The following is a 288,358-nucleotide window of genomic DNA, read 5'->3' on the forward strand; positions in this document are numbered from 1 at the left end:
CCTATACTTCATTTAAGTGACACAGTCGACATGCTGACACTCTTTCGTGGATCTACACTTAAACGAGCTGATTCGCTCGAGCTCACGCAGAAGACATACTCAGTTTTTACATCCAAAATTTACTACCATACTTCGCACCCATTTGGCTTTCTTTCAAACCTATTCTATGAGAGATAGATAGATAGAAAGGTTATTGAAATGGGTCAGGGGAACCAATACTTTATAAGTAATATGAGTTTGATGCACGATTTTGTAACCAAATTCTCTGCATCTTTCGCAATTCTCGACTTTTTCATACAAAACAAAGTTGTGCTTGGGTACAAAAATACTCGAATGAACAAATGCGTATGCTTCCGTGCTGCCGGCAGTGTCTCGTCATACGACACGAAGCGGCCCAATGAAAAATGATCAGAGCAAAGGCCGAAATGAGAATGAGGAAGTGTGCTTTGACATTTTGTGGGTGACTTTACTCCGGGCAGGTGTGCCAAAAAGAGCAAAAAGCAAACCGACTTTGCGGCAAACACTTACACAGGCATTTTGAAATCAGATAACTGCCACAAAAAATTTGTAATTAATGTTTGTATTTACTACATTTAAAAGTTGACAAATTTAATTGGAAACAGTATCTTTGCGTAGAGATTTCGTAATCTTGAGCATATATTTGGACCCACTGACCGAAAATGTAAACCACAAAATTTAGGCTTTTAACCCTTTTCTTTTGCCTCACTGCCAGCTGACAAAAATGTATTGCAGTGGAAACCTAGGCGAATATAAACGGGACCTAGATTAAGAGGAAAGCTGCTCACACTGTCGCTTGCGGAGTCTCCCTCTTGTAGATTTACAAATATTTAACCTTAAACGAAAGCGCTTCTCATTATCAGTGACAAATTTATCAAATAGTAAAACAAAAACGAAAACGAAAACGACGCTGAGCGCCAGTAAATCGGCAACGGATAACTGATTGCCAAAGTGAGTGTAGCTATACTACACGCACATACACACATACAAACAGTGGCACAAGCGCACGAACCTATTCCAAGTTGTCATCTTAAGTAAGTTGAGATGAAAGTGAAGAAAAACAAGTCAAAGGATACATCACACATTTTGACTTTGATTTATTAACAAAAACTGTAGAATAATGAAGTTGTACAGCCAAGTAGTACATTTGTCATGGCGGCACTCTCGGGCTCTTGCCAACTATGCGCTCACTCCCTCATCCGCTGGCTCATTCAACAAATGCGTGCTATTTTATTTCTGTTTTTCCTTTTGCTGTTGTGCGAAGACATGTGTCCCTAAACGAAGTGTTAATGAAAAATCTACTTCTCGCATATGTGTAGATCTGTATATATTATATATGTGTGTATGTGTTTGCATATATATTTTCCACGTCGATAACTGCATCGAGCAAATGTGATTTAACAGTGATGTTTGTGTGCATCAACTTTCAAAATAATGAGCCGAAAGCCCTCTTTGAAATAGAGCCATTTCAACGGGTTGATTAAGCGGTTACCACAAACCATTCATTATCTCAAACTTTAGAAAACTTTTCATATTTGCTGCTTTATAACCGATTAATGGTGCTTAGTTATGAATGCCATATTTTATATTATATAACAACAAAAAATTTTGCTAACATACATGCATATGTGCGCATAATGATGAATAGGCGATGAATATAGAAAGCAAACATTTTAGTGGTCAAAACTTGTTTGATAGAAATTATAATTAACTAATATTTAATGAAACTTCGATTATTAACCAAAAAATACATTATAAAATTATTGATATTAATTGAGGAATTCGCTCCTCTATTCCACTTATCGAGGTTTGCACACTAACACTTCGAAGTGCCTGGTTTCTAACCTATACTCAAATACCTCAAATACCAAAAATCAGTGAAATTGATCAATTAATCAATCAAATTCATCGCTTGTTGGAGGCGTTTCAAAACCTGCCTATAGGATCGCCTCAAATCACCACAAATAAAAGCAGATGAAAATAAAAATATCTTGCTATACGTACTGGAATTCATTTAATTCTGAAATGAAAGTATTTACAAATTTTATGCTTAACATGCGAGAGCTTAGCCTGCTGTTTCTACCATTATATAATATTAATGTATGAATATGATTTTGCTGTTTGCTTTATTGTTTAACTGCTTTTAATGCTGTTTTGTGTTTTATAAGGAGAGTAGTGATTGATTGCAGTTTACAGAAGGACAATTTCATAGGCTTTCAGAGGCTCATGTCCGTTAAAATGTTTGGAATTGCAGATTCCCTTGTAACATATAAGTAGATGAGTGCGTGTAATAATACTTTTCAAATTAACTAATTTATGTTTAGCACAAAACGACAGTTTAGAAGCCACAAAATGTGCGGATAACTGCCATATTATAGATAATCCCAAGAAGCGACCAGCAGATGACGCTATTCACGAAAAATAAGAGTTCAACACAGAACTGAGACAGCAACCATTCTACCTGGATTATGGCGAACATATCTACAACAACTATTATAGTTTATCTAATTATGGTACAAATAGTAACGCTCCCAAGCATTAATTATAGGAGGGGAACACGGTTTTCACGGTTACAACGATGACTAATGCCAACAGCTAAATGGCTAAAGCGCCACCTATGCGCGGAGTTTTTTTAAACAAGCACAAGAAAACGTTCTCTGCACCGCTGCGGGTAATAGTACAAACAAAGAGATATATCCATTAGCTCCCATATTTCATTTCCGTGATTTTTCCAGCGGATGTTAGTTTCTTTCACCATTTTACATTGGAATTCAAACTCTTCGAAAATAACTTGCTACTATTTGGAGCTCTTTGTTAAACTTCCTGTAAACCTGTAAACATATCCATATCCCCTATAAAAATAAGTAAATAAAGTCTCATCGGCATTTTCAAATAAGAATTAATTTCTTTATTATTCTATTCATTGCATTATCATTTCATTGTAGTCGAGCAGAATATTGGGGTCTGCGCGCAAATTTTGCAAGTTCCATACATATTTCAATAGGGTTTGTATATATTTGCTTAATGATCCATTACTACTAATCTGTCTTATACATGGTATGTATGTATATATGTATTTATAATTATATTTATATTTTATCTACTCCTTTAACTTTATCACAAATAATTTAAGCATTTTTACAGAGGACTCTTATTCTTTTATTTCTTTTTACAGTTACTTAATCTCTATGTTTTCATATAAATTATTCATTTGTTTTTGTATATGTGTATGCTTTTATATGCTTTGTGTTATGAATTCACCTAATTGTAGTTCTTGTATTGTAGTATTCCTTTCAAGGTTCGGCTCTCACATACTTGTACATAAATTATGTCTAATAATTCTACCTGTCTAATTGTTCATTTTCTATACTAGATATGTATTGTATGTGTGAATAGTAATGAATACGTACATACATACATGTATATATATATTTTATTGATCATTGTCTCACATTAAAACTCTGCTTCTACACTTTTTTACAATAACAATACAATGTCATTTGCTATTCCAATATTTAAATTTTCTAATATTTTATTGAGTATGAGTAAAGGTACTCATACAATTACATGCAAGCACAATTACATATGATACATTTACATATTTATACATAATCTTAAACTCTTTCTAACACTTAAATGATTTGCTACTACTATTTACAGTACGTTTGAAAATGTACAGCTCAATCATTTTTGTTTTTGTTTTGTTTTTGATTTTTCAATGTGATTAAAGTACCATTAAAACGGTAACTTAGCTTTTCACCAAATACATAAATAAATAAGTTTACAGAAAAATTATATAAAATAATAAAACTAAGCTTCACCACCGGCACTTAAAGCACTAAAGCTGATAGGTAACATTATATTAAGGATATGAGCAGTAGATGGTATAGATATGTGTTAAGTAATCTGGGAAATTTTATGATCAATTTGGTTAGTTCAGTCAGTGCTGCAGTTTTAGAAGTGTAAAAAATCAAAAATCTTCAGTTCAAACACAACATTCGTAAATGTGTGAAACGTTATATTAGATACATTGGGGGGAAGAAGTAGCTCTGAAAACATGTGCACTTAAATTCAGTTAACAATTTGGTTTCGAGTTCATATCAGTAGTACTATTTGTGTTTCATCATATTAACATACGCTATCATGGTTGATGAATGGGTTATTGCAGTCTTAAATAGGCTGATGCCATCCATACTTTCGTTGTATTTGAAGTGACTTTCAAATGGCGTTGAGACGTCTTATTTGAAGTTTTAAAATATGGTTCAAATTGGTCGTATATTTTCTGATTATTTAAAGTTCTCTTAAAGGTAGACGTTATACACACTTTTCAAATTTTTGGCTTTGCTGTTATTATAGCCTCAACAGGGCATATTAAGTTTGCCACGAAGTTTGTAACATACAGAATGACGCCTCGCTGACCCTATAAAGCATAAACATATATAAATGATCATGACGAACAGAGTCGCTTTAGCCATCCGATCGTCTGTCTGTATAAGTATACGCGAACTATTCCCTCAGTTTTTGGGATATCGATCTGAAATTTTACACACGTCCTTTTCTCCCAAAGAAGCTGCTCATTTGTCGAAACCGCTTCGAACCACTATAGCATGTAACTATATGTAGCTGTCATACAAACTGACCGATCAAAATCAAGTTTTGTATGGAATGTTTTGTAATTGTGAAGAGTATTCTAGCTTCGGTGTCACTGATATTAACAATTTTTTTTGTTATTAAGAAAGTTCAGTACCTTCTGCTCATCTCACACTCATTTTTATAATTATTTGAATATTAAAAGGATTTTTGGTCCAGTCTGTTTTAAAATGAAGTAAACATATCAATTACATTGATTAATACGGTAGAGAAGAACTTTAGAATTTATCATATTAAATATGGAAAAACGCACACCTTCTAACTCGAAAAACCTCTATGGTGAGTGATTAACTCTATTTAAGGATTTGCTTAAACTGCTTCTGCTGGAAATTTTCGCCAAAGTAGCTTATATGGCAACATTTGTACGGCATTTAACACCTATGTAATAATTTAGTACATATGGAAGTACATATAACATTGTGATATATATGTATAATCATAAATCATTGCACATGAATATTAAAAAGTTTTCCATTCACTGTCATCATATTGTCATTTTCCGGCACTTACATATATATTCTGCTTATGACAACCCTCACACCTCAGACGCTCTGCTCTCGCTTAAGGAGAGTGGAAAACTTTTGCGCTGCACTCAACAACTTCCTATCGAGCTTTTATATTGTTATTGTACCATAGCTCTTGTAATTGCTATATTACTTTTGTGAAGTCCTTTATTGCGAACTTATTGCTTGGAAATGTTGAGGAAGAACAATGTAAATTTTCTGACGATCGCTTCACAGGAGTTATGTGTATTTTTACATTTAAAATAACAGTTATATTATGCCAATATTTAGTGGAATACATACTTATGTAGTGAAGGCAATCAACTGGCAGATAAGGCTCAGGCTACAACTCAACTGTTGAATATTTTATTTTTGGTGATGTCGATTTTATGCTTGCTCTTGTTATTTTCTGTGCTTTAACGGCACATCGTTTAATGTTAGCGCCGTAACTTTGTATAAACACAGTTTTAAGGGTGTGATCATATCTAGGAAATGTTGATACTTTTTTATTTGATTCTGTTGTTGTAAAGTTTGAGTGTTTATTAAATATGAAACAAATACTTCGACGAAGTGTTTCCATGTAAGAGCTTTTATGTGACCTCGCGCGATTATACTTATACTTTCTAGCTAAAAAATAAGTCACCTTCGATGATCATCGCAAACGGAGACACAGAAGTATAAATGACGCATTTAGAGGCGAATGTAGTGTGAGAGAATGAGAATGAAATACAAAACGCTTGAACATCCCTGCTGGGTGTATTGGCAATGTGCGCATTAGAAAGTTTTCGATTACAACAAAGATAAAAATGCAATTGTTTTATATCCGAAGTGCGCGCGTATTGCAAAAACAGAAAGAAACACATAAAATATCGAACGTGCCCAATATAACTTTCGGAATGATGGTAATGTGTTTTTAAAGTTCTTTTATTGTTGGTATAAAATTTTACTGGAGCCTGCATCCACCTAGTCCTGATGCACACATACTTACATACACACTACCTGTTTGCATACACGCGCAGCGGCAGATGGAGGAAGACAAACGATTTGACGCATTTTGCAGTGCAATTTCGTAAATCCTTAACTATAGCACACAAACATACATATACACATACATAAATATGCATATATACTTGTACATACTTATAAAACAACGCGCTGGTGTGTTAGTGCGATATTTCAGTGGACGTGTGCTTATGCAGTATGTATGTATGTGTGTGCAGTCGTGGCGGTATGATTGCTGCGGTTGCTTTGATAACAGTTGGCATTGCTGGGGCACAGCAGAGGCAAAATAATCAACATTGTGTGTGTGCAGATATAAATGGCGATTTTCTTGTGTTTCCGGGTCAATCGGGCACGGCTGAGTATTGGCGGAATTTGCACGCTGCATATTTGAGCGTTTTCAATTTTTCGAATCAAATTGTTCTGTTTATACACGCTGTGTAGATATGTGAGTCTTTATTGTCTGCGTGTGGACCAAAAGTGTAACTGCTAATATTATATTTATGTAAGACAGTCCCTGGCTTCTAGGTTAGATATGTCAGTTATATCGTAAAGGAGCTTATACTTATGTACATACATATGTATATGCTTGATATGTTTTACTGCTACGGCAAGAGTTTGGTGTAAGTACGACAATTCGATACATTTTCAATTACGTAACTGGAAGTATTACTCTTGTTGAATACAACTTTCAACTTTAATAAAAATATATGAAAAATTACATTAATTTTCAACTGAGTGAAATGCTTCGGTTCATACTTGTATGTTTATAACTGTAAAACTAGAATGTGCATATTTGCTAGATTTGCGCTGCATTAGTTAGCATTTCGCGGCGGTTGCTAAATTTCCATCTAAGTAATTAAATTGTTGGAGCTTACTTAAGTCGAGTACAGTGTGACAACAACACCAAGATCAGTATATACATTTATTTTTAAGGTTTGCTCACAAACACTTACATTACATTCACTAAATTGCCTATAATTACTTGTTTATATATATGTATATGTATGTACACAGCTCTTAGAAACTAAATTAAAAGTAATTACAATACAAGCAATTATCAATTTTCTATTTTTGTATTATTACATCTATTTACTTTTGCTAATTTATATGCCATTGGTTTACACACTTTTCACTCGATCCCTATCAAGTTTCGCTACCCCTGCTTGGACCCACACAATCCTTAGGCTGCCAAATATGCACTATTGGTTTGATTTGGGGTGAATTGATAATTTCTTTGCTTATTAAGTGTTATTGATTATTTTGTTTGCCTACTACAGAGAGCACGCTACGGAGACGTACGGGTTTCCAGACATTTCACGAAATAAACTACACGTTATTTATATTTATATCCTGTAGTAAATACCCTGGAACAAAGTTAAATTTGTGTGTTATTTATAGCGGAATATCAAAAATGGTAAAGTCGCCCGAAAACTGTCAATAATTTGTAATCAACCCAGATATGTACATATGTATGTAGTTTTCCACCCAAAGTTCATATTTGGGTTCTGAACGGCTCTTGATGCCTATTGATTATTATTACATTGTTTAAAACATGGCGTGCACACTCTTCACCTCCGTAAGTAATAAACGGTGTACCAGCTGGAAAGCACCTGGAGACATGTTTAGTAGGGTGGAGCGATAAAAAATTTTTTTTAACACCTAGAAGCGGCACTAATTTTTAAAGTAAAATTTTATTTCGTAAAAATTTTTTGATACGTGTTCTAGGAGCTGTGGAGAGTCCTCTTTGTGGCCAATTAAAAGTTATCAACTTAAAAAAATGTTTGTGGTCATTATTGGAGTTTAAAAAAAAGTATTAAATGACAACCGGCTTTCCTTAAGCGTTAAAATAAATTCTGAGTCAAAAACCGTCAAATTCGGTAACTTTTATATAAATGTGAAGAGCTTAAACTAAAAAAAAATTTTTTTGTCCAAAAAAAATGTTAACTCGAAATTTACTTTAAAATGCGGCCCGGTAGATATTAAAAACATTTTTTTTTCGCTCCACCCTAATGTTTAGCGCGTGTGTGCTTATATGTTGGTATATATATAATATGTGCATTTGGGTGTGTATGTAGCTTTTCAACTATTTGTATATTGCACCAGTCTTTTTTGCTTTGCGAAATCTTTGTTAGTGTCTTCCAAACATTCCATCTCATTTCTATATATAAACTTATATTTTAATTTTCTCAGAGCGTAACGTGTTCTTATGCATGTACGCTTGTCTTACAACTACATATATCATAATGTATTCTTTATAACTTAAACACAACTCTCAGGGCCCGGTAATGTGTCCGTTATAATATGATTTCGATTTGCGTTCGTTTTCTGTGTAATCGTTGCTGTTGGTGTAATGCTCGCTGGATGCGAGCCTTGTGATAGTAATGCACCGTTGCTGTTGCCGCCGGCGACGCCCAGTAAGGAGCCTATGCCGAGACCTTTGGGTAGCGTCATGTGCCCACTGCCAACTGCGCTGCCGCACGACATGCCAGGTGGCAACCCCGTTGCTGCTTTACTTAAATTATAATCGATTAAGCTGCTCGCTGCGAGATAATCAGCAATGGATAGTTGCTCATCAGTTGGCAGTGTTGATTGATGTTGCTGCTGCTGCTGTTGTTGTTGCATGTGAAGGAGGCTTGAGTGTGTGGCTGCGGAAGATGGGTGAGGCAGTGTGTGATGATTGACGTAGTGCCCGTTGCTGAGATTATTTTGTATTAAAGATTGCGGTGTGGCGCCACTAGAAGCTGCATTATTTATGTTGTTAGTGGCGGTGCTGGCGCTGCCCGCTGAATTGAGCGTGCTACTACTGCCGCCATAGTTAAGACCAAGCGGGTCGTATCGTGAGATATCGTGTCGATTTAGCGGCAATGCGTCATAGAGCAGTGGTTGCTGTGAACTTTGATAGTTTTTACGAAGATCATTACCCAATTTTAGGGTGCTCGATTGTGAGGGAGGGCTGTTGAGAAGATCGTTTGAATTTACGGGATCGTTGTAACCGATGGTGGAGGCGTCCTAAAGATGAAAAAATTAAATTAAATGAGTAGAGTTTTTTAACAATTCCATTCAACTTTTTTGTACGCTAAGATGAGAGAAAAAACAACAAGTATATTGTACGTAAAAGCACAAATCAATATTTTTCGGTTTTTTATCGTACTACGATACTGCGTGTTGTATAAATATAATTTTTTGTAGTAAATCCACATTATTTTAGCAACTAGTATTTCTGAAATGTATGTACTTACATAATCTGTCACTGCATTTGTACTAACTGTAGTTGTGAAGTTTGATTTATTACCAGGAACACCGCAATTACTACTCGCCGCACCGCTGCCGCCGAGGTATAGCCCACCAGGTCTGCTACCCAGCGGCGAAGATGTGTCGCTGCCGGTTGCACTCTTTTGAGCGTTTAAAATATCAGGTTGTTTTTCGATGCCCTGCTTGAGAGTATAAGCAACGACCAAACGCTGGTGACCCGCACCCGTCTCAAGTGGCGCCGTCACGGTCACATCCATACCTGGAATATGATGGATCCAAACAAAGCAAAACCCGTTTGAGAATCGTTAAAAGACAATCGAAGTGAATAAAACATTTTAAATATTCAAGCTGTATGGAACTTTCTTGAATTACTACATTACATTACTTTCTTTCAGATTTTTCGAACTAAATAATTTTACCTAAATGCTTATCTTTGTCGTCGCAGAGGTTACGTCCCCCCTGACAGCGTCTTTTGCGTACAGCGACCACTACAACGAAAAGCACAGCGACGCCGACGGTGAACAGAGTACCAGTGAGTAGAGCAGCAAGCGGTAGTATGGAAGCCATGCGCCCGTCTAAAATAAAGCAACAATATGTTAGTGAAAATAAGTGAAAATTTATCAAAAATATATTTAATTAGTATTAATTTTTACAGACTAAGCCAGTGAAGGTCTTTTTCATAAGGTGTCGTCAATATCATATCAAAAACAAAAAAAAAATAATTCTCATTCGCTTAAATTGAATTTGACTACTAACGGTGATTTGATGTCAATACTTTGATTAATGCTATTGTACATGTTTTCTTAAATTTTTGAAAAATACCACACGAATATAGTTATAGATCCATCATTGAGTAACTAAATGAATACTAAAGTTTACAGCTTTAGATTTACTTCAATATATGTATTATTTATTATTTTTAAATATTATTTACCTATTTAAATATAAGTAATAACGATTAGGCTGTGGCATCGATTCGCTTTACTTTTTCTTCTATCATCGTAATCTGAGTTCACAGTTAAAAACGCTTTATGGTATGTGTCAAAATTTAAGCCAATTAGGAGAGCAAACACAAAGTGTTTTACTACACTAACTTTTTTTCTATGCGTCGAATTATAAGCAAGTGTAAACATTTAGGCCAAATTGTATGCAAACAATCTACAAATAACACCAAAAAATGTTTGTATTAATGTGACAATCCCTGCAAATCCCGTTAAGTGCAAAAGTTGTGAGTTGTGCATAAACAAGAAGGACATTGAACTAGGCAAAGTAATAAGATAATAGGATAAACGAAAAAGTCGCCAGGCTAAATGGGTTTTCGAACGCAAAATAAGCAAATCAAGTTTTGATTGAAAATATTATTGGCAAACGACACCAGCGCCATTATTGCTGCGAATCGCCCTTCAGATATGAGAGGCAGAGAGAAAAAATGTACTTTTCGGTGTCAAGTACAATAACAAGCATGAGCACTTACTACATCAAAATATAATAATGTGTACATTAACTTTTAGCAAACTCGAAGGAAAAGCAATAAATTTCCCTTAAAATTATTCATTAAACTTATATACAATATAATATATAAATATGTAGCACACACTTTCATTTTCTAGAATTCATCTAATTGTTTCATTGTATGAAGTCTTTATTAGCTCTGAACTACAAATATATTGCTGTGTTCAGCAGTGTTATACAATTTATACTTTATTCGGTAATCTTAACAATAAATTAAAATGTTTGTTTGTATGTATGTGTATTGTGGCCATTGGCTCATGATTTGCGTTTTATACTATGTACATATATACACAAATAAATAGCGGCAAAAAATTTATGAATTTTAATAAGTGCTCGCCACTCATAAGTTCTCATATGCAAATGAGTTAGTAAGCATAGCTAAACACATGTAGATACATACGTATGTATGTACATATGTGTTGTATGCATTTCTGTTGAATACGAATACCAGATGCTTATACAAAGAAAATCTATCACTGCACTGCTGTGTAAATAAATTGTTTGAATTTCGGATGAAAAATGAACTATTTGCATGTAGTTGCAAATGAATTATGCAGAAAGCTCAGTTGTGCTAATAAATAATTAAATAGCACATGTAAAGGGAATAAGTGCTTTACGCACGGAATTAGATTTAATAATATTTGCGCTTAATTTTGCATTAAATATTTTAGTGTTAATTAAATTTCTCGTTTAAGTAAAGTACTGCAATAAAGCTGTTAATTATCTATTGTTATTATTTCAGGAACTAGTTGCAAGACTGAAACAAATTACATGGTATAAATTGCTAGAAATTTATTTATAGAGAATTTGTGAGTAATTCAATTCGAATTTTTCAAATTCTACGCTTCAAATCAGATTAATAAATATAATGAAATATTTGTATCAACCTAAAGTCTACGTTATTGGAGAATTGGGCATCAATATCGCTATAAAAAATTTAAGTGTCAATGAGTGTATTTTATGGCCACCGGACTGCTATAAAAATATGCTTAAACAAGGAGTGGACATCATCAGGTCTAGTGTCTTAAATGTAACATAGCGAATGTTTTGCAGAAACTCTTGTGAGAATTTGCTGAGCATGCACTTTTGTTTCAAACATACATATCACTCAAATAGCCTCACTTAAATACATACATACAATAAGTAAACTCTAAGATAAGCGTGTGTGGAATTTATTAGCTGCGGTTGTCTATCGAAATATGTTTATTGATTTGACTTAAACACTCGTAAAATAACGAAAATCTTGATCGAGCAAAAGTCTCCCCAATGAAAGTAGTTTCGATGACTAAATAAATAAATGCAAAATAAAGTACAATCACTTTTTTATAAATTTACAGGAGAAGACAAAACGATATAAAATAGCAATTACTTTTACGGAAGCAACATTTTAATTTTGGTTCAAATGAGGGCGTGGCAGGTTTTGAGATCCTAAATCAAAAGGCAAATTTTTCTAATCGTAAAATGAATTTCAAGATTTTACTAATATTTTATGTTGTTCGTTTATTAAAGGTAAAACATATCCAACTATGGAAAGTATTTCCAGTATGAGAACCTGGTTTAGAAATATATATTAGCCGTACTCAAGCAGCTGGAAACTGATAAAATACCTCTGAAATCGGCGAGAAAAGTTTTCTAGCCAGCGAAATGTGCTCACCTGCCTTTTCTGTTCTGCAGCAACGAACCATACCTGCCTTCTGCCAGAGTTAAGCACTTCAAAAAGAAACTACACCATCACAAGATCTAACGGTTTTTTAGGTCGTAACAGACAAACAAGCGAAAATACAATCAACCAAATACAATGCACCAGCTCGTTGGCCAATCCGAGCATACCAATACAATATCCACACACACATGTGTAAGTACGCCAGTTATCTGCAAAACAGCCAGTCAGCCAAGCACTAAAATACCAAATTTAATTTAAATAAAAAGTATAAGTTGTAATGAAATTTTCGCACTTGTGTAAATATTTGCGTCAATGTGTGCTCCCAGGTGTAAACACACAAGTGCACATTGGTGTGGCACATATGTATGCCAAGCAAACGCGAGTGGATGTGTGTGAGCGCTTTTCGGCTCTGAATATATTGCTTCGCTCTGGCAGGTAATTTTCCAAACACTAACGCGAATGTGCATGTGCCAAGACAGGTGTGTACGCACACACAGGCACACACGGCCATTTGCATGCATGTGTTAGAGCGAAAGTGCATTGGCGGCATCTTATAAGCTTAATTCGATTTAATGCTCCCGCTTGAGATATAAAACGTTACAAAATGATGAAAAAGTAGATTACTTCAATGTATTGGGAATATCGGTTTCATTCATACACATACACATGTCTGAGTGCTGGTGTATTTGCAGATGCTTTTACCTCTTTGGATACATTTATGTGCTCAAATATTTGCGTATAAATTTCGTACAATGTAAAGATTAAGGCAGAATAAATAAAATTGTGGCAGCATTGAAAGTAATGTGTTCTTTGTATTGTAAGTTTTTCCACATTACATCGATACAAATATTCTATAGGTAGATTAACGCTTACAATCATATGATTGTCAAGCAAAAACCTGCTTGCAAAGACAACTTAAAAGCCGAAACATATATTTGTACTCTATTTTATTTGTCAACTACATTTTTTAATATGTGGCAATGTCATGTGCTTCTTAGATGCATTGGCATGTAATAAATAGCTGAGTATGTTTGTATACACATATTCGAAGTTATACAGCAGAAACTTAAACTTTTCTAGTTTACTCTTTGCAGATTATCGATAAAATTTCCATTGTTCTTGTGTTCGAGCTCAAATTCCTCCGAAATAAGTTTCTTTCTTCAATTACTTAGGTTGAAGTATATATATATATACATATATATAATAACAAATATGAACAAACCCTCAAATATAAGGTGGCTGTGGTTCGTTCACAAAACTGAACTTTATATCATTTTACCACAAATATTTTCCTTCACACAGTAATGCACTGGCAAACAAAGCCGCGAACGACAACTGAAAACGTATAAATGTACCAATGTAAGAACGGTATTGAAATGGTTGGTGAAGTATGATTTTTGATGCTGTTGAAAATAAAAAAAAAAAACAAGAAAACGTTTACTCCGATTGCACCGAAGCTATAATACCCTTCGCAAATACAAAGGCTAATTTCGTGAAGATACCTCGTTAGATAAAAAATTTTCCCATGCAAGCACTTGATTCCGATTGTTCAGCCTGTATTGCAGCTATATGATATAGTGATCTGAACTGAACAATTTCTGCGGAGAATAAATTGTTACCCTAGACAATAACTCATGCCTAATTTCGTGAAGATAGGAAGAAAGGTTTTCCATGAAAGCACTTTACTCCGATTGTTCACTTTGTATGGCGGCTATATGCTATAGTGATCAGATCAATGCAATTTGAGCGGAGAATACACATGGCGATCATGGTTAAATAAACTCAGCTCATAATGCTGGTCATTTATGTATATATTTTATAAGGTCTCCGACATTTCCTTCTGAGTGTTACCAACTTCGTGGCAAACTTATATTTGTATACCCTGAACAGGGTATATGTTCAGGGTATACAAATTGCAATTGACGCAACTTTCAGTCAGATATTTTTCTGGCAGGACCTACTTTTAAAAGCATTTGCGTATCTCACATCGCTTCTGCCAACCTGAAGGATAATGTATCTCCAAGGATTGTGTGTCTGTTAAGTTAAACAGCGTATTCGGAAAATATTAAATTGCCATTAAAAGGAACAAAAATGCGTACGCATGTTAACGAAAAATATTTACACACACAAACAGTTTAGATTACATTCCCATATATATGTATGTATTTGCAATAGGCGATTGCATTGCAAATAATTTCCTTTCTGCTGTTGTGCCTTCGTTATACCCAGGCAATTCCCACAACAATGTGTACGAACAGGTGTGATAATCTGCTTTATGTTGCTGTTACGGTAGATAAGCGAAAAAATAAAATATTAATATGTGTACTGTGTCGTTTTCAATCCAATATCGTACGTTAAATCTCTAATTACAAAATGAAGATAGTTATCAGTGACAAAGCACAAAATGAATATTAAAACAGTCTCAAATGTAACTTCAAGTGAGATCGATTCATTTAAATGTATGGTTTGATTTTCGATAACGAACAGTTGATTTAAGCGAGAAGTCACTAAGTAAATTAATTGTTTGGGCTAAATGATATTTGCTGTAATTAAAATGCGCATTACTATTGGTTTTATGCAGAAAATAAGTGGGAAATTCAAACTTCTGTTGAACAGCTACCAAGATTAAGCGGAGTATGGCCACCGGCAATGAATGGATGGAATGAATAAGCTGTTTTAACACTATTTAGAAATTTCTTACACGTGCATTTTGGGATTTAAATTACTAATATTTAACCATGTAGCGGTATCGACACGCTCATATTTATATAAATAATTCATCTAAGCCACAACCTAGAGTTCTAGACACATGATTGCTAATTTTCATACAAGTTGCGTAGAACATTGAAAATAACTGTTATGCATTGATTTGCATTTTCGGTAATAAATATTAAATAGTCATGCTTTGTCATCAGTCTAATATGACCTATGATTCTTGGCTGACACATGCCTACATACTTGTACATCACACCTAATTAATGACACCTACGACATTATTATTTGCAAAGGACATATACATATACATATCGATACATACATACAAAATTGTTCATAATAAACATTTCACACACATTCAGTACTGCTGTCTTTCTATATTCGCTCATCAGGCTGCCTAATATTGATCAATTTACTGATGAACCCTGCAGAGAAATGCACCAATTACAATCTAGTTCGAGATTTATTAGTACGTTATGCACCCGTTATTCCAAAGTTAATCAGTCATCTTTATTCGATCCCGTTTTTACTTTATTAAAGATGTAGAAAATCGCTTTTGAGAACACAACTGTAGTAGAAGAGTTCTCAAATCAACGAATCTGAACTTCATAACGTTTAGTAATCATTTATGGGAAAGAAACTAACCTTAATGGCAGATGTCTTTTGAATTTAGTACAGAATTTCCTACAAGGTGTTTAGAAGGCCATTGGTCTGCATATATTTATGCCTCGGATTTATCTGTATTCCTATACCATAATCATGGCCCATAATAACGCAGATAATATTTCCCAAGTCGAAACATAAATAGGAAAGTAAATAAATTAATCGATTGGGATTTGTTATTTATAATGGAAGGGTAATGAAGTTTGGCTATTTCAAACGAAAGTTTCAGTCCAGCAATGAAACTCAAATAAATAAAAATCATGTATAGTTGAGGAAGCAAAGAAGGAAAGTTGGTAAGTAATATTGAAGAAAATAATAGAGAATTATGAATAAATGTATATACCTATCGCACAAACAGACATACAGTTTAATATAAGTATATAGCTTAAGAAATATTCGGTGTATTGCCTTCAATATCGATACATATAGTCTAGGTTTATGAGTATTGCTTATGGCTCGCTTGAACTTGTACTACACATATAACAATACGAGTTTGTGTGTGTTAATGATGAACGTGCGTACGTACGTTCGGTGCTAACGCTCTGATTTATGGGCATACGTAATGCGTTCAATAAACAAAGTAAAGCAAAATACGCACTTGGACATAAAACCATACATTCAAGGCTGCGTCGAACTGCCTTCAATACATATGTACTTACAACGTGCCAAGTTTGAGTTTTTTAATCGATACCAGCTGAAATGCATTTTGAAATAGCGCTAACCAGAAAACTAGTATTTTTTGAAAGTTTTGTTAATGGAAAATATAGCATTTCTAGTATATAAATAAAAATTTCTTCTCGATGAATAAATGACCATCTCCTCTATAATCTAGAGTCTATTCGCTTTGGAGTGCCTTTGACCAAGTACATACATACATACATATGTATTTGCATTAGTAAATGCCGGAGCAAATCCGATTTTCTGCGCAAGGAATAACTCATATATGCAATATTTACATTTCATAAAATTCAAATTAAGCAGACCCCACTACCGCGCTCCTCTACCTAACTATGCCGCCGAGTATGCCAATGGGACTCAATGACAATGCGCTCGAGCCAAAAAGGAGCATCCATGGTTATCACAAGCCTCTCGTTGAGCTGTGGAAAAGGACACAACACGGTCAATTTCGTTCTTTTATCTAGGCATTTTTATACAATTGTTTATTGTGCTTTGTTTTCGCTCATTGAATGCGAACCAATTGAATGTCAACGTAAAGGCAAGGCTGGCAGTTGGCTTGTTCGTCAAAAGCAAAATTGTTCAGCGGTCCGCAGCCCTGAACCAAGAAATCAACCTTTAAGGAGTAGCCATAAGGCCGAGCGGGTTGCGTTGCAGTATGGAAAAATAACAGTAATCAAAAGGCAGTAAATAAGCACAACGCCATACATATTTTCGTGGAACACTTGTGCTTTTCTGTTCTTTGTCTGTTTCGGTCTCCTCATGAAACTTCTTGTTTACATTTATCAATGCAAATGAGTAAAAGGAAAAGTATTAAATGAATAAATAATTTAAATACAAGATTATGGGGCATAATGCTGCTTGCAATGCAAAAACGACTGTGAGTGAAAATGTGAAGAACTCGCTTATTCAAAAAGCCCCGTCAATGGCAATTATTGTTGGTTGTTTTCGGGTCACCAGTAAGTGCTTTATGTTAGTTTCGGTGCGGGAGACCTACTTGTAGATACGAATATGCACATGAGCGAACCAACAAATACTGAATAACACTGCAAGATAAACTTTATTAATGAAATTAGTTGCTTTGATCCCTCAATCTCATTTTTGATGTAATAGAATAGTTTGTTTTGTAATGTAAGGACTTTATTTACTAATTTGTCAACCAGTGCGTGTTAGGCAGCGGGTTTTTACGGCGCGAAAAGTTTGGCGATTTTTAACATGGAAAAATATTGAACAACGAGTTTGCTGAAAATTTTGTGCAAACGTTCAGTGAAAGTCGTGAAGATATCGAAAACTTGCCGCAACCATGCTTGTATTGGTTTAGGGGCGTATTTTAAGGGCGATAATAAAGATTAGTATTTCAATGTTGGTTCTTTTGTCAGTCCAGGTCAAATATGATCAGATGGTATACCAATAATTGTATTCATTCTAAGTTACTATTTAGTGGTAAAACGTTAAGTTAATGCTAACAAATTAACTGCATTTTATAATTAAATAATACAAAATCTGTGAACGGTAGAGCTTGACCAAAAATTGGGCGGCACAAAGGGGATAAAAAATTCATTTAAAATTTTAGTTATTTATTATTTTACAAGTGAATTATTTTGTACATACATATACTTTCGTAATTACGTGGACGAGAAAATCTTATAATCGATCGGCATATAATCAACAATAATTTGTACGTACCTGTTCGCTTTTCTGCTTCATTTATGGGAATATTCTCCAAAACAATCGGTTCCGAACGACCTTTCTGATTGGCGCTATAAACCACTAAATGCAGTGCTGGATTTGGATCCGGGTAGTAGTCCATTGAGGCCAAATCTAATGAAACGAATAAAAATACATTGAATAAATACATATGTGCTTAAATAATTAAATTGAGTTTTACTTATTATGAACAAGAATCAAGAAACTGTTCAAAATAAAATTTTATTATTTCATAAATTTTCTAAGAAAAACTAGTACTTAAAATATTACAACTTATAGTAGAAAACTAAAAGACAGACTAAGAGTTTCTCTGTTAATGAACAGTCTTTGGAACCTAATCATCTGATCAGCTAATTACCTGCTGAAATGTTCACATACCCACTTCAGAAAGGAGAACTCCGAGTATTCATCTACGTCCCCAACTAACTAGCATGCCGAAAAAGTTGATATCAACTTGCCACCCAAGTCATTAGTAAGTACTTGCCGCAACAGCCACTTCAGAAGCCAACACGCACACACAAATAAACTTATATTTGTTTCTGCGCAACGGTAAAAGCAACTGTACGCAAATGTTGTCTGGCAACTTTGGTTGCTATTAGTAGTTGTTGATGTAAAGAGTAAATTAAATAAAGTTTTTTACAGCTCCGTAGCCACTGCTGCAAAAGACAACATCTAACGAGGCGCATCAACAGTAACAAGACACAAGACACAGAGTAGTGACTGTTGGAGTAGAAGCCACCGAAATCATCGAGTAGTCTCATGGAATAACAACTATAGCAGCCACACATCAACCACCTACAACGAATTTCAAAAGCGACTTTGATCTTTTCACTCTATTTACAAAACCATCAAATGGTTAGTGGGTGCAACAAGATATTTGCAGGGTAGTCGCTGGCTGTAGGCGAACGCAGAGTGCAGCTGGTGGGTGAGAAGTGAAGAGATGCGAAGGAAAATATGCGGAGGAGTGAAGTTGGTTGCGTTGCGCTGATATTGGCAGCTTACCGCGCTTGTCTAACTAATCGTGACTTTCCGCTTCGTTAGATTTTGCAAATAAACCTGAAGCAATGCCTGCGGGAAAACTGGCATGCATTGGCCTGGGTGAGTACATAAGGGAAGACGGACGTGTAAAATGATGTAAGAGAGCTTTCAGATAGTTTAGCTACCAACAACCAGCAGCGAAAGCCAATAAACGCCAATAGATTTCAGCCAAAAATTGCGCCGCACTCTTTATCGATACGTCTGTTTGCCAAGGTGGTGAGAGCATGAAAGAGAGTGTGCCTCAACCTGCCTGTTTTTGTGCACCAAGTAATAAAATTTATTACTCCGAAAAGAGAAAAAGTCAACAAGGAAAAGTAAATAAGCGCCGAATAGGCGAAAAGTTTGGCTCATTAACTCACAGCGGTGTAGAAAAATCAAAGGCACGGTAAACGATTTGGGAAACTTCGACGATTGCGTTTTTGTTGCGCACACACAATTAGGTTTAGAAAGCAAAATAAGCCTAATGCGTTGGAGAACACCTAATAATAATAAATTACAACACTCTCAACTCGTTCGTTTAAATTCGTTGGCTAGTCACTTTCCCCTTGACACTTTGCAACGCATTGACGCTGGTAACGGTAGAAAGAGTTCAAAGCTTTAACACTGATTAATCACTTCTTTAACAGAGTCATTAGCCGCACAATTATCAGTGATAAAATGTATACGAAAAACCACCTTTTCCATGCCAACCAATTAATATTAAGATGAAAATTAATTATTAGAGGTTAAATAAATAGCACAGCCTCGTCCCACCTCAAAGAAGAAAATCTATGGAGTTGATACATAGTTTGATTTATAATACCACAACGGTTACTCACCACTCAAGTCGATGCGAAATATCGGTATATCGGCATATGTGCTTGAGGTGTTTAGGCGCAGTTTCTTCGTTTTGGAATCGTACGCCTCCAGAAAGAATTGTTGCTGCAGGCCACCATCGTATCCTGGCATACATTCCAATTCCATTGTCGAATAAATAATGTTATCGTAGTTCTCGAGATTAATGGTACCACCGCCACCACCACCGTCACCATGCCCAATCCCATCCAGGCCAAGGCCAGGCCCATTGTCATTGCCGCCAACCAGGCTGTGAGTAGCAATGCCATTACTGAAACTATACTCCATGCGTGAGTATTCGAAGTGCGGAGCATCCGCTGCGTGAGCTGATAAATGTATCTCACTTTGCACAGCACTCGTCGTGGGAGGCGATAGCTCTTCATCGAGTTCAATGATGCCATTTAAATCTGCATCATCACTGTCATTGCCTTCATCCGCATCGGCACCTACCAATTCTGCCTCCATGTCGGCGTCAGCATCCACTTCGTCAACGGCCATGTCAATCTCGCCCATGTCATCGTCATAAGCATATTTGTTGGCAAAAATCTCTGATGCCCGGCCACTTTCATCCGAGCTGGCGGCGAGATCATTAATTGCGCGTTGCATGCCAATAACATCGATGTTGCGATTATCATTTGAAATGCTTTGTTGTTGTTCATCTACCTTTTGTTCATGTTGCTGCTGTTGCTGCTGGTGAAAGGCGGTGGCATGATTGCTTATTTGGGGCGCGCTGGGCGGCGCGTTGTGGCTGTTGGTTGTGGTGCTTTGCGAGTTCGCTTTGCCGTTATCACTGCTAGAAAAGTTGCTAATGTGATGACTGGCTTTGCTATGTTGCAAAAAGTGACGGTCGTTGGCGGCAGCCGCACTGCCAGCTCGCCCGCCAACGTCCGAAACGACAGATCCAACGTTTTTGGCTGTCAAAGATTTGCGTATGCGCACCTTATCGAATGAGTTTGCAGCGATCGCAGCGGATTCATTAGCTGTAGTGCCGTCGTTAGTGTGTTGTTGCCTATTTGGTGCTGAGTTAATGGAATTGTCGGCTGGCAAGTGAAAGCTGCTGCTGCTGTCTGTGTTTATAGTAGCAGCTGTACCAGAAGCTATTACTTCGGCTAAATCTCCACTTGTCTCGCCCATGTATGTTGGATGTTGCGTTAATTCGTTGGGCGCTGCAGTTGCGATTTCTCTTTTTGCTAGTCGCTGGGTTTGTGCGCTTGCCCTTGTTGTTTCCTTTTCCGCTTCCTTTGACGGTTCGGTTGCAGTGGCCGTTGCTGCTGCTGCTGCTGCTGTTGTTGTTGCTGTTAGCGTTAAATGATGGATTACTGCGCTCATCTCTTGTGAAATCTCACGTTTATGCGTGTTTTTTCGCCGCCAATTGTAGTATTTTGTTGCAGGCGTTTGCTTGCTGCTGTTGTTTGTCGGTGCATTGCTGCCGTTGATGACGACAGCTGCCGCGCCAGCAGCAACTCTTGGCAATGATAAATTTGATTTTTGCCATTTGCTCGCATTTATCTTCTTCTGCGTCTGCTTTGAAGTTCGCTTTCTCGACTGCTGCTGCCGCAGCTCCTTTGTCGCCAAGGCCAGCTTGTATGCCTTCTTCTTCTGCTTGTACTTAGAACCCTCGTTGTGTTTGTATTCTGCAAGTGCTGCCGTTGCTGTTGTTGCATGCTCGTCAACGGCACGTTTCGACCGATGTTTGTTGTCCGCTCGTGTCTTCGTGAGCAATCCATCAGTTTTGTTATTGATATACACCATTGTTGCCAGGTTGCCTGCGGCATTTGCAACACCAGCTGCTGCAGCTGCGCTTGTGTGTCGCGTTCCGGCGCTCTCATCAGCCGACGGGCTGCGCGTTGCACTTGATACCAACTTTTTGCCATAGCCAATTGCCTCGATATTTCCTGCCTCGGCTTTGGCGCCGCTGCCTGCCTTGTTGTGCTGTACGTGTTTCTGTTGTTGCTGCCGTTTGATTGCCGCCAGCGTTTGAGATGGTGTGAAAGATGTTCGTTTCTTCAGGTGTTGTAATTGCTGTTGTTGCTGGTGTTCGCTCGGTTGCAGCCGCCGTGCTTGTTGGTATTGCAATTTCTTTTGCTTTTGCTCGACAAATGAGGTTGCAGATTTTTTCCTCTTCTCCGACTGCTGTTGCTTATTAACAACATTGTTGATTTTATTATTGCCTTTGCTGCTGCTGCTGATTGCCTTGCTGTTGCCATTGCTATTGCCAATTCCATTGTGAATTTTATTACCATTGTTGCTGGCGCTGTTATTATTGTTGCCATTGTTATTATGTCGCTCACGTACATACTCCGTATGCGGAAAATTTGATTCCTGTCGTCCATATTGTGCTGGCATCATCTGATTGCTATGCATTGTTGTTTGGTTCGATGAATTTAGCGAGGCAGAGGTCACCACATATGGACGCAATGTACAGTTACGCAACGCTCCCGGCTTGGCTGCGCGCATACACAATTGCATAGACAAATCAATGAAAATAGATGGAAAACAGATTATACTTTTTGCGAAATAAATTTATTAAACATAACTCTATATTAATATTTGTATTGGAATGTACGTATATATACGTATGAAGTATGTGTGTTCGGCTTTCTACGCCAAAATCTGATTTGCAAAGTGTATATTATATATGTATACCTAAAAAAGAAGCTTAGGTGAGTGACTTGTCGGGCTTAAGCGGTAGCTCATATACTTTTTAAGACTTAGAACAACTGGTTAATTCGAGAAGGCAATCGTAGCTCTCCTAACCTTTAACCGATCGAAAAGGCGCAGGCGGAAAGAAGAGCCGGATTTGATTCATCAATATTTTAAATCTGGACAGAGAGCACTTGCATGGAAACTGATTGCAAATTTTGTATCTGAATATTAATGATGTTCCAAATAAATTAAATATTTTGAAAACAGCTTATTTGGTTCATGCAATGGTGATTGGGTGTTGAACAGATGTTCAAATAAAGCGTATATCGAAATAACTAAATAAAATATCATATATAATAATCATAAATATGCAAGGCGATGAGTAGTTGGTATATCTCGGCTTCGAATGCATCAATATACCGATTGTGGCACTTATAAATGTATGTATGTATGTTGACTTACCTGCTGGCACGACTTGGAATAGACAAGGCTCCGTCTGTTTGCCAATTGAATTTTGGCCCCAGCATGCCAGTGTTCCATAGTCCCGTTCACCCTTCGGTGTGTATATCAATTCGCTTACAGTTTCTACTATAGAATAGAGCAAACATTGCATGTGTAAATATGGCAAATATAAATATAAGTATGTACATACATATATGTAAATATTTATAATTGTGCAAGACTGAGCATCTACTCGTAATTTCTTATGTAATTCACATGGAGAAGGTATTTCTAGTTTTTAGTGAAATTTCGAAATCAATTTAATTCTTATCAGTCAGTTGACTGTCATGTACAGGCATGCTTATTTTAGATAAGAGATTGTATATGAGAAATCGTAACAAAAAATACGTACTAAGCGTTTTCGGAGAGTTGTGAATTTTCGTAGCTAAATGCTTACAAAATTCCTGGTATAAATACACAAATGGTTTTCATTCAAGAAAAATCTCCTTGTAAACAAAATTCATCATTTTAATTAAACACAAGGTATACTGGGAATTAATTAAATTTTCGATAGGAAGCATGTAGTATGCATGCATATCACGTAGTACGTAGATAAATTCACATGTATGCGTGTTGCGTAAATGTTTGCTCCTTTTGTGTGTTTTTTCAATTAAAACACCATGTTTTCCCTCATTAAAATTTTAAGAAATCTTTGCTACATTACCGTAAGTTTCGAAATGTGTATCATTTGTTTCGATTATTGTTCGGTGCACATCGCCGGTTGTTGTAGCCTCTTGTATCGTTGCATAATGACCCGATGGTACTTCAAAGTGCTCACCGCTTGTCGAAAAAGTCCACTCGAAATCAATTTCCGGTGGATCGGAGTTAACGCGGCATGGTATCGGGACCGCCTCCTCAAGTGAGGCGCCAATAACAATCATTGTGTTCGTGCTACAAACTGGAGCATCTAAAGGAAAATAACGTGAGAATGCTCGTATTAAAATAATTATATACACTCGTATCTGCGAAGACTTCAAAAGATGGAAGAAATGAGAAAAATATTATGATCAGGTAATTTACGTTTTAATAACACATAAAAAATACTGAAAAAAGATAGATTTGAAAATTTTGAGCTGGAAGAAATTTTCCGAAATTTTTTTTAAATGCATATTTTGAATGAACCTTCATTAACATATCTATTTAGTTTCTTTATGAAGTATGTTTGAATATTCCTTAACATAGACACTTGAGCAGAAGTACCAACAAATAAGATAATTCATCTATTATACAGTGTGCGACAAAAGTTTACCTACGACCTATATTTTTGATGACTTGCTAAATATACAAATAATAAGGAAAAAATAATGATGCGGTTATACTTTAATTACATTTTTATTGGGAAATAATACGAGACAAGTAAGGAAGCGCCAAGTTCGAGTGTAACCGAACATTTTATACTCTTGCAACTTGCAAGAATCATAGTGCTGGCAACAAGTTGTATTTTAAAATGTAGCGAAAGAATTAAACATTCATTATTCGACGAAATCGTGCATAAATTACAATCAAATGTGGTATCTTCTTGACTTATATTGAAGACCATAAACTTTGACTCACTTTTATATATCTGATAGTTCACGTCAGCTAAATTTATATTAAGAATACCTTCAAGTGATATTAACTTGATCGAAAAGGTTAAATTGAATGTATTGAGTTGATGTGAAAAATGTCAACCAGAGGATTGGAATTCATTATATTAGGGATATGAGGTTTAAACCATGGTTAAGACCAATTCCATTGTAACCCAGCGCTAAACCACACATTTTTTTAGAAAACTTGTAAACTTAATTTCAGTAAAATATCACACATTTTGAACTTAGTTATGGTATTTTATAGGTTTTCGATTAATGGCTTTTCGTGGGCGTGGCAGTGGTCCGATTACGCCCATCTGCAATACCAACCGTCTCACGGTACCAAGAAACATGTCTACCAAGTTTCATAAAGATATCTCAATTTTTACTCAAGTTAGAGCTTACATGGACGGACGGACAGACAGTCACCCGGATTTCAACTCGTCTCTTCTTCCTGATCATTTATATATATATAACCCTATATCTAACTCGATTAGTTTTAGGTGATACAAACAACCGTTAGGTGAACAAAACTATTATACTCTGTAGCAACAGGTTGCGAGAGTATAAAAAGTTTGGTTTCACTCTCAGTCGACCATCTGCTAAATTTTTTTCACGTGCACATACAGTGAGTCCCAGCTTATTTGATACAGCAGTCGATATAAATTTCGAATCCCAATATTTTTTAAACTGAAAGGAATATTGAAAAAATTTAAACGCTATATTTTAGAGTAAAGAATTTCATATATATAATGTCCTTCATTTATTTAAAAAATATTTTATTTTCAAATATATGTATATAAAATTAAAATTACTGCTAAATTTCAGGTCACAGCTTATTTGATACAGTTCAATTCTTTCTAAAATAACAAAAACAAATCACTTTCAATCTTAAATTCTTAATATTTTGTGTGAAAGCCTTTCGCCTTAACAAGAGCCTGGATCCTGGTTGGCATTGAATGGACCAACTTTTGTGTGGTTTCTAGGGTAATTTTCTGCCATTCCTCTAGTAGCGCCCTTTTCAATTCCTCTTTGTTCGAAATTTTGTGGCTTCGAATGTTTTTGTCTAATAAAGCCCACAAATTTTCAATAACATTCATATCAGGTGACTGTGCCGGGGGTGTCATCAAATGGGGACAGTTCCATATGAGCCAGGATTGAACGACTGCTGCTTTGTGTTTTGGGTCGTTATCTTGATAAAAGCGGAATTTTTCTTTTATACCAAGATTCTCGGCACTTTGCAGCAAATTACTTCTCAGGATATTAAGGTACATATTTTTGTCCATTGTTCCTTCAATAAACTCCAAATTTCCTACACCGGCTGAGGACATACAACCCCAAACCATCACACTTCCACCGCCATGTTTCACTGTAGCTCTTAGGTTCTCCTTATTTAGCTCTCTATTCTTTTTTCGCCAAACGTAAGACATGCCGTCGGACCCAAAAATATTGAATTTCGACTCGTCTGAAAATATAACCGTGTTCCAAAAATCATGGGTCTTACAAACATGTTCCTGAGCGAACTTTAGTCGACATATTTGGTTTTTTTTACTAATAAATGGTTTCTTACGAGCAACTCGACCATTAAAATCATGTTCGCGGAGTACGCGGCGGATAGTTTCAGCACTACATGATTTTCCTAATTCCTGATGAACATCCACAACCAATTTTGGAGCTGATAGTTTGGGGTTTACCTTGATTTTTCGAACAATATAGCGCTCTTCGGAAGCACTAAAAATTTTGTTTGGCGCACTTCTGCCTTTACTTTCCACTCGATTTTCATGTAAATATCGCTCAATGATGTGCTGTACAGTGGAGGCACTAAGGTTCACAATTTCACCAATTTGTCGAACCGATTTACCGTTTTTAAATTTGTTTATGACCAGTTCACGCTGCTCAATTGTTGTACGACGACCCATTTTTATATAAACGCACTTGCTGTCTCCATGGTTTATTATAACACACTAAAAAATATTTAAAACTAATCATAAACGACGCCAATATGCATGGCAAAATAAAATACAGTTATGCGGTGCGACAAGCTGGCGCCTCGTGATGGAAAAATATCTGTATCAAATAAGCTGTGACCTGAAATTTAGCAGTAATTTTAATTTTATGTACATATAGTTGAAAATAAAATATTTTTTAAATAAATGAAGTACATTATATATATGAAATTCTTTACTCTAAAATATAGCGTTTAAATTTTTTCAATATTCCTTTCAGTTTAAAAAATATTGGGATTCGAAATTTATATCGACTGCTGTATCAAATAAGCTGTGATCCACTGTACATACACACATACATGTAGTTATAGAGTTAAACAATGCGATGTTTATTAATGTACATACATCTTTTTAAGTACCCTATGGCGCTTGTAAATTTACATATTCAAATATGTTGTCACAATATCATTGATAACACTTCACCCGAGCAAATATTTGCGCGCATAATTATTTGATATTAATATATCAACGGTTTAAGCAAAAACTGGAGCGAAAAACACAAATATTTGTTGTTGGGAATATCGCACACTATTCATCAAAGTTGTTCCGGCGTTGTGAATAAATACATTTACAGTTGTAAATACATTTGTAGGTGTGATTGTAGAAGCGAGTGTGCGTGTTTTTGTTATATGAGTGAGCTTTCTCTGATGTGCACTCGTGCGCACGAAGGAAAGAATCAAGAAACAAATTTTCCGCACAAACACATATCGCTATAGCCCACAATAGCGGCACACATATTATATGTATGTATTAATACACATGAGATTTTAAATGTAAAATCATACATGCATGCTGGTGCGGCGTAGGGTTTCCAACAGCCACGCTTATCCGCAACACACACGCGGGCACATAAGCGCCGTTACTTGTACATTTACGCGTAGTTTCGTCTCAGAATTTCGCTCGTCTATTTATTTCATTCGTTTCATTCCAAGCGATTGAGTTTGAAATTTTATTGCAACCGCTTGTATGAAAACATAAATGTGTATGCACCAACACATAAGTATATATGTATATGTATCTATGTGTAAGTATTTTAAGTTTTCGTAAGTGCCGTTTCACACAGGGACTCAAAAGAGTCTCATACCAGTTTATTGTGGGCGAGGGGACGACGAGGAAAGACGAAGGGAACGTGCCACTCGTGTTCGGGTGGCACGCTTTGTGTTCTTGTTCGTAACAGCTCGCTGCTACCCTTTTCAGCATTCCTTTACACTTTCAAATTCTTTGAATGGTTGCAAGAGCGCTCGGTTTCAAATGAATTCGATCGCAAATTTGAGTTCTGTTATCTATTTTTGTATGTAATATGCAAATACGTATGCATAGAATAATAGAAATATTATGACAAATTGTAAATAAGGAGAAAATTAAGATATAGATTATGGAGTAAAGAAATTTTAAATTTTTAATATGGAGTAAAGAAATTATGAGTTTTTAATACTTAAAGATTAGGAAATTCCTATTATAAATTTGGCCTTGAAAATATTAGTATCGGATATTCAATACATTCTTGTGGATTAGGAAATTCCCGTCTTTAGTATTTCTTTGAAACTATTTAGCGGGTAGGTACTTGTATTATGCATATTGTTCTACCATATTCATGGTAATTCATTGCAAGCAAAATGTGTGACCATCATCTCAACATACAAATGAAATACGCAGCACGCAGTGTTGCGCAGTCGAACCGCACAAATATTTACGAAAATTTTGTACAAAGGAATGCAGAAAAACTAGACTCGAGTTGCTGGACTCGAGTTGCTGGACTCTTTTTGACCGTGTGAATGCCCAGAGCGACACCAAAACAAAATTTGAAAAAACTCAGACTCTTTTGAATCCCTGTCTGAAACGGCACTAAGTAATTCATTGCACTGAATATTTCACACGGAAACTTATAGAACGAATATTATTATTTTTTTTTTTGACATAGTTTGTACTAACAAGACGTGGACATGTTGTTTCAACTCTGAAAAACAAGCAACTTATGACCATCCCGTTGTACTAAAAAATCTGAAATGACTCCAAATGGGAAATATGAATTCACATATCCGTTTTAGGAACAGCTGTGTGCCACATGTACATAGAATCACTCACTCAAGGACATACGTCGTTTTGAAGAGAAATAAATGCGTTGTTGTTTTGGATATTTTTAGCGTTTTATTATTCATAGTCGTTAATATTGAACTTCTTTTTAATTTTTACCCGTTCTGTTCCTGATGGTGAAACAATTTGCATGATCAAATATATGCGAAATGTATCTATAAAAATGTATAAACATATGTATATACATACGAGTACATATATTTATATCTAACGAAGATATTTATCACTTTTATAACAAAATATTTTTAAATAATTGCTTTTTTGTTTGGAAAGTTTCGGACGAATTCTCAACTTTCTTCTTTCCTTTCAAGCATTTTCTCCAAATAGGAGTTTCAAACTGACACCGAAAATTTAAAATAAATCGAGAATAGTTACATTATATGAGAGAATCAATGGTTGCGTGTTGTTGAAGTATGCTTATTGTGCACATATTAGTTTGTATGCCATGTACCCACACTACTCGTATTGTTGAGGGCACTCAACATGTGTGTTTTTCATTAACAGGGCGTTCATAACTCATGTAAAACATTCTGCCGCCAATAATTGTGCACTGGGAGAAAAAATGCTTACATGGCTGGTTACACACAGTTGCGTGTGTTTACATTTTGCGTGGCAGGGCGATGAATTGAATTAGAATGTATCGTCACATGCGCATTGTTTGTTTTCAATTACGCTAATTATGCAACAGCGTTAGTAATGAGAGCGTTTATTACCAACGGCTGTGCGCAAGTGGAAGTGTGTACGGCGAGGTGGCTATTGAAAAGCACGGTCGTGCACTTATCTGCAACATCTGATGTGTTTATTACTTGTCTTTGACAAACACCCGTTCATGCAGTGCATTAATTAGACGGCAACGCACTTTAAGTAATTTGTCGCGCATTCGAGTTTACTATTTCACGAACTTACTCTCTACTTGAAAAAGTTGTAATGAATGTAAACAACTACGTTTAAAACCAGCAAAAGCGTTCAATTATTACCAAATTTTGCTTACTTCGCACGTTTGGCTACAGGTCGGACGAGGCGTATGAGCAACTTCATTACTGTAGGCAACAGCGGCTGGAAAGGGTGTGTATAATGGTAATAATAGCAGTCAGTTTGTTACCTATTTGGATTTTAAACGTGTTAATATTTCTGTTCCGCCTGGGCCTTGGCGTAGCTTATTTGCTGCTATTATAAGCAAAATGGAATATTAATATGACTGCCATCTTTCCCACGTGACACAAATGTTATTCTATTTACTATAACCATATTAATATGCAAATATTTTTCCGTATTTTAAGCGCTTCTACTAATTATGTTTTTAAATACAAGTATTAATTAATTCATTTGTCGCGAAAAATAGCAGTAAATTTAAATAGAGCTTTGCTGATATTTTCTGTTCATTACGTTCATTAGGTCAGTAGAAATTAACTTGCTATACGAAGGTAATCAATTTGGGACTATAAATTTTATGCAATTCATTTATTTGTATTTATTTTGTCAAATTCATTATTGTTTCAGCAATAAATGTTCGTATGTATGTATGTGTAATGCAAATTGGAGGAATATAATATTTTACTATGAACAAATATTATTGCCTCGGTACGTATGTATATATTTGGAACAAATTTCCAATAATTTGTTTAATAATGCGATAATTCACATAAAAATTAAAATTTATGCTAACACAGTTTGATAATCTGATGAACAAAACAATTGTATTATAATATTGATAATCATTTTAAAAGATTTATAAATTTATTTGTCATTTTTAAAAGCACGGTGAAGTGAATTAGGTTGCTAGATATTGTAATATGAATCATATATTATATTTATAATATATATTTTAAGTATGAACTTCAATATTTACGAAAGTATGGTAGCCTAGAAACTGCATTTCTTTGTGTTTTAAAAAGTGTGTCTAATGAGCACTATATACTCTAGGTATATGGACTCGCGGCAATGCTTAAAAATAATAATTATTTTATTAAAATGGCAATAACGAACCACAGGACGTAGTCAAAATGGCGGACAAAACTCTTTAAATTCTTACAAAACAATGCGGAATAACTATTTTAGAGGCGATGCAAGCATCTATAACAGTTCAAATGAATAATTCAAATATATATTCGATACATTCGTAAATCAGTTGTATATCCGCAAAAACTGTAAATGAGTTGCATTCAATATATTTTACAAATTTTCCTGTATTTTGTTTACTGAACTGCAAATTTCCGGCACATGTGTGCTGAATAATATTTCTGTAGACAGGCATGTGCTTAAATTAGTAGAGGCAAATGGAGACGCTGTAATTTTACACAACTCGTTGCCCTGACAGAGTTTCACATTTGGATTGTTGCCACAATCGCTTAACAAAGTAACAAACTTGTTGGCAAAGGGTAGGTGAGTTTTCAGAGATAACGGTCCAATCTTAGTGCAAGATCATTGATTGAAAAAAAAAACTTTCACAAAAATGAAATTATTCTCATTTAATATTGAACTAGTTTTAACTTATTGACTACTTTTCCGAAAATAGCTAACAATTATCTAAAAAATTAGAAAATGAAAATATCCAACGCTTGATGTTAGATGCTTTTTGGAGAATACCAGTTACTCCTGTGAAAGCACCACATTGGTTCTTCTAACACTTTATGTATAAGGCCGTTTCCAACATTGTCAATTCGAATCAACTTTGCCTACCACAGCACATAGATAGTTTTTAATTGAGTGTTAGTGAAAGCCATTGACCTCTGCTGCTCGCGTACGACCCCAGCCAGTACTACGGTCAAAGCGGCACATAACCGTATATTTATGAGCAGACAACAGACAATTGTTGCTGTAGAATAATTTATTGCCATTCATTCGACCGAACGCGGCGTCTAAATGCCTGTAATAGTCCATCGGAAATGCAATCGAATGTGTCACCACTCCGGACGCATTTGCTTTACGCGTGACAGCGTGCTTTGCATTTCTATGTGACACTTTGCAATCGGATGCAAATGCAGCTTTGGGGGTCACGCGTACTCTTTCACTAATATGATGTCGAACTCGCATTAGTGGCCCCCCAAGCGCATTAAATTATTCATAAAACGTAAAATGCGTTTGAGAGCAAATAGTTGATTTTACAATGATAATAATCGAAAAGCACTTACAACGTATACGCAAATTCACCAGCGAGCTCTGCGTTTCGCCGCGGTCGTTGGCCGCCGCACAAGCGTAGAAACCGGCGTGGATGCGTGCAACGCGCTGCAATACCAGCGAACGTGTGGAAATGATGATGCCCCACGATACGTTCTGCGTGACCGAGATGCCCTGAAAGCAAACAAAAAATAGTATAATGTTTAAAATTTTCAGAATTACTATATTTCGCAATTTCATTTTGTATTTCCTGCTTTGACGACAGCAGCGCGAGCGGTTGAACTTTGAAGAATATAATTTCTGAAAAGTCAAAACTGTACTGAGATATTCACTTACTTAAGTGTCGAGTTTTTAACCCTTTAACGTCTACTGGAATATTTTTATTCATACAACATAAATATCTGGATTTTGAATTACGGGTATATTGGGAGCAGAGCGGTCTTGAAAAATAGATTAGAAGAGAAATATTTTGCGCGTTTACCTAAAATTGTTGGCATTGTATAATAAGAGCGCGTTTTAAAATCGAATTTCAGCGGAAAAGTGTTACTCTTTATCGCTTGTGTTAAAAATATTCAGAATTTATACATATAAACAAAATTATGCCGTACTGTAAAGTGAACGAGTGTGGATATAACGGTATTTGTGCTTGCGTTATGTAATTTTCGTTTAGCTGCCTCTTCCCAACAGCTCCAAAATGGAGCATTTACACTTTGTAAATAAAGACCGAAACGAAAAAATGAAGCAATAAAATAAAAATAATAAAAACGAAGCAAAACAGCAATGCAAATATTTATGGACGGAGAAAAATACTCGTATACCCACAACACCAAAAATTTGGGACAATCATTTCATTCATTTTTTATTCGAAACTAAATTAAGTTGCGTACTTCATATTTACGATATAAACATTAATGGAGTTGTTAGTTGATGGTGGAAATCTTGCTTTTGTTCGCCAAAACTTCACAGCCTTCTCCGATCCACACCGGGTTCTACACCACTGAACCAAGTCGAGATAAATCTGTTCGATATATACTCGGTGCAACATTTGAGGCATAATGATCAGTACTTGTGGAGCCCGATTTTAAAAGTTGATTAAAGAAAATACGTCCAAGTCGCGCATAACCTTACCATAATTTACTGGGAATGCTAGAGCTGGAGCAGAGTAAAAGCTGCATTCCAGAAATTCGAGTTCTTATGTTACACACACACTGTCTATACACATTGTGGCAGTGGCAGCAATGTTTGGTTATTCTTATGTTTTATCACTCTTTGTTTTCTAGCAGTTGTTATTGCTTGCCATTTGGTCGGTATGGTTTGTGCAAATAACTACTTTTTCATACGAGCAACACCGCAAATAAAAGGGTAAATAAATGCATAAATACACGAACTCAAATGTATTCACATAAATATGCATGAAAATACACAGTTGCTCACATGTGTGTGTGTGTGTTTGTGGAGGTATTGTAAAATAAATAAACATGTAGGTGCAGGAAAATATTGAAACAACAAAGAAATGTGAGATGTGAAAACATACTCAAAAATAAAAACAAAAATTTATAAAGATGAGTAATCGTACATTCCCATACAAACGCTTTTAACACGCTTACTTGTATGGGTATGTGTGTGTGTGTGCATGCACTCAAATGGATACGCATATCCAGCGGCCACTAGATGTGCGCGGTGGTGTGCGCGCTGGCAAACGACTCCAGTGGCATACGTGCACATCCGCTACTATCTTGCCACAGTCAGCTGCTCACACAGGCGCACAAGCACGCACACACACACACATGCGGCGGTGTCTGCGCCGGTGTGGAGCGTATGGCCCGGTCTGTGTTGCCTTCTTTCATGAAAATGCACTGGAAATTTGTCATAAAATGAATAATAACTGCATTTATATGAGCTGTTTTACCCGCAAGCAAAATGTGAGTAGTTATTTTACGACAAAAACAAATAGGAAACAGCCACGCTCGAAATGTGAGCAGCTTACTCAGCTCGGTGGGTGTCGGTTAAATTGCATGCATCGCAGTATTTGCGCCTTTTTATTATAATGCTTTTTTCTATTTCTTTGCGGTTTCATTTTTGCGCGTGTGGGACTTGCAATGATTTGCCATTGTGTGTCACAATTCACAATCATACATATATGCATACATATGTAGGTGTATGCTTGTATATCCCTAGTTTTCTTCACCCTTTTGTATGCTTTTAATGCTCATACATACGTTTGTGCAAAAGCAATTTCGTTGCGGAAAATTTCGTGATTTTGAGTTATTTCGGCAATGTATATTTATAAAGTGTAAGTGCTTTAAAAGCTTTTTATCACTGAGTGGCTTACCATGCCCAAGGTGATTTATTGCTTATTGAGTTTCAAGAAACAGTTGTATAGATTAATAAAAGCTATGCTTTACCACAAAATCGTGTAAGTAGTGAGTAATAAAAACAACAAAACTCTGTGCATAACAGTGAAATGAAATAAACTAAGTTGGTTTATAAATTTTTAAAAGTTAATAATCTTACAAAATAATTGCACTAATATTTAAATCGCAATCTCAAATGTTAATCAGCTTAGTTGTGAAATTAAAAAAAAAATGTCCATGTGTTTCCATATTTCAATAGTTTATACAATACTTTTATATTATACCTTTAGAAATAACACACAAAAATTGTAAAACAATAACTCGAATAGTTTTTGAATTACAGCCATTTAGATAGTAACCGCTCAGCGCAATCGGCAATATTTATTCACCTTTAAATGCAAAAGCAACTTTTAGTAAAGAATATTTTGTTGGATTAAACTTTGGGCACAATGGAGCTTAGGTCGCGGTGCATAATTCATTTTCTTTTCTAGGTTGCATCCACGAAAAAATTAGGAATCACTATCAGTAGTGTATTTTTAAAATAAATGCATATGTATAAATATGCCATTACAATTTTAAAACAATTGATAGAGTAGCTCTTTTTTAATTCACGCATATTTTTAGTTTGTCAGTCGAACACAGCATTAAGGGTAATAACCATTAGTAACCAACTTTACCGACGTCTTTTAGCAACCGGGTACCAGGGTACCCACGATCTGAGAATTATTATTACTTTGTTTATTTTACAATATTAAAAAAAAAATTTCTAAAAAATTTTTCTATACAATTTTTTTCTTCAAGTATTAATAGTCAGTGACAATTCAAAGAAGAAAAAAAATAACAACGTGGAATATAAAAATAAAATAATGAACTCACAAATAGCTTTCTTTTAAGTTAAAAAACGACAATTTGAGAGCTTAAAACAAGAAAAAACGTTAACTTCGGTTGCACCGAAGCTAAAATACCCTTCACAAATACAAAGGCCCCTTACATGAACTTGATTCCACATTTGATACATTTGTATGGCAGCTATATGATATAGTGATCTGATCTGACCAATTTCTGCGGAGAATAATTGGTTGCCTTAAGCAAGAACTCGTGTCTAATTTCGTGAAGATACCTCGTCAAATAAAAAAATGTTCCATGCAAGCACTTTACTCCGATCGTTCAGTTAATATGGCAGCTATATGCTATAGTCGTCTGATCTATACAATTTCTTCGGCAATTAGATTACTGCCTTAAATAATAATCCATGCCAAATTTCGTGAAGATTTCTCGTCAAATGAAAGAGTTTCCCATGCAAGCACTAGATTTCGATTGTTCAGTTTGTATGGCAGCTACATGCTATAGTGGTCCGATATCGGTCGTTCCGACAAATGAGCAGCTTCTTTGTGAGAAAAAGACAGGTGCAAAATTTCTGATCGATAGCTTAAAAACTGAGGGACTAGTTTGTATATATACAGACAGACGGACATGGCTAAATCAACTCAGCGCATCATGCTGATCATTTATATATATATTTTATAGGGTCTCCGACGTTTCAGAGAATAATGAAATATTGAATTTTTTTTTAACTATTCACACAAATACACCGCGGTGGGTATCCGGTTACTAACATAAGGGTTAATCCTTCATCGTTCTGTAACCTATGGCAAAGTAGGAAAACGCCTTATATATAACGGGACTCAGATGTATGAGTTTCTGGATGACAGTAATAAAGTTTGAATTTTTCTGCGACAAAGCAGAAATAATATTTTAAAATCCTCTGTTTTGGTTTTGGAGCATGATCGCGTTTTTGTAAAGATCGCTTTAAAGGTAGCCCCTTATTCAGTTAAACGTTTGCTTTGGAAAGTCTCGGATCGCGAAATTTTGTAAACAAAGGTGTAGACTTTTCCTTTATGCGATGTTTGTTACCATTTAAAATGTAATTTCACGTAGCCTAGTCAACTCAACTCGTACTCTACGAACTAAAAGTATGTGACTAATAGTATAAACAATTCTACTACTTTGCCACGTTAAAATCTGCCAAAATTTAAGGTCAAGTAATAAGCATAATTTAAGTGGTAAAAGATTTGTAGTCAGCTTCCAATTATATACCTCGATGGAATAAAGCAAATATCATTGAATTAATTAGTATTTCACTCACATCATGTGACCATGTGATACGATGCTCCTTCGGATTAGCTTTTATGTGGCACTCGAAGTAAACATCATCTCCTTCTTTAATTTCGTCCGGTTTGAGTGTTGAGCCCAGCGACAATGTGACTTGTGGTGGATCTGTTGAGTGAACGTACGCAATAGCAGAATCATGGAGTTTTAGTGTCGTGTTGATTAATGGCATTCCCGCGTTGGCATGTTATTCCAAAAGCAGAATATAAATGTAAAAAAGGGAAGAAAAATTATAAAAATTTCTTTCAAGTATTGTGGTTTAATTGTATTAGTAATTATTGTAATCATATGGTTATAATCTAAGGAAAAACTCATTCGTAGACATGAATGTGTTTGTTGTTAAAGAAAATAGAGAACGACATATGTAGGGAATACTAAGGTAGCAACTCTATTAGACTTTTGCATTAACTTTGTTGTTGTTTTTGTTTTTTGTTTTTTTATTATTTATGCAACTATTCATTTTTATAATTAAAATCTTGCAGACCACATATGAGGCGCGTACATGTAGAAGAAATGTTTGAAAATTTTAATTAGCTAAATGACAAGAAGAATTATTTTCAACTTGCATGCTTGGCTCTGCGTTGCTAACTTAAAAATGTTGGCTTTGTTTTTGGCTATTTTTGGGAGTAAATGTTTTTCGCCTTTTTGCCAGTTTCGGTTGAGACAGTCGGGCAACTTTTTACTGTCACAAACTTTTGCTGCAGCACGAAGTTTTCTGCAGTTTCACAATAGCTCTTTTTGCTTTTAATTTGTTTTTGTTTTTTTTAGGAACGGATTATACTCGTATTTAAAAGTTAACATTTTAGTTGCAATACAAATAGTGTAAACTCTGCGGAGCGACATTTTTTAATTTAATTATGTCTATGATAGGTGTTGCTGCAACTAAATTATTGTATTCGTAAATAGGTAAATGCAGCTGAATTAAAGTTTATCTTATTTAAAGCGACTAACTGAGATGATGAGGCGTAATAGTCGAACTGTCTTAATACCGGTACTTTTAAATTGAGCACTTCAACAAGAATTCTGGCAAATGTTTTTTTGAAAACTTACTAAAATTTAACCATAATTATTTAAGTTGGCACATGGAAAAGCAAATTTTTGTAGGTCTACAAAAAAGTGGATACAGATTGAGTGTCGATTAGTTGGATGATTCTATTAAAAAGGTAATCATAGCTACCATATGGCAGTAATAGCGTTAGAATAAATCAGTAATTTGCTTAAATTAAACTAAAATGTGCAACTGAAATTTGTTATTCACTGAAGGTAATTTTGTTAGTCCCCATCTTTAAGAAAAGGCTTTCGTGGTTGAAGGTTTTAGAAATATGACTAAATATTTCGCTGCTACATTTTGAGTATTGGCTTGATCTGCATACCGTTAGAAGCCTTAGTAAGCATTTAATATTACTTACGATATTTTCATGAAACTGATTAACCGAAAAAAATATTTTGACAAAAAGTTTCAATAAAGTTGTCTATCTTTCCGTAGCTGTAAAATTGCGTTTTACGAGCTGCGGACTGCAAAGGTACTTTAGCAGCATTATACTACGCTTTCATTACATGAAAATATACCAAAAAAGTTTGCCCAAATTTAAAAACAATTTCCTTATTACCTTTTCGTCATTTGCGTATTATTCGAGACACACAAACATTCAAAAGTTTAGCTTTTTATTTACCCCTCTGCGGCAACTGGGGCCGACGCGCTGATCAATTTATTTGAGTAGAAAAAGTTGTAGAAAGATTGCAAATATAAAATTACTTGCGGTTATGCATGCGAAATTATTTGTAGCGATGAAATATGAGCACTCTCAGCGCTTGTATCTTCTCCACCTTATCGCAGGTTGTCAGATTGTTTTGGGCATTTGCGTTGTTTTGCGTAATTTTATTTGTAAACTTTTCAAATTTGGCACACAGTTTACTATGTGCGTACTCAAAAGTGCTTGCAGATGCAATAAATAAAAAACCGAAACCGGAAACTTTTTGGAAAATAATACAGCGGTGAATATTTATGTATATATTTACGTAGCACGTATATATAAACAAAGCTTGATTGCAATTGCGGGCTCGTAAACTTGCCAGCAACACTGGTAACGTAAAATATTCCAGAGCTACTTTTTGGATGGCCCACTTGAAGGTGTGAAGCTTCAGAGAAGAAAGCTTTAATTGTTCACTATTTCCAACGTAGTGGATGACAAGGAATTATGTTCACTAGTGGAGTTGTCTTAGAACTAACGCAAATGAAAGGTGAATGCAATGCTAGTAGGTAACAACTTAAGCCTCTCAATTGTGAGAAGCTCAATCTCAAATTGTGAAAGCAGAAAAGAAACGACTTCTTATACAAAGAACTGAAAAAAATAAAAATATGAAATCGTTATTAACAGACATTTATGGCAAGTATTGCACATTCATTGGGTGGGCGTGTTTGAATTTCATCTGTGCACTTATACTTATATTCAAACCAAATATTGTGTGCGTGTAGATGTGTTCACTCTGCACTTTCCTAACACATTAGTGTTTCGAACTCGGCGCGTTGCATCCCCACATGCGAGGCACCCTGACCGGTATGCACACACCCCACGGACCACAATTCGAATAAAAATCTGCATATTTTTGTTCTCCACTTGCTTATTATTTGTTGTCTGTTTGTCACACCGTACAATTCATTATTTATAACCGTTTTCGAAGAAATAAAACTTTCATAGCTTTCATCATGGCATGTGCTCGCTGTGCTGAAAGCCATTGGCAATTCCACAGCATGGGAGCGCAGGCGGCATGACAAACGGTCGTGTGGGCGCCCGCCCCACAATAACTTGCTCCTTACAACGAACGTGACTGCATAAGTATGTACAAATGTTACAGAGGGAGTGAAAGCGTTTGTGTAACTTCCCCACTTTCTTGCCGTCTCGCTCAACTGCCACGTTCTCGCGTGTTGTACCCACTTTTACTGCTACGGTCATAAATTTTCTATTTAAGTCTGCATTTCAATAAATTTATGATTATGTTTAGAAAAACATATACATTCATTAAATTACACACGTATGCGAGCGCACACACACATATATATATATATATATATGTGCATGAAAATACAAATGTATATGTGTGGGAAACAATAAAACAAGCGCTGACAACTTTATTGAATATCATATGAATATATTTATAAATATACACACTGCGACACAAAAGTGTCTACCAGTATATGTGGGTGTGAGGTGTACATGCATGTAGGTGTGTGGATTCGAGTTTCGAAATGTGCCGAGAGCGTTTTAGTTTTTTGCTACTTTTGACATTACAGCCGTTAGATCCTATCAAATTCGGCGGATTTTCAACCTTCGAAAGTCGGCGAGTTGGAATTTTGACATGTTTGCGGCTTAGATAATCGAAAAGTGAAATTTACTGCGGCGTTATTATGTCAGCAGCCAGCAAGTAAGGTGAATTGTTTGCACATTTTTACCGAGAGCATGGCGAAATTTCGCACAACAAATAATTTAGATTTATTGTGAAACTTTTCCCATTTGTATGCCAAAAAAAATCATATTTGTATGAAATCGATGTAAATGCAGCGAAAACTTTGCGCACGGGTAAACTGCACTTTCTTATAAAACAATATATTTCCAATAATGAACTCGTATCAAATAGAACATATTTCTGTAAAAATTATGGTATATGCGTCAAAGCCTCTTTATTTTGAACGGTGCTAAATAATGTCAATTTCGACTATCTAGACCATTAATTAATCTATTTAAGTATTTGTAATAAATATGTGAATATTTACTTTAGTTTACTTAAAAGTAAAGTTCTTAATTTCATTCAACTTACACATCACATTCAGCAAAATAGAATCTTCCATTGCAGAGATGGGCAACCGCGGATTGGAGCCTGCACACTTCAATAATGTGCCGTCGTCTTCGGGTTGTGGATGAAAGGACAGCATGGAGAAGACTCTGCCATTGCTTTGTGTCGTTGTTAGCTATGGGGAAATAAGAGAGCGACCGCTTAGTTATATATAATTAGTTTGTTGTTTGTCTTTGCTTTGAATCCATTGTGGATCTCTTCATATTGTGTGTGAAAAACACATGACAATGTGAATTAGTTAAGCGACAACTTTAACGAAATAAGTAATTAGGAATGCTGCCCAAAGGTACGTGTATTGACTATATAGCTCCGACTCTTGTCTTGTATGTAATGTTATGTAAATATCAAAAAATTTATTTATGAATATATATAATCAAATTGTGATAGCCAAAATACAACTGACATGATTATGCTTCAAACAGTCATTGACGCAAAACCGCGCACCGAGTCAGCTGATACGACCTATCTTATGAGAGCGCAATATAAATGAACACTCACCACCGCTTCTACCGTCCGTTTCTACAGACCGTATGGTAGGATATCCGCGAAAATTGGGTTTTTTTCCGTAGAAACGAGTGAGCTGAGAGTGAGAGAGCAATCTCTTGCAATGCACGGTAGCCAATCTCCATATTTTGTAGTAGTTAAAAAATAAACGTGTAAAATCGTGTATACAAATAGAACAATGGCAACATTGGTGAAATGAAAACAAGAGAGAACAACTGACTTCTGTGTTGCAACTACGGGCATAACTTTCAATAAATTTGGTACGGAAGGAAAGAATGTCGGTGACTGTTTGAAGCATTACCTACGAATTTAACATTTTATATACCTGGTGATGGTGATCGACAAGCATCAGGAAATGATGCTCACAATATATAATGCATTATTGTGGTAGCTTAATTAATGTATGTAAAAGAGATAGCAGTAGTGTAACTCTTAGAATAACAGTGTATGTAAATGTAGGATAACTTAACCCTTAATTGTACTAAATAATGCATGGATTAAATTAATTTAAAGATATGTTTAATATTACTTTTTTCTAAGTGCTTGCATTACCTTGACACAAGACAGGGTCAACTATAACTCAACTTTAATTGACTGTACAATTTTTTATGAGTTGAACCCTAATCCTCTAATATCTTTCAAAGAGTCTTATTTGTAAATAAATCTTACTCTTTTTTTTAATATACTTCCTTCATATCTTACCGTTCCTCGTTTGAAAGGCCGATTGTTCTGCGTCCAGCGTATTTCTGTGTCTGGCACTGAACCGGCGACGATACAAGTTAAATTATATTGAGTGCCGGACGAAAAAACTTTTTGCTTATTTGTGAGATTTACAGATGTTGGACTTACTGTAAAGATATTTTCTTATTTAGTCTCAAATATAATATATGATTGGATATAAAAATACATTATTTCTAATTAGCAAATAACATTCAAAATATCAGAAATACCAAATACCAAAATTTCATACGAATTTTGTAATTTTTGGATTCTCTGGGAGAAATTGTCACTCACATAGCATCTCGATGCGTATGCTGCGCTCGACTGGTGGAACCAGCTTCGTATTGGAAGCTTGACAACGATAGGTATTGTTGAGAGCGGATCGTGAAATATTCGGCACCTCCAAGCGATTTACAGTTACATGGCGACCCATCGACACTCCATTGCCTGACTCCAGTAGCCGTGTGCCATTGATCCAGTTGACCACTGGCTCTGGTCGACCTGGAATAATACAAGAATAAGAATGCTTCATAATTGATAAGAAAAGCAGTTGAATTACTTATTATATATTTTTATGATTACAAGTCTCACAATTCCTTTTTAGTACTTTAAAAACACTGGACTCTTAACCCAGATACTTAGGCAGTCGCAGTCTGCACGATGCAATGACTACCACGTTTAGATTCTAATTTTCTATCAAGTACTGAAACTACTGCAAACTTTCAGCATATTCGTAATAGTAAAACAGATTGTAACTAAGATGTTCGACATACATAACCGCATATAAGTTGCGCCTTCCTCTCTTTGCACCCATAAAGGCAGGCAAAGCTCCCATTCAAGTATACGGCTGCAAGCCGTTGGAGATTTCGTTTCCTTCGGGCCAACTCTCATCTTTGATACTTGTGAAAACTGCATTTCTGCAATATGTGTAGGTTGACGGCGTTTTTTCTTTGCTCCTTCTACAGCGGTTCCATAAGAAAAAGTAATATTTTTGCGGTGCTCAATGCACATAAAGCGAAGACGGGCTGTTGGGTCAGTGCAGGAAATGAAAACCACAGAATTATTATTATTTTAAGTAATGCGCAGAGTTCCTGATTCGCCAATACACACATTCCAACAATGCACAAGCAAGACTCGCAGTGAATGGGTCGCCCAAATGGCTCGCTCAACTGGCATGAATTGCAGTGCACTTCTGTTACCACGAAGGGCTGCAATAATAGCGTTATGTACCTACCTAAGTATGTATGTGTATTTGGTATGAAGAATAAAACATTTTAACTGTTGATGACTGCTCATTTTGCAACTATGTTGGCCTATAATGTTCTTGTGGTTGACATTGCATTGCACAAACACCGCAAGATCGTTAACACAAGCTTATTTGATTACTTTTGCTACCACGATTGTCGTTTTGCTGACCTGGTCTATATCTTCTGTATATGATATACCTGCCTTGCCAAATGCAAAGATTTCATCCTTAATCCTCCTCAGAGTTATGACATGTGCCCTGATAAAATTGGGCATATATAGGAATTATATAATGTCTAAAGTAAGGCTTCTCAATAGACTTTACATTTCGATGTGTCTGGCGCTTGAGTTCACAACTTACCTCAGACATAACATTTGGCTCACATTCGCGCAAGCCTATGGAAAAGTGGTATTTTGCACTAAGGATTAGGTGTGTAAAGGAACGTAGTGAAGAGCATGGAAAAAGGAAGATACCAGCATATAATAGTGAGGGCGTTCGGTACAGTTTTAATTTTATGAGGTTTAATTGTAATTAAGCAAATAATCTTTTCGGAGCTCATAAAATCGGAAGTAAAACCTTCGATCAAGATGTTACATGAAGTTAATTTTTTATGCAATGTTTGGGGAGACGTATCATCCAAGAAGTACTCTTTTCTTCCTTCAAAGCTTTGTGGTAGTTGCCCAGTATTTGAGCCCAATATTGAATGGAGTCGACAACTATAGAATGAAAAAGTGGATAGAAGAAGTTCATTTGGTAGGGCCGATGGGTAAATTATTATTTCCATGATCTTCGTAACGATGGTGAACAGCTATTCGTGAATACTAATACGAATGCAAACAAGAAAACAACGTACTGGAAACAATTTTAAAATTTTTTTTTGAACTTGGCACGATACGATACATCACCGATTTACACTGCTCGGGTGTTTAAGCCTGGAATTGAATGACTAAACATTGATTTAATGCAGTGGACATCTTGAAATCAATGTAATAAAAAAGGTCTGGGGATGGTTGGCTCCCAAAGATTTTAGTTAGTTGACTTGATCATCAATTTCTGTAAATTACATTGGAAAAATATACGAATCGCTACCCAATCGGAACTTTGAGATCATTCTGTACAAGGCGCGATCAAATCGATATTAGAATTACATAAACATAAAAAAAATATGTTCTCAGTTAAAAATGTTCTACAATAATAAAACAAGAAAAAACGTTAACTTCGGTTGCACCGAAGCTATAATACCCCTTCACAAATATAAAGATTCCTTACAAGAACTTAATTCCGATCTAATTTCGTGAAGATGCCTCGTCACATAAAAAAGCGCTTTACTGCGATCGTTCAGTTAATATGGCAGCTATGTGCTGTAGTCAACCGATCTGAACAGTTTCTTCTTAAACTACGTTGTCTTAAATAATAATCCAAGCCAAATTTCGCGAAGATACCTGGTCAAATGAAAGAGTTTTCCATACAAGCACTTGGTTCCGATTGTTCAGTTTGTATGGCAGCTATATGCTATAGTGATCCGATCTATGCAGTTTGAGCAGAGAATACACATGGCGGGCATGGCTAAATCAACTCAACTCACCATGCTGATCATTTATGTATATATTTTATAGAGTCTCCGATGTTTCCTTCTGGGTGCTACGAACTTCGTGGCAAACTTAATATACCCTGTTCAGGGTATAAAAATATGAAAATAGGTAAAATACTAATTTTTCTAGAAATTGGTAGAAACTATTAAAACCTGAAGTGTGCTAAACTGGTGAAGCGCAGAGTATTTTCAGTTTAAAAAAAAATATAACAGTATAATTATTTTCAACGAAAAAGAATCGCAAATGTATCATGATATAATTATCCACGTCCATATGAATAAATTTAATTTAGAAATTGTTAAGTTTGTTAACTCGTTTTTTATGCCAAACTTTGTAATATTGTACTGTTACCTGACATTGATGAAAAGTTTGAGAGATAGCATTTCTAATTTGGCACTAAGTTTTCTTAAACTTCTTTAATTTGCAACTGTGTAAATATCTATTTAACTACCGAACCATATTCAAGAGGTAATGGGCGACGCCGGCAAACGCCTTGATTAACTTTTAATGTTTTGTGGCACCCACGTTGGGTTGAAACGACTCTGCTCCAAAAGCCCAATGTTTATTTACATACTCTCGTTTACAAAAAGATTCCTCAACATACTCTTGGATACAAATGTTTGCATAAAAAGTGAGCAACGAGCTGTGTACGAGTAAATTGCTGAGTCTCACTCTGACTGACTTACCGACTGTTAAGCAAGCGAAGTGATTGTGTCAGAGACGAAAGGGGCTTGAGGGCTGGCACCACCACGCTTCACACCTTTCGTTGAGCATTGAAAATAGTAAATACTTCTTTTACATTTCACGTCAATTTTTCTTTTGCTCTAACCAGTGCTCCTGTTAACTCCCACTTTGCTTGTTGGTGAATTTTCCGAAAAGGATGTTATACCGAAATTGTAAGTCAAGCATAGGATCCGAACTTCCAAGACTGCATACTATTTTTTGGCATTTGGAAATATGCAAATATGCATGGGAAGCTCCGAAAATAACACAATAATACAAAAAAAAAAAAACGAGCACAAGGAAAATCGCAAACAAAAATAATACTATACAAAGAGGCTTCGAATGAATTCATTTAGAGGCAACAGTCGAAATTGTACATTCAGTCGAGTTGGTAGGCAAACAAACTTCGCACTTACAATGTAAATGAATACCAGAGCGGCATTTGCAAATAAAACAAGGAGCAACCAAACTCAGCAAATACACGCACACAGCTATGCAACAGAAATCAAATACAACAAAAAGAGGCATACATTAGTCAACTTTAAGTCGACGAGGAGAAAAAACATGCATAACAAAATCGCTTTACAACAACGACGAAGCGGAAAAGCAAACGGGAAACGAGCGACAATGCAACAAAAGAGCGAGCGAGTGCACAATCAAACGAGCAGTCATTGAAGAAAAGGGTTTAAGGCCAGTGAATGTGTAAGATACAAGTTGTATGAGCAACGTTAATACCGGAAACGAAATGCAAATTTTACCTAAGCGCACCCAAAAGGCAATCGAGACAACATAGTGGGTCGGAAGGTGTCAGGTGGCAGATACGGGTTTGTAGCTAGGCAACCGCAAAATTTAACGGTTTACAATTCGAAATTTGGTTAAAGTTGTTTTGAAGGAGTTGTTCTACAAGCTGTACCATATTCCCTTTTGAATATTTCTTCGAGGGTGCTTATGATGGCAATTGGAGCATTGGAGCATTGCCAAGGATGCACCATACTTTGGTTGTGGGCAGTAGAAAGACAACTGTAGGTGTTCAACTGGAAGTTGGCTTTTTTGTTGCATGGTTTGTTTTAGAAAAACTGGATATACAACTTGTAAATATTTAATGAGCTAGACAATACGCATTCAAAAAAGAGTTTAAATATGCATTTTTTATAATGCAGTTTTCGTCTTATTTCTTCTAGTAATAGCGATAAGTTATCCTAGATATCCTGAGAGACAGCGAATGTTTTTTTTTAATTCATGCCTTTCGAATAGCGGTGAGTCATTTTCGTTAGTGGTAAAAGGTGTCCATTCGAAACTATTTTTTTAGTTATTGGCTAATATCAAGCGCATGTCGCTAGGAAATCTTGGGCTTTTATTATGATGAGTTTAATTGTCCAGTCTTATTGGAGAAGCAAGTTGTACAAAATGCCGTTTATTTGAACTGAAGCTCTTTCGATAATATTACAATCCAGCCAGCGCTGGGGATATTGGTGATTCCGAAAATTGTTTAAACTTTGCCAAAATGTTCTGTTTCATAGCAACAGCTATTTAATATACTTACTTAGCCAATCAATGCACATCCTGGGAACCGTAAGCAACAAGATAAAAGTACAGCCTCCCTACAAAGTGAGCAACAAGAGAAGTAAAAGCTTCATATTTGGACAATTCATCCACAACAACAACGCAAAAGCATTTGTGGAGTGAGGCGATTTGGCTGTGTGCAGTTATTGAAAGTGGGTGGGAATCTAGTTGCTTTCCTAATTCAAGCAATAACACTGTTGATTTAATATTTAGCCAAATTAGCCAATAGATTTAGGGCTTGGCTGCTTAAATAAAGGAATGAAGTATATGTAATTGAGCAACTGAAAGTTTCTAGAAGCGGTTTAAGAAGGAAAGATATGGCATAAAACGAATGCAAAGGAAAAACTCTTTACTCAAACAGCTATGTCAACAGTCACTGCCAGTTTGCTACCTATCTGTGGGGCATAAATGAAATTGTCAGCCAGTCATTTTAATATGTTTGTAAGTTATATTGACCATTCACACTAATTTCATCACAAACTAATAAATTTTTATACTCTCGCAACATGTTGCTATAGGGTATAATACATAGTTTTGTTCACCTGAAACTAATAGAGATAGATATAGATATATAAATGATCAGGATGACGAGACGAGTTGGATTTCGGGTTACTGTCTGTCTGTAACTAGAGTAAAAATTGAGATATCTTTATGAAACTTGGTACACATGTTTCTTGGTACCATAAGACGGTTGGTATTGCACATGCACGGAATATAAAGTGCCATAACTGAGCACTAAATTAACAGAAAGTGGGCTTGGCACCGCCCCTAAATAGTTTAATCTACATATCTTTTAAACCGTAAAAGCTAAATTAACCAAGCTTTTCAAGCACAGTTCAATTGATGTATTAGCTTTTTTTGATTCCCGAAATTTGCCTATTTTATGCTGTAACACAAAGTATGCAGCTAAATGTTTCGGCATTTGCACAGGTTTATTTAACGATATTTTAGATAAAGTTATAACCTTACTCTCTAATGCAAAGTAAAACTTGGGGATAAATATTATACCCGAAGTAAAGCAAAGCGACAATCAAGTAGCTTAATACACCATACATATATGTATATTTCTTACAAAATGTATTTAATTCACTTTGTCAGCAAAGCAACCAGGCACAAATGACCATCGTGCGTTACCAGAGATCAAACTCATGCTGAATTCCTGTAAGCAACTGCTATCAATTGCCCATTCACTTTCAATTAAATGGTTCAACTCCAATGGAATTTCAATAGAAAGAGCTTTTATTGGTTAAGAGATGCTCCCATGCATACAAGTACAACCATATGCAGTGTGTGGGTGTGGGTGTGACCGGGTAGTCGAAATAGCTTGGAGTGCACGGAGAGCGTATCAAATCATGCAATTTAATCAATTTAGAAACGTATGGCAACAAAAGCAGAGGGCACTAATAAAAGCTGTATTGCACTTGTAGTGGTAATAAAAGTTCTTGCAATCAGTTGGTTACAATTTCGCTTACGTGTGGCATGCAACATGCGTTCCGTAGTTGCTCCATTTACAACAACAGCTGGCACACAGTCTGATCACCTTGAAGAAGCGCCGCTTTTTCCTTTTTGTTTATATTTTTTACCTACAGCTGACAACCGCTGTTGTTCCGCCGCCTTGCAGGAGGTTTAGCGCGTCCGCTTGCAGCAGCAGTTTTGTGTAAATCTAAATGCACAACGGCGCCTTCAATTCTCGGCAGCAACGCTGTGTTGCACGCCATGAAATGGAACCGAGCGAATGAAAGCTTAGCGGATTAAAATGTTTACGTGAATTTGCAGCAGCGCTTTGACATCACATGTAGGACAGCGGACAATCCACTGCCGTCACGCCGGCATGCCGCGCTATTACCATGCTTCGTACTGCTGACAGCGCGAGCATATTTCGTTATTTTCTCAATTCGGGTGGCTGGTGGCTTTATCTATTTCCAATTGAAATCACACCATTCAGAGGCAATAAAGCACGGTGGAAGAAAAACTGTGCAAGTAATGGGTCAGCACGTTCGGCATAGTAGTGAAATAGTGGTTAAGTAAGAAGAGTTAGGCAAGAAGCATTGTAGTGAAGGTGAAATATAAAGTAAATGCAATTGCAAAATAAAAAAAACGAAATCACTTGTGGTATTTCGATCGGATTTCGATTGCTTAATTGCAATTTAATTTACTGATTGCGAGCGAAATTGGCAATTATTTCTTAATATACGAGTATCTCGAGCACGGCAGCTGCCATTTCTGCAATTCCTTTCCACGTGTATGTGCCCACGTGATTGGCTCTCGCCTTTGAGTCAAAGTTGAAGTACCACTATTGGTAACCGTTACGAACTCCTACCAACTGCGCTAAACGAGTACGTCCACGTACACATACATACACACATTGTGTTGAAGTACAGCAGCCTGCCCAACCGTAGCATCAAACAGCAAAGTAATAGCCTCCCATCTATACTTCCGACATTGTTTCGTTTAGAGCGTGTGTGAGAGTACGAGTGCAAATGAACAAGTGAAAATAGCATCAGCTAATGAAAAGCATTACTCTGTTTTAATCTGCACAACTGTCATCCTCGACTGCTCCCTATAAGTCCTTAGTGTCACAGCCACAGCAGCGACTAAATGTCAAGCAATTGAACGTGCTCTGTAAATAAGTGAGCAGCTCGAACATGTGTATGTTTGGGTATGAGATTGCCACATAGAAGCTAATGGAGGCAAGTTTTGTGTGATTCTTACTCTATTTGTAACTTAGTTTTATAAAATTTTCTTTTACATTTAATTAAATAAAACTATGAGCCAAAGTTCGTGGATAACTTCGTTGTACTTGTATATAAAAAAAATTGAAAACTCTAAAATTGAAGAACTGAAATTCGAACGAATTCCACCAAACTGCAGTTAAATCAGTATTTCTAAATTAAAGTCAGCAAATAAACCAATTTTTCATACAAAATCTGCTTGAATATTTCGAGCATTCAATTCAGCATTCAATTTGTGCAAGCGCACTTAGTAGTTAGTGGCTGCATTTAAATAAATAAATTTTACACCAGTAAATAAATATATTATGATAGCGAACCGCAAACTCACACCGTCATTAACTATTGCACACACATGCACACATATGCACATTTACCTCGCTCTTTACCGCCAAACTACTACAGACATTGCCCCGGGCAGCGGCCCAACCACATGCACGGCTTAAAATACTTATTTGGCTAATAAGCCGTAACAACAAAGAAAGTATAAGTATATAACATAATTTACGACTTGTTGTTGGCGCAGCAGACAAACTCATACACACACAAATGAGTGTGTCGGTTGTTTGAGAGGAGCTGCAATCAAGCACCGCGTTGACTAGAACAAAACAATAAATATGTTGTGTGTGCTTTGTTGTATGTTTTAGTGTATGGTTGTTTTTGTTGTCCTTTTTTGAAAACTTTCTCTAATAATTGATATTTATTTGCACCCAAGGGAACGCCATATGTAACCAAACAGAACACAAAATAAGCCAAGGAAGGCACGCATAGCCGCTAGTGGGAAACGAAAGTGTCGAAAAGAGATTCAATCTATTTGAACTTTTTTTAATTAAATGAGCACACGAATGTTTCATATCATAAAATAAGTATTTTAGAACACTATTTTAATTTGTTTTGTAAACTAACTTAATTGAAGTGATGTGAACGTTTTAAAAGTTCCTTTTTACGTACCACAAAACTGAGGAAAAATTTTTCCACAAAGCTACTTAAAGTTCACGTATGAAAATTAATATATATTCTGTAATTAATTTATTAACTAACTTAATTTAACTTGATTTAATTTTAATCAATTTGGCACTTTATACAATGTCTGGCATAGATTAATCGCTCATTGGTAATTTAGGTACAGTTTATTCTCAAAGCGCTGTACTACATTGCGCTCTGCCGCTTTAACGCTAATACACCCCTCTCACATTTGCCGTGCCACATTCTCAATGCTTGTCATTGTTTCGCTACTAAATAGACCCATGGGCCTGCTCAGCCTAGTCGAACGAACTGACCCGCCAGAGGAGTGTTGTCTAATGTCTGTATGTGTTACCCTTCATAAGTATATGTATATATACATATATATATATCAGCAATACTTGAATGTGTGTTCTTACTTATACCTAAATGTCTGTAATCAGAAAATCGTGTGTTTTATTCTTTCCAGACTGTGTGTTATGGTCGTTGAGCTCTTGTTTTAGTGTAATCGTCTACACCCACAATGTGGTAAAATAATATTATACCCGGTAATCCTTCCGCTCTCGTTGCGGCCGATGCCGGTAGTTGGATACGTGCAGCAAGGCAATGAGGAATGTGTGTTGGTGTACTCGTATGTGGCATGTGGCCTGAGGCATATGTTTTTACGCACAACACTTGCTGCCAACTCGAGATATTTTCTCTTTACAATTCCTTGGCTTTCTCGGCCCGTTGGCTACTGGCTACCCGCTTTGGCACTTAGCTGAAGCCTTTGTTCTAGCTCGCTCACTTTTGCACAGTACAAGCTTAATATTACATTTTGCTTTTTGTCTGCACTTAAAACATCGATTTAATTAATTTGCTCATAAATTGTGCGGAGGCTATTGTTTTCGGCACATTAAACAAATGAGAAAAATACCGAAAGGGGCACGAAGTGTCGACAACCACATACAATATGTATGTGTGCGTGTTATTTTTCTTAGAAACCCCTGCTGTCCTTCTGCCCCACTGCTGAACTGCCGCTATGGCCTTTCATGGAAAAAGTTCCAAAAGTGGCGCAGACATCGTAGCCGGAACTAGACTGCTGCAAAAATTTCTCCTCCTAGCCGGATGTGAATTAGCGCTTACGTATAATTTATAAAGCTCTAAATACAATGTAATCAACATGCCGCAAATTACCATTAAGCCTTTTTACTCCACACAAAGGCTCAAATAAATAGATATGTGCGTGTGTAGATTTGTGTACATTTGCCCGCTCGCCTGGAGCTTTACTTTGATTGTGATTAAGTTGAAAAGTTCGCGCAGACTTTTTCCTCTGCCTCTTAGCAATGTTAAATGTGTTGAAATTCTTCGCTCACTAGCGAACATTTTTAATGTTTTACACTTTTTCTTTAATTTTTCTGCAAAAGTTTATTAAAAAAGTTCAATGCTGTCACCCGAAAATAATATTTTAAATCGCGCGCTTGTTAAAAGAAAAATATTATATTATACTTATTTCGTAGTTTAAACTGCAAGCAAAAAAGTGTCTCTCAACCATCTTGTAAGCGCGCTCTCTGCAACGTGTGTATAATGGCCGGGACATTGGCGAACATTTTAAAACCGATATATGTTGCCTTTTATTGTACATATGTATAATTTTATATTATATAAAAGATATATACACAGATTCCTCCGCTCATGGTTTTCTTTACATCGCTTTTATAATGATTTTCGTTGTTTTGTTGTTGTGCAGCTTGAATACTCTGCACTAGATTTACCAAGCTGAAAGTGCCCGCGGGTCATATGCATAAGATATTCGGATAAGTTATCGAAAATCTTTAAAATTAAAATTTAATAATTCCTAATAGTGCTAGCTTCTCGTTCACACGAAGAGAAGTTGAACTGCCGTCAAATGAATCACATTTAAGACTCCAACAGCCTACACACAATTATAATAAGCGATCTAGGATATCCTATATTTGCAGTTGGAATATGAAGGTTGTGATGCCAACTGATGTTTCCAGTGTTTAAGGTTTTTAAGTAAGACATAGCTTTATGGAAGTAAACCCCCATTTTGTAGACTTTTTCGTTTAACTATCGATAACAATATAATACCATCATATAAAATTTGCATTATTTCCTAAATTGGTACAATCTTTTATTATAGCGTGAAATTTGATTTCCATTTGTCAATTTACGGCGCGAAAAGTTTGTCTGGTGATTTTTAACATGGACAAAAAGTTGAGCAACGAGTTTGCTTGACATTATTTTGTATCCATGGAATCACGTCTGCGGAGTTGTTGAGCAGGTCGTGAAGTCATCGAAAACTTGCCTCATGCGAGTCGTGCATACGTCTCTTCGCTTAAAAATCGTTTATGTCTAAACTGTCTACCAATCTACCGAATGGCGCTTCAAAATTCAGCCGAGCCGAGCCGAGGGTATGGAAAAGCGTTGGGTCAGCAGCGGATTTCGAAGTCGTTAATAAAATGTTGTATAACAATAAAATACGTGGAAATGTAGTTTTTGTTTATCAGTCTGGGTCAAATTTGGCACATATAGCCATGATACTTCTGTCACCCTTCCCTTTTACATTAAGTGGACAGTTTTACTTACCGCCTCGCACTTCACATGTCAACACAATGTTGTCGCCCTCCAGCAATGGGCCCACAGCACCGGCGACATCACGTCCAGAGGCATCGTAAACCAGAATTTGATGTGGAGGAACTGCAGCGAAGGAAAAGCGAAAAGAAAGTAATGAAAACACGATGGGTACATATGTATAATTAAAGAGCGATTTTAATCACATCAGAAGGAGGTGTGGGGCAGTTATATGTTCATGTATATTATACTTTCAGAAATGTGTGGCACAGCATAAGTACACACATATACAATACATACACATAAGAAGAGGTGAATGTCAACGCAATTAATGCGTGGTGTCTGAAATTACATATTTACGTGTTTGGCTGACTTAGGCTCTGTATGTATACGTACCAATAACCGTTAAATTAATTCTATGATTGCGCGTGGGCGAGTTCTGAAAGTCGACGCGACATCTGTATACCTGTGGGACAGAAATGAATTGGGTTGACTTAATAATGTAAATGGACATTTGAGTCTCCAAATAAAATATAATATGTTTTTATTATAAATTAAATTAGAAAATTATAAAGAAAATTATTTTTTGCGCTTGTATGGTTTTCTCATATACAATTAAATTGTGAAACACTTTATCAAATGGCAGTAAGTCATGATTAACGAAAATATTAAAGGACCCTATAGCGATTTAATATAATATTTGTGTGCTGAATCATTGGTTTTTTATTTACTTACGCCTTCATCGTCCAACTGAATATTCTCGACCGTCAATTTTGCAGGTTGCTGATTTGTAATGAAGTAAGCCCGAGGTCCAAACGAGTTGGTGTCCGACCAGTACAACGCCTTTTCAAACGCTCTCCCCCGTACATCGAAACTAGAAAGTAATAATAACATATATGTACATAATGAATCGTATGTATACGTTAGAAAAATTTGATTTAAGTCAATAAAAGTAGAATCAATTTTGTTAATTTCATTTTCGCTTTTCATTATTCGCTTTTGGGTTTAAAACTTCTAAAGTAAAGATAAATTTGTGGTAGTATAGTACTTTATCCTCCGGCTGAAAATTTGTTTAATATGAATCGTACTAATATTCATGAGGCGTATTTTTATTTTATTTTTTGTTAATTTCAGCTGAAAGAAACTTTAACTGTACAAATATGCTCGTGAAGGACATTTAAACGAAAACATATTATACTTCAAAAATATTTTCCCAAACGCAATGTGCTTTTCCATAACATTAATGCTATCAATCATTTATCTTCGCCAGCAACGACGCCTATTTTTTCCGCCCATATTTTTGCTTTAACCACTGTTGCATGAATAATGAAAATATGCCTCTCGCATTTACCGACCGACCGACCGTTTATAAGTACTCACTTAATAATGTTGTTTGCAACAACTCTGAATTCATTGCCCAACCAATATGGTTACCTAAATTGTCGCCGTATGATGATGAACATTGTCCGCGGTAGCGATACATAAATTTTGTATCCTCCGAAATGCGCTGAGATTACGTTGTTTCGAACGTCGTTCTACTTCGATGTGTTATTTGAGAGTTTTTCAAGCAACGCAATGTCTTTACATTTTTGATTGATTCGAGTACAGCTTGTCATTTGGTGTTGTTCTGTGATTACAATGTGTTCAATAAAATAGCAGAGATGCAGGCATGTGTTGTTTCTTTTCCGAGCTAGAGGCATATCTAATATTTAGAGAGAAGAATAACAACCTCCTCCTCCTTAAATCGTTAAAATAAAAATTGTATTTCCCTTGCGCATTTAAACAGAGTTTAAGTAGCCTGCCTTGTCAAATTCTTAAATTGTACATAGCGGAAATATGGCCATTATTGTATAGATGTTTTAAAATAAAAGTTACACGCTTTTTATGAGGCCTGTCATAGGTCTAGCCCGGCCAAAATTAGGCATCACCATACGAGGTGTGTTAAAAAAATAACGAGAATTTTAAAACTAAAGGTAGTGAATTCTTGTCCAAAAACAATACTGTAACGATGAACCAGCCTCTATATTCGCCAGACATGTCTCCAAGAAATTTTTCCAATTTCCAATAATAAAGAGAACCGTGAACAGTCGTCATTTTACAAGCATAGGCGACATTAAAAGCGCATTACCAAAAATCGAGTTCGAGAAATGTTTCGACGATTAAAAGAAGGGCTGAAAAAAATTGGACTAAGTTTTTTTGAAGACAACAACATTAATGTAGACAAATGATAAATATTTTATTAAAAACACAAAAATTCACGTTATTTTTTGAACACACCTCGTATAAACCACTACGAATATTATCGTTCTTAGCGATTTCAAGATCTTTTACCATTGGACAATTTTTTTTGGGCCAAAAATAATTCTCAGTACTTGATATACTCTTCCAGGGCTAATTATGAAGCGTACAATAACATAAGTAACCTAATCGCGGCGCATAGCAACAAAAGATTAAACGGTAGCATGTATTACGCAGCAGAGCGTAGTGGGTACGAAAATGAAGGCACTGCACTGATGACCAGGTAGCTGCATGCAATGGAAATAATTTGTAAACGATATTACTCACTTAACATTTACCATAAGAATGTTTTTGTTGGTGCTAGGTAATAGCAGCCAGTATCCGGTAAGTAAGCGCCCCACAAAAAAGCAAAAACACGAGCAAAAAGTTGAAAGACAGAATTTATCGGAGAACAGCAAGCATTTGCAGAAAATATTTCCTTTGAAATTTTTCGAGTTTCTCGCCATTTTTAGCACCACCAACCGACAGAGAAGAATGAAAATAAAAGAATGTATGGAAGGGAAAAGTAAAAATGTGAAAGAATTATATGAAGGAATACGCAGCTGTGGGAAAAGTTAGCCTAGTAAATTTTAAGAATTTTCTCGGGTGTGAAATTCACCATAGACGCTGTAAAAATATTAATTTTTGCCAGCATCTGCGAAGAAGACCGTACAAATGAGCGTCGCTGCTTTTGGTTTGTGAGCACCAGGGCCGTCAGCAGGCCGTCGTAATCGTCGATCCACCGCCTCATCACCAGCTGTTCGCAGCTATTTCGTTATTGCATTACATAAGTATTTATTTGCTTGTTCGTGTATTCACTAGTAGCGTTGATAAGAAACATTAATGAGGGTATGATGGTAATAATCTCACTTCAATACACAACAGTTACAAATTTGTTGCAGTTATTCTTTTATTCGTGCTCATTCGGCATGTTGCTTGTTATTTCTATTAGTCTGGCAAATATCCCAACAAACACAATAGTTAGTCACCGACTAGAGAATGATAAGATAAATAAGCTTTTGCTTCAACCTCTAACGTAAGCGGGAGACTCGAGAAATAATAAAAAAGCGTCGCGTCGTCAAATAAAAAATGCATAATTTTTCAAAGGCGGATTGTATGATTTCTTTTATTTCTATGAGCAGTTTGTCATCTGAGATTTAGGATTAGTTTAAGAGGGACACTTTAAACAATTTTAGTAATCAATGCCATTTGAAAGGTTTTGGTCGCAGACAAGTAAGGTTATCAAAATTGGTAGTAAGATATATCCTCTCTAGCAACACCATTTTGTAAAGTTGGTTCTACTTTTAAATTATATAAAGGCAAGCTGTTTATTTATGATATCATACGTTTGAATTTATTAAAATGCGGTTTCTCTTATTTTTTTAGTATCGCCTCTTGTTTGTTTATTTCTATAATTTTCAGCATAGAATTTTCATAGCCTCTCACTCATAAAGTGGTCGCTGCGCTTGTCTAGTAGCTTCATTGTTATCCGCAGAGCGAGTGGTGAGTCAGTATGCGTTCCACAGCTTCACACTGCGGTGGGTCAATTGTTCGCCGCTTTCAATCGCAGACTGTTCCAGCTGCCGCCGCGGCCGCCTCAACGACTGCCTTATTAGCATTGTCAACACAATTGTCCTCTTCAATGTTTCGTCTTTGTGCTTATGCTCCTGCATTGCATATACTTGTACTCTCACCTTCGTCCATTCGCGCGACGGTCTGATTTCAATGCGCTCCTTCGCTGTCGCCGCGATCTTCGTTCTGTCGTTCTTTCGCGCTCCGCTATTGTTTGCGTCTTTAAGTGGTTTTTTATCATTTCACCGCTGACACAATTTATATCCTTTGCTCATATTTCTTCTGCTTATCACGCCGAGGATGTCGTTACTTGTGTGCATTAATATCCACACACACTCAGTGTGTATGTGTGTGCGCGGGCATTTCAGTCTGCGAAGAAGTTGCGTTTGCGTTTCGAAGTGATTGCCGGTGTCGCCATTTTCATACTTTTTGTGAATTTTTCGTTTCGTAATTTTTAGTCTTTTGCGAGCATTTCAGCCACCGCATCTGCTTTGTTATGTATGCTCTTTAAATACGTCAACGCTTTTAATGCTTTTCTCTTTCCCGCCGGGTTTCCTTTCGTTTTGTTTTGTTTGTTTTTATGTTTTTTTGAAAGAATCACATATTGTCTTTCCAGTCTTTGGGGATTTTCTCAGGAGTTACTATACTTTTAATGGCGTTTTCTGCACTGCTCTGTCCTTTGTGATCAAGGAAGTGGAAGTTAAGTTGCATTTAAGTGATAAATTTATACAATTATCCGGGTATTCTGCATCACTCTGTGACGATATGTACGCATACTGGTAAGCAGTCATTTGTAAGGCGCTGTACGTTTATGATGATTGCAAGATAAATGCGTCGCGACAACTTTAAATGGCTTCATAGCGACCGTCGGTAGATTTCGTAAATTGGCCGTTAAGGCAAACGAAATCTTCTATCTTTGCTGTGCCTTAGTATTGAATTTAATGTTAAATTTGGGAAGATATTGATAAGTATAGATGCATATTCTGTTAACATTTCCTTTTCTCCCAAGGAAATTCCACACTTATTTCGAAATATTATTTCTCAAAAACACATATGGAATTTTTTCAATCGAAATCCCGTTGACTAAACTCGATTTAAAATACCAAACTCTTTCAATAGCATTGATATATTCTCAAAAGCGTGTAAGCTCCTTGATAACCCAATTTAAAATATTAAAATAATCAATGAGTGCACGGCGGGGCGTATACGTAACCACCGCAAACATCAAAAGTTCAAACTTAATGCGCGAAATGGCCCATAAAAGCATAAGCAAATTACTTTACATTTAAAATAGTAAAGACATTTTGCTTTGTAAAGGCGAAACGGTCACGGCAAAACGAATAACGTTTGTGGGCAATTGAATATATTTAGAAAAGTTTTTAAAGTTTCAAATTTCCTTCGGGTATTCATGCGTATTGCACCCAGGCGTACAATAGAGTAGGCAAGAAACTTTAAAAGCCGAACACATGTATATATGCACGTACGTATGTGTGGATAAAAGCATTTGAGGTAAATAGAGAAGGACATATAGTGGAGAATAGCGAACGGCGAGCAGAACCGAGTGAAAATGATACTGGAACTGACACAACGTTTCTGTTTAGAATTCGCTTAAGAAAAACTGTACATATTTGCTAAGTTAATACAAACATGTAAGTTTACATATATAAAAACACTTTGCACGCCACTCCTTCCTTTTCTTGAACGAATGTCCCTGTGGAAACTTCACATAAAAGCGGAAAAAATCAAAAAAAAAAAACAAGTAACAACTACAACACAAGCAATACAAGTATGTGTTATTTTTTTATTTTTTATTTTCGCTTCCTTGGCGACTTTCTTTTGTGCGCCCTTTCTATGTACCGTTAAGTGTTTGCTTGTGTGTGTTCTCGCCTTGAAGCATATTCTTTGTTTATTCAGTTTTCAAACAATTAGTTGAGTTTTATTTATTTTGCGTTAATTGGAAGTGCTTTATCTTGCGCTTGAATGCATGAGTTGAATTTCGCATAACTTTCCAAAGCACAAACAACATTTGGAGTGTGGAAATTTAATGGCGAAAAAGGATTTGGCGGCAAAGTTTATGAGCGCTGAAAAATATAATAAAATAACCAAAAAATTAAAACGATATTTGGCCTCTGGAAAATATAAAGAACTTAACACTTTAAGACGAAATCTCAGCGAAAATGAGGAAAATTTAATTTTCAGCTTTAAGCGAATTTGTGCGTGATTTGATTTCGAACTTGTGAAAGCTATGTATCACAAACGCCTGAAGGAAAGTTATAAGCAAAAGCGTTTTTGTATTAAATAATATATGGCAACAACAATTGGCTGCTTATTTAATTGCTAGCTGTTTGATCGAGAATAGCAACATTATTAAAGCGAATTGTGAATTTTGACGGTAGTGCGTACAATACTCATAATAATTAAGATGCATTTCGAATAGTTTTGTATTTCTCAAATTGTAGTAAATACTTTCTATGAGCGCAATGTTTATGACAAAATTGAGCAAAGTTTGATATTCGGCCAATAGTTCGCGATGATGAACTCCAAATATCGTCATGAAAACAACAAAATTTTATAATCAGACTTGCAAACTGTCAGCTAAAATGGGCCAATTCATCATAAATTGCTGCAATAAAAAGTTAACAAATCAATTTTGTCGAAATAGTCGTTTTCATGACAAAATTCACAACTATTCACACACATATCCGGACATTGTATAGCTAATGTGTTCAATACAATCAACGGCCAGGAAACCCTTTTCACACGTGACAATTTTACTAAATCATTCGGGCAATGGCACATCTTTCAAATAGCTACATAAAGGCAAGTCAATCCAACAAAGGTCGCAATTCAATACACAATTGCTGAACAATATAAGAAAATGGAAAATGTTGGCCGCACCAAATAAAGGAATATTTGTGAAGGAATCAAAAGGCGTGAAGTCGAGAAAATGAAAGAAGGACATACGGAATAGCAATCAAAAAAGTACGCAATGAACATTTTGCACACATCCGAATATGTTTGGAAAATGAAATAATATTTTCATACATTTTTATTGTCTATTACGTACTTTCCCAGTGAGATGACAGCGTGAATTTATGATGCTGTGCGTGCAATAGGAAAAAGCCTTCAAAGGCACACATTTGCCAGAATCCCGTAGGTGAGCATGAAAGTGCGCAATCGTGCCGTTTAATCCCAGTGCAAATCGAAAAATGGCATTTTAGCTGGCGTTGAAGCAGAAAGAATATCCGATTGCTGCCTGAATAATTTTGTGACAATATGTGCCAAAGTGTTGACATCGCACTCGCACGCAAACGAGTGCTACTAACCTACACACACACTCACACAAATGGTGAAACAAGGTATATTCAAATATGACCAAAAAGAGTTGCTGTTGTTGACTGCAATTATACGCCTTTCACTCAAATCACACTTACTCACACATGCACTTTGGAAGGTGAAAAAATTGACAACCTGCAAAATACCAAATTTATTTTTTATAACATGCATACATACATATGTACGTTCGTCTTGTGTGTATGGTAGTGTATAGTTAGGCGCGGACATAAATAAAAAAAAAGGTTGACGGTAAATTCTCGGAAATATTGGCAAGCAAGGGCTGTAGTGTACTGAATTAACGGCAGCCTAAATGGTGTACAAGAGAGACTGCGCTGATCGAAAAGTGGAAAGTAACAACAGGAAAATATTTCACAGCAATATGATATGTCAACGACGGTAGTTGAAATGAAATTATTACACAGCTAGTCCGATAGGAAATTTTTGTAATACAGGAAAAAGGTCAAATGTTGGAAATTATTTTTCGAGTCTCGCTCACGGCTACTCACTCAACTCAATGCGCAACAAGCAAAATATAATTTGAATTTTATCTTCCTATTCATATATGGTATTTGCTTAGTATGCAACACGCAACATTAGTGAAAATTATGACATTCGAAAGAATGTTTGAAGCTTCGAGTGACTTTGAGTTGTTTCATAATTTGCATTAACTCAATAATATGTTTTCGAAATATTGGAAATCTTTCTGGTCAACTTATCTTCTGAAATCAAAAACTAATATTTAACAGTATCACAAAAATGACAACAAACAGAAGAAAAAAATTGCTCTCTCTGTTAACCGGTTTACTTAAATCGGGTAGAAAAATATAAAATAAATAAAAATAATAATAAATAACATTTTTATTTTATCACGTTTTTAATATAAAATCAAAAAATATCACATCAAACTATTTAACAAATTTCAGAATTATCTTTATTAATTCATCTACAAATGCAATTCTGTTCTTGCAGGGCCGTCTTATTTGCGCTCTAATAGCATGCTAAAGGTTCATCATATCAAATATCAAGAAAGTTAAAAGGCAGATAGTTTAATGTCAAGAATTAGTCGACGATTACTTGCAAACATGCAAACTATGGCATTTTTTTGCCAGCAGAAAATGCAACTCTGGCTTTATATGCATAAGTACATGGTTACATATTATATAATACAGCAGAAAAATGTTCTCCACATAATCGTAATTTTTTGTTTCGTTGGAAAGATTTGAAATACCATTCCTGCAACAAATAATGAAGTTTAGTTTCGAAGTTAGCCATTCAACAGTTAGATAGTATCTAATTATATTTAGTGACAAATTATCTCTTATCTTAGTGCCGTTGCGCTGTGTGGGATATTAGTACAAGGAAAATTTCAGGGGACTGTAGCCACTTGTTCTATCTGCAGTTGTCATGATTTCGGTATCTGGGAACTTTAAGCAGCCACACAGTTGCTTGTTGCCGGTCTATCGTTTGTCTTGCCATACCCTCACCTTAAACCTACATAACCTCAAAGTTAATTCCCGGCATTGCGATTGTGCAAAGAATATCACCGAAAAGAGCAAAATTACAGGCAAACACCAAACTTTTAACGAATAAAAAATACTCTAGAAAAATAGTCAAAGTAAATATACAAAAAGAAATTGCTGCTATCAAAAAATTAGCAATTCAGATCACACAGCCAACGAGTCTTCCCCAATCCACGGCGTGTTAACACAAACGCCCAACTTATAGAAATAATCAACCGCATGTTGTTCAGGTGCGGACTCGTGCAGGAACCTGTTGTTGGCGAAATAGTGAACGAAACGTGGTTTATCTGCATTCGGGTGTAACGAAAGTGCGCAAAGAGCTAGACAACTGGCTACTTAGTGCCGTTTCAGACAGGGACGCAAAAGAGTCTCAAACCAGTTTATTGTGGGCGAGGGGACGACGAGGAAAGACGAAGGGACCGTGCCACTCGTGTTCGGGTGGCACGCTTTGTGTTCTTTTTCGTAACAGCTCGCTGCTACCCTTTTCAGCATTCCTTTTCACTTTCAAATCCTTTGAATGGTTGCAAGAGCGCTCGGTTTCAAATGAATTCGATCGCAAATTTGAGTTCTGTTATCTATTTTTGTATGTAATATGCAAATACGTATGCATAGAATAATAGAAATATTATGACAAATTGTAAATAAGGAGAAAATTAAGATATAGATTATGGAGTAAAGAAATTATGAATTTTTAATACGGAGTAAAGAAATTATGAGTTTTTAATACTTAAAGATTAGGAAATTGCTATTATAAATTTGGCCTTGAAAATATTAGTTGCGGATATTCAATACATTCTTGTGGATTAGGGAATTCCCGTCTTTAGTATTTTTTTGAAACTATTTAGCGGGTAGGTACTTGTACTATGCATATTGTTCTACCATATTCATGGTAATTCATTGCAAGCAAAATGTGTGACCATCATCTCAACATACAAATGAAATACGCAGCATGCAGTGTTGCGCGGTGTTGCGCAGTCGAACCGCACAAATATTTACGAACATTTTGTGAAAAGGAATGCAGAAAAACTAGACTCGAGTTGCTGGACTCTTTTTGACCGTGTGAATGCCCAGAGCGACACCAAAAGAAAATTTGAAAAACATCAGATTCTTTTGCATCCCTGTCTGAAACGGCACTTAGTAAACACGCACATACACACACACATATAATGAGTACGCATAAGATATATATGTATGAATGCTGAAACGTAAAACTATATGCGTAAGTGGCGATTTACGAGAAGTGCTTGGCACTTGCCTAATATTTGGCACCTGGGCATGCTTGGTGTGCCGGTTACAATCGTTACGATGTGTTTACGCCTTGAGTTATGCTTTCAACTGCGTGCCAGAGTTGACCAATGAACGATTAAAGTACTTTAACGTATTAAAAAAAATACTCTAATTTTAAAGAGTACTTGACAAATGGGGCACGTGGTTTACAGCGCAATATTCTTTAGAATTGAACCTAATGGATGTCCAATATTTTATTTTGTTAATTTTAGTGTGAGTTCGTGACTGTTTACGCAGGCTACAGTTGTTGAGACTCACGGCGGTGCGGGAAATACATCTAGCGGCATATGGCAACGGTAATAATATAGTATGCAAAATTTAACTGTAATAATATACAATATGAAGAAACATAGTAGTCATGACTTTTGCTACTTAATAATGTGATTTTAGTAAAGTCTTAGCATTTGAAGTTCATTGGCAATGCTCTTCTCTTTCTAATGAGAATAGTTATGAAGGTCCTGCTATCGGTTATGCTCGCAAGGTATATTTCTGGTTAAAAATCTTTTAAGTCTATTGGGTTCTAAAAGGCTTTATGAACTTGATAAGTGCAAATGTGCTATACAAATAGTGAATTTCAAAGCATGTGTATTTAAATTACCAGGAAAAAACTTTTTTAATTTACAAGCGATCACCTAGAGACCTAAGAGATTATGTAGTTTTGAGAAAAATTTTTAAACTTTTTTGATTAGCAACGATATCAAGGAAATGTGTATACTCTTCTTACGAAAGTATTCAACGACAAATGTGAAGTAAATAGCACAGTTAAAGAGTATTTATGCAAGATTCACTTTTTCAACATAAAACTGAACTTTCAAGATTATTTGTGTATTCACATCTTTTTTGTGACTCCAAATTGGATTATGTGGTTACCTCAAACACAGAGCAAATAGAAAATTTGATTAGAAAAGTTGTTACTTTTGGAATTTTGGTTGCACTGCAACGGCTGCTCTCTAATTCCCCATTAATCCGAGAGTGACAACACCAAGCTGCTTTCAACTCATTTCTACCAAAACACTCGCACATAACATTGCCACAAATGGCTGTGCATCACCTACAGCTACTACACCACTTGCTGCCGTTCAGCAGTCTGCCGCATGAGCGGCCGTATGGGATGGCAATCCGTGGTTTGTGTAATGCAAATGTGCTGTTCACTTGGTTTATTTATTTATTTGCATTGCCATTACTCTCTATCTTCGCCACCGGCGCGCTCAACAGATTGGAGTTTTTTTCTAGTGAAATTGCGTTTTCGCAGAATTATTGAAGTGTATAAATTAGCAATAAGTGGTTTCCCAAATCGACTATTTCGATCGCTCTTGTTTGCGTACGCCGTTGCAACGCATCGAATGATTTTCAGTTCGCATTTGCATACAAGTTTAAATAGTTTTAGCATGCATTTAGCTTGGAATCACATATGGAATTAGAATTTGGGTGCAAATTAGGCTCACCGTTAGCAGTTAATTAGGTTCAATAACCACAACAACTCATCTCAATATTATCCTACAAAAACTGAAAGAATTAATTAAATGGATTTTGGTTGGAAAACAAATATATTTACTGCTACACGATTCAAACGCGATTGCGAAAGAAATTGCAGAACACCGTTGATTGATATTGGGAGTCAGAACTCCAGGCAATTGTTCCAAAGCGGAACATTCGTGTATACATGTGTTGTCCTTAATGAATTTATTTAAATCACAACGAAAACATTACCTCATCAATAGGTATAAATACATCTCCAAACATAGCGCGATTTTTTACCGTTTAACGAGCCGAGAATATATAGTTGTGCCACATGTTTTCAAAGTATTGCACGCTGCCTAACATACATTTGAGTAATGGTCTGCATATAGTAAAATAAATAAAGGTAAAACATTTCAATATACACACACAAACACACAACCATTCGCGAAGCGGCACACGATGGTGATGCCTCGAAAATCAATTAACCTTGATTGTTGTACGTGTGCCGACGGTCGTTATGCAGAAGACCTGAGGCCATGGCCGCACGAAAATGTATGTATGTATATATTGTATGAAAACACCGCACGCACAAGTGGCAAAAGTATGGGCGCAGGAGTGCGCCCACAGGTGGCAACATTGTGAGATTGGCGAAGACTGCTAAATATTTCTTTTCTACAGCGCTGTTGCTTTTTTTCCATCTCTCTTGTTGCTTTTACTGGCTTTTTTCTGTTTCAGCCTTTAAACTTGTGTCGCTTTTCTCAGTAAATAAATGATTTTCAGCTTTTTGGTATTCGTTTTATGCATACATATAAACTTTTTTATTGTTTTACACACAGGTGCGTCGTTTTTTTTCGCATTTTTGGCTTTCTTCGATAAGCTTTTGTCTTTTTATTGCTTTTTCTGTGCGCCGAATTGCCACGGACATTGCTGATGTTGTTGGGATTATTGAAAAAGCGACAGGTTTCAATATTGGACGTGACAGTTGGCTTAGTTGAGACTTTTGCTGATTTTACTTTGGCGGTCTGGCAACACACCTACATGCGTACGTCACATGCAAGCGCTCCCTGTGGTATACCTTTTCTTCTGTCTCATGATGTTCCCAAATAATATGCACGTGAAGGCATTTTGTTGCAGATTAAGTGGAACAAATATTATTTTATTTCTTTATTCTAGGATTTGTTTAACCGCATTCGCTGTCTCTGATTTCTTGTTTAACAAGCCGGCATTTGGTTGGCTTTAGTTGTGGCAGTTAACAAACAATCAACAGCGAATCAATACAGAACACAGACGTTAATAAAAACAACAGAAGGACAGAACTTTTGAGCAGTTAAAGTGATGTATTAAACTCAGTTCGGCTGCCTTTTTGGCTATTCAGCAACATTTCTTTCTTAAATTTGTGAGAAGGCTGTAATTAGCTTTGCATATTGTAAGTTCTATATGCACGAGGAAAAATGTGCCGCAGTTGAGGCGCCAAAAATAACCGATAAGGTATACATTAAATAAACACATAAAAAAGAGGAAAACATCAACAAAAGAGAAGTTAGCAGTGAAAGAAACATTAGTGGTCAGCCAGCCACTTCACCAGCCGCTCAGTCACTAGTAGGTGGCAAATGACCTTTATTGTAGCGTATAAAAAACTGAATTGACCCATAAATGATAAGCATCGCCTTAAATCAAATAGACCGCCTCAATCGCTTACCACCACACACACCTGTCACGCACGCATTTTCCAGCGCATTTCGTAAACACGCTCGCTGCCGGCTATTCGGCGACGTAGCCCTCACACAAAAGCTTGCTGCCTTCCCATTTCCGTTGCACTTTAGCAGCCATACAATTTATACTCGGTTCGAGCTACACATACCATATTCTCGTCGTCTTATACTCGTACAAATATTTTTAGAAATTTTATTGCCCTCTTATATACAATATATACATACATATATGTATATGTTTGGATGTGTGTGAGTTGGCAGTTTGTAAACGTAAATGTTGTCAAAACTGCAGAGCCCAAAGTGGCAACACAAGAGTACAGACGAAATCATTTAAGTGGCAGGTAACACGCGAAGATAGCATCGCGTGCAATACAGCCCTAATTACTTACTTGTCGCAATTCTCTGGAAATACCACGCCGCCAGTGACGCCGAAGTCAGAGGCAAGACGTAGAGGCGAGTTGTACAAGTGTTTCGAACAACTGAAGTAGCTGGTGTGAAGCGGTTAACATCTTAAATTTAACAAGCTTTAATTTCCACCCTCTTCGCAACTGTGCCTCGTTTACATTGCACATCTTTTTCTGCCGCAATCAGTGATTATACGTAAATATAGGGTAGCTATCTTTTAAATGGCACGTGTTTTAAAGTGTTAAGTTGGCAAAATCAAAGCGTAAAATAAGAGCGAATTTCAATTGGATTGTTTTTGCACCGATAAGAGCGAACAACTTTGCCGAAGTTTGTTTCTGATTTTAACACTAAAATAAGCGACGCTACTTTGAAATCACGTTTTCTTTGGAGCGATTTTAAAATCCAAAATCAGAGAATAATTTGATATATCAGTAGGCTCTTCACTGGTAGCATACCTAAAGGTTTAAGAACAGCTCGTCACGCTGAACATTTATAAATATAATATATACTAGCTGAGCTGACTAAGTTAATAAATTGTTCTTTGTTTAAGTAACAAAAATCTACAAATTACAATTTTTGATAGCTCTCTATACATCGAAAATATCGCAATTAAAAATAAACAAAAGTTTAATCTATCATCGCAGTGGGATGCATAATATTGCTGCTCAGTGCGTCTTTGGCGAATAGAAACAAACTAAATGTTTTGTCCACGCGAGAACATGTCACATATAGTTGTCCGAATTCCATGGAAAAGGCATGTTGTACCCAAATCTAAGCCATAAACAGACATTCTAATTGAAAATTGAGAGCATTTCAATTCAATTGGCATTCAAATTGTGCCATTCAACATTTTGGCTTCGAAAATGATTTTTATTCATTTTTTATTTACTAATATTATGCCATTGCAAAGCCGTAGTGGGTTTAAATTATGAAGCAAATTCACTTGAATAATTCGCAGCTTCCGTGGCAATAACTGTTGAAGTCCACATTTTTTGCTGCCAAAATCGGTCTTTCTGCCAGTCATCCAAGATTTTTATATTTTGTCTGTACACTGGGAAATAAATACCAATATGTATATATATACCAAATATTAAGTGAATCGGAAATTCGAAAATATTTCTATAAGGTATTTGGGAGCTAAGGAATTTTTGACATTCAGGCATACTATTATCAAAAAGAGACTGTCTCCGAATTCCAACAATATATCTCACAGATTGACTGTTCTTTTCGGTAAAAAGTAAACACAAGGCACTGGGGTCCCCATATTCGGTAACTAGGAGTTTGAACAGTTATGGTTCGATTTGTACAATGTTTAGACTTGAGATGGTATACCTCAAAGGCACTAGTTGTACAAAGTTTTGTCCCGATATATTCTTTGGTGTTTAGTTTGTATACTGGAAACTGTAAAAATCATATGGAATATAAAATTGTGCTATATAAGAAGTATACGCAATAATATAAAAATTGCAATTAAAAATCAGGGGTTGATCGTATGAGTATAAAAATTACGAATTGAATGCATTTTTCATTCATTTCATGAATCATGTAAAAATAAAGAAAAAACTTTGTTCAAATAAGACCAAAATAATAATATTTGAGGTATAAATAAAAGATGTTGGCCGATTCTCAGACCTACCCGATAAGCACACCAAATTTCATCAAAATCGGTACAGTCGTGACACGAGAGTTTCATATATTAGATATTCTATATGTGTCTGGTGTTTCTTTCTGGGTGTTTAGGGTATAAAAATGGATGGCAGAGAAAACACTTTTAAATTAGTTAACACATCTTGAGCGATATAAGTACATACAAAAATATATCATATATCAAATTAGCAATACCGCTCACCAACATCAGAACAAGAAAATGTTCTACGGGCAAAATAATCCACTCTAAGGGGTGTGCTTGCGGTCCCCTGCGATTATATTTGATTTTGTTGTCATATAACCTTCTTATAGCACGTGTTTATTTCGTCTAACTGTATTTTACAGGTGAGTTGCTGAGTATATACTTTATGTGCTTGAGCCGCTTGTAGATAGTGTCTTGCACTGTTAATATTACAGTTGTTGCTGCTCGCTAACGCGCACTTATCGGCGCATTTAATCACACATTCAGACATTCAATGGAGCTCCCCGATTCGTTTTTGTTTTATGCTTACGCAGCGCCTTTTTTCGTGTCGTCATGGCTTTGTTTGCGCCGCGAGCGACACAGAATATTTTCTTTTTATATTTATTCCCACCAATTCTCTACTCAAAGGTTGTTTGCTTTCCACCTGCCAACGTGCCGCCATCTGGATTCGCATTTCCATTTTATTTCTTATTTCCGCCGAAATAATGCAAAAGGAAATCGAATTCGTATCACTTTCGGATATTTCGGTTAGAAAGGCAAAACACCCTTCTAGCCCTCGGAATTTCGACAGAATATTGTACTGGCGGATATTTCACAGATACTCTTTGCCTCTTTCCAAACATCCCTTCATTTGTTGGGTTATTTGTTTATTTGCGAATTCGTTCGATTCTTACACCATTACACACACACACATTTGTCCGTTATTTAAAAAGTTTTAATATACATTGGCATGTGTGTGTGTGTTAGTATGTACACAGTCACATGTCTTGTTTGCTTCTGGAGCGAAATTGAAATTTATTGTCTCCAATTGAGTGCACCTTCGCATATTAGACTACAAACATATTCAAAATATTAACCACTGGAAACATACGCACACATCTATGTGTATGTCTATGTGTATTTGGGTATATTCACGCTCATATCGCATCATTCTTCGAGTTAAATGAATCGAAAAGATGCAGAAAACCAGAGGCAAGTGAATACATGTTATTGGCAAACGGAGATGACAGGGCTTAAGGATATCGATGTCTGCTTATAATGTGCTACATATTAAACTTTTGCCCTGCGACTATAAATAACAGGTTGGCATACGCCATAAACAATACACAGTGCACGAATTGTGCGTACCGCGGCGAAGGCGGAGGCGAAGGCGAAGGTGTGCGTACAGTATTGTCAAAGGCTTGCCTTGGCAGACAGACGCCCGAAAACAATGTGCAAAGAGCAATTGAGTCGCAGGCACAGCTGTCGCCGAAGGTCAATGTTAAATAAATAACTGTATATAAATTATTTGTATACAATTAACTGACAGCATTTTCTTGCGGAACGTTTAACGTTGGGATAATGGCAATGCTGGTAACAAATAGCTTCCAGTTGTGTGGGCTTGGGCTTCTGTATTTGCGCATTCGATTTGAATCAATGAATTGAAATGATTTCGAATTGAATCTGATGAAATTAGAAATTGTCGCTCATGTCGTTTTTACAATTGTTGTTTCAGGTACTTTTCATATTACAATTACAACTATTGTGTTATGCTGATTCTTATAAATTCTTGTAATAGGTTGTGATGTGTTCTCAGAAATGGGTAAATCTTGAAATATTTTCTTGCTCTCAAGCAGTAAAAAGAAACTTATAAAGCCAAGTTAAAACAAAACGTATTCATTATTCGCTTTTCAAAATTTTTACGAAATGTCACATTAATACAAATTATAATTTTCTAAAGTTAAGAATTTACAACTATATGTTTGCTGGTTTGTAACACGTTCAAAAGTTTTCGCTTAAATAAAAATTTACAATTACTGTTGACTGAAAATATTCATATTTTACATAAATATTTTTTCTTTAAATGTACAATAAAAAATATGCCCTTCACAATTACAAAATGTTCCTTACAAGAACTTGATTCCGATCAACTATTTATTCGGCAGCTAGTTATATGCTATAGTGATCCGATCTAAACAATAGCTTCGGAGATTGAATTATTGCCTTAAGGGGGCGATACATGTAAAATAAAAAACAAATCGATCGAAAAACGTATTATATATTAAGGCGTGCAAGATAACTCGGAAAGTTCTCAACCGAGTCTTATGAAAATTGAATTGAATTGCTCAGTTTGTATGGCAGCTATATGCTATCGAGGTCCGATATTAGCGGTTCCAACAATTAAGCAGCTTTTTAGCGAGAAAAGTACGTGTGCGAAATTTTTGGTGGATATCTCGGAAACTGAAGGACTATTTCGCGTATATACAGACCGACGGACATGGTTAAATCGAATCAGTTCATCAAGCTGATCATCTATATGTATGTATATATAGTTTACAGGGTATTCGACGCTTCCTTCTGTGTATTACAAACTTCGTGGCAAACTTAATATACTCGGCTCAGGGTATAATAAGAATGATAAATTTTTCGTTAGGAACTAAATTCTCTCTTTTTAGTCAAAATACTTATAACATGCAAAGTTCTAGTTTTTTGGTTCAAGTTCAATATGTGGTGCATGAGAGTGTCCCGATAATTTGTCCTTGTTTAATATTCAAACTAATATGTTATGTAAAATCGGACTCAATTAAGACGCATCCAATAATCCTATAATTCTATCATCCACAATTCGCGGCCGCGTAAGCATATACGAATGACTTTGATATGTGTTCACTCAAGCATTGGTTTTTGCAACGAACTACAAGCGCGTGTGCAAATACGCATTTATGATTAGCTGTGAAATATTCATGCACTTGCATATACATACATACATACATCGTTGCGCCATTTCCCTTGTGCATGCGAAAAACACTTAGAGGCGCTTGAAAAAAATGAACCCAATACGTTCGGCATTTATAGATCGGCACAGGATAAACTCGACTGAATGAAATTGTGCAAATTCCCAAATCGTTCGCACAAAAAACGGCTTAAATAAAAAATGTGGCGCCCGCATTCGCTTCCATTAGAAAACAACGCGTACAATTACTAACAACGGCAGCTAATTTTGCATGTATTTCGATGCAGCCACACACACATACTTACACGGGCATTCGTGTGCAGTAATGACGAAAGAATAAAATCAGCAGCATCAACTGCAAAAAACGGCAGTTATTTTTGCATCGCACTGAAACCCTAGTTTAGACGTGCGAAAATGTGCTTGGCTTTGAGAGCGTCTAAATCTGTGTGCGAATATATACATACATATGTATAGATGTATGGTATATGTCAGTGAGTGTGGGCGCAATAATCCTCTAAGTCATACATGACTGAGTCCATTCGTGCAGCTTTATTTGCCACACTCTACTGGCTGCCGCCTGACAGCCACCAGCTGACAGCCGCATCCAATTAAATTCCACTTGTGCTGCTATTATTCCTACCCACTGCGCCCCGCCGCTCTCCAGTTCCACCATTTTGCCTACCGTTTTGTGCGCTCCACGCTGCAATTGTTCTGTTCACCCGTAGGATGCTGCTCGGTTTTGCGTCATGCCGCTTGTTGCATACAGTTAGCTGCCTTCATTACGTTTTTCACTCATTCTTCATACATGCACACAGAAATACATACATACACTGGGTATATTATTTTTTCAACGCCAATTTTTGCGCCTCAGTTCTTCCACTCACCTGTAAAGTGGTTTGCCCGCGCTCTCACGAAACCACAATACCATATAAACTCTGTCATCCTTCGCTTCCGGCTCAATGTCACATGGCAGCGTTGCGGTGCGTCCCAGCACGGCTTCTACGGCCACAGTGGATACTGAAAATAAAGTGATACAAAGGCGTAAGAAATTAGCTGGGCACTAATCAAATTAGGATACACTGTTAAGCAAGTACTTGTAGTTATGGTTGAGGCTCAGGTAGTTAGCTAGGAGGAAGAACTTGCAAAGTATTGAACCCAACAATATTATTATATGCTAAATTTTTATCGGTCTACCTATCCTTTGTAAACTTTTCAGCATTTTATATAAACGATACAATATACTTTATGCATTTTTTAACACTAAGCTAATATATGGTCTTGAATAGAAGTTCGCTTGACTTCATTGGGATTTATTGTATATTGAAATTTCGTTCTATTGGGTAATCGTAGTTGCCTACTTTGAAAATTAAAACGCAAAAAAATTTTTTTTAGTCACTAGTGTTCGTTTAATCCTTTTTTCAACTCAAAGATAGTAGGTTTGTTTCTTAAGTGATAGCTGTCACTAGCTAGTCAAATTTGTGCTCAAAAACTTTCAGACGAGAGCACAAAGTGAGAGCCTAAGAAGAAAAGAGAGCTACTGCCCCACGAAATAAGAACAATTAAAACATATGTGTGTATTATGTAATTAGCAATATTTGACGAACTTACTTGAATTTTGTTCATTTTATAGTTTTGAATAATAAAAATAAAAATTTTTATGATTATTTTCAGGTTTTGATATTATGTGATCATTAAAAACATTTTGCTATTTTCTTGCTAATTTCTGGTAGTGTTTCGATTTTTTATTTTTTCGCTATTTCGCTCTTTGTTAATTTTTGCGATTATTCTTGATAGCTAGCAGCTCTCATAGCAGAATGCCTAGTAGCATTTGAGCAACAAACTTCAAATAATTGAAGCTTGAACAGAAATTGAATGAGCTAAAATAATTTGAAATATTGACACTAGTATATACTATATATATATATATAATAACAGTCTTTGTATTTCTTACAAATTATTAAACTTTGGCGAGTGTAGATCGTGGATCGTGAATCCACATCGGAATTCAAGTTAAGTTATTCAGCGCTATGAATATTTTTAAAAAGCAAAAGCCGACACCGTTTGGACCTGATCATATAAAAACGGTTTAGAAAGAGAAATTTGTTGTGGTGGTATTAATTGTAATGTAACGATGTAAATTTTATTATTATTTTTAAGTTTAAAGAGGCTAATTAATGTGCAGTTTCGTTATGAACCAAAAAATTTTGTAATTGATTTTTAGTGTTGTAACTGTAATGATTTTAAATGTTTGAAGGCTATTTAGGTTAGGTTTTTTTTTATTTTGCTAAATAGTTACAAGCTGAAAAACATTAAAAAAATGTTGAGCTTTTATGTCAAAAAACGCCATATTCGTACTATTTGAAATTTAAATATGGCAACTATGGCAGCCATCAAGAATGGGCAAGCGGCCGGAAAGCTAAATAACTGAAAATTAATTCGCCTCGCCCTCTTGACCGCTTTGATTTAGTATGTATATAAGTATATCGATTAATTTAAGTTGTTGCAAATATTCGTCAGGCGAACCAAACTATTTAACCTTTGCAACATGTTGAGGGAATTTCATAAACAAGTATATGAAACAGCTGCAATATTGTGGTCCAAAATAATTATCTGCGGACTCATAAGTAAATAAATAAAAGCAATAACGGAATCGAGTGAAAGTAAACAAAAATAATTACAATTTCCATTAATTGACACCGCATTTCGGTGACTTCATTTTAGGCATACAAATCTAAGAAATCTGTGAACATTTCTACCAAAAAAAAACGTGAAAGAAATCATCAATGAAGACAACTTCCCCCCATACGTCGCGCCAAGCAGTGGTCCTTTTTCGATTTACCATCTCAATCGCATAATCACAGTCGCTACGTGCGTGGGGATATTAATGTCGAATTGACGATTATTATCATTTTTTGTCGTCTCAATTCTCCTTTGCATTTAAATTGCCAATTGATTGCGTTGAAGCGAAAAAAACGATTACGGTGACGGCATTACGGCTCTTTGAGGAAATCGCATTGACGGTGGAATAGGAGCTGATGGTGTCGGTTGTGCTTGATCCTTTCAGAATGAGCAGTAAATGCGCAAACCGAAATCTCCTGTTTGCCGAAAATAAGCAACAAAAGCAAACACACATACACGCAAATGAATGAGCAAAGCAAACTAACAAAAACGCATGTGTGTATGCGCTGCCGTTAGGGCTTGTGGCAAGCAACAAGAGATTTGCGACTGCAACACCAAGCACTCACACACATACATATATAGTATAGTGAATAATTTTGTAAATGTGGTTAGATAACAGTCAACAGAGCAAGGCGTCCAAACGTCTTAAAACATAAGGTTGTGTGTAAATTTTCACTTGATATGCTATTGTTGCGCACTCCCGAGATGCTGCAATCTCTATTTGTGCAGGGATATGTAAATTCATATTTATTCACATACCATAGTACATATGACGCCACATATGTATAAGCTTACATAACAAGCTTGCAAGCTCGGCTGTGTGTTCCGGTGCTCTATTTGACATTAATGAGGCAGGTGATGCCACCAGCATTAGGAGTAGAGGAAGTAATTATCAATCCTAGAAAGTGCTACCCTAACACATACAGCAAAACAATACGTTGCCATCTGCACTTACTTGCAAATCATCCTCAACATCAGCTCTACTAACAGGTGGCACATACGCGCAAATTGCATTTACTTTAACTGTTCATTTAGGTGCAAATAAAGGAATTCACTGCAATGCTCAACCGCTAACTTCAGATGTCATATGAAACGCATCGCACTCAAGCGAAGCTGAGTCGAGTTGAGTTGAATTTAGTGAAGTCAAATCGAATCGAGTTAAGGTAAATGGAATGTCAAGATGTTGTGCAATTTCGAGGGGATTTGAGCTCATTCACAGCGGTATTCCTGTCCCATTTGCTTTTGCTTGCGATGTAAGTGCGTATTACTATCTTATGTAGCATCTATGCAGATGGGGCTAAGTGCTTTTGTTACACTTACGGAATTGGGTAATTTGCAGTTAAAGTAAAGAAAATTTATAGAAAAGCAGCGGCTTGGAAGATGTGTCGTTTTCGATAAAAGCGCAATATTAGAAGTGGACACAATCGAATTTATGCATTGAAAGTTAGATTATTGACACTTTAATGATTACGCATTCAAACCAGTCAATGAAATTCACGAGTGTGTAGCTAAGGGAATTAGCAATTCTATTTCTAAACGAATGTTATCATTAATTTGGTTATAATATCGAAATATATGAGTAAAAATAATATAAAAATTTTAAATTTTAATATCGTCTAATTAAAGAACATCTACTTAGGTTAAGAGATCAATTTTAACAGGGATATCACTTGGGCAGCTCACAACGCTAGTCCGTACCTAAAACTTGTATATAATAGATCATAAGACCTTTTTAAAACAGCAAGGCGCTGTGAGCGTATCACAAATTTGTTGAGTTACTGTCAGTTTCGGCTATCTCCCGGTTTGCCGCAGGTAAGACTGCCGAGATGTTTCAACCTCATATTGTAAAGACTGGACAATGGAGGAGAAAGTGCCAGGATGTTTCCACCTCACCCTTTGTATACAACTTTGGCAACTAACTTTCGACAAGATTTATGAACTTACCGCATGAATGCCTATTGGACCAAGTAAGTAAGATCCGCTATGATTGCGGATTTTGAACTTTACTAAGAGCAAAGAGGATCTTGCAGTCGCATCGCTAAGCGAACGCCAGTGCTAGAATGTAAGACGCCAATGGAGATCCAACTCGGTTCCATTCCGATGTGACTTTGCAGTTGCCAGCGACTCTGCTATGATCAGGAACGCAAACGAGTCTGACGATGATGTAGCTCGGTTCTATTTCTAGTGAGGACAGACACTTCTTGACTAGCTTTGAGCGTACAGTTAGCGAGCTACTATTGCCACTCTGCTGACGAAGTCCCTGAAAGAGGCGGCGCTTCCCAGCAATACGTCTATCGCTACCTTAATTTCTGCCTAAAAACACTACAGTGGTGCGGTAGCCTGACGGACCTCCGGATGCACACATCCCCCGTCCGTATGTGTGCAGAGAAAAAACCGCAAGAAGTAGCCTGTGCGACGCAATGAAGTAAATTTCGGGAATGCAGTTGGAGTCGGAAAGAATTTCGAGCGCACTTTACTGCAATGCACCTGCCATCAATGTCCACGGCTGTTTAAGAGCAGCTTAACGTTTGATTATTTCAAATTAACGGTAGTCATAACATCCTAATTTCCATTTGCTATATGAATGCATAATACCAATATTGTAAATATATTCAAAGCTTAAGCTGTCGAAAGCTGATAGAAAGTCACATGCATAACTATTGTGTAATCGATAGCATCATTTTGCAACATTTCTATTTCGCTACATGAGTGCAAGCTCAGTTTGTTGTATAAACCATCACCACGTATTTACATCATTCTACCCGGCAGAAGACTGGCATATCCTATTATAATGCATTAATTCACCACACCTGGGAACACTTCACCTCAGACCATCACTGACGACTACACCACACTCGCTTACACGTCACATTACAACACCGCACCTGATGGCAGTCCACGCGATAGTACCACACCTCCAACCAGTAAAAAGGCTGATCCCCAGAGCAGACGGCGCTTACTTGAACTATAGAGATCCTGCTCGTCGACTCATTCGCTCACGGCTGCCGCAAGCACATTCGTCATTTCCCTCGATAAAATATGATCTCGCACACATTTCTGCAGATATTCGCTACGGACACCGGCAATCTTTAGTTTACTTCTATTATGTAAAATAATATTAACTATATTTTCGATATTAAACTATATTGTTTACACGGCCATTTTTCATTATATGTCAATATTAAGTGAGAGTGTGATTGATATATTGCAAAGTGCGGTGAGCGACTTAAACACCAATAAACATTTGGATGTGTCGTTTATCTTTGTTATTTTAATGTTTGAGATAAACTAAGTACGCTGCTGAAAACCTTAAGTATTTCCCATAACTTAAGCTATTTTAATATATAAATCATAAACGTATATATACCTAGATATATGTCAAAACTTCCGTCCAAATTATGCCTGGTTACGCAAGCTTTATCTTCAGGTATGGCAATCGTTAATAAATAATAATGCTAACTCCATAAAAATTGCTGTAATTATTCATTCGCATGTATACTACTGCACATCATGTGTATGGTATATACATGTGTGTTTGTATCGCCATCAAAGACAATCTTTAATAAATTCAATTTCCATAAAATCCGCATTTAATATACCACCCCCCCATCTCCTCGACACGAATCCACCCTAATATACTGCGTGTTGACGCAATTTTGACAATTGCCTTACACGTGCGAAATCTAAAACACGAAGGCGTAGATCTTTGTGAGCAAATGCGAGTTTAAGAAGGTGTGTGGCTCACTGTAGCCTGGCCGTGGGTGTGCAGTTGCACGGTACAAGGACATGCCGTGAATGGCATGTGAGCTCAAACGCCCTGCGGTTTAATTTATTACCCACAGTAAAAGTGCACAAAACTGCCGCTTTTCATCACGGGTGTACTTGCGGTTAAATGCAGACACATACACTCACAAGAGCTCAAATGAAAATTGATGTGCGAATACTTGTGCACATGTCAGTGTGTAGATATTTATGCTCCAAGGCATGTATCATATACAGACATGTATGTGCTTGTAAAGCTGACTGCCAAAAATCTGGAACGCAGCAGCGGCTGAGTGCTTGTGTCTCGGCCAGCTGTGGAGCAAAAAATATGGACGGGCGTGCAACATCTACTCCAGGTGTATATATGCTTTTCGTTGGAATAAGCCCACTTGCCAGCAGCAGACAGCAACGAAAATGCCAATGCCAGCGAAAAAATTAACATAATTTGCGATGTCTATGTTTACCCGAGCGCACTCGTTTGCCCTGCAGGAACGCCGTTCCGATCAGTTAAAAAGCATGGAGTTTGAGTTTGCCCATCACTGTATTTCCAATAAATACGAAACACAATTTTGCTGCATTTTTCTCCAATGTTATAATGTTTTACTGGTTCAGGAAGGATTTGCTGTTTCGAGTAATCAACAGTATTTAAGCATTTATAAAACTGACTTCACTACAGGGCACGTAGTGGAACCGTGAATGTCCATTCTAGTGAACAGTGAACGATTTGCTCGAAGAGAAATCATTGAAGTGGTTCGTTACAAAATCAAGCAAAAGAAAAATGGCATACATTCCGCAGAATCAAATAAATACATATCTACACCTATACCCGTCCACATATCGTGTGTGTTCTAATACGTATGATGTAAGTACATATAATAATTCTTATATTTTTGGTGGCAAACTACTACGGGGCTATGTGATGACAAAATATGTGAGGTGATAGACGAGATGAATGCGAACAATTTTACACAAATTATTTATGTGTGAAAAACAACATAAAAAGTAAACAAATCAAAAAAAAAAAAAAACAACACAAAAAATGGCTTTTCCTGTAATTTATGTACAATTTTGATACTCTAGTAGACAGCATTAATGCTACTAAAATTTTTACTTTTGATAAACATACTTTTATCTCAACCATATGGGAATAACAACTTTCCCAATATTAAAAGTGAGCGCCGAAGTTCGGTAAAATAAGAACAATCAACCAACCATAAGCCGTTCGATATAAGGCATCTTGGAAACACAAAAATGGAGTACATCTTTTTATAGCTTATCTACTTGAAAGCGGCCCAACGTCATGCTAGGTTTTCTAACGAATTACTCGAGAAGAAGTTCTTAGAATGGGCATCTAAATAACTAACCTTAAATGTAAGTGCACTGACAATTTTATTTGATTTCAACCAGTTTTACCGATAGGAGAATCTAGAGAACCATACCAATTCTCTACGAATACCCTTATCAATAAAAAAGTGAACGTAGAGCAGTAAGTTGCAATGTTAAGGAATTTCTTTGTTCCCACGTCATATAATTAACCACTAAGACCTTTTTCGGTACATAAAAAACAAGCAAACAACTTTTTATCTCCTAAAGAAAGTAATAAAATTAAACTTTATACTATGTATTATTTTTTTTGTTTTAGTAGCGTCAAAGTGTGATGGTGTCCTTGCAGAAAATCATTAAACTATTGTTTAACAATTTACTTCTTCTCTTCTCTCTGCTTGACCGTTATATTAAAAAAATATCCAATACCTATATAAAAGCCGCACGCTGATTCCACAAAATTTTCCAATTTTTTTTTATTCCTCATTATATACTTCCCGAGTTTCATAAAAGAAACACATACGCAGACAATGAAATGCAATTTTACACTTTGCCACCTTTTGACAAAGCAAATGTCAACGATAGCCGATCCGTGAACGGAAAGTGAGGAAAGGAGTAATGTACAAAAATTTTAACAAAAGCGATTATTTCGCTTGACTCCAACCCAGCCACCAACCGACTGAACCGAAGCCACAAACATGTAACGCCAAATAACGACTGACACAAAAGAGAACTTAAAATGAAAATAAAAGGATCAAGCAAGCCAAAGGAGTAATAGTTGATAGGGCGAACGACCAAAGTAATACAGGCGAATATTATATAACGCTGGTGCCTTTGCATACCAACACACATATAAGAGTTTGTTTCCACGTGTGTATATGGTACTTAAGAGCACTAAAACATAGAACAAATAAGGGTCAAAAGGGCGAATAACCGCAGCAGCAATCAGTGAGTGGAGTTTGTTGAAATGTAGAAAGTGTTCGTGGCTACGGCAAAGTGCTTGTTGTTGCTGACTTCGCAGCAGCTCCCAAATATATAATACACAGGCATTACACGCATACTCACTCATGGCGGTTTCTGACCACTGGTCGCTGCTTGGCAGACAATGCTCGGCAGATCCCTCCATAATTCTGCAAATGTAATTGTGCAAAGTGCATGAAATGAGCAAAAGCTGCTGAACGGCAGAGGGCGAGTGGAGCAGGTCAAGGTGTTCGAATATGGATACTGTCTCGGTGCTGAAGGTAACTTTGCTTCCAAAACGACTGCACCGAGACTAAGGAAATATGATAGATATAAATGTGGATGCTTTGAACGAAAAGTAAACCAATTGTCGAAAACGTAAGAGACTATTGTAACTAGGTGGCAAGCTTCTCCACGAATAGCAATACAATTTGCCAACGTACCATATACATAAGAGTATTATCGTAGAGGTCAAACACGTGTCTGTGGTGTGTCGTTTCTGGCATTTGTAATGCTTGGAGTACTGCAAGTTGCCGCAGTTGACACTTTCATTACCGTTACAACTAAAGTAGAGACTCGCACTGTACTCTCGTATGATATAATATTTTTCAATCATTTTATTTGATATTTTTGCATCCAATTAAAAAAGGCAACTCCTTATATATGTATATAGAATGCACAGCTGGCCTTTGAGCCATGTCAGAAATTTGGTATTTAGTCACGTTGCTTGACACTTGCTGTAAATACCCACAGGTATACCTCCGTCTGAGAGCAAATATACCCTGCAATACCTTTTATCTAGTCTGTACTCTTCTGTGCTCTTGTTTTGAGTGGCGTCAACTGTGTGCACGCTACAGGCTACAATCGTAATAATTTCAATGTCATATTACTTTATTTTCTGTGAGGCGGTATGTGTGTGTGTGGGTGAGCATATTTAACTTACACAATAATGCGCTGATAATGTTGCACAAACTAACTGACAGCGAGCAGAGACAAGTTGTCAACTTCTGTCGAACGTTCGCTCTGCGTTTCGTAGCAGAGAGCGTAAATTCTTCATAAAACTTTGCATACCTTCCGGCGGCTCGCAGCTTCCAATTGATAACTTCAATTTGTCGTTTCGATGTTCATTTAGATGGCAGCGATCGGAAATTGACAATGCCAATAGCAGACGGTAAAGTGACACGACGGCAATGCATTTGGCATTTGGCAATGGATATTTTAAAGTTTACCGTTAACTAAGGAAATGCCATGAAGTAATTTGAAGAATATCCTCCAAGAACAGCGGAAATTTGTCTGCACAACGAAATGCATCAAATCTAAATATTTAGCTGTCAATTGTCAGCTTATTAATATAAAGCGAAAGAAAAATTCAATGCTTCGTTCAGCCGAATATAACTTTTAGCAAAGAAAATTAGCTGCTTAATATAGAGCTGATCTGCTAAATTTAACTCATCAATTTGGTTAATCTCAAAAAGGTTACCCAAATATTAAAAACTTTATTCACATACGATATCGCATTATATTAAATTTATTTCTAAAATTGTTGAGCAGTGCAATTCATTTCCACTAAGTTTCAAAATATTGAACCCCATAATGGGTGAATGAATTGATTCCCAACTTATTTGAGAAGCACACACCCCTTTTTTAAAATTAACAGTCGCTTCATTAAAAAAAAAGATTGTGTCTCTGTGTATAACTATTCTTGACTTATGCCGAATATAGTAATCTTGACCTTGAGTTTTAAACTTTTTGTTAATTAAATGTTCTGTGTTATCGTGCGTGGTGTTCCCAGGTGTGGAGTGTGGTGATCTCGTCGTGTGGCGTGACATTCTGTGAGTGTTCTCAGTTGTCAGTTTGCCGTGGTGTACATAGTATTTACTGCGACTTAGCTCATTTAAGCAACGTTTATTTTTTGTATAGATCTTTCTCATATTCACAATATACCCGTAAAAGCATCGAAGTGTGGAAAAAATCATCTCTACAAAAATGTTGAAAATATTTTCTGAATATTTAACAAAAATACGGTGTAAGTATTTTTCCTCCCGCAGTATTTGCCCTACAATCAAGAACTCTCACGTTATTATAACGCGTCGTTGTTTTCCGGCAAGCATATTATTAATTTGATCTAATTTATATTACCAGCTAAACATGACCTCGCTTTATAAAATAGATGTAATGACTGCCAATCAAAATAAAAGGTGAAATAAACATACACGTGCATATAAAACCACTTTCCACATGTGTATATTTCTATAGCTATTAATACTGCCGGCATATCAACAACAGCAGTTGAGGCATTCAAAGCCAATTGTTTCGTTCGTTCGAGTCGCTACCGACATTTGTGTGGCAGCGTATATGTCAGTGCGCTGCCAGTATGAACAAATCAACGTTGCATGCCGGTAATTTCCGGTTACTTTATGCGTCAAAGCAAATTTATTAGCTCCGTTTGACAGCTGATAGAGATATCAAATACGAAAATATCGAATACGAAGAGGAGTAGCGTGGATGTGGCGCTGGCGTCACTGCTTATAAGCAGGAAGTCAAAGTTTGCATTGTACGCCAGTGAAAAGTGGCAGGTACGCTTTGATGTACTCGAGTACTCGTATGGATGTAAGTATAAGTAGCTACTCATACCTTGACCTGGAATGCATATTCTAAACTTCTTTTAGTTGCTCATACGCCGCGTAGTACTAACTTACATACTTGTACATCAATATAATAAAGCCGAATGCTAGCATACATTAGTTACACACTTACTCTTCAAATTAGCAGAGAACTAAATTCGAAAACTGGAATACCTCAAATTTTGATATTTTACAAATCTTTGCTTCTATTAACAACGTAATTGTTACTTGTAACCGTAAAGCATTTTAAGAGCAGGATTTAGTCAGTGAGATGCCACGTGCAACAAAAGAGTCAGAGTAAATTAAAAGATATTGTCATCCAACATGAATGATGGGTTCGTAATTTTAAAAAGAAATACTAATGTCACTCAAGTGACTTAACAACTTCTGAAATAATCGCGGTAAGTAAAGTGCCTTTCCCATTCACTCAGCCAGCCACACTTACGCTTACTGACCTCATGTACTGTTCTGTTTGCGTGGTTTACATGCAAACGCGACACCTTTAGTGATGTGGAAATGCCACAATCATTTAGTATTAGAAAAGTCTCGCCGCTCCTTAGCAATAATATCAAATAATTCAAATTCAATAAAATTTCAATTTGCATATCTTACGATGTTGTGACTGCAAAAAATCGAGTAATCTGAAGGCAATGCCACACGGGCTGCTATAAAAATGCCACTGCGAAAGCACAGTTTCCTAAATTTCATTTCATCACGCAATCAATGCCGGCTTTTGCATTCACAATCACCTTGGTTGCTTCTCCTCCATTGTTTTCGCTTGTTTTCATTGTTTCACATTACGACTGTACTGTCACGCCATCTCATGTTCGTTTTTGCATATTTTGTTACCTAAGCTGCCAATATTGCATTGACGAAAAAAAACCCAAAGGAAGCTGTTTTTAAGAAAAGCGTAAGTGTGTAAGGATGAAGGCAAAACAAGGTAGGAAAGCTCAAATAACTGAAGAAAACACTAAATTCAGTCATTGGAAAAAATTAAAGAAGCCAGCAGACTTTCTGGAAACAGCTTTGGTAGCAATAAAGCATAATAATAACGGGCATAACGACGAAACGTTTACAAAAGCAACATCAGTGTGAACGAGTGCAATTGATATTTTACAACACTTCTCTTCATTTCTTACGATTACTTGCCGATGTTTGCGTATGTGTTGTGCTTTCTTTTATTTTCTTTTGCTCTTTCAAAATGTTCAATACGGTGCTTCGTTTTTATCAGCATTTCCATAAATTCCATGAATGTATTTGATGGTTCCCCGGTTTCATTCAAGTAATTCACTCAGAAATGATTGAATGTTTGGTTGATTGAATATAAAGATGGATGTGTGTGTAAGTGGTTTTGACATGTGTAATGTCTCCATTTATTACGCTTGTGCAAATTTGGCAAAGGTACTAGCAACTGTTCGAGGCATGGCGATTATTCCTGCATTCAATAACAAACGACTAACATTGTTCATACTGAAAGATTTTCAAAGTGTTCTCATAATCATTTTGAATATTTTGTATCAATTTTTAAAAGCTTTGTCATTGTCACGTTGTCTCCATAAATATTGTAAACGTTTAATTCCCGCTAAGCCTTCGTTTCATACAATTAAATAAAATTAAAAACTGCGCGCGGAAATTGCAACGGTACATGCTCATTGTTCTCAGCATTACTCATAAGCTCTTTGGTACATGGAAAACGGTATAGCTAAGCGCCACTGCTACATGGCCGGTAGTGCGTTGTAAATCTGTACGTAACTGTATCTTTTTAAACGAGCTTGCTGTTTAAATTAAAATAACTTACGCCTGTGTGTTTATCTGCTGTCAATTAGCATGGATCGTAATTTTTACCTCGTCATTGAATCAGCGTGAAAATTAATATTTGTATACTTATTAGGGTGGAAAATTTTTATTCTTAGCCTGAAGGTAGGACTTGTAGATTATAAAAAAAGGAAGTTTTTGGACAAAAAAAAATTTTTTAACATCTAGAGTTTCAGTTTTAAAGTATATTTCGAGTTAAAATTTTTATTTCGAAAAAAAATTTTAATAAGTGTTCTAGAAGCTGCGTCCTCTTTCTGATTATCAACTTTAAAAAATTTTTTGTGGTCATTATTGGAACTTTAAAAAAAGTCTTAAACGACAACATGCTTTCCCTAAGCGTTAAAATAAATTTTGAGTCAAAAACCGTCACATTCGGTAATTTTTATTCAAGTATAAATGTGAAGAGTTTAAATCAAAATTTACTTTAAAAATGAGTGAGTTAAAAAATTTTTTTTCTTCCCAAAAATTTTCGTTTTTTATAATCTACAAATTTTTCTCTCAGAGTAAGCAAAAAAACATTTTTTTCGCTCCACCGCAATACTTATATTATAATTCTGTTGCAATCGTGAAAATCTATGATTTTTTTTATATGCGCTTCTTTGGACGGAGACACCATGCTATTAACACTATTTACGGCCACTGCATATTTATCTGGATTGAAAGCACACACAGTCACGAACAAGTGTGAACAACAAATGTGTACTTTATACATTAATATAGAGAAAAGAGCTACTCAACTCAAGTATTTTGGCAAACCTCGACTCTAAACCTCTTCACATAATAGAAAACACAACCGGCAATGATATACTGCTTCAATTCAACATTTGTGTGCTTACTATGTTCTATGTGCAACGTAATGGCAAACTCGACTCACTCGCCGATATTCAGTGCAGATTTTGGTAGACCTTTGCTTAGTGAATTCTAGTCTGGTACATGTTGCCATGCATAAAAGCAATAATAATTCGTGAGTTACCACCATCTAAACAAATTTTATTCAATTTAAGCATTGATTTTTCAAAGTAAAACGGCAATAGATTTGATAATTAGGCTTTAAGGACATACGAACGCACTTACTTTTAATATATTGTACTTAACAAACAAGTTTTATCTTTTTATAGTATTTGCAAGCTCAAGAGACTCGCTTCTTGAAATAGTCTCTCACAACGTAAGTATGCCTGGCAGTAGTTCTCTAATGAATTAGCTGTCTATCATATTAACACTACACTTTTGGGCATTTGGTTTGTTTATGTCATAATAAAGCTTATTTACTGCTCTTACGTTATTTGCTCACCATGCTTATTATCTTGTTAGTAATGTAATTAAGTATCATTCATTTTGTTACTACTTTTATTTTCGATTTATGCATTTCGGCCTGAGCGTTGACCGATCTCTGAGGATCAAGTAATTATACGAAATCAAAATCATAACATTGTTTGGTTCGGACTGTGAGAATACCTGAGAGTGTATGAATAGCGACTTACTTTATTTACTACAAATGTGTATGTATTTCAATACAATATTTCATTATACAAAATTGGTTCAATTTAATTATGAACACTTAAAAAAAAAATGTTTAAATGCGTATTGTTACTTTCATAATAATTAGTATTGTTCGTGCGTAAATATATAATCAGCTTTAAAATTTCCGGCAAAATGTATAAATAAGTTGTGCTGTAACAAAACTGGTACTCATGCCAGTGAATTCATTGATGTTGCAAGCAGTACTTCTTAATAAATATAAAATTACAAATAAATGATTTCATGCTATACTCTGAATACACTATCCGCCTACATACACACATTAATGTGTTATTTAAGTAAAACAGTATATGTTCGCACACATACATAGATGTTGTAATTATATTTGAGTTGGTTAAGTGCCGTTGGGATTAATACTTAATTTGCTGTTTACCTACAGCTTAATTACAATTTTGTTTCGGTTTGTTTTCGCATTTTGTTGTTGCTAGCTCATTATGCATTTAATTGCTTTTGTTATTCTCTATTTCTGTCACCTAAATTCACTTCAGTGCGATATTTCGTTTGGTTTCTTTGTTGAAATATTTTGCAGTCTAGACTGTTTGACAGGTGAAATCGACAAAGCTATGTAAAATACAAGGTAGGGCAGTGGAGAGGAGACAAAGCGAGAGCTGCAAACCAGTAACAAATTGAAATAATTGATAGAATCCTTAGCTTGTAAGAGACTCTGCTTGTAGTAATTATAAAAAGATACTACGAGTATAATTTCAAAAATATGGTTATACAAGTATAATAGGGTGGAGTGAAAAAAATTTTGTTTTTTGCTTAGCCTGAAATCTTTAGGTTATAAACAAAGAAAATTTTTGGACAAAAAAAATTTTTTTTTAACATCGTAAGAAAATTTTAATAAGTGTTCTAGAAGCTGTGCAAAGTCCTTTTTCTGTCCAAATAAAAGTTATCAACTTAAAAAAAAATTTTTGTGGTCATTATTGGAGTTTTGAAAAAAGTCTTAAACGACAACAGGCTTTCCTTAAGCGTTAAAATAAATGTTGAGTCAAAAACCGTCAAATTCGGTAATTTTTTTTATAAATGTAAAGAGTTTAAACCAAAAATAATTTTTTCTTGTCCAAAAAAAATTTTAACTCGAAATTTACTTCAAAACTCAGTGGGCCTCTAGATATTAAAAAAAAAAAATTTTCGCTCCACCCTATTATATAATATGAGCTTCGAGAATTGATTTTACACTGAACTGGGTATATTAAGTTTCCCACAAAGTTTGTCACATCTAGAAGAAAGCCTCGCTGATCGTATAATATATATACATACATCGGGCTTTCCAAAAGTTTTTAGTCTGATGGGTCCGTACTTCTTTCAAAATGAAGCTGATGACACCGTTATTGTCGATTTCGATCGGTATAGCTCGATCATAACCAACTCTTTTTCACCGCAATTGGAAGATGTAGATCTTGACAACATCTGGTTCCAACAAGACAAGGCTACATGTCACGCAGCACGTGCAACAACCGAATTATTGCGACAAATGTTTGGAGATTCGATAATTTCAAAAAATTGTGACGTTGAATGTCTCCAAGAAGTTCTAATTTAACACCATTAGGCTACTGCTTGTGGGGATATTAGAAGTCATTGGTCTTCAGCAATAAACCAGATTTTCTTCACGCTTTAGAAGTCAATATAAAACGTGCTATTCATGACATGTGACTGGATTTAGTGGAAAAATAAAATTGTGTTTATCGAATTCGGTCCTGCAAATAAAGTTGTGGAGCCAATTTGAATGGTGCTATATTCGTTAGTTCATCGATTATATTTCACATTTATTAAAAAACATTTTAACACTTAAGGTGTGTTGTTTTTGTTGAAGAAAAGTCATATCACTCTTATTGGAAAACCCTATATAAACGAGCAGCGTAACGAGCTGAGCCGATTTAGCTAAGTCTGTCTATTTGTCTGTCTGTCTGTATGAGTATAGGTATACGCCAGCTAGTCTGTCAGTTCTTGAGATATCCTATTCTTTTCAATTTGGTTTGTGTATATCAAAAAACGTAGCTAGAAAAAATCGAGTGCCGGTTTTGTTTTCAGATTTAGTTAAATGCATAGTTGCTATAAAAAATGCACCTGTGAAGGGTATTATAACTGAAGTTAACGTATTTTCTTGTTTTTTATTAAGTTCCTAACCAAATTCAAGCCTTGAAAAATTGTTATGGAAATCAGAGTTTTAGTTGGAAAATGGTTTTCAACTAGTCGCATCTACATATATACCTATAATTGCATTGAATGGATGGTTGGATATTCTCACGTTTATAAACAATTTTGGAGTATACTTACTTTACTGTTCTACTGATCACTTATATTTGACACGCTGAAAATTTAAAATAAAACTGTCGACATGTAAAACATAAAATTTGTAATTGTTTTCACTCTCGTTTACATTATTTTTCCTTATTCATGTGTGTGTGTGTGTGTGTGTGTTGTTTGAAAAGCTGTAACGCACGTGCATGCAATTGTCATTTGATTTTATGCAAATTTAATAGCTCTTTCTCTCGTAGGCGTGTACACAAATTCAAATTTAAGGTAAACAAAATATGAAAAGGGGTTAACGGTCTCTCGAGGGCAGCCTCTGAGCCAACCTCCTCAGCCCCCATCAAGTAGCGCAGTGAGCACAGGCTCAGCTGCTATCCTCCAAAGTACTTACATATGCGGTGGATGTTAGGGTGGCGAGGGCGCTGAGTTCGTGGCCAGATGCCGTCAATATTGTAACCATTGTGTGATATATGTATGTATGTATATATGTGCGTCAAGGCGAAGAATTGGCGCGTTTTTTATGGTTTTTTCGTCTGCGTGCTCAAGTGCGGTATATTTTTACGCTTTGACAGTGCGCCAACATAACGTCTGCGATTTGTGGTAAACAGACTCACACAAACAAACACATACACATACATACTGGCATATGTGTACTTAAACACCTCCTCACATGTACTCATAATTTGTTTGTATTAGTTTCGAGAAACAACCTCATGGTGCCTAATGCCTAACGGTCGTACACACATCCACAGCCACAAACAGTTACGCGTTGCAATATCTCTAAGGGCCAGCGGCGTAAATTCAGCGGTTAATGAATGAGCAAAGTGGTTGCAGGCATGTATCAGACTTAATGACTTGGGTGTGTTCATATGATCCACACACACACACATACAACTAAACTCTTCTACATTGTTATGAATTAATATTTTGTGAGAAACTCTGTCTGGAAACTAATATGTATTACACTCATTTGCATATAGTAGAGGAAATTACAGTGTAGTTTATTTTGGTGGTGCTGATGGTTGTGATTCCATTTAATTATGGACCTGGGCCAGTCGTAAGCGTGTGTGAAATGATTATTTCAATTTTGTTTGGCTGTATGTGCGCTGGAAATAAGTGTTGTCGTGAAAATGCGTAAATATTATTCAATTTTCATGTGCTCTATGTCCAGCAAGGTTTCTTCGTGTCTACGTATATAAAATAACCCCCAACACGATTATAAAGTTGTATGTTATTAAAGTGCGTGTCTTTTGATAAATGGTTGACACATATAATGACAGTGTTGAGTAATTACATAGGTGACATTACGAGTACGCGAACACTCCGGACAGCTGTGCAAAGTGAATTTCACTTTCGTTCAAACTTCCAGTGAAAGTGAAGCTATTTTAGAAATATTCATACGGGCGATAACACATGTCGTAATACATTTGACCTTTACCTGCTTGCTCATTGACGTAGGAAAGCTTTACGTCTATACATATATATAAAAAGTTCAAAACCTTTAAGCTATTAAAAGCAATACTTATTTGAAATAATAATTTGGTTGGAGCAACTCTTCACCATCAGATATTCACTTCGATTGCGGCTAATTCATTCCTCACTTTGTTACTGTTACATACAATGAACAGTGATCCTTGTAAAATGCTCTCTTTAAGATGATGATGGAAAATTTCTGAACTCAAATTCGTAATCAGAACACCACAAATACCTCGCAGGCCTCTTAGCACGTCAATTGAAAACTTTTCCTACATATTTGTTGAGTAATGTAATTTTTGACTCTTTAAAATTAATGCATATGATAATTTCTTTGATTTTACTTAAAAATATTTCGAGGTAAAATCTTTTTAAAATACAATATTTGTAAGTAATATTGCTGTGAAATATAAATCAATAACATATTTTGACGCCCTCAGCTTTTCTTAAAAATTCAAAGCTTAAGGAATTAAAATGTGACCCCAAAAAATGGCCTGGCTGCCCGCCCTGAATCTCTTCATAGTCGAATTGGTCGAAGGGTGTCGACGGCTATTCACGTTCACTCCTACACCAACTCGTGTATATTTGCAGCAAGGAACCTTTAGTAAAATATTTCAAACGAAACAAAGCTTAGTAAATTTGTGATGTCACATAGCCGCAAGCGCTTAGCTATTTGCATGAGAAACTGACTTAATTGCAGGAAGATGCAAATTGATGCAACTAAGCTTAAAACAAACAGAGCAAAATTATATAAAAGCTTTAAAAGGTGCTGGGAGGAATCTGGCGTCGGCGCCGATAGGGATGGCCAACACTACGCGATAAAGTTCATAACAACAACTACTTCAGCTTCCCACTGCATGCGGAAGAACTCGGGAGACATCTTGCATTTAAGTAGCACCAGCAGAGCGTTTGGAAGGAAATGCAGCCGACCGCGCCGTGCAGAAATGGTAGTTAATAGCAGTCACCACGATTCGACCGGAAAAGAAGCTTGCATATTTCTTCGTTTACTTGCTATTGTTGTTTGTTTCGCTAACGGTCGCCTTAGCTAAGGTAATGTTATGCCGTGGAAAATTGAGCACACCGTAGAAACAAGCGCTGTCAAGTTACGCAGCGATGTCATGGGATCCACTGGAGAGAACTTATCAGCAAAGCAAAATAAACCAAACATAAACACACACACACACACATGCAGATTGTAAAGTTCCAAGTTCGTATTTGCTGACCTACTATGCGCCCTGCCTCGCTCGGCACTGGCGTTGGCGATGGCGACGTCGTTGTGGCGCATCTGTTTGATGTAACAAAGTGCCCTTTGAAGTGCAACAACAACAGCAACAACGAGAGCCGGCTAGCTGTTGAGATGCAAAAGAAAGGTTGCACAACAGGAAGTTACAATTTGCGAAATAATAAGAAAAGCGACCTCAAAATGAAAGGGTTAATTAAAAATACAGCGAAGAGCGAAACTTAATGCCACGCAGCCGATCCGCTTGCTTCGCTTTCTTCCGCAAACTTTAGTTTAACTTTCTTTTCCTCCCGCTTCCGCTTTCACTAAACAAGAGCGCTCAAATCCATTTCACGCCGGGAGCCATGAAGGCGCATGGACACTTGCTTTGAAAAATATTATGACTCGTTTTAACTAATTAGATATGTAATTATTTTTTCCATAAATTGCATAAGCGAAAAGAGAATTGCAATTTATTCTAAAACTGTAGTTTAATTCTCCTACTCAGCTCTATGCTGTGCTACTTTTTTAGACAGAATGGAAGAGTAGAAAGCGAGTCAAATTGATTTTATGCAGAGATTTCAATTAAAAACGAGTTACATTCCTACCATTCCTACCTTCGCACTCTTATTTCCAATACTGTTTGCTCCATGGTTTGGCATCGGCCGGTGGAAAGTGTGTTGGTGGCCTGCCGGTTGTACCGAAGGAATACTGCAAAATCCACCATAGCTTCGCGGGGATTAAATTAATTGAACCTAAATGTTTCGTTCGCCACAACGTGAACTGCGATTGGACGCCCGCTCATATGCGGCCGTGTCGATGGTGAGCGGGCGGGAGTTGTGCTTAGTAAGGTCGCACAGTAAACTGCAACCATTAAACTTTAAATGCATTTATATACCAGTATCTACATATTTACATATACAAACACATACACGACTGGCCTTTGATTTAAAACTCTGATATTTACATACATTGGTTCATTCAAAATAAACGCTAAACTGATGCTGGTAATTTGATTTTCGATTTGATTTGCAATTGCAAAAGTTTCGATTTTCGCCAATGCGATTAGTGATTGCTCCAACATGTGTTTTGAACACATCGTTGCATATATGCACATCAGTGTAAAACATTTTTTGCACATTACATTATTTATTATTCAAACGACTCTTGTTTTTTGCTTGCAAAGGATTATTCCAAATGAATTCTGATATTGCGAATGGGTGTCCATGGTGTAACTCAAATATTATCGCTGGACTTTTATTTTGCATTAGATTTGTATACCTATATTAAATATGTGTGTCAATAAGATATTTCAACAAATAAGCTTTGAGAACAAAGTGAACCGACTAATTAGTACTAAGTATAATAATTATGATGAAAAATAGCTCGAACAAGATATTAAAAATTTTATAGTACGGAGTTGAAAACTGTTTTTGAAGCTAAATTTTTGGACTTAAAAAATCGAACTTTTTGAAAAAAAATCCTTCGATCAGGCCCGAGTTTATTATGTATTCTAAAAGCTGTATAAATTTCATTTAAATGTACTGAGCGGTTTTCGAGTTACAGTTGTCACCAGTTCAAAAAATCATAGTTTTGAGAAAAACCCATATAAAGTTTCTTGCAGCTGCCGCTAGCTACTAAAGTTGATTTTTTGAAAATTCTGACTATCTCTAACCCCTCAATAGGATTTTTCTTTCCAGTAACATTGTAAATGCGTTTGAACGAGGGCTGTTTTTAAACTTCACCTTAGCGTTTTAAATTTAATGTTTTTTTTTTTTGAAATATAAGTAATAAAGGTGCTAAGTCAAGATAAGCAACCACAACCCCATACTTCTGTGATCGACTTAGTTCAACATTATCAAGTCCGTTATGTCGTCCCACTATCCCCGAAGAAGTGCTTTTGAATTGTTGACCATATTATGAGAAATTTCTTTAATCATTTAACCTTAAAGTGAGGTTATCACAATAAAATTACCCAACTCTTTAGGAAATTATACCGACACCAAATATGCACTGAAAGCCACACGTACCTTGAATAGTTATCCTAACATACTGCTCTTTAAATCCAATAATTGCAACTAGTTTTTATTACCTACATACTCGTATATAATTTGATGGCAAGGAAGCCAATATTTACTTAAAAATGTACATTATTTTAAACAAGAAGAGAGTGTAATTCTAAAAATTAAATTTGTTTAATTTTAATTAATTTGAAAATTCTAATGCGCGCAAAACTCAACACTCGAGCACGCCTGCACTCCAGATTACACATACACACATATAAACACAGAGAAATCGCAGTACGCTGTAGCGCTAACCACAAAGCAACCATATCGCCACACAGGCGCACACGCCTACATTTCTCGAGCGCAAATTTCGAACAGCGCGGCAGACAAAATGTTTGCGTTGTAAATTAGATTTTCATAACTTAATTATAACTTGCCACTTTTTGCTTTTTTCCTGCTACGCACAAAATTCAAGGATTTGCCAACGCATACCTAAGCACACACACACACCCGTACATACATATATATGCTAACAAACACTGTCAAATGTTTAAGAAAAGTTTATATGCTTGAAATTCACGGACCGAAAGCGGCCGCTTTTTAACACGAGAGTGACATCTTCTGGCGCAGAACGGCATTAAATTTTATGATAAAGTTTACGCGTTTGCATTTTGCGGTGACGGGCGTTAACGCCGGCAACAAAGTTTTGCCTTTCGCACAAATTTCAGCAACAACAACAACTACAACGACGCACTATTGCAATTTACGTGCGCGCAGCTTTCTGCGGCTATGAAATTTCCGCCTCCGCTCCGCGCCATTCTCAAATTATACCGAATAGTGCAAAGTAAAGCTGAGAAACGCTTTGCCGTGCCGCGTAAAGGCGAGGAGGTGATAATGTGTTGGTTAGTGCGAAGTGTGAATGCTAGTGGAATGGCCATCGCGTGTGTGTGACATCAAAGAAAATATTTACTAACTAAGTTAAGTTTTTTCCTGCACTTGTGAAGCACTTGATATTTTTTCAAAAAGTTAACAAATAATAATTTCCTCAATTATGATGTCGTCAACACGCTTTATTTTAAAATATGGTAAATAAATTTATGTCTAAGTAGATGTGTTTGTGTGTGAAACATAAAAGCTCAGAAACCGATTTTTCTCAAAATTTCAAGACAACATTACGGAGTCCTCTCAAGTTTATGTTTATTGAATAGCACTTAAATGGCGAATTATTATTACAAATCTTATTTATGACTCATACTCGGTATAGTCAATAACTATTTTAGAGGCAGACCAGACCAGCTTTTGCCAGAAAAGTTTTGTATATAATGTGCCGTTCAATATGACTTCTAATCCAGTACATAATGATATAAGCTTCGAAAGCTTTGAAAAAGTTTTATTTAGAGGCGTCGGTACTTTCTAGCCCAGAATCTTTATGAAAGTACTTTTGCATTAAGTACTAGAAGGATACGATTTTAACCCATTCATTAAGGTAAGTCCATTTGATTCGTTGGTCACTTCTTTTCTCTTCGACATTACAACAAACACAATTAGCTTTCAAACTAATTTAGGATTTTGATTTTAAACCGTTTCAATTTCGAAATGATATATGCACATGTCAGCCATAAGGAAAATGGGACGGATATTTGCTGTAAACAATAACTTAATATTGCAATAAAAAACCAACAGCGTGCTGTAGTGATGTTTGAGCCAGCGAAATGAAACACTTTCACAGGTGATACTTAAATGTCACAATTCTTGAGACCCAGCATTCATTATTGGATAATATTCGACCGAATAGACCACGTCAAGCATGCAGTTAAGAAAATATAGCTGAGTAGTGCTGAGAGTCTACTCGAAGACCGTGGAGAGTCGATTTGGTGCCGTTCGCAGCAACTCGGACTGACTTATGGAACGACTTGCCGCATTTTACTTCGAGATCTTAAATTGAATGCGTACAGCTTGTGGAAGAACTGAAGCCGCTCGACCTTCCCAAGCGACACCGCTTTGATCTATGGACTCTTGAAAAGTTCCAAGAGAAGAGCAAGCTGAAGAGATTCAAGAGCTGCCGTCTCATACAGAAAAAACAACGGTTTGGTGTGGTTTGTGATCCGGTGGAATCATTGGTCCATATTTCTCCATAAAATTACGGTAAGAACGTAACCGTCAATGACGACCGTTATTGTGCCATGATAACCGACTATTTAATGCCTGAAATTGAAACTCGTGTTCTCGGCGACATTTGGTTTTAACAAGACGGCGTCGCTCCCCACACATCGTATCAATCAATGGATTTATTTAGAAAACACTTCGGTGAGCAGATAATTTCACGTTTTGGGTCGGTCGATTGGCCGCCACGATCGTGTGATATCATACCGTTTGACTTTTTCCTTTGGGAATATGTAAAATCTAAAGTCTATGCGGACAATCCCGCTTCGATTCAGGCCTTGGAGCAAAACATCACGCGTGTCATTCACCAGTTACCAGTCGCAATGCTCAAACGACAATTCCCACAAGATTTGAATTTTCTGTATTTTTTCTTCAAAAAAGAAGAGAGGCAGTGTAGCTCGTTCAATAACCAAAAATATTGCATGAAGAGAAATGGGAAATGTTAACAAAGCAAACACTTGTGGCAAGTGGAGTTATTTCAATAAACAATTTGAAACAATATGACCGGTCTTACATTACATTAAACTTCAAATCAGATCAGTAAATTTCTTTTAATATTTGGAATAAAATCGACATGCTGACAAGATATGGCAGAAAGCATTTAACTGGCTTCAATAGTTCAACATTTTAGAATTCATTTGCTTTGTCAATAAATGGCTTTAGGAAGCAGAAAATAGTTAGCTCGAAGAAGAGTTTAGCTCTACGTAAGTACTTATATAAATATATATACATAATATTATGTGCGTAAGTGCATCTACATATACATATGTATTTATTTATTTCATTGAAGTGTTGCTGAAATTGCACAAGCAAATTTAAACTTGCAATTTTCTAATTAAACTCTTTGCGAAATTAAATATTTGGGGTTGGATTCACACAATCAAAATTAATTCTTTGCTTTCACAGATTGTATGTGATAGCTGTAAAGAAATATTTTAGCCAACTAAGTAAAGATTTGTGCACAAAGCTCATGTAATTCATATATGTAGTCAGCTTAACAAGAAGAAACGGATTTACTTGCTTATTAAAAGATTTTAGTATATTTTGCATTTCTTATGATACGAGGGTTGATCTCATATTTCTGAGCTGAACAAAGAAGCATGCAAAGTGACTGTTGAAAATAAGCTTATTTTATCGCAAACGATTTTCATAAATATTTCGAATGAGAAACAAAACTCTTAAGCTCGAAAAACGAGCGCTACCAAGTTTACTACTCAGCCAACATAAATCAGTCATCGTGAACGAAATAAAAGATGTTAGACGAACAGCTTATTTTGATTGTTCACCATATTTTTTTTTCTTGAAGTCCATGTGTTATTCAACATTTTCTGACAGACATATGTAGGTCCTTTGTTGTCTACTGTTGTGTGGAAAGCAACATATGTAAAATAAGCATATTTCTATCATTTCAGGGGCGCAACAACTGCTAATGTTGAACAGTTCGCAAATAATTCCCGATTTGTTTTATCGACATGTGTTTTTATTATGTTCACCAGCCAAAAGAAAGCTCTTAACAAAATGCACCAAACTTTCTCATAGAAGCGTTGCTTGCTATACCCAACAACAAAAGCTGTACGCCAAGTACCAGTTATTAAATAGCAACCCGCGTACTTGGCTTAACCATGAGTAGTTGTTGAATATTTCAATATTAATATTTTGTTGCATCTAATGGTTTTTACTTCGAGACAATTTGTTGTTGCTGCTTTTCATTATGCATATACGTTGATATTTTAAGTGATTGGTGGTAGACTTTAATATACTAAATTAATTTGGTTTATCAAAAGCACTCAATTAAGCCAATCTAAGGCTTGGACATGCATGCCACATGCAACATCCATATGCACATTTCTGCCGAATATAATATTTATTTATTTAAAAAATGTAGAAAATGTCTTTACCCAATGTTTATAACCATAATTAAAATATATATATTTTGTAACGCTGCTGTTACTCATTGTATACAAACGAGTATATAGCAAAAAATATAGACTGCGTAACATATAGCCGTTGCTGTTATTATTTTTTAACCGCCCAAAAATAACGCACACCGTGTAAGTACATCGCGCATTTCCTTGCCGGCGGCGCGATGTTGTCTTCTGGAAAGAGTGTTCCAACAACAACTTCTCATTCGCTGAGTAAACACTCAGACAAATTTGCAAAGTCATTGAACTTGCAACTTGTAACTTGAAGACAGCTCAGTTGCAGCTAGTCCGCCTTAAGACGCGGCTTTTATTTATTTTGCAACGCCGCTCTCTGCGCCACCCCCACCACTTGAAACTCATTTAATGCTTTACTTCATTACCCCGCTGACTTTATATTTGACTTACGCTTTTATTTCGTTTTACTTTCGCTCCTTTACTCAGTTACGCAAGAGTTCCGTTGAAACTTGAGTTGAAAGGCTGCGAGTACGCGACGTCAACACGTTGTTGGTTGAAACAATATCTTAATTTAAGCGTTTTGCCGGCAGTACACGCCGCCGAAACAGCTAAGCAACAAGACAAGGTTGTTGGTAGCAACGAGGACAGAAATGCCAAAAAGAACAATCGTTTTTCTGGTAAACGTACTTAATTATGCATGATTATGTAATTTAATAACAAATAATATGAAATAACGCAAGTAAGTTTTCACATTTGCTCACCACCAATTTAGTTACAGTAGTAAAAATTCAATAGTTTCATATTACCTGAAAAGAGATAAAAATTCGTATTTAAAAAATTGTAAAAAAATTAATAAATATTTATATTTAAAAGTTTTACAAACTAACAGTATTAAAGCAATTATATTTGTATTCAAAATTTCTTTGTTTACGGTGCAGACACAAATGTTATGCAAAGAGTAGGTAAATTGGGGTGGAGGAAGAAACGCATTGCACTTTGGTAATTAAGCTAGAGTATGTTATGAGATATCTAAATATTTGAAAAACAATCCAAATAGTTACTCTGACCAACTCTTATTAATAATATATTAAATTTTCTAAAGTCGCTTACTTTCTACCAGTTTTGAATCTGCTGAAGATATAATGATTTCGTGTTGCTTTGAGCAAATAAAAATTTTCCACTAAGTGCTTTTATGAGTTTTATAAACATCTATTAAGCATTTATTTGCTTTAATAACATAATATATGTATGTATAAGTGCAAACAGGTAAGCTGTCAGATATTAATTGAGCTCAAATAAGAAATCTAAATTTAAATCTACTATACTTATTGCTTCCTTACTATTAGTTCTGCTTGAAATAAATTTACTCCGAGTTATTTGTTTCACAATGCTACAGTAATGCGCATATACCTTCCAAAAGTCATGTACACTTATACATATGTATATGTTATTATAGATGTATACAAATATACGGGTGAATTTGTGCCTAGTCCTAGCGTAACTCCCTTAGAATTATTGTCATAGTTTTAGGTGTGTGACAGCAGAGGACAACATGCAGGGTATCACTACATTTGGTATTTATCCTACAATTTGTCACACTTCATTCGATTGCAAAAAATTAAACTCGGATTCAAAGTGAGAAAATCTACTACATACGTGGGGCACTTACATTTTTTTGAAAAATACCTAATTAAAAATAAATAATATAGTATTCAAAGTGCAACTGACGACAGTAACAATGCTTAAAAGAACCGAACTTAGGTTACAAAGCATGAATCTTTTTCAATTAGATAAATCCTGCGCGTCCAGTGGTAAACAAGGAGCAAGGTAGGCTTATAGTGGCAACAAGTGACAAAACAGCAATTTTAGTCACTGTTTTCAAGTAAGGAATCGATGATTACTATTATGATACTATTGACTGTCTGACCGCTATTATTTTGTAGTGCAGATTAAGTGATTATAATAATTACTGGAATACGAATGTGTTAACTGGAAAAGAAAAAGGGCTCATAAAGCGTAGGAGAAATAGCACAAAAAACACTATAATTCTAATTCGATTCTAATGTGTAAATTTGCCGAAACCTGATTCCCAGCTTTTCGTTACACCTTACTAGCCCACAGATCCTGGAAATTCCGGATGCAGCACACTTTAGAGAATTCACAAATACAATGTACGTAATAAAACACAACGAGAGCAGTGGAGATTTACCACCCGCTGTAATTTAGCACTATTTCGCACACAGACATTGCCCTGAAATTCCTGTAATTAGCCATTAAATAAACTGATTTCTGGTAGAGCTTGATGGAACGAGATGAAAAACTTTCGCCGCAAATGCGGGCGAGCAACCAAGCAAAAAGCACATTAAGCGGCTGCAATGCCAACAAAAACGCTGCCAAAAATGAACAAAATCGATATTAACGGCAATGATAGTGGGCTTATAAACGAATAAAGAGCACCGGCAGACGGACGAAGTTTAATTTATGAGCCCCACGTATGTATGTGTGCGGGTGTAGTAGCCACATGCATTTCATCTCTTTGTTGCCAAGTATATGGAGAATTAGGCTACACCTTTACAAATAGATGCGCAATTAAGCACTTTCTCAAGTTGCAAGCGTCTTGTTTTTCCACTTCCTTCAGCCTTTGCACGCACTCGCTTTTCTTCGCTCGCTATTTAAGGTACACAGCCAGATTATTACAGAAGCACATTGCATGTGATACCAGCCATAGTCTGGCCGTTCCGAGAGCCACAAACGATAGCACATCATACTTGTAGTTTGGCCATTATTTTCGGATGCCTGTCCACTTTACGCCACAGGCACATACAATATTATTCCTATGTGTACTCTGCTTAAGTCCTTCTATAGTTATACTCTCGTATATATTATACCCTGCTTACGCATACACAAGTACATATTACTATGTGATTCTATAAATTCATATGTTTTCATGCACATTGCTCTCGTTGGTGCTCAGCGAAGTGTTCACATAAATCTTCGAGTTCCGCTGGTGGTTGTATTTTATATGTTGCTGTGCTGTGATCACGTGGTTTCGACTCAGCCGTTAGGGTTCCCCCGTATACCATATACGCGGAAGTGTTCCCGAAATGTTAATTAAGGAGTGTAAAGTTAAATCATATTATATCAAATTTATTAAAACCACTTGCGATGAGGTAGTTCTTGAGAACTGTTGATATAAATTCCTGTTTGGTTTCACTAGAAACGTGTCTGGAAGCTATGACGAAATTATGCTCTTCACTGTTCTGCGATTTTCATATGTCTTTACGCGAACTTTGTTAGAATCCTTGATAAAGAAACCCATTATCTTCTAGCTCAAGGCTGACAATAATCTTAAATTAATTGTCAGTCATAATCGGGAATACTATAGGCTATATTCAGACAAGTGTTTTGCTTCTTTAAATAAAGTTTTCTGAATTACTTAGTAAACAATCATATGTGTGACCTTGGCAAATACTCAGAGTGCAAATTATTTTTAAAAAAATTTATAATAAAGTACAATTAAAATTTTGCAAAATATTTGCATAACCCATTATGCTTTGAACCACTGTACGCGGCACTAAGTTAAAATACGGGCGAAACGCAGCATATTTCTCAACCAACTAATGTATATTGTAAAATAAGCGCAGTTTTTAAGAAATAAATCGTGGAGTTTTCTTCCCAATTGCACTTAGGCGGTCGAATTCATACCTTCCCCACATATATGAGTATAAATGTATGTCAGACGCCAGTTTCTGTAAGTGTGTGTGTGAATCGACGGCAGTTTGATGTCCACGGCGAACACTTACTTGTTAGTTACCACAATTTTCCGCCAGGATTGGCCAGCTGCTGCTTTTGCCATATGGCTGCTGTGTCGGCCTGCTTCCTGGCATGCCAATGCTAATATATGCGGCAAGTTTGTTTGCGGTAAGTTGCTTTGCTTAAGATACCGTATAGTATATATACGAGTATGCAGCATGATTATGTTTTTCTTCGCTCGCTAAAGCGAGCCTCGGTTGTTAGTTGCGACCGTGTTTTTCGCTGGCCACTGCAAAGTACGCTTTAGCAGGTTTCCAACTTATGCCAACTTATTCCTTGGAAATGACGGCTAACGGTTCTTTCGTTGCACTGTATATAGTGGTAACTCTCCACTGAAAAATTACATTCCTCTACCCGATAACTATTCATGTGCGTGAGTGTGTGTGAGTGCGCTTCTTGTGTTTTAACATATTAGTTCACTGCCCTCCTGCCCCCTTTGCATCTTGCGGGTTGGCTATTAGTTTGCTTTTGTTGAGTGAATAAACGCTACAATAAATTTTCGAAACATCCTGACATGATTGTAAATAACTGCTTCTCTGCATGTGCTTACAGCTAAAACCGAGACTTGGGCATATGTATCTTCTGTTTCGTACCTGTATTAATTTGAAAGTTTGCAGCAACGTTTGCCAAATGTGTTTTACCGTCTACATAATGACTGTAATAATGTTTCCTCTTTGTGTGAATGGATAAAATGTTCTTCCTATTTAATTCACTTAAAATAATAGGCGCATTCACATACTGCGTTTTGAATATACTTGTATATTAGGGTGGAGCGAAAAAAAAATTGTTTTTTGCTTAGCCTGGGGGTAAAATTTGCAGATTATAAAAAGAGAAGATTTTTGGAAAAAAATGGTTTTTTAACATCTAGAGGTCAAACATAATTTTTTTTTGGTTTATACTCATCGCATTTATATAAAAATTGCCGAATTTGACGGTTTTTGACTCAACTTATCGTTTTAAGACTTTTTTTATAACTCCAATAGTGACCACAAAAATTTTTTTTAAGTTTCACTTATCAAAAATGTTTACGTAATAAAAATTTTAACTCGAAATTTACTTGAAAAGTAAAAGTGGGTGTTAAAAAATGTTTTTTTCCAAAAATTTTGTTTGTTTCTAATCTACAAATTTTACCTCAGGCTAAGCAAATCAAAAAAAATGTTCGCTCCATCCTAATATATATGTATATGTATGAGTATCTCGCACGCAAACATATACTTTATACTAAATAAACCTGTATTTCCCACAAACTTGTAGTATTTATATGCAATGTTATTTATACAGCTTTCTGAAATCTTTAGCCTGGAGTGAGTCATGACGTTTTTCCAAGAAGCATTCTTGATATTTTCAACAAAAGATTCTCCGTTGAACCATAAAGCAGCATTATTGAATTCTAGCATATTATGTTCATCGGAATGATTAAGGCAACCAGCCACATATGACCACCAAGAATATTTCCTTAGAAATTTGAATGTACAAAGAAGAGAGGCTCTTGAATTCCATATAACAAATTAATGAATTTGCATGTAGCCTTTTATGTTTTAAGTGCCGCAGTCCTGTGGGTCGAGAACAATTTTGAGGCCCCTTCTACTTCTACGACCATCGACAAAACACATGAAGTAAGCCAAATCACTCACAGAATATTGACACAATTGCTGTGGATTGCGCAGATGATTCCTTTCTCCTTTGAGTTCGTCAGCGCAAAGAAGTTTTGCTAGTGAATCAATTTTGTTTAAATTTACAAACGGCAATTTAAATATTTCAATTTTTTCTTGCAAACTAAGCAACTTTTACCCCTTTGACTCATTGCCGTACACACAAAGCTTCGTATCTGACCTCTTACTCTCTCGAAACGGACTGAACTACTTGTAGCCTGCAGCAAGAATCTGGCAAATTAGCAAATAAATTATAAGCAAATAACAAATAGAAAGAAAGAAAGCATTTCATAAGCAAACAAGGAGGGATATTCTCGTAAAATGGGGGAATATAAAAGATGAAATTCGCCTGAAGCAAAAAATACAGTGTGAGCCAACAGGTTGGCCATGTCAGAGAGACGGAGGTGAATGATGCAAACGCACTACACTAAATGGTTATGAATTTACTTATTTGCAACGAACATAATTCGGTTTGCTTGTTATTTGCTGAGCTGATTTACCGTTAGTAGCAAACATTGTGAGCTCATCATAAGCAATTTTTTCGAATTAACCAAACTCTTCAAGATATTGCGAAGATTGTCCAAAAGTGAAAAAAGTTTGTCATGATTTCATGAGTCTTATTTAAATCGCAGCAAAATCAGTGCAAGACAATAAGGGGCAGCAGTAATAAAGCAAACAACCGGCAAAATCCGGCAAAGGAAGAGATCTTCCATTGTCGTTCGTCGGTATTTGTTTGCTTACAGAAAGAAGCGGAAATCAATCGACAAATCACTCAAATGCGCTGCTAAGAAACATAGAAATCGTAGCATCGTGCCGAAATGTATTGAAGAGCGAAACAAACTTGCATACGCCACGGTTTATTATACCCGCATATAGACACACACATGATTTCGCAAAAGAAATGGATAATGGGAATGTGTACAAATCGAAGCACACTTATCGAGGCACAAGGCGAGTTGCCTCCGCATGGGCCGAGTCGACGTCGTTGTCACGCATGCACGCACATCACTTCCGCTTCCGCATCCGTACAAACATCTTCACCAAAGGCAACAAAAGCCAACCGAGCCGACTGTATGCATATGAAAACGCTGAAGCAGAATAGAAGAGCATGCAGAGCAACAAATCGCTGAGCGTTTCGAGGGGTGCGCCGTGGTGAGAATGCTGGCGATGTGGAAAATTTGAATGTCTTTTCCCTAACGACTTTCTCGTTTTGGTGTTTTGTCAATTTCTCCCTTTTTGTGCTCATAGCCGTTGGCTGGCAGCTAGTGATGTGAAATGAAATTCGCATGTTACCAAATATGTATACAATCGGATGTTTGAGAATGTCGAAAAAAGAAAGCGCTGTGAAAACACAAAGCCGGAGACGAAAAAGCAAAATTAAATTGTGAGATAAGCGCAAACAACATCACCACTGAGCAGACAGACACGACGATGAGGGATAGCGACTGACGCAAACACATTAACTCACTCATTCTGCCACACAGTCAACCAGCTAGAACTGAGCAACAAGCGTATAATTGAATTTAAAAATTGATCGAATTGCGTGGCAAATCAGTAAATGCGCAGCAATATTGCACATACCTAAATATTAATTCAAAGCAGAGCAACTTCAGCGAATTTATAGCAGAAACAAACGCTTTAAATGAACTAGCATTCACACAAATTGCTTTTAGTCGCCGCTCTTTGCAAATTAAGTTCAGTATCCGCATATTTTCGATTAAAAGTAACTTCCAATTTTTTAGAACTAATTGGTATTTTTATAAACAAAAATTGCAATAACAAAAAATATCAAAATGCTTTTGCACACAAACAATAACAAAAGTTGCATAATATATCGTATTGCAATTAATATCGCAGGAGTGCAATAAAAAGCTGCTAGGAATTTCAGTTAAATAAAATCGTAATTAAATTTTTATTAATTTCATTTGACAATGTAACTTAGTATCGATATTAAAATTCCTCAGATTAATTAAATTTTTATCCTTACGCTGACACAGCAAAATAACACAATTTGTTTCTATCAGCTTTATCGTTGAAAAAACAAGAAAAAGCGTCAACTTCGGTTGCACCGAAGCTAGAAGGGTACACAAAAACAGCAGTTTCTATACAAGAACTGGGTTTTGATGGTTCAGTTTGTATGGCAGGTATATGCTATAGCATTGCGATCTAAATAATATGTTCGGAGATTGAAGGTTGTCGATCAATGCTAGGTAGGTAGGTAAAGTGGCTGTCTTTCGACCCACCTAGGCCTTTAGGAAGCCTATTGTGACACCACCGGGACTGTGGTCCCCTCACTCTATTGGCTCCTCTCTGAACCACCCCGTACTTCTGATGAACTTCACCAGTGAGACAAGTTTTATCCGTTCCACCTCCGAGACATCGTCAAGAAACCCAATGCTAAATTACATTAAGATATGTTTTCAAATTAAAAAGCTTTCATACAAGAGCTTAATTTTGGTCGTTCAGCTTGTATGTCAGCTATGTGTTTAATTTCGGAGATATAAGCATATTTTTAAGAATTTCTTAACTTAGTTTAATCGGCACCCAAAACTTTGAACGGTTTTTCTAGGCGCGCTGTTTTCAAAGTCGGTGAACACAATTTCTGTTGAACCGATCTGCTTGAAATTTTCACACCACCTTCTTAGATGTAAATATTTTTTATGTAAAGATCGAATGAATGAGCTTATATAATTAACTAATGATAATAAGGGAACATTTTTTTAAATAATAACTTTACGTCGCCTGTGAGTATACATATATCCTGATTAACCAACCGACCCACAACACAAACCCCTATAAATGCTTACCTATGCTAAGATCATTAGTAGAAACTATTTGAAGCAAATATTTATATACATACCAAAAGTACATACACTCTTGGTTTTTAGCGAAATTACAGAACGAATCCGCCAAGGCTTAACATCGTATGTGTTTGTTGGTGTTTTTTGTGGTGGGAGCAATTTTTTTTGGCAATTTGGGGCAAAACACTTAAATAATGGACTGGCATATATGTGAGTGTGTATGTTAATATATATTTTATTTGCGCCAAGAGCCACACACTCAATATAAGACGCGGCCACAAAGTGAGAAATGAAGAAATACTACTTACAAGCCTGGTAAAAATGAACAACCGACGCCGACGGCATAAACGAAAACATGCAAAGCAATAAAATTGGAAATAAACACCGTTAAATAAAAGCAACGATAACAATAGAGGCTTTAAAACATCTGATGGAGCACGGATGAGCGTTCGAAGCTTTAGGGGAAGGATCGTGGGGTGATATGCGGGAGAGTAAATGTGGTAATCAAAAAATAATCTGCGTGTAATAAAAAATTGGCGGCATAAATTTGTGGCGAAATACAGCGCAAGCACATACATGGAAGCATTCACAAAAAATTTGCATGCCGAAGCCTCCGCAGAAAGCGCGCGGAATGAGAGACGTTTCTACACACGCGCATGGGAATGGAACAAGGTCGGAATACATGCATTGCCATATAAATTCAAAACATTAAAGACGACTGCAATTACTCCATATAAGCGGCGCAACATCATCGCAATCTAATGCACAGCCATGTGTGTGTGAATGTTTGCGCTTGTCAAATATCGCAGTAAAACTGCCGGCTGACCCATAAATAACGATTGCCCCCGAAAAAAAAAAAATAAAATAAAACAGAAACAAGAAAGTCATATAAGTATCAATGCTTGGGTGTGTTGGCGTGTGAAAAGGCTACTACGAAGGAAGGCAATGTGTGGAAGGTCGGGAAGCTATACCTATGTGCAGACAGTTGAACCAAATGCAGCCAATTTTCGGCGCACAGACTCACATGTGCTATTTGAATGCCTTTGTATATGTATTGATGGTGTACATGTGTATGTAAATTGTGTCGATTTATTTGGCAAATGCCAACATAAAAGGGTTCACTGCCTTTTCCGGCAATGGCTCGGTGTTTTTGGGCGGACGCAGTTTGATTTTATTACGCTGACAAATGGTGCACGCCGATTTCAACTTAACTCAACTGAGCTCAATTCACTTTGGACGCACACATACATACATACACTCAAAAAACAGGCATTCACGCTACAGTTCGTCTTATAACGATGGCGGCATTGCCTTATCCCTGCAGAGAAACATACAAGTCCCGTACTGACTGTACACCGAAATATTTAAAACCAAGATTGTTTTCTTGACGATGATTGATTCGTTGACTCCGAGCATATTTCTAAAATCCTCATATTGGGTGCTAAGAATTAAATGGTTTTCAAGCAGTACACTCTGAAACGTATTGGAATTTTTAGTTGAAATCGAGACATTTCATTTTCTCTCAACTGGGTTCAAACCGTAATTTGTTTGCTGTAGTGCTCTTGGTTGGTCGGATAAGTCGTTTTATTTCTACATTTCGTTTTTGGATGTTCTGCCTCACTTTTGTGCAGTCACACTAAATATTTCAACCCAACAGCCTAAATTGTTAGATGTTGCAAGGCATTTTAAATTTCAGTTCACTTGCATACACACCCAAACAACGTCGCACACACTTTTGAAGCGGCATGTCTGACTACATTCATGAATTTACTCCGTACACTTTTCAAAAGTGCCAAAGCCTGACTGACTGCTTTATTCTTTGATTGCAGGGCTATATTATGAACGTGTAAAGGTGTGTGTGTGTGCTGACCTGTAAGTTATTTTTCAGAGAAATGTTACGTGTGCTACACAGGCTCTTGCGAAAATAAATCGTTTCACTTTTACAAAAGTATGAAAATCCATTTACTTCTTCGTAACTTTTGTTTACGTATATTGCATTTTCGCTTGGGCAGCGCGTTTGTACATATTATAGTGTCGCTCGTTATCTATATAGTATCGATTAATATAATATAACCAGATATATACAATAATTAAGCGTGTCTGTTCGCATTTGTAGTTCCTAGATGTGTGTTGAACTTTTTCAGTAAGTACACTTTTCTTAGACATATATAATCTCTTTGTAAATTTGGCCGAAATTTTAAAGCTGATCAAATTTGACCCGGACTGACGATTTCATATATTTCGATACAAATCTTTATTATCGCCTTCAAAACAGGCATGGCATTGCTTAATCTACCTAAGTTTACATACCCAAAACATTACCCGAAATTTGTTGCATCGATCCATAAGATATGCTGAGATACTCGCGCACTGTTTCTTTAACTTTTTCGATTGAGGCATGTATCACATACGCGACACAAAATTTCAAGCAAATTCGCTCTCAATTTTTTTCATTGGTAAAAATCGCCAGACAAGCCTTTCGCGTCGTAAACAAACAACTGTCAAGCACACAATAACTGACATATGGTGATCATGTACGTGTGAGTACATAAAAACAATTGCAATCCAGGAGAAAAAATATCGGTATGCGCGCGCAGTTTAAATAGACTAATCCAGGTCAAATTAGTAGTTATAGTTAGTAATGTCTTCCTATTATCTGATTATATAACTTAATGTGCAATAACTGTTAATGCTAAGAATACAAACCACTACTAAATGTACTACTGTGTGCTGTGTGTGTTAAAGATGAGTTTGTAAAAGAGTCAGTAAAACAGATTATTTTTGGCATATCTTCAATGATCTAGAGAACTCAATGCAACATCTTAAAGATCATGCAGATGTCAACTATCACACAAACAAAACAGAAAACTGACGAATGAACTGATAAATCTCACGTAAATCCGCGCAAATCGTAATAATTTCACACCTTCTCTTCGTTTAAAATAAAAAGATATAAAATATTCAAACCGTAAACTGATTTAATGCTATGCGCACATCCTCAATAGCAGGTATCAACCGGCATTAAACGGAATTCCGCTCCGCACACCCATGCATACAGTAGCGTCTGCCTGCCTTGATGATTACATATGCGCAATGTGTTTAGCAACATCTCATGATACCGACATCCGACACAATATTGCCACCGAGCACACCTGCCACGCACACACAGACGCTTGTTTATTTATATTCATGCAAACACACGCTATATACATAGTGTAGAGGCGTAGAGCACGGAAATTTTATGCTATTTTTAAATACTTCTGGTTTTGCCAGTTAACTCGTGCGTCCTTTGCTTAGATTACGTATACGCCCCGTATTGTTAGCACACTACACACACAGATATTTATGCGTGTGGCTACAGTTAATACGGTTTTGAACCTGTTATTCCAACAAGGTGGCTGTAGCGCCTGATTACAATCATTTTATCTAAATTTTTAGTTATTCTTAACATTAAATATGCACGTAACACCCTGCCTGCCTGCTAGCTTAGAAATCTTTAAGTGCCGTTTTGCGTTCGCATAACCTTTTCCGTAGATAATCTCGTTAAGCCACGCAACATTTGTCATACGGCGGAACTCTACTCACAAGCAGGAAGAGCACAGAGCACATCAACACCTCTAAGCAGTCTGCAGGCGGTGAGTTGACGAAAATTGGAGCAGAAAGGTGTGCAAGAGCAAAAGGGCAAGTCAGTAACAGCATATAAACAAAGCAGTGCAAAGGAAAAATACGAAGCACGAAAAATATATTGTAAGTTTGTACTTCTTTTTTTATAATGGAATACATTTCGAGTGTTTTTAATACTTATTAAACCGATATATCTTTGCTGTTTACTTTTAGCAACGAAGAGTGGATTGCGAAAAGAAAATCGCCTAGCGATTTTAAGTGAAGAATTGTAACTAGAACCTTACGGGAGCCTGCGAAAAATACCATAAGCAAGATATGCTTAGACACTTTAAGGTAGTGATTAGGGCTCAGCTTCTCTGTCCATACTCTAAATCATACATACACTATAGAGAAGAACCAGTTCTGCCGCTTCAGACAAACTGCAGGCAATTTCTTATAAGTACAGCGGTGATTTAATTTTCGTCTGGTTTTACTTCAGATCGACCATTTTGGGAATTGTTCTAAGTTTGCGCCCCTTCTAATAATTCTCAGTATATCTTCAGTTGTTGAAATATCGAAATGCGTGAGTCGGCCTATATATACACTAGGGTGAAGCGAAAAAAAAAATTTTTTTTTTTTGTGCTTAGCCTGAGGGTTAAATTTTTAGATTATAAAAACAGAAAACTTTTGGAAAAAAAATTATTTTAACACCTCGCTTTTAAAGTAAAGTTGTTAAAATTTTTATTTCGTAAAAAATTGTTGATAAGTTTTCTAGACGCTGTGGATAGTCCTCTTTCTGGCAAATTGAAAGTTATCTACTTAAAAAAAATTTCTGTGGTCATTATTGGAGTTTTGAAAAAAGTCTTAAACGACAACATGCTTTCCTTTAGCGTTAAAATAAATGTTGAATCAAAAACCGTCAAATTCGGTAATTTCTATATAAATGTGAAGAGTTTAAATCAAAAAAAATTTTTGTTTGTCCAAACAAAATTTTTACACGTAATTTACTTTAAAAGTAAGTGGGCTAGATGTTAAAAACAATTTTTTTATTTTTAATCTATAAATTTTACCCTCGCAAAAAACCACCCTAATGTACACGCTCATCAATGCTTAAGGCCCCACAATTAAACGCGTAACGCTTTCTTGCAACCTTGAACAAGCATGTTCCTTGGCATATCTGTGGCTGTATTGCCAGCATAACCGCCTCCTGGATCATGGCATGCCCTCAGCCTTGTTATGCAAATATACCAAAGAAGAGATAAGCTGTGGTGTACTTCACGCACATACATAAATACAAACATACAGCTACATCACACTTAAGTACCCTGTGGCACAAACACTGCGTAACGGAACATGCCAAGGAAATACACTGTTGTTGCTCGTAAATATCGAATTGTAATATTTATCACTTTACACATTGTTGCAGCTTTGTTGATTGGTATGCGAGTGCGGACTGACATTTTAGCAGCGGGCAACCTGCGTGGAGAATTTCTGTCAAGGTTGCATATGTGGTGGAATTGTTAAACATTTGCATTTGAATATGAAGTGCACGGCTGCGCTGCCATCGCGCGGTGACTGGAGCAGTGGGTGCGTGGCAAAACTTTTATGGCTCCCCTGCTTGGCGCGTGGTGCGTGGTGCTTGGTGCGCTTCTGTCTTTCAGGGCCGTTTTATGGTATTTAAATTGTATTGCTTGTCATATTTGCTTAGCAGTCGATCGAAGAGATAATATTAAATTATTGCGAACTTTACGATTTATACATTGTGTATTTTCTAAAAACGCGCGCGTTACTGTGAGTGCCATGAATTTCGCATAAAAAGTAAATTTCTTATTTATTAGAAATTCCACATGCAAACCAAAGCAGACGAAACTTTTGCAAATTTACGAATTTTTACTCGGCGCGTCGCTTGGGTATCTGCATTTGAGTTTGTAATTCATTTAGCATACGAGAATTCATTATGAGAGCAAATTTATACGCAAACGCGTTTTAAATCCTGCAGAAAGTGAGCAGCAATAAAAATGCGACTTTAATATTTTCATGAAACTCAAATCCCAAAGCGCAGGCTGAGTTTCCAGCAGAGCACCGAGGATAGGGGGAGCGGCGCAGCACTCACGATTCGCCATAATTACATCTGCAATTACGTTAGTATAATGGACAATTTTCATGGCTTTCACATCCAAAAGCTGAAAACATTGTGAGGAGCAAAAAAAAACGGAATATTACTTTTTTTTGGTTTTCATAAATAATATAAAATTTCAAATCTGTTTAAATTATGAAATAAAATATTTTAGTAGCGCATGCATCCATAGCATTTAATTTTTTTAATTATGCCATACATGGTTTGAAATATAATGAATTTTTATATACTTGTGTGGTCAGGTCCGATTGACAATAGTAAACACAAACAAGTATAAGCTTCATGTATTCAATATATAAAATTCGAGATTATTTATTCAAAATTATAATTACTGTTTCCGACTCGCAGCACTTTGGAGCGTAACGATTCGTACAAACAACTGTAGCTAGTTACCTAGTTACATAGGCTAGCAAGTCACTGAGCACAAGCTGCTGGCAAAAAAAATTGTACAAGCAAGCCAGTATAGCGGTATAACGAGATATGCAAGCTCCAAGGTTTCGCCATTTTGCTTGTACGTCGGGCGGAATACACATTTATTAATGTGGACGTGCTTATCGGCAATATCTCACAGATATATGTATATGCAAAGCATCATGCTCATGCGTTCCTGCTTTTAATGTGTTGGACTTTTCCGCTGTCATTACTCCACACGCGCATGCACCGATAACATCTTAAGTAACTCCCAAAGTTTTGTTGTGGCTTCTGTGTTAACATCCGCACGTCATTCTCCTCATTGTGTTGGGTATGCTGCTCTCTTATCCCTTCGTTGATCAAATATTTTTCATAACTAATACGTGATTCTATTACATGCGCCTATTCGAATTGGCGTGCTCATGTGCAACGCCATGTGGATAAACTCGTGCGCGAATTCCGCATACATGTACGCGCAGATATATTTCCCGGCTAAAATTGAGTGTATATCTACGTGTTTGCCAATGTTCACTTGGAATGTGCGCATACACCTTGAGCCTGTCATAAATAAGACAACTGTATGTTTACACATGCCTGTATTTATTTACCTGCTATGCGACTTAAGGACTTTCGACATTCCGTTGCAAGACAAGTAATATCTTCAAGTCAAGGACTCTTGTGGAAGACAGCTTAAGAGTCATTTTATGGTTAGGGTCGTTTTTCCAAGGGTTTCAGTAGAAAGTTTTGTAGAAGAATATCACAGAAGGGTGAGATTAGCTAAGAGCAAAACTTAAGACCGTTCAACCCAAAGTTGGGAAATAAGCAAAGTTATCATTTTCACCTATTTCCTAGAATTTAATTAGCTCTTGTGCAATTACCTCATACAGCAACGCCTCAAAGTATATTAACCTTTTTTTATCTACACACGAAATTTCAACACGTCTATGAAAATGTTTTACAGTTTACAATTATTCATAGTTCTTACTAAATGACTATTATCTTTATTAGCAATTATGAAGCTCCGCTCCGACATTAAACAATATAAACTTGAGAAGCTGCAGAGTGTTGTTGACCCCTGGTGGTCGATAGCATAGCACTAACGGTGCTGAGCATTTGCACAGCAAAAGAATATACGAGACAATACGAAGTAAATATAAGACAAACTAAGCGTATATATAATATATAGATTTAGAAATTAATATTATTCGATAAAGGTCGAATTCTATCATTATAAATTATATGTCCAAATCTATCTATACGAAAATATAGTTTGTTTATTACATATTCTATTTTCGTAATATATTATAATATCTCCAATATATTGAAAATATCAGCTTCTTTATTGCACCTCGATAGCACCGTGTGTTTAGTAGTATAACAAGCAAAGACAAATATTTTATTATTTTGCCTTAAATTCTGTCAACTTTTAGCACGTTCGTTTGAACTGTTGTGCATATTATTGGATGTTTTCCATTATATTTATTATCTTATTTATCTATTATTTTCATATTTTCCGCACCCAATGGCATTCAAATAACGTTTGCAAAGTTCGTTTATGTTATTGAAAGCTGCATTTGTGGAAAACATAATGAACTGCCGTGAACGTGTGTTTTCGAACATAGCTAAGGCAGCCGCTCATAGCGGAAGATTGGCAGCATTGAAAATACATTTACACACTTATATATACATATGTGCGCTAGTGGGAAGAAGCCAAAATACACCGGCTAAAAAAGACACTTGAACAGGAAGTGCGGTAGGTATGAAGAATGGTGGCATGCAAGCAAGCAAACAAAATCAGTTTGAAATATGCAGCAGAGTAATGGAAAAATTGAATACCAGCGCAACCGCAAAGCTAAACATATTTGCACATGCCTGAGCGTATAAATTTCTATAAAGAATTGTGTTGCACGTTGCCGTTGTCTCTTGCTTGTGGACCACGAACACATTTCTAAGCATTGCGAACACTTGCCGTGACAGCTTGACGCGATAACAGCAGCAATGCAATATTGAATGAAACGAATGCGCAAAAATGCTGAGCGGCCCCAAATTGTGCGGAGAAAGTTGACATACAAGTAGCAAGGCATGCCTGGTGGTGGCGCACCAGATACGGCTAGTGGCTTATTGAACAGCGGTTGCAACCAATGTCGATAAGTGTCATAAATGCAACGTGTCATTGGATAACGGCGTGTATTTTGAATACGCAACAAAATGTGAAGACATTTTCAACACGTCATTCCAGTATTTGCTTAGTTGCCAATTTCACTTATGTACTTATGTACGTTTCCAAAAAAAAATACTAAATATGTAAATAAGTTTTCGTTACTTAACAAGGTTTATAAGCCAACATAAACCATGGAAGAACGCTCTTTCTAGAATTAGTCTGTCACACCTACAATGCTAGGTTAACTAACACTTCAAATGTTTCAACACAAATAAATGTTTGCTATAAAAAATAATATACACCCCGAAGTAGGGCAGAAGAAGAGAGATATGCCACGCTGTTGGTGACCCTAGTCGGTTGATTTGTTCTGATATTAGAAGCACTTAAAAAGGTGCGCATTTGGTGGCTTTGTGGTGCTCTTGGTACTGTGATCTTTAGGCCCTACGAAGTGTTTGCACCACCTAGTGGACGCAAACCGTTAGTCGGGTAACGAAAAAAGCTTTTCTTTTACCATTGCGACAATTTTGTATATATTCATTATAACTATGTAAATATCTTTATCAGAATGTGCTAAAAGGTAGTATAAAATAAGAAAATTTCACAATTAAATAAACGCATATATTAGTAAAAAACTGGATAAACTACAAGCTGCCGTTGCACATCTCTCTAGCATCTCCCAACCAATGATGGGTTCGATCTTAGGATTTATGAACCATTTCAAAACAAGTTTCCTTGAGCTCAAATATTTTGCACAGTTCCAAGAAGTACTTATATAGTATTTATAAAAACTTTTTACTCAGCCGAGTTACCTCCACATAAGCATGAAAGTGGTAAGCTTAAAATTGCGTTCGCAGCTTTGGCATCCATCACCATATGAAACAATTTTTAAGCTTATAAAAATCGGTGCAGCTTATCCTACTTGCTGCGGCATTAAGATATTAATGAACAATGAAGCAGAATCAAAAAACGAAGGGACAAAGTGCAGCGAAAGTTAACCAACGGAACGGCATCAACGAAGAAAGCTAAGTTGCCCATGAATTCACTCAATCAAGCAGTAGCAAGACAGTTCGCGGGCGCGCGATGAGGACGACGCAACGAGGAAAGTGCAATTTTCGACATTCTACAAACGAAGAAACTGCTGAGAAGCACAAAAGATGAAGTAGAATAAGTGGTGACGAAAAGAAGGAAGCCGAAGACATGAAGAAATTGAAGGCAGGCCAACAAAATGAGAGAACGTGGGTTAAGCACAGCGCTACTGATAATGCCTCTTTAGCTGCTGCCAGACTGCTGCTGCATTGCCAACTTTAATACTATTGGCGGCCCAAGGCGCTGCAGCTACTACAACAAATATAGTAAATAATGTGGGCGCTTCTTGCTGTACCCAAGCACACAAGCAGTTACATTCATTGACATTGCCAGCCTCTATAGAGGTACAATATATATTATATAATGGAACAACAACAACATAAGCTCAGCTATTTTTGTTACTATGTATGCAGCGAAAGTATGAAAAGAGGTCAAAATAGAAATGAGTCACTGCGTCAATAGCTAGTAGTCAAGGCGGAAGGGAAACAGCAAGAGGTTGCTGCTGCAATCGAAAGCAGGAAGTCACGGGAGAAATTATTTAAAACCATTAAAGTAAACTGGTGTAAATACATGCTTCCTGCTGCAAGCGCCCGTGGCTGCTGAGGCAAAGGCAGATGGACGAATATAGCTCAGTATGCGAAAAGCAAAATAAATAAACAATTTTATATGTATAACACACACTTATACATACATATATAAATATAAATATATAAGGTGAAGACATCAAAAAGATGTATGTCAAAAATATAAATAATTCTGTAGAAGCTTGACTTATTGAAACAGTTTTAATAAGAGCTATGCAATGCGCCAGACAATCAAAAAGCTAAAGCGAAAGTAATTTTTCAGCAAATAATGGGAGCAGATTTTTATTGTGCTCTTCCAATAACAAGTCGCGGCATTCAGTTTGTTGATGTTCGTAGAAATCAGAGGCTTTGTCAGCAGGACAAAGAAAAGAGATAAAGCCAGCTGACAAATATTCAACAAAAAGTGCTGTGAGAACAGTCCCGTAAACTGAAAAAAAATATTTGCTGCTGCAATTGTGCGAACTACATGGAAAATGTGCTTTACTTTTGGGAAGTGCTTCAAAAGTAGCAAATTGTAGCTTAAAGTGTTTTGCATTTGAAAAAAAAGTTCATTAGATTTTACAATAAGTTTTAAAATATTAGCCACATGGCATAAAATTATTAAAGCGCTGTCAAATTAAGAGTTTATTTAACTCTTCACTTGAGAAACTTTGGCAAAAAAAAGTTGCCCACATTTATTATTCACTAAGCAAATTTCCGTAGAACAAAGAACTAATTGCTCTCAAAGAGAGAAAATCGTACATAAAAGAATTTTACGTTCAACTAATGAAATAAGCTGATCGGAAGTGTAAATTTTATTTATTCATTAAATAACTAAATAATTAATTAACACATTACATATTTACTTAATTGACAATTAGGTCTGATTTCAAATTACTTCAAACTGGTTTTTCTAAAAAAAACTTAAGAAAGGATTAGGCATTCCTATCTGTTAATTAATATTTATGAACTCGAATAGCAAAATGTGATAATTTCTCAGGAAATGCAATTGTTATTGTAATGCACCGATCTATAGACACATGTGCTAGGAAAAACTGATGGCATGACTATTAACATGTTTTCTGGAAGCTTCTCCGCTCATTAAAAATTTCTCTAATAATTAATTTGAATGTATTTAATTATAAAATATTCAATAACAAATCAGCCATTTAGTAATAGGCAATTATCGCAGGGAAAGGTGGGCCAATGGTTGGTGTTTCTCCTGAAAAGGTCTATTGAACAAACAATCCGTAAATGTATACTATTAATGTTAATTGATCTACATTTGTGCACATGTGTGTGTGTGTGCAGTGTGTGTGTGTGAGGAGTGCTGCGCTGGAATTATCATTAGCGTGTTTGCGCTAAGCGCTCGTTTCGTAATACAATCGCTATAATTGTCAGCCTGCAATCACGATAATAAATAGCTGGCATCGACACAATGTGCAAACAATTTATTTATATCGAAATATGTGTGCAATTGTATTCGCGTACACACGAAACAGCAACAAATTTGTTGCCGTTGCCAACAAAGTGTTGCTCATAGCCAATAGCCATAATAACAGGGCAAGCAAGCAGCGACACAAACAACCAAACAAACAAACGAAGAAACCCAAATCAGCGATTTCATCAATAAAATTGCAACAAAACCCGAATAATGGCAATAGTCAGCGTATATGGCCAAAAGGGGGCGCAAACGAAAAAAGTAGTGAAATCACAACGTGTAAATTCTATGTCGGTCATTCGTTCGGCCAACGCTGTCGGCTCGCCAACCGCAGTCATACGTGCTCGAAAGTGGCCACACATCAGTTCAGCTATATTGAACTAGTTGGAACCGCTATAGCCAGCATCGACGCGTTGTGGGTGGGCTCGGCATGGATCGAGTGCCAGTGCTTACCCGGCTCCCGTTTCGCAATGCTACCTCTCCTGACTGCGCCACATAATGCCAGGGTGTAAATGAATGGCAATGCAAAATTTTCCAACTAATCGCATTCTAAATGGCAAAGTAATTATCCAAGTCAAGGCAGTAAGTGCACAAAGTGATATACAATGTCAAAATATACTACCTACATATGAATACTTTCATTCTCAAATCGACATTTGTGTGGTGAACTTATATAACTGCATCAGTATATGGTATGTTTAACTTGTGCAGTTGAGCGCATAGAAGCATGTCGCCTAGCTGGCTTTTAGTCCCTGCGGCAACATCGCCGGTCCATGCTGGCATAACACATATATTTCGTGGGTCATTAGTTTTGAATTTGCGGTCAATGCTGAGGTTGGCCACAGCACGAGATGCCACAAAGTTTTAACTTAGCGGAAATGAAGCTGAAGCAATGATTGCAACGTACTATGAACTTAAGAAACCCAGCGTGAAACTTTACAAAAGGGCTTACTTTATTCAACTTAAATCGATAAATTTCTTTAACATATTAATTAAGTATAGTGACTGAAGCCGAGCCTTTGTAGTGCTGTGCAGACTTTTCGCGAATGAAGCTTCTGATAACTTTTCCACCCACCTTGAAGCTTATGTAGTTCTATCATGTTTAGTATCAGGTATACTTGTAGTATCATCTATTTTAAGGAGGTACTTTATTTTTGGAAATTCGAATATCTATATACAGTACTTCTAAAGGCAAAATATCACACTGCACTAAGTCTGTCTCGTCGTTCAAAGAGTTAGGTGATTTACTCTTCAATGTAGTGTAACCACATTCAATAGCAACACAGAGGTCTGCTTGTCACACAATCCTACATGGACACCGAAATCCTCGTAGTGGCATTCCCAACGGTGTTAAGAACATATATGCAACACTGTGTATAAGTGTAAAATATTGATAATTTTATACGTGAAGCTATATGTGTGATGCGTGAGTAGGCAGATCAAGCAGGCTGTGCTAAAAATATGCAAAGGCAATGGTGGTGATGTTCATGTTGTTGGTGTTGGCCCTGCGCTGCAAAACATTAGTGCGGTGCACCATGGCAGATTTTGAATTATATTCAATTAAATATTACAAAACCACTACATAAATTCACAGTTTTATTAATGGCCAAGGCCATTTAGACACATCCATGAGCAGCCAGCGAACCAGTTCGAACATTTAGGTGTCGTAGCGTGCAGTGGACGACGCAGCTGGCATACTTATACATGCTCGTATGTAGTACTTGTATATGAGTATATACTACAATAAATATTGAAAAGCGAATATGTGCCAGAATGTTGCAACAGAAGATTTAGGCGCAACATATGGATAATGGATCTAGTGTTAATACATTGTTGTTGTTTAACTTGCAAGTCAACACTAGTGTAGATATGCATGTAGCCACACTGTAGGCTAGTGTGTGTAGGTGCAATATATTGTAGCTGCAACTGAGGTTACGTAATGGCTATATTAATGAGCCTTTTCTGGTTGCATGCCAAAGTAGAAATGTTATACGATAATTTGTGTATTTCGGCTAAGGCCATTTTCTGCAGCTGTTAGCGATCAAGGCGTAGTTACCATGTTTACCTACTTTTTGGATATAAAAGGTTAATAAATTTAATATTATTACTATACTAAAATCAAAAAAAAAAAATAAGATCCCTCACCTTAATAATAATTCAGTGCAAAAGTGCAGTTGTAATAGATTTAGCTCTAAGCCATATGCCGTCTTATCAATAAAATCACTTTAACTGCTATCTTTGCAAAATACTACCCATTACTCTAGGTCAGATATAGTTCGATATTTTCGACGAATATCCGACAATTCCCTCTGATGATTTTGCACAACAAAAATTTGTTGATTTCTTCATGTAGGCATGCGTGCTGAAACTTATTCAAGCCCGAACTCATAACGGCGCTTTTACAACACAGCAGTCAACAGTTAGGTTTTCGCATTTTAATGCGCAATAATTGCATTTTTGCATAAGTTTGCGGCCATTCTGCATAACTCCAAACAACCGCTTTGCCGCAAAAATTACTATTTGCCGTTGGAGCGGTAAGCAAGTTGATTCGGGAGCGTGTGGAGTGGCTCACCCCACGCTTACAGCCCACCTTTGAGCAACTACAGCAGTAATGCCCATTTACCTAGAATCTACCACTTTCCTTAGCATTCTTGGAAGTTTTCTATAATTACTTCAGCTGAAGTGGAGTTGTTTGGCTGTTCCATTACTTTTGTTACATACTTCAGTTGCAAACTCCACACTGAAGCAAAAGTTTCTTGAGTTATTAAATTGAAATTGAGTTACCGAACTACTTACCAACAACTTGATAAACAAACATAAGCATACACCGATAATTGTGAATACACTGTGCAACATATGCGCATATGTCTGTTTGCATGTGTGACTTTATTTACAAATAAGCAAATGCCGACAAACTGGAACTCTACCTGGCACCTGGACATTGTTGTACAACATAACTTAAAATAAATTAATAAAACGACATTTACTGACAAATTTTGAAAAATATTGTTAACAAGTCATGTGTGCATCCAATTTGTTTTAAGATTCTTTTCATGCAAGGAATGCTACTTTCATTAATGACCCTTTCGCAAAGCTAAGTTTTTCATTTACATAAATGGATGTAAACTGAAATTTGTACTTTCCTTTTACTTACTTTTTACCATCAAACTAGTCTGGAAATATACCCTTTTTCCACTACAAGTTCTGATCCCGACTGTGTTCAACTACAAATTATTTGATTGGCAAGAAGTTTTGTTCCATAAAAACTGGCAAATTTCTTACCTAAATTAGACAATTGCCAAAGCGTAGGAATCTCACACTAAAAAATATATCAACTAAAACCCATTAAATACAGAATTGTATGGAAAAGAGACCAGTTGCCTAGTAGAAATTATGGTGCATTCAAGGCGTTTAAAGCTAGTAGTTTTGACTGCAGAATATCAAGAGCACGAATGTAATATGTATGTATGTATTCACTTGAAGCATGTTAATAGAGAGTCGAGCTAAATATAGCCTTGAATATATATGTAACAAGATTAACACTAAACAAGTAAGGAAACGCTAAGTTCGGGTGTAACCAAATAATTTATACTCTTACAACATGCAAGAATTTAGCCGGGGAAATACCTTCAGGTGTTGCCAAAACTTTGTATAACAAAATGTTGCCAAAGAATTAAACATCCATTATTCGCTGAAATCGTGAATAAATTACTATCAAATTTGGAGCCTTCTTGACTTATATTGAATGTCACAAACTTAGACTTAGTTTTATTGCTATTGCTACTTTAGTTCACGTCCGCTAAAATTATGTTAAAAACACCTTCAAATGAGATTGAATGAGAATGTAATATTAACTCGACCGAAGCGGCTAAATGTCATATATTGAGATGATGTGGAAATTGTCAATCAGAAGATGGAAGTTTATTATATTAGGGTTATGAGGTTTAGACCAAGGTATAGATCAATACCAATCTATGAGTTCAGCGCTAAACCACATAATTTAAAAAAAAAACGTGTTCATTTATTTTAATTAAAATATCTTAAATAAAGGCCATACAACTTTTTAGAGAAACGAAAATCATTGTACGAGTATGTAGTACATATATATTTGAGATAATGATAGTATAATATTTACACGATTTTATCTATTTTTGCCAAAACCACACTCTTAACATGTCAAGTTTTCACACAATTTTATCCATTTTAGGCACAAAGATACACTGTTACTAGAAATATACGCTCTCTCATTTTTATTGAGATAACTCATATATTGGGCGATATACTTGTGTATGGAGACTGAGGGAAGTATATACTCCATAATAAAAAGTCAACTATTGGCACTGGGATTCACATATTCGGTATCTAGGGGCCTGAACAGTTTTGGTTCGATTTGGACAATTTTTGGTCATAAGATGACATACTTCAAAAGCACTATTCGTGCAAAGTTCTATTCCGTTATATTAATTGGTGCTTTATTTGTTTAATGGAATGTGAAATAATCAGATGGAATTTTGAATTGTATTAAGTAGGCGTGGTTGTAGTACGATTTCGCCCATTTTGGCACTGTAACATAGGAATAATTTAATGTTACGTACTGAATTTTTAAAATCGGTTCAGCAGGTCCGGAGATATCTATGTGATTTCCCCAAAAACAGGGCGAAGTCACTCCCATCGTCCAATTTTGACACCTGCCCCTATAAACCTCCTGTGCCATCCTGGATGCAAAATCTAATGTCTCTGACACATTTAGTTATTGATTTATCTAATATTTAGTAATTTTTAACAAAACCGTTATAAGGGGAGTGGGTGGGGTTATCATCCGAATTTACCCATTTTCACACTATTGTAAGAAAGGTTGGAAAACTTTGACTTGTGCAAATTTGGTTGATATAGACTTATGTACTCGGAAGATATATACATAAAACTTATTAGGGGGCCGGGTTACGCCCACTTTTTAAAAATTCTCAAACCGCAGGTACATTTATTAATGTGACTCGTTGTGCCACATTTTAAATCTATATCTTAATTTACGGCTTAGTTGTGGCATTTTATACGTTTTCGATTTGCGTTTTGTGGGCGTGAAAGTGGTCCGATTACGTCCATCTACGAACTCGTCCTTACTTTTTTACCAAGAAACATGTGTACCAAGTTCAATATATTTTAATTTTTGCTTGCACAGACAGACGGACGGACAAACACAACACTTACTTATAAAGATCTGTAATACGATACAAAATGTGAGGGCGACGGTAATCTTCACGCCAAGACCGTACAAATAAAAGGCTTCAAGATGGGGATTTGGTGTGGTGGAATATTATTATGTATCGTTGAAGTTTATATCACAAATAATGGGGCAGTAGAATCATAGAATCAGTTTGTGTGAATTTATATTTAATAACTCCATTTGGTTTCGCAATTGACGCCGCTGAATAACTAGCTATTTGTGAGCTACCTTATATCTTCTATCAACCACTAACTAACAAACTGTCCCTGAAAATTTTCTTATCTTATGATAAATTTTACTTTAACAACTTCAGTTTTTTGTTTGTGTAATTGTATGTTAATATATAAAATTGGTATTTCTGTTTTCCTGAAAACATTATTCTTTATTTAAGACTAAATTTGAAGATAGGCTAAGTTTGAGCTTTTAACGTAGCTACTGGAAATACCCTAATCAATAAGCAGCCACGCCAATTCACACGCACTAAATTAAGTGGCTCCGTAATCTTTTCGCACAATATATGTCAACGACTTCAGCATTTATTTGTGTGAGTTTGATGGATTCCTTTTGAATCCAGTTACGTTGCCATTCCCATTCCATTTGAATATTATATTAAAGCTTTACTGTTATTTCTATTATAAACCTATTTCTACGCGGCTCATATGTGAAATGCATTGGATTTTCATCGGAAGCAAATTGAATTAATGTGGTAATTAGTTCAGACAGTTGCTGACAAAAAAGATTTAATTAACCGGAGTGGATGCAGACGCAGCAACAGTAGCAGCAGCTAACTGGTAAATCAACACCCAAGCAGAGCAAATCAATACCAATCATGCACGGCATTACGTTGAAGTGAAATGAATTGAATGAAGTGTGGGAGCACTTGCTTTTATTTAGTTTCGTAACGGCGTGTACAATATGGGGAATTAAATTAAAACGAACTCTATTCAAAGCCTCTGAAGAACGAACTGGCGTCTGGCAAAATGGCTCGGTATTAATTAATAATGTGGATTTATGTGAAGACGTCTGAGAAAAGTTGCCGAGTTAGGAATGTGATGTTAAAAAGTTATATAACAAATTTTACGAATTGAGTTTTAAGTTAAAATACAGAAGAATAATGTGAGCAGAGACCATCATTTAGCCATCTAACTTTTTTTGAAATTGGATTTAATACATTTCCAACTTTATTGCTGCCCAAATTTGTTGTCGCCTTTATTGTGCTTACTTGGCCGGTTGAAGGCTTTATTTTCTTACCGCGATTACGTTGTATGGCTAGCTTTCGATGCTTTGATTAATGTGAGCAAATTAGTTTGTCTAAATGAATTCAACGAGATTAACGGCATTAATGAACAAATGCGGTGCCTCTGGCCGGTTTACTGATAAAACCGTGTTTATATACCATATATACATATATACAAGTGTTATAGAAAGTGTGAGTATTTCAACATAGTTAAAACCTTGTCTGGAATGGGTCTGGATGTTTTTTTATACTCTTGCAACATTTAGCTATAAAGTATAATAGTTTTGTAGGGTCAACAAATGTTGTTTGTATCACCTAAATCTAATCGAGATAGACATAGAGTTATACTTGTATATATATAAATGATCATTATGACGAGACGAGTTTAAATCCAGTAACTGTCTCTACGTCCACCTGTGCGAGCGATAACCTGCGTGAAAAATAAGAGACATGAGACAAAGTTTTCGAACCTTTCTTACAATAGTGTGAAAATGGGTAAATTCGGATGATAGCCCCACCCACTCCCCTTATAACTGTTTTGTTAAAAATTACTAAATGTGAGATAAATCAATTACTAAATGTGTCAGAGACATTAGATTTTGCATCCAGGATGGCACAGGAGGTTTATAGGTACAGGTGTCAAAATTGGACGATGGGCGTGACTTCGCCCTGTTTTTGAGGAAATCACATACATACCGGCAGGTGTCTCCGGACCTGCTGAACCGATTTTAAAAATTCAGTACATAACATTATAATATTCCTATGTTACAGTGCCAAAATGGACGAAATCGGATTACAACCACGCCTACTTAATACAATTCAAAATTCTAACTGATTATTTCACATTCCAGTATACAAATAAAGCACCAATTAATATAACGTGATAGAACTTTGCACGAATAGTGCTTTTGAAATATGTGATCTTATGACCAAAAATTGTCCAAATCGAACCAAAACTGTTCATACCCCTAGAAACCGAATATGTGGACCCCAGTGCCCATAGTTGACTTTTTATTGAAAATATCGGTAAATGTGTGAGACATATAATTGAAATACGGGTAGAATCCTTTCCTGAGGTATATAGGATGAGTGGATTTTATACTTCCCTGAGCATCCATATTTCTAAAGTAAAGATTGTCAAACTTCCGGCTGACTTTATACCGCATATATCGCCCAATATGTTAGTTATCTCATATAAAATTAGGGAGCGTGTTTTTCTAATAACAATAATATACAGCTTTGGTAACAATTGAAGGAATTATCCGGGCTAAAATTTTAGGTTACACCCGAACTTATTCCTTCCTTACTTGTTATTACTGATGTTGTATTTAAACATTTCGTATATTATGCCGATACATAGTCTTTATTTTATACTCTTTCCATCCTTGGTTAGTATTTCTATATAATACAATATGTTCTACAACAAATAATGCAACAGTTTCCAAAAAAGATATTATCAAAAGTTATTTTTAGCTACCTGCAATATTCAAAAGTAAATACCGAAATTAGCCGTGAATGCAAATGCATTAGGAGAAAAATAAATAAAATTATATAATTATCGCCACTGGATGGTTTTTTTATTAGCATTTGGCATTGGCTTGTCTACTTTCATTTGATTCTTAATTCATAAAATATATTATATATATGTCTGTGTGAGTCCCACGCAAATCTGCGCAATTTCGGAACGCGAAGGCCTCCATTCGAGCTGTCACATGTCACACGACTGCCGTGCGAACCACCGAAATTCCAGTGTCATAATATTTGCTCTCCCTCTCGATGGCATGGCTCGCTATTGACAACAATGTTGAAATAAAAAACGCCAGCAACAAAGGAATGAAGAGCTACTACAATGACTATTCAAAATGTGTAATTTTCAACAAGTCAACCGACAGTAATTTGCATGACAGTAATTGTAATTACATGCGCACTTACATATTTATGGCATACTAGTACAAAAATATGTGTGCGATTCTTGTCAGCGTAATTTGGCTGCAAACAATAAAGCCCAACATTATGACAGTAACAAAAGCAATGAGGCCATACTTTATAAAGTGAATAAATATATGGATGTGTGGCAAGGTTCCCATTCCCCATTTTGCTCCTCAGTGTATGCTATGTTTTTTGAAATTGTAAACCTGTACGCTTCTAAATACATGAAACGCTGTGGAAGCGCAATGTGGCAGTGACCTCATCAGCAGCAAATGTAAATATCATCAACTCTATGAATAGCCCTACTCGCTGAAATGTTATCTTTGAAACAGCGCAGAGGCCCGCATAACTGTCAACATCATTGTCGTTATTGTCACAATAATTATTATCATTAGTGGCAACGACCGCCGAGGCTGCGATAGCATTATAATAACACCAATGATATTTATTGCGAAGTCTTGTCTGTGCTTGGAGAACTGGCATGACCTCAATAGCGGCAAGAACGTGACTAACTGCTTATCTTGGGAACGTGTCTATGACAGAAAATCTAATAAAAATATAAAACATTACAAATAGACAACTGGATGTCATTCTATGCAAATACAGATTTATAGATTCAACAAAAAAATTTCTAAGTATAAATTGCTGACCGTTGTAAGTTTTGACATTAAAAACTTCTGAACATGTCCTTTAAATATAATATTTTTTAACCATCTTCCACATTTCGCGTAAACTTTAAGTAAAAAATCATTAGTGCATGAGTCTAAATTCGCGTTCTACAACCGTAAAATGCCGTTTTTCCATCTTTCTCTCTAACTATGATTACAGCAAATTACTTTTAAGAATTATAGCATAGATTTAGGCGTTTGAAATGACTCGTGGCCTCATGCCTGTTATGCGGCATGCATGCCTGAAATACATAAACTTTAGACGCATTTGTAAATTGTTCCCAACGAGTTTTAAATTTTTTGTTTAAACTAACACAAACGCATATGCACACAGCCTTTCGCCAGGAGCACACGGCGACCATACATATGTAACAGTTTGGCCTGTTCAAAACGGCGAACTATCGCCATCGCCTTCACCACTGCTTGCGTGTTTGACTAGGAAATTTAAAATGACGTGTCTACAGACAAGCAGAAATTTTGTTTACAAATTGTATATATTTTTAGAAATTGGGGGTAATTGGCTAGAACTCATGTTGATCATTTATTGTACATACTCGTATTTGTACCGCTGGATATAACCCGTTAATATAATGCATGGATTACCATATAATGAATGAGACTACTTTTAACTGCAGTTAATTACTCGTATTATATTATATGCTGAAATTTATGCGGGTTCACATGCAAAAAATTATGATTTCAAGATGCCAGCATTACTAATTTTATCTCTGCATTTCCACTCCATCGAACTTTTTTGAATCAAAATGAATTAAATCTTATGGGAGGCATTCGTATTGCAGTTTTTTTTGAAAATTTAAGTTTTTGAAAAGTAGATATTTGCAATTATTAGTGTTTTCAGCACAAAAGTATGCATTTCTGAAACCAACAACTATCTGTTGCAATATGAGGGTCACGAACAAATGCGATCGAATCAAAATTCAGCAAATCGATGCTCCTTTCAGTTAGGTATCCCATCGATTATTTAATTTTTAGTGGGATATTGCTATTACCACATGTCGCCCACTAGGGGTACGTATAGAGGGAAGATTCCTAAAATATTCGTTACGGGACTTTGTAGCACCGAAACCGAAAATTTTCTATTTTAATATAATACTTCGTATTACATAACTAACAGCAAAGCGTTTATAGAATATATATATACGGCCTTATTTAAATGCAAAACCACAAATTTAAGTTCAAAAGACGATATATATAAAGGCTTCTCTAAATTTTGTCCACCCTTTCCATGGGTCTGCAGTTTCGGGACGAAAGTTGGAAAAATTAAATGAAGAAACACAAAAAGTCAGCCGCAATGCGACAAATTATTGCACAAACTTCCTGCAACTTTCTATGTTTCTTCGTCGACTTCTGAGTTTTCCGCTAGCTTCCATTTATTCTCGTTTTTCTTCGGCAGGACGGCAAATAGTAGAGTATAGTAATAACAGTTGCCAATGCTGTAGCGAACGCGCACAAATATCTATGAACATATTTAGTTATATAATTTTGTGGAGCCTGCATTGATGCTGACAATATGAGAGTGAGGTGACGACCGTGACGGAAGAGAGCGAAAGGAATGTAATGGAATTGTGGCAGAGTGTTAACAAGCTGATGCTACAGTTGATAACTTCCGCTCACAGCCGAGGCAGACACGACTGTGTACAGACAGCGGAAAAACATAGCTATTAGGCGGATGAGGTTACAAGGAGCGACAGTATAATAATGAAAGCTAACAAAAACCAATCATTTTGCGTCTTATTGCTTTTACAACTACTTAGGCTGTTGAACTATTTAATAAATAAATGATTGTTGCACGGAAATAAAAAGGAAATTAAGCATTTACAAAGATGAGCCGTGGAGCCGCAACCGATTGGCAAAAACATCAAGGGAATTCCAAACGCTATAAAAAAAAGGTGTAAGGCAAAAAATGCTGTGAGCTAACTTGCCAGCGTGTGAGTAATGAAGAAGGGCCGAGAGTTAAAAAGGATTCTGAGTGAATTTACTAAAATGACATAAAAAATCAATGGAACAAAAAATTTAAAAGTTGCAGACTAAATCTTCTCTTTTTCTTCGCAAACTATTCGCATAACTTTCTTATTACTTCTTGAAGCTGCAAGCACACTCACTTGGCAACACATTTATTTTTGCCCTTTGAACCTTACTTATTTACAGAAAAACACAAAGGACACGAACATAAAAAAATTATCAAACTTCGGCGTATAATCACTGCTTTATTGCATTTTTAATAGTCCCCTGATACTTGAACGATGCCCACACGAGCGCAGGCTCCGCTTATCGCAGAACCCACACCCCCGTTGAAAATCAGCCTTAACTTCTTTGTTGACACTTGTTTTTGCCAACTTGTAAATATTTACATAATATTCTCCAAAATGAATTTAAAGCAAAAAAACTTAATAACACTGCAGAGCACATTGAAGCAATCTTAACTTCAAATACTGTGCAAGAAAGGAAATTTCGCCTTTGGCATTCTAACTGTCGTCTCAAAGGGACTTCTTGCAAACCAGCATTGCTCTGTACGAAAAGAGACAAGTGACTGCAGCATCGGAAAAAAGAAAATTACAAGAGCATAAAACAAGTCGTTTGGTCAGCAAGAAGCATAATCAACAGCATGGCATGAATACTAGCCATAAAGAAGTGGCCAATAAGCAGTGCTTACTAAGGAATATTAAACAATATTGCTTAGAAAAAATTTACAACAACAAATGTGTTTGATAATGGTGCAAAGTGCAAATTACATGGAACCAAAAACTAAAACTGAACAGTGCGAAACTTTTCCGTTCACACTGGTCAGTTGTATTTTGTCCAGCAATATTTTGAGACCCAGCCTGTAATTTCCTCAATTTCACATAATCTCGTGCTGTTCAGATCGCGTTAGGCCTATGACAAGTGGTTACTTCAGTTGTACAAAATGGTCTTTATTGCTTTCCAGTGAATTGTCTGCATCTGATTTGTGACGTAGTGACATTTATGTCGACACCACCGTGAAAACACTTTAATGGTCAATCGATCTTTACAGATTGACCATGAAATTAGGCTAACTTATCGTTTCAGTTTTTCAGTTCTTACGTATATTTTCCTTAACATAATAAAAAAAAATTTACATTTTGGAGTTTAAGTGTCTAACTTTAGCATAAATGGCTTTGCACTTCGAGCTAATGAGGGGTTAATTTATCTACGACAGCGCTCAAAGTTTCGAAAAATAATGGCTGAAAAATGTGATTCTCGATAAAAGCTTGGCACTTATTTTAGGTTTCTTAAAACAAATTGAGACACAATATACCTGTTGGCTATATTTGTTATAAGCTGGTATAAAATGTTAGAAATATTGGCGATTAATAGGCGATAAGGTAATGAGTATAGTTTCGCTAATTGTGTCACTAATTCTGCAGATCTCGATTAGCTATATTTGCTCGGCAAAGTCAAGAAGTTACGCATTCGAACTTTTATTACTTATTTTGGCTAATATGGTTGGCCGAACACTCTCGTATTCATTTCCTACTAAAAGTGGTAGCAAAAAGCAAGAGTCAAACTGACACAAGAACAATCTGTCGCCGCACTCGGCAAGGGTAACAAGCTTATTCACCCATTTCTTCTACATGTTCTTCTTCTTCTTGGCAGTGAGCAGCAGCAAGAAATTGTAATACATATGAAAAGTTTATCCTTTATTCTGGTAATAAGTTTTTTGGCTTGTTAGCTTGTATCTTGCGGGTTTATTGTGCAAATTAACTTGTTCCAATTAATAATCCCCAAGCAATATGTCAACTGTTGTGTGCGGGCACTCCTAGTGTTCGTAGGGCCGAGTGATGCGGGGCGGGTGTTTCGGATGGGCTCTGAACTATTCAAACTTTTTGTCTTGTTGACATTTATGGTTCTCCATCTCTTTTATACACTTTTATGTGTGTATATGTATCGTTTGTTGCTGATTGTCGTTTTTGCTATTGGATCTCTATAGAACTGCGCCAGCTAAGTTCAGATTTAGCATTTACTAATGAAAAATTATTTGACAGCAGCAATGTGCGCTCCCAAGGGACCCAATATGTAAATACAAGTACACGAGCAGATCTTGTGCTTTGTTGGTTTTTAGATACTTTGTGCTTTTACATGCGCCAACATATACAAATAAGTGTATGTTACATATATACACAGAGTCATATGCTGGAACATAATGCGGCTTGTTCTCGTTATCGCCTACACAAACAAAGTTCCTATGAAAAATTAGACTCTAAACAGTCAAACTTGTGATATTTCGCTTTGTGGGTGGCAAGGTTACGGCAAAATTATATGTTTATGCTAATGAGGGTTGCCAATGTATTTGGTTGGCAAGGTTAAATGTTATTAGCATAACGCTTCACAAATTATTGCTATCCAAATTAAGATATTTGCTTTAGTATTCACCATCAAAGTGTTCAGCGCCGAGAGCGCTTGGTCATATAGGTTACAATTCATTTTTAAAATATTTAGGGAGAAAATTAAGAATTCGAAAAATATGAGTAAGCATGAAATTTAATGGAGCTACCCAAAATTTTTAAAAATGTTCAAACTGTAATAACAAGAACAACAGTAAGGATTCTGAAATTTTCATATTATATTTCTGATTTTTTTTTATTATTTATGAATATAGACTAAACATTGGTTTGTATCAGGCCTCACAAGAAGTATTAACTCACACAGAGAGAAGTTAATGCGACTAAAGATGTTTAACATTCTTCACCATAAATAAGAGAGAAATAGTTTCGCACATATATTTGGGTGGAAATAGCAAGGAAAACAATAATAATAGACAAGGTAAATATTTGTAAGTATAGTCAGCAGATACTCAGCGGAAAATGTGCACGCATTCGACTCACAGTCACAAACGCGTTCTCCAAAGCAGATGCAAAAGTAAGAACCAGCTGAAACTCTCCTACGGTATGTCTAAGCAGACATATATTTGTTTAAGAAAATTCTCCCAAGACCCGCAAGGGATACTCAAATGCTAAAATCTTGCCAAAGGCCCATTGAATAAAATTATTGAAAATAACAAATTGCGAAAAACGTTCATTACTTTCGTAAGTTCAATAGGTCGTTGAAGAACAGCAGGCATAGGTGAACCAAAGAACTTAGAACAACAAGTTTTAAGTTCTCTGGGTGAACACCAACTAATTTTGCATTTTTATATATTAACTGTTAATGATTACACTTTCCTGCTGGCAAAGTGCAAGTTCTCGGAGAGCATATGCTGGTGTGCCGGAGTGCCGGAGTGTCTCCTCCACACGATGCGGCAATGAAAAGCCAACCGGAAATGTTTAAGTACGTGCAAACAATTCGTGGCACGTCTGCGCACCAAATTACAAACCAACGAGATGGCTGCAACAACAAAGTGCTTAAATAACAAAATGCGCAAGTGTGCATAGCAATTGCAGTTAGCAAACGTACTCGCCTCTTTTCGTGTGTCATACATATGCATGCAGTTGTAGGTTCAAAACACGTTCGTCTTGTTACCATATTCTTACAGCAAAGTATTTCTTCGCGAAATGTCTATGTTTGTGCAAGTGTACGTTAGGGTGGCAAAAAAAAATTTTTTTTTTTGCTTGGCCTGAGGTTAAAATGTATAGATTATAAAAAATTTTTGGGACAAAAAAATAAAAAATTTGAAGAAAAAAATGTTTGAAGAAAAAAAAATTGTCTCTTCAACTTTTAGATGACCAGAAAGAGGACCCTCCAAGCTTCTAGAACACTTGTCAACAATTTTATACGAAATAAAAATTTTAACTCGAAATTTCCTTTAAAAGTGATTGAAAAAAATTATTTTTTTTTTCCAAAAATTTTTTTTTTGTTAATCTACAAACCTCAGGCTAAGCAAAAAAATTTTCGCTCCACCCTAGTGTACGTAAATAGCTGGTTTCTAGTCCTGTTTCCAGATTCGAATTGCAGTTCGGAAACTAAGGATAAGAATTTGTTAATTTGTATGCATTTAAGCTTAGGCCATAAAGCCATAGACTCTTTCAAAATATTCACTGTCTTAAATTAAGTTCGATATTGTAGGTACATCCAGACGCTATAGGTCTAACGGTTGCATTTTGGGCCGCCAGTAAAATCATTACCTCACCAAGGCACTAATTTTTAATTCTAAAGATCTTTTATTATTTCATATAATTAAATTATTAAATAGTGTTTTTACTTGAATTCATATCAAAAATTACAAATTGAAGTAAACGTTAATAAAAGTTGTCAACAGTCTCAGTGTGTACCGTTTGAGAGGTTTTCACAAAGGAATTTGCTATCGTTTATGGTCAGCACCCGCCTTCAATTAACACCAACAACATTGCCTTTAATTGTTTCTTCACCTCCTTGAACTAAAACTCACCCGAAAAGTACAAACTAAACTACGCCGCCTACTTAAAACCCTAAGGATACGAGGATCAAATTCGAGCAATATATATGTACAAACTTTAGATGTGCAAAGAAAAGATGAAAGAAGGAGTGAAGCAATAAGTAAAGTGGCAACGACAAGGAATATTTGAGGCCACCAAACGTTTGAGGTGGCGCTCCAAGTTTTTTCAGCGCTGCAATGCGATAAAATGTCAAACACATTGCCAGGAATGTACAGTATATTCTACCTATGCACGTTTCTGAGAACAACTGGTTGTGGCAATAACAAACTGAAGGCACAAAATATGAATGATAGGGTGGCCAGCAAATAAGTTAGAGGAGAATTTACCACGCTCGTACATACAAACACAAACAAACAGCAGTGTCCCACCAATTCCAAAAAGGTCTGTGAGTCGACGTTCATATGGCGCCTCTTTTGTCACTCATTATCGGCAAATTCTCTTTTGCTGTGACTCTGTGCGTCCACACAAGCGAAAACAGTCTAGCAACTGGAGTCGAACAAATGTTTGTGCGGTTCTGTTACGCGACACTGCATATTACGTGTGTTGCATATTTCAGTTGTATGTTGGGATAGTGGTCTCACATTTTGCATACAAAGAATTACCATGAGTGAGATAGAACAATATTTAGAATCCCGCTGTTAATATTTGTAAGGAAAAACTTATAACGGGAATTCTCTAATGCATGAGAATGTATTAAATATTTCAAGGCCAAATTTATGACGGAAATTTTCTAATCTATCGGAAAGTGTATACCCGTAATTTTTTTAAGCCATATTATTTCTATTTATTACAAAACATTCAGCAATTTATTATATTTCTCGTTTTAAATAAAATGATATTCGAAATCAATATTTTACGTTTAAAAGAAATATATATGAATACATTTTAATATATTTAGAAAGACAGAAATGGGTAGCAGCGAGCACGAGCGACACGGCCTTTCGCCTTTTCTCGTCGTCCCCTCGTGCACAATAAATGATGGGCGACAAAAAAGTGCGTGTGTGAACTCGCACCAAGCAAGCCCCGACAATGCAATAAAAACACATGGAACTACTAAATTAGCTCACGCTGTTATTGGTGTGGCGAAGTCTGTAGTCGCTGACGCGACCGCTGTCACTGCCGGCTCTTTCCGCCACTTTGCGCCTTCACAGCCACACTCAGTTCGCCAGCCAGTGGCGTTTGAGAAAATCAAAGCGTGGTACCCATGTACGAGTGTGTGTGTGCGTTTGTAAATGGCTGCGTCGGAACTGTTTATGCCGCTGGCAGTAGCAGCAGCTGTCAGAGTGGCAATAAAAATTCCTTAAATTTCTGCAAAAGTCATTTTGAAGTAGTTGCTTCCGTTCCCTCGTTTCTTTTTAACTCCTTCGTCGCCAATTTAACACTACTTTTATTTTTCAGGTCCCCGAGCTTTTAGCTTTCGCTGCCTTTCTTAAGCAAGTATGTACATATATTTAGTTTTGCAAATAAAAAGCGGTGAATGTGCACAGCTGAAAGTGGTTTTGGTAAGATTCTGCTGATGCAAGCCCAAAAGAACGAACTGGAAATGAAAGTAAGCTTGCTGTTTTAACATTCGTATTTTTATTTGAGTTTTCTCAATATTCTTCTTATTTGAGTTGTTGCCCCAGTCCACCAGCGTGGAGCTTTCGTACATTCTTTGCAGATTTTTAGAGGCACTGTTCACTCCTCTTTCGAACGTCGCAGGCCGCATGCTGAAGGTCTTGCTTCGGCAGCTGCTGATCGGTATTTGGGTTAACCACGCACGCACTCTGACCAGCACCAACACACACCCAACTCGCGGAATCCAATTTTATGCACAGTTGGCAGTGCAAAAGAAGTGCGTCTACAGCTTAAATAGACATTTGGAATGTCTTGGAATTTAGCAACACATAACTCAAGTATAATTACACACACATAGCACGGGTATGTGTGCTGCTTCATTGCTATTTTTTCACTCTTGTGTTCGGTTTTTTTGTACACCAAAGCAAAAAGCAAGAAAATTCATAAGTATGTGAGTCACGTAACGGTTCGTGAGACAGTGTAAGTGTATGTATGGAAAACTAATGCAGATACACATGTGTCAGGTACACGCGCACGAGTTTATTTCAGAAATCAACAAACTGGCTCATGGAAAAAATCCAAACTGTTCTATGCTGGCGCTTACGGTGTTAAAATTAATGCGACACTATATTTGGCTACACTCGCACACATCCAAATCTGGTTGGTTGCAAGTGTTGCTGACCAGCCGAGGTGTTGCACGTAAGGTCAATTGTGACTATGAGCATGTAAAAATTAATCGGCATTAGCGACACTACATGCCTGTCGGAAAGTGTGTGAAGCTTTTAGCGCTTTTAAGACCTTTGGGATTGGCAAGATTTCATGTGCTTGTCACGCATCCGGATACGACATTATCCTAATGTTCGTTTTGGGGCTTTTTCGGAAGCTTCACAGAAATCATCGGTTATTTGCCTTTTTTACCGATGCAAATTAAGAGAGTTTAACAATTCGTGATTTGTATAACTCGTACACAATGGGGACTGTTAATTTTTGTTTGGGGACAAAGCTTTAAGTACTAGTTTTAGCTTTAGTAATAGTTGCAACTTTATGTTTGAGTTTTTTCAGCTGAAAAATAAAATCACGTGTCATGAAAATACATATTCTGATTATTTTTGGTTGTAAAATACAAAGTTACACAAACTTGTACATATACTTATATATGTATATGAAATCAATATGTAATTACTCAAAAGCATATAAAATAATCAAAGCTTGAAACCTGCTCTTTTTGAAAAGTCACCCATTGTAATTCCGTTAGCTTTTCTTATGAAGTGAAACTTTCTGACAGTTCTGATAACATTAGGTAAGGACTAGACACTCAAAAGCACTACAAAGATATTGTATAATAAATACATAAAATAATCAAAATATAATAAAATATCAAAAAATATTTGTAGTAGCTTCAAACACAAAGCAAGTCTTTCTATAAGTAATTGAGCTTATATTCGTACATTTGACAGCCTATTAGTCAAAACCGATTTATTTATATCTACTCCATACATGCACATATATACTCACAAGAACAGTGACAGACATCTGACCGGTAATGTGACAGTCCCAGCTGAAAAAATTTTGTCAGCGCGCGAAACAAAGTTGATTTCATTTTCTTAAGGGCCTAGTGCAAAAACTGATGTAAACAAGTGTATGTGTGTGACTTTGCATCTCTCTTTTACACATGGGTAATCGGAACTGATTCACTATATATCTATACTGCTTACTCTCATGCCTTTTTCTAAATCATTGCTGACTATAAATCCATTAAAGCTGAAAGTTGTTCGTAATGACTGAAAAGCTATCATAGCTGTCCTTTGTCATTTATGACTGTGAATCTATCACAAGTAAAAAATTCTTTTGCGCAGTAGAAAATAAATATGTTTTCTTTAATAAATTTAAACGTTTTAATTAAAGTAAGATATAAAAGTTACATAAATACAAAAATGAAAACGTATTAATGACATAGCTTTATTTGAAGCTTATCTAACTTACGTGTATTATATAATAGTTGAAAAAGCCTCTCTTTCATAAAAATGCATATTTTTAATACAAAACTTTGAAGAGTTATTGCACAGAAGCATACAACACTTTTGGTTTATGGCAAGGAATAACAACTGGGTATTTCGCAACTTCTCTAAACCCCTATGGAAATGCTTGATGTTTCTTTGTGGCGTACACAAAATTTCCTTTTGGAAAAACAGTAAACATTGGCAGTCATATTACTGTTCATTTTACTGTCAGTGGTGACACTACTAAAGAACTCAGCTGTTTCATACTAACATATGTAAATCTAGAGAAAGCACTATAAGTCGTATGTGTCTTTTTTTTAGCAAAAAGAGTGACGGTCAGTTGACAGGTAAACTGTACGTCACGACTCACATAAAGATTGTGAATGTATTGGTGAACCCATCAGCAGTTTATTGTAAGGATTTTTGTTATATCAGACGATTTTTGTAAAACTTACTGCTTTACACGCGTTGCATATCAATTTTTTCAAATACTGCTCGCATTTAGGTACAAATCGTGATGCATTAAGTATATTGCAATCTATAAAGTTATTTACGAGTGCACATGGGTAAAATATATGCGCGAGCGTAAGTGGCCGGTTTGGACTTTGTCACATTTCTCAATCACTTACACTCGCCTCATATAAGAATTGCACATACTTAGTACACACATATTCGCACACAAGTTTGTGTCGAGTGACCTTTTTCGGTTTCCCAAGTAATATTTTTTGGCTTTCCCTCCCCTTTTTGTTTACGTTATAAACATGTCAGAAAAAATTAGAAATGCCACTGTACAAAGGATAACGATGTGTAACATAAGTTTGTGTTAGCATAATGACGACCGTTTGAATAAATTGGCAGGTTTGAAAGGGTTAACGATTCCACTATTTTTCTCACTTTACACTCGGGCACTTACGCTCCAGCACTGGTGGTCGTTTTTTGCACTGCACTCACAGCTCCTGTTTGGGTCAACAATTTGTAGGGATTAGTCGCTTGCAAGTGGCAGTAACCGAGTGAGTAAGCGGGCAGAGGGTTCAGTTGCTGGCGAATGGCATGTTGACCATCTTTTGTTGTGTAGTTCCATGCTGGAGAGTGTGCGGATGACATTTAATATTGTTATAATTTGAGTGAGGCAAAAAACGAAATATAACCATATTTGTGCGTGTACCACTCTGTTGATTTTATAACTTTTCTGTAACTAAAACAAGTTCTTGACCCATAGATATGACAGAAAATCGATAAAAGATTCTAAACAGTTAACGAACGACTATGGGGTATGGGGTATATATGTGCATATATATGTACGCATAAGTAATTGTAAAATATATAAATAGAAACAAATAAGGAAGGGCTAAGGGCGGGAGTAACCGAACATTTTATACTCTCGCAATTTTCAAAGATCAATGCCGAAGAATCTCCTTCAGGTATTGGCAAAGACTTATATAAAAAAATCTTTCTAAAGAACTATATATGTAAGTTTTGACCCGATTTTATCTTTTTTTTGGCCCAAGTTCACACTCCTATCAGGGAAAGGGTTTCTCTGAATTTCAAGAATATATCTTAGAAATTAACCTATGTTTGAAAAAAAATATCAGTTATAGGCACTGAGATGAGCATATACGGTATCTGGAGATTCTAAATTTATGGTTCGATTTTAACAATTATTAGAGTTGAGATACCATGCTAAAAAGACACTCTTTATTTAACATAAAATATGGGAAGTACGCGTGGTTGTAATCCGAATTCACCCATTTACCGAACCGAATTTCGTGAAAATTAGTACATTAATTTCTTAGTAATAAGATTTTTGCTAAAGCTAGGCGGTGCCATGGCCATTGTCCAATTTTGTTGTTGTCTTCTATGAAGCTCATTTGCGCTGTCTTGGGTGAGAAATTTAGAACCTCTGACATATTTAATTAGAGTTATCGTACCTTTAGTAGTTTTCAACAAAACTGTTATTTGGGGAGTGGGCAGGGCTATCAATGGATTTCAGCAGGTGATGAAAAAATGTATCCTGTGCTTATTTGAGTGATATCGCTTAAGTCGGTTCGGGGATATACCATATACGATACGTGGGGCGGAGCCACGACTATTCATTCGCAAAGCCAAACTTTGTGTGGTGTCAAAGAACATGTGTACCAAGTTTCATAAAGAGTTTTCCATTTTTACTCAAGTTACAGCTTGCACGGACGGACACACGAACAAACGGATTTCAACTCATTTCTTCAACCTGATCTATATTAAATGTTCGGTTACTCCTTATCTAACTCGATTAGTTGAAGTTTTATAATACTCTGTAGCAACATGTTGCAGGAGTATAATAAATATAAAATAGTTTGAACCGAATAAAAGGGTGCCTTTAAAAATAGATAGAAATAGATAGATAGCATGAAAAATCTTCGAATAAAATAAATTCTCAGCAGTATAAAAAATTAATTCAAAATTCTTTCACAGAAACTGAACTCCTGAACTCTTCAGCTTATTCGAATTTCTAGAAATTATAATCTGTTAATGTCACAGACGGATTTTCACAAAGTAATTTGACATCGAGTTGAGTATAAATGAGAAAAGAAGTTTGAAAGGCTGTCGAATGAAACTATCACAAAAGGTATTCTTCCCACAATATTAGTGCTTGTCGAAGTTTCAGAAGAAATGATGATCTGATGGGTAAATAGAAACTTCATCAACTTATTTTAAAAAGGTTACATTTGGCAGATAACATCAGCTCCATACTAATGTACTGAAATTACTACCGGAAATATTTCATAGCATTACTGATATTCGATATAATTCTAGTTGTGCTCAAAATATTTTCAAGCCGCGGTTGCATGCGGTGTTGAAGGTCAGTTAACAGCGAAGTGTCAATAACTTTTCATAGCTTAAAATAAAATTGCAATAATCAAAGGATTTAATCGATTGGAAGTATGCACGAATAACACTCGTAAGTAAACCAGAAAGTGCTCGGTGCCTGTTTTAAAGTCTTATGTATGTATCCACTTATATGGGCTCTAGTCTCAGATCTCGTATCATAAATTATATCATACTACGGGTAGAGTACGGGATACTGCCATGCCACTATATACAATAGAGTAGGTTCGAGTGCAATTTCGATGTGTGAAAGTGCTGAAAACCGACTTCTGTTAATTAAAACTTTCCGCCCAATGCATGCAACAGAAAACTATTTCACTCAGTTGCCATAACTTTTCTGCTGTGCCCAAAGGTACTAAAATTGTACAACAACGAACAAGAGCAAATGACACACAAAGTCAGCTGAAGAGCAAGAAACGGAAAAAGTGACAAATGCAAAACTTTCGTACATAGTTCCGTTTGTCATTCGGAATTGCGCAAATATACTTACGAGGCAACAGCAAGAAAAAATTTATTGCTCCACAATTCTAAAGTGAAAAGTACGTTTACTTAAACACCAGCAATTCTCTTATCCACATGTCGGTTACAGTTAAAGACACGATAATTAAATCAGTATCTCTCTAATAATATTTTCATCAAAAAAGAGCTATTTTCTTGACACCGAATATATTCAATTCACTTCAATTCCTTCTTCTCGTTAAATAACATAGATTTTTGAGCGAGTCGAACGTCTATCTATTCCTACTTAAGTGCGATGTTCTCAGTAAATACATGTATGATTATAATATTCTCTAGTTTGCGGTTTACTCCAGTTTTTAGTTATAATATTACATACTTAGATAGCAAGCATTAGTATTCCTCTCTGTCTCTTTCTACAATTCCTCATTCATATTCAAACATTTTTATATAAATTATAGGTTTTCCGCCACTTCAATCGTCCGACTAGTTTGTATGCAGCAAAAAGGGTTCGAAATTGCCTTTATTGGCGAAGTGGGTCAACTCTCCAACCACCATCGAAATAAATATCTAAATTCAAAGTTGACTAAAAAGTATCTTATAGGCTGCTAGGCTCCATCAGATACTGCTAAATGGCAAAAATAAATGCAAAGCTTAACCGCTACAACAGCTGGCACTGCCAGAAACTGTTCGTCTGAATTGCCGTCAAAGTCTATAAATTGTGCATTGATTTATGCAAAATTCGCATGCTAATCCGACGCCAGCCGCCAACGGCCACGAAAAATTCAAAGCAACGGCAACATTTCCGCAACAATAACGACGATGAAGGACATGCAAAAAAGGCGAATGAAAACAAGCATCGGCCCAAACAGAGGCAGTTGTTAAACAAGCAGAAATTCAAATTCGTTCATGCATTCAACACAACCAACGCGGAGGCAATACCAACGCCTCAGCCCTTGCCCCCACCACTGAAATTGCAGAGCCCATTTGCTGCTGGCGGCACTTTGCAGTCTCAACAATAAGAAAACGACAACCAATGCATCACACGATGAAGTTATCCTTTTGATTTGTGTACAATGCAATGCGACACTGACGCATGACACACCACAAGCGATGGAGGGCGAGCAGCATTATTGTCTGCAACTACGAGCACAATGCTGGCGCTGGAAGCGTCAAAAATACGAGAATGTGCATGAACCGCGCCGAAACACAATGAAATGTGGAAAGCAGTAAATGGTCATCGGCGAGAGACAGGACTACACAAATGATATGCCATAACCGGCGCTTGTGGCAGTTAGAAGCAGAAAAATAGCGCCTCAGTTCAGCCACTTGGGGCGAATTTATAGCAAGCGGTGCGCAAGTCCCGTCGTACACTAAGCGCCGAAAGAGTGGGAAGAAGAGACAAGTTTTTTCAGCAAATGGGTCACTACTCACTGACACGGTCTAATGAGTTTGGTGGCTGGTATTTAATAACAGTATATGATACTTGTTTATAAGAACTCACGTGGTGGCATGTAAAGACCACAGTTTTTGCTATATGCTGAGATTAAAAGTTCATTGTCTTCTTTAAGAGATCGTCTATGAAAATTTGTTTCAAGCTACTTTGATAAATGTTTGTTAGAATTCTTATCAGTATCCTGGCTGGTTCAACGGATCTTCAGACAATAGACAATAGCAAACACTGTCTGCTGCTGAGCAAACGAGGTTCATGCATGCCCATTTGTAGTCAATCAGCTAAGCAAAATAGTATTGTAAAAAATGCCGTTATTCCAGCATATCAACACTACAAAAGCCTTTCACCTTTCAACAACCTTCGGCTGAGTGTTGCTGTATGCAAACACAGGAAGCACGAGAAAGCACGTTAGATGAGCACAGCACCCCGCACCCGCCCCACTACCAGTTGACTGTGCTGATAATTAAAGGGGTGTAAATGGTTCGCAGCAGTCGCAGCAACTTATTCTAATGACTGCACACTTTACACGTTCATGAATATCACAATAAAGCGACAACAACAACTTGTATACAAAACAATAATAAACACTTAGCAATGACCAGCAAACACCCATACACACTCACACACAACAATTTTACTACACTTTGCACAGGGGTATCAGAGTTGAGAGCAAGCAAATACAATGGCCTCGCTGCACTCCATTGTTGGCCAGCCAACCCAGCTGGTGAGGCAGACAGAAGAACGTGAAAAGAATATTTGCACAATAAACACGTGACACAAGTAGGTTGCATTCGTAGGTAAATGTGTGTGTGTAGAGGTACTGGAGCAGTTTGCAAGTATTCGCTGTTGATTGCAATGCACTTATACCCTCTTTGCTGCATTGGAGGCATGTGTGTGTATGTCGTGCGCTGTGATTGTTATTCCTTGTGTTATCCTTTGCTGCTGCTCACTTCAACAAACATCCGTTGGTGCAAATTTTATGTTTTCATTTATTCTTCTTTAGTTGTTTTTAATATCCATTGAAGCAGTTTAGCCAGCAACTTGCTAACTAAAGTTAAAAAGCATTAAATTAATATTATTAATAAAGTAAGCTTATTATTGATTTAATCAGAATATGCGAAGTAGTATTTAATAATTCTTACTCGCAACTCGCAAGTGGCTGCACCTAAGCCTTAGTTCGGCTAATTGTGCTCCCAAGTGAGTTGCAAGTAAGCACCATTCAACAAATATGTAGAATTAATAAAATTTCCAGGCTTTGTTCGCTCTAGCTCTTTCTTTTAAGTTAAACCATTGGAAGCTGTGGAAGATATCCAATCTCAAGCAAATGTTGACGGGGTTTTCGCAAAGTTAATATCTGCTTTCTGTCGATTCCGCTGAAGTTGAGATCTCGGAGATAACTGCTCCGTGATGAGCCTGGCCTCTAGAACCTTCTCTATAAACCGATATAGAAGGTTTCATACCTTCTTTGCGTACGTCTTTATATTACAACTTGCCATGAAACTCAGCTCAAGTTGAGAGTGACCCTTCCAATTCTTTATACTGGTTTCATATACGACGTGACACAATTTTATGCTCAGTGAACTATTTTTCTATATTTAAAAAAAAAATTCAGATATTGATGGATTAAGATTACTAAATTAGACTTTCTTTCTATAGGGAAGTCTTTGTATTCCATTAGATTTTTATGACTTGCAGTATTAAGAATGCTTACAACTTCTTTCAAGTAGGTCCAAATATGATTAACTGTGATAAATACATATGTTAGTATCTCCGAAAATGCTCAGCTATTTTAAATACCGGTAGGAGTGTAATAACTAAGCGACGGCATAAGAAAATATTAAGTTTGACAGCAGCATTTTGTTTCCAGCAAAACTGTTTGACTCAGCGGTTTTTTTCTTTTTTCACGCTCTATAATACATCATAACACCCTATAGAGTCTGGTGTTTGACCAACAAAACACATACATCTGCACATCACTTAGCACAAACGTATATTTTTAGTAAAAATGACACTTCCTTCTTAAAACGAACTGAAAATTAAATTTTTACATTGTCACGTTGTTACTGGTCGCGACCAAGTCCAGTGAGTGGGTTTGTCGTGCGCATGTACCATATGTGCACCGCCAAAGCGGTGTCCCCATACGATGACTATGTACCACGTGACACATGGACTTATTGGCAGTTTGTATGGGTATTTTTAGAAGCTGCCAGTTAAATAAGCACTCGCTTAACAAATACACACACACAAAATCGGTTGCATGCAATGGAGGTGCTATAAATGTAACGAAACTCGGACCAGCGTGCTGACAGACTAGGATAACCAAGTGTGTGTATTGGCCAAACAGGCACAGCTTGCCACATATTATCGTAGGAACGCTCAGTCATGCTACAGAAAATTAAGCGCTTGAGTGAACGACGTTGGACGAGCGAAATGTCGGCTAGCACACATCACACTTGCCTTGTACACGAGATACACACAAACAAAAAAAAAAAACAAGTTAAAAACGCGAATTGTGGCAGCAAGTTTACTAGATATATATGAATGTAAATTCCATGGAATTGTCTCAACGAACTGAGCTGTCAGTGGCTACTCAGCAGGACGAGCGTGCAAATCGGATGGGGCTTGTGCTGAGTTGGCAGCAAATCCCACCGTCATCTAGCCACAAAGTGTTTCAGCAAAAAATTATAAATTATAATTTCATTTTTTAAAGCAACAACGTCGCGTGCTAACAGCCAATCCAACATTTTTGACCGACAGCGGCAATAAACGAATGAAGAAGTACCCAAGTACAATCGCATATACCTATATTTTTTCAGCAGTTCAGGCCACTAAATTCGATCGATGCACAGTGGTAATATTTCTAACATGTTATTTTATATTTTCTTACTTTTTCACTGCAAACAAATTTCCGTTTGAAAATAACAACAACGTTACTTATTTGATTCGAGAGAATAGAAAATTGACACAGTAAGGTAGTGAGATATTCTTCTCTTTCACTATATTAACGGTACCATACTTGATATTTGACAGTTTGACAGTTGTTTGTTCGATTCGCCGGACTTCAAGTTTTCGAATCAGGATAAATAACAATCAAATTATAAATAAAGCCAATTAAAATTTGATTTAAATTATTTAATATAATATTATATCAAGCTTACAGCGGCTACTCTTATGTGAATAATAATTTATATAATTTAACTATTATTGTTTGTTACCTAGAGTCTAAGACAAGACACAGTACAAACGCGCCATGACTTCGCATATACAGTGTGAATGAGAAGTAAAGCACCGGGGCAGAGCTAAAGCAGGTTATGAACGTGCACATCAGGTGGCCACCTAGCTCTAAGCGTATTATAGATGAGTATTTATGTTTGTGATAGAACATATTCATATAGTCAGGCATACTTTAAGGAGTGCGTGTCGGTATTAGCGTATAAGGACTCTTGGGGCAGCGTAGGTTTATAAAAGATGAAGTGTTTCCTTCACAAATTAAGGCAGTAGTTGCAGAAGCTTGAAGTAATAACAGCAACGACTACAACAAAAACACTAGCTGTACGATACCTCACTGCTGGCACATTCGAGTATCACGATTCGTATATAAACAGACGTGTGTAAGTAAGTCGACGTTAGTTATAAATATTATTAAGTTGCTGAAGACATACAGAAAATATGCAAATAAATTTCGAAGCATATATTTGTAACTGTGTGTGTAGCTCCAGCAATGATTAACGTGGATCGGGTTACGTGAAAATTTCAAGTAAATTTCTAACTTATATAAATATCTCGCAAAGCCTTGCTTCTCGGAAGTGAGCATGAAACCTTCACGCAGATGTTGGATATTCTACAACTTTTTTCAATTTGGGATCTAATGAGTTTGGAAACAATACCTGATTCAGACTTAAACTATTCAACTACAATCAGTTTGTCGCTGAAGAGTTAAAATTAAAAAATTATTAAAAATAAATTTTCCCTTTGCTTTGTTTTTTTTTTATTTATCAGAGAGTGCTAAAAAATGTAAGGTCTGTGGACCGGATTTGCTCAATTTCACTACTGTTTATTTTGAGTCGAATTCAAGACCTCCGAAACTTCTCCAACCGACACTGTGCAAATGTATATATGCTCGTATATGCGTTAGTTGTTATCCACGTATGTATATCGGAGGCGCACATGGCTCTGTGGCAAATGCGCGCAATTTCGTGCTGTGGCACCTTTCTAATCCACTTGTCAAGTAAATATTAGTAAGCGGTCGGGCTGAAAAAAGCAAGGAGCAGTCACAATGCCAGAGGCAAATCGTCGGCAAATAGTTCAAATGCTTGTGGCGCAGTACTCTTAATACAGCTATTACTCACTGCATAAACCCCTATACATGCAAACTACCATATATATGGTACATATGTATAATAATGTATTTCTATACATACGCTTACAAATTAAGCAGAAGTACATAGAAGTACCATATACTTGTGTTTCCTCGTGTGCATTTGAAACGTGGGTGAGCGTTACAACAATCAGTGATTTTATGAAATCTGGAATTCTTCATGGCGCTCCGTTGACGCCGACGTCGTGTCGATTAGTGAGCCAAACAAGGAGCTGGGGAAAGGGCTGAAACATTCGACGCCGCATGACATTTAGCAGCAAGAGTAATGTAAAGGCGGAAAACACTTGCAGGGGTTTACCCTAGATATCCAAAGAAAATTTAAATTTAATACGAGTATTGTACAAAATTCCACTGTCAGTCAAACATGCGGGATTTGTAGTCATTATTTGCACACACATACCCCCTCGCTTTGTCATGGTACAGTAATTACATAAGTCACTAGTTTCAAATCAAGAATCAGCATTCAGCGCGTAGTAAATATTCTCCATTATCACACAGCGCAGATAATTAATGAAGTTATACAGCGAAATGGAATTTTGTCAGAACACGCGACTGCTGTTCATATTCAGCTACCTGCTGACAAGGGTTGTTACGGGAGACAACTGTGGTTTTCGCAAGCACACACATATGTCTGTATATTATCAACCTTTGTTTTGCTATTTTTAGTTAATGTACTTATTATTAACTTCTGACTCCATTTCTAACGGCAGCAAACTGTTGGTAAAACCGACGGGTTGCGCCTTCATAAATGTCGTAAAATCGTCAAAATTTCTGTCTTTTCATTTTAACGAACTTCTGCACGAATTATGCTTAATTACAATAAATAGAGATACAAAACATTTGCATGTATGTGTGTTCACATGACATTTAGGGCAGGGCGCAGAAAGCATTGGACAGTCGTAGTCAGATTTTTTATGTTCGCATTTAATTAGCTTTTTATGATCAACCGGAGATTAACACTAATTTATTAGACGATTTAAAGCTAATCCGACTAAACTTGCAAATAACGTCAATTATTGAACTGAATCAGTTTTATAATGAATAACAGAGTGCAAATTTACCAAGTTACAGAGTCCGGTTAAATGAGAGCCATCGACAACTTTAAAAATTAAAAAAAAAGAAATAATAATAAAAATAATATAAAATAAAACACAGCTTCGAAAAGAAGTAGCAGAAGTAGAATTTTATTATGCCCTGCACAGGGTATATGAAGTTTGCCACGAACTTAGTAACACCCAGAGAGTTCGACGCTTCTCTCTGGATGTTGATGACCCTATAAAGTACGAGTATATATTATATATTTAATTGTATTTGTATAATTTGTATATACGCTAGTGCCTTAGTTTTGACAGTTGAACTGCTCGTTTGTCGAAAGCACCGGTATCGGACCACTTTAGGTTATAGCTGTCATACAAACTGATCGATCAATCTCAAACCTTTGTATGTAAAACTTTTTTATTTGACAATATATCTTTATGAAATTTACATAGATTGTTATCCAAAGCAACCCTATAACGCTCAGCTTAAAAACAATGCTAGCTTACAGATACCTCTTATTACTGCAATCGCCTGTACCAAATTACTGTTTAATATCTTAATTTATTGCTTATTTATGGCATTTTATATGTTTACAATTACTGGCGTTTTGTGGGCGTGGCAGTAGCCCTTACTTTTTTGCCAAGGAACAACACATAAGCAAAGTCTCATTACAATATCTCAATATTTATTCAAGTAACAGCTTTCACAGATAGACGGACGAACAGACACTCCCACGGATTTCAACTCGTCTCGTCATCCTGATCATTTATATATATAAAACCCTATATTTAGCTCGACTATTTTTAGGTAATGCAAATAACCGTTAGGTAAACAAAACTATTTTACTCTGTAGAAACATGTTGCAAGAGTATTAATATTTAAATATAGTAAGGATATGCAGACCTCTTCAGTCGTAACTTAAATGTTGAGTTTCATTTTAAATATTTAGGGTATTCACGAGGTGTCATATTGTGTCATATCGTCATATTGTCTTATGTATTTAAGACTGTCATATCAATACTGTTGTTGTAAATTAAATAAATTTCATCAATTTCTATAATAATATGAAAGGAAGCCACGATTATCAGGTTTCAGAAAAGTGAAATATAAAAATATTTTTTTGTTTTCGTTTCACAATAAAGAAGCTTTAATTTTATGTTTGTCAGTTTCTAATGAAATTTTTGTATTCTTAATTTTAGAAATTTTATACAATATGACATAAAACGATTAAGGGGTGCTCACAGGTGTCGTATTTTTTAAGACTATTGAAATACGACATAAGACATAAGACAAAGCTTGTGAATTGCCTAATTGTAAAAATCCGTGTTATATTCAAAATACACCAAAGAGAAATTTTTTAAAAGTAACATATAAATAATTCCAGCTGTTGAATTTCAAATATTTATAATTTTGAAGTATTTTAGAAGTTGTCCCTCTCTTCAAAGTTGTTAACTTGTGTCGATTAAGGGGGAGCAGTATAATCGCCTTTGAAACTCTAGCCAGTGGGGGCGCTATAATCCACTTATAAAGCGTTTACACCTTTTGTCAACCTTAAAAACATAATTTGAATCAAACAGCAAAAAGCGTTATGATGACGTAAATTAATTTGAAAGTAATGACAACGCTAAGGCCGACAGCCCAACGCCAAAAGGCAAGGCAACAAATGCCATTATCATTCTCATACAACCAACTCAATAATTTTATGTCGGCTGACCCATTTTGCCCCTTTGTCAATGCGTCAAGCGCGGTTATGCCTGTTTTATGTGTGTGTGTGTGTGTGCGCTTGAAGTCTGGTGTAATTGAATACTTTCCACGCGCCAACAGCACGTTTGAGGGGAGAAGAGAAGCCGCGTCGGTTACATGATTTCAATTAAGCGAAATTTTATGTTGCAAGAGGCTTGTGTAGCTATGTGCCGACGAAAAGTGTTTGGCATTGAAATTAATATGAAATGACTACATTACAAGTGCGGCCCCTTGTTAATGTTAAACCACCCCCATCTCCCCCCAACGTGGATCCTTGTTCTTGTTACGCTTAATTTAGTTAATTTTTTGCTGCGCGGCCAGAGCAATTGTTTGTTTAATTGTTCAGGTGTATGTGCTCTGCGCTGACCTAGAATTCAACAGCGAAAGTAATAACGGGAGCTGTACGAATTTCCTGCCAAATGAATTGAAAAAGATAGCAACAAAAAACAAAGTAACGAATTCATAACAGCGAGCTGTGGTGACTAACCTGGATCATCGTCATCATCCCAATCGATTTGGCCGACGCTGCTGTTGAAATTCGCTGTGAACACCAACAGCGTCACAAGGCCAACGATGCAGCTGCGCCAGCCGCCCGAGTTGGAAGCGACCAACAGACGTGGCGACGCTTGCTCTGACGTTGCAGCGCTTTCCTTGCCATTTTTGCCGCAGTTGTTGTTGTCACTGCTCTTGCTGCTGATGCGGATTGTTGGCGCTATCGTTGTTGTTGTAGATAACGTTCGCAACGCAGCTTTACATGTCAACGGCATTGAACTGCATATTCTTGGGGCTGCGTTTGTGCTTACTGCCGTTGTTGTAGCGCATGCTGCCGTTGCTGTTGTTGTTCTTGTGACACTTTTAGTTTGGTTACGGCGTATCGTCGCCACCGCTAATGGCGTTGCTCGTTGCAGTTTTGCCAAATCCATTGTGCGTTGTTTTGTTATTGTTGTTATAGTAGCGTGCACTACGCTTTGATTTTTTTTCGAATTTTTATTGCTGCGCACTAACTATACCTGCCTTGCACATTATTATGTTTTTACGTTTTATTTTTACTTTCCGCTTTCGGCTGCTGCTGTTGCTACAGCCCTCGGAAGTTGCAATTTAATTTACAGCGTCGAAACTTGTACGCAACTTGGAAGCGATACGAATTTACGATCGTGTATCTCTAAGTGCGTTTGTTTACATATATATATGTTTATCTATATATATAGTTATCGTGGGACTTTTAGTTGATGCTGACTTTGCTTGCGTTCAGTTTGCAGTTTCAGCTCACAGCCTGCACTTTTGCCTCTCGCAGCACTCTACCACGCTCTAATGAAGCGATTCGGCAACAGCGAGGAGTACAACATTGCAAATGACCGGCATGCGAAATCGGAAGCACCTTGAAGTATACGCTGTGTTTCGCTTAATTGAAACTAATTTTGCTTCTGCTTTTAGGGGCGGTCTGCAATTCTGCTGTTGATTTGTCTTAGCGTCTTCTTTTTTATTTCCGCACTTAACTTTCTTATGCTTTTCCTCAGTTGACGCAATGCTATTCAATTAACAACTCTGTGTACATGTTCTTCTCGGTGAATATCTCCACTGCCCTTAGCCTCGCTAATTAACTTGTTTTTCTAGTCCTAATTTCCGCCACTTGCGTGTGCATAGCCCCCATTTGAAAAGAAAAACTTTCCTTCTCTGTGGCCCTTTCAAATTCTTGAAGGATTTTCGTACTTTTTTATATATTCATTACAGCATTCGCTCATGTATAGATGCTTGCTAGTCTCGCGCTGCTTTTTAGTTATTTATTCCAAGCCCATTCACAAATTCCACAACGGTGCTTTTAAAAATCTGCAAGTGAAAAAAGAAATTCATGAACAATTCTGTAAAATGTGGCAACAATAAAACAAGCGAACAAAATAAAGACATTGAATCCAGAATTAAATTACTTAAAATTACACTAACGCCACGCATACAATTACATTCTGGCTGTAAAAAGAATAATTTGTATTCCAAATATCTTCGTACGCCCATACACGTGCCGGCAGTAAAGAAAGAGAGAAAACGAAACGCAAAAAAATGTCTCGAAACACTCGTAAATGCCACCCGACATAGCGTATTTGCCAAGCGACTCGCTTTGGGCCCAATTAGCTGACTTATTATTGGCAGTGCGCAAACGTTCGCGCCTAAAATCACGCCACAGCACAGGGGAAGCCATTAAAGATTTACGAGTATACGAGTATAATCGTCAAGCATATACTCGTATTCCTATTCGGTTGTGTATGGATTATATATATATAATTTCTTTTGCCGACAATTGAGCCAGTATGATATTCGTGCCGCTCCAGCTTACACGAAAATAGTAGGTACTTGATTACGTAAAATGTGTATACAAAATATTATCAGGAGTTGTACACCTACACCTTCCCGAAAACATTTAAATTTCAGTCGAAAAAAGGTTCGTGTGCTCAGCTTATGCTATGTGACGCGCTAAGGCAGTTTCTGGCCAATTACCTAACGGTACCAAATCAAATTTGTTAAAAAGGTGCACTTAACGGCAGCAATGCTTTTGATCAATGATCCACTGACAACGGGCAGGTGCTCGAGCTTAAGCCAAGCACACAACCAGTTGAAGCTAACGAAGTGCTGGTGCCAGCCAATTCGACAGAGCAACGGATGACTAACCCGATTTGGCCTACGTACTGCGACCAAACAACAAAGATTTGGGAACAGGGTGCAAGTAAAACCCCACACTTACACCAGCTCAACTGAATGCGGAGCTAAGTTCAGCATGTGGCCCTCAACACACCCGCAACGCGCTCAAAGTCGAACTCTTAAATAAACTTTGAAAGGCATGTGGACTGCCAAAATAAGCAAGCGAAGGAAAGTACATTTGTTGATATGTAAATAGGGTAGTAAGCTTAAAAGCCACACAAAGATTCGAACCCTAAATCATTGCATAATGAAAGGTACCTCCACCTCGTACGCATGTCAGGAATGAATGCAGCATACTAACTTATAGACATTTATAACTATGTTATACACCTCAGCTTAAGATCTGCCTTTTACAGACCTTAACGCCATTTTAGAGTGTGGAAAGGGTCTGCAGATTCCTTTCAAGAACTTAATGGTTACCGAGGTGCCGCCAAAATTTTATTTTTTTTAATATATTTTCTTTTCCAAAAGCGTAGTGCAATATCGGTGCATCCATTAAATTGGCGATGCCAGGCAGTAAATATCGCTTATCAACAGGATTATTATAGGCATTCATATTTTGCGCTAAAAACTAATTCACAATCTAACTTCTCATAAATCCAATAATAATAACGTGCTACTGAAAAAATGTGTTTTGTTTTGGGGACCCCAGCCGCTGCAGCACTCGTTATATATTGACTTAAAATGAATTTGGCCTTTACTTAAGCTTGCTCAGGCGCACTTGACACAAACACAACTACTTTTACAGGTATGTGTATTTACCCGTCTGTCCAATTTCACTCCTAATAAAGTTCTAGCTCGACTGATTGTGTGGGCACTGGCTGAGAGCTTGTGCGTCGGACAACCGTTTGGCTGACCGAGTTCGCTTGAGTTATTTGCACAGTTACCACAGTTGTTGTTGTCGCACTGTACAGGTGCCAACTGGCAAGCGTGGACACACACAATTGTAAATACACACACATGCTTCATAAAATGTATGTATGCCATATCACAAAGTTTCTGAGAAATGTACATACCCACACATATATGTATAAGCAAACACATATGCTTCGAAAGTAAATATGTGGCAGGAGCGTAGTAATTTTTCTCACAGTTTCGCCCCAACAACCACTGGCCGCCGTCCTTGCGTTCCGGGTGTAAGTTAAAAACCTCCTCTTGTATTTGTTGTTGTTGCGACGAAGTTCGTGCACAATTCATGAACTGCACTCGAGTGTGCTAGCAGTCATATATCATATTTGCACTAGGTGCCCCAATTTCAAACTTTCCAAATTCGCATTCTCTGTCAAACACTCGCCCACACAACAACAAAACCCTTTGCGCTAGTAGGTCGAACCACCCTACGCCACCCTACTTGAGGCAATGCACTTTGGTGCTTGCACACACATATTTGCTGGTGAATTTACTTTCTTATCCCTCACCCTGTAGTTGGGTGTTACGTACACATTCAACTTTATTTACGACTTCAAATGGACACCGATCTGAAGGATATCGGTTGGGCAAATGTTGTTAACTAAATACAAAAGTTAAACAAAATAAAGTAAGCAAACCAAAGGAACGAACGAAAAATTCAACCATTTTTATTGCACTTAAATGAGAATATATGTAGACACCCAGCAAACACCGATTTACTGTTGCCGAAAATGTGAACATGATTGCGTTGGACAGCCGAGATCTCTGTTTGCTCATCGGTAGAGCAGGACAGCAGCTCAGCCAAAAATCAAGAGCCGTGAAAGCAGTTAAATAAAGTGAAAATCGAAAAGACGCCTAGAATTTGCTTGAAACTAAAATTTTTGCGTTAGTCTATAAAAAGAACTCTGCTTCTGGAATATTCGTTTCGATATCCATTGAATCTAATAACATCCTGAGCATTGCATGCGATCGATGTTTGTTGGGTATCAGAATGGCATTTTCATGCATACATGCGAACGTGTATGTATAACAGATTTGTAAAAAAATAATGGATTTTGTGAACTTTAATCTGTGCAGGTAGAAAGTTCGAAAAGTAGGAAAGCAGCAATTGGTTTTTGGATAAAATTGTTAAAAGTCGATAGCTTTTGCGGTTTAGCTGCAATATAAATTTTGCTAATTGCTACAGGAAAACTTGTCCGTCCGTAACTGAAAATATTTATTATGCAAAGGAATGAGCAGAACAATTTAACCAAGGTAATCGATTGAGAAATACCTACTTATTTAATTTTATGTTATATGAACCTCTGTTTTGAGGATATTCGACGTTTTAGAAACTAACGGAACGTATTAAAGTTTAGAAAACGGGTTTATAGTTAGTATAAAACTCTACATTCACCTATCCTTATTAATTGTTCCCCGATGATGGTAAAATCATTGAGGTCGGCGCGGTAAGTTTTGTGGTTTTCTTCCTAAGAAGTTGCTATTTTGCGAAACTATAGCATATAGCTACCAAAATTAAGTTCTGTAAAGAAAGATTTTTTATATAACAAGATATCTTCACAAAATTTGGCATAAATTATTGTCCAAGGCAAGCGTAAAACCTCCGAGCAAATTGTTCAGATCAGGTTATTAAAGCATATAGCTAACATACAAACTGAATGATCAAACCAAGCTCTTTGAAAGAAATATTTTTTATTTGAAAATAAATCTTCCCGAAATTTAACATGCATACATATCAAAAGCAGCGGTTTAATCTCCGAGCAAACTGTGATGACTCCTCATCAGAAGGACAAACACAATGCATCTCAAACAAAAAAGTTTCCCTGTCAATCAGTTACTTTTCCCAAAAATTTAATATGTTTTTACCTCACTGTTCGGTATTCAGACCGAACATGTTAATGTGGTAGTTCGTTAATTGATACTTCGTTAATTGATACTTCGTTAAAACACTTAACTGTGAACATACTTTTTGCTCTATCTCAGTAGTGTGGTATATTTTGTTCCATAACAGCTGACTCAATTTTATTAAATACTTACTTTTAAAAAATTTATCTAAAATTATTTTGTAGCGAAAGTAAAATATATTTTTTCACAATTAATCACATGAACTTTTGAGGCAACGACGCAAAACGAATAGCTGATTTGATGTTAGCAAGCAACGACAAAATTATCACGCTTGCCAGGCTGGTACTTCGATACTCGCTAGATCGATAGTAACAAACTACCGAATAACGATTAACGAATTAACAAAGCTGGTCTGAAAAAACCTAATGAATGTTTCTACAAAAATCTTTATTTAAAATGAAAAAAACGATTCTCTTTGACCGCATACCATCGCTTATACGTTATAACACACGTTCTGATTTAATGGGCGAATAAGTTGCAATATTCGATGTTTTAATCTCTTCATCTGAAATATATTTTGATCTACATACATACCTGCGGTCACTGGAATATTATAAAATACATTTATCTGCCCCCAAAAATATTACAAAAGGACTGGGAAAACCATTCAAAAATATCAAACAAGCCCAAATCAACTTTTACTTTGTTCGAAAGAAATGTCAAGATAAAAATTGGTCGTGGTACTCGTAAGATTTTGACGATTTAATGTCAGCTTACCCTTCATGATTTATAACAGTAAAATAAAGAAAATAAATTTATTATACTCTTGCAACATTTTGCTAAAGATCATGATGAAGGGACGAGTTTAAGGCCGGATGGCTGACTGTCCGATAAAACTTGGTACACAAGTCTCTGGGCCCGTAAGACGCAGATGAGCGTAATCGGACAATTGCCACTCCCACAAAACGCCATTAATCGAACACCAATAAAATAAAAACATCCATAATAAATTACAAGACTGTTGTTTGCTATAAATAATCGCATTAGGGAGGGTCATCTGCAGTTTGAAATTTTAAACCACTAAAGCAATCATAACCAAGTTCACTCAGAACAAAACAAAAAACGGACAATGGGCGTGGCACTGCGCACCTTTAGGTGGAAACTCATATCTCGGCGTGTTTTAGTCACAATAGTGTATCTTTGTTCCAAACATAAGACGGCTAAAATTGAGTGAAAACTTGACCGACTCCTATATAACTAACATCAAGATTTTCGAACATCCGGCTAACTTTACGACTTATGATTTTTGATGATATGTGAAGTACCTTAACGAAGCATTTTATTAGTCTGTGGCGTGTTCATGGTATGAGGTATTAGCAAGTTGTATGCCGAATATGTCGGTCAGTGAGTATTATTTATAAATAAAATTGTTTCAAAATATGTTCTGGAGTATACCTGAGCAAAAAATGTTCGGTTACACACGAACTTAGCACTTCCTTACTTGTTTATATAACTCCTTCTGGGGCAACTAAAGCAGGAAAGAGACTACAGTACTTTAGCACGGCAAACACACTAAACACAAATCTTCAAGCACCGTCGGATAGCTGGCTATTGTGTTGGGCTGTGAAGTTTTTTTTGTTTTTGTTTTTTTTAATGCAGTTTAAACCATCAAAACTATAAAAATCTACAAATCCTTTTAGAGAACAAGCAAGCAAAAACCCCAAAAGTCTTCAAGGGAAATGCGCAGCTGTTGGTTAAATGTCAGTGTATGCACTTCAGATTGTCGCACTCCGTAGCGCACCATATGTGCACACATTTAAATTTACACGCTGGTTGCACTGAATGCTTTGCTGGAAACGCTTCGGCTCGAGCGTAGCCCCTCTAACATGCAAATGCATGAGCGCTCGCTATACGAGTATTGCTCTGTTTTCCTGCTTTTATTTCATTCATAATTCTGCCAGTTTATTTTATCACTTCTCTCTTATGTTGCACTTCATGGCGGGCTGTGTTTTCGAGCTTCCTTGCAAAGCAACGGTTTCTTCTTCCATTCATTTTCCCTCAAGTGACACACATATAATTGCTCATGTTCCAATTGGGATAATAAATCGTTAAAATAAAAAAGTAACGGAATTTGAGAAAAAAGCTCTAAACCCAAGTAAATGTAGGGGTAGATTTTACATCAAAATCGTTGTAAAAAGTGGGACCACAAAAATGTGAACAGCTTTTATGTGCCCTCCTTCGCTGCCCTCGATTTGAATTAACAAACCACATGCAGCTGCGTCTGCATCAATTATGACAACAACAATTCAGTATTTGTATTGTTTTCAAAACGAGCACATGAGCGCATTCTTAACAGAAGTGCCTTTGGCGGAGCACCGTGGCGCCAGCCTAAATGTTTTTTACAAAGGAATACCGTTTTGGCAAAGGTTTTTATTTTCTATAACATTTTCAAGACCCAAAATCGGTTTATACCCGTATCACTCTTTCTCTCTTAACTAAATAGTGGCACACATCAGGCTCTCTCTTTTTGTCAACAAATAACATTTTTCGGCCTTTTATATATTTGAGCCGCTACTGATGTATGCCCCACATATTTGACAGCGCCGCTAGTGAGTGACAGTTTCACAATGCGCAACTTTATTTTTTAATACTTCCTGATGCCCTTTGCGTTTCGTTGTTGCTGCAGTTGCATGTATGTGTGGCTTAGAGACAAACGTTACAGCATCCCTAAGCGCTGATATTCACGGTCTACACTGCATTGTTGGCACTGTTACACGGTTATTTATTTACCCCATATGCACATATGTCAGAGACGCAAAAACTGGCACTCAAACACTGGCATTATGGCACATGTGCACAACTAACCTGTCACTCACACCACTTGCTAGAGCAACCTACATATGAACTCGAACAAGTTAAAGTAACGACATTTTAGGGATTTGTTCTATGTGCCATATGTGCTTAAGCGTTGCTGGATTTAGGAGGACACTAAGTAAGTTTGTTGCTATGTCTTTAGTTCAGGGAATATGTGCTGTTTGACAATAAAAAGATCAATGAGATTTTTCTGAAACAATAACTTCATAAAGTGAGACCTGTTTTTTGGATCGTTTCTTTGTCGAGAAAAAAATTTATGTTTTATTTTCTTTTTAGTTTAGGATTTTGATATCCAATGAGGTTAGCACGGTTAGCTGACCAAGCTTTTATAATTTGTTTTTCTACTCCAACGAATTCCTTCAGTATACTTGCCAATTAAACTCTTCGGAGTTCTATGTATATGTTATAGTGGTAGAACACCCTGTCAATAAAGGCAATTTGTGTCCGTTTAAACAAAGACTTGCGTGGCGTATTTGTCAGGCATAAAAGACTCTATCTAGTTCCCAAATTTATATTTCGAAAAAACTAACCCAAACTTTCCCATCATTCGCAAAAATATTTTATTTATTTTTAAGAACACATATTTCTGCAAAAGTTTATCATTTCCATAATGCTACCTACGCTTGAAAATTGAAATCTCCTCTAAGGTTACCTTTTTATGTCTAATTCGAAATAGGTTTCAATGTGAAATATTTGATTAGTTATCTCTTGATTTTGTATACTTAGCATATTTGGAATCAAAACAGAAAGCAATCGGTCCAAATCGTAACATAGTATCTATATACTTATCATTATAATTATCTTCCTTCATTTTAAATACTTGTATATACCTAATAGAACTGAAATTATTTGCTCATCATAAATGCTTCAAAACTCTACTAAGACTAAGACTTTGCTGTTATATTATATTTGTATGTTCGCAAATTACCGCATTGCCCCAAATTTATTTTCACGAGCTTTAGCTTGGAAGATTAAGCTGCACGTATTAATACATATTGCTACTCCTTTTTATACAACAAAGTGTTTCTCGCATATAAATGTCTATATATATAGGTATATACACAAACAACAACGCTGCCGGAACAGGCAAGTTCACAAGAGTCTACGAGAATCCTCGTAAGTAACAAGCCTCTTTAAGATTGCGCTGTGTGTTTTCGGCAGCGAGTTTGCACTGACTTCAAGAGTCAGAAGCGACAGGTCTACAGTCGAGGTTAAGGCATCGTGTTTTTCAGAAAAGGTAAATATCATGTAAAGCGGGGCGTGTGCAGTGTAATCACTCCCGAATTTATTGTTTTGGCGTTTATACCGTTCTTTTAACGATGGCGAAATGTACAAAACACATATAGGCATATAAAGGCCTCCTAACTTTGCAGCCATGACGTTGGATTTCATCATCCGCGTGGGCGCGGCGTTGATGTCAGTTTCGTTTACGTTGGTTGACAGACCATGCGATATGCCCCATGACGTTGAGCGTTTAACATGTTGAGCATCAGTTGCTAATCGTTTTACGCACGCTTAATACTCGTATTATCTGGGATGCCGCTTCGCATTGGCTTATGAAAAAATCTTTGTGTCATAGGCCGTTAAGACTTTATTTCAAATTAAAGTTTACACATATTTTTCTCACGCAGACTTAAACTTGAAGAAATCGGCACGCTCGTTGCTTAAAACTTCAACTCAGAGCTATATTACTTCTCATCATTTTCCAACTATTAAGTTAAACCTTCCGCCTTGAATGGGAAACGATAATTTTTGCTTCCAAAACTTCTCAGCAGGTATTAAGCTGGAGTCCGAGCAAATAGAAGAAAATTCTTACACATAAGTTCGAATAGATCTCATATTTTATCTTAAGCTACGCCAATATTGATGTCAATCTAAAGCCGCAAAGAGCACAAATATGGTATAAATTCTGAAACTGGTATAATAATCGACTAGTTGTGTTTGTTCGCTTGTCATTGTATATACAATAGTTATTCAGATGTTAGCGTCCTGCTTCTGCTTGTGGCTGTTATATCTTTCTTTATATAAAATTGATGGCTTTGATTTGTGTCAAGACAGTTTCTTGTTGTTTTTGCTTCATAATATGCCACCACCGTGCAACATAGTTAGTAACCTGTGGCACCGTTGTCTTGTGGCAAGTGTTCTGCGTTACACCTTCTGCAATTCAATAATTCATTGCTCCACTGACGCTTGTGGCTCCCACACCTATTCGACCCCGGCTTGCGTGCCCTGGTGGCACACAATGACAGTTATTGTTATTTGAGGGATTAATAAATTCCTTATCGCGATGTTCGCGCTATTGTTTGCCTTCATTACCGGCAGCTATTGTCATTGTTGTTTGTGTTGTTGTCCTTCTGACTGAAAGGATTGTTTTATTTCATTAATTCTCGTTCCGTCGCCATGTGATTAGCGATTTATTTGACGATTGTTTAATTTTTATCAGTTAATTTGTAATTTCAAATTGTTCGATTGCCTGGCACCTTTCATACTTCCATATGAATTAATTAGTCATGATTTATGGATTTATTAATGAATTTTGCGGTTTCATTGATGCAAAGGAGCGATTGCCGCCTTTGAGTAGCAGTTAAAATTAATTAATCGAAAGATTTGTTGACTCCACGCCTCCAACTCTTTACTTCCCCTTCACATACCTATTGCTCGTAAATTTTGAATACCACAACAGAGTTTCCTTGCCTATTAAAAGTGAGTAATTAAGGAGATTAAGAATGTCGGATATTGTACGAAAAAAAATTTGCTTTCAAGAAGAAGATTATGGGATTTTCTTTGCGAACGCTTACCTCTTGCGCCTCATATTTCATTTTTATTTACTGATTAGAACGGATAAAAGGTAGAACTTTAAATCAGATACAGTGAAATAATCGCTTTTAAGACTGATTTATTCAACAAATATATGTATAATATTACAGTATTACTAGTGAGCAAGTGGAAAAAGAGGAATCTATAGCCTTAACATTTTTCCCGTATTCATTTTTTAACTGAAGTACTACACAAAGTTAGAGCCCTTATCGATATTACGCTTGTGGGAACTCAGGAAAGACAAGTGCTTTTACAACACTGTCTGGTCCATAAACGAATTTTTTTCTTTTATCGAGTAAATGAGAAGTTAATATTGTTTAAAATATTTTTATTGTCTTACAATACATATAGGTTACTCAGCAATTTTTATCATTGAAACTATAGGTTTATGGTAACTGATATAAGAGACATAAGTTTGACGCTTGATACCGCGTCAGTGGTGGTCCTATATTTTGTTGTGGATTCTTGTGGATTTTCAAATTCAATTTTTCCGAAAGAAAAGTTGTCAACTGATCTTTTATCTGCAAAGTTGATATTGAAATCGCCAGACAAGATAAGTGGAAATTTATTACCATTGATAATCCGATTGAAATACCCAATTTCAATTGTATTATTCAATTCAAACGAGATCATGTTCCAAGAGGTAGGGTAGCTATTTACCAAAATAATAATAATGTTACTTATATTACGACTAAGAATATTGAATACTTTATTTCTTGTTAATTAAATTTTTATTAAAGTCCATATTTTTATTTGCATTAAAAAGTTGTATCTTAAATATTATTAATTTAGAAGCACCCTGCTGTCTCCTCAATAGATTTATTCCGCTTGATTTGCTAAAATACGCCTAAAGTTATGCAAACACTTTTCGCATACTTTGTGATCGTGTTAGGTATATTTCGCCCGCGATAATATGCAATAGCTTCGAAAAACTATTCATGGTGTTGGCGTTAGAGAGATATCAGAGAATCTCAACATCTCGTCTAGCTGAACTCATAAACTTTTGCTTGGCCGCACTGAAGGTCATCCTAACCGAGGCTTTTAACATTTGTATAGAAGTTTGTATTAAGTATTGGGATGTTTGTATTTGCTCAGAGGTCTATTTTGAAGGCGATAATAAAGTTTATTTTTTTACATATGTGAAAATGTAGTTTTATGTCGATCCAGGGAATATTGATTTCTTCTGTTTATTTTTTCGTTATTGTAAAATGTCATTCATAACGGAGCCATTGACGATAACATTATGTACATTCCAACCTTGAAATATTTCGTCGTACTGTGTGAAAACCACACTCTTCCCCAAAGGAGCCTGTTTATTGAAATGTGCGCTATATTTTTGCGCAAAAATGTGTTTTAATTGTAAGTGGATTGTGACATTAAAAGTTAATTTAATCATTACCAATTTTCGCTTATCGATAAGCGAACAATAATAACAAACATGATGGCATTGCTTACATTGTTGTAGACATGATAAACAGACATGTGCAGCTCGTCGATTAACAATCAATGACAGGATATGCTGGCATTTAGAGCCAGTGCATACTACTCACTCCACTCACTCCCCTTGCATGTTTCTGAAACATTAAGCATACAAACCATTCGTTAACAAATTGGCGTACATACATGCACAAGTGTGTATTGTGTCTCACTGGCACTTATGTGAGCTAGCATCGACTCCATTTATCAGGTGACAGTGTCTTCGGTCTTTCTATAGACTTGTACAGACTGATTGGGGAGGACAACATTACTCTACGTGGCACGGACACCACGCCGGTGTGCTTTAACTTCAAAAAGGTGTGGTACGACAAATTTTTTCTCTACAAAAATGTTGGACGCCCACATTAAAGACTTCTGAAAAACCATGCAGTGACAAGAATTACTAAGAGCTCTGACATTTCCTGCCCCAATATGTTCATTTCTGGGTGTGATGTAACGTATTACCTTTCAGTATCCGTTCAATCAATAGTTTTCTTATCGAAACAGTGTGTAGACTTTGAAATGTTTTGTTTTTGTGACTGAAAGCAACAGGAATCGGTCGTAAAGCTGAATACTTATCAGAGTGACTTATTTGTTGATAACAATACGGTATTTATATTTGTGAAAAGTATTTTTTCACTCCACTGAACTTTAGCCAACTTTAGAGATCCTTAGTTTCTTCTAACGGTATTTGTGTAAGTTTTAAAACATTGTAGGAAAGGCTGGAGGTCGGTCCAGTTCCTCCTGATTTCATTTCTTGTGATCCGTTCACAATTCATAGAAATCACATGAGTTCTCAAGGTGGGGATACATGCAAAAAAATGGGATTTTTTTTTTAGAACTGACTTAAATATGTTTCATATGATCATAGTGTACACGCTTATTCACTTAACCGTGAACAAAAATTTAGGATAAATGAGTAAAGAGATGTTTGGGTAAGTACTTTACCTATTGAATATATAATTAACATTAATTCTTTCGTGTCTGATTTCATTTTCGTTAAGTGTTACATCTTGAAAATATTCTCTGAAAATTTCAAGTTGATCCAATAATTACTTTTTGAGTTACTCGACAGTGCTCGGGCACTTCAAAGCGCTATGCCTTTTTCTCAAAACTATGTTTTTTGAACTGGAGTAAATAATAAACTCGGGCCTGTTCGACGGATTTTTTTTCAAAAAATTTCGATTTTTAAGACCAATTAACTGTTGTTTTTTCCCAAAAATCTAGAAAAAAATTTCCTGAGACCGCAATTTTGTTAATTTTTGAAAAAGAAGCTTTGATCAAGCCCAGTATTATCTATTTATAACACTAATTTTTTCTATCCGATTGATTTGAGATGAATCTCCAAAGACTTATGAGTGTCACCGCAAGGACATTTTTTTTGGAACTGGGTCAACACAGACAGCTTTCACTTTGGAAATTAAAATTTTTTTTGTTTGAAATTTTCGTGACTTCAAGTCAAAATATTGTATAATAATGCCATATTACTATTTTTGTAAAATAACATGATTTAATAGCAAAAAAAAAAAATACTGAAAATTCCCATTTTTTCGTGCCTTTGACTACCTCTAACCCCTTAAGTGCAAATGATAAATTTCTGTGGCATGTTAATGCCAAACTAATTAGTTAATCTCCGATTGGAACAGTACGATTTTTCCGTTATGAAAAAGTAAAACGAGAAGGTATTTTTACGAAGCATAAATTAACCAGCGTTTAAGTACACATAAGTACTAGTACAACGGTGAGGGTTTTGTGCGCATTTAAAGTGTTAAAGTTCATTTAATTCACATATTTTATTGACTCATAATTGATTTTTTCCAATGAATTCTTTTGAAGCAATAAAGTGATTGAGTAAGTGAATGCTTTTTAATTAGCAAAGAGTAATTAAATTTATATGAATTACTAGTAAACCGTTAATTAAATGAAAAATGCAAATAAAACTCTAGCACCTATTAAAATCGAAAAAATTGCTGTTGGTTTAGAATTACTAATCAACAAAACTGGAATAATTTTACTCTTCATCTCTTGAATATTACATTTTCTGGAGCTCCAGGTGAATATAATTCAGCTACCTTTAATTTTTGAAATTTATTGTGCCTTTGACAATAAAAAGTTTTAGTTTTGTTTTAGCTACTCGAGGCATATACAAGTATAAGCATACGTTCTCTCAAGGTACGTTGTATATACATACATATACTAAAATCAAAGCAAGCAAGCACAATAAAATATCGCAATCCGGTTGACACCAAGTCTCCTTGAATAAAAACAATTCATAATTTCACTTATGGAGTCCGAAGGCATAAGAGCTGTATATATAAGCCGAATGTGCTCCAACTTCTGACGATGATCTCTTAAAAATATCAAGTTATCAGCAATAACAGCGGTCGTCTGCCGCTAAAATCGCCACAACAACGATATCACCTGAATTTCCACCTTGTTGCGCCTTAATGTAGACTTGCTTGTGCAAACACCGAAGCAGCGCCGGGTGCACAATGTCTATAAACTGCATACAGACTTCCATAACCCTGAACGGGAGAATGAATGCCAAGAATGAATGGCTGATTGATAGCAAGACGCTGCGTGACACTCCTTGCAACGAGAGCAGCCGCAACAGTTTCCAAGCCGAGTGGCAGATGGCAAATGAGAACAGATTGTAATGTCGTTGAAACCTTGGAGTTCATAACGGTTTTTGCCTCTGGCGGCAACGAGGTAAATTGATTGCATTGTCTCGACGGTGTAGAAGTGCGTTTGGCTGTTACCAAGCGAAAGCTGCTGCTGATGATGAGGAGAAAGACACTAAATTGCAGTTTAAGCTGATAATGATGGACACGATTGAGTGATGGAAATTGTTGTTTGAGACGTTGTGTGCTGAGAACTAGCTTGCAGGCAGTTAGCGGCCAACGTGGCGTATGAGTAATGCGAACGCATTTTCTTGGATGAGCGTACATTCATTGCTTTCACTTTTCATACACGATTTTTCAACGCCTCAAGTGTTTTTAGTCTCCAGTAAAATTTATTGTAGATTCGTCAAAATTGGTCGGTTGTCCATTAATATAAAAAATTAAGATTGTGGAGTGCCAGAAGATGCCTTCAATCGAAAAGCTTTCGAAAAGGCTGTTTCACTTTTACTATGAAGTGTAATTTGCATATTCATTCGTTTTATTGTGTGTAAGTTTTCAAAATTAAATTTAAGTGTTACTTTATTAAAATGAATCACAACTAAGCAACATATGTATGTATCACGAGTGTAACTTCTATTTATCAAAGCTCTTTCTCTATTATGCTCATAAGCACACATATTTTGTATTGTGTTAAATATTCCGTTGTCATTTACTTGTGTGTGTGCATCTGAAACTAGCGAAATAAAACGCTTCACCACTTAAACACACACATTTCAACAAATCTGCTCCATGAGCCATAGCCCAGCACATAGTTAGCTATAGAACCCATAATTAATTAATTATCTAATCACCTGGCCATTACGGAGCCAATCATAGAGCTAATGTATGCCGGTGGTAATTAAGTGACTTAGACTTCCAATATAAAACTAACTTCCTACAGGCATTGTTTACTATCGATTTTATATACAAATGTAGCGTATATAAATATAGCCAGGGCTGGAATAAGAGGATAAAAGTTGAGTGTGGTATATATGTACGCATACACACGTGTACATGTGCGTTGATTACTCTGGAAAGTTACAAGGCTACTTACTTGTAATACTAACACAAAAACATTAATGAGTATTAAATTATGGCTAAATTGTTGCACAAATATTTGCAATGCCTCTGCACATATATAAACCTAGGTATGTATTGTAGTAGAGGAAAAATTCCTTCTGAATTTCAGTAATGCATGGCAGCTAACTACCAAGTGCCCAGAGCCCAGGTGTCAACAAAAATAAATTGTTTGCAGGCTTTCCAAGGAATTAATTTCTGCTGAGAACTTTGTTGATTGAAAAGTTCTGTATTATACCATATATACAAAAACGTTCCGCCACGAAATGCAAAGGTTGTCTAATAACGAGCAATAACAGTGTACCGAGGTGCTAAATTAAGAAAGTACAATACATACATATCAATATCAATTTGAACTTACAAATTTCATAACTCTGAATATTGTTAAATTCTTTTTTGATGGCATCGCCGCCTTGCACATATCGGTGAGCACCTATATATAATAACATCGCTATGCTCTCTCCCAAACCTGATTCATATAATCTAGCAGGAGCAAATACAGAGCAGAGGTGTAACGGTAAATAGCCTAATTCATTGTAATTTTATATGTAAAGCTTGCTAAATTTACGAAATTAATATGTTTTGCTTATCCCACGATACGATATATTCATATATGTCAGATATGTTATGAACAAAAGTCAGCATCTTGGCATACAGTGTGCTAAATAAACAAATATGCGTATACATTTCAGACAAGTATGCAAATATATTACTTGCAGAGTCAAATAAAGTTTGCATGCACAGATATTAGTGCATTGTCTGTGCATGCAAACGTCAATATATTAGCTACTTAGATCCATCATCTATATTTACAGTGACAGCCACATCATCACATACTCTAATACAGTTATGCTACATTTTGCAGAAAAGGGGTCGGCAAATGTTTACTATAAACTTCATAAGATTTTACTACAAATGCTGATTACAAGAACTATCAGTCCACTTGAATATGTAATATTTTAATTAGATAAGTAATAATACCTTTAAAAAATCGCCACACTACAAACAGCAATATTTTTAACCAACAGTGTGCAAATGAACATATGTACATATGCAAATATAATTTACATACACTATTTGTATATGTGCAGATACGTGCCCATTCACCAAACATTTGCAATTCTTATTTGATATTGATGTGAATACCCTACAAGTATGTATATATAAATGTTGCTTAGACAGATGTATATACAGTTTGTTTATGAGCCAAGTTTGAGGATATATACACATGCGTCACCCTGTTGTGGGTATGTGAGCGCCAAGTAGTGTGCATGCTTACTCCTAGGCCGTGTTACTTATACGCCGTATGTATCTAGTAGTTTAAAAAATAAAAATAATGGCACTTCTCGACGGCTGTCTACGTGTCGAGCCCACTTTCGTGTTCGGCTGCTTTTCTCGCAAGCGCAAACGCCGTGCACACTTACAACTGAGCATAACCACTACACACAGTATCTGCAATACAATTACACACATATCTACACCAGCTCGAGTGTGTTGACTTTGGTAATCTCTCAAGATGTTGTTAGGGGTTTTGTTTGGTATGCATAGCATTTGACCTCGAAAGATGGAATTACTCAAACAACCGCAAAAATCACAGTCAAGACATCAAGCGATGTGACGGCACACCATATCTTAAACACATATGTATATGCAAACACATCTAACTGAATTTACATATGCACATGTGAATGTCGACTTGAAAATGCGAGACTATCGCAACCTTAACAAGATTCCACTGGGTAATCGTGTATCTTACAATATACTGCCTTGGCGCAATAACAAGGTTCACCGCCAGCCTACGGCCGAGGTACACACACACGTGCACGTGAGCTCGCAATTTAGATTCGCCTGCGGGGTGTCAAAAGAGTAGTGCAAAAATATTTAGTGTTGTGGGTTAGGGGTGGAGTTTTGTTGTTGTGCGTGATGTTGATCGTAGGTCATAAGGTTTGATGAAGACATTAAATAAGTGTGTCAGCGGCTCAGCACTATTAGTTCCCTGAGCAAACACATCTACATATGTATGTAGTTTATTGCAAATGTTTATATGTCAATTATGTTATTGAAGCGAAGCCTTATTGACACTACTCTTCGTATCACTCTCGGCTTAACGAGTGGGTTCCTCTAGCACCACTAAGTGCACGTTCCTAGACTAAATATATATTTCCACATGTGTCACTATAAATTGTGTAGTATTTGTTTGGAAATTGTTTGCCGTTTACATGTAACCCTTCTAAGTTCTGGCGCGTGTATGTATTTGCGTGTCTTATGTCTAGCTCGTAATTATCCTAAGCTACAACTATTGCTCTGCTAAACACTTCTAGCACAAGCTAACATGGAATACTATGCGCGTGAAGTAGAAGTTTTACTATTCATTTCGCAGTCTCCTTACTTAAGCTTAAGAGGAACATATATTTTATTTGAAAAATATTAAAATTGCACAAAAATTGTCAACACAACTTATTTGGGGCAAGTAGTTTTATCCTTTCACGAAATGAATAGAATTAATATTATACAGTTAGTGTGTTAACTGTACATTATATTTCTCATACCAACCGACATGAGGGATGAAATTTATAATTGCATTAACAAGTCACATTATTTTAATGGTACTTATGACGATAAGCTAACACAACCTTTTGGCTCTAAGCTGTCTTAATAAACGAGTTGGAACGTTAAAATTTTCGTCAGCCATAAAACATATTATAATTTGATTTATTTAGAAGATGATATGTCTGGCAACAATTTAAACAATTTATTTTTCATCCCACCTAGAATTATTTCACACAAAAAATATGACAGACTCCAAAAGTATTCTCTTTAACTTGTAAAACTTTTGGACATGTTTGACTACTGCAAGAAAATTGGAAAAATACGCGTAATTTTACTGACCTTTGACCATTTTTTTAACAACCTTCAGTATCACTTTGCTTCCATTTCTACACTTAACCTCTTGAATAAGACAATAAAAACAATTTGTTAATTTTGCTGTAAAGGAACATTAGAAAGTAGAAAATATTAAGTTATTCAAAGGTTATAAATATAACTATATATAAATCTATATATAAATTATATATTGCTTCGTTAGATTGCTTACAAAATTCCAATATTTGAAAGTATTCAGATACTCCGCGATTCGAATCTCACATCTTTTTGAGAAAACTACAAACTACTTACAAAGAAAATGTAATGCTAACAGCATTGTCAATATGTACACTACAGGACTATCCCACGAATAATTGACAATTGATTGCTGTATTACCTGCATTATTTCTCGTTGTGCAAGTATGGTATTGAAGTTAGCACTTACTGTGCAAATAACTCTAACATTGACGTTTCGTCAACAGAAGGAAAGAAATTGTCTAGGAGAGTGTAGTAGTAGCGAACCACAGCGCATGGAAGTAAATGAGAACATTAGCTCAATAACTACGACATTTCCAAACATACCCGAATCATTACATAAATAAAACACAATTAATAGTCGCCAATGCTTTTATATATTACATTAATATCCATCACAATTACCTTATTCTGTGATTCGTGCGCCTCTAAATATATATGAGGCATTTGTGTATAAAAATAAACACACCCTATAATGTTAAGGTTCACCTTCATGACCCCGAGAATTCACTTAACTATGCAAATTTTTTACTCGCGCCTACTTTCACCTCCCCGTCAACACCTAGAGAAATTAATGTACGCTGTATTTATAGAGGACCCATATCAAAACGCCCAACGCGAAGGCTATACAAAACGAAGAAAGCCATAAAATCATTTATGAATTCATGATAAATCGCAATGAAATGTAAATTAATAAGCACAGCAATGCTGAAAATGTGTTACTTGTACATAGTTTTCAGCACTCACTTACGCCCCGCCCCGCCAGGAGTGTGGCATGCGGCACACACACAAAGAAGGCAAATTACAGTCTTCTACTCACATACACGATACTGGTGTTGCTTTTGTTGTACTAATTACCCACGCGAAAAGGCCGAGTCATTTTATTATTTAGTTCCTGCTTTCATATACATATTTAGTAATTAAATACATTTTTAGTTAGCCCATACAAAGAGCTCTGAAGCCGATTCCTAACATCAGTTTGCAAGCACTTTCACAAGCACACATAGATTTGGGCGCTTCTCTGTCGGTTGTGATTTCGAACAAAAATATAGCTTAAGTGAATACGGCTAAGGCCGTTTTGTTGCGTCGATTATTAACAATTAATGTCGGCGTTAGAAATGATAAATAGCATTGAAATAACTGTAAACACTGCTGCATTAATCAGGTTTTTACTGTTGGCAAAAGAAAATTAAGTGAGTAAAGTAAGACAATAAAAAGCGCCATTAAAATTACTAGCAAAATGGTGTCAAAGGCTTGCGAGAAATTACTGCAGAGAATTAGATAAAACAAAGCAAGGAGTCACTACTGGAGGTTTGAACACAAGGTTGGGGCAACACAAGGTTACCTAGAATATAACAGACTTCATTATTCTAGCTCTGGCAACATGCTTTAATGACAAATTCGTACACATTTCAGTTTGCAACTTAAATCAGATAAACAAATATATATTAATTTGTAGTTATAAGTTCTTACTTGAATAGCCGGGGCAACCGTGTAATCACTCAACTTACAAACAAAATTATATATAGAAAACACTCCGATCATTCACTTCATTTGCCAATATCTTCCTTACCAATATTTGAATTTAAATTTTCATACAAACAATATATCTCAAAATTAAGCCAGATCAAGGGGTGCGAAAGAGTCAATGTCCTCGACAGTGTACTTAAAGGTCAGTCAACCATGAAACCAATGCACAAAGTAAAGAGTCAAGGAAAGTAAACCCACTCTCCGCTACCAGTCAAGTAAAAGTAGGAGCAAAATAAACTAGCCTAGCCACTCAATCAGTTAACCAACCAACCGTGCGGGATAAATAAAAGGCAACGAAGAAGAGAAAAGTACAAGTGATTTTTACTAAATATACCCCGACTAACGCTCATTACCCACTAAGATATGCACATAGAAATCGTTTGGCAAATACATAAAAAGTGGACTAGCAGACGATGAGCGTCGTCTACTACTAGCTGGCCTATGACGGCCAACAGTGGGTTAAATCAATAGCTGAAGGAAAAACACGGCACAATGCCGCAAGATGATTAAACGTAGACCTGCAGATCGGAGGTGGCTGTGCAGTGTGCACCATTTATTCGACACCTACACGCTTATCGTCCCTGGCCGCCCGGCTTTGGCCACACAATTGCACTTTTCAACTGGCTTTGTGCATTGAAACAGTACAACCAGTAACCGACTTGTCAATAACCCTCGCTGGCGGCGACGGCAGTTTTGCGATGAAAAATGAGAATGCAGATTAAAAGCAAAAACAAAATAATCGGAAAAGTAACTTAAACATTTTTTATTTGGGTTAACTGGAAGCGTGAAAAGTGCTAAGTAATGAAGAATCCATTAAAATAGATAATCAATAGTGGAATGCAAAGGAAAAGCGTAAAACTGTAACTAAGCCCAACGTTGAAATGAAACATTTAAAAATAAGACACATCTATCAAAGCTCTATTGTATTATCTTATCTCAACAATAGAATGGTTCACAGATTTTAGTTTAGAATCCAAGCAATAACCTTGACTACATTTAAAAATTTAGACTGCCAGAAAAAAACCGTTGTTTCGGAGCAGTTCCAAATAATTAATCAAAAATATCTGAGATGCACATATGTACATGAACAAACTATAAAATCAAATCGTTTTCTCGAAAGCGTACGAGTATATATGCAATTAACTTTCCCATCGAGTATTGAACGTCATTTGTTAATTATTGGAAAGCTCATTTTCGCTGTTTATTGAACTTTGACTGACACCCGAAGAGGCTCTGAGAAAATTAAATTTATTTTAATTTTTATTATACTTCCTTCTTCTTCCCACCTGCGCTACCTGTTAGTTAATGACCCTTATTACCTTCCGGTTCGCTGGATTTTTAAAAAGCATTCCACCAATTCCTTTTACAACTTTGCATTCATTCATTCATTCAATAAATATTTTCCCTGCGAGTAACCAATTGCTTTTTATGCATAATATATAAAGTGTGGCACTCTTTTGTGGCCGTAATTAGAAGATATTATTATTAAACTCATTTCAATTAAAAACGGAAAATCAAAAGAATTGAAATTCAATGCTTTCTATTTCCTTGCGAGGTCCAACAACGAAACAAGCTAAGTGTTCATTAATGAAAATGATACTCCGTTTTGATGTTACCGTTACAAAATTTTCTGCGACATGAAAAGAAAAGATGGAAAACATACCTTTATAATCCTGAATCAATTAAATTCACCTGTCAAAGCGTTTCTTCCATTGAAGCATTTTCACCTTTTTGTCGCTGTGGTGTGGGGTTTTAATTTTTGCTTGAAGGCATTGGAAAACATTCAACTTATTATTTTTTTTATTTTTGATAATTACAGCTCGTCGTTGGCCTGATTTACATAATTTCCTTCTCTAAATCATATTTCGGCTGCTGTCTTTGAACTACTTTTAAAAGCTTGTTACTGTTCCACCTCATTTGCGCCTCTCACTCTTACAGCACTCGAATTATTTCAAGCTAAATATCCTTTTTGTCATACAAACTGACAAGTACAGACTGTTAACCCATGTTAAGTGTACACTGAACCCGTCAGCGGCTGGCCATTTCGTGGCTCTTCTGTTTCGCATTTCACTGGGCTTTTCCATTTTGAAGTAATGATTAAGAATGGGGAAATTTTACTCTATGGTGTTGAAAAACTAAAGCCGCTTCTCGTAATAAATAATGTTAAAAACTACCTATAACTTATTCTAAATTTCAGCAGTTGACTTTGTTTTCCGCATCAAAGTAGTTTTATATCTCGAAATAGTCGATCAGAGGGGGATTAGAACCCCACTTTCTTCCACATATATGTAGATTACGCCACATGTGTCGGTTAGCGGTACTAATACTTTGTTGTATTATTCGTTTTATTCATTATAAAGTAGCTGACTGGTGCTGCTGTCTATTTTCAAAAACTCAAAGATCACATATACTTTCGACGAGATTTATATATAAGATAATTTCTCTTCGAGCGTTTAAAAAACTCCTCCATCAGTTCACGCTAACTCCGAGCCGTAGCAAGCACAAAACAATCACAAAATTAATAATTTAGTCGTACAGAAAATCTCAGGAATAGACTTAGATTTCGAATATATACTCTAGATTTAAGGGTCTATTCTAATAGCTTATGGAAAGTCGATCTTAATATAGGTACCAATTACGCGCATCAAACTCTTACAATTTTTGACATTGAAAAGTGCTTGAAAATTAATTTTATAGTTTATAAACTATTTTGATTAAATCCTCTTTGGGCTAATTTTCTGGAACGGTCTAACATGGAACAAACTCTAAGTGTCTGCATTCACATAAATTTGCTTTTTATTTCTTGGATTAAGAGATTTGCCAGACCATATAAGTGTTTAGGCATGCAGTTGCGAGGGTGAGGAAGCCTTACAATCCGGTCGACTAATCTGTGATCAGCCAACAAATTTTCATAATTCTCCGGTTAGAGCCTTGATTACACGCGTACACCCTTAAGAAAATTGGTGCATACATGTACATTGTTATACAAGTATAAGGAAAGAAAGCAGAATGGCAACTAACCGGCCGACCACTTGGGTTTGAAATGGCAAACACTTACGGTCAATGATCTGTGAAGAGTGGTCGGAATGAAGGCACAAATGGCACGACGCAGGTTGAATGGTGAAAAAGGGTTACCAAGGAACAAGCAATAACGCATGCTATGACAGCAAAAAATAATAAAAACGAAGCACCACAGCAGACTGGTGAATAGAAAAATGGAAATGTGCAAACGCCCCAGCAAACACTTCGAGGGACGCACAAGAAAAACTCACAGTCTGTGAAAATATTTAATAACAAAACACAAACAAAAGCTAAACAGCACAGAAAATATGCAATATTATGCACGTAAACACTGTGAATGATTTTGCGTAGCACCAGCAAGGATATGCTCGGGTTCGTGGGCGTGTGCACTCGTGCAGTCGTGTGCGTGCATGTGTAAGGCTACAGAAAATCAGAACACACTTTAAGTACATGCATGCGAAGATTGAAAGGTAGTGTAAGGAGCTTGGGGATGAATATTTTTTTAAGTACTGGTATTTAGTAAGAACGATATTTCTTTTTTCAATTGTTAAATCTATAAAATTAAAAGCTGCAAGCGATCACGTAATCATTTAAATTACATTAGTAAATAGATGAATTTATGTTTTTATAAATATGTATATAATATAATATATAATATATAAAATGTATATATATACAGAGAGCTTAATGGGTTTTGTAAAACATATAAAATTTAAATTAAATTTAAATTAATTAAAATAAATTTATATTTCTATCTCTTTCACTATCTATAGCAAGGAAGTATTAACAGAGCTATATTTTGTTTTTAGTTATATGTGTACGAGTGTGTGTGCTGAAAATTATTCTAAAAACAATAAAAAATTTTACTTCGGTTGCCCGATGCTATAATACCCTTCACGAATATAAAAACTTTCCCTACCAGAAGTTAATGTTGATCGGTCAGTTTGCATGGCAGCTATACAATAATCCTTTCAAAATTTCGTAATGATATTTTGACAAATATAAAAGTTTTCAATACAAGGACGTTCCCTTCTGGGTGTTACAAACTTCGTGGCAAACTTAATATACCCTATACAGCTTATAATAACTTACTATGTAAAGTGATTTATTTACTTTCTTTGCTTCTCAAATATTTATAAAACATTCTAATATATTCTAATATATACTAGATTTGTGTCCATAAGTTTAACTGTATTAATCCTTGAAAAGCATTTAACTACCGTTTGAGTTGTACGCACAACTACATTAACTTATGCGTTCATGTTTTCATAACGTCAATGGTTTTTCTCCATGATTTCATTTTTGTAATTAAAAATTCCATTTACATACCAAAGCTCATTCAATTCCGTTTCTTACTGCAAAAGCTTTTACATGTTACTCAACTGAAAATCACTTCCGAGGAATAAATCTGTGCCTTCCACTTTCCAATATCTCTTTTAAGCTAAATCAATTAGTTTGCAAGTGAATATGCGGAAGTACCCCGCCCCTCCGCATGCCAAAAGCTTCACAGACTACATTTAACATATAAATATATATGCGCATATAAGTAATCCAATATCTGGAAATTGCACGAAAAGCGTGCACTATTGCATGCCGTTAACTGCCAATGCCAGCCATACATACACACATGCACATGCCATCGATTATTTATATAAGTGCACATATATGAAAAGGATGCCAACATTTTTGTATACTTTCGTTCAGCTCCGGCTGAACTGAACTTTTTCAATTCACTTTGCGTGAAACCCGAGCGCAACTTGGTGCGGTAAAAGGTGGCTTTTAATATGCAGATACTGTTCGACGATGCCTCTGGCCAAAGTTGAAGTGAAAACGGGGCCGCGACCGTGACGCACATATTATTGTTGCTATGCTTCTTGTTGTTTTGTGGCGAGTTAAAAAAGAATCAGTAAGTGCAGCTTTTTGTTGCTATTTTCGTTATTATTTTTTAGTATTGCTACTACAGTGCATTACTGTTGCTTTTGTTGCGAGCGGCTAAATAAAGGAAGCGTAATAAAATATCGTACGCATGTGTGTGTGTGCTTTGGTCGCGTGCAGCGCATCTAGGAGGGGTGCTTCACGCCACGAAACTGTTGCAGGAAGTCCCAGGCCCTGTTTTACAAAGGCTGACAGTAACCGTTTTGTTGGTGCAGCTGCTGCCGCTGTCGGTGAACGCGCTGTTGTGCCTGTGCTTCGCAGTTTTTCTGTCTGGACATTGTTTTCACTTTTACCCCTTTCTCTTTGCGCTTGCTTTTTATGCTTTTGCATTTTTCCTGCTTTTTATTTGCGTTATTTTATTTTTTATGCGTTAGCGAATGAAGTGAAGAAATTTAACAGAGTTTGTGCGAGAATGGACTGTACTGCAAGAGGCACTTGGGTGTGCGTTGCCTCAAGTATGGAGCTACATATGTGCAAATTTGTATGCGCACTAACTTTTAATACATTCATTTGAGGGCTTTCTAGCACACATATGGCACAGTGGCCAACATACTGACACATTTTCCATGCAAATATGCTTTGTAAGGAAATTCACGGCTCCGAGCACTGCTCCGTCGTCGCCTGTCTTCGCTCTATGTGTTTCTCTAGTTGCTCTATGGTTGTTGTTGCTTTTGTTGTTTATGCTCGTGCTCCGCTTTTTGCAGCAACGAAGTAAGCGTCGCCCCTTCGGCGTTGCCACATCGCCTTTATCACTCCGTAGCCGCCATTTTGCACACCTCCTTGTTGCGCTTTACTTTGACCTGAATTTTTTATGGCGAATTTGTGTTGATTTCTTGTTTGCTTAAAAATTAAAAACACACAAATTCCGAAAATTCAGCTGCACAGTAAAGTTGCGGAATGTAGCACTTTGCACAAGAATTGTTTATTGTTTGTGCAAAAGCATGTGTTAAAATTTTTTGTTCGAGGCGCTCACCGATGTATGAATGCGTGTACATTGCATTGTATTATTTGCTATGAGCTTTACAATTTTATTGTTTTCCTTATTTAAATTTCATACACAATTTTTTATTTTATTTATTGGCCTCGCTTTTTTCGAATGTCTGATTTTTTTTGCAAATAAACAAATGCAATTGCCGCGTGCATTGAGTTCAGTTTATTCGCGTTGCGGTCGCTGTGTCGCAGTGCGGTCAACGCTAAATCTTTCTGACAAATTTTCCTTAATTGCGTATGGCAGGAGTAACTGGTTACTTGACTGACAGTCATCAGTAAAAATCAGTTAGACATGAGCTAACTTATCGAACTTAAAAGTTAATATCAATATTCTTTTATAAATAAAATTAATAATAACTGTTAAACTGTTTAGTAATAATTTTTTTACATCAATCATCAAGGGTATATAATTTACTAAAAAATCGCTTTCGGAAAGATTTTTTCTATTCAAACATTCGTATATTCAAAAGCTTTGAAAAGTGAATAGACCCTTCATGTTAGTATTTAACAAATGACCTAGCTAAATAAAATAAAATTGTTAAACATTATCGTTTATAAACCAAAGATTTCAATTCGGTTCAATATTTAAAAAGTCCGGTAACAAATTCAGTAGCTCAAAAATGTTAACGATCGTTTTGTGCTTAAATCACTGATATCTTTTGAACAAACCGAATCAAATTGTGCTTTCGTTAATATAATTTGTTTTGAACAACATTGTTCTCGCAATTCGCTGAACAGAGTATATTACTTCGTGGCAAAGTTTTTAACAACCAGCAGGAAATGTCGGAGACCCTATAAAATATATGCATAAATGATCAGCATGATGAGCTGGGTTGATTTAGCCATGTCCGCCTGTCCATCCGTCCGTCCGTCTGTCTGTCAGTAAGTATGCGAACTAGCTCCTAAGATTAAGCTATCGATCTGAAATTTTGCACCTGTCATTTTCTCAATAAGAAGCTGCTCATTTGTCGGAACGGCCGATATCGGACCACTATAGCATATAGCTGCCATACAAACTGAAGGATCGGAATTAAGTTCTTGTAAAGAACCTTTGTATTTGTGAAGGGTATTATAGCTTTCATTCACTTTTTAAGTTTTAAAATATTCGATTTTTTAATTGAAAAAATTCCGCTGATGTAGATTTTGTAGGTAATATGATGCTTTGCAAGAATCCATGATGTGAAAAATTGTATTCTGAACGGTTTCCAGGTTATGATATTTTTACTGAAAGCTTTTCTTTTACCTTTTAATTAGATGGGTAAAATTAAATGCTCAACGGCGCCTTTTAAAATTAACTAAAAATACTGAACGGCAGGGATATTTTTTTTTTCTACGTATATAGGCTCATTATAATCCTATAATTCGTTATTAATATTATTTTTTTTTTTTTTTGCACACCTTAATACAAAGTGATGTAAAAGGAAGATAAAGTTGAAAATATATTATTTCAATGTAAGCAATTGCAGGCAAAGTGTCTGCATATTAGCGAAGATAAGTCTATAAAGACATAGTATCTGAATCTGGTAATGAGAAGATTTTCCTGAAATATTGCATACAGCAGAAAACGTTGCCTACGTGAAGGAACATCTATCCCCAACATCCATTACAAAATTTTACATAAATTTCATTTGACTTTCCGAGTTTCTGGGAGTTAATTCGATGCAAAATATAAAATATATCGAACTAAGAGCATTATACAGAAAATTTAATTTTACTACCATATTATATTGATTTTTTAGCTTACTTCAGTTATTTTAAAGCCAAAAACCAAACAAAAACACATCTAATGTTATTTTCTTTTCTTACAAAGCCCGTTTTTCTTAATTAAAGCTTTTTTCAGCTTTTCAAATTTGCTTATAAGGCATTTGGTTTTCAAGTTTTTCTATTCCTATTATGTACGATCGTATCTTATTTTTTTCATCTTGTGGTATATTTACTGTTTAAGTCAATAATAGTTCACTAATTTTTTTTATGATGTGAGCACCTTATCCGTTGATTAAAGAAAATTAAGTATACAGAAAATATTTTTATTAAATACAAACAGTTGTGTATTTATCCAAAACTCGGGAAGATCTATAAGAAACTGTTGTAAAATGGGAGAGGAAAGGTGTTCATTGCAAATGAATTTCTTGTAAAAAATACTATTATTATTTGTGAACTAAATTTGATACTTCTGTAACACACATTTGCAGTTTTAGCACTAAAAGTTTGTTGTTTGAGGTGCGAAATTTCATGCAGCGTATTTTATGCTTCATTGCCGGACAAACAAAGCAAAAGCATACCAGTGTAAAGAGCTAACCGAAACAACGAATAAACCAACATATCAACCTATATTGCCCCACATGTACAAACTAATGGCACATTTGCACAGACGCACACACGCCAGTACAAAAGCGCATACGGGATGCGGGTGTAAAGCGCCTGACAATATGCAACTCAATACAAGCGACTGAACGAAAATGCGTTTGCTTTTTTGCTTTTCCTACCTTCATTTATGGCTACACTAGAGTGCGCTATTGCTTGTGGTATTCAGCACACATACATACGTGTTTGTTTGTGTGTGCGCGCATAACTGTAAACCCTGCTGCTGAGCACACTCCAACAGCAACACTGCTTCTGCCTTTATATTACATGGCGTTCTGTTGTTGTTGGCGATGTTGTTGTCATTGGCGCGCATTATCGTAACCATAAAGCCAACAAAATGTAGAGCACATTTGTGCTGTTTGTGTACAAATATGTGCCTTTGTGTGTGTGAGTGTTGCGGCTGTTGGCATATATGTGTTTGTCCACCGCTTCTTCACCGATTCCGCCACTGCTGTCCCAGTTATTGTTGCTGTTATTGCTGACACAGTTGTATGATCCTGTTTCGTCATTAAATTGTGGCAAACGGAAGTCGAGCCGGAAAAATGCGAGCAAAATCATTTTAAATATCATAAAATGAGCGCTCAGATCTCTATTCGACACAAAATGTGTGTGCATGTGTGAGTGTCTCTGTGTGAGTGTCTCTGTTTGTGTGTGCTGGTGTATACAGCTGCGTGCATTGTAGAATGCACAGCAGCTGTTGGCGTAGCAACGCTTGATTGCTTACACAAACATTAACCAAACTATCCCCTCGCACTCACATGGGGGGCGGCGGGCGAATTCATCGTTGAGCAAAGCTTTTCTGATTTTCAATCCCAATTCGTCGTAGTTACATACAGCTTGTCGCAATTGTGGCTGTCAGCACGCATAGACAAATATCACGAAATAATCCAAAAATATACTATATTCACCTTTGTGTGCACGCACACAGACGAGTACACGAGAACACCAACATGCATCCAACAGTATATAGTAAGGTCGTCTCTGTACGACATATTTGCTGCCAAATGTCTGTGTTTCTGCCTGTCACTCGGTCGTGCCATGTCTCTATGGCAGTATTGCAAAATTTGTCACATCCGCTTCCGCTGCACTTTCATTTCTGCTCTTCCTCTTACGTCCCGGTCGTTGCCCCAATCTCTTTCCAATTTTCTCACTGTGCCCCACAGCAGACGTCGCTCGTCGCATCTGCAACTGACAACAGCTGGCAATCAATGAAATCGAAATCGGTGTGGCAAAAGTCAGCACAGAAATGCCGTATAAAATAAGAAAAATTAGTGTACAACTTCCCTAGTAGCAGCGCCGACTCTCAACCTTTTCTTGAGCATTCGCAGCTGTGACTAGGTACAAAATACAATCTTGAATGCACCAAGTCAGCATTTCGCACACTTGGCAAAAAGGCGAAATAGAAAATCATAAAGCATTAACGTTTTCACTACTTACAAACACATTATGGTACTAATAATACCAAAGCAACTAGATTTTCAAATGCAATAACTTTCTCTTAAAAAGCAAAGAGCATCCTAAAGCTTATTGTTTCTCATAATGTCCTACAGTGCTAAGCACTTTCCTTCAGCGCATTTATTATCCGCTTTTTGCGAAATATTCTATTTGTGTGCCTAGGGCACATACATTCGAAATGGAGTTATGCCACTTTTTGCTTCGCATTTTCTTCTTTAATGGAACTACGAATTTATCTGCATAAACAGGTATGTTTGTAAATGCAAATGCCGTTGCCAAACTACTCGTTTCTACATTTTTCTCCCATTCCATTCCTATAAACTATTTGAATTTTCATAAATTTTACTTTCAAATACAGGGTTCTTCACCAATGCGACGCTAAACATCCTTGCAAATTTCGCACTATAACTTTTATTTTTGTTCTAAAATTTTTTGCAAGTTAATAAATGTTCAAGACCATTAAGGATCTTGTTTAAGTGCAAACCGTAGCCAAAGCGTAAGAAAGTGTTACAAAAGTTTTGGCATTGACATAATTGAAATGTATGGGAAACTGGAATAAAGTGTCACTCTTCTACATTCCACAAAAAAAGAATTGAATGCACCGGCAAGGCTATTATAGATTTTCAAATGGTAAGAATGGAATTTATTTTCAAATGGTAAGTATGAAGGAAACCAGCAAGCCAAGCGCTTTGATATTTTTGTTTATATATATAGATATTATATTAAATTTACAAATAACCTTAGCAATTAAACAAAAAAATTTACAAGTATATCATCACTTCTCACCCTTTACTCAGGCATCTACATACTGAGACTTTAAACTGTTAAAATTCTCTTCTTACATTTTATTCGCATTCAAATTCGTTGTTATGGTTTCGGTAGATTTCATTTTGTTTCTTCATTTTCCACAATATCTTTAGCTGAACAAAGAAACTACAAAGGACGCACACAGTTGCACGTTAGAGGGTGCGCTCGCATTCCAAAGCAATGGCATATTTTAAGCTAACTCATATGCATATGAAAACCCACTTAGTTGGCTTTAAGTTATCACAACATGTTTACGGATTTATTATTTCCTGTTTCTTCCAGCAGCACGAACCTTTTTTGCGCGATTAAGATTTGCTCTGTTGTCATATGACTGAGCACCCTGGCGGAATGAAGGCGTACACCAATGAAAAATTATAGAAAATATGATCGATTATCAAAACGCATAACGTACGCTCATATCATATCATCATAAGAAATAAATAATTTTCAAATAATCAATATAACTGCCTCTATTACATGAAAAAGTCCAAAAGCAAAACGGAAGAAGTAAAAAAAAATATTAATTTATATTGTCGAAATCACATACTTTAATAGCAATAATATCACGCCGCGTATATTGCAAAACTTTTGATTTTTTAATGTTTTATTAAAAGGAGTTACTTCGTCGAGCTTAAAATATTAACGCAAAAGCCAAAATTTTTGATGAATTCATGGGGCGACTTTAACACAGTTCACTATTTTATATTTCAGCATTTTTTGCTTCCGAAATGACACATACCTTTTTCAATTTTGTAAGGTTTTTTTTTACCTACTCATAAACTTTATAATCGGGAGGGAATTCAGTAATGTAAAGTCAACCTTCAATATTTGTTCCATAGACCTTTAACTTAATAGCCGTGATTTAAGACAACTTAGTGATCATAAAACGTTTTGTTTAGAAAAAATTATCTAAGGTCCCTTTACGGTTTTCAACCCAACAACATATTGGCTCAAGTTTGGAAATTCGTTATTATGGATTTCAACTCAGCCCGTCTAAAAATTTCGGTTGAAGTGTTGTCAAACTTCAACTTGTTTTGTTATCACGGTAAAAATGTGTTAAACTCGTGAAGTAAAATCCCGAGACTGCAATCTTAATTTTTTGGTTGGCCACACCAATCATACTTCGACTGAAAATAGTTGGAAATCGTAATACCCATAAATAATAGTTTAAAAAAACTAAAAATCCACGCCTTTAAAGCTAATCGAACTAAAAAGTAGGAAATAATTTTTATTTATTTACAAAGAGTTTATATTATAGTAGTAGCAGATCAAACAATCAATCATGATTAATTACTTTAAAATAAAATTAAAGTTACTAAGAGAATAACTTAACTCCGTGTGCAAAGTTTCAAGTTGATCAGACTTCTGGAAACCGGTGAAAATTGAGCTTTAAGATTCCATTACATACATACAACCCAAGCTAATAAAGCTTATTAAAAAAGAGTTGGGTTGATCTGAAGTTGAATTGCTTTAACTTCAATTCAACCGATTAGAGTTGAAAACCGTAATATTGGTATAAAACTTGGTTCCATATTTACTTTATTTAGAACTATAAATATGCAAAACCTTTAATTAAATATTTAAAAGCATTAATAGTTTTCATACTTGTTGATACTGAAAAAGCCTAGGGCTTTCAGACCGAATCCACCGTGAAGTTATTTCATTTCTGCTGGTTGAACTCAGTTTGAAACCGAAAACAAATCCAGGCTTCTCTCCTTATAATAACGTATTGAATAATGTTAGAGTTGAAGCCAGAGCTCAACATTCTATCCTGCATGATATACATCTTTCTCAATAAGGTACAACCCACACTCCTTTCGTAAGACCTATCTCTCAAACAATACAAGATCACAATTGAATTTTGTGATTCGACACTATTCGGTCCAATATTAAGGCAAATTTGCTAAAAAAATTATACTAAATATTTCCTTGCCGCAGAACATTTATTTCTCGCGCAGCATATTCAATAATTGCCAGTACATAAGAGTAAAAAATATTAAATGCTAACTACATATGTATGTAGTGCCTGTGAATTAAGACTACACGAACAACAACAACTAGGTTTTCCCAACTTGCGGCTTACAAGAATTAAGCATAACAATAGTTTCTCGGCGAAAGCTGCGCCAAGGCGTTTCTGCGTGTTTGAATGCAAATTGCAAATGCAGATAAGAGAAAAAACATTTTCATAGAAGGGAAGCGAGGAAAACTGCGTGTGTGCGGCTGCGAAACTTGCGAGCACCATAACCATGTCGAGCGCACATTTACCGTTATGTTGAGGTAATTCTAGCGTTTGAATTATTATTCTTTCACCAGCACCCATACACACAGCTTCCTCCACATGCGGCCGTGCTCTTATACCTGGTGCAGAGTGCAAATTTTCGCATAAAATTACGCTTTTTCATAGGGGAAATTTCCTCAAAAGGAAAAAAAATAACGCAAAATATTTAAAGAAAATAAAAGCGAACACAGATAAAGCAAAAACCATAAAACCGCACAGGTACGACGCATACGACTAGAACAGCAACTCAAGCGCTTTCCTAGCTACTACCATGAACCGGTGCGCATTGCATATACTTACACATCCAATGCTTTGCTTGCTGGCCTCCCTCAATTGCTTCTCGTGCGCGTAGGAACGTAAAATTCGCTTTTGTGATTTACTCACTTTTACCGTCTTTTCACACACACATACGAGCATAAATGTTATTTTTTCCGTCATCCGCAGCACTCAAAAATTTGTCTTTGGCCTTTGGCTTTTAAGTTGGCAAAATCTACCCTTTATTTTTCGGTTTTGTGCCTTTACCTTGTTTCACATGCAAATCCGCTTTTATTTCGAAACACGAAATCTTATTTCAGATAATTTAGTGTGGCATTCAGTGCTTGTTGATTTAAGCGTGCCATTCGTACGATTTGCTGGTTTTTCTTGCCACTTTCAATGCGTTTATACAATATGGAGTAAGCACTGTCGCTGCATTAAATAATCGGCTTAAAACATGGATAAACGAATAGAATAACCAAATTTATAAAAATTATAAAAAAAAAATGAAAATGACGGACCTGAAACTAATTAGCCATAATAAACAGGCTATTTGAAAAGAATACATTACTGATTTTCTACTAATGACATTTTTTATTAGCGCCAAAAAAAAATCCCTTTAAGCTCACACAGACTCACACCTAAAATTCAATAATTATTCAAAATCAGAAAATGATATGTCATCATAATATTTACAAATGAATCTTAATTTCTATTTTCGAATCTTTCATTCCACGTATGCACTTATTTCTAAAGCATATAAATTATAAATATACGTCACTTAATTTAGTTAACTTGTTTAAAAATTACAAAAATATAAAACACCAACGAAAGTATCTAGTCAGATAGTGCATTATCATCAGAGAAAACGTCGTGAAAAACCGAATATAAAAAAAATTTGTGGAAAAATAATTTAATCTTGAACCCAGATTAGTTTAAAGAAGGTCCAAATAATTTATGATAATATGGTTAATGGAATGACGCTTGTAGTCATCTCTCCTTAAATTGTCAACTATGCTTCTGAATTTAGTATTTTTTAATTCACTTCAATAAAATTTCGTTGAAGTTTCATCATTGTGTAAGCAATTCCATCTATTAACTTTGTGCTCCTACTCCATTTACTATATATATTTAGTATTTATTTTACTCTTGCAACATGTTGCTACAAATTATAGTATTACTTTTTTTCACCTAATGGACTAGACCAATTTTATGCTAATTATATACATGGCATTATCCTGACGGTGCTATGTAATGATCGGACTACAACCGCGCCTCCGGCTCCTATATGGGATATAGCACAATTTCAAAATGGCATCTGATTCATTCAATTTCCAGTACACAAATCAAGCACCACGTAATATTATATTATATATTCGGTTAAAACTTTGCACAAATAGTACCTTTGAGGTATGCCATCTCGAGTCTAAATAGGACACCAGTACGTATGGCTGACTTTTTACCAAAAATATCGGTTAATTTGTGAGATATATTATAAAATTCGAGGAAAATATTTCTGTGATAATAATAAACCTTTGTGTGCAAAATGGATTAAATCGGGTCAATGCCTTCCTTTGTCCCAATATACCTACTAGAAAGATTTTTCGAACTTTCAGTTGACTTTTTACCAAGTAGGCCAACGTGGGATAATTTTAATGAAATTAATGAAATATTGAGAAAGCGAATTTTTCTAATAACATATATCTTTGTGCCTAAAATGGATAAATATTTTAGTAAAATTAAATTTAAAAGTTTTCTTAAAAGTTATAAAATATATTAATGGTTTGGCGCTCAATATAACTGAAACTAGTCTTGATCTAAGCCTCATATCTCTAATATAATGAATCTTTGGTTGAGATTTTTCTCATTTGAAGGTGCTTTTAATTTAATTTTAGCTGACATGAAGTAACGTTAAAACTAAGTCTAAGTTTGTGGCCTTCAATATAAGTCAAGAAGATATCAAATTTAATTATAATTTATTTACGATTTTATCGAATAATGGATGTTTAATTCTTTCGCAACATTTTTTAATATAAAGGTTTGGCAGCACCTTTGACTACTACACTTCCCAGGCTTTGATTTTTGCAAGTTACAAGGGTATGAAAAGTTCGATTGTAGCCGAACTCTCTTCTTAACTGTTGAATATAAAATGTTTGCCAATACTTGAAAGTTCCCGGTTTTGATCTTGGCAAATTGCAAGAGTATGAAATGTTCTGTTACTCCCTTTCTTACTTGTTTTTAATTTAAGTTGAGAAATAGCCTATTTTCTTTTAATCAAAACTCTAGCAATTGAATATGTTGCACACTTTTTCCGTGATTATTCAGATATGAAAAATCTTCGGCCGTTCATATTTTGCACAGTTACTTGCTTTTTCAATTCTTGACTCTAATATTTTGATTCGAGCATTTGAAGTGCAAAGTCTATTTAAAGCCTTAAGTCATAAAGTATTCTCCATAAAGCTTGAAATCAACACAAGCATTAATGTTGAAATATGTATGCAACGTTGTTGTATTTCATTGAAAAAACAAGCAATTAATCATCGACAACATTTCTTCCCTCCCCGCAAGTCAATTTTTTAGCGCACTCCATCTTCAAAACAGCAAAAAACAATCAAGTAACGTAGAGCGGGGCACCAGCGAGCTTGCACCAGCATGATGTATTTGGTTATAAAAACTTTGAAACATATGTACACGAGTATATTTATTTGCTGCAACTTACCAGAGCCAGCAGCAGTTCATCAAATGGTGATTAAACGCTTGCGGTCTACCACGCCACGCGGCGCGAACCAGCAGCTGACAATCTCAATTACAGCGTGTGTGTTACTGCTGCGCAAACGACCTTGCCATGTAACGCCATGAACCGTATGGCAACAAATTGTGGCATGAGGCACTACTTCACATGAAATGCACACAAAAAAGCACAATGCTCGCGCTTTGATTATGTTGTGTGAAATTTGCACGGCTACACGCGCGGCGCCGTCCTGATGTGGGTGTGCGCTGTAGCATGTGCACAGCGCGGCGCAGCTGACTGCGTTCTAACGTTCCACCACTAACACACTAATGCTTTTGCTTGCGAGCCTTCTTAAGCGTCACAAGCTCATGTGCGCGAGTGCTGCGAATATGGCTCAAGATGTCAGCGATGACTTTGAAGATGTGCAAGCAATGGAAAGTAACAATGAGCGGCAAAATAACGGCAACTTAAGTAGTTGCAGCAGCAGCAGCACGACCTAGAGTAATAAAGAAAAGCGAAACACGCACACACATATATTAACGATGATGACGGGATGATGCTGTCAATGAATGGTGTGGCGCCTCAGATGGCATTGGGATTTTCTCGTTGCCGTGCTCATATATCACAATAACGGTCTGCCGTTGTTGCTTTCATTGTTGCGTATGACACTGACACAATTGAGGCGCTATATATACACAAGTATACAAGTATGTAAATTTACCACTCGGTATGCGCCTGTAGATATGCAACGCGTCGCGAACACATACTACACCAGCTGCAACCAGACGAGTCGCTGAGTGACGTGCGCACTTTCATTAACACAATTAAATTGATTTTTTTATTTAATTTTTTTTCTTTCAAAATTTATTATTATTTCACTTTTCAACTTTTTACTGTTACTGTTGTAATTATTTTTTTATATCCGCTCTCATTCTTCTTCTCCTCAATTTCTCATAACAATTACCAGCAATGATTTCATTTCATTAACATTCGCAGTTTGGCGCTGCGTGCTGCATGCGTGATGAAATATGCATATAAATATAATAATATGAGAGTGCACAATTGCTCATACACACACACATGCATGCATAATTATTTTTTATTCTTTGTTATACGAGTAGCATTCAGCGCATGCAACGCCGCAAACGCAGAATGTGCTGTTGAAACGCGATTACGAGAAGTCGCGGGAAGAGCTGCGCGCTGTTTATATAAATACTCACGTGCCCACTGACACACTTACGCATATTCCACACACACACTAGTCAACATAAGGATATGTGCACATTAACACTTGTTATGCGTGTCGCTGCACATGTATTATTAAAGTTCTTACGTGCGTTTACAGTTATGCGCAAGAATATAATCATTAGACATATTGTTTACTGTGGTTCGCCAGATGAGCGATTCGGCTGCACGCTGAAAGTTGAAGGACGCAGCTGACAACTTGCAAAACTCTTTATTTATACTGTTTACTATCTCTTGTCTGGCTATATGTGTCAAGATTCAGTAAAGCTCAAGCTAAACTAGCGATTGGAGTTCATACAACGAGACAAGCTTATTACCATCACTGGCTAGCTTGTCTTTATTCACGGTCTGTCTTGATGATCGCTTGTGTGTGTTCAGTTATTGACTAAAGTACGCAATTAACGGAGAATCTAAGATAAACACCGGGTCAGCTGGAGCTTTTATCTCAAAAAATTTAAGATTTTTTTTTGTTTTCAGATGAAGCGAATTGTTTAACTAGCGTCAAGAGCGAAATGCAATATTTGAACGGAAGCATATGAGATACTTATAGTAACTTAAGTAGAGGTAAATGTATCCGTTAGCCTCACTTTGATAGTTTAAGATCCTTTAATATGGTATATTTGAAGTAATCTAAGCAATGCTTGAATTACTTTTGCATTACTTATTTTTGTATGTGTCTCTTTTTTCGCACTACAATTAAAGCAATTCTATTAATTATAAATCGAATTTATTTAATTTTCAGTAATTTTAAATCACTCCACCCACGGCATACCGTTACGCGTAAACTCTTGCGTGGTGCGAGTGTCCGTTTAACTCAAAACCGCACTGCACATAGTATTTCTTGAAACTTCTTTCTCATACATACAAACAAGTTGATATTAATTTCTTATTATATTATTTTGTTTTAACAGTGTTTTATAGCGGCTTTGTCGAATAAACGAACGAACATAGATTTCCACAGATGGACTGTTTATGCGTCAGCTAGCGCCACACTTTAGTTTTCCAAATCACTACGCGTACCCTGCGAACACGACGTAACGACACGTTCAAATACGAATACGAAACTGAGCGATACTTGGCGAAAAATTTTATGGTCGCGCACATACGGCGAACCAGCAACCAGCGAGGCAGCATAAGACCGTACGAACACGGACGAGCACTACGAGTGTCGAAAGGAACGAGCGACGCTGAAAACATTAACGAAACAGCTCCTCGACCAACAGGATATTTTTGCCTCATTGGGAATTTCCCAATTTCTGTGTCACAGCGTAAAAAAAAAATGTACAGCCGAGAGTGCGAACACACACGGAGAGCAAACTCTTGTAAGCTACTATTCGTTGCTCCTGGCTCCTGCAAGTAATATTTAATACGGGGTACAATCGTTTTTAAACTACGGCTCCTCTCGGTTCGTATTTTTGTGGGAAATTTGACATTTCATACTTATATACAGCACAGTGCCCGCTACACTTTGTTGTGAATCAAGTAAGAATGTGCGGGCGTCTTACGTTTTTGTTTTTGTTTTTGTTGCCCTCAATATCTTTCGCTCACTTGTTATATTGTTGTGATTGTTGGTGTTTTAACTGCATTTTCGCTTGCGGCAACATTTGCTGCAAGTGGCCTATCTATGACGATGCTTGCACCAAGGGCTAATCCCAAGGCAGTGGGAATTAGCTGCGTTACGCATATTCTGCTTTTGCTAAATGCATTCAAGTTTAAAACAGCATACTTTGCAGCGCCATAAATAAATAAGCACAAACGTCCAAGGAGCATGCGATATACCATTAGATTGTGATAGCTTCGACAGTACAAAAAAGAAACACGAAAACGCACTTCGTAGCATTTAAATAAGTTTGATAATCCACGTTTCATCAAATGTGCGAGTCACTTAGTTAACTCTGCCTCATTACTCATAAATGTACAATATATACTATATTTTATATGGAATTTGACATAGCGGCTTTCGACGACTGAAATAATTTGGTCAATTTACTTACTAAATTAATTGAAAACTTGATTAACCTTAAATTTCCTTAGATAAATTTGATGTATACAACCATAGGCTGATAATAAAGTCGGCCATAGACCGCTAGTTCACTAGCCATATATACCTATGTATGTACAAATATCCCTCTTTTCAAAAATACCCTGTAAGAAATATACCCATGCTCTCTCGCTTAAACTTGCGCACTTCCAACATCTCTACCAATTCTTCCAATGTGCAAGTATAAGAGAAATTCTCTGAAAACTGATTCAATTCAGCAATTCAGCACTTCCATAAATATCCTTATAAGGATGACTTTTATTTAAAACCGTTTTGACACATAATTAATATGTGGGAATGGTTAATTCAAACATTTGATTTATATTCTATTAAATTTTTCTTTGTTGCACTCTAATTGAATATACTTAATTTGCATATTTTATATGTAATAAAAAACCGAAAACTTTTTCTCAACAATATGTTCACAGCATACCATGTATATATTCGAAACAAACATTTATCTTTAATTGGTGTAATTAAGAAACTTAGACGCCACGATGTCGATGTAATTAATGATATCATTAAAAGCATATTTAATCTAGTAAGTCACTTGACAATTATAAGCAAAATTTATCACGCTATTTGTCAGCTACCTTAATGATCTTAATATATTTTTCTTTCCATCACAGAACATATGATAATCGCTTAAGATATTTTAAAGGTCTCCAAATGGGTCAAAATAAACAAAACCATTCCTAACTGAAACACATACAGTCAGTTCAATTAACTTTACAACATACCGATCAAGAACATGGGAATTCCATCAAAGTCAATCTAATATTTCCCAATAGTACAGTTGTGTTGACATTGCAGAAACATTTGTCTAAAAATACTAAAATAATCTAACTGTCCACTTAATTTCGCGAGCAGGCTAATTAACAGAGCAACGTGCACTCCACCAAATACTCAATTTTCGCACATTTTTGTAATATGACAAACGGCGCCATCAACGTTGATTTCTGGGAAACGGAATGTACTCAAAATTAAATATCACAAAACATTCACCCCGCGATCCCTCGGCAGCAAACTCATACCTCAAGCTTGTTGAGTTTGCTGTTCATAAACAAGGCTCCGACATGGACATCGGTTGTAAGGTAAGACGGGCACCATGGAGATGGCCATGGAGATGGCCATGGGCGGTGCGTGAGGTTGGCCCTGCTCAACGCATTAAACACAGCATTTCGCTGTTTTAAAAATGAGATTAACATATTTTAAAAATGTCTGCAATTTATTTCATTGCCTACTTTTTCTAGCAAATCTCTCGTCGATTGCCGAAGTGGTGCTACTTTCACTTTCTGACTCTGCTCCTCCAAGTTCAGCTCTAGCCACTGAGTCGATGATGCGCCGTCTGCCCGGCCTCCTAAGTCTGTCTACATATGCATATTACTCACAGTTACTACCGTGGTGGTGCGTAGCTGCTGTTGGTGTAAGTATCTTCACTATTTCGTGGTTGTTGCTGTTGTTGCGCCAACACTGCTAAATAAGACGAATGCCCTACTTTCATCATATTTCACGTTGGCCGCGCTATGACAAATCGCTCGCAATTCCCGACCTCGGCAGCATAGCAGCGCCACCCGCCTTCCGTTCGCACTTGCCGCTTGCGATGCTACTTCTACTTTACCAGAAGGTAGTCAGGCAACGCTCGTTATGCTTATGAATTCAACAACGCGAAAGAATTTTTCAAGTGCCTTGGCTGCAACATATCTACATAAACACGCCTACGTCATGCCTAAACTCCAACGCAAACTGAGACACCCCTCCGCACACAAACGAAAGCGCTGAGAGTGCTTAAGGAGGCATGACTGTATGATGAACTATCGCATGTGAATAGACAATGGAGAAGTATGTGTAAGTATAGTAGATAGTATACATAACATATATATATATGTTTGTATATTTCAGCTATTTAAAATTATTTTCGCAACAGCGCTGCATTATCATTCACTTTGATATTTATTATTTTACATTTTTCCTCTTTCATATTGCTGTGCGCATATTTTTATACCGAGTAGTGCGTAAATGTATAAAAAATAGTACATATATGTATATATATATATATATTTATTTATTTGCGATTTAATGAAGAAAAAGCGGCGATGGCAATGGCGGCGGCTCATCATAAATGTCATCGAGCGCTCTTGCAGCTTAAGTCAAATAAATGAGTGTACTTTTAGGCGTTCGCCATGCACTCGCGCGTCTCTGCGTTCCATTGGGTAGCGCTTAGTGTGTAATATGCAATGCGAAGACCCAAGTTTTCTGTGTAAACATTTCACTTTTCACTCGCCTTTACACACTCCTTGAAAATTAATACTTTTGACATTGAAGCCTTCTCTTGGGTTAACTAAGATAAATAACAGGCGTTTAAATGCGTTACTACATCTTGAGGTCGAATAATATTTTGCATCCATAAACGGTTTTTTTAATCCTATTTTCATACAACTTTTTACTGTAAGAGTTGCCTAACCAAAAGTTAGTGAATCCAAACGTCGTTTTAACCATGTTGCGCTAAGCGGAACATTTTAGCATACAGCACAGTTTTGTGTAAAAGTTTGGGAATTTACTAGTAACAAATCTAAGCACTATATTTAAATAAACTTTTAAGCAATCGAAGCATAAGCATTTGTTTCTCTTGGAAGCTTTAAATTAACTGGCTTAGGCATTCAAAGCTTTCGAATGTTAAGCATTGGACACATCGACGGAGAGGCGACCATGAAAAAATAGTTATTTTTCGAGCAATTTGTAAACAATGCTGGTGATGAAACTGCGAGGTTTTTTCGTACTCCTTGACTTGCGGAAAGTCTTTCAAATGCATTTACAAACAAAATGTAATTCTTAAGACATTCCACGCCGAACACTAAGAGCTGAAGTGCGAAGTCAAGCATTCTTCATGCTTTTTTAACAGCGCCATCACCGTTAGCCTCACAGCTATGGTTGCACGCGTGCCATCCGCAAACTCTCCACCACCGCCTCCCCATTGTCAGCAAAGTGATTTCTATCGCGCTTTGTGACAAATACACATTGTTATTTGCATTTTCTCATATGCCATATTTTGTTGCTGTTTTACTACAAGGTCTTTGTAACGCACAAACGTTGAAGTTATATGTGCTGTAGCTTCCCGCAACGACACCCGCAAAGTGTTGTGGCTACGAATTCTTTGACAGTGCTATTTATTGTCCTTGATATTTGTGCGTTCAAAACGCTAACAGCTCCCGCGTCGTTGGGTGACTCAAAACCTTCCCCATTTCTTATTTTCCTAACTCCACTACTTCTTCACTTATCACCGAGCCAAGCACGACAGGGTGCTGTCTGAGACTTTCACTTATTTATCGCCACCAAGGCATAGCCACAGGCGTTTTTACTTTGTCCGCTAATGTGTGTATGACCGCTGATTCGCCTTAGACACTCTACATATGAGAAAAAGTGCGTGTGTCGCGCAGATTTGCATGCGTGCGCGCTCGTGAGTGTCCTTTCGAATCACTTTCCTTCACTTCTCATTCTATTCGCGCACATTTTTCATCGGCAATAACGAACATTGCACAGCCATTCAGCAAAAACAATAAGTAAGTTTGCTTCTTCTTGCTCAGCCAGTATGGGAGACAGACACGACAGACGGACACACGGACGGTTAAAGCAATTGTCTGCGCTCGTCTTTGTCTCCGCCGCTGTGACTGCCAGTCATCGTCTGACAAATGGTAATAGAGAAATTGAAAAGAAAAACGTAAAGTCAATGGAAATGTATAATGTAAAGTGCGGAGTTTTGTGGCACATTATGTGTTTTATGTGCGTTTGAGCTGGCCATTTGGTTTCGCATTTCCCGCAAGCGCTTCACAATGTGCCCGCCATTACGTTAGCATTAGCATAGTCGAGCTCCTTTTCTTGTAAAACTTTTATGCGTTTCTGTCATGAAATGTTGTTAAGTGCAGTTATCGAATTAAGTGTGTAAGCGATTACGCAACCTTCTCCAGTTGTCCTTTTTCCTCCCAAAGTCCACTTTATTTTTAATGCATTTTATTCCTTTTTTATTCCATACAATATTGAACTGTATTTTTATGGCCAATAATTTGAGGTTTAAGGAGGAAGCATTACTAATTTTATTACAATGCTGACAATGTAATTGCATAACCGTCTTAAATAAGTGTTCAAATCGTTCGATGACTTTTTGAGCACGACTACTTTATGGAAGTAATCAACGCTTTAAGGAGAACTTTGAAGAACTTCCTTTTCGAAGCCTAGAAGTATATTTGCAAGAAAAAGCATTAACCAAATGTCAATGAGCAACCTGTTGATATTAAAAAATAAGCGTTAGCTTCGGTTGCACCGAGGCTATATTACTCTTCACAAGTACAAAAGGTTTCATTGGTTTTGAACGGTCAGTTTGTATGGCAACCACATTTTATAGTAGCTTCATATCGGCGGTTCCAACAATTGGCAGCTTATTGGGCCGAGTTTCAGATCGATATCTCAAAAACTGATGGACTATTCGGGTATATGTGAGGTTTGTTCAAAAAAAAAGGTGAATTTTGAATTTTTTTGGAAATTACTCATTTATTCATCAATACCTATTTTGTCCCCTTTAAAGTAATCCTTCGGATATAATACACATGATTCAATGCGTTTTTTAATCCTCGAAGCACTTCCTCTTCGATTCCGACTTGATCTCATCAATTGCGGCAAAACGCTTTCCATTCATTGTTTTCTTCAGTTTTTGGAACAAACTTCGCTGCCACACGTTGCATGCCCAAAACATTCGAGAAAATTAATTAATGACATAAGCCGATTTATATGCCAACATCCTCGGCACCTTCACTTATAAACACTTTTTTGATTGATATATTCTTCGATCCATTTCTTTCAAAAGTACATAATCGAAGAGCACACAAAAATGTGACTAACCTTCTCTGTTGTCAAAAACAAACTGTTAATCGAAATTGGCTCGTAATGCAACCACTTGATAAACATATGTATCCAATTATAACAATAACAAAATATCGATAATCGAATTTACATGGCCCGCGAAAAATCAAAATTCACCTTTTTTCTTTGAACACACCTCGTATAGGCAGACGGTATGGCAAAATCAACTCAACTCGTCCTGATGACAATTTATATATATTTTATACTTACGTACTTTATTATTTCATACTTTAAACTTCAGTGACAGCAACACTATCGAATACGTTGAACTTTATCTCGCTCGACTTGCCTGGAAACATACACAGCAAAAACTAAAATACTTCTTTCATCTCAGCACAGCTTAGAGAACAAGGTTATCTTAAAAGAAGCACATTGTGGTCTAGTGCCCTAAAACTCTGAGAAGCGGCAGCAACATTGACATAAATAACAGCAGCTTCAGGATAACAAAGGTATAACAGTATTATTTATTAAAGGTTAAACCGGAAGATTTGCAAAGATCTGTTTACTAAGGCTATGTAATCACCAAAAAACTTTGGCATTAAATTCTTTACACAATAGTAGGAAAACTAGACCTATAAAGAAATTTCATGTAATGGATATAAGATAACAGATTTTGAGAAAGGCTAAAAATGTAGGTGTAATTCACGATAAGTATTCGAACACATCGCAAGTAATTCTTAATTCTATTGTGAACTTATTAATCTATCACATTTATTTATTATCCTTTGGCAATTGCAAACAATATATATATATAGCTGATATTTTCTATATATTAGAGATATTATAATATATAATATAATAAAAAGTGATAGTCTTTTCTTGGCGTAGCAGAAACGGATTTGAAACTTGTTTATGTTAAACTATACATATAATAAATTTTCTGCCTAAAACTGTCATTAAGACTACAAATTCTTACAAACATCGCTACGTCTTCCGGATGACAGCAACTGTGTTGATTTCTGACTTACACCTACAATGGGTGCTAAAAATATTTTCAATGCAATATTTTCCTAGCAATAATTAAATTACAAAAATAAAAATTAATAAATTCTTTAACAGTGAACAACACAATATCACATTTTCATTTGCAAATATGTCAATCACACCAATTGAAGGTAATATTAGCTGTGCTGTACAATTGTATATATGTATATATACCATTAGCGAACCCGCACTTCCACAACCAACAGTCCCCGTCAGTTAATAGCAATGAATGAGTGATGAAATTGTCATGCTCGACAAAAACTTCAAAATGCTTCGCACCTGCAAACATTTATGAATCGAAAAATTAATTACATATTCAACGCACAAATTTAGACCATTGTGGAACGAGGCATGAAATCGCGAAGCTGAATGCACTGAGACTACGTCACACACACTCGAATACGCATACTCGCTGAAACTGAAAAGCGTTCGCCGCGTTAAAAAGCAAGCAGACAGTTAATATACTCACATACATACATATACTACAACCAGAGAGAATATATTCGATATGAAAATGCTGTGTTATATACATATATATATACAGTTGTCATTTGTAGGCTGCAGTCTAGGGGAATGAAAGTGAATTTACAATTTCCTGCAGGGCTCACACATTTTCATACATATGACAGATTCATCGAAATCAGACAGTTTAACATGCCTACAATTAGCTCAATTAGCATTTTTATAGAAGTATGAACATTGATAAAGGTGTAAAAGACAAACGCTTTTATTAGAAGTAGTGATGTCTATGACAGAATTTAGTACCGGTCCCGGTTTTTAGTAAACCGAGGCAGATAGGATGCTGTTAGAGGGAAATGTGACAGCCGAACAACATTTGATAAGATATTCCAGACAACAACCATAATGACATGTAACATGTTGTAACCATAATAAGTGACTTCTATATTAGTATGTACATATTTCAAAAGTTTTTTGCATAATCAAATATATATATGGCAATAATCCGAGACATTCAGCTCTAACTGTAAAAATAGATTTATCTATTTTAAAAGAAGGAAAATAATCTCTTTAAAAACTTAACTGTGTGCCGAACAAATAAATTTTACTCCATTGAATACATTAATAAATATTCTAAAAATACGCGTTTTATGAAAAGTATTTTAAGGGATCTTACCTAAGTTGGTCTGCAGTGTGAGTTCCGAAAACAGAAAATAGTCACAGATTGACTAAATTAGCCAAGGCAGTGAGAGTCTGTTGACATCAAAAGCAGCGATAATTGTTAAACAAACATTAACTTTGTATAGAATTTGTAACATCAGCGAAGTTAATGCTCCTGGAATCGGCTCAGTGCTCAAACTTGTTTTAATTTCTCCGCTTTGGCGCATTAGCATATGCGCTTTTTAATTGTTCATATTTCATTTAAAACAATGCACAAGACTTCTCAGGTAAATATAGACACATTACTATAGAGCCACAGGCATTGTGTGCCCTGAAATAAGCACCGCATTGTACGCTTTGTTTACTTTTCATTTCATGCGAAACATAAGTAGAAGTTGCGCTGCGAAACAACAGCAAAGAACACATAAAATTCATAATAAATGCAATAAGAGGATGAGTGGAGAAGCATTGTCGGTGCATTTGAATTCATCCTTTTTCAATTCACGCATGCATTAATGCATGCTCACTCAACTTGCTGTCGCCTTAGCACCTCCGCAATCAAACAACCAGTTTAAAAGTTTGCCATTTTGTCACGAGTATCTGCGACGCGAAACCACAGAGACAAAATAAGAAACTTCAGCGCTAGTTGCTGCAAAACTATTTTAATCATTTTAATCCAAATATCCTTAACATTATGCAAAATCCGCTAATTGTTCATGAGAAATTCCGATGCTAGCACGTCAGGCTTGGTCCCCATTTTCGTTCTCATTTGATATGTGCATCGCAAAAGATTGTGAAAATATTTAAATTGTATGGCTGACCAAAAGAGGTGGAAATTAGTGCAAACTAGATGGGATTCGCCATTGAAAATCAACCTCCAACCTAACATCTATGTATAATGCGCCTATATATATACTATACATGCACATTTGTTGGGCACAAAATGAGATAACCCAATTGATCTACCTGGTTTCTTGATTTGCCACATAAGAGGAGTAGGCAATACAATTTGCATTAAAATAAAAATACTACAACAACTTATAAACAGCCCGTTTACTGGGCCTGCCCAAACGCAGCATGGAAGACAATCACTGAAAGAAAAAGTTTCAAAACGCTCTCAATAAGGAATGATATTTTATTTTTAGAGAGAGCAAAGCGAACTGCAAACAAATTTTAACTAACCAACTATAAACTAAAACTGGAACAGAGGGCGAGCGATAGATGAGCACTTTGGCCAAATATTATAGCCAAAGACTGCCAAACAAGTTGAATTTTTGAGCTTTTCACACATATGGGGCCAGTGGTGGGTTGTGCATTTATTTGTTCGCTGCAAATAATACTTTTGCTTTGGACACACCTTCTGGCAACCTCCCTTATTCCCACTTTTTGTTGATGTTTTGTGCTGCAGCGTATCAAATCGACTTTTATGCTCATGTCTATCATCATATTTATTCTATTGAATTTGTTAACGAAATCTCATCTTCTTTTTTAACTCTTTCTGTTTTGGTTAAAAAAATGTATTCTTGCTTTCTGCAAAAGGCAGATACTTTTTCTACAATCTACAAGTACGAATAATTGTTCAAAGCCTGAGCGATTAATTGCTAGTTAGCTATCCAAGAAATTAATTATTAAACTGATTCAGAAAAATTTACCACTTTCAGTACATGTAGAAATCATGTTGTCAACCCCAAGCGTTTTGCGACTGGGTTTAATTAGCCGTAATACTTCCTGGTAAAATTTTCAATAATTGAACGTTTAACTTTCGTAACTAAAATTCAAAACTCTATTTTGTACCCAGTAATAAGTCCTCACTTTCTGGGTGGCAAATAAAAAGCTACACAACTGTCTGTCCTAAAAGAAAAGCGGGGTATTTCCAGCAGCTAACTGAGCCCAGCAAAACAACAAAAGCAAGGTCAAATTACAGAGCAGAAAAAAACTCAAGTCAAGCGCTGCAAAAGGCAAATTCGTTTCAACCATTTTGACTTTGTTGGTTTTACTTGTCTCGACAAGCACATTGAAATTCGCGGCAATGCAGCGATAGCAAAGCCCTGACGTTGCCATACTAAAAATCTCTTCGTAAATGAGAGGTAAACACGTTTGTGGCCTTTTTGAAGTTCGAATGTATTTAGCACGCCTGCTTTGCTGTTTTTTGGATGTTCAATATGTAATTACGACTTTTTGTGTTATCACACACTCATTCTCGTTTCATTATGAAACACTTCACTGTCTAGTTTGTGCTCGCACAACTCGTGCGTATGTGCGGAACAGAGTTTCGGTGTGACATGGCGTATGAGTGATGTTAATGTTGGATTACCTGCAGCTTTGGTGTACACATAACGGCAGATTGCCAAAGCGGTCTTATGAAAAACACAAAAGCAGCAAGCAACGTTATGTGCAAGTGAATTTCGCAAACACATTTCTAGACAAATTTCTACCATTTTAAATATGAAGGGTAGGTAAAAAAAAACAGGTGGCTTGGAAAATTACACGGAAGTAAAAACCAGTTGTAATATATGTATGTATACTTACATAAACACATACGCAATTTTGGCTATGGCAGGAACATTTTTGTGAATAATGCTTTAGATTTCGTTTTTACATAGCTCACCTGGGCTGACTGCATGCTAATTTGGCTAATAAGCTGGCATTAGTCGCATTCACCACAGCGTTTAAGCACTGCAGATATTCAAATGTGATGTTTGAAAAAAATACATGCCATTTTTTTGCCGTCCATATGATTCAATTAGTTTACTCTCCGTTTATTTTACGAATTTTCGCTATGGCAGACGCCACCGTATTCATGAACCAAGTTCCGGGTACGTATGTGCATGTGGTGGTAGTAAAGCATGTGCGTGTGGGTTTTTGCCTTCATTACTTGAATTCATTAAAGCGTGTACGTGGTGATAAGAAGTTCCTAAGGCCACCTGCACATTAAATACCATAATGAAGTCAGTGATTTGTAAACGCTTTGCATGCGCAAAAATAGTAGGTGGGCGATTAACCTGAAATCAGCCATCGCCTTTGTATTTACTTACAAAAGCGGTTAGATAATTGTATTTAGATGCATTAGTTTATGGTATATAATGATAAACACGGACAATTATGTTACAATTTTGGTTCTTATATCATAATAGCATGAGGTCATATCTCCTCATATATTATATAATATAAGGCGACTAAAGCCTCTTGCAATTTCACCTTCTTTAAGCGCCCCTTAAAGCAAAGAGTCATTGCTGAATCTCTAAAAAAATACTACTCCAGCTTTCAGCAACTATTTAAGAAAAAATTCTTGAAGTATAAATATTTGATGATCTTCACTTTTCACAAATTAAAGATTTCAAAGTAACTGAATTCGAAATACGTTGTAAAGTGTTTGAAAATTTAAAGCTGTTTCGAGAGCGCTGAATAAACCTCTAGACATTTTCTACTAAATCTCTCTCATTTAGCAGATCAAAGCAAAGTTTCCACGATTTTGCCTACAGAGCATCCCTCCTATATGCAAAAATCACAGTGTTCATTCTTTCCATCCGAACACTCTAAAATTTTCTTAATTACATCTTGCCATAAACCACTACGAACCAATTAAATTCGCTTTCCTAAGTTAAGTGCTCCTAAGTGCATCCACTGACTTCACGATATTATCTGCAGCATCTTCCGCTATATTACGCATAATCTGGAACTATCATATTGAGCCCCACTTTCGTCAATTCAAGCGTCTGAACAATCATGCAAATCTCTTTTCGAATTCATTTAAATTTCACTTAACGCAAACAAAATTAAATTTAACAAACAAAAAATGGATAAAACGGCAGAGAAAGAATTTTTCAAACGCATTACAGGCACTTCAAGGCGCATCGCCTCAACGCCTGTCGGCGCCCAATCGGATGGCCACATAAACTCACAAACCACCGACATCATCTTCATTGTTGCACTGCCGGTTGGCAATGGGAGCGGCAAAGCAGCAACCCCACTTACGGCACGGGATTTGTGGCTAGTTGGGGAAACCTCACGGAAAATTTTAATTCCATTTGAATTACTTTTCCGCAATGGAAGCTAGTGCATGCGACGGTCGACGGAATAGTGTACACGATGAATAAGGAAGGGGCAAAAATGAAGTGCGGACAAAGCGGGATGACAAAAAGCAAGCGACATGCAATAGAGCGTAAAATAAGTGCAAGGCATTTTTTCGCAAGTTTTCTTCAACGCATGAAGCTGTTCTAACTATTAGAGGTGCGAAGAGAACGCACGAAGTGCAGACATTGCCTAGTGGCGAGTATGCGAGGCACGCAAATGCGAAATAATGGCGAAAAAATACGACCAAAGTTAGAATGTTGATGATGGCAGGAAAAACGCTGAGAAAAATGAGAAATGAATGGCGGAAAAAATGGTGCAAAAGGCAAACACTACAACAATTACAATAAGTGGAAAAAATGCTAAATCGAAGAACAAACAAATGAAACAAAGCAAATTTCACAGTAAAATCTGAACTGCAGTCCCGCATTCCCGTCTCTACCCTCAGCACACAAATGAAGTTCAGCAGTTAAAGTGAACACCAATGTAGGGTCCGGCGACAGCACCAACAGCCGATTGCCATGTCAGCGGCAGCACTCCAAAAGTAGCGGAGCAAACATGGACTAAGGGATAGCAAAACTCGGGTGAAACCCCCTCAGACAGTATGGCCAACATTAAATATGTCAAAACTTCTTTATGATCTAAGTTGCAATAAAGTTTCAGTCGCCTGGAGAGCTTTTCTAGAGATGGTTTGGATTCCAGCTCTGGTATGTATCTTACTTAGCTTAAGGGGTCGTCATTTACCATAATGCATCATAATCAGAATGTGGCATAAATCGATCCATAATGACATCCAATAATTTCGATAAATATTTTTTGCCTTTCGTCTTACTCTATTGCTTATACAATTGCCACAAATTCAATGTAATCTTGGCCAAAAAGTATGCCCTGGTGTAAAAAAGTATAGTGCAGGAAAAGTAACGGCGAGAGAATTACACAGAAAATAAAAAATAGGCGGCTTCAATTGAACAGTTAAACTACCATTAATTGTGCCCTTTTCGAAATAGTGCCGTGCACCAGAAAATTACGAGCCACGAACTCAAGTAACAAAAAAACGAAATATTTCCCAGTAACAACAACAATTACAGCTCCTCACTAAGGTCAGCCGAACGAGTAAAAGCGAAAAAACTGTGGAAAGAGGAAGGAGCGACGCGATGAAATTTAAACAGTTCAGGTTGGCAGCTATGGTGCAGTAAATGGTCATGACTTGATTTGGAAATGAAAATTTTAACATTGCAGGAATGTAAAGAAAATATAAAGCAACAAAGATGGAACACAAGAAAGCATTGAAAGTAGTTCAAGAAAATTGCTTAAGTAAATGATGGTGGACTTCTGACGTGGCATGCGAAGGAAAAACCATAACATATAAGAACACATAGTGGTCAGTAATTTGGTCCAGAAGACCCGATGTTGAGATAAAATTTTCAAAACTATTTAATTCATAGCAGGAAAAACAAAGAATAAAAACACCAAGTGCAATATATTTAGCCCAGTTTATAAAACTCGGCAATATACGCAGTATAAAGCCTACAGTTTTTCCTATTTTAAGACCCATCTGTAGCTTAGTGCTTAGTGAGAAATTTCCCCACTGCTTGTCATCAATTTTCTATGCTTGAATTGGTCATCGCCAGTATTTAATGAATCATGCAATGTGCCATAATTTGCGAAGCAAGAAAGTGTGAGGCGAAATGGTGGGAAAAGCCAACGCTGCGTCCTCGCTCAATTTAAAAATGCGCAATGTAACCAGCAGCACTTTGTTCTTTACTTTCTCATATTTCAATATAATTTTCTTGTTCTTCAATACTTTCACTAGAAACCCCGCGCAACACTGGCTGAGCTCAGGATGGCCAGCATTGCCGTTCTCTTGAATTGTTCGTAGGTTATGTATTTCTGTGTTACGATTCTGACATTGATTAATTACGTGTGAACTGCTGGCCGCCTCTTATTAGCAATGCGGAGAATATATTGACTTCTACGAAAGGACGGTGGAGTTATTCATTTATATTCTCAAGCACTTAGTTAAAGGCAGCTGTGGTTAGTTTTAAGAAAAAGACAAAAGAACCCGATTCAAATGGGAAAAGTTGCAAATATTTCATCGAAATTTAAGATTACACATTCATCAGGTGCGTAATGAATTACATCAACATAATAGATGATTTATTATACTTTTGACGGGATTGGTCGAAACTGTTCATAAAAAATTGTTATTCTTGCTTTCTACGTTCTCCAAGCATGGAGAAAAATAGTTAAGAAACAAGTAAGGAAGGGCTAAGTTCGGATGTACCCGAATATTTTATACTCTCGCAAAGTCAAATAGTATACTCGTTTGAGATTTCTTTGTGGATTGACTGATATTTTCGGTAGAAGGTCAACTATAAGCACTGGGGTCTACATATTTAGTACTTAGGGGCTTAAACAGTTTTGGTACGATTTAGACAATTTTTGGTCACAAGGTGGCCTTTAAACGTATTATTCACGCAAAGTTTTACCCCGATATAAACATTGTTGCCTGATTTGCATAGTGGAAAGTGAAAGAATCAGATGGAATTTAAAATGGTGTTATATGGGAAGTAGGCGTGGTTGTAGTCCGATTTCGCAATATAACATTGAAATATGAAAGTAATGTTACGTACCGAATTTGGTTGAAATCGGTTAAGCAGATCCCAAGATATGGGTTTTCAGCGAAAAGTGGGCTGTGCCACGCCCACTGTCTAATTTTGAACGCGGTTCCGTTAAAGTCATCTCATAGCATCCCAGAGATAAAATTTAATGTCTCTGGCGTGTTTAGTGCTTGATTTATCGCGCTTTTAGTAGTTTTTAACAGTACCGTTATATGGGGAGTGGGCGGAGTTGCCACCCGATTTCAGCTATTTTCACACCGTCAATAGAAGTGCTAAAAACATTTGCTTCCAGTGAATTTTGTTATTATAGTATTAGCGGTTTAGGAGATATGCACATTAAACCTATTAGAGGCGGGAAATTCTTAACTGCAGATGCCCCTCCCTAATGTGATCCTGTGTACCAAATAACAGTCTTGTATCTTATTGCGGAGCTTAGTTATGGCAATTTATTTGTTTTTGGTCAATGGCGTTTTGTGGGCGTGGCAGTGGTCCGATTACGCCCATCTGCAATACCAACCGTCTCACGGTACCAAGAAATATGTCTACCAAGTTTCATAAAGATATCTCAATTTTTACTCAAGTTAGAGCTTGCACGGACGGACGGACGGACGGACAGACGGACGGACGGACAGACAGTCACCCGGATTTCAACTCGTCTCTTCATCCTGATCATTTATATATATATAACCCAATATCTAACTCGATTAGTTTTAGGTGATACAAACAACCGTTAGGTGAACAAAAGTATTATACTCTGTAGCAACAGGATGCGAGAGTATAAAAAATCAGACACGATCATTTTTAGAAAAAAAATGTTTGAAAGTTTAAGCGAACAAAGCTTAATCCTTCACTTTAGTTTTCTTCACAAACCATATTTAGATGACAAAACGAGGAAGAACGACAACTGTTTTATGATCTGAAGCGTAGTAGAATATGGTAATGTCAGGTGATTGATTTATAAGCTTAAAACGTAAGCTATATTCTTATACTAAAAAAATGTCTAACAACGATTTATATTCATTGGGCGAGTGCTTTTCTTCGACCGTTCTTTTCCGCTTTTGATTTCGAACAACAAGTTTCAGGGATTCTTGACGTAAAAAACACCAAAAAAGTTATTGGTGCGTCTCGTTGAACGAAAGGCAGACACATTCTGCCCTGCTCAAAGTTTACACGAGAAATCACTTGCTTCAAATTTTTAATGAAGCGAGTGAAACATATTTCCGCAACAGCACGTAATTGCCATTAAATTCTTGCCAATTATTATATTCACAGCTAAATAAATGTCACCAAAAATTCAATCAGCACTTCACGCTTTATTCACACTAAAGAAAGTTTGACTTGCAGCGAGGGAGGTGTATTTTAAAAGGCATATTTTACGCTAATTGGGGTGAAGTTGTACAGCCGAGTCAATGCCAAAGTACCGAAAGTGAAAAATGTGCAAGTTTTTCATAACTTTTAACGTGGCGTGAGACCGCTTATATGGCTTAAACGACAATACACGACAATAGAATGGACGGATCAAGACCAAGCCGGTCAATTAAGTAACACAATGATTGCGACAATGACACCAACAAAAAAGCAATACATTAGCAGCACAGTGTAGGCGAGTGTTGAGGCATTTTTCTTTGTCAAGTTTCACACTTATTTCAACAATGCGTAACTTTGGAAAGTTAAGAAGCAAGTGCTGACAGCTACATAAGGTGCCCACAATTTCTAGCGCTCCTTAATTATATAAGTATATACCCAGCGCATCTCATATAATATGTTAAAGAGATATCCAATATATCAATAATATATCGACAATTAAATAAGTGCCTCAACACTGCATATGTGTCTTATGAAAAGAGTCGATTTCAGACTTAATCGATATGCGTAAAAATTATGTACCAATGGTATAGACCCAGTTGCAGTGGTACTAGCAACCATAGAGATAAAAAAGATATTGTCGTACAATTTCTATTTCAAATAACCGTTCTTTTAAAGATTATAATTTCTTTGTGCGCCATGTGACACTGGTCATAAAAAGATTTGTATGGTAAAAAATTAATTCGGGGATGACTGCACGTAATGACCAAAATGCTGAAAGTATAAAGCAAATCAACTAAAAAGCCCAAACAATTGGTGTCCAATAAGCGTAAATCCCTGCGACAAACTAACTCGAGCGGGAATGACCGCTACCAACACGCTCTCTCTCGCATTCCTTTCGCTTGGACCATAACTGTTGAACAAGGCAGCAATTGAGAAATGAAAACACGTCATAAAATAGCAACATCACTGCCATGTCAATATTATATATTTTATTTGCTTTCGCCCTCGTGGCATGTCCCTCGGCGCAACGTGCTGCATTGTGCGCCTAAGGGTCGCTCTGTTTGTCCTTTGGTCTCTTGTCTTGTGCTTGCTGATATTCTTAACTTAATTAAGAACTTGCTGTTATTGTATTTTGCATTGACAGTTATAGTACTTTCCATATTTCGAATTTTTAATAAATTTTCTTTTCTCATTTTTATACTCCTATACTCTAGCAACATGTTGCTACAGAGTATAATAGTTTTGTTCACCCAAAATTGGTTTGTATCACCTCATAGCAATTGAGTTAGATATTTGGTTATATATATAAATGTATATAAATGATCAGGATGATGAGACGAGTAGAAATCCGAGTGACTGTCTGTCTGTCCGTTTGTCCGGTGTGGAGTACCTATCGCTGACTTTTTACCGAAAATATCGATTAATGTGCGAGATATATAATTGAATTTCGGAGAGAATCCTTTCCTTATAAGAGTATGTCCTAATATCAAAAATAGGTTGAATCGAATCAATACTTTCTTAGCCCATATATGTAGCTAATAAAGATTTCTAGTTGATTTTATGCCACATGTATTGGCCAATGAGGGAGTTATCTTAATGAAATTGAGAAAGCGTGTTTTTCTAATAACAGTGTATCTTTTTTTCTAAAATGGATAAAATTGGTTGAAAACTTTTCTTGTCCGCCACAAAACTGATATTCATGATTTTGAAACGTCCGTCTGACTTTACTCCATAAATGTCAAAAATTATTGCAATCAGCGCTTCCATAGCTCAGTTCCTAATGATTTTAGTATAATTTTCGTGAATAGGAAATAAAATATAGTAATAAAACTAAATGAGGTTATGATCTTCAAAATAAGTTAATATGATAACAAATTTGATTATAATCCACTCACGATTTCGTCGAACAATGAATGGCTTTTACCCTTGCAAGTTACAAGAGTATGAAGTTTTCGGTTACACCCGAACTTAGCGCTTCCTTACTTTTTTTTTAATATTTGTAATTTTTCATGATGGGATTTTTTATGAGTTTGACTTTGTAAGCTTAAAAACTGCGGACAGCGCTGTTTATTATATCTTAAGTTGATTAGTTGCAACAACAAACAAAACAACCGAAAAACAAATTGAAAGATGAATTAAAATGACTTTTTGTTATTATTATGTTAGAAAGATAGAAAGCATTCTGTCAAAAAATGTAATCACTTAAAAATTATTGGTTGGGCGAGAACCCATTCGTAATATAACTAAAATTAAACTTCATATGCATTTATGGTTTTAAATTAAAAACTGAATTTGTGGTTATGCAGACTGCTAAAGATTCGTCACTATTTGCAAAATTTAGATATATAAGAAAATACATATTGTAGTTCATAGTTACTGTGTCTTTTATTCATCAAACTAAATTCAATACATATACTCGTATACCAACAATACTCATACGCAAGGACGGTATGAAACAAAAATAGCTTGTAAGCTGCTAATAATTGAATTATTGAGTTACGTAAATGTTTTTCAAAAAAAATAATATTTTCTTATATATATATTTCTATTTAATTACTGATTAAGCAGAACTCACAACTCGCGGTTCTTTAAACATCAGAAAAAAGAGCGAGAGCGAATTGAGGACAGCATGTGGAAGAAATAAAGGTGGATAGTGCAAGTTCTGGAGAAATTCTTTCTTGGGTATTAATTTGCGTTCCGAGCAGCTATTTAGTGCCAGCACATATGTACATATGTACGCGAATATAAATATCTAAAAATTTATAACAAAAAATAGCAAAAACAAAAAGTTGTAGCTTCAATCTAAAACCACAAAATGAAAAATGTTATTACAATTTATGCCAAAGCTACAGCTGGTTGCAGGTTGCTGGTTGTTGTTGCTGGCTAAGTTGTTGCTATATTATTTTGTATATATGTATGGATGTGTCGCCATATATGTTTTTGCGAATGACTGCAGTTTTCCACTGTTTTTGTTGCCAACACTTTTACTCACATGCTGCTACCCCATTATAAAGTTAGTGTTGTTGTAGCAATTTGTGGATGCATTAGCTGCTTTTTCGCTTGTCGCTTCTGGTTTACTTTAATGTCGCCACCAACATTTTATTACCAGCGTTCATAACGTTTCTGAAGGGATTTCAGGTGTGAACAACCGAAACGCAAGCGTACGGACGACATACAAGTACATACGGTACATACCGATAAAGTTTATGGTAGAGTGTTGCGTAAGATATTTCAACCGCTTGTTGATACATACAAACATATGTGCATGAAACCCACTAAATTCAGAAAATAAATACTATTGTATATGCTCTTTTTACAAAAATTTTATATATGTTTTGTTTATAAAGAATTAAAAGATATAACACATTTGAAAGCAGTCATTTTTGAACGTCAAAGCAGATAATCTGGGTATTTTATTTCAACTAAATATGGCGAGAATACAAGGCTCGACTCAGTTTTTGCTTGCAATAGCTATTTTTGCGCTCTTCGCCTTTGAATAATCCCCCAAAACGAATGTAACCTCCGCATTTATCTACATATTTGTTAGTATGTTGACGGGGGGCTCAGCGGGTACCAACACTAAAAGGGAGCGGTACCAAAATGTAGGGGTGACCAACACAGCTGGTGCGCTTAGTGGGGTTCTAATGGCCGCGCTGTCGCTGCCGACGTCAACAATCTTGCAAATATTTTTATTGTTATTGTTATTGCCGAGGCTGCCACTACGACAGCGTCTAAATGGCAAATATTAAAAAGCCAATGCGAGGTAGATAGCAGATGTATGAGAAGGAGCGAAAATAATATTTTACCGAAAAAAGGGATATATACTTGTATATATGAATTGCACACACTGTAGCGAGCGCACAGCAAACGCAGTAAAATAAAATGTGGCAACATATTATTATCGCTTGTTGGCAACGCATAAATCATTTGCTTGTAAAACGCGCGCTGAAATGCGGTCGCAGGCGGCGGCTTCAGCTGTGTGCAGCAGCGACAAGCGACTAAATCCTATGCACGACACCGACTTCAACAACGGCAACAACAACCATGCCCGCTTGGCAGCAGCAACAATTTTTGTGCACAGCATGTGGCAGCAGCGAAATGGGGCGTCTGTTGAAATTTAGTTGGCCGCCGAGTTGTGGCATTAAAGCGACTGCCGAAGATATGCTTTAGTTACGATTCGAATGTCGGCATACATATCTCTTCTCTTGCCGAAATTCGTGGCTAATACTGATTTTCCGGCATATTTTTCGCGTATATGTGCTGGTTTCACTAATCTATGTATACATTTTTTTTTAATCTGCCACAACAAAAATATATTTTGGCGGCAATTCTGAGTTAGGTAATCTCGCGCCTGTTTTATGTGCATAAAACTTAAATATTTAATTTCATAAAATCCCTAAAAAATTATACTCAACTAACAATGTCGGTCAAGTTACAATAGTCCTCAGGTTGGTCTCTCGTTTCACAAGTTCGGATCATGCAAGAAGTATACAGAGCTCCACCCTTGATAAGATCAACTCGAGAGGAGTGAAAAGTATTTCTTTGTTTCAACACATTGATGCAATAAGCTCAAAATTACAACTCACTCTTTAATAGCGTGGAGCGAAAAAAAAAATTTTTTTTGCTTAGCCTGAGGATAAAATTTGTAGGTTATAAAACAAGAAAATTTTTGGAAACAAAATTTTTTTAACATCTAGAGGCTTTTTTACTTTTAAAGAAAATTTCGAGTTAAAATTTGTATTTCGTAAAAAATGTTTGATAAGTGTTCCTTTAATTTTTTTTGCTCCACCCTAATGTTTAACCTTTAAAAATTGTATGTGACTTTGGTATTTTCTGCAATGCTTTAATAAATCTAAAATTTCGCTAAAAAATCATAATAACTACAAAATGTTATTTAATTCCTTGCAATCATTTTTCGGCAAATCTTTTCGTCAATACGCTCATAAAGGCATTTAAAGCTCTATGGTAAGAAATAATGCTAAAAGGAAAAATATGATTACTAAATAAACACAAACAATTATTTGTAAGAGTTCTACATACAACTGGATCGGCCTTCTTCCAACATTGATGGAACCACCATGCTTTGTGGCACAGCGTGTCACCTTCTGGATGCTCACAGTCCTTTGCCATATTTATCAGTTGGTTCCGTACGGTACCCGGTACGGTGTTAAAGAGGGTTTCCAGATGAACATCACCGTTATCATCCACCACATCGATTTCATGAAACAAGCAATTCATGTAGCACTTGAGCGCCTCGTCTTCGTGTATTTGGCCATCACTGAATTCCTTAATTGCCTCTGAAAAGAGAGAGATGATAATGGTTATTGGGTTAACGTATAATTGTTATATTTTTTGGGGTATGAAAAATAGATCCAAGTTACAGCTTCGTAGGGTTGAAATTTTGAATTGACGTATGTATTATGTGTCGTAAGCTGTTTTTATCGGAAAATATTTAAATTTATCAAAATATATAATATTTCAATTATAGGACATAGATATGGCTGCATATGATACTATATAACTCACCCTCTGTGACCCCAGTTTTTTCAACGCATATATCGTGGAATATTTTGGCCATTTTCAGGACGGCTGGTGGCGGCCACTACAAAATATATAAATCGATGAAGCAAATGTTTTCATTCAGAATAAAAGTTTAAAGTCCTAGCTTCAACTACCAAAAATATCACATAAACTTTTCAATAAAAAAGGAATAGAATAAAAATATGTAATGGCCATAGAAATGTTGAAATATTTTTCAAATGTTTTATGTTTCTTACTTTGTCGTCACGTCGCGGTTCCTGTGCCTGTACGTGCATCAGAGTTAGCGATGACGACAGGGCGACAATTAAAAATGCGTGGAACGCTTGGCAATGCCAAATGCCAATCAAAGCCATTTTAGTTCCGTTTCCGTACAGGTTCTCTGCAAGCTTTGGTAGCGTTTCTCTATTCAAACTTCTGTACGCTCTGGCTATTTGTTAAGCACGGTTTGAATTTGTTGTTGTTAGATTTCACGTTTAGTTATATTCTTGCGATACGAGTATGTCGGTTGAAATGAAAGGACGAAAGTTTCATAAATTCGATTTTTTCTTTTTTTTTCTAAACACGCTAAAATATGAAAGAAATAAAATAAGATAAAAACACTGTCAGCATTAGCTATTCTTCACAAAGATTCCCATATTTTTAAGAGCACTAGGTCATGACCTTTTTTGTTATTTTTGCTTTGTTTTCACACTCAATTGAGAACACAGCAATGCTTGTTGTCTCAAAGAAATAAAATTTGCCCTCCGCTGTTTGTGTATTTACGTTCTCAGCAGTTTTACTGTTATGTATTGCTTGTTTGCTTTTATTGTTATGTTGTTTTTAACGGGAAATGAAAATATTACAGAATGCACAAGCGTTCGATGTCAAATTATGGACAACAATCACACATGCGCAACCGCCGAAAAAGCCACACTGCTTTCCACACAATGCGACCGCCCCCCACAGCGCGCACTGGTTATTGTTGTACAGCTAAAAGCAAATGTTGCCGGAAATTTAAATAGAAATCAATAACAACGGTAATTATTTTATTTGCTATTTCCAAAAATACATGCAAAGGACAAAGGCTGCGTCAAATGTTACACATTTATGTTGTGGTAATTGAAGTAGCGCAAACAATAGCCGCAAAAGCAATGCCCAACAATAGCGCACTGGCAACGTCAATCACATTCAAGCGAGAAGAAAAACACCGAAATGGGCGAACTGTTTAAACACGGTAATGATTAAACAGAAATATTTTTTTAAAGTCTTGTCACCAAAAAAATCTAAAATTACTCTAAAACAACAAACGGTTATATAAATTCGGAATTGTTTCGACTTGCTAAGTGTTTCTTTCACCGTTCACAACCACAAGCGCAATTGAATTTTTTATTCTGCGGTCGTCACTTTTATACAGGCCTCGCTTTCGAGCACACTCGGGTATGTGTGTAGGAATGTTTGCCTTGCATGTGCATTAAATTCAGCACATCTATATTTGCTTAGCTACGAAAATTGACTATTTACACGGGAATCCATTTATTTATGCGGCTTTTATTTATATTTTGCATATTTCTCCACAGTCGAATGCACTTTTTGCTTTGCACTTTGAAGCTTTTGTTGTTGTAGCATTGCATGCAACTTTTTAAGCGTTTGACAGCAAAACATGTAATTTATGTAAGTCTAGTATGGTTCTACACTTTTGTTGGAAAAGAAAGAAAATGCTTATAAAGAATATAGCATATACACATTAAGATTTCACCCCAATACAGGACACCATACATGGCATCCTTTCAGCATATAGGATTCTGTGCCATTGTACGAGACCAAGACATTCATATAATTGTGTAGGCCGGTATATTGGATAAAACTGACAAGGAACCAGATTATTTATGCGCTAACTATACAAGTTATTACCTTTTCGGTTCTGCAACAAGATAATAATCCAAAAATACAAACAAGCTGGCGAAATCTCATTCTCTGAATCATATAGAAAACATATCTTAAAAAATCTAAGTGGGAAGCCAACCTGCAGCTCAATAAATATTAGTGGAAGGATATGCGCTTCTTCCGAACTCAATGCGGAACGGTAAAAAATAAAATTTTTTTGCCCAATATTAAATGCTTTTAGTAAATTATCGAATAAAAATAAAGTTTTACTGCTATTTTATTTATTACTCCTAGCAATTTTTTAATGGATACAGATTACTTTACTTAGTTCCAATGTAAATTGTCGCTAAAAGTATGGACAATAATTAGTTGTATAAATTTATACAAATAATATTGGATACTAAGAAAAAATTGTATTTATGTGCTCAGTTATATTTACAGTTAGTAAGAGCGGATAAGAAGGCATGGTTTTTTCTCCGAAAACCAATTATTTTCAAACTCGTTCGTGTACACTTCGCCTAGAAAGGGAACAATATATCTGAGATATATTAGTTTGTTGACAAATTTTCAAATAAAGTATTAATGAAACGCCCCTGATCCAAGAAATAAATTATTTCACTTGAGCAATGGTAAACAACTTTAAAAGATCTATATAGAGACCAATCAATCTTTAGAAATTTGTATTTAGTAAAAATGTACTATTATATAAAAAAAAAGTCATTATGAAATTTAAAATCGCATTATAGTGGCCTATAAGACTTCATTGTCTTAAAATAAAATATTTATTTAAAATGAGCTTTAAGCCTTAATTTGTGCATTTTGCATTGCAACATACTATTAGTAGGGCATTTAATAATTAAGCTATTAAAGCAAATAAATGCGAATATTTGTCATCAAATGACTGACAACGACATGCTAATGGGTGGAGAGCCTGTTAATAACTGCATTCACATTCTATTAAGGCTTCGGCGGAAAACACATATTAAGAGAAGCAGTACGAAGTGGAAACGCACGTACACACGTACTTACACCAGATACGTGCGCTAGTGCGTGTGTATCGACAGCAGTAGGCGGGAAGTCGACGAATCTAGCATGAATTAAACATGTGTTATTGTGTGGGCGTGCATAAAAATACCAGCCGAACCCGTAATTGAATTTTCAATACCACGCTTTTGCAGGGTTTTATGCATTTAGATCAACCAACTTGTATTGCGGTTTTAATTATTTAGTAGGAGTCAGTGACAGATGAACCAAAGCAAAGCAACCAGAGCAAAACACAGCAGTCAAAAGGAATGCAAACGATTAACTGAATATATTATGTTGACTATTTCGCGCCAATTTCAACACATCAAGGTCACTAATAAGTAACATATCGATTGCGATGAAATAACTGTGTGTCAGTAATACTTTTTGTATTTCGAATGCTGTACAAAAGCTGTACAAAAACTTACGGTAATATATTCTGTGTAAAACCCGTCAATTACAGGTGTGTCAGCTTTTTTGTTGAAAAAAAACAAAAACTTAATTCATTTGACATTTATTAACTGATTGTGCTGTTTCCCGATTATAACCGAATTACTCGCAACGTGTCCATTGTATGTTCTCTGCACACGATTATAAGAAAATCTTTCGTATTTGCGACCGATAATCTCTTCTTGAGCCAATAAACTGACTGCCAAAGCCTTCCGCTATTAACTCCCTCACTTCTTTATATTGAGCTCTGTGAAAAGCAAAGTATTCACCAGCAATCCTCGGGTCATTTACAAGCTCCAAATGAAAGTTTATTTTGATGAAAACAACCGCATTTAATATTTGCGTAATTTTTAGTTAATTCGGTTCTTATTCATATATTTCTTATATTATTCTCATATATAAAATTACAAAATACTCATGTTTTGAAATAATTCAACAATCAAGCTAACCGTGTTACAATAATACAATAAATACATTTAATATTTAAAAGTTATGAGCATTGGCAGGGTCGTGATATGTCAAGTTTTTTAATTCGGTAACAATTCGGCATCGCCAAGTGTATCAACTCATTAGAGAGATCGCAGACTATTACCAATTCAAACGGAGTATTCATATATGTAACCGCTTGCTGCAATTATTAGCTGTAACTCGCTATTCGGGAAGTCACTTAATTATATAGCATCCACCGTGGCTGTTGCAGCCGCTGCACCACTGCACCACTGCCAATTCCGCTGCCAATCGCTGACTGTGAATAATCACTGACACTGATGCTGCCCATCGATGCGTTAAATTAAACACTATTATGCACACATATGCTGCTATATAGCTACACACATGATAAATGCATCCCTATGTATAATTACATATCAAATTTCCGTGAACATTTTGCATTTGCGAATTGTAATTCCCCGTTTACAATTTCCAACTCACTGACACCAGCTAAACGGCGTCGGCACCTGGTAATGGCATCATGTACACTGATAATGAATACATTGAAGCCATTTTTCAATCTACATTAGCATATATATATATATTATAGATATAATATAACATATATAATAGTAAAGCATGTAATGTATGTGTGGGAGAATCAGGATTGCTTATAGAGGTTAAAGGTACAGACGAACTTGTTTGTGATAGGTGTTTTTCATGGTTTTATAAAATATAATTTATTGATTGTTTCATATATTATTTTGTCCTGAACATAATTTTTAATAGTAAAATAGCAGTTACGTTGTGAATTACAATTTTTTTAAAACTTAGGATACTGTAAAACTTTTTGACACAGAAAGTATTTATTTTATAATAATGAGGACAAATTACATCTTTAAAATGAACGGATTTTGTAATATCACATCAATTATATAACCATAATATTTTATAGCAGAAAAGTTGTAAAATATACAAGTACAATATAAGCAAAACTTAGAAGCTATAAAGGGTGAAATGGGCAAAATCGGATGACAACCAAGCTCACTTCTCATATATGTAACAAATTTTTAAATTCCATCTGTTTCTGTCACTTTACAGTATACAAATCAAACATCAAGGAAGTTATCAGAATGCTTTTGAGGAGCACCTTATTACCAAAAATTGTCGAACTCAGAGCATTACTTTTCAAAGATCCAGGCACCAAATATGAACATGTCGATCGATCTATGAGGTCTAATTGAAATTCAGGGAGAATATTTTAATGACGACAGCATCTCCTTGTGTCTAACTTAGTTAAAATCGGGTCAATACTTCCCCCCACATGCCCAGTATAAATATTTTCGAACTTCCGGCTGACCTTATACCGCATCTATCGGTCAGTATGTATGGTATCTTAATGAAATTGCCAACATTTGAAGTGCTTTGCTACTTGCAAGTTGTGATAGTATAAAATGTTCGGATACACCCGAACTAAGCGCTTTCTTACTAGTTGTGAAATAAATGCACACTAAATTGCATACAATTTTCTAGTTAAAAAAATATATAATTTAAGTAACATAAAATAATAATATAAATTTTTGGAATGTTCGTTAACGCTATATTTGAAAATCAATAAAAAACAAAAATCTATTATAAAAAATCTAATGCTTATGTAGTACTGATTTATACACACATATTCATGTTAGATAATTTCCAATATCTGCAAAGAGTGTCCTTGAACAGAGCAGGGCTCAAACCATTAGTACACCATATTCAAATCAAAAAATAATGCTGGAAGTTAATTTAAATGTAAAATTTTAATTAGTTTGAGAATTAGTAAGCTGAATTACCTTTGGATCTGATTCCTTCCAGCAGCGATGCAACCAAAACGCGCGTTCACATTTATTATCGCCCTTGGGATACAAACACTTCTTGCCCATATGTAAAGCTATATCGTGCATCGATTCCGGTAATTTGTCCAGTATCTTCTCCAAATGCACTTCACCGTCCTCATGCAAGACATCCGTTTCTTCAAACACACAATACATGTAACACTTCAACAGCTCGTCCTCGTGTACATCCCCATCGCTGAACTCCTTTATGGCCTCTGAGCAAAACCAAAAGACATAAAAAGAATGAAAATGCTTCTAAAGCTGTCTTTGAATTTGTTAATAAATTATGTAAGCGAAACCGCAATATATTGTCTTAAATACCTTCTGTTACTCCCGTCTTGGCAACGCAGGAATCGTGTACAGGCCTTAGCTCCTTCAGCAGCTCCGGAGGTGGATACTACTTAGAACAATATACGAGTCATTATATTTAATACACTCACACGAATAAAAGTTTCCACTTACGGTTTCGTCACGTCTCAGCTCCTTTTGTGCCCAAATAAGGTTGGACAGAAAACCGAACCACAGCAATATACTAAGAAGAGACTTTCGGGAGTGCATTTTTTGAATACTTAAGCTCAAATCAATATTTCTTCACGACATTCACTCACAACAAGAACAATATCTGAGATGACTCGAAATCTGTTTCTTACTTTGTTTATATATACTTCGTGGAAGTTTCCTTTCAATTTAAGTATATCATTTGTAATGTCTTTGAGTTGTCCAAACTGTCAAAATGTCATAGGAACCCTGTATTATCCAGTTTAATTCACGTCTGAGGCGACAATGAATATGACATATTAATTACACTCATACCATATAGACTGATTAAAATGTATGTACCAGTGAAGTTGGTGCATTAGCTGTACTATTTACTGTTATAACTATTGTTTTTTATTTCTTTTTTTTTTTTTTTGTATACACTGAGTTACCCTAGAACTTGAGAAATATGTACCTTATGGCATTTAAAATTTTCTGTTTTGAAATAGATTTAGTCAGGAAAAAATATCATTCGATAATCCTACTTTTTTAAACGCAAACAAATGATCAAATAAAAAATGCCAATACGACACTTGCAAAATTGCAAAAATTGTGCTTCGCCATAAAACTTTTCCAATAGGTATGTGATTCCCTAAGCCATTTTTTTAAACACGAAGACTTACTTAATTAAAGCTTACTTCAACTGAAGGTGTTTTCAGCTGTGTGCCTTTTATTAATTAAATGATAATTATAGAGTGTACAAAAGCAAACAGTAGGAGGTTGCTATAAATACTTCGGCCCAAACGCGAGATTCGTGTGAAAAGGTAAGAAACTTACAAAACGCAATTATAACTGCAAACCTCTCACAAAAGCGTCAATATGTAATTAGCACGGTAAGTGCCAATTTGTCAATCGTGAATTTCGCGTGGTCTTCGAGCACTAAGTACAGGGGCGGAGCAGCATTATGCCGTGACTCTGAAAGCTAAAACAACTGCAAACACGACTACATATTAACATATACATACATACATATATGCAAGGCATTTTGGGGCATTGGCAACTAGTAAAAGCATTAAAGAGAGCTAGTTAACCATTCACCAACATTTTAATATTCGATATGATTGTCCAGTTCTGTGAGGTCTTGCTAATTCACGATCATTACAAAAAGTTATTCGTAGTTCGTTATATATTCTAATGACGTGATTTGCAAATTTTGTTGCGTTAACTGAAACCATGATACTGATATATCAAAGTTGAAAATTTATATAACCATTGGAATAGGCTGAAAATGAGAAGCCGTTATCTGGCAGTTATTATCTCTAAGAGGGAATAATGAATATATAATATGTATATATTGTTGTTAAACATATTTTAAAGCTGCATTCGTCTAAAATAATCTAAAAGTGGAGGGAAGGGAAAGCTTTTTCTTTCTAGTACCGAATTTCCTTAATATTTTAAGATTCCTATACTATCACAGCTAATTATTGTTTATATAGATGAGAGTATAGTAGTAGTCCCAAATACCAACTTAACAGCCAATAATTTCATATAATTTTAATTTATGGTCTGAAAATTTACAACTGAGGATAAAAAAATACATACAATATTTTGTATAGTTTCATATGTACATTCAAGGGGTATTTGAGATTGAAAATTTTGTTTTTCTAAGTTTATTTTCGCTTTTTTTATTTTGTCTGCCATTTATAAAACTTCCCAGGAGATAAGAAAAGGAATTATATACGTGCATAGATTGAAAGAATGGCTGACTTCAAAAATGTCAATTGCAATGTATGCGTGCAAAATATTATGTTTTGTAACGCATTAAGTGTGTATTCTAGTGTAGAATTTCCAAAAAATCGATTTTTTTTCATATTTTCAAAGTTTAAATTATTTTCGGAGGTATAGACATTTTACTGACCCGGCCTCCAAACTCCGACTGGGTCTAATCGAACAAAAGACTTTATATGCGTTTTTCTCCGACCAGACTTTCCAATACGATACTCACGATTTCTTGAGTTCAACTGGACTGATTTACTTGAAATTTTTAGAGAATCTTCTTTATAGACCTCTCTCAAGTATGAACTAGCCTCATCCCAAAATTTAATCGTTTTTTTTTCGAACAATCGGCATTTTGTCAAACAACTTTTTTCACTTATCGCTAGTTCATACAATTGCAACATCATTGCAGATTGATAATCTTTTTTTCTCATTCAGGGTTGAAATCATGGGTATACTCAATTTTTTGAGACCTCCTACTACATCAACTGGCAACTTTAAATTTTTAACTTTTTTTTAACTTTTTTCTGTACTCTGAAAAAAAAATCAATATTAAAAATATAATATGCCTTTTTTTACAACACTTATGACCTAAAATTTATGTCTCTAGACTAGATTTTCTCAGTCATTGTGGATCGACTAGCGAGTTAAAGGGGTATACTCACTAGTCGATCCTCAGTGATTGAGAAAATTGCGTATCACAAATAAACTTGCTGCTTTTTGACATTTTCATATACGACGATGGCGAAGTCAGATTGATAAGATTTCTTATTAATTGTTTCACTAATTTATACTTAATTAGCATTAAATTCAAAGATAATCACAAAAAATCTACTTAAGATGTCAAGAATATAATATATTTTCCTATAAAGTTGAATGATGTTTGTGCTTCTATTTTCGATGAAGAAAAATTTATTTATTATTAAACTATTTGGTTTTAATTTTATACTTTTTTATACATATACAACTTATTGCGAAAGTAAACTTTGCAGTAAAAGTGTTCTATTACGTCAATAATATAACGCATCGTTATGTTCATCCAAATTCAAACTCGTAAAACCCAGGTTATTTAGAGACAAGCTTAATCTGTATTTTATGGAGTTCAGTCATAGGAACTTTAAGGAAATATGTTTATCATATATTATGGAGGGCAATATCAAGTCCTCCCATAGCCGCACTGGCAGCAACTTTTACCAAATTTAAAAGAACTTCTGGTGATTAACCCCTTACGCTCCAAAATATTTTATCAAATGTAAATTAGCTTCTACTTAAACAATGCTTTATTTGGGCACATATAATTAATTCCAAATATATGAGAAAACATTGTAAATAAGAGATAATTTAACGTACTCCGTAGCAGAAATAAATATTACACACAAAATGGAATTATTCATAAGCCTTTTATCTGCTGGTGTGCTATGGTAATTTCAATTTTTTATTGCTAAGTAACGATATGCCGTTAACATAAAACTTTTGCTAGTTATGGAATTTTAAGGGGAACTTTAATTAATTTTGCTTTAGCAACTTTTGAGGGCCTATTCAAAAAATAAAAAAAGGGCACCGCAACCCTGTCCCAATACCTGGTTGGCTTCCTCCGCCCACGCACTAATTACCCTCCCACACACAGACGCAAAACTCACAAGCCACACAAAGCAAGTAAAAAATAAACATTTTCATTTGCCATCATGAATATTTTAATTTCAGCAAGAGAAAGAGCAGAGAAAATGCGTAAGAAAGCAATGCAGAGAGGATGACTTATATTGAATCAAGCCACAAAAAATACCGTAATTGAATTTGAATAAATTATATACTTTACCACACGAGGCCGACGGACTACTTAACATGTTTCTTTTCGGCTAGCCGACATTCATAAAGACAGCCTCGGGCCTCCCAAACATTTAAATAGTTATGTGAAAGGCCCGAATGCTATTGAATGAATGTTATTACTTATCAATTTGTCAGTCTATAGTCAGTATGTTTGTATGTGTAGCGCTAAAGTTAAGCTATTGAGGTTTTATGAATTATGTTTGCATATATTAAGTGGAAATACTGTCTGATATTTCATTATCGCATTGGCTTCGGTTTGTTAGCAACGTTCCTCCCGAACTTAATATATAAATCATTTAAATTTAAAATATCTTCAAAAAACAGTGTAAGCTGAAATTGTACCGAGGAAAACATACTACATAGCTGTATTGCTGTAAATGGTTAAAAATAAGGTCAGCCAAAGCCAAATATTTTTTATTACCTAAATAAACCAAAATATATGTTTGGACTTCGCTTATTTTACTTCTAGAAAGACTTAAGAGTATCTGTCTCTTCTAGAGTTTTTCCACAATTACTAAAGACGCACGGGGAAACATTTTTATAAGCAGGGAATTAAGAAAAGTCAACTATCGCGAATTAATACTATATTTCATAGATCTATTAGTGATTTCTCATGATCGAGCAGCTCTGATTCGCTTACATTTTCTAAGCATTTTTGATGATTTATCATAAATCTTTCCGTGATAAATGAAGAATATCAAAGATCGTAATATGTTTAATTTCTGTTTCAAAGTCGGAAGTTAACATAAATTTTATGTATTATATACTTCTATATATATAATATTAGACTGCATACAATTCCGTATTTCACTGTAGCTACAGTATGGCTTATATGAACGGTGTCTCCCGAATGACTCATTGGAGGAACGTATTTCGAAGGCTTGGTCAACATGGCATGCAATGAAATTTTCCAATAACTCAACACTAGTCATTCAAATTTGTCCTCTACGCCTCCTACATCCCGATTCCAACTAACATGGGGTCACTAGGCGTTGACATTACAACTTTGGTGGCATAGCAGTTGATTGTTGTTGTTGTTTACTTGCTAGCAGCTATTTATGAGCGATGACCAAGTCATGAATTGTTTGTTTGAATCGCATTGCAGCGTGCAGACTACTGCGTATGTGTGTAAGTGAATTTCTGGCTGTAGCGCTCATGAATTAAGCAGGCAATGTGCGAGTAAAACTCATCAGTCACTTGACTACTAAACTGTCGTTGTTTTTGAAGTGTTGGCCTGACATGCTACCAGCATTATTATCATTACTGATGTCGACTCATCTTTTCCATCGCCACCAAAGCAACATACCGCTGACCACAGTAACCCCTGTCGTCTGTTGTGGAATGTGAATTCATACGGCATTCGTCGACACGAAAAATTACACATGTAAATTGCAAATATTGCAAGGGAGAGTGCATACACACGCACCTAAATGAGCGATGTCCGGTTTTTCGGCTACCGAGCGATACTGTTATCGCCGGCTTTTGCTGGCAGCTGATTTTGACTGGCTTCTTGCAGCTTCAGTTTATACTCGACGCAATTGCCGCTGCCGTTTTTGTCGTTACCAGCACAAGCGATGCTACTGAAACTGTTAATGTGACCACGAAACATACCATTGGCTTCTGTCAAGCAAGTGCCGACATTGGCGTACCTGTACATTGGAGACTCAGTACGCGCAGGTTTTGACAGAAGTCGTCAAAAATTCGTGCTCAACACCAAAGCGAACGTTAGGCAGCAAAGCGTCGGTCGTTACCATACATATATCACAGACTTTTTGATGGACTAATGTTGACTGCTTTCACTCATTTGAATGCCGAATGGAATTTTCCATGTTAGACTCTATGCAAAATGGGAATAGCGGAATTTGGCTGGGCAATGGAATGTGAAATCGTTGCAACACTGCTGCCATTCGTATAATGTATGCCGATACACATATTTGCCACCTTTGCACTGTACACTATTATAAAACAGCAATGGAGCGGCCCAGCGCATTTCGTGGTTAAGAGTTATGCCAGGGTTAAGGACATATTACAGTGTGAGAGCAAGATATTGCTTTCTAAACTAAAAAAAAGAACAGTACTGTGTTCAAATTGCCACGCGTCGTGTCATTTGTGAGCTAATATTCAGATTCTATATGTAACAGCTGAACTAATTTTTATTTTGATTGCCGCTTTTTTATCAGTGTTATTAGCTTATTTGATTATGACGAAAGTTATTTGAAATTTTTCCGTTTAAATAACTTTAAATATATCAAGTTATTGAGACAAACTGTCAGTAGTCAATTTATTTGTCATTATTTATTATTAAGTGTGTTTTTTTATTTGCTGGCAACCCTGTCCTGTACCCTGTGCTGATAGCTGCACATTTTTCGTCGATGTTTTGTTAATCGGAACGGCTACGGTAATAAAACGTTCAGAGGATCCTCTGTCAATATCAAGAATTGCCGGCCATTCATTTCAAGTGCCTTTCAATATTTTCGCGTACTTTTAAACACCCTTTTGAGCCATCAATTTCGGCGGTATTAAAAATCGCTTTCACTTCTCAATACACAAATTCAAATAAAGAATGCAGCATGCATAAACATACTCTCCCCTGCGCTTATTCATATATTTTATTGTTGTTTTATATATATGTATATAACCCTATATATCGGTCCCCAAAATATATGCAAATTTACACCCGAAAGGGGTGCCTGGCGCCCGGCGAATGGCGTTCGGCCGAATCCAATTACTTTCACCACAGAATATTCGTTGAAAGAAGAAAGGATTCATTCAGTTTAGCATAAAAATTCGACAGCCTATTTACATAACTGGCCAAACCCTTTTGATGTACTTTTTGTTTTCTTAGCGAAAACACCAGAACACAAACAATGCAAATACATTGGCAAACAAGCGAAATCAAAACCCACAAAAATAATAAAAAAGCCATGGACTCTCGAGACCTCGTAAAATGGAGAAGTATTGTAAAAATGCAAGTGAACAAGTAAAAAATATTTTTAAAAAATAGGCGATAAAACAGAAAACAAAGCAGTTACTGAATAAGTGTGGCAAACGCCTACTTATCTCGTCATTGTCATTTTCGCAGCACCAAAGTGACTAAATTAAAATGGAACCAGAGGGGAAGTGGGTGTGGAATGCCGCCCAAAAGGGGTGGACAATGCCAATGAGCAGCTTCATTTACATTTACAAAAAAAAATGTTGTAACATGGAAAATTACAACAACAAACAGTGGTATGAAGAAAGGAAATGTAAAATGTAAAAAATTATTGCGCGAAAGACGGTTAAAATGACAACGGCAACAAAAGCACAAAGTGAAATTTCCGTTTCCGCTCAATAGAAAAAATGTTAATCACTGTCAAGTCCATCCGCCTGCCGGCAGAGAGTGAACGAACACACACTCCGACGCAAACTTATCTACCACGCACAAAATAGCCGCCAACAGGCCATCTGAATGCCGCCACCAATGCCACCGCGCCCGCGACCGCCGCTGCTCATGCATATCAATGACAGGCGCAAATGCGCACAAAAACGCGATACTGTACAATATCCTGTAATATCCCATCTTTGTTTTGTGTTTAAACATTTTTTGCGCGCCTAGCCGAAGCGCGTTGAGCTTTAACGCCCATTTGCAGCGTCAGTTTCACACAAATGTATGCTTTTTGCTTCCTTTTCAGCGCCGTATTGCGACGTTTTCATGCCATTTTGCGTTTATGAGGTGGTTAGCCGGGTGGTACGCAGTGTAATGCAAACCGAATGCAAAATTTCATTCAGCCATGAAGCAATCTTGAGTACACACAGCAACATGCGTACGTTTTGCATTCGTGTTTGTTTGTATGTGTGAACGTGTGTGATGTGGGCCAAACGCCTCCGCTTGCTAGCCACCAAAGCGCTCACGCACGCAGGCAAGCGTAATCGATTTTAATAAATTATGCAAAATTAAATGGAATCCAGGGATCACAAGGACATGTCAAGTGTTGTCAAAATGTAAACCGAGTGCGTTTCCAGAGGCGACAAACGCCTTGCCGCCTTCCGCCTCACAAAAAAATATCCAAGAGGCATAACGTGCCAGCCGTAAGAGAGTGTCATTCTTAGGTTTGATTGATTGAGCGGCTCGTGGGCGCTGCTGCTAGACACTTCGTTCTAAGCAAGTAACAGCTTCAAATCAGCAATGTAATTATACACATGTATTTGTGCTTTCTGAAAGCATCAAATACGAGCCACGTTTCGTGAATTCATTCAATAAACTGGCGAATTTAAAATTATATGTAAACTATTTTGCATGCAGTCTGCCTTATGACCTCCACCTGTCCATTGCCGATAAGCTTATTTAATCAGCTACTTAGCATTATCAATTTTATTAATTAGTTAATGATGCCAATGATGTTTGATTTAAGTGCGTGTATGTCGACAGGGTTGCCATGCGTCTACGTAATTACACCGGTAAATACTGTTGCCACGCGAACTGTGCCCTCATATACGTGTCTTTTTATACTCTCGCAACTTGTTGCTACAGAGTATAATAGTTTTGTTCACCTAACGGTTGTTTGTATCTAGGGTTAAATGATCAGGATGAAGAGACGAGTTGAAATCCGGGTGACTGTCTGTCCGTCCGTCCGTCTGTCCGTCCGTCTTTGCAAGCTGTAACTTGAGTAAAAATTGAGATATCTTTATGAAACTTGGTACACATATTTCCTGGTACCGTAAGACGGTTTGCAGATGTGCGTAATCGGACCACTGCCACGCCCACAAAACGCCATTAATCAAAAACAAATAAATTGCCATAACTAAGCTCCGCAATAAGATACAAGACTGTTATTTGGTACACAGGACCACATTAGGGAAGGGCATCTGCAGTTAAATAGTTTTTTTAAGTGGGCGTGGTCCCGCCTCTAATAGGTTTAATGTGCATATCTCCTAAACCGCTAATGCTATAATAACAAACTTCACTGGAAGCAAATTTTTTTAGCACTTCTATTGACGGTGTGAAAATAGTTGAAATCGGGTGGCAACTCCGCCCACTCCCCATATAACGGTACTGTTAAAAACAACTAAAAGCGCGATAAATCAAGCACTAAACACGCCAGAGACATTAAATTTTATCTCTGGGAGGGTATAAGATGACTTTATAGGAATCGCGTTTTAAATTAGTCAGTGGGCGTGGCACCGCCCACTTTTAGGTGAAACCCCATATCTTGGGATCTGCTTAACCGATTTCAACCAAATTCGGTAATATTCTTCTCATATTTCTATGTTATAGTACGAAAATGGGCGAACTTAGATTACAACCACGCCTTTTTCGCATATAAAATCATTTTAAATTCCATCTGACTTTTTCACTTTCCAGTATGCAAAACAAGCAACAATGATTATATCGGCGTCAAACTCTGCGTGAATATTACGTTTAAAGTATGCCACTTTGTGATAAAAAATTATCTAAATTGAATCAAAACTGTTCAAGCCCCTAAGTACTGGATATGTGGACACCAGTGCTTATAGTTGACTTTTTACCGAAAATATCGGTCAACATAGAAAAAGGTGGCAAGATCCACAAAGAAATCTAAAACGACTATACCATTTGACTTTGCGAGAGTATAAAATGTTCGGTTACATCCGAACTTAGCCCTTCCTTACTTGTTTTAAATAACTTCATTTATACGACTGTATAACTATTGCATTCGACTAACTTAAATCATATACAATACATACATATACAGCGTCTACCGACAAGGCTGACAGCTCGTGGCGACCATGTTTGTTTACAGATTTGAGTCAAATTTTGTCAGTGTATTCAATAAGGTTTTCTATTTCACTATATCACATTTCACTTTGGTACAATGCTTGTGAATAAGTTAAAATCATCATCTCAGATAAGACCCATTTCTAGCTTAATGGCTTTGTCAACAAACAGAATTTTCGCTATTGGGGTGAACCGAATACTCGTATGGTTCAGGAAACGCAATTGCATCCTCAAAACTGACCGTTGTGAGGATGGAGGTATGGCGGCATCATCGGTCCCGCCTCATTTTTTCGAAATTTCCACCAATATCATGCATTTTAACGCATCTAGATTATTTTTTGTGTGGGTATGTTCAATCAAAAGTTTACGCCAATCAACTAGGAACGCTCGAGGAGCTCGAAGACACCTGCCGCTATATCTCCATTTACAAAAGGTTGAACCCATTTTGACCAAATTTAAGTATTTTATTTAATTTTAACATTACGTCGTTCTTCTTGGTACGTTTGTTACATGCCACGAAAGTGTTCTAACGACTCCGACAATTTGTTTTGGGTGTGGGGAATTGACTTTTAAATCGTAGCGTCGTAATTTCACGTCATTAATTGAACAGTGCTATTTAGACTATTTTGGATTTCCAGCGGGCATTCAAGATAAATTCTGCGTTCCACATAAATGTTGTGTAACGTGTGTGAGACAGCTATTAGGTTGGGCTAAACAAGAGCACAGACAGTCGTATGTCAGTTGCTATGCCAAGGATTGGGACCGAACCAAAGGATCATGCAAGTCATTGCTATTTTTGTTTGACTCAAACAAAAGGTATTACAACCAAGTCCAAACACATTATCTTGTATGCAAACTTGTCTTCGTCCAATATACCCATCCTTACATAGTGTTGAACTGCCGGTGCCAAAGCCTCCAAATCAATCAAAAATTCAGAATTCTTCCCGGGAACTTGTCAACGCTAAGATTTTGTTAACCAGTGTTATTAATGCCGTCCATCGACGTTAAAATGCATAAAATGTAGCGTAGTTTCTTGCATGAATATTCAACTGTGAACTCAACTGTTGAAATGAAAGTTGTGGGTCGCTGAACCTAAGGCTACCGAATAAAATCGTTCCACTCCTTTGGACGAGGTTAATATGTGATAAGCTTTAAGCCGAAATAGCAAAGTTCAGTGAATGCAAACGTAAGATCCAGAGTGATTAAACTTTCCATTAAACCATATTTCTTACAACATCAAGGATTAAGATTAAAACTGAGAGTCATTCCGTAGATGACGTTTTTGAGAGATAACTATAATACCGTAAGCCAAGAGAAGTTATTTAACATCTCATATATGGAATATGTGGATGTTGATTTTATATCGATATCGATATTTGCAAATTATGAAAATAACCTAAGTAGAAAAAATATCATGTGAAGTATAATTATTCTTCAGTGTTGCTGACTTTTTACTAAAGTTTGTTAGCTTTCTGAACAAAGATCTCAGAAGCAAACAAACGTTTAAATGGAATACAAAAATTTAGTTGTCATTAAGCACTTTTCCTCGGAGAAAGATCTTCATTATAGACTCAACATTTTGTATGTAAAGGGATCAATCCCAATTACAGCATATTTTACCCATGTGAATAACGGCAAATTTGTTAAGCAGCCGCTTGTATTTCTACCACGGATCCCAGAATTGTTTACATACATTAAGACGACTACCAAAAACAGGAAGGAAAAAGCGAAAGCACACCATTTATTGTCATTATAGCAGCGAGAATTGATTATACTTTGTATTTGAAACATTTCCACCATGCCATTCCATGAGCACTTTGGAATCCGATGTATTGTAAGATACATATACATAAAAAAGAGCAATCAAAATGTTATTCAATTAAAACATTTACACATGTTGTTAAATAATATCGTAAAATTGGTAAACCACTCAATTATAATGAGTATGAAAGTGTGGTTAATTATTTCAGCGGGTCAAAGGGCAAAGTGTTTTTCACACAACGCCACTGCGATATGCGTTCGCGAACAAGTGCATTGACTGACATTACAACATTGACATTATAATTCAAAGGCCACTGGCGCCGCAAGTATTGAGAGTGATATTTTCATACCACACCATATAAGTGCCCTCTAGGACCAGCGTCATAAAAACATGTTCACAGTTGTGTCGATGAAAGAGCATTATAAAAAGGACCATAAAGACTTTAGATTTGGCTTACGGCTAGGTGTTAGCATTCCCTAAATAACTTTGTGCTCATCTCCGGAGGACGTGTCTGCGTCGCGTTAGAGGCGATTTTTCACAGAGCACTTTGTCAAGCCCAACCCGTGCCCCTCTCAGTATCACAGGGTGTAGCATAAGCATACATATCGGAATGTGTAGATTTTGGAGCATTCGTATGATTGTACACCGCAGACATGTGTTTTTGGATAAATGTTAATAACTTTAACATGACTATATCAGTTCATAAAATTTATGTGTTACAACTATGTTAACAATATATTTGTAATTATTTATTATCGCTGGAAACCGCCAACTGGCTTATAACACTTATCCATTATTACATACACCATGTACATGATTTTACAAAGGCTCTAACAACAACAACAATATTATACAACGGCGTTTCAATGTGTAAACCAAAACAATCAAACGCGTTGTGGCATTGTGTTGGAAAGTACTTAGTGTTCTCGCATATAATTACAATTTCATGGATTAACACAAAAGTAAGGAAGCTTCAATTCTGGCGGCATCGAATTTTAAATACAGCGAGTTTAGTCCAATTTAATGGCTTTACTCATTTTAAATAATCGCCAGCGCTCCATTCGTCTAGCTTATTGTACAGCGGGTAAAAATGCATACCAAGATTATATTCTATTAGAATTTTCATTCCAATTTATGGGTTTCCCAATGGTTAATTTCCACTTTTTTCATATTGTTGCAGCACAGCAATTTACTAACTGTATTTTAACAAAAGTTTGACTAACTTTAATAAAGCGAAAAGGATTTTGGTTGTGAAAAGTGGATGTAATTAAAATTTTTTATTGGACATTTTAAGCCACACCCCGCATTAGTTTCACGGTTCCATATTGTCCAACGAAATTCCAAACTCGTCCGAACTCAGTTGTTTTCCTCCACGCATCGCTTTCGCAGTTTGGTTCGCTTAAATTTACAACTTTGCCTCTTTCCTATTACAAGTGCACTTGAGTTTTATGAATTTTTACAATTTATCGATAATCAAATCGAATGGTGAATTGGTCTATCGGGGAGAGACGTGCAGCCGGCAGCACAACATAATTGCAACTTTAAAGCGCATTTAATTACGGCGTATAAATTTCCTCAACAAAGTTGTGAACCAGTTCGCTAAGACGCTGCCGCAGCGCCGGTAGGAGATCGTAAAGCACATGCATACCACCACAATTATACAGCATTTTTATGCAGTCGTGAATTTGCGCCCTTTAAATGTAAGCACCTCATTTTGCGCTCGTGAGTGAGGGCTCTTTTACGTTAGTGTGTGATTGTGTGTGTGTGGCAACTTTTAAACTCGCCAATGCCAAACAATAATTAAAACAACTTGAGCGCACAATAAAACGGCTTCATTAAAGTGGCAGAACCATTTCAGCGTCCCGACAATCGCACACACGATAAATAAGCAAACATACATGTATAGATACATGTAGGTGCAAGGCAAACGTGCAGTGGGAAGGGCGAAGGGATGTGTGAGCGTACCTATATGGGTTTGTACCTGAATCAAAACTAGAACTGTGCGTGCTTTCGAATGTCGTTTTATTGTCGAGTTAACAAATGACTGGCAACAATGACTGAGCCAATAACCGGCAACGAACAACGGCAAATACTGCGCTCCGCACCGGCCAACAACCAGAAATTGCTGTCGCCGCGCCGCGCCGCACCGTCCCTACACCTGCAACTCTCCTTGTGTTGCAAATAAAGTTCCGAGTTTATAGGCGCATAGCGCACGAGTCCGACTGCCGGCATATTCGCCTAGTATTTTAGCTGCAGTTGACTGCAGTAAAGGCAGAGAATGCAGAAAACTGCCAGGAACTGAGTGCCGTGCTGCCAGGGGCTTAGCAAGTTTCGCGCACACGTAACGCCTACATAAAATGAAAATTTTATCTGCAATCGCCTCGAACATTTGCCCACTGCCCTAGTGCTTCGCTTTGCTTTTTCCGAAAAATGAAGTCAATGCAACGGTAATGGCTGCTGCTGTGACAACAAAAGCAAGAGTGTATTTGCTTGCAGAAGAACTGACATAATGTTTGAGAAGTGTGTTCGCCACAGATTACGTATATCACGTGTGCGCCGGTGACTTACATGAGCATGTCTTAAGCTTTACTCAATTCAATTATTTATAATAATTTTCTTCGGTCTTTTTAAATATAAATATGTATGTCTCCAATAGAACTGAAGTCTTAACAAGTACCAATCTTTTATTAAGAATGCAACTATTCTCCGCGATTACTAATCGACTGGAAGCCTTCTTCTACTTATAATGTTGGATTTCTTTCTTCTTTAACATTAACCACAAGTAAACAGTTGTATGAAAATTTTAGTTGTAATTTCACAAAAAATTTTTCTCGTTATTTTCCAACAATTCTCGCTTCCAAAGCTAGATGAAGAGATCGTTAATTTCTATTATCCGCGTAGCTCATCAAGTCAACTGTCACAATACAGAGAAATCATGAAAAAATACGCCTCTATATTAATGCACGTCACATTCATAGCAACAACGCACCAACACTTAACCTCAACACGTTGCATTCCCTTCTATCACACCTCGGCTTTCACTCTAACACTCTTCACTCGTGCTGGCTGTCCTTTCGTATGTTTACAGCAAATCTCTTGTAGCCGAGCACTGCTTGCGGGCAATAAACTGCGAACACCTGCAATAATTTCTTTTTGTTACGACTTCTTTTCTGCTGGGCGTATTGTTCTTATGTACATACTTACATACATATGTATGATATTTTTAAAAGCGTTCTGATTTCTGTTTTATATAAACGCGTTTACATTTTACTTCTCTTAGTTGTCCTTTCTTCAGATTCCTTTCAGTTGTCCTTTTAATTTAGTGAAGTTATTAAAACGGCATTTTCTTTAGCAATTAACAACACTGCATGCACATAAGTATATATTATATTTGAGAAACGCATGCAGCAGTCTAGCCTTTATTGCTAGAGCATGAACTCTATTGTACTTTATATATAATACTTTCACAACTTTAAATGCATTTTTAAACTCTCGCAACATGTTGCTACAGAGTGTAATAGATTTGTTCACCTAACGGTTGTTTGTATCACTCGAAACTAATCGAGTTAGATATAGGGTAGATAAATAATCAGGATGACAAGATTAGTTGAAATTCGGATTACTGTCTGTCCGTCATTACAAGCTGTAACTTAAGTAAAAATTAAGATATCGTGATGAACCTTGTTACACATATTTCTCGACGCCGTAAGACGGTCGGTATTACAGTAATCAGAATAAAACTTTGCCATTAAAGTGAAAACTTGACCTAGCTACCATATAACTAATATCAAGATTTTCGAACATCCGGCTGACTTTACCTCATATGATTAGTGATGGTATGTGAGGTACCTTAATGAAAGCCAGAGAGCATTTTATTAGTACGTGGCATGTTAATGGTATGTGGTATTGGCAAAAATTGATACAATTGGATCAATGCTAACCCCTACTCCTATATACTACTTACAATGATTTTTGTTATTCTAGCAAGTTTTATGCCGATTATGTCGGTCAGTGAGTACTATTTATAAATAAAATTGCTTCCAAATATGTTCTCGAGTATACCAGAGCAATGTCAAAATTAATGCAATCAGCCCTTCCCTTTCTCTATCGCCAATATACCTCGTAAAATGATTTCCGTCTATCCACCTGTCTTTTAACCGTTTACAAGTTTTCTTAAAAATTAAGTGGCTTAGCGCTGAATTACAATGGAATTGGTCTTCTCCTTGGTTTAAACCTCATATCAGTAATATAATGAATTCCAATCCTTTGGTTGACGTTTTCCACATCAACTCAATATATTAATTGAGCCTCTTCGGTTGAACTTAGCCCTTCCTTACTTGTTATTCTTTAGTTTTTAATTATTTTTTTTTTTGCCACCGCTGTTATTTATGACTTAATTAACCAAAGTATTTAACTGTAATGCGCCAATCATTTTCGTTCGCCACTGTCCTCTAGCATTCTATGCGTTTTCACTGGCACCGCTCGCAGTTGTCCTCGGTTGCACATTTGCCGTCCTGGCATTTATTGTCGCCGCTGAGACCGCTAGGCTTCAATAACCTTCTAAATTTGCTGGACTCTCTCGATAGCCATATGCATCGTCTTTCGTTTATTTACTGTTTGTTTCGATTCAACTTCATTCTTGCACTCGATTGCTTTTGGGCAAAATACATGAATTTTTAATGCAGTTTTCAATAAATATTATGGTTCTTTATATTTGCTATTTGTATATTTTTTTTTTATTTGTGACTTTAATTAATTTTTTCATTATTTATGGAAAGAAGAATGACGGAGTAACACAACAGTTATAATAAAAAAAGCCTGATCTTACCTTAGTAGTTATAAACTACTCCAACAGTCAAAACATACCCTTAGGACCAACTTTTAAAAGTTGAAATCAAACAAAAACAAACAGAACATATCCCAAATGGATCCAGCTATCCTGCAGGATCATATAGTTGTTGCTGTAATGACGTTAGGTTAGGTTAGGTTAGGAGGTCGATCCCTAGAAGGATCCCACTTGGACAGCTTAAGACGCTGGTCCGTTGTGATACCTACAAAAACTCCTATAATCTGGATCAAAAGACCCTTACAACTCGACGAGACGCTTTGTGCTTACAACAAACTTGTTAAGACGGCCAATATCCATTTCGGCTAAGTATTCAGGTCCGCCAAAAGTGTGATTGCCGAAATATTTCAATCTCAGCCTAGCGAAAGCCGGACATTGGAGGAGAAAGTGCCGGGATGATTCCACCTCGCCCTCCTCCATGCAACTTTGGCAGCTAGCATCGGGTAGTACTCTAAGCCGTACCGCTTGAGTGCCCATTGGACAGTGTCCAGTGAGAACTCCTATCATAGCGGCGAGATGCACTTTGCTCAGGGCGAGAAGTTCCCCCGACCTCTTGCGCTCCACTCTTGGCCAGAAGGATCTCGCGGTCGCACAAGAGTTGGTCGTTGACCAGCGTCTGCTGAGTGCACGCGAGGTCCATTGATCCAAAGCTAGAGCGCAAGACGCCAACGGAGATCCAACCCAATCCCATCCCGATGTGAGCGGGGCAAGGGTGCCCCCCTGGCTAGCTCATCGGCTTTGCAGTTTCCAGCGATTCCGCTGTGACCAGGCACCCAAACGAGCCTGACTGTAATGACGTAGTAAACCCGTATCTGAATCCCGATCAGTAGACACTAAAATTAAGTTTTACATAAATATCATTTCATATTTGAGTCTAAATTAAGAATGTATGATAATCTGATCCATAAATTTAGAGTAAATTGCTACCTGCTTACGGGAATGCTTCACAAGATTAGGTATCACTAATGGATGGCATAAAAGGAGCAGCACTTCGTTAGGAAATGCAACACTTGTCGGAGTTGTGAATATTCACTTTCACACATCAAAAGCGTGGCAAGCGATATTAGCCTTAAGTTGAGTCGAAGTATCTCTGTCTTCTCGTGATAAACGACTGGACAAGGGGCTGCGTGTGGTCCGTTAGTAATTGCATGATACCAAGAATTGCCTATGCGTGGGAAAAGCGTAAGAGAACTATAAAGATTCTTGCTCCAATCAAAAGTCGCTTTTCCTTCGTTGTAGCACTTTCCGATGGAAGTCCCTAAGTCTAAAAATTTTGTCCGGAGCTTGTTGTTTAAATTTGTATGAAGAATACAAGGTAATTTCAGCACTCCTTTTTCGACTGTCCAGCTTTTCCGAAATTTAGATCGAAACTCCTAGGATATTAAGCCAAAGTAACTGCAATAGGAGTCAATGACATTAGAAGATTTCTGATGGGTTCAAACTGCTTTGTAGACACATTAAGGCTTAGACCCAACTTCAGGTTTTTAGACATGACAGAGCATTTTTTTTCTCGTAACGGGAAACAGTCTGAGTACAAATATATAGCATTAACCATTTCTGCCTGTTGATAGTACTAATTAACAATATAATTTTAAAATAATTCCACTCCAGATTTATACAATTTCTCATTAATTGGATTCTCCCTCGCTTAAACAAAAATTGTATGGAATATCGAGTTATATTAACACTCATAACGAAAAATGGGAAATCTCCGCTCCCACCGTGGCGCTCGCTATACTTCGCTAGATACATTTTTATTTCAATTCTATAACTTTTCTCGCTGTTACCGTTACCCAACATCCGTTTTTAACCGCAACATAATACGCGTAGTAGGAAAACCAATATGTTGCCAAGCAACTGAACCAAAGTGAGAATGAAAGCAAAACATTCCGCAGAGGAGCACTGCCAACACGGCCACAAGAATATCTTAAGAAAACAAACACTCAGTGAGAAATAAAAGTAAACAGTAACGCCGCAGAAAAATGTTGACAGCCACAAGATGACTTAGCTGTTTTGCGCAACCCAATTTTCTTGTTAAACTTGTATTCCTGTTCTATTAAGTTTTATAATTTCATTTTTATTTCCTGCAGCACGGCTTATTTAGCCACATATTATTTTTTATTTTGGTTTTCGTTATTGCAAAAAAGGAAAGCGACTACTCCGACTGCATGATGTGAGAGGCCTGTGTGTCTTCCATTCATTTTCGCCACTAAGCAGCACCAACGAGGAGCATAGCGTCCAAGTCAACTCCGCGCCAGCAGCATTTTGGTCACGTCATGGCAGTTGCTGATGCACAAAACGACGTTGATAATGACGCAAACGATAATGATGATGATGACAAGACTAAAGGGAGCGGCAGCAGGGTGCCCGCCACACCACTTCACCAGCGATGCGTCTTGGCAAGCAGCAGAGCAAAAGTGCAACGTAATACTGGGCCGCGTTGGGGATGAAAACCTGCACTGAGCGCAGAGATAGGAGGCGAACTGCAGGGGCGGCCAATTTGGCTGTTGAATGTTGTTTGAGCGATGCTCTCACCCGGAAGGGCACAGATAACAAACGGAAGTAAAATATGACTAAATCGACCAAAAAAGCATAATGTTGGAAGCGTACAAAAAATAAGCGAATATGGGTGAGTGGAAATAGGGAAATAGATATTGCCCGAGGAAACTAAAAAAATTCCATAAAAGTGCAGGAAAAATTATGAAAATTGGCTGTACTCACATCATAAAAAATATGCAGCGTACTCGTAAATGAAACTCATGAAAAATTACGTAATCCGCAATAAATTAAAATGTTGGCGCTCATTGCCGGTAAACGGCTGAGTCAGAATAGTGCGAAAAAATTGTGCAAAAATGAGGCGAAATTTTCTATACAAATTAGTGATGCTGATGAAGTGTTGGTAATTCGAGTTCATTTGCAAAACTAAGCTTAATGAAACAACAGGTCCAAATTTCAAGCGGTTGCGGAAATTGCAACCATGAAGAATTCGGAAATGAGTATATTCAGTGGTTGGAACTTCTAGACGTACAATGTTACTATCTGCCTATGGCCCATGTTTTATAACGAGGAATCTATTTATTAAAAACTGGCTTTATAATGCTCTTGCTGCGCCAACTTTAAAAATAGAATATTGAACAATATCTTCACATTCTTTCATAAAAATATAAATACAATTTCTCTTTTAGTGTCATAGAACTACCTGCAGTAGTTTCGTTATAAAAACTGTATTTCTTCACCACTGACTCACCAGGTTAATGTTTTCTACTATACAGAATCTACTAATAACCTCTAAAATATTAAAATACAATACTCTCCAATCCAATCATTTGAGCCGATTCTGTGCTATATTTTATTAATAAAAGTAAACACATTCCAGGAAATTTTATATGGGTACAATATTTGGCCATGCCACCCAAATATTTACCCAAGACAAAAATCGACTACAACGGTAACTTTGGGGCGCCTTATTTCAGAGTAACTGAGTTAAAAAAAAAATTGTAAGCTTTATTAAAATCATAACATTTTTCAATTAATTTATATTGCTCTAATGGAGACTCAATTATTGGGCCATAAAAATGACGTGCACGACCTCTAACAGTCATTCATACAATCCAATAATTTACACCCACGTTAATTAAGAACACTCAGCACGCACATTAAAGAAATAAAAATGAGGCGAAAATGCCATTCGAATGTGTTTAATTTTCCGCGATTAACAATCACAAGAAACGCCATGCAAAAGTGAACTGCTTTATTTGCCAACATAAAAAAATGTACGTTGAAAAAATCGTACAACATTTCAAACTTTCAACAACAGCTTGTTTAATATTATTAAAATATTAAATTTTTTTCTATTGGACTTTGGTAGTGTGCTCGCCAATCGGCAATAAGTACAATAATTTTCCATTTTTAAGGCAGGTAAAGAGAAAATCAACAAATAACGCATTTTGGAAATCGAAATAAATATTGGTGTCAACAAATAAAATCAGTGCGATGACCAACTGGCACAGCAGCATTACAATTTCCAATAATTTGCGGCAGCTTTTTCGGCGCAAACAAAATTTAGTTGAGAAACCCAATTGATCATTATTTAAAATTACTTTGGGTTCCCATAAAGTAAATCCTTTTTTTTTTTGTAATTCTAATCGGTCAGAAGTCTTAGCTTGGAAGTTACACCCTCAAAAGCTAAAATAGTAATTACACTCATTACGTAATATTTCGTAAGCCTTAAAATGTGAAACGATATTTCTTCATGAAATTCACGATACGAACTTCATTATTAGTCTAAATATACACCCGTTTTTCATTTTCCATTTCGAAGGCAAAATCTTTTAATCGTGTCGCCCACAAACTAACTATAGCAACTTCAAGGAACTGTGGATACCCTCATTATATCACCAACCTACAAACTTTCTAATTTTCGCCATTCATATTTCCAATTTTCTCTGAATGCAAGAAAACAGATGTTGCCAGACGTCGTCAAGCATCGTTGCTACCTCTGTTGCGTGCCCTACTTCGACTACAATTGTTAGAAAATTATGCGAAACACAATTGAAAAGCGATTTCTCTCATTCAAATTATGAGGCGAAATGCCAAACAGGTCGCTATTATTTTTTGCATAGCTTCAACAAATTTTACATATAACAGCTCGAAAAAACTTCGCCCTTGGCCATTTGAAAGTTATGTCGAGCAGTCGCAAGTTTTGTCGTCGTGTTTGCACATACGAACGCACCTCTGCTCGCCTATACAAATGCCTAGTCAGTGGAGTACTAGGAAACTTTGAGTAAATAAATTTAAAATTAAGAGAAATGTTGGCATTGCACGGGCATACTTTTGTAAATTTTATGAATACATAAATGTTCGAAAACGAAATGAATGGAAATTTTATTTTAATGAGGTGATATAACGCACAAACGATTGGCGAGGCATTCAAAGCACGAGCAAGTGGCTCCATCGTAGGCAGCGGCGAACGCGACACTGTAAATATCGAAATATAATATGAGACTGTTGCGACACATTGTTTGGAACTTTTACGTGGCATACAACAGCTTATAAAAGCACAGACCTAAGAGACTTTGGGGGTAACGCGCACATCTTAATGGCGAGCATTCCGCACTTTGGTGACAGCGTGACAGTGCGTATCGGTGGTGTGCCCAGTACACGTGAGTTCTTTGATTTTATTGACACAGCGAGCCTGGCTGGATTTCATGTGAACATTGTTAACAATTTTGTAATTTCTTTGTCCATTTTTTTTACTTTATAGTTATAAACAGAGATTTCAAATATTGCGATAGTAGTGTACCTTTCGAATAGGCCATACAAATTTGTTCAATTATGAACTCATTTCTAATGTTTTGTAACATCGCAACATGTTGTACAAAGTATAATAGTTTTCTGGTGGTCTAATGGTCTGGATGACAAATCGAATTGATTTCAAATTCGCGCTCGCACAACAATGGTCATGGTCCAGGTCTCTATTTCAATAAACACTAAACCTCTTTTTAAATTCACTCTGGAAAATTGTGGAAACTGGCAGCTGCTTTTCTGACTTCTTCACTTTACTTTACGACATTAAAAAGATTTTCAAAAATTAGCATTACAATTAAAACAGCCGGATGACCAGTCACAAAGAAACCAAAAATATCAAACACAGAAAACTGGTTTACTGTGGCCAAAGGCTGTAGTTCGGCTGGTGTCAGTAATAAAAATTATGCTACTTAATCTTTTGCAGCTTTAATAGTTTTTGTTTTGTTTATCCATAGCATTATTATATTCCCCATTACAAGCAAGCATTTTATGCATGATTTCATAATAATGATGTTATTAAAAAATTTATGTTTCGATTTACGACTTTGCTGTGCCCCACAGTTTTATAACCGATTCCTTTGCCTTTCACACTTCGCTGTGCTACGTTCCTATACACAGAGCATTCCGTCGGGGACAGCGCTAGATATATATGTATATACCCTATATACAAATATTGCCTATAAATAGTTTATGGTTCGTGAGCACTTCGAAAGTCGTTGCGTGCGTCAGCTGCGCGATAAATTTTTGCTATTTTCGGTAACACATAAATGCAGAAGGGATTATATTATATAATATATATATATATATATATATATATACACGAAAATAAGCGTTAAAATTATTTTTCGACGATATTTAACTAAAGAATGGAAATGACGAGAGTCTTTCGTTATTGTTTCATGCTCTCGCAACATGTTACTCGCGTTATAATAGTACAATAGCTGCCGTAACGGTTGACTTTAAGAATATAATACAATTACGTCCACAAAACCAGGGTATCAAGTATTTGTCATCATTTGAGCTGGTAACCTCAGAAATTATACTGCTTATAGAGAGGTGGGCATATCTCAAAAGCAATATTGCATTTAACGTGATTTTAAAAGATACTGAAACAAGTAATATTTTCTAACAAATAACCATACAAACTTAGTAGAGGGAATAATTGATGTAAATGAAATGAGAACACTTCAAATTAGAGACTACAAACGTACTATTTACAGTAAACACCCATATCTAAAGCAAAATAGTAAACTTAATTATATTACAATTATTGACGCTTTACTTCTAAGTATTTCATTTCAGACAAAATACTTTTTTGAAACACCTCTAACTACACAATTCAATTTGGGACGAGGAAACTGTTCAAACGCAATAAGCAATTAACACTAAAAGCATTTCGGCTTCATTAAAAGTTGAAGTAATTTTTCGTTTCTTGGGGCTGCTCCAGTTTTTAGTGAATTTCACTTTCACCTACTGAATCTGGCAGCTAGTGTGCCAGGCAGATTTCACAATTAATTTCGCCTTTTGCAAAGTGACGACGTGGAAATTCGTTATGGCGGACAAATTAAAATCAACTGTAATTACTACTTAGACAATCTCCTCGCATTTAAAAGATAATGTCGTATTTTCGAGAATTTAATTTTCCCATATGCCTTACTTGCAACAACCAACAACAACTGCACGGTAACATCGTGCTTAGTACTGATTATCCGCTGAGTAGCCGAATGCAGCTAAAAGTTTCAGGACTATTTACCCCACCATAATTGCTTAAGCATCCGCCGAGTTCATCAGTGCGTTGATGAGTGCTAGCGCTGCTGCTACTTTCGCTGCTGTTGCGGCTGTGTCGGGCCGTCAACCACTTTAGTGGGCATGGAAGCTGCACTTGACTGTTTTTATGACAGATCTGAAATAATTAAATTTAATTTAAATAGGTTTCCACATTGTTTTTGCTTAATGATGTCAGCATTGATATTTCTCCGCTACTTCCTTTTTAGTTGTTTCGTTTTTCAACTTCTTCTAATTCTACTACTTTTTATGCTCGGAGTTGAAACTTGTCACTGACAGGAGTGAGCTTTGGAACTGAGTGGTCGAATGGCCGCTTCATTACGCAGTGTAGACTGGATATTTACTGTTGTTGTTGCTTGTAGTTATAAAATTACGACATTCAGAGCGGAGCAACGACCAAAGACCAAAGTTTTGGAGGAGGGGCGCTCCAACAAGTACAATTATAAAAGTAACAACAAAAACAATGGCCAACATATATGTATATACCGTATACTGTAAGTAGACCAAACAAGTAGAGGAGCAAAAAATGCAAGAAACACAACATAAAAAATATACAGTTAACCAGAATCAGAGAATTACAAAAAAATTGTTTAATTAAAAGTTTTGCTCTGAAAAGATTTTCTCATTTGATGTACGTCAAGTTCGGTAAACTAGCAGTGCACCGCTTACATACATAACTCTCACACACACATTCTATGCAAGTAGAAATATGTATATCCCAGCTGCAGCAAGTAACAAGTCCTCACGATAATTAGACGCAGTGGACAGTGCCCTGTGAAGCATACGCTAAAGACAAAATAGTTAGTACAACAACATTGGTGCAATTGTAACAAAAACCAGCATTATTATAAAGGAATACACAAATATTCAATACAATGTTCACCATGTCGATTAGTCAGTACACTATTTGATGCGACATGGCGTATAAGTAATATTCTGTTCATATACAGTTTACCAGTTTTCACACACGGAAATATTGTACTTTGAAAATATCCGAAATAGAGGGATCTTCAAAAAAATCGTCAACTTCCAAAAAACCTAGAAGCATTTCCATGAAAATTCCACATAATAATATTGCGCTTGTATAATTGTTAATTGAAAAATTGTCTCTAAGGCAAAATTACCAAGTTAAAATGAAATATGTTTATTATGGAACTAAGCTGGAATGAATGCAATGGAAGGGGGACATTGACTCCCACATCCATACTTAATTACGCATTCAAAATATCATTTCATAATATTTTAAATATTTGTGAAAGCCTTTCCTCTTCCCCCATATGCCGTACTGCACCGAACCCACCATGTTCAATTGCCGCACAATTAAAGTATAATTATTTGTAATTTGAAAGGGTAGTGCCCACAGCGCTACTGGTTTGGCATATTTACAGCACATGCGTCAGCAAACAAAGTTTCAACATGCGTTTAATATAGCCCATTGTGGTTTTGTCCCGAAACATCTGCTGTAGGTAATTAAAAAGAAATCACAGAGCTTTATGAGCAAACGCATCGAATTCGTTTAGGCAAAAGGTTGTTATTGTGTATTTAATTAGGGATAATACCATCAAATAATTAAACAGTTTCGTAATGAAATTATTTAACAGCATGAGTGAAACCTGTGACTCTGCCTTGCACTGCTTTATTTACCGCTTAAAATGGTGAGCAACAAATTTTAAAAATTTAAATTGTTTTACAAAATTTTATGAGAGTTGTTTTGTTGTTCTATTCAGTGGGGTATTTGACCACTTTTCAGGTTGCAATTTTCAATATCGACACTAAGTTCCCAGGCTTAGTAACTCATAGCTTGACTTTATCTCTCAACGCTTTAACTACTTTTGACCTTATAAAAAGCTCATATTTATGCAGTCGTCACCACCCAAATGGCAATGCTACACCATTTGCATTCATACACCACTTTGTGAATATATTTTTTTGCCATATTTAAAGGGAAATTCAATGCGCAGAATTAATGAATTTGAAGAGTTCAGTAGTCATGATTAATTTGAAGGTTCTGCCTTTTGCAAATACAACGATTTTGTTGTAAAAAAAAACAAATTAGTGTGGGTAATTCAACGCAGACATTAAAAATCGCATGCGTACACACACACACACTAGTGCAACATTAACGTGCCCCAACTACAGGTTTATCTGGGAATGCCAGTAATAAAGCTTGAAAGCCGTTGAAATGGCCACAGAATGCAGCAGAATTGCAAATGTAGAAACATTTACAATCAAAACATAAAAAAAAAATACTGCCACAAAATTAAAAACAAAAATTAGCGCATCCCCAAAAACAACAAACAACAAGTAACATGTCAATGTGACAAAGTTAATTAAGATTGAAATCAATATTGGCCAGTGGCTGCAAAAGCCAGCCGACTGCTCTGCCACAGGCGAGAGCGCTTGGCAACATGACAAGCATTGGTTCGGCGCGAGCGTTGCTGCGGTTACGTGGTGGGGCGTAGCGGAAGCGCAATTGAGTGACAAGAAGCCACTCATCGCTGGCCGGGGGTGAGCATGACAGAAATATAGTTTTTATGTGAGAAGCATGGATGGACGTTCAATAAATAATTTCGTATGACCGATGCTGCATATTTTCAGTTGATTTAGAAATTGTTCTATTTTTCAATACCGTTTGTTTATTTCCGTCTGTGCAAATGCTCCGAGCGCACTCAGATTTCAACATTAGCCACTAACATGTAATTGAAGCATTACCACTGACCAACGACCGGCGCGACCGACATGCAAACCGCTAACAGCACAGCATGTTGCGGTGGCGTTGTGTTCTGATTAGAATTCATTTGCAATTTCAGTTTCAAGTGTTTTTTTTTTTTGCTTTTGAAATTCTAATAGTATAAGTATCCACCGTTGTAACCGTTAAGTATACAATGCCCCAAGGATTCATTAAACTGTATTCGTAACGAGATCTGTTGGGCTCACGTGGCAGAAATCACAGGAGGAAGACAGCAAGACTCTACGTAATCATACTCGGAGCAGGGTATACTTAGTTTGCCGCGAAATTTCTAACACCTAGAAAGAAACATCGGAGGTCCTGTAATATGTGTATATATAAATCTAATATATATGTATTAGACTACTTAATAAAGGAAAAATTTGCTAAGAGGTCTGTGGGGGTATTTGAGGTGTCCTGATTATGAATTTGGGCACAAAAATTTTACATTATGTGCAGCTTTTTTGTAATTTTAGTAAATGCTGGTGGTTTGAACGCTACACCGCTTGACTACAACACAGAAAAATTCTGCGTGTTTGGAAATTTTTACCATCGTTTTCGGTTTAACAACCCAAAATTAGCTAAAAACTACCTCGAATATCACACTCGCAAAATGAATATAAACTAGTGTTATCAGCGTGACGAGCTGAGTCGATTTAGCCTCTCAGTTTTTGAGATATCGCTCTGAAACTTGCATTCGTCCTTTCCTCACCAAGAAGCTGCTGATTTGTCGGAACCGCCGATCGGAATCAAGTGCTTATATGGAAAACTCTTTAATCTAACGAGATATCTTCACGAAATTAGATCGGAAACAAGTTATTGTATGGAACCTTTATATCTGTGAAGGGTATTAAGCATCGGTGCAGCCGAAATTAACGTTTTTTCCTGTTTTCTCTTTTATATTCTTCTGGTTATAAAATAAACGCAATTGAATAAATTTAAGGAACATTGGAATTTACGCAATGTTTTATATAATATTAGTGTATAAGCACAACTTGCTACTAAATAGCATAATATGTTGGTTGTTAGATTTATGCGTACTTTAATGTGAAATACAACAACTATTTGCAAAAGAATGTTAAGCGCTCATAAATAATAGTAAGCTATGTGGGTATGTGGACCATGGACCGATACCCTGCTCATAGTCAGCCAGATGGCCACACTCCAAAATAACTGCCCAGATTAATTTAATCAAACAATAACTGTATTTATTACACGTAATGAGCTTAGCTGTGAAGCGTGTACACGCAGTGATAAACCTATTAAATTACGAATTAGTTGGATTTGTAGTAAAATTAGAATAAAATTGCATAAAATATAAACATCGCGGTATTTCAGCTATAATTTCCATACCTGCACATACCTTATGTATGCATTTATGTATGTACATCTCAGTATCCGCAGTGTGTTATGTGTGAGGAGCAAAAAAAAGTTTGCCACGAACAAACAAATGTGCTCACACACACACGTGCCTACAAATAAAATATTGAAGCATAAATAAAATCACACCACCGAATCCTCGCACCACAGAAGGCTGAAAAGGTTTCAACTAAAACGATTATAAATTCAAGCGCACAGTGAGTAATGCTAAAGCTGAAATTAGTTGTAGGTGTAATTCCGACAGTTTAAAACTACGTCCTTGTCATCATTGGAATTCATGATTCATATTTCGTGGAGTTTAGCAATAAATAGCTATATTCTATTCGCCATTTCGCTGTTGCTCTCGTTAGCAAAGTAAGCGAGCTGAATTTGATAAAAATTATTATAAATCCAGAAAGTATAAGCTTAACTAATTACTCAAAAAAATTACGTTCGTAAGACTATAACGGGTTTAATGCAAACCCGCACATTTGTATTTTCCAGAATGCCAGTATATTTTTTTCAAGCAACAACATGAAGAGGAGAGAAATGGCTGAAGCCAATTTATGTACTCATGCAGTAATCAAGCACATAAATAAAATATACCCTCAGTGGAGGGGAATCTATACATATACCTATGTATACGAGTACACATATTTTTGCGCAATGTTACGAAAAGTTGAAGCCCTACAGATAACTGTAGTCCTCACCACCTACAGAGGTTGAAACTTAGTAGATTGTAATTCAAATGCTTCTCCTATTTTATTTACTTTTTGGGAATGTAAGTATTATAAACAAATTTATTCGGCTGCAATGATATCCAGCACAATTTACTGACCTTCAGCGTTGCCAACGCCACTGTGGTTTATGACATCAAAGTAACAGCGATTGTTGCCACCCTAGCATTGCTCACCAAGCCGACTACTCGGGTAGGACGAGCGAAAACTCATTAAGTCTGCCCGCATGCATGGATGAGCAGACAAACATGTGAGCGTCGTTCTAGCTTAAGCACTAACTTACTCAGGTATACATAAGTACCTTCATAATTGTACAGGCGCTAGTAAGTAAAGCTTTGGTTTTTATAGATCCATTTACATATTTTCCTCTTTAAATAATTGTAAATTCATGGCGGCATCACTTGATTTTATATGAAATGGCTTCAGCATAAGCAGTCCTAAGAAAATAGATCATTACAGGTATTTAGTTGGTTGCCCAATTTAGTAGGAAGCACACACCACCGAGCCACATACATTCGCGTTTAATGTTATAATGAAAATGCATTATTAATACGGATAGGAAATAAGTGAGATATTATTTTTTATACTCTTGCAACATGTTACTGCAGAGTATAATAGATTTGTTAGCGCCTATAGTTGACTTGTTGACTCGAACATATTGGTCAATGTGTGAGATATATAGTTGAAATTCGGAGAAATTCCTTTACTGATAATAATATCTCGGATTGTGAAAAATGGGCTGAATCGCGTAAATACTTCACTCAGCCGCCATATACCTTAGCGAAATATTTTCAAACTTTCGGTTTACTTCATAGCGCATATATCGGCCAATATGTTTTGCTATCTTAATAAAAATATGTTGATGTATTTTTCTTATAATTTTGCATTTTCATGTCTAAAATAAGTAAGATCGGGTGAAAGCTTGCCCTAGTCGCCATATAACTAATCACAGAATTTCCAAACATACGGTTGATTTTACTCCATACCATATATGTTGGTGATGGTATGTGAGGTACCCTACTGAAACTCAGGGAGCATTTTATTATGTTAATAGTATGCTTACGGAGACCAGTTAGTTACTCTCAAAAAGTTTCGTTATAACGTTTTGTCAATAAATTTCAAAAATGCTTCGCTCTGTATTAACTTTAATGGCGTGTTAACTTTTAACTTTATAAAAACTGGAAAATAAAGATTAATTTTGTTTATTAAACTAAACAGCTGTTCTGAGTGAATTAAGCCCTTATGAAGGCATAGTTTAGAGTAATTCGATTGGATGTAGGAATAAAAGCTATGCAAGTATTCAATTCGGTGCCAGCTTCTAAGTAGGTCCACACAATAGTTAATCACTTAGGGGGCATATAATGTTGCATTCTTTTCCATAAACTCTTAATAGCCCCGTTTTTTTATCTACTGTATCAAGTAGCTTTTAAGATATTACAAAAACAGCGTAATTTTTATTCGAGAATGTCCTACAATAAATTCTGCAATCCTTATTCCAAATTAATTAATTAATGGGTGTTAGCAGAGAGCCCACATTAAATACATATCTATATACATATGTGCACAGATATTATATATGTACATGTAAATAAAATATAAGTAAATAATTGTTGTGTCTTGTTTCAAGTCGCAGTTAGCGAAAGTATTTAATGACTTCAATCATAGCCATCCAATGTGGGGGATCTGGCGCAGCGTAATTAGATACAGTATGCCGAAAGCGGTCTCCGGCAAGAAGAACGAGCGCCACTTGTGCCCAATTCCTTTTTAGAATCTCACATATTGCTTTTTATGCGCAATTCTTTTAATTACATAAGCACATTAAACAACTCTCCAGTCGACATACTAAAATGTTCTTCCTTATTTATTTCGAGCATAAACACGAGCGTGTTCGTTTGTACGTTTATGTACGAAGGCTATATGTGGCATGAGAAAAATCCGGTGTGTGTCTATGATGGCTCCAAGTACCGCCAAACATAAAATGATGCGTAGGTTGCCCCAAAACATATTCGTGGAGCTCCGTCATGCGTGTGCGCTCTAATCAAAACTTTTATTTGCATGAAATTAAATTCCCAGCAATTGCACTTAATTTGGCAAACAGGCGGTGCGTTTACGCGTGATTACCTATGCATGTAAATGTACATACACACACATACACATATGGAGACCCTTCTACATAACCGCCAGTCTACTTGTATGTAAACAAATGTACAATTTTCGCTATTTTGGGAGAGAATGTTAATTGGTTGGGCCAGTGGCGGTTGCCTGCCTCAAAATGATGCCGGAAGTTAAGCAGCATCATAAATATGGCGAAAATTAAAGATGTTCGAGTATACAAGTATATAATATTACACAAGAAGTATGGAAGGGATAAGTTTGGCTGCAACCGAACAGTTTATACTTTTGAAACTTGCAAAGATCAAAGCCGGGGAAATATTATAAAAATTATTCGATGATATTTTGATATTTTATTAAGTTATAGTATAGGTCACAAACTCACTTAATTTTATTACTATATTTTACTTTGCGTTAGCTGAAATTGTATTAAATTCAACTGAAAAAGTTTAATTTAATATTATGAGTTGATGTGCAAAACGCCAACCAGCGGATCGCAATTCATTATTTTATAATATGGATATAAGGTTTCGATCGAAGTCTAGACCAATTGCATTCATACTCCCACACAATTTTTAAGAAAACTTATTCATTAAATTGTATTAAAGTGTCATACATTTTGTCAGTGATAAGTCGAAAATTATTATATAGGCTATGTTGGGAACAGAGAAAGGGATGGACTGATTGAGTTAATTTTGACATTGCTAAGGTATACTTGAGATCATATTTTCAAGAAATTTTATAAATTCATATATAATATAACTCTCACAATGGACGACATGTTCGGCACAAGGTTTTTTAGAATAACGAAAATCAATGTATGTAGTATTTGGAAATTGGGGTAATTTGTGAACGAATTTCACATATTTTCGGCATTAAACTTAGTATATCCAATATTATACATACAAACAATTTTGCTAAGGTCTCTTACTTATTTGCCGATATTTGCGATATAAAGTCAGCCGATAGTTGGAAAGTCTTTATATTAGTATATGGGGGCTAAAAGAATTATTGACCCGATATCACCCATTTTTGACATGCAGACACATAATTATCAGAAAAAGATTCTCGTCGAATTTCTATAATATATCTCACGGTTTGACCGATATTTTCGATAAAAAGTTCGCAACAGAAACTGAGGCTGTTGTTGTAACTCTTATCTAATCCCGCTTGGGTGGTAAATTTCAGTCTGGTTGTCGTTAAGGGCATCTAACGGGAGGCTCAAGAAGCGAGCGGTTTCAACGGGGTCGGACCATAGGGAGAAGGATTTTAGATAAGTGGGGTTCGTTGGGCATGCAAAGAGGTGGATAGTGTCATGCGGAGACTCATTGGATGCTGGACATATATTGGGTACGTCGGGGTCAATTCGGATAGGTAGGTGTTTAACCTGCTACAGTATCCAAAACGAAGTTGCGCAAGGGTCACTCTAGATTCTCGTGGCAACTTAAGCTCTTCGTCTGCGATGGGTAGTGGTTTTACTACAAGTACGCCATTCACTGAGAGGAGGAGCTCGTTGTGTTCCTTAACCGGAAGCATACAGGTCTCACTATGCAGGTGTTCTATTGCGGACATCAAGAGGCATCCCGTGATAATCCGGAGTGCAGTGTTCTGACATGTCTGAAGCTTCTTCGCCTGCGTCGCAATACATCTAAGCGACCATATTGGTGCAGCAAAGTTTAAGACAGAAACTGGCGTTCAGATATTGGGTAACTGGGGGTTTGAATAGTTTTAGTCCGGTTTAGACAATTTTAGGTAATAAGGTGGCGCACCTTAATGGCACTATTCGTGCAAAGTTTTATCCGGATACATTCATAGGTGATTGATTCGAATACGGGAAAGTGAAAGAATCAGATGGAATTTAAAATTGTGTTACATGGTAAGTAGTTAGTCGTAGTTGTAGTCCGATTTCGCCCATTTTCTACTACCCACCAAAACAGAGAAATGTCAAGATAATATTACATACCAAATTTGGTAGATATCGGTTGAGTAGGTCCAGAGATATGAGTTTTTAGCGAAATGTGGGCGGGGCCACGCCCATCTTCTAAATGTGACCCCGGCTTCTACAAAGTCCTCTCGCGTATTTATTTATTGATTTATCGATTAATTTAACTATTTTACTATTGTAATTTTTAACAGAACCGTTATATGGTATGGTGGATATAGGCGCTAAAGTGATTTCCCTTAAGCGAATTTGCTTATTGTACATTAAGTGGTTTAGGCGATATGAAACATATATTAAATTTCTTAGAGGGAGGGGTACGCCCATTTTTTCATCATTTTTAGCCCACACTTGTCCCTTGCTACTGTGATCCCTATGCTAAATTACAGTTTTAGATCTTAATTTAGTGCTATCGTTAGATTCGACGTCGTATTCATAAACCCACGTCTCGTCACCAGTAATGATGCGTTTGATGACAATAACCAAGATCCTCCGCTATCTCTCTGACGCCAATACGACGATTTTGAAGCACTGTTTCTTTAACTTTTTAGATGTTATTAGCATTAAGAGATGATGATGAATGACTCGAATAAGGGATGTTTTCGATGACTTCAAGATCTTCACTGAATGCTTTGTGCCACTCAAATACTTGTGCTTGTGATGCAGTAGACTTCTTGAAACACTTCTGCGTTGCATTTTCAACCATTCCGTAGGCGTGATTCCATTGGAAACTCAAAACTGTTTAATCCTTTTTTCAAGTAAAAATTCCCAGAAAAATTTTCAACCATTCCGTAGGCGTGATTCCATTGGAAACTCAAAACTGTTTAATCCTTTTTTCAAGTAAAAATTCCCAGAAAAATTATTCGTGCCATCAATAGTAATCTGTTCATAATCATTTTCATATTTATATACGGATCATTCTAAAAATTAGTAAAAAATATGAAAAGTTAGTCACATTGCCAAATATCTACTTGAAACCCAGCTTCCTAACAAGTAACAACGTTATAAACTTTACCTTAATAAATTTTTAACATATTCTAAAGAAATTCGGAACTCATTCTGAAATTAATAAAAGGTAATGGTAAAATCCCAAACCCTTACGAGGACCAAATTTTTCAAAACTGTGTTCATATCGCACATCTTTACCGTTGCACTTCAGGCTTTCGCTAATCGTACTGAATAAAGTGTTTATCTTATGAGCGACACTCAGAGAATACAGAGAATAAATTGTTTACTTGAGGATATCGCTCATGTGCCTTGAAAACATCACGTACTTTTCCTTACCGCCTGCCTCCATGGTAATCCAAAGCGATGAGCTCTATTCAATATAAACCACTTATTTCTACAAGCACTATCCATCAAAAACGTTGCAGCAAGCATATTACCGACATTAAGCCGATGTCAGATCAACGAGGCAAGAAGTTGTTGCCACTTGTGTGTTCGGAAAGTTTACCATGTACCGAACGACATATACACACATAAGTAACGTTAGCGTGGAAGAAAAATCATAAAAATGTTGAACGGAAGAGGCAGAGCGGGGTAGCAGAGCTATTCAATTGTTTAAGCATTTAGCTGTATGCATAATTTATTAAAATTGCACACCTGCCGCACGTGTCAGGATCAGGCAAACGCCAAGGTAACCGCAAAACATGGCAGAAGAGCTACAAGCTTGCCGCCCCATAACTTAAACTCTGGTTGCCCCTCTTACTCCACTTACTAGCGCGAGCATGCCGCCAACATTAAAAAATTACAAAATTGATATGCAACAGAGTCCGCGAGAGCGAAAGGCCACTAAATGAGAGGAATGGAAAGTGGAGAGTTGCCGACAGCTAGGATGTCATGTAGAAATACATAAATTGTTAGCCATGAGCGCATTGCGTAGCGTAGGGTAATGGAAAGCAATTATGTTCCTGTCAGCTTACCTCTCCACAAGGCGCCAACGTGTCATTGCTGTTTTTCTTCCTTTGTGCGCGATTTCGAGAACAGGGATGCCGCTCCTGCTCCAACTTTAAGACTTTGGTTGAGAAAAGAACTCTGGAATTCTAACTAATTTCCTTCATGATAATAAAAAAAAGGGGTTTATAAAATTTTAAATTTTTTGAACATTTTAAATATAATATATGTATTTAGTGATTAGTAACTCCTTCTAAATACCCAAGGTATAAAAAATGTCGTCGTGGACCCCTATTATGGCAACTCTCCTCTTTCGTCATATAATTTATAATTGAAAGAGATGCAATTTGAGTATGAAATACAAAGTTAAGTTTTGCTATCCATTTACAAGCTATGCTTACTATTCGATAACTCTCTTTCACCAGACTTTCCCTCAAGCATCTTAATCCTTAGAACCAAATGGGGAGTATTCTCCAAATTACTGCTCTGCCTGTTTGTCTTCTCCATTTTCCTTCCAATAATAACATAGCTAACAACAGCACTCCAGTGACGGGAAGCGGCTTATTCACGTAAGTGACAGCATCAACAAGCCATGCAAAATCAACAAGAGCGCCCACCGCCTAAATAGAATAGAAAAGAAATTACAGCTCATTAGAAAATTGAAAATGCAAATAAAACATGACAGGGAGACGTAACATGTTTAAATAAAAAAATAAATGGGATGATGTGGGAAGTTGGGCGCTTGATTGCAATGTCGATGCCACCCTAACGCCAACAAGACAATTCGAGTGACGAGAATTTAGCAATGGAGCGGCACTTGAGCACGACGCCAGGTGTGACATTGAGGCCACACTCCTCGTTCGCATGCATATAAGTAGACACATACATAAGTGTGCTTTGCAATGTGTGCGGAAGCAGGGATAATGCGGCTGAAGCGCTTGTTGCCACATGCACGGTAAATAAAACACCTCTCCTCTGCCAAGCACAACCGCCCAGGCAACAGCTCGGCGCCGCAGCGTCTCATCATGCAGCGTTTAAATAGCAATAAATCTTGCATGCAACGCTGTCAAGCTAATTCTACCCACTTTCTTATTTTGCACGCCGCCATCCTATCACAGCAACCACCACTCTCACACTCCCGCCGCCTGGCGCTTTCACTTCTTTTCTTTTAGCACACGTCAATGTGGCCCGTCATTGAAAGCAGTTTGTCGGGGTCATAACAGCTTTACGACATTCCAACTTGCTGCCCGCTGCTTCACGTCTTATTGCCTTGCATCGCCATTGTTATTGCTATTGTTTATGTGTTTGCTGCGATTGTTGTTGTCTCGGATAGCAGCCCCTGGCGCGAGTCATTTTTAATGTAAAGCGGAGGCTAACGACTTTGTGGCAACATATTTGCATCGCTAATTTGGCGTAAGTCATGCTACGACAGCATATTGTGCAGATACAAGATTAAACACCAGCAATATAAATATATGTATACATAAACATGTCTACGCTTGTTTGTGTGTGCAGCTCACGAAGAACACGCATCGTGATAAGGAATATTTTAAAGAATTTATATATATAAGTCTAATAATTTTAGCAACCAGATAAAGCTATGTGTGGCCCGCACCATTCCTAGCAGGTCGCATATCTGCTACTTTTATCGCATGAAGCTTGATTCTCACGAGTTCATTTACTTCATTCATTCACTCACTTGTTACAGATCTCAACCGAAATGACATTTTGTAAATACAATGAGTTCTCTTACACGGCTGCCTTTGGTTCATTGCGCGTTTACCGTAACAAAATTCACGTAAATTGATACAGGCCTAACAGTAATGCGCTTTTACCCAAACCTCAACTGCTGATACGCCGATATTTGAGTAAAATTTCCTTAGCTTTTTCGCAGTTATCCGACTCGTTTACTGAAGTGAGGAGTTGAGCCATATGAGGGAAGTACCTAGAGCACAGAAAAAACAAGTTCGAGACTCTATGGGCGTACACTAAAGTTTAGATTTCGGGATTTGATATACTTCGAGTATCCGTAATTTTATTTTTGTTGCTTTTGTGACGCAAATCATATCAATTGGAAATTTCCGAGCTTCTTTTCTTTTTTGATTGATATTCTAAAATTATAAAATAAATTAATAAGGACTCCTTTGAAGAACAGCTTTAAAATTGCGCACGTTTCCGTTCTCGGACAAATCTCGATGGATATTTATTTTTAATGCTTCAGTTTGCATTTCCCACATAAAGCATAGTTGGACACACAAAAAATCCATATGCATATGTGTGTGTTCGTACGTCAAAAATGCAACTCTTTTGTAGTGCGTGGAAAGGACGAGACATTGCATGAGGGGTTATCATATTATCATCATTCCTTCATGCAAAAACATACATACATACATATGTATACTCTCGATATCTTCAGATAAAATGCACACCACAAGTGTTAATACATGTCCGTCCACAAGCACATACACACATATTATAGACTGTGACATTTGTGCGTGGAAAAAGAGTGCATCTGCTGATGAAGATTGTAGCCGAAGCTAACACTTAATAACCCAGTGATCAGTAGCAAAAATGACTTCGCGATAATATTCTTTCACCAGCTTCAAGTTTTGCCGCTTTGTACCCAATATCTATAATATTTTCACAGATATATACATACATATACTTTTATATATACTTAAGCATACCCTACTGATTATGACCTTCGCCCCTCTTTGAGTGTGAGCCATCAAATAGACTATCAAACATCAAGCTATCAACTGAAGGGAATGACGACTATTAGCGGCCAGAAACGAAAGTTGGAGTCCGAGTGAATTGGCTTCATTCGCTGTAAAAACTGCTCCGACATTCTTTAGAAAAGATGTCGTTGCCCACAAACACAACCACACATTGACTTATATACACATACAAAAATGATGTGTATGTAATGGCCGTAGCGAAACAGCATGACTGGTCAATGGCTTCTACATCATAATCACCCCCATTGGAGAATAAGCTTTTATCATCTGCTTCGCTATCAGGCCATTCTGTGACCACATTGGAGTTGGCTCTTTCACTTTATTATATTTTGCGACAAAATTACTTTGAACGTCTTTGGGGTGTTAAGTGTTTCTACTATATTTAATGATGCCTGAAAATATTTTTGCAGTCTTACTCATTTTTCTCGTTGGCTGAGGTATTGTCTTTTCTCGCCATATCAACCTTAAAGAATAAATACGAAAATTCTTGTGGTGCATTCGAGAAAGTAGTAATGTGATGTTTCCCCTCTGAATGTTGAATGATTGCTAGTTTAAAATAGTGGAAATATTCAGTAGTTTAATACTTCGTTTTAAGTCATAATAAATTCAATCTTCTATTCGACCTAACTCTGGTGCCAGAACAGTTGAATTGGAGCGATGCCTCAGGGTAGCCGTTTTAACTCTCTTAATGATGATGTGATATGCAGGTGATGTGTTTTCTACTGTTCGAATATGTTGACCTGAGTGCCTATGACTAACTTTTTATTAAAAAATCGATCAATCTGTATGATAAAACAATGAAACTTAGAAACCGTATTTTCCTGGTGATGCTTACTCAAATATTATTCATAACATATTTCAAGTTCCAGTTGACTTATATATCGGTCAGTATGTAAGCTACTTTAACAAAATTAAGGCACCTCTGACGGTTTTCAACCCAACCTCATTTTGGTTTTGAATTTTTGAAATTCGATATTATGATTATCAACTCAACGCTTGAAGTGTTGTCAAACTTCAACTTTTTTTGGTATTACGTTTTCAACTCTGTGCCAGTGCGGTTGACTAGAGTACCAAAAAATTGCAACTGCTAACAGGCAGTTGTAGTTGAACGGAAAAATATTAATAGAAAATGAAAAAAAAGAACTATTTTATTTTTAATTTTAAACTATTTTAATCAGTTTTAATGTGAAAAGTTTTTTGAGTTCGGGGAGTAAAATACCGAAACTGGACAAAACAAACTACAGTTTGGAAACAATGAAAAAAAATGAACGAACCGCGAGTTTGTGTTAATGTTATTCTCCTCATCTAAACGAGAATAACTTATGAATCTGCAATAAACATTATTTAAAATCCATTTCATTTGCAATAAAACATTTGCTTACTTCGTGTTAGAACGCTGGAATGGATTTGAGTGAGCATGAAGACTTTTTCTTATGAGCAGCTGAAGTTTTGGCCGTGCCGGTAGTCAACACTTTTTGCGAATTTTAATAAAGACTTGATATCTAATTCTGATACTTCTCCAGTCCCTTGAACTGCGACGCTCGTAGATATTTAAGTTTAGTTCTAGATAAGGCCGGACGTAAGCAGAGGAGGTGTTCCAGCGTCTGTCTCATGTATACTTCCCTGCATGAGTAATTGTTAGTAATGCCCATACGGTTCGCACGTAATGCCAGTAAGTTTGGACCTGTGACTAGGCCAACAGTCGTCCTGCAGTCTTCTCAAGACCGCGTGAGTAAAAAGCTTGCACGCTTTCCTTCTGCCCCTTTGCATATGATCTTGGCGAACCTGCATGCCCCTTAGGCCTTTCATCTCACCCTAATCCGTCTGTCAGCGCTTTCGGAAATTTCGTTGTATATCTTTTTAATGCTTTGTGTGTTTCTTGACCGGAACACAGTATACATATATGCAGCCGCTTTCCGCCAGCCACTATATCTACTACCTCCCTGCTTCTAGGACCATTCTCCGACGAAATACGTTGTGATATAATTGCCGCTTTGCTATCGACGTATATATAGATATTCTTCGTGCGCTGTTAGCTATCTCAGCGTGCCCCTGCGTCATCCACTCTATTTTGGTATGATTTGAAACCCTCTATCCCAGATAAGGCGTGAGGGTATGTGGTCTATCTTATCCACCGACCCTCTGCCTATCGAGCTATGTCCGAAGGTTCTTGTGTGTATTCACCTAACGCCGTCAACCTTACATCTGATTTCTCTGCCAAGATTTCCACTGCTATGTCAGTTTGTGGCAGGTTGAGTAAACTTTCAAGTGCAGCTTTTGGAGTGGTTCTTAGTGCTCCCGTTAAGTAGAAAGCAACGAGACTTTGTATTCGCTCCAACAGTTTACATTTACCTCTAGGTTAGCCGATAATGTCCATTGGTGTATGACTTTTAGAGTCTAGAAACTTGTCCGTCACTAGTATTGCTATGTTATCTGCATAGGCTATTAGTTTGGGTGCTCTGCTTTCAAATTTTTCCAGAAGCTCATTTGCTACCAGTGATCACAGGAGAGGCGATAGTACACTCCCTCCCTGAGGAGTTCCTGTTTGCGCTAGTCTGAGCAATCCGGCTTCGTTCTACTCTGCGTTAATCTTCCTACAGCTTAGTGGAGCTTTAATCCAAGTTCTAATGGAGAGCTCTGTTCTGGCTACTTCCAGGCTATTAGCGATAACACCATTGGAGACATTATGAAATGATTCGCTTATGTCAAGAAAAACGCCCAGGGCATATTCCTTATGCTCTAGAGCTTTCTCTATAAATATTAAAGGTTAACGAGTTAAGTACAGTTTCAGTGGATTCGACAGGTTAGACGATGGAATATTGTCCCTGATGTAGGCATCTATAACCTTTTCGAGTGTCTTCAGAAGGAATGATGTTAGACTTATTGGTCTATATTCTTTCGAATAGAGGGGGACTCCCCGCCTTTGTAATGAATATGGCTCTCGCTTCTCCCCAAAGGATAGGAACATAGCTAAGCCTGAAACATCCTTTATATATTGTCATCAGGTATGGCTGGAAAAATTCAGTCCAAAGTATTTTATGTTATCTTATCCGAGGGGACGCACTCTACGCTATTTGCTACAAATTGGAAGTTAGTAACGTCTGTACACCCTGGAAAATGCGTGTTGACTAGATCTTCCAATGATTTCTCACTGCAACCAGTCCGCTCTCCACATTTTTTGCATGTTAGCCTAGGCGTAGTCGGATGCTTGGAAAGTAGTTCCTAAACTTAGCTACTTCGGTTGCCTTTTCTAATTTAACGCGGAAACTCTTCCACGACTGCCTTTCGGTTATTTTATATATGATTTTAAACTATTTGAATTACTTATTTTGTTCAAATATATCGAATTGATTGCGTTCTATTTTATAACCTCCATGCAACTACAACCACGCATTTTCCTCAATATACGTGCAAGTAAATTCATTACGTTTACGTGGTCAGCCGGCGGCGAGTTGTGGGCTCGTACATATGGCCTGTCTAATATTAATTTCGCAATGATACAACAACACCAAATGGATTTCACACCAATTTTTATTGCATTTATTTTCTTATTTTTCTTCAAAGTATATGTATTGTTTTAAATCATTTTAAATTCACTTAAGTCTCATTTGATTATGGGAATTTGTTTAATTTTTTCAGATATATATATATATTTTTTTTTACATTTGCTTGTAAATGTCACTTGAAGTCTAGACGCACAGATTATAAAAATGTGCTGTTGTTGTTAATGTATTAAAGAGATACTGATAGTTTGTGCCAGTTAATGGTTGGGCGCATGGATAGATGAAGCTAACTTAGGACTACACATACAATAGACGCTATGTATGACGATATTTACGGCTACATTCTGAGTGCAAATACGCGTTTTATACAGGGCAAAATTAATATAAATATAAATAAATTTTCTTCATCACAAATTACTTTTGCAAAAGCACACGCTCATGAAGCATTAAATGTTGCCCCGTAGCAAACAAAATTTTTCAAAGATTAAACATTCGGAATAATTACTGGTCCAAACGCTGCGTTTTCTTTCTTTCTTTCTTTTACGACTCGCCCGAGAGCATGTACTTTTGATTTTCAAGTAATTTAAACTCGTTTTTGTTATTGAAAGTACTGCAGATTTGAAAAATATATAAAATGTAAACTGACTTAAACCTCACTATTAGTTATTGGCTAGGTTTAGAGTAATTTCTGTTCAAACCAGAAAATTCAACATTTGAAGCAAAAGTGGGTTTTAGTTTAATGTTAGTAGTTATATTTAAGTAAAACTGCATTTAAATGAGAAATTAATATTAATAACTTATATCCTAGCATAATTTGTATATTTAATCAAAGCGCGTATGCTGTCTGCCGCCGCCGCCGCCACTACTACTGCTGGCTGCGTTGCGGCTGCCGTAACTGTTTTCGCCGCTGTTGCCATTGTTATTGCTGTAACCGTTGCTGCGTCCGCCGGCAAATCCTCCGCCGCTGTTGCCGCCATAACCGCCACCGTAGCTGCGGCCACCACCACCATTACCGCCGCCTCCAATAGCGCCCTTTCGGAAGGTGCCATTGAAACGGGAGTTGCCGCCGCCACCACCATAACGGGAACGACCGCCATCAAATCCACGGTTATTACGCGCCATACCTTCTAGCGCAGGATTAATTTCCTTTAAAGAAAAATATAATTTGATGTCATTTCTGAGGACTAGCTTTATATAGTATTTTAGTTTTTATCTGAATCTAATTATCAATTATGTTTACCTGATTAGCCTCTCGTAATACATCAACCAGCGCTCTCGACTGTTTGGCATTATTTTTGGTGAAGAATGCATAAGAAGTGCCTTTTGTGTTGGAACGTCCAGTGCGTCCGATTCTATGAATATAATCTTCTGACGATTGTGGGTAATCGAAGTTAATTACATATTTGATACCGTCCACATCTATAGCACACATTATTTAAGTGTATTTGTGGTGAGAAGTAAGAAAATCGAAAGTTAGCTAAATGTTGTTTGAAAAAAGTTCAAAAGCAGTAGATAATAACAAACATAGGTCGGGTACATCAAAGGATTTTCGACATTTGCAAAGTAGAGCACTGTTTTTTATTCAATTTAAATTCACTTTTTAAAGATAAAGTTTTTTTGGCTGTGATGTATTAGAATATGAAATTTTTTTTTTAACTTTTCATCACTTTTGATCATTAGAATATATTAAACTAAAAGATACAGTGGACTTAAGATGTACTTTACCTTCAAATAGTCGATTTATATTCACACTCTTCTCTCGTCCCGTTCAGCGAAACGAGTGGAAGAGCATGTGGTTAAACTTTAAATATAGTCAGGGTATTTCCCTTCTAATCTGTCTCCCTTTTTTTCTCTCAATCAACATTAAATGGACACAAGATGGACGAACGATGCAGCTCGATTCCGCACGAGTTTCGAGTTAAATGCGTCTCGAGTGGAGTTCAGCGCACATCCAACTATTTGGTGGTAGAGTTTGTGCGCCGCTCGCCGACGTCGTGCATCCATCAGCCAATGTTCAGGTAAAACCACTACCGCAGGCATGTTGACAAAGAGTAGTTATCTTCATTTAACTATGACGGCCAGTAAATGTCCGTCGTTTTCTCACACTTCACCATTATATTAATATGCATATCCTCCAATTTTTATACAAACAAATCCACGTTGCAAATGTGTCCTTTGTCGGCGGTATTGTGATGCGTTTGTGGCACTTTCTAAGTTACGTTTTGCCTTTCACGAACTTTCGGCATTTCATGGAATGTGAATGTGTTGTTCAAGAATCCGCAGACGACGACGACGCTTTTTTCTGGACGTGCAGCAAATGATGAACTGGTGTTCTGTGATGTCCATGGTAGAGTTAGAACAACAGCAACAGCTTCTCAACATTTGTTTATTGTCCAAAAGAAGGTCGCCACCAGCTCGTTTGATACAAACAACCTTTCCTTTTATCGAATGAGTAAGGCAAAACATTTTCGATGCCGTGCCACGTTACAACAACCGAGCGCTTTTTACCGCGAATACGCGTTGAACAGGTCAAAGATTGCCAGCAAAAATGATAGCGGATCACTTCAGATATTAACTAATTTATTCGTAAATGTTTTTCTTTAATTTTTTCCTTTAATTACGCGCAATGAACCTGTTCCTTGCAAATCGAAATATTTTCTACAAAGTCGATACGATTCAGTCAAAGAACACATGCGATTATTATAGCGATTGTAGGATGGACATGCATTTAGTTGTATGGAGTTTCTCTTGATTGCCTGCGTGTGATTTAACGCGATTCTTTATGACGTACCAGAAAGGAAAATTCACATAAAATACTAACAAAACAATTTATTGAATTTACATAATCTGTCCCTTCGATTGGCATTTGTTTAATACTTTGAAAATTCCTATATTTATTTTCTATTTTCGAAATCGATACTTTTTAGTTTCGAAAAATACTATCACTTTAAATAAAAGATAGCAGAGGCCACATTTGCTGCATGATGATAGGGATATTGTGTACCGCAGAACTCTTTATGCACATTGCCAAATTGGGAGAAAAAGCTGGTTTTATATTTTTTTGTAAGGCAATTTTTATACAAAACACAAAATGAATAAAAAATTACACGACGACGCGACATAGATTTCGCGTGTTATGGACGAATGTTTCTGCCTTTTACTTTTTTGTAGTCTGGAGTACTTGTGTATACGCTAAGTTGCACTGAAACGCTTTGTCGCACAGGTTGTACGTGTTACATAAGCGTATCCATCTGCTGTTGCGTATTATATCTCTCCTCAAATGTGCAATGACGATGCGTGCAAACGTGTGGCAGCAGGTGGTTCGACGACATCCCTCTTTTGCATCGGAATGTGTAGACAAAGTACTGCCGCCACCGTCGCACTTTTCATTCAGCTTTTATGGAAACGCTCCGTTCAAAGAGCTTTTCGGCGGATACTTTTGCGAAAAAATTCAAGAGTTCACTTATCAACGCAATCCTAGTGAATTGCGTCATTTCAAAAGTTGATCATTTTATCCCCACCATACTACAATAATCGGCCTCTGTAAACGAAAAGAATTAGGAGAATAGATTTGGGGGAAAAGAAGGGAAAAATTCCAAATTGATTAATATGTCTTTTATCAGAGTTATGATGACTTATTTGTCACTAAAGCTAAAGTGAATTTTGGAGAACTGGTTCGAGTAAATTTAGGATCTATCGTTGAAGCATTGTCAGATGCCTAGGATCATTAGATGTAATGGAGTAGCTACTTACAATTGTAATTACTGGAATACGTGATTGCAAATGATCTGGTCATTTTTTATTCTTGTCATAGAAATTTAAAATATTTTGCAATCACGGTCAAGTAAATTTTGTAAATGTAAATAATAACATAATAAATATGGAAATGATGTTGTAATAAAATGATTTGATAGCGAGTGCACCTGCAAAACTTACCCAAACCACGTGCAGCGACATCAGTTGCTACCAGAATGTTTGACTTTCCAGAACGGAACTCACGTAAGACGTAATCACGTTCCGACTGTGACTTGTCGCCATGAATGGCGCCGCAACGCACACCGAAACTACGAATAAAACGAACTAAGTTGTCCACGCGACGTTTGGTCTCCACAAAGATTATGATCTTGCCTGGGTTTTCGCTGGTATCGTAAATTTCAGAAAGCAAAGACTTTAACCTAAAATATAAAAGGTAATAATGTTAATTAATAATCAATGAACGCATGTTTTATATAAAAGCCAACATTTTAAAAATTTCTCTAAATTGATTTCACGACACTTACTTGTCTTCTTTGTCATGTTCTTCACATACGTCAACGACTTGGCGGATATTGTGATTTGCCGATAATTCCAGAGAACCAATATTTATTTGAATGTAGTTGCCAAGAAAATCTTCAGCCAATTGCTTAACTTCTTTGGGCCAAGTAGCAGACCACATAAGTGTTTGGCGATCGGGGCGAATCTGTGACAGAATCTTGCGAATTTGAGGCTCAAAGCCCATATCTAACATACGATCAGCTTCATCCAATACCAAATATGTACAACGCTTCAGGTTGGTGGCATTCATTGCAAGAAAATCAATTAAACGACCCGGTGTGGCAATGACGATTTCACAGCCACGCTGCAAATCGCGCATTTGACCTCCTTTTGGAGCCCCACCAAAAACGCATGTGTTTCTAACGTACGATGAAGAGCCAAATTCGGTGGCAACTTGTTGAATCTGTTGAGCCAATTCTCGTGTCGGTGCCAAGACCAAAGCTATGGGTCCATCTCCCCGCTCTAACGGTTTCTGGTTGTTAATATGTACGATCGCTGGCAAGATGTACCCAAGGGTTTTGCCGGATCCAGTCTGTGCAATACCGACAAAATTCGAACCACTCATAGCAATTGGCCAACCTTGTGCCTGAATAGCTGTCGGCGCTTTATAACCTTGACGGCGTACTTCCTTCATTACATAATCTGGAAAATAGGCTTCGCTGAAATCTTGAATTGGGTTAGGGGCATTTCCACGGATGGTGATTTCATGTTCGTCCCTAAAACGTTGTACTTCATACGGGGAACGGTTTGCAACAATTGGGTGTTCTTCATAGAAATTCTTCTTGAATGGTGCAAGATTTGAGAAGTCGACATTTCCGAGGGTAAGATCTTGGGTGCCCCCACGATTGCCTCCTCCATATCCACCACCAAAACCGCTACCGCCACCAAAACCTCCGCTACCTCCACGTCCGCCACCACCACCTCCACGATTCTTGTCAACACGACCGTTTCGCACACCGTGGAAATCACCTCCATTACCGCCAGCGCCTCCATTGCGCATGCCACCGCCTCCCTGTCTGGCATGACGATCATCTCCACCACGTGCACCACGACCGCCAAAGTTCCTATCATGAGGTGCCCTAGAATAAATAGTATACTTGAAAAATCGACTATATATTTTTATAACTTTAATGCCAATATAGCATGGTATATTTCACTGGTTGATGATACTACTGCCAACAACCTTTTACGTTTATTCTGTGTATTCGAATGATTCATTTTAGAATTTTACTAAAAAATAATTCACAATTGTAAATATTGCTTCGCCGTAACAATTAATTTTGATTTTTAGCCTCTCTTAAAAAAGCGAACTATAAGAATGTGAATCAATATGGAAAAATTTTTGGTATGTCAAGTTATGCATATACGTTAAGCGCTAAAACTACTCAATTAAATCCAATATTCGAAATTTCACTGATCCTTATGTTTGAAAAAATACCGTTTTATAACTAATTCTTGAAGACTATTTTACTGTTTCGTGCACAATAATTGTTTGGTAATATAACACTAAATGTGCAATCAAACAGCAATCTTGAACAATCGCGGCTAATCAATAAGAATGGTAATTTGATTGCATTGTGCTTTTTCTCGTAAATTATATTACATCCGTACCTACCACCAAACAATAAATTACAATTGCTCGCTACCAATCAGCACGCAAAGGAAAATATGGAAATAACACATGTTACTACACATTTTTACTGCTTACCAAAATCACAACTTATTTACTTTAACCGACGATGATGAAAACGCAGAGCAAAAAAAAAAAGGAAAAGGCGAGTCTTAAAACACTGGGTAGCAACGGAATAAACTTGGTATAGTTGAAAAATGAAAGGTAGGTAATTACCGAAACAAGATCAAGCTTCGTATGACGTTAGAATAGATAGATACATATAAGCGAAGTGGATAATGCGCAGTTGTAATGAAACAATCCCCAGATATTTGTAGAACTCATGTTTTGCTATCATTTTTTACCTTTTTAATATTGCAACTAAAGCGCCAAGCCTTTAAAATCTATTTGTATACTAATTTATTTTGATTAACCATCGTAAGACTTTTTAAATACCCCTTCTCACCTTTCGTACTTCAACCCGTCATTTCTCTATAGCTATATACATACACGCTATTGAATTTATGTATACGCCATTGCAGAGAAAATCAAAATGGACGACGTACTAATAACATAGCCTCGACCACGAATTGACCACATGATGCATTATCAAGTTACAAATTTATTTAAAAAAAAATATTTAGAAATTTAAATAAAAAAATATTTAGAAATTTACTCACATTTCGTCTGGATCTATATACAAAGATGAATTTGTAAACGAGTGTTTATTGCTGGTTTTTACCGAAGACTTTTGCTTTTCTGCAGACGACGCTTCTCCTTCCACTAAATTTTCGCTCGACTTGTGAAAATACCTGTAGAAGCTTCCGGAGCTGATTATTCCACTAGAATTTGTTAAGAATGATTTCTTAATCTGTTTATACTCCGCTAATGCGTCCTTTCTGCCTGCTGTTAGATCTTGATGATGAAAAGCAAAGCTCACTGGTCTTCTGTTGGTTAGAAAAAGAAAATGGCGTCGTGCTATAGTACTCGTGGCAAATGTACGATTATTGGCCGCTGGTAAAATCAATGAATTTTTTACACACGTCACGGCGGCAATTTGTGACGGTGCTCGGCTTTCACACGAGTTTTTCGCCAAACTTTGAACCAATATTTTAAACATTTTCACTGTACTAAAAATTCCTTTCACAAGCACATTTATTGGTTACAAAGCAGCAACACCCGTGGAAATAAACCGATTATAAAATCCGTTCTTACCTAACCTCGTCCAAAAGTGGAATGACGCATTGCACGATGGCAGCGGAAAATTTCACCGAAGCATTCCGCAGAGTTGTAATTTATTCTATAACAGGGTTGCTCATCTTCCTTATTGTGAATACGCAAGAATCTTATCAAAGAAGAAGAACTTTTAAAAATTTAATATTTATTTTCTTAATGATACGTAACTCATTAATTAAAGCTGCTTGGTTTAAGTTGTCGAGTTTGAAGCAGATAAATGTGCAATCAGCTTTCACATGATGTATTCTTCCATATGGGTTGTGTTTATTCGTTATCATTAGTAGCTAAATTTTAAACTTTACCTCCGAAAATTGTTCGGAAAACTATGTAATTGTGTTGTGAAATATTAATAATTTATATATGGTGCCTTAAGTCAACGAATATACATATAATGGCCCATTCTATGCTTTGCTTACATTCATACTCAAAAACAAAGCGAAGAAAGCAAAATTGAATTTCAGAAGATTTCCGTGTCATTCGTTAATACAATTGGCGGCTGCTGCTTGCCAAAGCGAGTAAGATGAGAATTGCACATTTTGCTTCGCTTTGCTGCGTTTCGCTACGATGTGAGTCTGCTCATATAAAAGCATACATCGAACTTTTTTTATCAATTCAAAAATTCTATGAAAGCTCCATGTGAATCAGCCATAAACCATCCAGGAAATCACGACTACCGAAAATTGAATACAATGAAAGAATTAGCGCGGAAACTAACACATACCACCGTGCAACTCAAAAGACCTTTGCGTAAGAAAGGGATGAACGTTCACACGTACAATAAGCATTTCGGTTAGAATGTTCAATAGTCGACGTGATCTTAGAAACTTTAACTGAAATCTCTTATAGCGCTTTAGGATAATTAACCATTGACTTAACTGGTAATTGGCTTGTAGTGAATATTTCTACTTGAAAAACTAATGCGTTTAAAAATCATAATTTTATTTGTTATATTTAAATTAATTTAATAGTATTTAAGCATCTTTAAACATTAAAACATATGAAAAATGTACCATACAGTGACGGAACCTATTTGATACTATTGAAATCTTAAAAATTATTTAACCATCAAAGAGTTATAGTAATTTTTGTTAGTATATTTGCAAATCAATATGATTTAATAAATTCAATTAATGCCTAGAAAAAAAATAGAATGTCATCTATTCAGATATTATCGAGATAACAACATCATAATAATTATTTTTCGAGCATATTTTCATAGTCCCAATAAATTGCAAAAACTTCTGTACATTCTGGCATGTCTGCCGTTCAAGCAACCATACAAATCGTTGATCTTCAAACAGTCTGTTTTACTGATAGTCTTCCGCTGCCCTATACGAACTCCTGGCTGTAGTGGTGTCATGGTAGGTTTCTCTCCCTTCTTTTTGCTAAAGTAGAACTCACCGTAATGCATTACAGAATTATAATCATAATCAAATGCATGTTTTCCCTTCTTTTTTGAAATTAACTTAAAATTTTTACGATATTTGGGCACAATATTTTCCCAATGAATTTTTACAAAATTATCTCGATCCGCTCTTGACTGCTCGTGATAAATTCCGATTGCATGCATGAGCTCGTGCATGATGCGGCCTTCACTGCTGAAACAATGCGCACTGTTCTCGTCTGGTTGTTGTAGGGACACGACTTGTTCTCCACCACGTTTTCCTACATACGACCAACACCCAGCCGGTGCGTCGTCTACGGGCGGTGTAATATGTACGTAATCCTCTTCTTCGCCATCATATGGTACGAAATTAACACAAGTCAAAGCGTTGAACGTTTGCAAGGCACGTTCTATAGACATTCGTTCGTTGTTTGTATATAAATGGCTGATCTCGAAGGGGATTGTAGCGTTCGGCCACAGACGTTTTGGATGCTTCATGGGGTTAACGCCTAGTCTAAGCGATATATAAGTGTACGGGTCTATAGCAATATCGCCTTGGAAGAGGCGTGGCATTGTTTCCGGATCATCCATTCCTGTTTCACTTTCATCCCAATCTTCTACATTGGAACCCAAGGGATCTAAAATATATACAAATTAAATTGTGTTTTCAGTTGATTTTTAGAGATACATATATTCTATGTTATTATTATGACCGTAAAAGGTTCTTTTTTGTTATGGCTTTTTGAAACGTATAAAATATAGGCAGCGAAGAATTATTCGCGAACAAAACTTCGTTCGTTGCGAGAGATCGCGCGAACGGAAATCGCAAAAACATACACACATACGACAAGAGTAGGAGAACAATTCACAATTGCTTTATGTTTAACCGCTCAATTAAAGATTTGAATTTTTTGCAGTCAATAATCAGGGGTGTTGTAGAATCTGATAGTTGTCGGAATCAGAATTGAAATCGATAAAAATATTTAGTAAGTGGCATGAATTCAGATATTATTATATAGGTTTTGGGTGTCACGAAAACAAGTTTTATCGATTTTGTTATCAGAAACAAAGCAAGAGGATAGTCACTGACAGATTTGTAATGGAAGTTAAGAAATTAATTTACATATGTACGATTTAATTTATCTTTATTTCTATAGGGGAAAACATAAGAACAAAAAAAGTCATAATTATTGAGTTTATTTAAATAATACATATATTTTAAGAGGATTTACAAAACGTAATAAACGTTCAGTCGATAATGTGATATTAATCTGTAAGTCAAGGCAAATTTCACATGCGATTTCCCTGGTGCATCAAGTGGATTGTAGTGATCTCTTATCTTCCTAAGATAAAATAGCGGAACTCATTGTAAAATTTAATGCCGTTTAATCAGTATTTTAAATTTATCAAACGCCTTTAAATTTATTCATTTGTAAGCTTTGTTACATTAGTAAACAGCTGATTCGAATATTGGCTTTGCGTTTGTTCGAAGAGACGAAAAGCAGATTCTGCCACACCTTTGAAAATCAGAATGGTTTGCAATTCTGACAACTAAGCCAATTTTGTTTGGATTCCACATAACCCCGGAATAATATCGTGTCACTTTATAAAAAAATATGTAGATCTTTTATTAAAATTTTTTGTAAGTTCATACGTTTATAGCATACGTTTTTTTTTTTTGATATTGAAATAATTCTCGAAATATTCTCTTATGCACAAATGTTCTCTTAGTAAATGTTACAGAGCTCACAATACATTGGATTTAGTTAATAAACGTTAGCTAGTATTAGAAAAAATGGAATCAGGTATTGTTGCTAGGCAGCTCTATCTAAGAGTTGAAAGTAGAGAATATTAAGGATTCATTTCGAGTTGATGACTTATTAAAATGTAAATAAAAATTCTTCTTAGAATTTGACTACATTTCTACATAAAGACCAGAGCTAGGAAGCAAAGTTATCGATGTTTAGTAACTTCCATCAATTTATAACAACTCGGCTGATTTCGGCTGTTTATTTTCTTATTATTGCACCTTACCTTATTCACTATTAAAATAAAAAAAGAAAAGGCTAAGTTCGAGTGTATCCGAGCATTTTATACTCTTGCAACTAAGAAGGATCAAAGCCGGCGAAATATGGTAGTCAGAGGTGCTGGCAAAACTTTATATTAAAAAATGTTGCGAAAGAATTAAACATCCATTACATAATTGAAGGTCACAAACTTAGACTTAGTTTTATTGCTATTGCTACTTTAGTTCGCATCAGCTAGTTATATTAAAAACACGTTCAAATGAGACATATTTATGTGATATCAATTTAATATATCGAGTTGATGTGGAAAACGGGAACCAGAGAATCGGAATTTATTATATTAGTTCAGACCAAGGTATAGACCAATTCCATTCGCCAAACCATATAATTTTTAAGAAAACTTGTCCATTTAATTTTCACCACCCTGAATGGTTTAAATACAAGTGGAAAAACGGAAATCATTTTATGGCGTATATCGGGGATAGAGGGATAAAGGGATAAAGGGATAATGGGACGGGCTAATTGCATTAATTTTGATATTGCTCAGGTATACTCCAGAACATTTTTTAAGCAATTTTATATAAAAATAATACTCACTGACTGGCATATTCGGCATAAAACTTGTTGGAATAACGAAAATCGGTTTAAGTAGCATATGGAAGTTGGGAGTAGTATTGACCCAATTTTATCAATATTTGCCAGTACCACATATCACTACCATGCCACAGACTAATAAAATGTTGCCAGGGTTTCGTTAAGGTACCTCACATACCATCACCAATCATATGGAATATAGTCAGCCGGATGTTTGAAAATTCTGATATTTGGGGGTAGTATAAAGTCACTCGGAAGTTCAAAAATCGTTATATTAGGTATAAGGGGGCTAAGGGAAGTATTGATCCGATTCAACCCAATTTTGACATACAGACATACTATTATCAGGAAAGGATAATCTCTGAATTTTAATTATATATCTCACACAGTGACCATTATTTTCAGTAAAAATTCAACTATAGATACCGGGGTTCACATATTCTGAGAGCTTGAACAGTTTTGGTTCGAAAGTGGAATATTTTGAATGCAATATTTGTGCAAGGTTTTTCCCGATACATATCTTGGTGCTTGATTTGCATACTGAAAAGTGAAAGAATCTGAACAAATTTAAAATTGTGTTATATCGAAAGTAATCGTGGTTGTTGTCCTATTTAATTTGGTTTAAATCTGTCGAGCAGGTCAAGTTTTCGTACAATTTTAGTTATTTTAGCTTGAATGGCTTGGTAGATATGTAAATTAAACTTTTAGATTGCGGGGCCCATTTTTTCAAAATTTTCATCCCGCAGGTGTCCTTGCTACTACGATTTCGTGTTGTGGGCGTGGCGGTGGTCCGATTATGCCCATCAACGAACTTGTCCTCCACGTGTACCAAGTTTCATTACAGTATGTCAATTCGTACTCAAGATACAGCTTGTACAGACAGACGGACGGACGGACAGACAGACACCCGGATTTCAACTAATCTTGTCATCCTGATTAGTTATATAAATATTTAGAACCTTAATAGGCTGTTGAGAAAAGGCCACAGCGAAATGGCTGGAAACTGCAAAGCCGATGAGCTGGCTAAGGAGATCACCTCGGTTCTCCGGTGTCTGCTTGTGTTCTGGCATTTGACAATTGGGCCTCCAGCCTCGCCACACTTATAGGTGTTCTGACTGGATACTATCAAATAGATTTGCACGCGGTGCGGCTAAATATTCTGTCGGACGCACTTTGCCATAGATGTTTGGAGAAAGGTGGGATGGCATCATCTTGTCACTTTCTTCTCTATTGCCCAACTTTTGACAGACTGAGATTAACATCTCGGTACACACATTTTTGGCGAACCCAGCGGAGTTGCTAGGATTGATATTAATCGCCTTAATAAGTTTGTGGTAAGCACAAAACAATTCGTCGATCGATTGATGGTTTGACACTCTATCTCTTTAGAGTTTTTGGGTAACACATAAGACGAATTTCTGTACAAGTGAGATTCAAGCCGTTCGTTTCTTCAGTCTCTAAGGGAAAATATGAAGTTCACTTAAATGTCACAATTTTTATGTTTTCGAAACAATAAAAATATCCGGGATCCAAATATCTTTCACATATTTTAAACTAATGAATAATATATCACTGAAATTAATAAGTTTACCTGGGGCACTAATAAACTCGTGGTCGAACAAATCCACAGCCATTGGCTTGTATCTGGCGCTGATGTGAGAACCTCCTGCGCTTTGGCACACGGCTCCGCAGGCGATTAACAAACACCACAATAGCCAAAAGTTATTTGCATTCTCACTTTCAGTCAACATACTGATGCTTATCACAAAAACTTTAAACTCTTCTTTGATTATTGTACCGTTAAGAAACGCTTTTAAGGCGAATGTGGCAAATGTGGCAAATGTTGTATTTTGACATAAAGTTTGCAAGTTATGTAAATATATTATGTAGTTACATATGTATGTATGTTGGCGCACTTGCTTAATTCGAAACGATTTTTATTTTTCCCGTACTTCCAACGATGTTACAATGTAAGCTGTTAGCTCAGCGGCACAGCGCGACGGCTTAAGCGCAGGCGTATTGTCAGCATAAACAAATGTGAGATGACTGCTTGATATGCGCGCAAATTAGTGCCAATTACTTGCGAACCACCACCAAAAGCAACAAGTCAAATTGCGTAAAGAATGACTTAGTATAAGAGGTGACATGAAGCCCGCTTTGAATACTGCACGGAATCACCTGCGATTTACAACTGAGACTGTTACCAGCCAACGACTTAGCTGGAATCACATTCGCATAAAATGCAAAACAGTCGACCAAACAAACTGACGACTGTGACTTTTTATAGTTTTAATGATGTGTTATATACACAATTAGCCATACCTACATATACATATACAGTTACATTGGTATTTATTTGGCTCAAAATTATTTAGTTTTGCTTAAAGCCTCAGTAAAGACTCTCATAGTTGAATGTGTTGAGCCTGCAATCAAGTGCGAACCTTCCCAATACCCGAAACGCTCAAAATATAAATTGTTGAAATAAAACGAGCATGGATTATCAAAAACATAAACAAATCGTTGTGCCATTGACTGCGAGTTGATTGGCAGTAATCGTCGCTCGTCGACGTCTCTTGAATAAGCGTCTCTGTTTCGGCTTATGGAACGCCAGCCACAATTTCAGTTATACAAACAAAATAGGCTGTATGGTAGGTACGAAGGTGTGTATGTACAACTGTAAATTGGTATAACAAAAAATTCCACTCATGACTTCTATGATGCTCCGATTTTCTTGATTTCCTTTCGGTGTCCCGCATACGAGTAAATAATATTTAAGTGTGAATCTATTTTCAGCAGCAAACCTATGATCGAATTTAAATATTCTCGAGCCTATTTCGGCAATCCTAAAATGCCGTGAACGTGCGGTTATGTGGTCTCGGGATTAACATCTCCAATACATTTCAAATCGTATGCGTGAATAGCGGAGAAGAGTTAATGTCAACAACTCGCACGCGATACATTTGAGCAGCCGTTACAGACTCGTTTGCGGTGTTTATGTTTATTTTGATAAAAGCATATTTCGCAAAGTCGCTTGTACTCGTTTAATGTATTTAGCTACATACGTATGTTGCAATTTTTCTGATCATTTTCACCAAATTTAAATTGGCTTTAGTTTTAGATTTAATTAGTACAGAGCGCGATATCCTTGTTATTTAACTGTTCTCTATTCTCTTTCAATAGAGACTTTCAAAATCCAGTTTTTAATTATCTACTATAAACTACTATAGTGCTAAGCACGCCATAAGAGCAGGAACATCCACCAAATATGTGTAGACGAAGTTGCACTAAAGTGTGCCTTGCCTGGAATATTTGAAAACAAAGTGAATAAAGCTTGGCTAATTTGCAGTTTCTTTCGTACTTCTTGCACCTAGGCAAATGCTTATACGAGGCGTTAGGCTATGCTTTAAACCTAAATTGATTTAATTATCTTTCCCGGCGTCTTCGTGCGTATGCCAGAGTGATCGCACAACCAAATATACGAACATTTGAGTATGGGTGACAGGCGCACATGCAAATCTGCATATTTGCACAATAAATTAAAACAAGTCAACAAAGCTGTTGTGACAGTTAGCACCAAGTTCGATCAGTTGTCATGGAAATTCCTCAGCTGAAAGCCTGATGGAGAAATACTCGTGTGCCAACATATCTGCGTTTGATTAATTGCATTTTTAAGATACCGTGAGACAATTTCATATTGCTTAGAAGGAAGTTCAGAAAAAAGAAAGAAAAAGAGAGACGAAACTTGAAGCGATTATGTGCTTTAAAATTCACCGACATTATTACTTAATAATAAACTGGAGAGCACGGGTTTTATTCAATAGCAATTTCTTTATAAACACGTCGCAATGGCATTGACTGTATAGCGTCGGCACGTTAATACGAGTTTTGGAGAGGTGCTTAACGGAAAAATAAATACGCGTACGCTTAATATGGCTTGTAGCTACTTAATTAACTAAATGGTGAACGAGCCGAAGAGGGTCAAGGTTATAGCTAATTGGTTTTGAAATCTATTGTACAGTTAGATAACGTTGAGGGCTTACAAGTTGCCCTTCTTTTAAGGGCATGCGAGCCTTATTGAGAGGTATACTCCCAAAAAGAATTGGGTTTTATTATTTATTTGTGAGGCTGACATGGTTGCAAACTACCACCACCTCAGCGGAGAGATTTATTTGTTTGTAAAACCCATGTGCTTCTATATGCCTATATTAAGTTGGTGTTGTAAAGACGGAGGCTAAAAATTGTATTTAAAAAATAACTCTGATATACAAAAATGAAAGAACTTGTTAATATTTACAATCATTAGTTTGCAAATTTCATAACACTTTGTGTTTGAAATAGTTTCAAACATATGGCTACCATGACTGCATATTATATACATATCAAGAAGTTTATTTGATGTGTACCAAGCTGGTTAGAAGTTTGTAGAAGAAAATGCGAATTTCAGAAATAAATTTCCACGATTTCCTGGTGCAAGTCTTTCATATCAATGTGCCAGTGAATAGTATAGTCAGTAAAAAAATAATCACCGATTATAATATCTACTATATAAGTACAAACATATATCAAAACGAGATGCCACGTTGCTTGTGTTGTGGGTGTACCACTAAACTACTGAATCGATTTTAGTAAAATTCGGCACACTGTGTGCAGCTTGATCCAACTAAAAAGATAGGGTAGTTTATATTTCAATGTTATCTTTAAATGCAAAACAATTAATAAATAAAAGAAGGAAGAAGGGCTAAGTTGGGGTGTAACCAAACATTTCAAACTCTTGCAACGTGCAAGGATCAAGGCCGGGGAAATACATTTGGGTTTTTGTTAAACTTTACATTAGGAAACGTTGCGAAAGAGTTCAACATTCAATGAACAATTTAAGGATTTTATTATTCCGATTCCGATTTCATGCATTTGTACACTTTTGGAGAGGGTGTTGCAAGCATTTGTACTGAGCAAGTTTGGATTATTTAGCTTGAGTGGTTAGATATGTGCATTAAACCAAGTTGAAACAGTTTCCCATTTGCTTAACTTTCACCATGTCTCCAAATCAGTCTCAAAGCTAAAATATGATTTTGAAAGTTCATACATTTTACCGTTGACAAATATTTGTATCATTAATTTTCAAACTTAAACTTCAAGTACAATCTCTTGGATTCTTATGCCTGCAATAACATTTTCGCCTTTTTTATTATTTACACTATTTTCATTGCCCAGAAAAGTTTATTATAATAATTGTTAATGTATACCATAAACACAGCAACGTGTCGATTCTAATGGTGCATAATACAAGTATATATATAATATATAATCTGGTATAGTGATCGCCAAACACTTTCTTTTAACAACTGTTTTGATATTTGTAAGCTATTTCACTACTTAATTTTTAGTATTTCGGGTAATCCCAGGAAAGTAATGATTATTTTTCAATTTGGTAAGCCTTTGTTAAGAGAAAGATCTTTTCAAAGATCCTAAAGTGGAATATAGTTATTGCTCAAATTCACCTAAGTCCACTGTGTACTGAACCTCTGTCTAGTCTTTACAACTCTTAATAATTCCAGTTCCTGGGATAATCATATTAATAACAATCCATAAGATAAATCACCCTTTTCTCGTCTACACCGTTATGTTTGGGAGAAAGAAGTGATGTGAATAATTAGTAAAATCTAATTACTCTAAAACTTTTAAATTAAATTAAATTATATTATAAAATGTAATGTAATGTAAAACGTAAATGTTTAAGAACTGTCAATTACTGCTGATTATTTTTGTCGCAGCCAATTATGATAAGGAAACATGAAAGTACATGAGTTTGTGGGCGGGTTTTTATTAATTTATTTGGCGTCCAAAACTTTAATAAAGCTTAAGTTTTTTCATGTAGTACTTAACAGACTATTATGTTAGAGCACCCATCATCTATCCATTGCCTAGCTCTGTACAGTAAGACCCCGCTTAACGTTGCTTCGTTTAGCGCTCTTTCGGTTTAGCGCTCTTTTATTCCAAGAAACCGGGCATCCGATTAAACACATACATACATTAATTAAACGAATGGGCCAAGGCATTATTTCCAGTTTTAAGGCATATTACTTGCGGCGAAAAGAAAAGCAGTTGATTGAGTTTTACCACTATAACTACTTATTGAAATTATCCAAATTTTGGCAGGAATGTAATAGATGCTTTATTCATTTACATAACAACAACTTCTAACAGAATGCATAAATTATTAAATTCGTTTCAATTCTCTCCTAACCCCATTTATTAAATGTTAAGATAGCTTCGTTCAGCGCTGTTTCACATTATGTTCTACTTCGATCGAATGTATTCCACTTGTTAAGCGGGGTCTTACTGTATCTCATTACACAAATGTGGCTTGTTCGCCACAATTTGCCGCTAAATCGACACTTCTGCGCTTCATACTCTCCATCAAACTATTAACCATTTTGCTCATTTATTTTAATTTTTTCTCACTCTTTTCGAAGGCTTCTCTCTTGCTTGGCATTTTTGCTGTATTAATTGCAATTCCTTAAAATGAAACTTTTGTTCATTGCGCTTAATAAAGCAGAAAGAAGCTGTAAAAGTATTTAAAATAGAAATGTAGTTAAGGTGCAATCAGACAAGGCAAGAAAAAGGATTTTTCAACTCAATTTACTGTCAAAAAATTTATTTTCGCGTGTGGAAACCCGAAACAAAGTTTAAAAAGGTATTTAAATGTTCGTCAATTACTTGTGAAAAGTAATGCAACTTTCTAAATGCATAAAATGACTAAAAATATAATATAAAGGGAAAGCAGAGTTACTGAGTAATTTGAAGTAAACATGGCGAAAATTATTCACAGAAACCTTTAATTCATTTCAAAGATTCATCCTGCGTGTTACCAAACAATACTCTTCCATATTTTGATATTAAGGCAATCGCTGTATGAACAACAAAAAGTACTTTCACTAATGACACAAAACTCACTTTTGAAAGTTGCTTTAGATACTAGCTCCGGCTCTTTTCAAAATTTGCTAGTTTGATAGGAAAGTTGCCATGCTTGACGTCACCTTAAAGAATATGCAAAGTTTGCCAAGTGATAGTCTTAACGGTTGTCAAATGCAAGTGGAGTGGCGAAAGCGTGTTTAATAGAGAAGAAGATAGAAACCTTAAAGTTCGCATCACCTTAAATGCGCGAATGAAATAATAAAAGAAAAAGTATAATTTATGTATATCAGTATCTGAGGGGGCGCCCTATCAGCGCATTTAATAATATTCCAACCGCCAAATTAATATGCACACGCAGAGATAATTCAATGCGTATGTCTAAGCTGTATGCCGATGCAAATTAAGATAAATTTCAAATATGCAATGTCTCTTGCTCATTAAACGGTGGCATATTTTATGACTTACACGAGATTACTGCAGAGCTGTACATCAAATAGTGTAAGTGGCTTTATGCTGTGGTTGTACACACATACATATATATATATATATATATATTAAAGTATCAATATATCCCTTCTCACGATGCGCTTATTTATTGCATATGTTTATCATATACGTGTATATGTGTGTGTATGTATTATATCTTCGCATAAAATGTACATTTCTCTGTCTGCAACATACGTACAGTGTTGTGCGGAATTCTGGCCTATTTTTACACCATAATAACTGAAACGATGTAAAATGGTGCGTCGATCGTCTTTGCTTACGGCGATGGCAGTTTTCGAGTATTTTTAGAAATGGTAAAGCTTCATTAGAAGTTTGACGTCTACTCACGAATTTCAGGTCTCCTCGTTTGTCGGATTACAACAACGGCACCTTATAAAAGTGTTGACAGTTTTGTGATCACAGGACTATGAGTGAGAAAGACGAGTTTTTCCACTTCCTTAAAACAAGCTGCGCTCTTTATGTTACAAATACTATGTGAACTGAAGAGTGGATTAACGGTCGACCTCCAATAACTCTACCGTTAATTCGTCCATGGCTGTCAACTATTTGAGTACTCTCACGCTGTAAGGAATTCGCGGTGGTAGCTCTTACATGTTGTTCCTGTTCTAATTTGCAGAAATTTAACTTTCCTTTGTAGAGCAAGGAATGTGTCGAAAAGGCGATGTTTCGAATTGGCACAGCACTATGCGAATATTTTACATACAATTGAGTATACTTAGTACATGCAACATATCCATTTACGCACATGTTATATTAAAAGCAGCAGTTGGTTTTTATGCGGAGTAAATATCCTTCAGATTCGATTTACCCGGCAGCCACTGTCTCTACTGCTGTTGCAGCTTCACATGGCGGTCGTTAATGCCTGCTCTGGAACCACTGTGCTGATGTTATTTATCTGGGCGGCTGCCATCTTTGCTACTTGATGGCGTAATGAGATGCGCGTAGTTAATGCCAAGTCGACATATCATAAAGTACACGCATCTCATGCGCAGCACACACACATATAAGTGTGTAGATATACTTTTGCGCTCCATTGACTACCAATGCAGGTCGGATAAGCATTCAGGCACGTGTGTGTACCAAAACGAGTAGATGCCGATGCATGAGTGCGCCATTATATCTGCGCCTAACATGGCCTCTCCTGCTGAGTCCACGACAGATCTGTCTTCCTACTCTCAATTGGGTTGTGCGATGCAGCTCCACATATAAAAAAATTAATCGAAATATTAAGCGTATCTTTGATTTACTATATGCAATGTATTGTATGTTGCATTAATAACGATTTGAAAAAAAAAAATTGATGCTATATGAAAATCGATTTTCCATTTTAAAAAGATTAGCGCGCAGAGAGTGACAGTGTGGAGTGCATTGGTGAATTGATTTTTGGTAATGATAGAGGAAATGACGATAAGTCATCCTAACTCAATCCGTTCTTCGCGGGTATTTTTCAAGATATTCATATTCATATTTTTCAACATATAGACGTTCAATACTAGACTATTCAGATTATTACGAGGAAAATTGAGAGTGTCCAAGGTATAAAATTGCATCGTCTAACATTGTAATAATCTGAGAAACTTATTTGGCGCCGCTTTCGTGCTTGAACAGGAGTACAGTACGAACGAAAAAATATATAGTTGTATGTAATAAGGTGGAGCGAAAAAAAAATTTTTTTTTGTTTAGCCTGACCTGAAAATTTGTAAATTATAAATTAAAAAAACATTTGGAAAAAAATCTTTTTTTAACATCTCACACACTTTTAAAGTAAATTTCGAGTTAAAATGTTTTTTGGACAAAATAAATTTTTTTGGTTTAAGCTTTAGACTGAAAATTTACTTTAACGCTCAAGGAAAGCATGTTGTTTAAGAGACTTTTTTTAAAACTTCAATAATGACCACACAAATTTTTTTTAAGTTGATAATTTTTAATTGGCCAGAAAGAGGACTCCCAGCTTGTAGAACACTTATCAAACATTTTTTACGAAATAAAAATTTTAACTCGAAACTTTAGCTCTAGATGTTAAAAAATTTTTTTCCAAAAAATTTTCGTTTTTTTAATCTACAAATTTTACCTGCAGGCTAAGCAAAAAAAACTTTTTTTTCGCTCCACCCTAATATGTTATATGAAAAAGCAGAAGCGACTTATATAAATTCGATCTCGCTGCTTATTGAACCTTTAAAGCCCTACGTAGTTATTACCCTACTGCCTTTGCATGGGCTTCCCTAAACGCCGTTTTCTCAAAGCACAATAACATTAATTTTACAGTTTAACTAAAGACCACAACACAATTCGCGACAATGTCTTCAACCAAGAAAACAAATTGCCATAGTCTATGCTGAAAGAGCGCGCACACTCAACCAAAGGCTTAAATAATATGCACAGTCATGGCACGGCCAGTGATTTCATGCAGTGAACCCCAAAAATTGGTAGCAGCGGTCTAAAACAATAGAGAATAGGCGGCATTGTGTGAGCGACCAGAACGCATACTAAGCGGCGCGCTGTTGAATAAAGCAGCAAACGCCGATGAAACGGGCTCAAGAGTGATGGCGGTTGTATGCACGCGCCATAGTGAATACACTCATAAAACACTCGTCTGACAAGCCGGCACGTGGTCCAGTTAACTTGACTGCTTGTTAAAAGTTCGAACGGCGGCAGGGAAAGGAAATTACCACAAACCAGCCAAGCTATTGATGACGAGTCAAGCGACAACGCAGCCACACAAGAAAGCTCCTTCGCCCTTCCTCGCGCACTCACGCTAGTGCGCGCTTGGCTTTGCATTTGCCGCCGAGCTACAATTGTTATGTGCGAAATTACGAAATAATGCAGCGGAAATGGGTCCGTAGTGTTATCCTTTTTATGCTTGACTTGCCGTCGTTGCAATCGCAAAAAGTTCCTTTGAATAAACTCCGCACTCACATATACACAATCACCGTGCAACTGTTTCTGCTTATCGAAAAGGGTTAAATGCTTGTTTGTATTTGTGGACTCACTCCTTCGGCGCGCCAGATTGACTTTGAGTATCAGGGAAACACTTGGTGCATCAGCACCACCGGCTTTCGGCATTCAATGCTGAAATTATTCAAATTTCGCATTGCTACGTTTATTCACCTTTGTTGTCTTTGTTGCTATGCAAAATAAATGAATGAGATAAACGGGACTCGACTTCGGCACTGACACCCTTGTCAAGTGTCTTTACATTAGCGTTCGGTAGCTGTCGGACGGATCACGCGAAGTACATTTAGATGCATGCGAACCGATAAAATGTACGCACTGAAATGAAGTTGATTTGTGGGATAGACTTCGGCGACGGACTGTGCAAAATGGGCTTTCTTAAGTACTGCGAATATTTGTACTTGTATATACAATGTCTGAAGCAATTAGAAGCATTGAATGACTATACAAAGGTGTTTATATCTTTTTTTTTTCATCAGAGTCAAAGAGTCTCCGAAAATGAAATCATTCGAAATAACCACACTTTTCTCAGTCACTTCCTGCATGGACGTATTCTCTAAAAGCTGAGACATAAGCATTTGTTAAGAGAACGAAATCTATATGCTTGTAAATCCGTTGGCCCATTCCACTAATAGAGCGGTATAAAAAATATGTTCCATGATAAAGCATCAAAATAATAAGTAGTATATAAATATATATAATGTTTAGAGGCGGGCTCGATCTAAGCTTCAATCAGGAGTCACCCTTTGACAGTGAATACAAATTCTCGACGATTCCTACCATGACAAATCGTTTCATAAACTCATTGAACATTCGGAGACTGTCAAAAATTTCATGTCGTTCCACTTGTCGAATAACATTAGTAGTATAACACATATTTAGCGGTTTACACTTGGCCACATATGTTGCTGCTTGCATCTTGTGCTATATATGATATATTCCAGAGACTAGATCCAATATATTATTGAAACTATGAAAAACAAATTCTGAAACTGAACTTGTATGTTACTAAGCGCGGCTATAAATTCCTTAACTCTGAATAAAATCGGACCCACTGTATAAATAAATGCTTTATAAATTAATTTTTGTCATAAATCTCGGAGAGCACTTTACCACACTTAACCGCAAAGCAAGTCACCTTGATTCGCATGTTCTCCAGCCTATTTGTCTTCTGTGCGTTTTGCGCTTATCTTCTTTGTCTATCGTAATGGTGGCATTTCCGTTTACGGTCGCATGCGATTGCCTCATTCCTACGCATAAACACAAGCGAATTGCTCCGGCTGCAGGCAACCACTCAATAAAATCCACCAGCAAAATAGTGAAGGGGCGGTTGGTTGGGTTAAAGGGTTGTGGCAATGGTGGTTGAAAATAGTGAAATAAGAAAGTACATAAAATGCAAATGATTCAAATATAAAAATATGTGAGTATATATTGTATATGTATGCGTATATTTATAAACAAGCGCCGGTGACTAGAAAATTAATGACTTTTTGAAATTTCAGCAATCTATAATTACAATCGCATCTTGACAGTTTTCGCGCGGATACGAGATTACCATGCGAGCAACACAATGGGCTCCAACGCGCGCTGGTGGCGGACAATGACCGCATCGGGTGAGCAACCACAGCCCGGCAACATAAATTCTGCTGGGCAAAGCAATCGCAGTTACGGCATTCAAACGCACGCCAAACCGATTTTGATATTGCTTTGTTATTGCTGTGCCACATTGGGAGTTGAGGACATCCATTGAGTTATGATTGTGGTAAAAATGTAATTTTTCTTTTGTAAACACTCACCTACAACTACAATGTATCAATAAAAGCTACTGGATCGCTGAGACACCTACGGCACACACTAACCGACCAAGCGATTGTCACGCCGTCTTTGCTGCAGCTTTTGGCGCGGTTGGCGTTATGCGAGCGGCGAAAGCTCTAAGGGCGACATATGAGTGCTTATTCATGCAATGACTGACGCTAAACGCTCTTTTGCGCGCAACTACAACTTTATACATACATATAGGTTATACATATATGTATATTAATTGGAATTCGGAATACGTGTTAGCCGTTGTGTTTGCTTAGCTACTTGCTCGTGGTCCTTAGCATACTTAGCTTTGTAAATATGATATTGCAATTTATATTGCTAAGCATTGGGTTCTTCGCAAATATCGCCCGATTATACTTCATGGCCGCCAATTCTTGAGCTGTCGACTAAGCTGCTAATGGGTAAACGTTTATCATTGGTAAATAGCTTAACCTCTCGGAAGTGAAGCAGTGTTGAGAATGTCCAATTTCCTGCGTTTACAAGAAAACATTTCGTGTGTGTGAAGATAAGTGCAAGTAAAATATTTTTGCAATAATTCAAGCATGTTTTACGATCTCTAATGTAGTATGATGAGACAGAGGTTGAAAAGCAATATGTATATATGGTATATGTGGTAGATATCGTTTAGTGGGGTAATGTATATATATATTTTTTATACCATCAGAAATTAACAATTGCAACCAAAAAAAAAAAAAAAACACCGACTTTTTTAAAAATAAAATGCTTTTACATGAACATTTTCAATTGAAAATTAGGCCGCTTTTCCAATATTAAGACAGAATAAGGTGAAAAAAATATATTGTTAATCAAAAAAATTACAGTGGGTTTGGGCCATAAATAAGTTAGTTTACTCCAAATTTCCTGAAAGAGATTTTTTGTATAAAAGACAAAAGTAACAAATAAAAAACTTATTTTATATTATTATATTTCACAAAAATTTTGAGGTTATGTGTTAAGGTAAAGGTGTTAATACTCTTTTTGATTACCTACAGCTTTGCTATTTAGCTTTTTCCCATAGAACTTGTAGTTTTTCCAAAAATCGATAATTGGACATTAAACGCTTTAATGCTTTAACAATTGAATTCATTGAGTTCTTTATCTCTACTGTTATTAACTGCAAAATTTTTAACCAATTCTAACTAAGAATCATTTGGACCCTAAAATGCTTAGAGATAATGGCAACCCCACACACAGCACACCACGCTTAAAACATTGAGGTGATATTGTAAAAATTTGTTGTACAAATATGAGAAGTTTGGTGTGCGCTCTCAGCTAGTTGGAAAAGCGTGTTTTAGCTTTTGCTACAGTTAAGATAAATTGCTTGGGAAATGGAGTTCTTTAAGTTTATATCGCTTCATATTATTTCCCTTCCCATTTCTATATTTCTTAGAAAGCAGCTTTAACTACCGTTATGCCATTTAGTTGCTTTGTATAGAATACTATTTTTCTCCACGTCGCTCTACTTACAGAATAAATAACATCGAGGTTCCACATTATCGTAAATTATTGGCCAACTCCATTATCTTGAACCGCTTAAAAACATATCATGCTCTTCAAACGTTCATATAGCAATAACTGTATAGCAGATATATCTGCTTTCATATTTCTTTCTTATAATGCCTTCATTCGCTCTCTGTCATTTTATTGCCCAACAACAGGACACATTGTTATTTATTATTTACCTTGAACATTTGGTATTTATTAATATGTTTGGCAAATTGATTTCACTGAACATTTCGAAGCAACTGACACACACTACACCTTTGTATGTCCTGTTGTAACATAAAGAAAGTGTGACAACTGTTTTAGGGCCACTGGTATTATGCGCTCTTACTCCTCCACTCCGTCATTCGCCTGGTGGTGCACACATACGACATGCGAGAGTGTGTGTGTGTGCGGAAGTTTCAGCAAAGAAGTTTGTACGCTGGTGGCACCTTATTATTTTCCGTTCCGTCTCGGCCGTTTTTATCTAAGCACTCCACATCATTGAGTTATTGTTTTCCTTTGGCATCGCCAATAGTGGGCAAGCGAATGCTTTATTTGGTGTTTTGTTTTATTATTGACTACGCTGTCGCATTATTTTGACAAATGGCACTTTCATTTATCACGTTTTCAAAGAGCAGACACTTGGCGAGCGGGAACTTCAGCATACAGGTACACATATAATTCATTCGGTGCAAGCAGAAGTGTTGGGTTCCTCGTAAAGTGCCGAGCAAGTGCTATCTGTATCTCCTTCGAGGTGTCGCAGGTGTATTAATGATGTCTACTTTACGTGCAACGCCCTTCTAAGCTAGTTATAAGTTACTGTCGACTTCGTGGACGCCCCGGAACGCTGCAAGGAAGAACGTGCACCCTCCTCGAAGCAAAAAAGCATTTCATACCGTTTTTGAAATGGAAAATGTTAAATGCATTGTGACAGATGTATGCTTTTTTGATGCTTGGTCCCATTAATTTTTGCAAAAGGTGCGGAAATATTGAAACATTTACTGTTATCGTGATCGAAAATATAATTGCAATTTCGTAAATGCTCTTAAAAGATTTCAATATTGTGATCTTTGACTTTTATAAGTAGCGTTGCAAGTAATTGTTCTCAGATATAAAAGTATATACATACAAATATACTCAATATTGTGGTCTAGGTGATAATAAACTTAGGGCATTTTAAAAACATACTTTGAAAATTATAACTGAAGTCATCGTGAATATTATAAATAATTGAGGTCTAAGTATATAAGTACATATATGTTAGTTAGTGTAGATCAAAAGTTTGATGGAGAGAATAAAAGCTAGTGTAGGAGTAAGTGTAAATTTACTATAACAGATTTTTTCTAATAATTAAAAGCAATAACAAAAGTAATCGGACCTGCAACTACTGTCGTAATACCGTTATAAATTATCTCCCGTTAACCTTATTATATTTTCAAAAAAAATGTTATGTTTGCCATAAATACTGATCAAAAATTGTAAATAAACTATGTAGTGAAGAAAGTTTTCTCTGCAGCAATATGTTACTGTAAATATTCTCTTCTCGCTGGAAAAATGCGGTTGTGTCATGCACACGGCTTTACCTACTTTAAGTTTCACATTTGTATTCGTTTTCCTTTGGCGAGAGCGAATTCAAAGCCTTGCAATTTATCTCGAACTGTCATAGATTTGTTACTCTAACCTAGTTTTAGCATCTTTGTTCACACGATTTTGTGTGACTGTAAACCGATGCATATTAATATGAGTGTGAACACGAGTGCAGCATTTACCCTGCAGAGAAAGCGCTGGCACTAAGTTCTAATGGCAGAAACAAAACGGCTACACGACAGTAAGCTGGCAGAACTGATTAAGTCAATAGCAACGTGTAGTAAATCGTTTTTCGGCTTAAATGAATGCTTCCAAATTATAGCAAAACTATAAGTTTTGTTTTTTGGGAGATTACAAGGGTTTTAGTTTTTTACTGCTGAAAAATATTATATATAAATATTAAAAAGTTTTCACCGCTGCTGATACTAGTAGTTTGACCTCGAGACTTTTGCTCAGTTGGAAATGGTTAGTTACTTATGTGGGAGCGGATAAAAGTAGTGCGGAGCTCGATACATATACATCTATTATATACATATATATACTTTTAACATATGTAATTACCAACTCTATGGCTCTAAATTTTTCCACATGGGTCGTAGCTGCCCCCGTGTAAGAGCGTACACACACGCTCAAATGCATCTGCGTTTTCCTTCGGTTTTTTCGCGCCTTGCTCCAATTTGCTGTTGGCTGTATTTTTTTGTGAATTATTTTTACTTTCATTTGTTGCACGTTGGTTATTAGAGTTGCTACCCTGTCACTCGACCCTGTTTTTAGTCGCCCCTGCTGGTGCTGTTGTTGTCGTGTTGTAGTCGTGTGCACCGCTGTTTTACACAGTCGACATTTTTCTCGATGCCGATTTCGGATACATTTTGCATTCGTGTTTTGGTGTTTGTTGAGATTCGCGTTGGCGCTTTTATTGCTCGCCTCATCGAAGTATGGTAACTAACGATGATTGAACGCTTGCGGTTGACTGCAGCCACATTCGTTAGACCTAGCGGGTGCAAACAAATACCGGCACACATTCGCCAATATTAATATGCGCTCAAACAAACGCTCACATACACACACACACACACGGAGGTACGCCCCTCCATGAGGCGGCAGCCAGCGTTGCGTGTCAATGCGCACTGGTGCAGCGACAAAACCAATAACAACCTCGCGGCTCTGAGGCTTACCAGCGCACATCCAACACTCAAACACACACACACACAGATCCGTGTACACATTTGCATATATGCATGTGTGCTTACAGCGCATATTTGCAGCATTTAAAGGATTAAAGCTCATAAGCTTACACGACATCAGCGTTGACAGATGAATTTGCACATTCGTATATCCGCGACAAATATTGCTACAGACATTGCTATGTTAAGTGTGTTTGTGCTTGTCCACAAGAGTGTGGGTTATACGGGCGAGAGCGGCATATAGAAGGAGATAAGCTAGCAACCGCTTTCCTGGTACAAGGGTGCTCGTCTGCTTAGTGTGCCTGTCGGTTGGCAATATTTCTCGCTGGCTACCTCTACGGTAAGGCGGTGAACCTTGCTGCGTCTTGGCAGGCAAAATTAATGTGCATCCACATTACATTTTAGCTGGCATATTTGAGCAACTGAAGTCAACGTGCTCGTTCAATCGCTCTGCAATCTCGTTTCGACTTTGAAGTGCGAATTACTTAGCGGAATTTTGTTTGTACGCCGAATCAATCAATATGGATTTGTGCTTATTTCACTTGCACATAGTCGCACCTTTGGATTATGCTAACAACTCGGTGAGGCGTTTGCAATGTGGGCCACAACGGTAAATGTGCTCTGCAGCCTGCAATTCAAATTGATTTCGTTTGAGCTTTAAGTTTGTGATTGGAAAAAAAATTTCTTCGAGTCGCAAACGTATTTTAAAGGAAGTATCCTTTAGAACAAACATTCAACTTTTGTTCAAGATCGGTTAATTTGCCAAAAATATCGATCGGCTGTTAGAAAGAGCCATCATTGGGCATTAAAATGCCGAGTAGCACCAAAGTTTTGAGTAATTCCGAATTGGAATAAAAAAGTTTATTCCTGTGTTCACACAATTAAATAAAAGAGATGCTTTAAGAAAGTGCTGTACTCGTATACTATATACTAATTTTGACAGATCAATTATCTTAATGACAGAAATCCCTGATGCTGTTGTTGTTGTAACAGCAGTAAACATTGCGTTGACAGTTCTTGTCTGATTAAAACTCAGAGAGAGATTATGAGAATTTGAAAATTCCGCGGATAAGGTCTAGTCTGGATCCTTATGATTTAAACTACTTTGTTTCAAATCCTTTGTTTACTTTTTAAAATCAAGTTTTTAAAATCTTGTAGTTCAAGCTAAATATTATGTTTCACCTCAAACATCTTGAAAATGTGTTGTAGATTATCATTACTTAGATTACAATTTTAGTGTATGAGGATAAAGTAATGGCTCCAAGTTAAGGACATGCAAAATTCGAGAGAAGCTGAAGATATCCACTAAACATGTGTGAGATTGCAAGAACACCGACAAAATGCCATTTATAGCCACAAATATCTCGGTTATGGATTCGCTCCGCAACGTTTCTTCATATGTCCAACCCCACGCACACGCTCATCATCACCATTTGCAATCAATTGTATATAACACCACAGATACTCCGCCAAAAGCTCAGAACTAATTCATACATCGTTAGTCAAAGTCCGCAATGACAGTTGAAGTGAAAGCAGTGAAATGCCAAGTGTACGTCGAGTTGCGCAATTCTCTCCAGCACATTCGCTTCAGCTACTTGAAAATGGACTGGATAGCGGGTATGCAGTTGTTCGGACAGCTGCACAGATGAACAGCTGCGGCAGCAATGCAGCAGCGACCGTAATAGCATTACGTACAGTTAGAGCTACATTGCTTGCTGCAGAAGCAGTCGTTGCAGGGGCAAAGATGCGCGAGGCAGACCAAAGTAGTGGCGGTTGCAGCGAAATTTTTCAAATTCCGCAGAGATTTTCTGCTGCACATCCCAACCCTATCCGACTCGTATGTATGTGTGTGTGTGTTTGTACATAACCGAACACACACATACTTGAACACATGTGAGTGCATACGTACGGCAGCGCATTGCTTTTTTGATGCTTTCTCACAAGCTTTGTATAGCTTATACACTGTTGACTGCAGTGTTGCTAGTGGTTTTTAGTATTTTTATTGTTGTTGCTGCCAGTTTCGGTTAACGTCAGCACAAACGATGTTCGACAAGATAAAAAATGAAATTTCGCTCGAATCACTCCACTTTAACCTCTTTTCCACTTAACGTTTGTTCGTTTTTCTTCTCTTCACTTTTCGTTTGGATGTTGGTTTCTCCCCGTTTTGTAATTCGTCCACTTGCAGTAAGGTGCAATGAAATTGAAAAGCATGGAAATGGAAAAATGTTATTTCGTGTTATTTTGTCGAGCAGCTGAGGCATATCTTAGTTGTAAACTTGCTGGATTATGTGGGCTCGCTTATTCCATGCAACCGAAATTTAACTTGCTTCAATGAAAGTTAAAAGCTGCTAATGCATGCCTAAACGCGGTTGCGTATACGCCACGGAGGCAACTAGCATAGTACATTATATTAACCAGGAAGATATAAGCATATATATTGTATATGTTTTACATTATTTACCAATTAAAGTATTATTGTACAAGTATTTCTTAAAATGATTATAGCTTTGCAATATACTCGAGTTATAGTAAAGTAAAAAATAATACACGATATATAAAAGTCAGTATATATGTCAAAATATATGTATATTAGGGTGGAGCGAAAATGTTTTTTTTTTTTTGCTTAGCCTGAGGATAAAATTTGTAGATTATAAAAAAAGAAAAATTTTGGATAAAAAAAAAATTTTTTTTTAACATCTATTTTCGAGTTAAAATTTTTATTTCGTAAAAAAATGTTGATAAGTGTTCTCGAAGCTGTGGAGAGTCTTCTTTCTGGCCAATTAAAAGTTATCAACTTAAAAAATAGTTTTGCAGGCATTATAGGAGTTTTAAAAAAAATCTAAAGCGACAACATGCTTTCCTTAAGCGTTAAAATAAATTTTGAATCAAAAACCATTACATTCGGTAATTTTTATATAAATGTAAAGAGTTTAAGCAAAAAATAATTTTTTCTTGTCCAAAAAAAAGTTCAACTCGAAACTGACTTTAAAAGTCTAAATGTTAAAAAAAATTTTTTTTTGTGAAAAAATTTTCTTTTTTTATAATCTACAGATTTTACCCTTAGGCGAAGCAAAAAACAAACGTTTTTTTTCGCTCCACCCTAATGCATATGTATATTTTATCCCCGTTTTTGCTTGAAGACATGTTTTTCCTTTGTTGAAATGATTCACCGCAGTGCAGCATCAAATGCATTTGTAACTTATCCCCACATCCGAAGTAATACCAATCACACAGCAATTTATCACATCTCAAATGGTAAATCTGCAAACCAATTTATAAGTGAAAATACATTTAAGCGCGTTGCAAATCCGCATATGAAAAGTAGCATTAAGCAGCGACTGCTGGGCGGTGAATGGACCGTTGTGCCATTGAAAAACAGACAATGCTTAGCACATTGTTGAGCAGCATATTTACTTCAACGTGACTATAAAATATGTGCCAATTTGCCAGCACAATTTGTACAAATTTCTAAATGTATATATGTTTATAAGTCGGAGGAGTAATTTAACCTTTTTGAGGTTCAGCTCAAAAAACAGAATTTGGACTGTTGCTTGCTGGGGTTGTGGAAAATTGATGCAATAATCGCACATTCTACCAATGATTTGCCGTTTCCACATCACTTGTTCAATTGTATTAAAGCATTGTCATTGGTTTTTGAGTAAATGTTCAACGATATCAATTGGAAGAGCATGCCATGGCGGCATATAGAGAGTGTGAGAGCAGCGCTGTAATTGTGTAGTGAAATGGGATCAGAGCTTTGCTTCAATTACGCCTCAATTTCTTGTGGACATATGCACTTGTGCTTGAGTAATTACAAAATGAAAGAAGAATAAGTTTGAAGTTATTAAGAAAGTAGTAAATAGTAAATAATTAAAGCATGCGAAAGTAAATGTGAAAAGTTTGCATCGCCTCTTCGATGTACTTGTTCGAGTATTAAACGGAATTTGTTTTATATATTTTATCTTATTATGGGCTAACTCAATTAGGATTTACGTATATGCCGAGATTCAGGTCAGTTAGATTAACTGTTTGCTCTACCTGATACAACATAAAATATTGAAAATATATCCATCCAAAAACAACAAAATTTTGGAAAAATATTGACGCATTATCCTTAGAAATCCCTTCTACTTGAAGACTAAATATTAATTGCTGTACTTTTCGTATCGATAGAAATTTCTATTTTTATTTTAGAAGCGAGTGCTTTTGAAATTAGTCTAAAGTGTAAGTGAAAGCTTTTTGATTTTACTTTATTTTGGTAATGATCGAAGAAATACGATTTTTGATAATATTTGCGACTTTTTAAGTAACTCTGAAGTGTCACAAAAACGAAGTGAGAAGTCGCCCTTCTGTCAAAAATCGAATCATTGACAAAAAATGTTCACAAAAAAACGAGTTTTTACTGACTTGCAAGTGTATATAACCCCTGATAAAAATCATTTCAACCAATTTTTATTATTATAAAATTTGTGAAAGAGAACAGCTATTTTAATTCGTACTTTAAGCTTACGTTTGGTTAAAGTATCAAGAGTTTGGACAGCGATAATAATGAAATCTAACTTAGATAACTTTTATTTTATTTCGCTTTTAGCGAAAAATTTTATCAATCAGAAGCTCGATGGTTTTTGTATGCATTAGAACACTGCATAATCATCACTCAACTTTACTTCTGCATAGCTTCGGGTATCAAAAAATATAACAGTAATGTTTGTATTTATGAGTAATTTGCTCAGCTTTCGAATTCAATTCGAATTGCTTTATTGGTGCAAATTTATTTCATTTTGCTTCCATTTGCGCTTTCCCCTGATGTAGTACTATTTCACATTAAAAGCTTTTAACTTCCTTCAAATTATCCAATATTCCGCTTCATTGATTGTCCACAGCGCGCCGTCCGGTTGGTCGCGACTACTTAAGGCAACACATTTCACCAAATTCTATTATTATTATTATTGTGCCATATTTCGTGCGAAAAGGACCTGAGCGCCGCTATTTATTGCTTTTTGGTGTTCATTCATTTCCTTTATTTTATTACGCGACCATCCACCGACAATATTTTGGTCGTATGTGTGTCGACGTCTGTTTCCTACAGTTAATAAATGGTACGTGAGAAAATGTGTCGATATTTTGTAACAATTACAATTATATATACGTAAATACGTGGTGGAAGGAACAGCAACAACACCAATTTACATCGACATTTGTTCCATTTGACTTTTATTGGCAACTATTAGAGGGCTTTTTTACGCTATGGCGGTTTACAGATGTGTGGTTAACACATGATTCTAATCGCAGTTACAAATTTTGGCGCTAAAAGTTATATAAGCACGGCACTGGCTGATTCGCAGTCGAGTTATGTTTAGATATAAATATCTCTGTGACGTCCCTCGAAATTATACTTTTATTGATATAAAGTAATAGGTCAATTCTAGTAGACCACTTAGGAAACGAATTTGCAACATAAAGATTATAATTTTTGCTGCTGTTAATAAAGCTTTGACTAAGAATCTCTCTCGATTCCTAAATTACGATTTTTTTGGGAGCCTGGCTATATATTTTTTGATTTGACTTTTGACCACTCCATCTTCAGTGATGTTCTAGTGCTTCTAATGACATTTTATAAGGTTTAAGAGAGAGTGTGAGAGTGACAAGATGAAATTAATCAAAATTAATCGAAATAAATATTTATACCTTTATTTATTTCTTTATGAAGATTATCTGCAAGAGACCATGAGCTTGAAATTTTGCCAAATAAGTATGGAAAAATTCTAGAATTTCGCATAAAAACAGATTTCACAACCGATTTAATAGAACATTGCCGAGTTAATTGAAATCAATTTTTACGGGTGCTAACTAGTAAACAGAGCTCGCAAACTCTTCTCAGATGTTCAATAGACCGAAGACCGCCGCCTATTTGTTAACCAAAATATGCGCGCATTTAGAAAATTGCTCTCCTATTTGGCCACGTCAGTACTGTGATCAATATGTAGTCAAATATTCCGCTTCTATGGCAGCGAATGCCGTTTGCCAAAGACCATAATCATTGAACAATGGTCACTCGCCACACTGATTATCCTTTGTTCGATTGGTACAGTAGATGCAGCCACGCTGCTCATTTGCTCATCGCGACCACGAAGCCACTTCAAATGCGGAAGCATCGAACTGAAGTAATGACCACGCGATTTTAGCTTGGCAGAGTGAATGAGGAAGTGGCAATGCGGCTATTTTCAATTAAAATTAGCAAAGTCTGTGGGCCACTTTCTGCAAGCGCACCAACACTCCAACATAGTAAGTGCGTAATACCCACTTATTTATC

The 288,358-nt window shown here is 36.4% G+C and overlaps 5 protein-coding genes and 2 long non-coding RNA genes across 14 annotated transcripts; 2 read left to right on the forward strand and 5 right to left on the reverse strand.

The window, feature by feature from the left end:
* Nucleotides 1-2,903: 2,903 nt before the first annotated feature.
* side-III (sidestep III) lies at nt 2,904-186,715 on the reverse strand. 2 transcript variants are annotated; one of them, XM_036357354.2, is made up of 18 exons: nt 184,410-186,715; nt 148,077-149,416; nt 72,170-72,302; nt 53,889-54,027; nt 53,550-53,619; nt 53,169-53,279; nt 42,058-42,264; nt 41,746-41,891; nt 40,504-40,654; nt 36,665-36,795; nt 32,179-32,338; nt 24,044-24,286; nt 23,341-23,463; nt 20,217-22,679; nt 18,340-18,474; nt 9,845-10,000; nt 9,413-9,684; nt 2,904-9,182 (listed from the first exon to the last, which is right to left on the reverse strand). In XM_036357354.2, the coding sequence occupies exons 2-18, from the start codon at nt 148,510-148,512 to the stop codon at nt 8,433-8,435; spliced, it is 5,826 nt and encodes a 1,941-aa protein (XP_036213247.2). In that variant the 5' UTR covers nt 148,513-149,416; nt 184,410-186,715; the 3' UTR covers nt 2,904-8,432. The 2 variants fall into 2 exon arrangements, with proteins under 2 accessions (XP_036213247.2, XP_036213246.2); XM_036357353.2 differs by having other exon boundaries at nt 23,341-23,466.
* Nucleotides 186,716-207,546: 20,831 nt separating this feature from the next.
* Nucleotides 207,547-209,757, reverse strand: LOC106617713 (pheromone-binding protein-related protein 6). 5 transcript variants are annotated; one of them, XM_036357360.2, is made up of 5 exons: nt 209,601-209,757; nt 208,502-208,829; nt 208,251-208,326; nt 207,765-208,021; nt 207,547-207,702 (listed from the first exon to the last, which is right to left on the reverse strand). In XM_036357360.2, the coding sequence occupies exons 2-5, from the start codon at nt 208,616-208,618 to the stop codon at nt 207,685-207,687; spliced, it is 468 nt and encodes a 155-aa protein (XP_036213253.2). In that variant the 5' UTR covers nt 208,619-208,829; nt 209,601-209,757; the 3' UTR covers nt 207,547-207,684. The 5 variants fall into 5 exon arrangements, with proteins under 5 accessions (XP_036213253.2, XP_036213251.2, XP_036213250.2 ...); XM_036357358.2 differs by having other exon boundaries at nt 209,585-209,757; XM_036357357.2 differs by having other exon boundaries at nt 209,581-209,757.
* A 3,846-nt stretch (nt 209,758-213,603) lies between these two features.
* LOC106617712 (general odorant-binding protein 83a) lies at nt 213,604-214,743 on the reverse strand. Its single transcript, XM_036357367.2, has 4 exons — nt 214,367-214,743; nt 214,226-214,301; nt 213,863-214,119; nt 213,604-213,803 (listed from the first exon to the last, which is right to left on the reverse strand). Exons 1-4 carry the CDS (start codon nt 214,460-214,462, stop codon nt 213,786-213,788), a joined length of 447 nt encoding a protein of 148 aa, XP_036213260.1. The 5' UTR covers nt 214,463-214,743; the 3' UTR covers nt 213,604-213,785.
* A 97-nt stretch (nt 214,744-214,840) lies between these two features.
* On the forward strand, nt 214,841-217,980 carry LOC118679890 (uncharacterized). The gene is made up of 3 exons (XR_004975425.2): nt 214,841-215,021; nt 215,091-215,205; nt 217,862-217,980. It is a non-coding gene; the product is annotated as an uncharacterized lncRNA (long non-coding RNA).
* Nucleotides 217,981-254,437: 36,457 nt separating this feature from the next.
* On the reverse strand, nt 254,438-261,548 carry Rm62 (ATP-dependent RNA helicase Rm62). 3 transcript variants are annotated; one of them, XM_014235102.3, is made up of 5 exons: nt 261,031-261,544; nt 258,708-259,805; nt 258,364-258,602; nt 255,668-255,846; nt 254,438-255,573 (listed from the first exon to the last, which is right to left on the reverse strand). In XM_014235102.3, exons 1-5 carry the CDS (start codon nt 261,468-261,470, stop codon nt 255,250-255,252), a joined length of 2,280 nt encoding a protein of 759 aa, XP_014090577.3. In that variant the 5' UTR covers nt 261,471-261,544; the 3' UTR covers nt 254,438-255,249. The 3 variants fall into 3 exon arrangements, with proteins under 3 accessions (XP_014090577.3, XP_014090576.3, XP_069962210.1); XM_014235101.3 differs by having other exon boundaries at nt 258,708-259,820; nt 261,031-261,543; XM_070106109.1 differs by lacking the exons at nt 254,438-255,573; nt 255,668-255,846 and adding an exon at nt 256,462-257,968 and having other exon boundaries at nt 258,708-259,820; nt 261,031-261,548.
* Nucleotides 261,549-262,670: 1,122 nt separating this feature from the next.
* LOC106617716 (hatching enzyme 1.2) lies at nt 262,671-267,827 on the reverse strand. Its single transcript, XM_014235086.3, has 2 exons — nt 267,183-267,827; nt 262,671-263,608 (listed from the first exon to the last, which is right to left on the reverse strand). The coding sequence occupies exons 1-2, from the start codon at nt 267,340-267,342 to the stop codon at nt 262,800-262,802; spliced, it is 969 nt and encodes a 322-aa protein (XP_014090561.1). The 5' UTR covers nt 267,343-267,827; the 3' UTR covers nt 262,671-262,799.
* A 9,348-nt stretch (nt 267,828-277,175) lies between these two features.
* LOC118679889 (uncharacterized) lies at nt 277,176-277,802 on the forward strand. Its single transcript, XR_004975424.2, has 2 exons — nt 277,176-277,385; nt 277,468-277,802. It is a non-coding gene; the product is annotated as an uncharacterized lncRNA (long non-coding RNA).
* The last annotated feature ends 10,556 nt before the right edge of the window (nt 277,803-288,358 follow it).

The sequence above is a fragment of the Bactrocera oleae genome, chromosome 2 (assembly GCF_042242935.1).
Source record: "Bactrocera oleae isolate idBacOlea1 chromosome 2, idBacOlea1, whole genome shotgun sequence".
Lineage (NCBI taxonomy): Eukaryota > Metazoa > Arthropoda > Insecta > Diptera > Tephritidae > Bactrocera > Bactrocera oleae.

Coding starts and splice junctions, on each gene's coding strand:
- side-III (XM_036357353.2), bottom strand. CDS start 148,512: ATGGATTTGGCAAAACTGCAACGAGCAACGCCATTAGCGGTGGCGACG. Junction 41,892..42,057: donor CATACGCATCGAGATGCTAT/GTGAGTGACAAT, acceptor ATATCTTTACAG/TAAGTCCAACATCTGTAAAT. Junction 23,467..24,043: donor TACACATTTCGAAACTTACG/GTAATGTAGCAA, acceptor TCTATTCTATAG/TAGAAACTGTAAGCGAATTG.
- LOC106617713 (XM_036357360.2), bottom strand. CDS start 208,618: ATGGCTTTGATTGGCATTTGGCATTGCCAAGCGTTCCACGCATTTTTA. Junction 208,327..208,501: donor AACCGCGACGTGACGACAAA/GTAAGAAACATA, acceptor TATATTTTGTAG/TGGCCGCCACCAGCCGTCCT. Junction 208,022..208,250: donor AAAAACTGGGGTCACAGAGG/GTGAGTTATATA, acceptor CTCTCTTTTCAG/AGGCAATTAAGGAATTCAGT.
- LOC106617712 (XM_036357367.2), bottom strand. CDS start 214,462: ATGCACTCCCGAAAGTCTCTTCTTAGTATATTGCTGTGGTTCGGTTTT. Junction 214,302..214,366: donor AGCTGAGACGTGACGAAACC/GTAAGTGGAAAC, acceptor TGTTCTAAGTAG/TATCCACCTCCGGAGCTGCT. Junction 214,120..214,225: donor CAAGACGGGAGTAACAGAAG/GTATTTAAGACA, acceptor GGTTTTGCTCAG/AGGCCATAAAGGAGTTCAGC.
- Rm62 (XM_014235101.3), bottom strand. CDS start 261,470: ATGTTTAAAATATTGGTTCAAAGTTTGGCGAAAAACTCGTGTGAAAGC. Junction 255,847..258,363: donor TGTCGCTGCACGTGGTTTGG/GTAAGTTTTGCA, acceptor TGTGTGCTATAG/ATGTGGACGGTATCAAATAT. Junction 255,574..255,667: donor TATTACGAGAGGCTAATCAG/GTAAACATAATT, acceptor TTTTCTTTAAAG/GAAATTAATCCTGCGCTAGA.
- LOC106617716 (XM_014235086.3), bottom strand. CDS start 267,342: ATGTTGACTGAAAGTGAGAATGCAAATAACTTTTGGCTATTGTGGTGT. Junction 263,609..267,182: donor CGAGTTTATTAGTGCCCCAG/GTAAACTTATTA, acceptor TATATATTTTAG/ATCCCTTGGGTTCCAATGTA.